Genomic DNA, 288,358 nt, shown 5'->3' with positions numbered 1-288,358 from the left:
TGGGAATATGAGCAAACAACAGAGTCCCTTAGACAACAAAAAGATCAAATCATTCAACACTTAAAGAAATTAATTCAGGATATTCTCTGGAAGGTAGAATACTGAAACTGAAACTTAAAATTTTTGATCTTATAATGAGAAGATGGTATTCATTGGAAAAGACCCTGATGTAAAGAAATATTAAAGAAAAAAAGAAAGGGGGGCAAATGAGAATGAGGTGGATGGTGTCCCAGAAACAATGACCATTAATTTGGATAGACTTTGAGAGATAGTGGAAGGGTTTGGCATGCTATGGTCCATGGGATCATGAAGAGTCAGACGTCTATGCCTGAATGACTCAACAACAACAGAGAAAACTATATCTCCCCATCTCATCTAGACTAGTAGGCATTCCCAGATTTGACCTTACATCTGATCAGCACTGAAGTTATAACTGACCCATTTCTGACATGTGCCAGTTTGTTTTGGGCCAGAACTTGAAACAAGTGCTAGGTCACTGGAATTAGTAGAGATAATGCTTATGTACTTTGTTCACACCTTTAGAGTTCACACCTTTAAGAGAGGATATATAAGAAGGAGCTCCCACAAACCCACTAGAGACTTCAAAAGATTCACAAGTTGATGAGATTCACAAGTTGGGCAGAACAGGGGAAGACAGAAGCCCAGAATCCCACTGTCGGAGGAGGAGTCAAGATTCATTCCAACTTCGACCTTTGTGCTGGCTGGAGACATATTTCAACTTTCACCTTTGTGCTGGCTGGGGAAAGAGAGAGAACTACAGGCTGAAGCTGGAAGAGACAAAGGACTAGCAGCAAGAGCTCTTGGAACCAAAAAGAGAGATAGGTCTCTAAGAAAGCTAACCAGGATATTTTTGGAAGAGACAATAAAGGACTGGACTTTGACTCCTGGCTGAATTTAAGGTGATTGTTACTCAGAACTGAAAGGAAGGATGCTCCCAGAAGCCCCCCAAGAAACCTGCCCACAGAGAAGAGAACATTACACCAGTTCACGCCTTCCTTAGGCAAATTTATGACCTCCCAGTCCCAAGGGCTCATTATACTGGTGCTGGACTTACTGGAGATACCTCATTGGTTTTAGTTTATTATAGCTCAAAATTTCCACAGTCAAGAAACACGCCATCTTGGGCCTCCCCAACATCAGAGATAATAGGTATGTATTATATAGTTGGACAATTGTAGCAAATTTAGACCTAAAAGATGCTAGTCAGTTTTTAAGCAAAGAAACCCATTTATCCAAGTCAATGATAAAACTAAGAACAAAGAAAGTATAGATAGAAAGATAGATAGATAGATAGATAGATAGAAGAATAAAGCTCTTCCACTAGCAGTAAGATAACTCAGTTCAATCCAGAGGTTCCAGATTTAATCACCAAGGATTATTTCCTAAAGTCACAGCCAGCTGGGGATAGATACAATAGAGATTGCTAGTTCCCTCTTGTGTCAACTCTTCCTAGAGTCTTTTTCTCCATTCAGTAACCTGAAACAGGGTTTGCATTATCCATCTCTTTCAAAGCTGGAAGCCAGAAGCACCCAAAAAAGCACCAAAGTATTTATTTACAAGTAGAGACAATTCAGTCAAGCAAATCAAGGAAAGGATCAAACTCATACTCATTGTTTATATCAGTTTTAAATCTCTGAATCCTGACTGTGGACCACAGCTCTTTTACATGCTCCTTCTAACTTTGTCCTTAACTCTCTTCTATATCTGATCCCTGGGCTTAGGAAGTTTTATTCAAATTAGCAACATAATGAAGAAATGAACATTTTATCACCCCTAATTGTTAAGGAACTTCATTGAAATGGTCTTTATATTATGCAAGGGAACCTCCTCAGCTACCCCATGGCAAGTTTATCTTCAAAGAAAGAGTATTACACAATGACTTTTAATTTAATAAATATAAGTACTAATTAAGCATCTACCTCATACAAAGCATTGACATAGACACTGACTTATGAATAAAACCAAATTGACTTGTCTAAATAAAAAGTTATAAAGAAACACATCTATATTGCAATATGATATGGACACAATAGAGCTCCCTTAAGTTGCCAAACAAAAATTTTTCAAAAGCATGAATTTTTTTTGGTTATAGCAGCTTTTTTTGCTTGTAGTTATAAATTAGAAATTGAGTGAATGTCCATCAATTGGGGAATGGCTGAATGAGTTGTGGTATATGAGTGTAATGGAATATTATTGTTCTATAAAAATGATAAACAGGTTGATTTCAGAAAAACCTGGAAAGACTTATATGAGCGGAGAAAAGTAAGCAGAAACAGAAGAACACTGTACATAGTAATAACAAGACTGTGTGATTATCAGCTATACTATAATTAGTTCTTCTCAGCAATACAGTGATCTAAGAAAATTCCAACAGATTTGGGATGAAAAAAATGCCATCCACAACCAGAGAAAGAACTATGGAGACTGAATGCATATGAAAACATACTATTTTTGCTTTCTTTCTTTTTATTCCTTGTGGTTTTTCCATTTTGTTGTGATTTTTCTTTCACAACATGACTAATATAAAAATGTGTTTGAAATGGTTGTACATATATAACCTATATTAGATTACTTGCTTTCTTGGGGAGGGGAGAGGAAAAGAACAGGGCAGGGGAGAAATTTGGAACTCAAAATCTTATAGAAATGAATGTTGAAAACTATTTTTATATGTAATTAGAAAAAATACTATTAAGTGAAAAAAATTATATTTTTTATTTTAAGCTTCAAACTGTGTTTTTTAATGCTGGTCTTTTTAAGAAAGGATTTCAATCTAATAGGAATGAGCTATCTCAGTGTAAGATTCTACAAATACCAGTCTGTGACACCACAAATATACTTTAAATTTATTAAAGATTTTTGGCAAGCAAAGTTGGTTAAGACAAATCTTTCTCAATTTTAAAAGCCTGAGGAAAAGAAGGTAAATAAGAGGAAATGGAGAGATAACAAGTTGAGGCAGAGTTTAGACTTACAATGTAAAGTAACAATTTCTTTCTTTGCTTAGGTCATCTCCTCCAGTGAGAATTAAATGCATTGTTAAAAAATGTGTGGAAAGTGCCTGTTTAGCTAGAATGATAACTAAAATGAAAAATCCCAGCTGTAAAACTCCAAGTAGTTGTTCTTTTTTTTTTATAGGATTTAACCAAGGGGATTAAAGCTATTTTCTAAATTAAAATGTTTTATATTTACAGTGATATCTCTAATCTGTATTTGAAGGAAAAGATAAGAGGAATACAAATGTATGCCTGTTTAGACTTTCATATTGTTTTCTAATATAGTCAGTTAATGTATCCATTTCACAACTTAGCTTTCCTCCCACCAAGGAGCTAGTCTCTTGGGATCTGGGTCTCCAAAGGGATGTTTATAGCTTTCACTGTATTTAGTTGGCTATAATTAACATGGTAAGAACTATATTCTTTAACCATTGCAGGTAATGATAAAAACAGAATACTAAAACACCAATTAGAAGAAATGAGGAAGACTTTCATTGAACCAGGATCTATAAATCACATTATTATTATTGTTTATTTATTAATCCATTTGGGCCAACATATAAGTTCCTGTTGAAAGCTCCCAAAAAGTTTTCAATAATTTAAATTTGAAATCCTCTAAGAGAAATATAAGTAATACCTTTCTAACTTAGAATGAAGAAAACTAAGATCTAAAAAAATATAAAGCATTGGTTTCTAACACAATAATTAGTTGACAAGAATTAAGAAAAGAATTATTATCCCAAAGATATTAACTCTCTGAAATCTCAAAAGCATTTTAAAAAATAATTATTCAATGTGTGCCCAAGGATGTGAGAAAATCAAGACTGATTCTGTATAATTTCCTTATTACTTCTATTTACATCCAAATTCTGATGACCTATAATGGATCAAGTTTAAAAATTCAGTTTTCCTGCTCAAGGAATTCAATTAAACTTGGAGAATCTAAGTGAAAAGAAAGAGAGAGGGTCTGATAGCTTCATTTCACCAAGCTATATTTCAAGGATGTCTTGTTTGCTATAAAAGTCTGAGCCACTATCTGATATCTGGACTCAAATAACACTTCTTAGTCTCAGGAGAGAAGAAAGTATGGAGAGAGGGGGGAAGGGTCGTGGCTAGTCCCCTTACCAAACTTCCAAAGTTTCCTAAACTTCAGTTTTATGACCATCTCATCTTCCCTGCTCCGTTCTTTGTTCTATACTCCCCAAAATCTACATACGAGAAACTGCACTGCTCTTTACTACTAGAAGACTAGATCTAGAGGAAAGAACATCTATCCCTAAATTATTGTTGTTATTGTTCAGTTGTTCAGTCATGCCTCATGATACACCACATATATACAGACAAATAAAAGAGGGGTTCCATCTTCTCTCTTAGTTAATGTAACACAAAAATCCAAACATTCCAATTGAGTCAATCAATTAAAGGTATAAATTAAGTGTAACCAAGTCCTTAATGAATTTGAGAGAAATAAAATGCTTTGATCATGACATTTTTATTGCCTAAAAAAATCCAAAAAACTAAGTCTTTTTCAGGATTAAGCTTACTATGAGGTTACTCTTTCTCCTCCCTCATAGTGCCTTCCCTCTTATAGTGTTTTTTTCTTATTCTGGTCAGTCTAACATGCCAGTCAATAGCTTATTTCCACCCCAAAGAATATTTCTTTTCTCCTGGTTAATCGTGAGTTCAACTGGGTAACTTGTTTTTTTCCTTGGTAACTATAGACTCTGCCAACTCAATTTCACATTTTCCATTCTTAGTGTCTTTTTATCTTTTATTTTGTCTGCAAACTTTTCTCCCAAATAAATCTTCCCTTTGACAAGAAAGAAAGAAAGAAAGAAAGAAAGAAGGAAGGAAGGAAGGAAGGAAGGAAGGAAGGAAGGAAGGAAGGAAGGAAGGAAGGAAGGAAGAAAGGAAGGAAGGAAGGAAGGAAGGAAGGAAGGAAGGAAGGAAGGAAAGAAGGAAGGAAGAAGGAAAGAAAGAAGGAAGAAGGAAAGAAAGAAAGAAAAAAGAAGGAAGGAAAGAAAGAAAGAAATGAATGAATAAATCAGCAAATGAATAAATTATTTAAAAAGTTAAAAGTTAGCAGAGTCTAATGAAGAAGTAGCGGTTGAAAACAGAATGACTATTTGAAGACAAATGTAGAAAAACAGACACCTAAGTCTGGCAGCAGCTTTAGGGATTATGACTCTTCTGAATAGAAAGAATTGCCATCTATAAACTCCACAAAGGCACTGATTCTCAAAGTCTTTCAGAGAGGAAATCTGATGAATCTAAAATGAGCAAAAAAGACATTCAAGAACTAGGAAATGTGCGATACTTCTTTGCTTTATATGTCCCTAACCAACATTTCGCTATACAATTGAGTCCACTCTCCATGGAGACACTATGAATAAGTAGTATGTGCCCCTTAAGTTTAAGCAAAATATTTTGTCCTATCATAACTATTATACCTATACTATAAATATTATAACTATTATATATTATAATATATGGTATAACTGCTTAGTAAATTTCTCTGGATAAAAGGTAATTGAAATTTCTGGTTAATTATAAATGTGGGGGTCACCAGCTGGGGCTCATGAATGATAGTTCAAGAAACCCAGTGTATGCAAGGTTACTTTATAATATGCTAAGGGTATGAGATATCCTCTGGAGACCCAGTCTGCCAGTGCCAGAAGAATTTGAGTGCTGTTTACCCCATTGGAATGTAAGCACCTCAAATAAAGGGACTGTTTTGTTTTCCTCTTTGTGTGCTCAATGTCTGGAAGTATGCCTGGACATAGTAGACAATTAATAACTGTTTGTTTGATCCATTAATTTGTAGAGTCTTTTATAAGGTCCATGTCATAATGAAGTCTTAGGATAGGTTTCCAAAGGAGGTGTTTGTAGTGTTAAATACATACATAGAATGATGTCCTTGATTTATCTAGGGGTCTGAAATTGTAAAATATTTGGAGAGAAAAACATTCCAATGAACCATAGAAACAGTTCATACTTATGAGTTACAATGTGGAAAAGTGCTCCTTCTCCTGATCAGCTAAGACTATTCTGTCTGGACTTAAAGACTGGAAGACAAGGGTTCAAAAACTGTCTTTAACAGTTAATGATCATAGAAAAGGCATAAAATCACCCTCAATTCCCTGCTATATAAAATGGGGAGGATAATAGCTACAGTAGTTATTTCACAGGGTTGTTAAGAGATTCAAATGAAATAATGTATGTTAAGCATTTGCAAACTTTAAAGCATTATTATACATCAGTTATTTCTTTCCTTTTTACTTATTTATTTCATTCAGGCCAACAAATATTAATTTATTTCAAAAGTAGAATTGATGAACTGAAAAATATTTTAACTGAATATAAAAACCCAAAGCAAAATGACTCCAAAACAAATAAGATTCCTCTAAATGATATTCCAGGTATGACAAAGACTGAAATTACACAACATTTAGCATAGTACATGACATATCACAGATCCTTAATAAAAGCTAGTTGAGTGACAATTTCATAATAGTGTGATATCTAGCATTTATATAGTGTTTTAAAGTTGACAAAGCACTTTATATTCTTATTTTATGCTTTATTTTATACCCTTAGAAGTAGATGTTATTATTCTTCCCTTTGTACAGATAAAGAAAGTGAGGAAAACTAAGATTAAATAATGAACTCAGTCTTTCCTATCTCTATGTCAAGCATTTTATCTACCACACTACTTAAGTACCTATATTTTTATTCTGTGTAGTTTTGAATCTGGCTGATATTCTAGGATTTATTCTCAGTTAAAAGCATCACATTTTGTTGTTCAATAGTATCTGACTCTTCGGGACCATAGCACACCGGCCATTTCCTTTTCCAATGGGTTAAGGTAATTAGATGTTAAGTAATTTGTACAGGGTCCAGCTGGTAAGTGTTTGAGACTGAATTTGAACTCTGGTCTTTCTGATTTTAGGCCCAGTGTTCTATGTGCCAAGCCACCTAGCTACCTTCATCTTACTTTATGCCTAAAAAATTGGGGGACATTACACAGAAGGGTAAATTTTCATTTTTGTTCTTTCACAGTTGTTGATATTCCCTTGAATTATTGGAGATGGTGGTCATGATAATAATAATAATAAATATAGCTTTGGAGAATAATGAGCTGTCATTTCATTAAAATTATAGATTCTACACCATACTCTTTGCCTAAATTACTAGGAACCATTTAAAACTAAGAATAAACATTCCATCCATAGAGCCAACAAGTCTATATATTATGAAGTAGACATATCTAATAATAATGAAAAATAATCCCAAATTCCAATAATGTTTAATTAATATAAATATTTCTTGAGTGTATCATATTTATTTTTAATAATAAAACTCCAAATTTATTCCTATAGCTACTGCTTTAAAATCAGCATAACAACTCTCAAACAATACTTCTATTTACAATTTTCTGTTACTTACAAATAGAAGGTACAATCTAACATTTGCTTAGTGTAAATAAAATTTTAAAGACAATGTAATATCTCTATGTTATAACAATACAGAAGTATCAAAGTAATATTTCTGAATACTGTAGCAAGAGATTTCCATTTTAAAAGTTCATATAAAGGAGTTCTACTAGTGCCTTTCCAGGCTTTCCACAATATATGCTGCCCATTCTCCATTTACTCTCCATTTCCCTGACTACCAATCCCACCTTTTACCTTCTACTCCTCATTCATCATCCATTAGAAACATTAAAGAAGCCCAGAATGTTACAAAACCAGTCATTTTTTTAATTAAAGCTTTTTATTTACAAAAAATGTATGAATAGGTAATTTTTCAACATTGATCCTTGCAAAAACCTGCTATTGCAAATTTTCCCCTCCTTCCTCCCACTCTCTCCCTAGAAGGCAGGTAGTCTAATACATGTTAAATATGTTAAAATATATGTTAAGTCCAATATACATACACATATTTATACAGTTATCTTGCTGCACAAGAAAAATCAGATCAGGAAGGAAAAAAGAAAAAGAAAAATCCTGAAAAAGATAACAAAATACAAGCAAACAACAACAGAAAGTATGAAAATGCTACGTTGTGGCCCACACTCAGTTCCCCCAGGTCTCTCTCTGGGTGTAAATGGTTCTCTTCATCACTGAACAATTGGAACTGATTTGAATCATCTCATTGTTGAAGAGAGCCACATCCATTAGAATTGATCATCATATACTCTTGTTGTTGAAGTCTATAATGATCTCCTGGTTCTGCTCATTTCACTTAGCATCAATTCATGTAAGTCTCTCCATGTCTCTCCAAAATCACCTGGTTGGTCGTTTCTCATAGAACAATAATATTCCATAATAATCATATACCATAATTTATCCAGCCATTCTCCCATTGATGGGCATCTACTCAGTTTCCAGTTTCTTGCCACTACAAAGAGGGCTGCCACAAACATTTTTGCACATATTGGTCCCTTTCCCTCCTTTAAGATCTCTTTGGGATATAAGCCCAGTAGAAACACAGCTGGGTCAAAGGGTATGCACAGTTTGATTCCTTTTTGAGCATAGTTCCAAATTGCTCTCTAGAATGGTTGGATTCGTTCACAATTCCACCAACAATGTATCAGTGTCCTAGTTTTCCCACATCCCCTTCAACATTCATCATTATCTTTTCCTGTTATCTTAGCCAATCTGACAGGTGTGTGGTGGTATCTCAGAGTTGTTTTAATTTGCATTTCTCTGAAGAATAGTGATTTAGAGCACCTTTTCATATGACTAGAAATAGTTTCAATTTCTTCATCTGAAATTTGTCTATTTATATCTTTTGACAATTTATCAGTTGTAGAATGCCTTGATTTCTTATAAATTTGAGTCAATTCTCTCTATATATTTTAGAAATGAGGTCTTTATCAGAACCTTTGAATGTAAAAACATTTTCCCAGTTTATTGTTTCCCTTCTAATCTTGTCTGCATTAGTTTTGTTTGTACAAAACCTTTTTAATTTAATATAATCAAAATTATCTATTTTGTGATCAATAATGATCTCTAGTTTTTCTTTGGTCACAAATTCCTTCCTCCTCCACAAGTCTGAGAGGTAAACAATCCTATATTCTTCTAATTTAAAAAACTAGTCATTTTAAGCACCATATTCTGCAATGCCCCAATTAGGAAGCAATGATTCAAAACACTGGAAGAAATATATACTTCCTTTCCAGAAGCAGGGCATAGGGCACAATGCCAATAGCATTTCCGTGTAATGCCTAGCACTAACACTTGATAAAGTTTTTTTTCATTCATTCATGTCACTACCAGCTACACATATAAGGGATAAATACCATCTAAAACAAAAATCCAGTTTGGATTTTTGTCCTTTGGGTAGGTTCCAAAAACATGTCAAAGATATAAGCTAAATTGTTAAAAAAAAATTTCTGTATCACAGTGCTGAAATAAGATACTATTTAAAAAAGATACTATCAATATCAATAAATAAATAACAATCATTACTTTGAAAAAAGTCAATGTGAAATGCATAAAGTAAAAAATATTGTGAGATCAGATAATGTGAAATGTTAATATGGCTTAAAGAATTAAAGGTATGGGCTGAGGGTACAGAAGAAATTCCAAAATACTCAAAGAATAATTCCAATTTTTTCAGATTATTATTTTGTTTACTATGTAAAACATTGAATAAGAAGTTGAGGAAGCTACCAAAGTAAATATAGCTTCATTTCTGCTCTCAAGAGGTTTAAAAAACATCAGCTTTCTTTCATTATCTACCTATATGTGAACTAAATTGGATTTCTTGAATCATCTTGACATTGAGCCACCCACTTTATTATTAGAAGGGATCCAATTAAGAACATTTTTCATTTCCAGTCATTAAAATAAAAATTCTGGAGGAATGTGCTTTTGCTCTGTGGAAGTAAGGGGAATGTGAAAATAAGATGCCAGAAGATCTGGGAGAGAGTAGAGATCCACAGTAGAGAAGCACAATTGAACATAGAATTACACATTTTAAATCAGGTGTATAAAAAACATAATAATGAGATGTTGGGGTGGAGGGGAGAGAAGGAAGAAGAGAAAGGAAAAGAATTAGAAATCAAAATGAATGAGAAATTAAGGTGATAGGCCAGATAGATGTAAAAACACATTCAGATTTTGCCTCATCATCCTTCTTGATGAGAAAAGAAGTATGAGTTTTGAGAAATAATCATAGCATATTAGTGTTTGTTATACTAAAAAAAATTCAAAGAGAGAAAATAAATTCCCCAAAGCATGAAGACTTTTGAGGGACTTTAGAGATAGAGTTTAAAGGACAAATAAGAAACGTGCTAGAATCTTGTATATTCTGTGTATCCCCATCCAACTTTACTTCTATATCCAAACCTGAATTGATTGTGAAGATAAAAGCAGATATAAAAATTTTTACACTAACATTTAGCACAGTTGAGACTTAATTAATATTTATTGATTATCTGATTGTTTCATTAAGGGGGATCTTTGTTTCAATAGAAAAACACAAACCCCAAAACCTGAACATAAGCTGTTAAAATTTGCTTTAATTAAAGTAACCATTTCATAAAAACAGCATTGCCCTACAAGATCCTCTGTTATAAGGACACACCTCTGGCATGTGGCTTACTCTGTGAATATATTGACTGATGAATATACATCCCACTGTGTATTATTGCTTCCTTAGCAACTGCAGTATTTCTATTGAAGTTGGCTCACCAGGACTGTGCCAGTGCAGGCATGTCCTACCAAGGCTTTTCTGTAGGAAGAAAACTTTTGTTTCTATTTGCTATAGCAGAACTTACTGGTAGCAAACATGTCAAGAAGGCAAACCAAAATACAGAAAGTTCTATTACCTCATGGTAGGATTAATTTCTTCTTCAAAAGTGCTTATTTTATATATGTAATTTTTTTCAGTATGCAGTTTGATGTTTAAAAAACAAAAGCAGATAATAAACAAGTGCCATATACCAAATCAATTAGAGGTCTTAAAATCAACAATTATCTCATTTCTGGACAGCTAATCTGTCTCTCTTAAAGCTCAATCCTTGAAATAAATAATAGTTTGCAAAATTATCTGTGGGTATACATGTGGAGCAATTACTGCTCTTATGCTAGGGAAGGGGAATCCCTGGATAATTTGAGATACACACACACACACACACACACACACTCCTGCTGCCAATGAAATTGGAGTCACCCAAGTCCCTAACATTCAAGTTTCATGAGAAAAGTAATGTTGAATGATCATAGATTCTGTAAGATCAGAAAGAAAAATAACATTTACTTGTTTCTTTTGTTTTGTTTTTAAGATTCTTTTTTTAAATTAAATTTAATATATATTTTATATTTTAATTTCTGAACGTCCTCCTTTTCTCTCCCCACCTCCATTAGCAAAAACCACCATTTGACACAGATTTATAAATATATGTAAAACTATGCATACTATTCATCAGGTTTCCCCCCCCCCCAGAAATAGATAATATCTTCCTTCATAAGTCCTAGTTTATTTAAGTATTTAAAATATTCAGAATTATTTGGTGGATTACAATTATTCTTTGAACAATATTATTACTGTATACAACATTCTCTTGGCTCTGCTCATTTCACACTTCACTATTTCATGCAAGTCTTTCTAATATCAATTTGTTTATCATTTCTTACAGCACATTAGTATTCCATCACAATCATATGCCATAACTTGTTCAGCCATTTCTCAATTGATGGATATCCCCTCAGTTTCCAGTTCTCTGCCACCATAAAGAAGCTGCCATAAATATTTTAGAATATATAGGTTCTTTTCCTTTTTCTAGCTCAATAAAATATTTGTTGGTAATTTAATTAAGATGGCATTAAATAAATAAACTAGTTTAGGTATAATTGTCCTTTTTATCATATTGGCCATGGATCCATGAACAATTGGCTTTTCTCCAATTATATAAATCTGATTTCCTTTGTATAAAAATTGTTTTATAATTATGTTCATGTAGTTTCTGGGTTTGTCTTGGCAGGCATACTCCCAGGTATTTAATGGTTCCTATGACTATTTTAAATAGGGTATCTCTTACTATCTCTTCTTGAAGATTTTGTTGGTGACATATAAAAATGTCTATGATTTATGTGACTTTATCTTACATTCTGCAGTTTTGCTAACATTATTAATTGTTTCAACTAATTTTTAGTTGAACCTCTAGGATTTTACAAATATACCATCATATTGTCTACAAAAAGAGATAGTTTTATTACCTCATTGCCAATTCCTAATTCCTACAATTTCTTTTTCTTCTCTTATTGCTATTGCTAGCATTTCTGATACAATATTAAATAATAGTGATGATGATGGGCATTTTTGTTTACCTCTTAATCTTTGTGGAAAAGTTTCTAGCTTGTTGCCATTACAAATAATGTTTGTTTATGGTTTTAAGTAAATGCTTCATATCATTTTAAGAAAAAATCTATTTATATCTATGTTTTCAAGTGTTTTTTTAATAGAAATGAGTGTTGTATTTTGTCAAAAGTTTTTCTGTACCTATTGTTATGATTATATGATGTATTACTTTTGTTATTAATATCATTAATTATGTAAATAGTTTTCCTTATGGTAAACCATTTCTGCATTCCTGGTATCAATCCCATTTGATCACAATGTATAAATTTTGAGATATATTGTTAAGAGTCTCCTAGCTAGGGTTTTATTTAGGATTTTGTATCCATATTCATTAGTGAAATTGAGCTATAATTTTTTTTTTCTGTGCTTTTGTGTAGTGTTTAGGAATTAGCACCACATTTGTTTTATAAAAGGGATGTAATAGGACTCCCTTTTCCCTATTTTCTAAATAATCTATTTAATATTGAAATTATTTGATCTTCATATTAAATCCAAATGATAAATCCTTGTACATTCAACTGGTCCTAATGTGACTGATTTAATTTCTTTTTCTAAAATAGACTTATTTAGATATTCTATTTTTTCTTCTTTTGGGGAGGGGGTTGATAAATAGTCTTCCATTTCATTTAAATTTTTAAATTTATCAGCATATAGTTAGGCAAAATAACTTCTAATAATTGTTTTGACTTCATTTTCATTAGTCACATATTATACCCTTTTTGTTTTTGATTAACAGTGATTTAGTTTTCTTCTTTGTTTTACTTTAAAAATCATATTAATCAATGGTTTGTGTATCTTATTGGTTTTTTCATAAAGTCAACTCCTAGTTTTATTGATTAATTCAGTGGTTTTCTTATATTCAATTTTACTAATTTTACCTTTAATTCTTAAGATTTTCAAATTAGTATTTAATTGGACATTTTAAACATTTTCTTTTTTCTTGTTTTTTTTTAATTGCATGCCCAATTCATTAATCTATCCTTTTTCTATTTTATTGATGTAAGAATTTAAAGATAGAAATTTTCCTCTGATTTCTGCTTTTGCTATGTCTCAGGTTTTGGCATGTTGTCTCTATTATCATTCTCTTTAATAAAATTGATTATTGATTTTATGACTTGTTCTTTTTTTTTATTTAATAGCCTTTTATTTACAGGTTATATGCATGGATAACTTTACAGCGTTAACAATTGCCAAACCTCTTGTTCCAATTTTTCACCTCTTACCCCTCACCCCCTCCCCTAGATGGCAGGATGACCAGTAGATGTTAAATACATTAAAATATAAATTAGACACACAATAAGTATACATGACCAAAACATTATTTTGCTGTATAAAAAGAATCAGACTCTGAAATATTGTACAATTAGCTTGTGAAGGAAATCAAAAATGCAGGTGGGCATAAATATAGGGATTGGGAATTCAATGTAATGGTTTTTAGTTATCTCCCAAAGTTCTTTCTCTGGGCATAGTTGGTTCAGTTTATTACTGCTCCATTGGAAATGATTTGGTTGATCTCGTTGCTGAGGATGGCCAGGTCCATCAGAACTGGTCATCATATAGTATTGTTGTTGAAGTATATAATGATCTCTTGGTCCTGCTCATTTCACTCAGCATCAGTTCGTGTAATATGACTTGTTCTTTAGCCTACTCATTCTTTAAAGTTAGGTCGTTTAATCTCCAATTAATTTTAGTGTATTTCTATGGTTTCTTATTAAATATGATTTTATTACATTATGATCTGAAAAAGATGCATTTAATATTTTTGCTTTTCTACATTTAACTACAAAGGGTTTGTGCCCTAATATGTGGTCAATTTTTGTATAGATATCATATGCCACTGAGAAAAAGATATACACCTTTCTATTCCCATTCAATTCTCTCCAGATATCTGTCATATCTAGTTTATCTAAGATTCTAATCATCTCCTTGACTTTTTTTTTATTTTTTGTTAGATTTATCTAGTTTTTATTGAAAGAGAAAGGTTGAAATCCTCTGCTATTATAGTTTTTCTATTTCCACCTGTAATCCATTTAGCTTTTCCTTTTAAAATATGTATGCTATAACATTTGATACACATAGGTTTAACATTGATATCACTTCATTATCCATGGTATCTTTTAACATAATATAGTTTCTTGTTTATCTCTATTAAGTGAATCTATTTTAGCTTTAACTTTGTCTGATATCATGATTGTTAATCCTGCTTTTTTGGAGGATCAATTGAAGCATAATAAATTCTACTCCAGTCCTTTATTTTTGCTCTTTGTATATTTGTCATTTTAAAAAAATGCATTTCTTATAAGCAAAATATTGTCAGATTCTAGTTTTTATTCCATTCTGTTTCCCATGTCCATTTTTAGGGTAAATTCATACCATTCACATTCAAAGTTGTAATTACTAGTTGTGTATTTCCATCCATCCTATTTTACTCACTGTTCTCTTTTTACCTTATCCTTCCTCAGAAGTCTAATTTAGTTCTGATCATTGCTTCTCTAATCTGTACTCTTTCTAAGAGTCCCTCCTTTATCCTTTCCTGCTGTCCTTCTATTTCATAATCCACCTGTCCTTCTAAGAAGATGCCTGACTTGTTCTTTCCTTTTATCTTCCTATTTCTTAACCTGTACACCCTTCTTAAGAGTCCCTTCCTTATCCCATCTTCCTGTCTATTTCTCTGTAAATTAAGACTTCTATCCCCTTCTAAATGTATAAGTTGTTTCCTCTTTAACCCAGTTCTGATGAAAATAAGATTCTAGCACCACCAGTCCTCCATTACCTACTGTCTTCCACCATAACAATTCTTTTATTCATGCTTCATTGGTATGAGACACTTGCTCCATTTTACCTCTCCCTACCCAATTTTATTTTTTAGGCTCTTCTCATCATACTCAACTCAACCTCAAGCCTTCTATTTATATATACTTTTTCAAACTATCCTAGTAATGATAACCTTCTTAGGAGTTACAGATTGTTTTCCCATATAAGAAGTAAACAGTTTGGCCAAATTAAATCTCTTCTAATTGCTCTTTCATGTTTACCTTCTTATGTTTCTCTTAATTCTTATAGGTCATATTTTCTGTTCAGTTCTATACTTTTCTCAAGAATACCTGAAAAATCCATTAATTCATTAATTATCCTTTTTTTTCCTTGCAGAATAACAGTCAATTTTGCTGAGTAAGTTATTTTTGGTCACAAACCCAAGCTCCATTTGTCTTCAGAATATTGTATTTCATGCCCTTTGACTTTTTAACATGGAAGCTTCTAAATCTTGTGTTATTCTAACTGTAGCACCACAATATTTAAATTGTTTTGTGTAGTTGCTTTTATTATGTTTTTTCTTGACCTGGGAGTTTCAATACTTAACTATAATGTTCCTGTGAGTTTTTTTCTTGGGATCTCTTTCAGTGGTAATCAGTGGATTTTTTTTATTTCTATTTTACTCTCTAATTCTAAAACTTCCAGGTAATTTCCTTTAATAATTCATTGAAGTATGATTCTAGATTATTTTATCATAATTTTGAGGTAGTCCAACCACGATCAGTTTTCCAGATGAGTTGTTTTTGTAATGAGATATTTCACATTCTCTTCTATTTTTTTTTTCATTTATTTTGTTTTATTAATTTGTGGTGCCTTATGAAGTCTTTAGCTTGCCCTGGATTTACCCTGATTTCTAATGATTTCTGCTGCTCTCAAGTTCACTTTGAGACATTGTTGTAAATGGTTTGAGGGGGAATTTGGAAGAGCCAAGTAATACCCTGCCTTAATCTGCCATTTTCCTAGAATCTTCTCTCTTAGTTGCCACTTAATGTTTAACAATTTAATTAATGTTTGTAAATGACCTTAAAGCTGTGATTCTTAGAATACTGTGTTCTCTTCTTTCACTAATTTACCATCAGTGTCTATCACAGTGGATACCATTTTTTGGCTGAGGCCACAGGAGCTGATAATCAGGCATAAGCAAGTACTTTACTTGCCATCACAGTTTGTATGGGTTTTCTACTTCTAGAGTGCCTGACTTCTCAATATGATAAACAGACTTCCTATTTTTTTTTCAAATTCTTTGGTTCCAATTCCCACCCAATTTAATCTAAGGACAATTCCATTTTTAAATTTTAATCTAAGATTTATACCAAAAAAAAAGAGGAATCAGTAAAAGATACCCAATGGAAAAATATGAATCAGGTTTGGAACAGGTTTATTCCCACACATAAAAGGGATGGCTAAGTATAAAAGAATCATAACATATAATAATAATAATAACTTAAAGTTATGCAAAAACTTAACTTGTAACCAGATTATGATCTACTGGGATGCTGGTAATAAGCTTCATTAAGATATAATACAGTTTAACAATTCGGCTAATTAGCTTTTTCAACTCTGCTGAACACAGTCTGATCAAATAACAATCATGATCCAAGCTCCATTTTCTTTTCTGGTAGCCCTCCTCTCTCCCTATAATGCTAATTCTTCTTTTGGCACTAGTCCACTCCTGATATTTCTGCTGCAGTAGCAATCAACTATTCTAATGGATACTTCAGCAGCTGTTTCCTGGTCCTTTTAGGACCTAATGACCTTCTGAAATACACAAGATCATCTGGCTTCATCCATCTTAAGATTGCTGCTTAGTCACCTCATCAGGGAAGGAAAAACAAGAAAAGTGAGGTAGCCACATCCTAGGCACAGGCTTGCTTAAGTAGAACATGTTCTAACTGCTACAGGAGGCCCGGTAGAGAATAAAGCTTCTATTATTCCTCCATCTGATTCTTCCAAATACAGCTCCAAATAGTCCTCAACACATGAAGTTTAAAAGGAAAAAAAGCACTGAAGGGTGGCTTGCCTCTCTGGTATATCCATCAAGTTCATTTTAGCTTCCATCAGGGAAACTGAATCCAGTAGTGTCACTATAACTTGGAAGCAGGAAAAGAATCTATAAGTATGATCAAGTCTCCAAGAATAGTATGGTCACTCAGTCAATAATTATGTATTTTTTTCTTTTTTTTATTATAATAACTTTTTATTGACAGAAATAATTATGTATTAAGAATCTATTATGTGCCACACACTGTGTAAATGCTAGAACTACAAAGAAACATAAAAAGTCACCCAAAAAGGGCGACTTTACCCAAAAAGGAGAGGGGTACTGGAAAGTTACCCACTAAAACTGCAAAAAGAGAGGGGAGCTATAAATGACTGAATGAAGTTCTGTATTTTTGTCTGTTTCATGGCTTATTAGGCCAAAATCCTCATCACTGTGTGATGCTAATAACACTGTTCGCAAAATAACTCTGTCCATATTAACCTAGGCCGTTCTTCAAATGACAATCAGAATCTTCTGTTTCCAGGCTTATCATTGAAGTCTCACTTTGCCAAGACCCATTAGAATTTGTATTCTCTTGTATTTGAAAAATTCAGGGTATTTCTAAATCCTGATGAAGCAACTAAACATAGCTTTTGTGAAGAAATTTTCCACTAAAATAGAAATTAATAATTTGCCCTACAAAAATCTTACAGTACTAAAAACAAAAGAGAAAGTTGAATTTTAGATTATAAAGCTGAAACAAATTCTGACTGTTCAAGAAACAAACAATTTTTAAATCACATGATAAGAAGGGAAAGCAATAAGAAAAAACACACCTCAGTTTTCTTAGTTCCCCAAAAAATTCCCCAATTACTGAAAAATACTGGAAAATTTGTTTCTCTTGGATTTACAGAATTCATAAGATCTATGAAAGAAACATATTTCAAAATAGTTGGAGGTAATTTGAGCAAGTTTTTTTTTCTTTGTTAATAAAGAGGGCTTTATCGATCAACTAGCATTTGTTAAGTGCCTAGTATGTGTTAGGCACTGTGCTAACTGCTAGAGAAAGAAAGAGAAAAATGAAACAATCCTTGTCTTCAAGAAGCCTATGTTCTAAAAGGTAGGGAAGGGGACACTAGAGATACAGATATAAATATGTATATGAAATATATACAAAGTGAATACAAAGTAAGTACATGAAAAGATCATTACTTGATAAAGAAGATAGTATTGGACTGGAGTCTTAAAGAAGAAAGCAAGGAGTTTTGTGGAGGTGGCATAGGAAAAGAATACATTCCAACCATCAGAAGTGACCAGTGCAAAGGTTTGGGAGATGAATTGTCATGTAGGAAGTATAAATTAGTGAAACCATGAAGTATGAGAAAAGGAAGAATAAAAGAGTTGGAAAGGTAGGAGGAGACCTATGTCTGGCATAGTATGGAAGGATGTAAAAGCCAAACAGAGGAATAATTTGATTGGAAAGGCAACAGGGAGTCATTAGAAATGAATAAGCAGGGAAGGGATATTGTCAGACCTGTGCTTTCTGAAAATCACTTTGGAAGCTGTGTATGGAAAATTGTTTGGAATGGGAGTGATGATATAGGAAGATCATTTAGGAAGCTTTTGTAACAGGCTTAATGAGAATTTGAACTAGAGTTGTAATTATGTGAGTAAAAAAAAAGAGAATGGATAGAAGAGATATTTTGAAAGTAGAAATGGAAAGATTCAGTGATTGAGTTGCTACAGAATGACTGGACTGACTTCATATCTATTTAATCTTAACCTCCATGTTGCAATAAACTTTTAAAGTACCAGGAAATGTCCCAAAACCAGTTCTGAAGAAAAGCTGCAGCGTGTAATACACTGTTTTGAGAAGTACTTTTTCTAAATAAAGTGAGCAATATGGTTGGTTTTTAAGCAATTCAGTGTGTTTTTCTATTTTCAGTTTTGATCTGGGCCTCTTATTAGTGAGTATGAAGCTAGTTTTCAAAGAAAGCAATTTAAATCCCCTAAATTTTGAAAGTACTTTTTTAAAAAAGTAGCCTTCAACTAGCTTTGTCAACCTAATTTTATCTTTGAAATCTCTGTCTAATGATCTGACTGTGCTTAGCAATTAAGAATTCTATACTCCTGGCCTGTAACTGTTTTAAATCAATTGAATTTCAGGTCCCTAACATATTATTATTAATATATGATAAAGCAACAATAACAAAAACAAACATATTACAAAACAATCTGCAAAAAGTTCAACAATTAGTAAATGATTTTTGTCTATAACCTTTGCTCTAGACAAATGATAGAAATGTAATAAATGTAAACTACCACGGTAGCATTTAGCCAACACAAGATAAGAAACAAGGCAAGAATAAAAAAAAGACAAAAAGGAATCATTTGGAAATAATAAAGGACTTGATATAATCACAAAGATTTGGCGGATTAACTCAGCAACAATAATGCATAGCATTCACATTTTGACACTGAATAATTTTGGCCCTTATATCTGTTTATTTGAATATTCATCTTTCACTTGAGTCTTTCTGCTTGGCCATCCTCTAGTCTGTCACATTGCCTAAGAATAGATTAGGATAGCTGACATTTACATAGTACTTTTAGGTATATAAATCATTTATGTATATATATATAATCTCACTTCTGTCTCACTAAGACCTTATTAAGTACTATTATCCCTATTTTATATACAAGGAAACTAAAGATGCATTAACTTTGGTCACAGTCTGACAATGATTGAGTGTTACGGGTGAATATGAACCCCACATTTCTCCTTACTCCAGAGTTTGCATACTTTACATTACTCTGAAAATATCTTCCTAAATTTCTAGAATAATAGATAATGCCTTTCTATGACAATTTCCATGAAAGAAAGGAAAGAATTTCTGTGGTCCCTTCCCCTGCTTACATTCCATTCCAAGTGAATCCCTTCTCTCAGAGCTATAAAAACACAATAAAGATTGTTGCTTTTTCTGGAGCCATCCAAAAGAATGTGAAGCCAGGTTTAGAATATTACAATAGAAAAACATGCCATATCCTCTATTATATTAAGAAGTCTCAGTAAACCTCGGGTTATCACCTATATATTCACATTCCTTAGACCAAAATGAGGAGATGAAAAGAAATAGATGATTCAGTATTAAAAGTTTCAGTGCTTGAAGGATTTAAAAATGTGAGTATAATAGGGCATGTATTTGGATAATACTTTATTATTATCCTCTTATTGTTCATTTTCCTCTTATTTTTCACAATATTAGTATGAGTCAATCAGCCAGGTAATAAATATTTATTAAGTACCTACTGGGTGCCAAGCACTATGCTAATCACTGGGGATACAAAGAAAAGTTGAAAAAAAAGTTTCAGTTCTCAAAAAGCTAACAATCTAATAGGCGAGACAACAAGAAAACAAACATGTACAAAAAAGCTACATAAAAATAAATGGGAAAGAATCAACAGAGAGATGACACCAAAATTAAGAAGAATATTGAGTGACTTCCTATAAAAGCTGGGATGTTATTTTTATATTTGGGTGAGGAAGCTTGGGATTAAGGGGCTTGTCCAGGGTCACACAGTTAGTATGTGTTAAGTGGCTGAGTTCATATTAGAACTCAAGTCCTCAGGCCAGTGCTCTATCTGCTGGGTCATCTAACTGCCCCAGAAGGTAGGACATTAGCTGGTGCTTGAAGGAATCCAAGAAGGAGAGATGGAGGAGAAAGGTCATTCAAGGCACTAGGGATAGCAAATGACAATTCCCAGAGTAAGGAGTAAAATTGTCTTGTACAAGGTATAGTAAGGAAGTTAAAGTCACTGTGTCAAAAAGCAGTAAGTGAGTAAAGTATAAGAAGAGTAGAAAATTGAGGTAGAAGCAATTTATGAAGGACTTTGAATGCCAAACAGGATTTTATATTTGATCCTGGACATGATAGAAAGCCTAAGGAGTTTGTTGATTGCATGGGCTCCGGATCCAGCCTATACTTTAGGAAGATTACAAGTGAGTGAAGGTTGGAGTGGAGTGGGGAAAGATATGTAGCAATGAGACCAATTAGCAGATTACTTTTATTTTAAGTTGATAATTTCTTCATTCATTTTCTCTACCACTAACACATTCCCATCCTTTCACCTCTTTCTTGTGAGAGAAAAGATGAAGAATGTTGAAGAGAAGTAACAAACTGTAGGGACTCTCCAAGTCCTTTAGAGAGTTAGAAAGAAACAGAAACCAAAATTTTCTCTGAGTGAGACAAAAGAAAAAAGGGAAACTGGCAACTAAGACAAAGATTCAGATACAGAGGAGAAAAAAACAAAATAAAGATGTCCTTGCCTGCCCCCACCTCAGCCAGAGGGGGCTGAAGGATAGAAAGTCCAACCATGGGATGATAAAGGCTACACCAGAGTGGTAGTGTAGAGGCAAAAATGGGATGTATAGAAGAGATGTTATAAAGGTAAAATCAGCAGCCCTTGGCAACAGATTGTATATGGAGGGTAAGAGAAAGTGAGAGGTTAAGATTCCACCTTGGTAGCAAGCCTTGGTGACTGGTAAGATGGTGTACTTTCAACAGTGAAAGGGAGGTTAGAAAGAGCGAAGGTTTAAGAGAGGAAAGGAAAAAAGGTTCAATTTTGGATATGTTTAAGACATCCAGTTCAATTGTGCTGTAAGAAATGACAAGCAGGATGCTCTCAGAAAAACCTGGAAAAACTTAAATGAATTGATGTAAAATGAAATGAGCAGAAATAGAACATTGTATACAATAATAGCAATATTGTATGATGATCTACTATAAATAATTTAATAATTCTCAGCAATATCATAATCCAAAACAATTTTGAAGAATTTATTATGGAAGGTGCTGTATATTTCCAGAAAAGAATAGGTAGAACTTGAATGCAAATCTTCTTCACTCTATTCTTCTTGAGTTTGTTTTTTTTCTTTCACATAATGAATTATGGAAATATATTTTACATGAATACACATACATCTATGTATATATACACATGTATAAGCTATGACAAATAAGGAGGGAGGGAAGGGAAGGAGAAAATATGGAAAATTCGGAAAATTTCAAAATTCAAAAAAATTTCAAAATTTAAAAAATGTTTAAATTATTTTATATGTAATTAGGGAAAATAAAATTTTAAATTTTAAAAATCCAACTCAACATGTCCAACAGGCATTGTTGGAGATATGAAACAGGTTGGAGGTCAGCAGAGAAATTAGAGCTGGATGGGCAGATTTAAGAATCATCAATTTAGAGATGATAATTTAATCATGGAAGCTGATGAAAAAGGAGAAGAGAAGAAAGTCCTGTGGGATACTGAAAGTGAGAGTAAACTGGGTGAAGATCCAGGAGATAGACAATAGGTCAGATAGGTAAGAAGAGAACCAGGAAAGAATAGTGTCATGAAACTCTAGAGAGAAGAATGTATCAAAGAGAGGAGGGTGATTGACAATGTCAAAGATTGCAGAGAGGACATTTTGAGTTGAAAATTAAGAAAAAGCTATTAGATTTGGCAGTTAAGAAATTGTTAATAACTTTGGAGAGAGTGATTTTGGTAAGTAAAGTTCTTTTTTTTTTTTTAATTTAATAGCCTTTTATTTACAGGTTATATGCATGGGTAACTTTACAGCATTAACAATTGCCAAACCTCTTGTTCCAATTTTTCACCTCTTACCCCCCCCCCTCCCCCAGATGGCAGGATGACCAGTAGATGTTAAATATATTAAAATATAAATTAGATACACAATAAGTATACATGACCAAACCGTTATTTTGCTGTACAAAAAGAATCAGACTCTGAAATATTGTACAATTAGCTTGTGAAGGAAATCAAAACTGCAGTTGGGCATAAATATAGGGATTGGGAATTCAATGTAATGGTTTTTAGTCATCTCCCAGAGTTCTTTCTCTGGGCGTAGCTGGTTCAGTTCATTACTGCTCCACTGGAAATGATTTGGTTGATCTCATTGCTGAGGATGGCCAGGTCCATCAGTACTGGTCATCATATAGTATTGTTGTTGAAGTATATAATGATCTCCTGGTCCTGCTCATTTCTGGTAAATAAAGTTCTTATCCTGTGGGAAAGATGAGAAAATGAGGCACAGTGATTTCCTTAAAGCAGCATGGTGTAGTGGATAGAGAACCAACTTTGGCATCCTGAAAAGCCATTGGTTTCAAGGACTGCTTCTGACTCACATTGATGGTGTAACACTGAGCAATGTATTTAATCTCTGGGTGCTCAAGGTCCTAGCTTCCCAAACTGTGGTTCTTAAGTCTATATGAGGTTTAATAATAACTGGTTAGATATGAGATCAGATAATAACTGAATGTGTGGGATTGCAAAATTATGATTTATTATCATTACAAAATACCTATATACCCAGAGTCACACACAAAAAAAAAATTTCTAAGGCAAAAGAGGATTCTGAGTGGGAAAAGTTTAAGAAGCCCTGCTCTAGGCAACTCCCTAAGACTCTAAGCTGCAGAAAATTAGTAGAGAGACCTTCCTCATCCAGGAATCACAGATATCAGTAAAATCACAGATCTATTTTTTTGGTAGAGAAGTGAAAGAATCAAGATGAAAGGTCAGATCCCAGCTTCGATGTCCACTTTAAGACCTACTTAAAGGAGCTGTTAGATGGTGTGCTGATCCTGGATTCAGGTAGACCTCCTTCAAATGTGACCATAGACACTTACTAATTGTGTGACTATGGACAACTCACTTGATCCTATTTGCCTCAGTTTCCTCATTGGTAAAATGATCTGGAGAAGGAAATGGCAAATCATTCCAAGATCTTTGCCAAGAAAATTCTCAAATGAGGTCACAGAGAGTCAGACATGACTGTAAAATAACAACAAAAATAGCTAAAACTTTGCAAACAGACTTTCTTAAAATGATAGTAACTTTCATACTTTTTAAACATTATTATTTTTAAGCATTGTTGTTGTTGTTGTGGGGTTAAAGATTAGAGGTACAGTTTTATGTTTATCATTGACTCCCCAGATGAGTGACTCAGCCTGGGCTCACACATTGATAAGGGAGTCATAAGAGAGAGCATGCCTTTTTTTGGTTAAATATTTTGGGCTAAAGAAGTATAAAACATTTTTCTCTTTATTTTTCTCCTTCCTTTTTTTGCTTTTGATCCAAAGATCCATTAACTGAATCTCTCTCTGGGAGGATGTCATCAAATGGCTAGAATAAACCTTCAACATTCTCATTTGCTACAGGATAGGGGGAAGCTTTGCTATTTTTCAAACAATACTTTCCTTAAGAGGTCAGAGCCAGTATGACAAAAGGAAAAGATTAAAAATAAACATTTAATTGTACAATTCACAGCAGTACTCAAAAGCACATTATATCATATGAGTCTTTGTCAGTGTAGAAAACTGCACCTACTGTCTGACTCAGTAGATAATTCCTAGAATGTTGTCAGGGCCATCAAGAGATCAAATTACTTATAGAGGATCAGTTAGTATGGATCAAGGTTAGAATTTAAATCTGTGTGCTCCTGTCTATATTGGAAAATTATTTAATGACAGAGGGGAGATGCTTAGAGCTTCAATTTAAAGAACTTTAAGGTTTAAAGAGGTTTAAAGAACTCCTTGGTGTTGAAACTGCCTCTACCAAAGCAGATTTATAACCCATTGGTAACTTTGGTCTTAGAGAGATGCCTGGAGCCCTGAGAGACTAAGTGATTTGCCCTTGGTGCACAGGTAATAAATGGCCAAGAGAGGGCTTGAGCTGAGGTTTCTCTAATTCCAAAAGGGTCCTCTACCCATCATGACACATGTTCTCTTTTTAATTATTCCATAATGAAAGAATTATTTAATTATTCATTTTTAAAGACTATACAAAAGTCTTAACTTTATCATCTGGAGGTAGGGGAAAGAGAATTAATAGAAATATGGGATCTTAAAAGAAATGTTTACAAGAAGCCCTCCAGGCTACCTGTGTATGTCAGAGCAGTAGCCCACTTGAAACACCCAAATGGATGTCTGTCTAAGCTTTTTAAAAGACCTCCAAGAAGAGAGCCTGCACAGCCTCCTTTAAGAAAGCTGTTCCAATTCAACAGTTCAAATCAGCAACCTTTCATTAAGAATCCATTATCTTTTCTTTTCTTCCTTCTTTCTCTTCCCTCTGTCCACATAGGGTATCATACCCTTACCTGCCAGTGTTCTGCCCAAAAGAATGTAAATTTTGATCACTGAAACCTCACAAGATATCTATTAGTCTATGGGGCTAGGTCCATGTCCTAAACCCAAATCACTTTGGTTCTCATTGCCAACAATAGGTCCTAGGACAAGCCCCACATGATCATTATTTGGGCCCCTATTGACTCAGAGTAAATGTAGATAACAGCCCTGAGGATCTTTTTCTCCCAGATTGAATTTTTTTGACTAGGTAAATGAAGTCACTCTCTTTCTCTTTTTTTTACCTCCTCTTTATCACTGATTGGGCACTGCCTCAGTCAAACTGAGACCAATTAAATACCTTAGTTTAAAGAGACCTTAGCAAGATGCTGCTACCCAATCTAAGTTTTTCTAGGCTCAAATTTTACACTGATACATATACTATTATATATATTTATCACAATTTTGATTATTTCATCCCAATTTATATGCAGAACATGGAAAGAAATACTACAATAAACAAGATATAACTCTTGATTTTCTGGGATTTGTGACTGGATACCCACTGAAGATAAGTAGAATTTCAACAGGTAGATATCAGAGTCAGTTCAGAATAGGAAGATAAAGACCATTCCATATATAGGGCACATTGTAAAGATACAAAATCTTAGGATATGTATGGGAAATAGTGGTTCCAACTGAAGTGGAGCACAGAGAATAGGATTGGGACATTGTGGAATAAAATAGGTGCAAAAGAGGGAAGTAACACCAAATTGTAGAGGGCTTTAAATGTTAGACTAAGGAATTTGGACTTTAGTAAGTAATAGAATGCTATTAAAGTATTTTGAGCAGAGTGTTGACAGGATCAGATATGGGCATAATGAAAATGAGTCTTCTAGCAATGTAAAGTGTTCATTAATGAGATTTAAAGATATATTAAAGACTGAAGGTGGCTAAACTGGTTAGGGACTTTTTGAAATAGTTAAGAAGGTAAATAATGAAGTCTGAACTTGGGTGGTGGAATTAGTAAATAATATTAAGTCATAGGTCACATTCTGACATGTCTGAAAAAATGAATTTTATTGCAGCAATTACTCTTGTGTTTAGAGTTACTTCTTGGTTTCCCCCCTTCTAATGAAGAATCTGTCACCTTCCTTCAGTCACTTGAACATTCCTCATGAATGCCATACCCTATTGCTTTAATAACCATTTTTGTTCTCTTTAATTCCTTCATCTTTTGAGTTGCAAAGAACTGTATATATCATAAAAACTGAGTTACTTGAATTGAGGGTTTTGATCCCCATGTTAAAAAACACATAAAGAGAGTAGAGAGGTCTGGTAGGAGCAGTGAAAATTAGACACCTTCCATGTGCAAAGGAGTGATGCCCTAAATTCAGGCAAGTTAAAAATCTGACCTTAGTGCAGCAAGCTGCTGCTACCCAACCTAAGTTTTTCTAGGCTCAAATTTTACAGTGATGTCTATAATATTTTATATATTTATCACAACTTTGATTATTATTTCACACCAACCTACAGTTTCCTTGAGGAAAATTTTCAAATATAAGTATGTTCATGTATCATTTCCAGAATACGTCCACAATCTCACTACACTCAACTTTTCCTTCTTTTCCTTCACTATATCACAAAGAAAACACACTCACATTATACTCAAAAATACATTTTATATATAAAATCCAAAGATAATACAGGAGTAAGATCCCCCAAAAAGCCTCATGTCACTCCATCTTGTTAATGGCTGAGACACATTTACTCATCCCAAGGGAACCAGCATTCCCAGCATCCATTGAGAGATGGATTGTCTCTATATGGATGATTCAATATCACAGTTATAAAGTGGAATATACTGTCTTATTATACTCCAATTGGTTCATAAGTAATCCCTTAAAGGGCTCAGTGTCAGAAATTGTTTTGATCTTTCTCTAATCTCTGTTCAGTAATTTGTTTCACCACCTTATACTTTTCTGTTTTTCCTGTGTCTGGATTCCAATAGGCCTCTCTATTAATATTAAAAGATTTTTTGGTCTCAGAAAAAAAAGGGGGTTGGACTAGATGTCCTCTAAAATCCCTTTTGGCTCTTAAGGGCCTATGATCCTTAGATTTGCAGCTGTTACCTTAGCAAAGAGTACAAAACCCACTTTTTGGCTCTAGGAGACCAGCAAAAGAAAGTTGTATGGTACACTGTCTCCACAGAATAACAAATGAAAAAGATGAGAACAAAATGTAAGCCTATAAGACAGGAGAGTCAGTTTTAAAGATGAATGGAAAATGCATTGTTTTTGTTCATCTCACTGAAGTGAAATTCAAGGTCACAAGCACAATCATGCATATAAATAGGATAAATCACTCATCTAATTATGACCCATTGCTCTTTTTTATGAGAACACTTATTAACAATCCTACCAGGATACAGAGTGACCAGAAGCATCTCCCAAAAGTACATTAATAACTGCTCCAAAATTTCAACAAACCCTGGAAGAAGTCCATGTGCTAGCAGCACAGCAAGGTTGACAAAAGCAGCATGTAGTTTAAGTATTCAATTTAATTTAATATTTGTTTGAATATGGCATACTGGAAATAGTACTCATTCTGAAAACAGAGGACCTAGATTCAAATTGCACCTGTAATGAGATTTACCTGTGAGATCCTTAACAAGTTATTCAACTTCCCTGAGCCTCATTTTCATCAGTTATAAAATTAGAGAGTTGGAATAGATGATCTCCTAGCTTCCTTCCAGCTCTGAAACTATGATCCCATGTAATTAATTATAAAGAGTTCTAAATCCTATAGTCTTGGCCTCTGAAATCCACGAGACTGATCCAGATATCTTACCCCCATAATTAGTGTGGGTGACTTCAAAGTGTGCTATGGAATGTATGTGGTATCCTCTAGGAGAATATGAACTCCTTAAAGGCAGAAACTATTTGTCATCTTCTTTGTATTTTCAGCACCTAGCAACATAGGATAAAATAGGTGCTTAACAAATTCCTCTTTGAACTGAATTGAATTGAATCAAGTTAAACATGCACTCTAGGTAAGTTTTAGTAAACATTTATTAAGTACCTACTATGTGCCAGGCCCTGTGCTCAGTGCTGGAATACAAAAAAGGAAATAGATAGTCCCTGCCTTCAAGGAGCTTACAATCTAATGGGAAGAAAGAACAAGCAAATATGAACAGATTGGGAAGATAATGTGACACTAATATTTTATTAAGCTACAATCCAGGGTAAAGGTACCCAGGAAAATCTGATTAATTCTTGGCATATGATTATACAACCTACATTTATTGATCAACAATGTCCAGTTTCCTTAGAAATTAACATTCAGTTACCTAGGAGACAGACACCCCATAAAATTACACAACAGGATTACTCTAACCAAAAATCAGGATTATAAGTGTATATATATTGTCAGACATAATTTATGTATTAGTGTGCTGAACATTTTTCCCACTATTTTTTATGATATAGTTTGCTGGGTAAGGGGAAAGGTAATGGTTAAGGTAAGGAGAAAGGCAAAGATTAAGGATAAGGGGAAGAATATATCAGAAATGAAAATGATTGTAAAAGCAAAATATATCTGTGTGGAATTAACTGAGTGAAGTTCAGCACTCCAATGGGAATATAGCCTTAAAGTATATCTTAATTATGACTTGAGACTTCATAGTAACAAATAGAGCTATAGCTAAAAAAAAGTTGCAGGTGTCTGTCCCCTGTTACCCACCACCTCTTAAATAGCATATAAGTACTTCTTTTAAAGGTAATGATGGTTTTGAATTTTCTTTTCTGAGGGTATCTGCTTGTAGATAGCAGTTCTCTAGAGAAATTCAGATTAAGAGCATTATTATTGACTAGTATTCTTTTGTTTCTGAGATAAATAAGTTTGGGGTATAAGTCCGGACTCCCCCAAATTATGGGAGAAAAGTAAAGGTAGGAGGGAGGGGCTTCTATTCCATTTAATCTAGCGTTTTGCAGTTTATGCTTTACACTTCTTTACTAACAAATACTTTGTCAGATAGGAGATGCCCTTTCTCACAAGATGGTTAATAACCTCCTTTTTGCTTTTTCTTATTCTGAGAATCTCTTTTTGTGGCTGCTACTGTCCCACACATATCCATTTAAAAAATGAAATAAAATGGATTCAGGATGCCTCTTTTTATCTAGTTTGGGGAAGTAACCTTAGTTTCCTTCTCTTTAAGATAAGAATAATAACACTGACAATAATATAAAGATTACAATAAAATGGAAATAAAAATAATAATCAGAACTACCTACCTGAAAAAGTTGTAAGGATTTTTTATAAAATGTATGTAAAATACTAATCATTATAATGGAAACCTAGTATCAAAGAACCACCTGTTTGGACTGATCAGAAGCAGTTTGAACTGATTTGAACTGGTCAGAATTGGATTAAACAAGTTTTAACTGGTTAGAACCAGTTTGAAATGATCATGCCTGTGTGTGTGTGTGTGTGTGTGTGTAAAATTTTGTTCTGCACATTATTTGAAAAAGAGATTTTATTTGGGGAGGGGAGAATTATTCAGAGGAGTGAAGAAGTAAGGAATGATAGTAATCCAAAAAATGAAGAAAAGAAAGGAACAGCAATAAGATACTTTAAAAATACACAAATGAATGCACAAGTATAGAATGGATTAATTACTACCATATTCAACTTAATATATGCTATATGCTTTTTTAAAAAAAGCTGTGTACAATAGAAAATTCATGTTTTCATATATTCTTTATTCTGTTCTTTGTGGTCATGTTCATGTTCATTGGTGTCTGTCAAGTTTATAATTAAAAGAAAGAAAACTTTTTAAACAACCAAATGGTAAAAAATAGGTAACTCAAGCATTATTATCCTTGTTTACAGATAAGGATATTGGAACTCAAAGGCTAAGTAATATACCCAACTTCACATAGGTAATAAAAAGCAGAATCAAGATTCAAAGTCAAGTCTTTTGGCTCTTTGCACTGTACCATGGGAATAGGAGCAAGCTTTTTGGAGCCAAACTTCTTTTCAATACCCTCCACTCTCCTAGAACTTTTATTCTCTCTTTCCAAACTCCACTTATGAAAGAATACTAAGAATTATAGTAGGGATGTGGGGGCCAAGGTTTTAGTTATTGAGAGAAAACTTTTTAAGAAAAACATTTGAGATTCCTTTACAGAAACATACTTTTTTTTTTTTTTTTTTTTTTTTTTACTCTAAAACAACTAGCTAGCTTGGAATAAACTTACCAAGTAATGCATAGCTCCATGTAGAGGCCACACAATTTAAGACAAGCTTTCTACTTATTTGAATATGCCCTAGTTTCTTGTACATTTGGCTTTCCTTTCACAGTATTCTCTATGTCATTTTTCTATAAATATTCTTTATGAAGAAAGCTTCCATAGTTGTTAAGTATCTTTGAGGATATTACCACCTGTATTTAACAAGTTTCTCTGATGTAGGTTCTAAAAGAAGTTTAAGGTAATTAGAAGGCATGCCTACATGAATATCCCTCTGGGTAAGATCTTATCAAATTTACTAAGCTAAATGAGAATGCTTCACATTGGTGCTAGATTTGGATAGGAGCAGAGATTCTACTTGGAGCAGAAAGGGATTAGAGTTCATCTAATCTCCTAGCTCTTAAACTTTTTGGTCCCAGGACCTTTTTCCAATTTTAAAAATTATTGACTATCTGCCCCTAAAAGAGCTTTTCCTTAAGTAAGTTATATTTATTAGTGTCTTTATAATGTTAGAAATTAAAACATATTGGGTTTTTAATATTCTATATTTATTATTATATTATATTATCATATTATAATAAATATTATATATATTTAAAACATATTAAGGTTTTGACCTCCCAGACCCCAATGGAAGGGACTAACTAGATAAGTAGTCCATCTAATTGCATATAATAGTGTAAGTGGCATTTTTAAAAACTTATTTTGTCTTTCCAGGATGGATGCTCAATAGATCAATGGCCATAAAATAGATGAATCACAACAAACATACTCAAAAGACTGTGATTGGAGTAATATACAGAATATTGATGGGTGGAGATACAATGATCAATCATATAACTTACTTCACACAGTAAAACATTGGCACTGTTCCCTTTAACACAGAAGGAACACATTCCCCCTTTCTGAGTTTCTCCTTTGACTAAAAGTGAAGGGTAACCCAGAGATTTCATTATTAGGCTTAAACCCCAAGGAGGCCACTGATAAGAAGAAAGTTTCCAAATACGTACCAAAATATTGATAGCAACGTAATGAAAATTATAATAATATATTTTTCAAAAGATATCAATAAAAATTTATTTTCAAAAAAACAGAATAATTTATACAATGATTATATTTAACAGAAAACAACTGAAAAATTTAGGAATCTGATCTTGTAAGAATCAATCACAATTCCAAAGGACTCATGATGAAACATTGTGGTCATTTTATATCCAAAGCTGAAAGACTTAGTTGGAGGTGGGTTAGGTAAAAGGGGGGGGGGAGGGGAAGCAGTGTTTTGTTGATTAAAAAAAAATTAACTTAAAAAAAGTGAAAAATAACATTCTTTCACCATTCAACTCAAAAATTAAAATTACTAAATATCTATTGAATACCTGCTATGTGTAAAAAGCAGTATATTTGTTGCTAAGAGGAAATATTTAAAGATGAAGGTAGGAAAAGGAGTATATCTGATAGCTGGAAATTACTGTTATAAAAACAAAAGGCATCAAAATGTTTTTTTAAAGAAAAATAATATGAAAAGTTAATTCACATGCAAAAAAAATAACCATTAGACTAGACAATCTTTAAAGTCTCTTTCCAACTTTAAAACTTCAATCCTATGATCCTGTCCACACAGAGAAGTAAATCCAAGGCATTTTGAGGAAGAAACAAGCATTAATAATTAGGGTGACAAAGAAGTGTTTGTGTTGGAAGTGGCCTCTGCAGTGTGCCTTGAAGGAAAACAAATATTCTGAGAGGCAGAGATAAGGGTGGAGAAGATTCTGGCAACATGTGGGGAACAATAAATACATGAGTACAGGAGATGAAAGGTTTAGGAATGAGTTGGTAGTTCAGTCTGGGTGAACTACAGAGTATCTCATGGAGATTAAAATAAAATACGATTAGAAAAATAAGTTGGAATCATATTGTGGAGGGTCTCCAATGCCACGATCAGGAGTTTTAATTTACGGCAAGCACATAGGATGAGGCAATAGAGAACCATGAAGGGTTTTAAGGAAGGGAATGACATGTTCAGATTTGTATTTTCAATTCTTTTGGCAGGAGTGTTAAGTATAGACTGGAAAAGGGAGAGACTGGAAGAAGATAGTCCAGTTAAGTCATTATGACACTAATTAGGGTGATGAGTAACACTGCTCTGAACTAGGGAACCAACTATGTGAGCGGAAATAAAAGAACAAAGGTAAAAAATGAGTTAAACTGGTAAGAACTGACAACTAACTGAATATGGATTTTGCGGGTTAGGGGTACAAGAAAAAAGAGTTCAAATCAGCCCAGAAATATATAACCTGGGCTCTTGAAAGGACAGATGGAACCCAAACAGAAATTCATAAGTATAAAAAAGGAATAGGTTTGGAGAAGATAATCAGTTCTGCCTTGGAAATGTTCTACAACCTCTCTTAATTCTGGTGCCTTTCCCCTTTTTAATTATTTCCTATCCATCCTGAATAAAGTTTGTACATATTTGTGTGCTTGTCATCTCCTCTTTAGGGAATTCCTTGGGAAGAGGGATTGCCTTTGCCTCTTTTTTTATCCTCAATACTTAGCACAAAAGTGTTACTTAATAAATGTTTATTGAAGGTACTTAATAAATGTTTATTGACAGAATGGGAATGAGATGTCAGCAAGGTGTATAAATGATATTAAATAGTCAGTTGGTGATACATAGATAGAGTTCATAAGATAGATTCAGTATGTATACATAAATTAGGGAGCCATCCATTAGAAATGATAATAGAATTCATGGGAGTTTTTATGCAAGAGGGAAGAGATTGTGTAAAGAGAAATTCAGTCCAAGCCCTTAGTATCCTATGTTACTTAGTATAGATGTTAAAAACGAATCTTAAAGATTTATATGAGAGAGAAAAAAATGTATGTATGTATGTATGTATGTAAAGAGAAATTCAGTCCAAGCCCTGAATATCCTATGTTACTTAGTATAGATCTAGTGCTGACAGGGATCTTAAAGATCATATGCTATTTAGTTTGGGCCTTCATCTTAAAAATGAGGATAATTGAGGCCCACAAAGACTAAGATAACTTTGGAGAGAACAATCTTAGAAAAAAGAGGAAAAGGTATATCTTGATTAATAAAAAGACATCTCTTATCTTAGTTGGTTCAACAGTAAACAAAGCATTATTATTTTTAGTAAAGCTACTCAACACCCCTTCCCCCCACACACACCCCAATGATCCCTTTTGCCTTGAGGAAAGGGAGTATACTCCCTATATGTATTGACTAAATGTTCTATTCATTTGACACTGATGTTTATTCAAGGGAGATCAAAGAGTTCAGATTAGGACAGTCTTACAATATTCATTCTAAATTTTTATAACCAAACTGAGATCTCAGTGTTTTGTGCTTCTTCTGTGGGTTGGAATAAAAGCCAGATCCTACCTACACATCCTCAAAGCAAATAACATAATATTAGACTATGGTCCAGTGGAAAGAGTTTCAAGTCAGAGTCAGAATATTTGTCTTCAAGTTCTGTTTCAAATATTTACTGGCTATGTCACTATGGACAGGACAGTTAACGTCTCTGAACTTAAATTCTAGCTCAAAAAAAAACAAAAACAAACAAACAAAAAAAAAAAAAAACAGTGATTTTAAGAAAGACAAATGGCCAGGCCAGTCCAAACTGGGCTTATGTGGAAGAGGAAAGAGAAGAGAATAATATATATGTGGCTAACCTGCCAAGCATGATACTAAGCTCTTTACAAATATTATCTCATTTAATTCTCACAACAACTCAATGTGGTAGGTGCTATTGTTATCCTCTTTTACAGCTGGGAAGACTGAGGCAGACAGAGTTTAAATTACTTGACCAGGGTCTGAGGGAAGATTTGAACTCAAGTGTGCTGGCTCCAGCCCCAGCACTTTTTTACATCATTACCTAATGACCTAAAGGATTATATTCCCATGTGTCTACACTATCCCATTATCAAATCATTCTTCCCAGCCCTACTTTCTCAGTCTATATTCTCTATTTGAAAATAATTGCCAATATATTTTGAAAGAAGGAGCTACCAAATGCTATAATGTCTAATTTCATTTATTCATTAATTGAATCAGTGAAGCAGTGAAAAGAATTCTGGACTTGATAGTAGGAGTTTCTCTGCTAACCCAATATGGACACAGCTCTGTCCTGGACCCTCTTCTTACGTTCTCTCTATATACTTTCAGTTGGAGATCTCATCAGCTCCCATGGATTCAATTATTATATCGATGCTGATAATTCTCAAATCTTCTTATCTACCCCAACTTCTCTTGGTGACTTCCTGTCTCTGTACCACCTAATAGATATCTTGAATTGACTATCCCATAGATAATGTAAATTCAACCTGTCCCAAACAGGCATTGTCTTTTTCCCAAACTGTCTTCTTTTCCTAACTTCTCAATTACTGTCCAAGGTACTACCTTCCTTCCCCCCACCCAGGCTTATCTTGTCATGCTTTGACTCCTCAGTCTCTTTCACTCCTCTCTCCCCATATCCAATGAGTTACCAAGTCCTGTCCTTTCTACCTTCATGACATCTCTTCTCTTCTCTGCCATTGCTACCACTCTGGTGCAGGTCCTCAGCATCATAAGCCTATATTGTTGCCATAGCATGCTGCCTAGTTTCTGTATCATAAATATGACCCACTACAATCTATCATCAGCTCAGCTACCAAAATGATCTTCCCAAAGCATGTCACTTCCCATGTCATTTTCCTATTTAATAAACTCCAGTGGTTCCCTATCATGTACAGAATCATAAATAAAATTTTATTTGGTGTTCAAAACTTTTCATAACTTCTTTTACCTTGAGTAACCCTACATACTCTGCAGTCTAGTGACACTGCTCCTACTTGAACAGGACTGTGGACATTTTCTCTAGCTATCCTCTGTTATCTGACATTCTCTCCCTCCTTACCTAGTTTACTTCTTGGAGTTCCCAGATTCCTTCAAGTCCCAGCTAAAATTCCACCTACTAAAGAAAGATTAGATGGATCAGTCTGAATGCTTCTTCTCTTTGTTCCTTATCTCCAATTTAATCTGTATACAGTTTATTTGTATATAGTTTTTCCCATTAGATTATAAATTCCTAAAAGCCAGAGGTTGTTTTTCTTTTTCTTATTTACTTCCCCATTGCCTTACTTAGTGCATGTTACATAATAGGTTAAAAATAATTTTTAACATACTGTAGCTATTTACAGAATCAAACCCCAAAATCTGAAATAGTTTTAGAAAAAAATTGGTCATTTGGTTAAAGAAAGTGAGCTGGAAAAGAGGTATAGCTCCCTCTCTTCCAGGCTCTGGAAGTTTTATATTATATGTGATTTAGACAAGGATGTTAAAACATGAATGACATGTACACAGTTAAGCAATTTTGCTGAGAGGGCAGCTTAAAAGCAAGATAGATTGAAATGAAGATAAATAAATATAAATATCCCATTAAAATCTGGGCAAAGCCAAAACATAAGGAACCCAAAAGCACAAGCTTGTGTGGACCCAAAACAAGACCTAGGATCTGGGGGAGCCCAAAATTCCTTGTAGTGATCTATGTAGCATTCCTTGGAAGTTACTGGGGTCAGGTGGCATTCTGGATATTGAGCTTTTATTATGGTTGGATTAAAACTATATATTTTTTCAAACAACTTAATAAATTATTTTTCTTATATTTGTATGTTGTCTTCCCCATTAGACGTTTGACCTCCTTGAGAGCAGGAATTACACTTAGCCTGTATTTGTATTCCCTGCCCTTAACACTCTGCATGGTACCTAATAAACATTTATTGACTGTCTGACCGACATAGATTAACATTCTGGTTCTGACATATACTGTTGATCTCACTGTAACCAAGGGATTTAACTTCTTAAGTATTAACTTTCTCAGATCTAAAATTAGGGTAGCAAAACTATACTGAATCACAGAATTGTGAATCAAACTGATTACAGTTATTATTATTACTATTGACCTAACAGTAAACAAGGCATACAGAGTAATCAATCATCCCTTGAGCAAAGGTCCTATTTGGCAATTCCTTTCCCCTTCTTCACATAAGTAAAGCTTCTGTAGTAGCTTAGGACTTTCAGGGACAAACGAGTTTTCTCTTTCTCTAAGCAACTTACTCCTTTGACTGTAATATGGGAAATGACTAGCTTTTCAAACTTAGTTGTCTAAATGGCTTCCTCCAGGAAAAAGGGAAAGGAAAATGCTAATCTTAGTTTGTTCACACACTAGGGTTATTATCAGTTCACTTAAGAACAAAAACAAAACAAGGGACATAATCTAGGGTTCAGATTTTTCTACTTTGCCTTGGCTGATGCATAATTTTACCTCAATTGAAATACAGTCTAGGACATTTACTAATAATGTGAAATTTGGACAAGGTACTTAACCTTTGACTGGCTCAGTTTCCTCATCTGTAAAATGATATAATAGGCTCTATTTCCCAGGATTGCTGTAAGGATAAAATGAGATAATGTTTGTGAAGTACTTTGCAAACCTTATAAGCACAATAAAATGCTAGCTATTATTATTTTATTGTAAATTATTTTGGCATTCAGAGAGGAAAGGAGAAATATAAGGTGAGTAGAAACTACCTGAAACACATTCAATTTTCCCTAGATAGATACAAGGTGAAGGGCAGAGCATGCTATCTCATCACCCTCTCCAACCTGATGAGCAGAGAAGTTTTTGACTAGGGTATAGTTGACTTATAGATCTGAGATCAATACTGCCCTGGTTCAGGTCTCATCAAAGTGTAATCAGCTAGATAGATATTGCACTTTGATCTTCATGGCCCAGACTCCTTTCTTTGGTTTACACAAGCTCTGCTTCCTCATTCTTCCCGTTTGCTTCCCTTCACTTGTCTTCCTAAAATCAGAATCAGCTACGATCTAGAAAAACAAGTAAGGTTGAGTTGAAAGAGGGAAGTTGGAGATATTATAGGTAAAAAACAAAACAAAACAAAAAAACAGTATAAAAGGTTAGTAGGTATATGTAGCCAGAACTAATGCCATAACTTTGTCTATAATATTTTTAAAAGCCTTTAAAAAAATAAATGTTCCATTTCAGGGCCAATCAGCAAACTGTTGAAGCAGGAATGTCATCATAGGGAGCCTTCCTCCATCTAGTTCCAACTAAACTGATTTGGCTATGTTAACAGGTTCATTTACAGCAACTGTGGATAGGAAAGTTCAGGTCAATATAACCTTGTCATTTACTGATTTTTCTTTAACACATTTTCCATTGATGGGTTTTATTTTATTTTTCAGTCTTCTGGACTTCTGTAAACATTCATTATGGAAAAGGGGAGGTATTGTGTCATTGCCTGTCCCCATCCTGACCCAGTCTGTTGACTTTTCATGCAGGAAGCTATCAGTTTACACCGATAGCAGTTGGTTTGCTGGGGCAATTCCCTTCACTAGAGTAGCTTATATTCACCAGGTGTCACATTGAGAACAGGAGGATGACAAAGAGTTGCTGGACTAGTGGGTATTCTTTTCATTCCTTTACTTCAACACTTAAATAATTTCCAAAAAAAATTGAGAAAGTTCCTGTAGTTTCTACACTGTGAGGCACTGTCCCAAGCTTCAGGGTTTGGGTGCTTCCAAGGTGGGGAGTCTAAGAAGAGGTGTGATTACTGATCTCCTGGTTTGTGCCTGGTCTTTACTCAGAAAGGGCTCCTGGTTCCCTGAAGCCAAAAGTACTAGAACTCTTCTCTGCCTTGGAACTGTGACCCACAACTGCATATGGGCAACAGAGTTACTTTGTCTGTGCCAGCCGGAGCCAATGCCATCAAAGGGTCTCCTGTAATCCCTTTCTGACTAGCTGTCCAATCCCTCACCATCTCTGAACTGAGAGTTTCTGGTCCACTCCTGATGTTCCTGCTGTGTCAGCCTCCATCCAGATGGATCTTTCCTGCTGTCTTAGGCCAGAAAAATGTCCCACTCTGACTTTTGTAGGCTCTACTACTCCAAAAGTTTATTTCAAGTTTTTTAATGTTGTTCAAAGGGGAATATTGGAAGAGTTCAGCTTAATGATTATGTGCACACCACTATCTTGGTTCTGTCTCCTCTCACAGCACTACTCATTTGGAATAGTATCTACCAATCTACCAAATCTACACCTCATTTATCTATCCCATTTGAAAATTAATGAAAAGTGGCAGGATAATCAGATGGTGTGCATAGGTAATATAGACAAATAAGGACAACTCAAACTCTCATGCTAGAGAGGTTTGAATCTGGAGGCTCAAATTCCACAATCTCTAGCTGTGAAGATGATCAAAAAAGTTAAAAGTTCATTTTTATATTGCATTCTTAGCACTTTGCTTTGGGCCTTGAACTCAGAAGGCTATAAATAAATTTTTCAAAATTTGAATGGAAAGGTGAATTGAGGACAAAATGATATGAGAACTTTTGAGTGAGAACTCACTTGGAAAGGTTCCAGTACCAATGATTTCCTATTAGAAGTAGGAACTCACATCTGATTTGGGCCTTGAAAGGAAAATTTTTTAATCCTCAGATTGGGATAAAGGAGGAGTAGACTAGAGTTGGAGCAAAAGTGGAGGACTAGAGTCAACAGATAAAATGTAAGGGCTACTATTTATGTAGAATTTATAGAATCTAGCAACTGATTAAATATGGAAGAAGGAGGATAGATAAGATTCAAGGATGATTGACCGAGTTGTCTTTTCTGTCTTCCCAAGTATAAGACAGTAGGAGTTAACTAAAACCAAGGCCAACTGACAGGTGAAGCTGAGAGAGTCCGGAGTCTACGCTTTTTGCATTCTAATTATTTTAGCTCCAACTACATCAGTATATTTGAAAATAACACCTAAGGCATTGGTACATAGAATGTGCATATACTTATGGGTCACACAAAATCTCATAGATCTGAAATATGAAAGTTCTTGTTGTGAGGGGACTCAGCAGATATCATAGCCAAATTCCAGCCACATCTGAAACAAGGCTGGCAAATGAAGGCAAGCTTACCCAAGGTAGAACCGGATCTATGTTTCTCTGGAATGGTCATAGAAAAAGGAAGTGCATTGTTGCTAGTATAGACTTTATGTTTTTGTTTTATGTATGCTTCCAAAAGGAGTGAACAATAGGCTCATGATGAAGTGATTGCTTATAAAAGTGCCATGTTGCCATCCTCACCATCCTTATTATGTATGTTCTCACCACTACAAAGCCCTTTATGATCCCTCCCTCTCCTCCTAGATAAAGCCTACAGGGATTTGTCATAGATGTCCTGTTCCAGTGATACCTGTTCATTGCATTTTGTAAAGCTGATGTCAGAGAAATATAAGATCTGAAAGAGTCTTTGAAACAAAATAAAAATCATGCTTATGTTCTTGATGACACATTCTTTATTATAAGATGACCAGGTTGACTAAGTATAGAAAACTCTACCAATAGGCAAATCCATTAGATTTCAAATTCATTAGCCATGGTAACTCATAAATCAAAGAAAACATATGAAATAACTCTTGTAGCTGTCAGTTCTCTTCCATTTCTGCAATGAGGGTAACAGCTTTGTGGAAAAGGTCATGGAAGGTGCTAAAGATCATGATGGTTTTTAGACCCTTTGTGAATATTAACTTTTAATAGTACAAATAGGAGATTCCTATGCAAGAACCCACACTTAACCCCATACACCAAGATAAGATCAAAATGGATTCATGATTTAGGCATAAAGAATGAGATTATAAATAAATCAGAAGAAGACAGGATAGTTTATCTCTCAGACCTGTGGAGGAGGAAGGAATTTGTGACTAAAGAAGAACTAGAGATCATTATTAACCACAAAATAGAAAATTTTGATTAGATCAAGTTAAAAAGCTTTTGTACAAACAAAACTAATGCAAACAAGATTAGAAGGCAAGCAATAAACTGGGAAAACTTTTTTACAGTCAAAGGTTCTGATAAAGGTCTCATTTCCAAAATATATAGAGTATTGACTCTAATTTATAAGAAATGAAGCCATTCTCCAATTGATAGTCAAAGGATATGAACAGACAACTTTCAGATGATGAAATTGAAACTATTTCTATTCACATGAAAAGGTGTTCCAAATCATTATTAAACAGAGAAATGCAAATTAAAACAGCTCTGAGATGCCATTACACACCTATCAGATTGGCTAAGATGACAGGAAAAGATAAGGACGAATGTTGGAGAGGATATGGGAAAACTAGGATACTGATGCATTGTTGGAGGAGTTGTGAATGGATCCAACCATTCTGGTGAGCAATATGGAACTATACTCAAAAAGTTATCAAACTATGCATATCCTTTGATCCAGAAGTGTTACTACTAGGCTTATACCCCAAAGAGATATTAAAGAAGGGAAAGGGACCTGTATGTGCAAAAATGTTTGTGGCAGCCCTTTTCATAGTGGCTAGACACTGGAAATTGAATGGATGCCCATCAATTGGAGAATGGTTGAGTAAATTGTGGTATATGAATGTTATGGAATATTATTGTTCTGTAAGAAATGACCAGCAGGATGAATAGAGAGGCTTGGAGAGACTTACATGAAATGATGCTAAGTGAAATGAGTGGAACTAGGAGATCATTATACATTTCAACACCAATACTATATGAGGATCATTTCTGATGGAACTGGATATCTTCGTCAATGAAAGGATCCAAATCAGTTCCAACTGATCAGTGATGAACAGAACCAGCTACACCCAGCGAAAGAACACTAGAAAATGAGTGTGGACCACAACATAGCATTTGTACTCTTTCTGTTGTTGTTTGCTTGCATTTGCATTTTTTTCCCAGGTTATTTTTACCTTCTTTCTAAATCCAATTTTTCTTGTACAGCAAGATAATTGTATACATATATATACATATATTGTATTTAACATATACTTTAACATGTTTAACATGTATGGGACTGCCTGCCATCTAGGGGAGGGGGTGGAGGGAAGGAGGGGAAAAATTGGAACAGAAGTTTTTGCAAGGGTGAATGTTGAAAAATTGCCCATGCATGTTTTGTTAATAAAAAGCTATAATAATAATAATAAATACCAAAAAAGGCATCAAGGTCAGCTACTACACTTGGTGGTAAATTATTTGACTTCAAAAAGCTACAAACCAAGATTAAAGTGGAGGGAAAATTGGTGCAAGATTTTTTGTTGTTGTTGTTCACCGGTTACTATGCTCTTAATGCAGCCTTTGAGGCTGAGATGCAACAGAATATAGATTGATTCTCTGCTGCTTGTGCTAATTTTGGCCTCAATTATCACCAAGAAAGCACTGTTCCATTCATATACAGGACTATCAGTCCACAAATGGAGAAAATTTTAGTGCTGTGGATAAGTTTACTTATCTTGGCATTATGTTTTTCAGGGATGATAAGGTTGACACACATATTACCAGAGCTAGTTGTGTTTGGGAGGTTCTGAAGAAAAGGATGGGGGAGAAGAGATCTGCCTACTAAACTGAAGTCTACAGGGCCATTGTTCTGATTTCATTGTTCTTGTAAAACCGGGGCAGTCTACCAGTGTCATGCCAGAAAATGGAACTGCTTCCATTCAAACTGTCTTAGGAAGATACTGTTGATCCCCTGTTTGTACCAGACCCTTGAGGTCCATTTTCAATCTATTAATTCAGACTCTACTGCAGAAATTCCAACTCTGATGGGCTAATCATACTGTACAATTGCCAAATGTACATTTGCCTAAAAGACTCTTTTATGTAGAATTCACACAAGGCAAGTGCTCACATGGAGGTCAGAAGAAGCAATTCAAAGACACTCTCAAGTTCTCTCTGAAGAACTCTGGAATCGTTGTGAGACATGGGAAATATTAGTATTGTGATGGTGTGATCACTGCAGTGTGCCCTGCATCAAAAAGGGTACTGTGCTTTATGAGCAATGCAGAATTGTTCAAAAGAAATGTAAGATGTCTACAAATTTAGACAGAGATCTTAGCCTCTGGATGCATTACTCCATCTCTGCCTCTGAATAAGACACTAGACCTCCTAATCTAAACTAACTTTGACTCCTAAACTACTTCTAAACTCTAATCTTAACATTACTTTAAAACTCCTACTTATATATTAGTCCTAATCCCAATTCTAATTCTAGTGTGCCTCCAAACAAGTATTCTGATAACAAGTCTTAATTGCTGTTGCTGATTCCTACTCCACCTCCAACTCCAAGTCAGTTTCTCAGATTTCCATATGTACTCTTGGCCTAATATTAGCCATATTAGCATCACCGGAGGCTCAAAAGGAATTCAAAGATAGTTAATGGAGGACATTTTTTTTTTTTACTTTTCTTCTACAATAGGCTAGGATAAGGGATGAGGTATGGACATGGCATGGGGTTCAAGATGGATCTTCAGGTTGTGGGAGGTAGGAACAAGGAAGCAGGCTTGGGGAAGTAAAGATATTGGAGAGACAGAGATAAAGACAGAAATGGAAGGGGAGAGGGATAAGCAGGTAGATTGAAAGCTTTTGAAAGGAAAGCTGGGTGAAAATCTTATAGATAACACTGAGACACTGACTTGGATATAAAATATAGCTTCAGTGGATATAGTAGCAGCCAAGGGGCAACAAGTAGGGAAAGGAACTGCTGTCCCATGAGGTCCTAAAGTCAAATCACTAAGAACTGGACTTTACTTTCAAGATTGGGGATTTTTTAAAAATTTATTATTTATTTTCAACATTCTTTTCAAATGTTGAGTTCTAAATTATTTCTTCTATCCCTTCCCCCACTTGCTCAAAAAGGCAAACAATATATCATCTACCCATGTGAAATCATGCAAAACATTTCTATAATAGACACGTTTCCAAAAAAGCAAGAAAGGCAAACAAATTATACTTCATTTTGCACTCAAGTTCATCAGTTATCTCTCTGGAGGCAAACAGCATTTTTTTCTTCATGAGATCTTTGGATCAAGAGATCATTCTCACTTCACTATGCATCACTTCATGTAGGTCTTACCACATTTTTCTGAAACAATCCCACCATCATTTCTTATAGTACAATAGTACTCCATTACAATCATATGCCACAACTTGTTTAGTCATTCTCCAATTGAAGAGCAACCCCTCAATTTCCAATTCTTGCCACCATAAACAGTTGCCATATTTTTGTACATATAGGCCTTTTTCCTTTCATCTCTTTATGATACAAACCTAGTAGTGGTATTTCTGGGTCAAAGGGTATGTACAGATTTATTGACCTTTGGGCATGGTTTAAATTGTTTTCCAGAATAGTCGGACCAGTACTACTCACCAACAATTCATTAGTGTACTATTTTTTTCCCTCATTCCCCAACAGGATTTGTCATTTCTAATAAGTGTGAGATATTACTTTAGAGTTTTTTTTATTACATTTCTCTAATAAATAGTGATTTAGAATAATTTCCCATGACTATAGATGGCTTTCTTCTAAAAATTGCCTTCTAAAAATTCTTCTAAAAAATTCTAAAAACTAAAAAGTTTACATCCTTTGATCATTTTTCAATTACAGAACGGTTCTTAGTTTTATAATTTGACTCAGTACATATTTGAGAAATGAAACCTTTATCAGAGAAACTTGCTGTAAACATTTTTGATATTATTTCAGTCTATGGTACCTTTCAGCAAATATAGTTTCCCTGATTCTTTTAATTAGGTCTGTTTTTGGTTTTTGGTTTTTTGTTTGTTTGTTTGTTTTGTTTTTGCTTTGTCTAATTAGATTCTGATCCAACTCTTTATTTTAATTCTGTGTGTCTGTTCTGGTGTATCTTTGTTCGATTCTGGTTTCTGATCCATTCTACTACCCACTTCTATTTTATGGGTGCCCTCTGCAAAATCATATTCCAAGCTTTCCTTTTCTTTAACATGGAAGCTGCTAAATTTTCTATGATCCTGAGACTCCACAATATTTGAATGATTTCTTGAAGTATTGAGCTCTGAAAGTTTGCTGCAATATACATTCCTATAAGTAGTCATTTGGAATCTCTTTCAGGAGATGATGAGATTATTTAGATTTCTATTTTGACCTCTGTTTCTAAGATATTGAGGTCATTTTCTTTGATAACTTTTGAAATATTTCATCTAGGTTCTTTCTTTGATAATGAATTTCAAGTAGTCCAATAATTCTTAAAGTATCTCTTCTTGATCCATTTTCTAGGTCAGTTGTCTTTCCAATGAGATATCTCAAATGTTCTATTTTTTTTCATCATACTGATGATTGTTTTATTGTTTCTTGATGTCTCATGGAGTCATTAGATTCTACTTACTCAATTTCAATTTTTAAGGAATTTTCTTTTTCCATTTGGCCAATTTTGTTTTTTAAGAAATTTTCTTCAGTGAATTTTTTTTTACCTCCTTTTCTATTTGGTCTATTCCACTTTTTAAGTAATTATTTTCTTCCGTGAACTTTTTTTTGCCCCATTTACAATTAGGCCAATTCTGTTCATTAAGGTATCTTCTTCAATATTTTTTGTGCTTCTTTTGCCAAAATGTTGTCTCTTTTCATAATTTTCTTGCCTCTCATTATTTTTCTCTATTTCTCTAACTCTTTCAGGAATTCTTGTTGAGCAAGTCAGGAACTGTTCATAACTATTTTTACATTGTTGTCTTTTTCAAAGTTTATTCCTTCCATCATAGTAGCATTTTATGGCCAGAGTGTTTTTGTTGTTATTTGCTTATTTTTTATTTCTAGATTTTGAACTTTATGGTAAAGTTGGTCTCTGCTCACCTGGCAGCGTGGAGGCACCATTCAAAGCCTCAGGCTTATTTGTGTTGCTTTCTTCAAGTCAGTTTGGTAGTCTGCAATTTTTGGTACTTCCAAGGTGGTATAATCTTGGGAGAGATATGTGTTCTGATCTTTACCCAGGAAGAGCCTCTAGTCCCCTGAATACATAAGTACTGGTGCTCCTCTTTGCCTTAGAACTGAGACCAGGAAAAGGCAATTTTCAGACAAAGAGATTAAACCAGATGTTCTAAATCACTATTGATTAGAGAAATGCAAATTAAAACAACTCTGAGGTACCACTACACACCTTTCAGATTGGCTAAGATGACAGGAAAAGATAATGATAAATGTTGGAGGGGATGTGGGAAAACTGGGACAGTAATACATTATTGTTAGTGTTGTGAACTGATACAGTCATTCTGAAGAGCAATTTGGAACTATGTCCAAAGGTCTATCAAACTGTGTATACCCTTTAATTCAGCAGTGTGTCTACTGAGCCTGTATCTTAAATAGATCACAAAAAGGGAAAAGGACCCACATCTGGGAAAGTATTTGTAACAGTTCTTTTTATAATGGCAAGGAACTGGAAACTGAGTGGATGCCCATGGGTTGGGGAATGGCTGAATAAGTTATGGTAATTGAATGTAACAGAATATTATTGTTATATAAGAAATAATCAGCAGGATGATTTCAGAAGGCCTGGAAAGACTTACATGAACTGATGCTAAGTGAAGTGAGTAAAACCACAAGATATGATGATAAACTGTGAGGGACTTGACTCACTTTAACAGTGAGGTGATTCAGGCCAATCCCAATAGACTTCTGATGGGGAAAGCCATCTGGATCTAGAGAGAGGAATATGGGGACTGAATATGGATCACAATAAATATTTTCACCATTTGTTCTTGTTGTTGTTGTTGTTTTCTCTTTTTTTCACTTTTGATCTGATTTTTTTGTGCAGCATGATAAATGTGAAAATATGTTTAGAAGAATTGTACATGTTTAACCTATATTGGATTATGGAAAGGGGGGAGGTGGGGAGGGAGAAAAATTTGGAACACAAAGTTTTGCAAGGGTGAACGTTGAAAACTACCTTTGCATGTATTTTGAAAAATAAAAAGCTTTTATTAAAAAAATAATAATTGAGACCAGGGACACTGTTCCTCTGTGACTGTCCAAAAGTTCTCCTTTTCACCCTAGAACTGCATATGGACAATACAGTTGCCAGTCAGTGCCGGTTGTACCCAGTACCAGAAATGATCCCTGTTTTTGATCTATTATCTGACCCCCTTGTCTCTGGGTGAGATCTCTTGCTGTAGCTGTCCCCCACCTTAGCCCCCACCTCACATGTACTCTAAAAAACCTTTTCTTCAGTATCAAAGAAGTCTACTACTGACTTCCTAAATTCTATTAAAACTAGAAAAATGACTCATTTTTGATCTTTTGTTGGTTGTGCTACTCCATAATTTCATTTGAGGTATTATTTTAAATTTGTTTGGAGGGAAATGTTGAGAGTTGAGCTGAGTTCCTGCTTCTAATCTGCAATCTTGGCTCCCCAGCTTGGACATTCAGTATTGTTGAATTTCTCAGAGAGCAAAGCTCTCTGGAGGAAGTTATTTCTCTTGCTTTTTTCTCTGTTCTCACTATTTCTAATAAACTTATTCTTTACCTAGTATCTTATTAGCCTAGGATGACATTTATTATACTAGATTGCTAGAAATGATGATATATTAAATAGCCACCTCTTTCCAAAAGTATGAGGTCCATCACATTCTTTCAAAAAGAAGTTTCATGTTATATTATTAACTTATCTAAAAGTCAACACTGCTCTCATCCATAGTTTCAGTTGCAAGTTATAAATGGAAGTTTTTATTTTCCCTTTTAAACAAATACTGTTTTACATAATAAGCAACTGACTGTGACTCTTTTTTGGTATTTCCTTGGCAAAAATACTGGAATGGTTTGCCATTTCCTTCTCCATTTCACTTTACAGATGAGGAAACTGAGGCAAGCAGGGTTAAGTGACTTGCAGAGACTCACACATCTAGAAGCATCTTAGGCTAAATTTGAACTCAGTAAGATGAGACTTTCTTACTAGAGGCCTGCCCAGATCAGTCTCTATCTGATTTATTAAATCACTCACACAAAATAAGATTTCCTTATGAATTTTAAAATGAGAACCTCTGAAATTTCCACTGTAAAGAAAACTAGAAAAATATTTTCTTCCTCCAATAAATGTAAACTCTATTATGTCCAATAAACTGCCAATCTGGAAAGTATATGAATTTCATTGACTAATCAGTATATAAACAAGAACAAGTCCAGTCTCTGCTCAAGCACCTTCCCCAGGGGGATTAACCAAGCCTTTCATAGGTCACTCACCAGACTCCAATTTGGATTTAACTTTTGCTTCACTAAAACTTCCTCCCCCTTCAATCAAGCAAGTTATCCCCCTCACAATTTCCTAAGTCATTTCCCCTTCAGAATGGGGAAGGGGGGAACCAGGTGTTATGAAGTCAAGAAGGTGTCTCAAGCACGGTAAGAGGATTTCAGCTTTTCCAGGGACATCATACATAGCGCATCACCCGCCTGCCGCTCCTCTCCAACATATAAAGGGCAGAGCCAGGAAAGGGTTGCTCCTGTGTCTGTGTGGAGAGCAGAAGGCAGCTCTACCCAGAAAAAGTAGGAGCCCGTGAGGAGCACAGATAGGAAGGAAACAGGGTCCAAGGGCCTGGGTTCTGTTCCAGACCCACAAAACTAGCATTTTGAAGGCGGAGTCACTTCTTCCCTCTGCGGTTGGATGGGACCGGATTTGGTCGTTTCCAGCTCCATCACTAAATTATTGAAGTCCGACCTCGAAATGATGATTTATTATGCACAAATGCTCGATTTGCATACGTTTGGGATGCTCTTTTTATATGTTTTATGTGTCTGGGGTCTTGTAAAAATGATTGGAAAAGAAGTTTAGGAAGCTCTGAATGAGATGAGACTTGCACTGAAGTCGGCTCTCTTGCCCCTCTCTACTCCGAGCCGGTGGGGCATTAGTAAAATAGAACAAAACGAACCACAAAGACTGGGCGCACACCCTGCAGCCCACGAGTGTCCAGCGAGCGCTCATGCTCCTTCTCTCAGGTCACCACCTCGCTCCCTACCTCCCAGCAGACCCACAAGTAACCATAATAATGGCGAGCTGTGGAAGTTAGAGCGGTCGGGCCCGGGCGGGGCGCTGGGAGGAGACGGCGAGTCTGAAGCCCTAATTTTGGGGAGGGGGAGGGGAGGGAGGAGGGGGAGGGGGGCGAAAACTTATCTCCAAATCTGACCCGGGAGGCCAGGTAAGGAGGCCCGCGCGGCTCCCTCCCGGCTCCTAGGGGCGGGAAAGAACCAGCCCGGGGTAAAGAGTGGGCGGGGAAAGAGCCCACAGGTGGAGACGGGTCTAGATATTAAAAGAATAAATTAGAAAAAAAAAGCTCCCGGCGGGGAAGGGGAAGGGGAGGAGGAGGAGGAGGAGGAATGGCAACAGAAGGCGGCGGCACGACCCACTCTGCCCAGGATCTCGCCCGCGCATCACCTTGCACTGACCTAGTGCGGCTGCAGAAGGGAGGGGAGGGGGAGGGGCGGGGAGGGGGAGAGGCAGGGCTCCGGCTCCGGCGGGAGTTGGAAGGAGGGAAGCGGAGTGATTGTGTGTCGGGCTCTGATTCGCTGAGGGATTCACGCAAGAAGGAAGGGGGGGGCAGCGCCAGAAGCGCAGGCGCACGCGGTGACGTGTGGAAGGGGGTGCGGCCAACGCCGGGCGGGAGGCGGCAGTGTCTTCTGGCGCGTGAGGAGGTCGGACGTGTCTTCTGTGCGGGCTTGCGGGCATCAGCGGCGGCGGCGGCTCTCTCTCCTCTTCCTTCTCTTCTTCGTCCTCCTCCCCAGGGCGGGCGGGCGAGCGAGCGACCCTGCCCGTGCGGAGCCCCTTCCCCTCTGTCTCTCCCTTTGGCTGAGCCAGCCCTCCCTCTCCGATCGCTGCCTCCGCCGCCTCGAGGCGCTTTCCGTTGGGACCGCTCCCCACCCGCTTCCTCCTGATCCCCCCGAAACTCCAGCGATGAATTTTTTCGTCGTTTCTCAGAGGAACCAGGTAACGTCCGCGGGCGTTACCTGCTGGGGGTGGAGAGCGGGGAGAAGGGCGCCTGTGCGGCCGGCCGGAGAGGGGTGCGGAGCCCGGCCTGGCTGCCTGGCGGGTGCAGGCGCAGGGCCGGGAATCGGGGACCCCGGCGCCGGCCATGAGCAGTCCGGGAGAGGCTCAGCCCCGCGCGCTCCTGGCGGGGTCGTCCCGATGCCCGCAAACGAGGAGGGGGCGGCACGCGTGCGTCGTCTGTCTTCCCCGAAAGGGGGGAGGTTTATCGGTGTAGCGCTGCAAGGACACGAGGCAGGAACCGGAGGTACGGGATGGTGAGCTCCCCCTCCCCGACCTCGGAAGTGCACCTGACGGCCTCTCGGAGCTGTCACCGGCGGTCGCGGGGAACGAGGCGCGGGAACCTCCCTCCCTGCTCCCGCGGGCTGGAGCGTGAGCCCCTGCGTCTCTTTTACCCGCAGCGGGGCCGGGGCGCGATGAGGACGCGCCCGAGTCAGCGGGGCCCGAGAGAGCCGTCCGCCCCGGGTCGGGTTCTCCAGGCGCGGAGGCGCCGGCCCCGGGGCTTCTTTGTTCCCTCCACGTTGCCTGCTTCTCTTGCCAAGCGGAGGGGAAGAGGGGGCGGGAAGAGGCAGCCATGGGCTGCCCTGACGTGTCGGGGCTGATTGATTGGGAAGCCGTCCAATGGCCAGCTGGGGGTGTGCCGCCGGCGGGGTGCCGAGCCTCCCCGCGTGGGGCGCTGGGGCTGCGGAACCGAGGGGGCGGGAGCCGGACCTCGTCCTGCATCTGGAGGGTTCGGTTCGGGCGCCCCCTCCCCCCACCCCGTGCCACCAGCCCTGAGGGTCTTAGAAACCCTGGAACACTTAATAAAATGGTCACGTTTCTTACACGTGGTAGAGGGATGCTAATTCCCTAACGGCATAATTTTAAGTCCTTCTTGATGTGTTTCATATATACTTGTATAAAAGTAATGCATGAAAGTGACCATGAAATGACAATTAGATGACAATTAAAGACATCATAAGCTCCTGGAAGAACAGCCTTTTGTTTACCCGGATTTCTTTGAATTGTTCACTGTTTTATAATTTGTGGTCCATGGCTAAATAATAGGGAAAAACAACCAGAACACCTTGACATCACTTGTGCATTTTTCGCAGTGTGGTGTGGCTCATCTTAACTAATGATACACTAGGGGGAATGCAGAAATTCTCTTATCTGTAGAACAAACACAGTAAAGACCCTGATCTAAAGCCATATTTTGTTGAACTAGTTAGTCCTTTTTCTAGAGGTCCTGGGAATGAAGAAATTATATTAATAATTTGATTACTATCTTATTTGAGCCGTGTCTTGGTTGCCTGTAGATGGAAATGTTAATAATTTTGGGTATCATGAAAATAATGCTTTTGAGTAATTTGTGTTCCTTAGAAGATCAATTTCAGATGGTAATAATTTGGTCACTACAGGTAAACTGGATGAGTCAGTGACAGGGGAACAAGCCTCCAGCTGGGCTGTTCTGTTTTGTGACATCTTTTAATAGCCTTGTGGTAATAATTGTATTAGTTTATAGGTTCATTTTGCCATCTTTGTCAATATATAGAGTACAGCTTAGTTTTTTTTTTTTTTTTTTTAAGGTTATTGCTTTTAAGTTTTCTTTTGGAAATCAATTTCTTGCTCCTATTAGAGAATTGATGAATTTGTTCATTGTTAAGAATTGAAGTTGTGGTTTCATAGTTGTTGGATGGCTTTAGGTTACCGGAGAAAGAAAGTCAAAATAATGGCCTTTGACTTTGAACGATATAGGTATAAATTGTTACCTGAAACAGAGGTGAAAAAGACAGCTTTGACTTTCTGTGGCATATAAAAAATCAAGTACCTCTCAGTTTTGTCTCTAGGTGACTTACCTTTATGTGGCAGTTAATTTCCTTTAAGGATATTCTTATGTAATATTGGTAATATGCCTTTTTTTTTTTTTTTAAATCAGAGAAAGTCTCTAGTTTTAATTCCAACTCTTTTGAGAGTTCTGCAAGGGGAAAAGGAAGGTTGTGGGAAAAGCTGATACCAGCTACTGATTTTCTGCTGGGGGAGATGAGCTGCCATTCTTACCAAGTTTTCAATGTTTTAAACAATTTAAAAGCCTTGTTCCTTGCTGAACCAAATCCTTAACAAGTAAGAATTCTAATCTTCACTTTATCCTTAAGAGAAGGAGTATTTCCTAATAATTAAGTCTCCACTGAAAAACAGTGATTACTTGCTCTGACCACACCACCCAAGGGAATACTAAGTAAATAAGACTAAAACAGTTTGTTTTGACTACCATTTTCAGATCTTTGTTTCCCTCTTACTTTATGTTCCTTTGTCTCTTTTCTGTTTTTTTTGCCCCCTCTCTCCATCTTTGTCCATAATTATTCTCTCTCTTTTTTTTTTTTAAACTTTAAAGTAAAGTAGATGGCATACTCAAAGAAAAGTATACTGTATGTAGAGTCTTTGAACTGATATGCATATTAGTGATCTTCCCTAAAAAAATCTTATTCTGGTTTTCTTTTTTCTATTCACTGATTCACAATTAATGACCTATATTTAAAATTTATCCGGTCTTTCCATTGAGCTTTATTAGTTTAGTTGTATTCATTTCCATTTCAATTAAAGTTGGGTATTATCAAATATATGTTTTGGGTTCTCAAAGAAAGGGATGAGTATAAGGTCTATTTTCAATCCTTCAAGTTGGGAGAAGAGTGAATAACTGTTATCAATGGTTTATGAAAAGGGTAAATTGATCCACCCTTGAATTGGAGAATTTGAATTTCTGTTCATAACCTAGAATATGATAAGAATTCATTATGTACAGGGTACAGGAATGGATTCTAAACCTGTGGCTTAGAGTTATGTCTTTATTACAAAAAATTGTAGACATACACTGCGATTTTGTGGGCTGTTGAGAAATCAAGCTTTTGTCTATTAATACATAATAAAAAGAACTTAGAAAATGACTGTTAGTTTAGTTACAATTTATCTAAGGTAATATCTAAGGTCTAGAATTTTTTTTTTAATTAAATCAAAGAGGGAGCCACACATCACAAAATTTACAAAAAGGCTGAAATTTGTTATCTTAATTGCCATGATAAAAATGTAAATTAAACAAGGACAAAGTATCTCTCTAATTTACTTCTGGAGGATGAAAATGAGATAAATGTATAAAAAGCTTTTTTACAAACCTTAACTAATTATGCCGTAGTTAAAACTCAGTTACTCTTATATTATACATGGGATCACATTGTAAAATCATTGTTACTTTAAAGGAATGCTTTACTCATAACATGGCTACCTCTTGGTATACGTTTTTGCTGAGTGTGATAGCTCTGAAGAATAGCAAGTTCACTCTGCAGGCACATTCTGGTAGCAAAAATCTTGTAATCAGAAGACAATGGTTGCATATCAATGACTTCAAAGTATTGAGTCATATTTCTGGATATGTTAACCTTTAAATAATAAGTTTTCACATTGAAAAAATATGTGCCATGTGTATTTACTATAAAAAATACTTTACAGAACCACATTAAAAATAGGGGGTTCCTTCATACTTTTCATTACTGTAAATGCCTATAAAAGCTTTGATCATAGTCTAAAAATTTAGACAATGTGCTCTTAACTTGAACCCAGCTTTGACTTGTATTATATAAAGGGAACTAGTTTGCAATCTAGAATAGCTGATTTCCCCATTTCATTATGAAATTTCCCTATATGTTGTGAGGTTTCTGAGTAAGTCTTTTAAGATGTGCATATGTCAGTATTAATCAAAAAGCTTGTCTTCCTACAAATTGTAGTAAAAAAAAAAATAATCAAAGACTAATTAAGATTTTCTAGGGATTATCTGGTTTATTCTTTTGTTTGACTATTTTTTTTCCCAAATAAAATTTTCTTTTCAGTGGTCATGGGATGATCTGATAGTGACAAATGTTTCCTTGACTTGTAAGCTCAATTTCATATGCAAGAAAAGTTGCTAGGGCAGTGAATTTCAATTAGGGGCTTCCTTCCCCAATAAATGGTTGAGACATGTCACTAAAATGAATGTTTACATATTTTGAAAATTTTATACAATGTGCATACAGTGCTCTTGTGGAAAAACAAAAAAAAACTAAATTTGTTAAACCAAGAATGAATGAAAGATAAATGTCTATTACTTGACACAGCTAAAGTGAATTTAACGGTCAAATTTTTTTATAGTTATTGGTCTTAATCGCTGTAAGTTTTATGGATGGCAATTGATAATAAAAACTAGTATCATTTGTTTTTTATATGTTACGCTTAAGATTATCTTATGGTTTATTTCATTAAACTGGAATAATGGCAGACAGAGCTCTGGGCACTTGTAATCAGTTACAAGAAAACTACTGAAGTAGTTTGTAGTACTACTAGTTCACGTGACATGTAATATACTCTTTATGGAGAAATGGTAACTATAATATGTGATATCTTGCATTTGTGTAGAAAGACATTTTAATTTTGAGAAAATTATAAGAAATAACTATCATTATATTGTTAAAGAAGCAAACTATTACCTATTCATATACTCAGACATGCATGTAGATCAGCCTCTGAATCAATACCTAGATTCAAATATTTTTCTCTAACTACCAACTAAAGAAATTCAGTGATAACTTGTAGAAAGCCTTATTGATTAGAAAGTCTTGCTGACCTGAAATCTGCTTTTCTATAACTTGTAGGTATTGTTCCTAGTTTTCTCCTGTGGAGCCAAGCATGATAAATGTGTTTGTTGTCACAGTGACGCTTTGATGTTTTCCTTTACTCTTTTCTAAGTTCCTTCATTTGGCATAGCCTAGCCACACAGTTTTCGATGTGCTTCATATCATCAATCAACAACAATCATGTGTTGATTTCTCTTCTAAACGACAAGATGAGAATTTAATCTATTTGAATAATGCTTCATATACAATCCTTTAACTATTTTCATGTTGTCTGCTTGTGGTACATTAAAAGGCTTTAGAATTTCATATCTTTCTGCACATCCCAGAGGCATCTGCATTCTCCATTAAATGTTGTTCTTCCTCAGAATTCAGTCACCTTCAAAAAAAAAAATCTAGAAAATGAGGGGGCTGCAGACCGCCACTTTAATACACTCAAGTTGTGAATTGATCAGTCTATTCTGGAAATCACTTTAGAATTATACTCAATAAATGACTAAAATATCCATATCCTTTAACTCCAAGATCCCACTGTAAGACATAGGCTGTCTAAAGACAAAAAGAGAAGTCCCATATATACCAGTAAGTCATAGCAGCATTTTTTGAAGTAGCAAAGAAGAGAAACAAAATACATAGTTACTAATTGGGATAAGTTGGGGCATGTATTTAGGATATTTAACAAAATAACAGGATGATAAAAGGTAGATAACATCACATTTTAAAACTGTTTGAATTTGATACCATTAGCATAACATGGGGTTAAATGATTAGCCCAAGGTCACTGCTTGCATTTATTGAAAGTAAATCTTCTGGCTTTGAGGTCTGCTCTGTATATCACATGTTGACTGGAGAATAGCTAAACAAATTGTGGCATAAAAAACATAGTGCAATATTATATGCCATAAGAAGCGATGATTATGAAAAATTCAGAGAATCCCTGGAAGATTTATATGAACAGTAAAGAAAGCAACTCCAGAAAAACCGTATAAAAAATGACTGCAACAATGTAAATGTTAAATCTACATATGACCAAGAGTGACTCCAGAGAAGAGAAAATGCCCCCTACCTTTAAAAAATTGTAGAAAGGACTGTGGGTATAGACGTAAGCTATTGGAGTAAGTTGGTTAAAAAAAAAAATTAGTTTTGGAAATTAAAAAAAAAAAATTGGCATTGTAAAAAGAAATGACTGGCTATATAAGGGAATGATATAATCAGAAATGAAAAAAAAATTGAGTATGCTCATAAATATATTTTCCCTAATTCTTACTAGGAAAAAATATTGAAGTGAGCATATTAACTATATTTAGATTTCTTTTGTTTGTAGAATTTCCCCAAACTCAAGGATTATTGGATCTTGAAAAGAATTGTCATTTATGGAGCAAATAATTAATAGAATCATGTGGGGGAATTAGGAAGGAAATTCAAGTCAGTTAATTTTTGAGTTTGAGACATTTTTATATGTAATCTTGCACTTGAAGCTAAATCAATTGTTTGTTTTTTTAAAGGTTGCTTATATTTTGAGATTGTAAACTCTTGGCAGAACTTTAATTTGTCTTAAAAAAACCCCTCTCTTTTACAGATTATAATGCATGATTATCACAGAAGAAATTCATGTCTATAGCTTTTAAGGACTTGATTACATCATTTTCAAGCCTGATAGTTTTGGAATCACCATTGCAGCTTTAAACACATCTGCCTTTATTCAGCCCCCTGTCTTCATAGAAGAAGATACAAAATCGTGTGCTGCATTTTCACACTCCAGTTCCCTTGGATTATTAACAAATCTTCTGGCATAAATTCTCACAAATATATTAGTAGGTGAGTAAAAGCTTAATACCTGACAAGACTTTAAATGCAGAACACTGATGTTTTGCTAAAATCTCTGCTAGGTAAGAATTTCTTTTAGAATTTTTGTTAAGCATTACAAACCTTTTTATCAAAGTCAAAAGTAAAAAGCTGTGGTACTCTTTCATATATATATGTTCATTTCACTCCCAAATTGTTGAATATTTCTCACTGACAACATTAGGAATATGAATTCTTTGATATCATTTAAGTTATACCAAATGTGTCAGTATTTTAAACTTCAGTGACTGAAAAATAAAAATCTATTTTGATGTTTACTTCAATGATCTATTTTTTTCCTATTTTTGTAAGTAGAATTTTAGCATTAATTTTTTTAATGCATGCAGGTAAATGAAAAAATAAATATACCTTTGGTAAATAAATGGATTTTTACTTTATAAAGTAAAGATTTTAGATTATATAGAATGTGAAAGTTTAATTTGGCTTCTAAAGGCTATAGTTCTAGAGATTTATTAAATTGTTTAAAAAAATTTTAACTAGGCTATATGTGTGAATAGAGTTATTCATTGATTTTTTTTTTTTCCTCCATTTGTATTGTCTCAAGATTTTGAGCTAAAAGGGATTTCTGTGTCTAGGTCATAGCTCTTCATTTGACAATGAGTCCCAGATTGAGGAGCAAATGATTTTGTCAAGGTTATAAGGTTAAAAGTGGCAGGGCTTCTGGGTATATGACCAGATGATTTTCTGTGACATCTCAATTTAAAATGAGTCTGTATCCTACCCATGGAATTAACCAGAGAGGAGGAAAGAAAGGAAAATGAATTAGAGGATATTTCTAGTTTTAGATTAGGAAGTTCTTTTTCATTGTAGGTTGAGATAAATCAGTACAAGAGTTCAGAGTTTACTTCTTAAAGAAGGGATAATTAACAGGGATGGAAACCTGAAAGTGGTCCTCATCTCTAGTCATTCTGCTTGCTAGCCTTTAAGATTAAGGTTTAGGGATAGATTGGTCTTCATTGCTTTGGGACATTTTATTGACCATCCTTTGCTGCATTGTTGTTTGGAATATATTTTTATATTCCATGTAATGTACATGGTAATTTAAGGATATCCTACTTGAATAAAATAGGATTTATAAAAAGGTCTTAGTCTTTTGTGTAACAAAATTGTTAATTTTTTTAAATGGTTATTTTCTAGGAAGAAAAAAATAACAGATGTTTTCTTTTTCTCAGCCAAACCTACATTTAAAAATGATTCCCAATGGATATTTAATGTTTGAAGATGAAAATTTTATTGAGTCTTCAGTTGCCAAATTAAATGCTTTGCGAAAAAGTGGCCAATTCTGTGATGTTCGACTTCAGGTACATAAAATTTGATTATTGGAGTGATGTGGAGGTATAAGCAAGAGTAGGCTAAGCTAGTCTGGTATATACACTAAATGGCATTAATATAGGGAACTTTTAGGAGCTGGGGACGATTGAGTTGCTTAAATAGGAGATCAGAGACTATCAGAAATCAGGTTCCTGTATCTGGCTTGGGCAATATATGGAGGTAGTTCTTTTAAAAAAAATAAATAAATAAAGAAGACATATATTTTTTATTGCCAGGTCACAAAAATTTCCAGACTTAATATATTTTCCATAAAAGGCATTTATAAAGTATACTTTGAGAACAGATAACTTGGGGGAAATTGAGAGAACTGAATATTACATAATGATTTGTTGATTTATTAAATTTCTGATTGTAATTCTTTAAAATCTTAAGGTCTGTGGGCATGAGATGTTGGCACACAGAGCTGTGTTGGCTTGCTGCAGTCCCTACTTATTTGAAATCTTCAATAGTGATAGTGATCCTCATGGAGTTTCTCATGTTAAATTTGACGATCTCAATCCAGAAGCCGTTGAAGTTTTGTTGAATTATGCCTACACTGCTCAGTAAGTACTTTATCACATGAAAGTGAGCTTCCATATCAGAATTTTAAAATTCCTAATTTAAAACATGTGTTTTAGAAACCTTAATATGGATATACCATAATGGACCTTTGAATTTTTTTTAATAGATTGAAAGCTGATAAGGAGTTAGTAAAAGATGTTTATTCCGCAGCTAAGAAGCTAAAGATGGACAGAGTAAAGCAGGTACAGTCTTATTTATATAAGGAGAATTCAGTGTTGCTCTGATCTTAGTTATGTGCATAACTTTGAAAATTTATTATCATGGCTCAAATGAAAATTTTCACAAGTAAAGGAAGTATGCATGTAGATCCTTGACAGAGATAATTGCTTAATAGAAATGAAAATAAATTTGGGGCTTTCTTTGTTGTTTGGGATCTGTGGTTAAACCAAAAAACTTTTAATAGGCTAGGTTCCAGATCCTACTGTTCCCATCTCAGAGGCCTTTCTAACTCATGGTAAAATCCTTTAAACATCAACATTATATCCTGCCTTTTCTGCTCTCTGGAGCTTTTATTGGTTTTTTTTCAAGATTTACTATTGAAAAGTAGAGGTTACAAATTCACAGAGAAGTTGTGAAATATTCCTATATTTGCATATCTTTATTTTTTTCAAAGGTTTGTGGTGACTATTTACTATCCAGGATGGATGTTTCAAGCTGTATCTCTTACCGGAATTTTGCAAGTTGCATGGGAGACTCACGTTTGTTGAATAAAGTTGATATTTATATCCAGGAACACCTATTACAAATTTCAGAAGAAGAGGAATTTCTTAAGCTTCCACGGCTAAAAGTAAGAAGAAAAATAAAAACTATCCTGCCTGCTTCATTTTTTAAAGTTTTGTACCCTTCAGGTCATTTCCAGATAAGGTCTTTCTTAGAAACAAAGATTAAGCAAAATAAAATAGTTTTAAAAAACTGTTATAAATAGTTCTTACCTGTCTCAGTGAAAGGAGTGTAATACATTTTCTCAGCCTGGCTTGTGGTCAAGATTATTAGTGACTAGTTTCACTTTAGTTCAGTATCTAGTTCTTTCCCCTTTTTGTTTTGTTTTTAGAAGCGTATTATTCTCTACCACTTATACACCTATATACTAGAAAAATGGTATAAAAGGTGTATTTCAAAGAAGGTTGTAAAAATCATTCAAGTGAAATGGTTTTATCTTAATATCTGGCTAAGTATCTTTTTTCCTGTTTTTCTCAAATTTTATCTGTTTTTCTTTAAAAAGGAGTGCAGTTTTTAATTAAATGTAGAAAAAAGTTTTAGGTAGAATAAACATGAAAAATTGGTATTTACATAATTTTGCAATAGAAACTCATGCAATAAGTAGAACCTAGAGTTTTTACTGACAAACTGGGCACTAAAACATATTTTAATGATTATTTTCTCTTTTTGGAACTCTAGTTGGAGGTCATGCTTGAAGACAATGTCTGCCTACCTAGCAATGGCAAATTATATACAAAGGTAATCAACTGGGTACAGCGTAGCATCTGGGAGAACGGAGACAGTCTGGAAGAGCTGATGGAAGAGGTTAGTTTTTAAGTAAATGGGATTAAACAATTCTTTAAAGTTAAGTTGCTTTGACATGAAGGATTCCCTTTCATTTTTATTTTATAACCATGACCCTAAAGAATTTAAATTTTGCTGTAGGTACCCCTAAGCTGAGAAACAGGGGGGGTGTCCAGGTGAGCTGAATGAACTGTTCAGTCTGGTCTTCCGCTTTCTTTTATTTTTTTTCTTTGCTCATTATGTGCTGATAACTTTCTTTAAAGTAGCATGTAATTTGCTTTAGAAACGGGGAGGTGGTACTGAAATTTCTGTAGATTCTTAATGTTTCTTTCACAGGTTTTTGCTTTAAATGTGAAAAGTAGGTAAAAGCTTCTAATGGTTGTTCCTCCCCATTGATTTATCTCCCTATAGGTTTATTAACAAAACTAGGATACCCAAGACTGAAGAAACAAGAAGAAACCTCAAGTGTATTGACACGTACAGAAGCAGCAGTCCTGCCCCAGTTCTCCTAAGAAAAATCCGCTGTGGGCAGAGAGCGATGATGATTTAATGGTGTTTACTCCTTTACAGGATTCTTTTCTTTAAAGCTTTATGTCTTTCATTGGTGTTATTCATGCATACCTCTAAACTTCTCTTGGGCCACTTTTTCTTAAGATCCCCAACAATCCCCTAAACAAACACACATATGCACCAAAGCCTAAAATATTAATGAAGAAGACTTGGAAAAATTTTTTCCTTAAGGACACTGCACTTAATTGCTCAATTGTAGCATTTCCACCGAAGCTAGATAATATGATAAAGACATAAGCCTAAGAGACTTTTGAAAAAAAAAAAAAAAAAACACCTTGTGTCATTTATGTTCTCAGTTGATCTTCTGCCTTGCCACTTGTTATTTGGCTGCTTTAGTAATGTATTATTGCATGCTCACATTTTTTTCTGTTTTGGGGCTTGGGAATTGAATTTTTTTAAAGTTCACTTTTGTTGGCATTTTTCATCCTGCCCAAAGAGGAAAATATTGTTGTACATGGGATAAGAGCTTATTTTCAGGGAGTAAAAACCCTAATATGTGATTGTGTATCTGTATATTACTTAAGATCCTGTATATTGTGCTTTTATACTTTCTCTCTTAATGTTACATCAAAAATGCTAATAATTATTAGGAGTCATGAAAAATGAAAATTTCTTTCAAGCAGAACAAGCCAAGGATTCTTAAGCCAGTATTGGAAGATTTTTATTTAAAAAAAAAAAAAAGGTTTTTTTTCTTTTTTTTCCTTTTTTTCCTTTTTCTTTTTTTCTTTTTTTTTCTTTTTTCTTTTTTCTTTTTTTTTTTACCATCATGACTTGTATTTTTCTTTTAATTTGTGATTTTGCCAGAGTGAGATATCAAGAGGCACACTCACTGGAGGTTCCCTTGTGGAGTCTTTGTATTCTACCTAATAGGAGAGTAGTTATGGTGACAAGAGCCACCACATGGGTATTCTATTGCTGTTTTGCAGGTTCAAACGTTGTACTACTCAGCTGATCACAAGCTGCTTGATGGGAATCTACTAGATGGACAGGCTGAGGTGTTTGGCAGTGATGATGACCACATTCAGTTTGTGCAGGTACACATTGCAGAGTTGGAGGTAACTGCAGGTTAAAATTTGATAGTAAACTTGATAGCACACCTAAAAATTCTTTTTTTTGGTAAAGAAAGTAAAGCAGCAGAATTTTTTATATTATTACAGACAGTTTGCATTTGGCAGAAAGATATTTGTGGACATGGGAGTATGTTTATTTATGTCTTTCCCAGGTGGTAATCAGTAGCCAATCTAGATTTCCATTTGGATTCTTTCCCCTAAATTAAGATTTGCAAATAAGACAAAGGGCTTTTTAAATGATGTAATGAAAGAATAGTGACTGTAAAAATTGGGTTTTTCTATTGGGATGTTAGCATGTTATAAATTAGTGCTAGAGGCTTGAGACTATAAAGAAGTGTTTTGATCCTTGTAGCCAGGTGATTGATTGTGTGGACATTTAAGAAGTTTTGGACATGTTTCTTAGCATATAGTGTTTGGTCTTTTAATGTGTGAGCTTACAATGACAGTTTGGAGATGGATCATATCATAAGTAGCAAATCATAATGACATTATGTAGATATCAGAACCATAAAGAATGATAAAACTTAAATTCTTTTGCATACTAAGAATTCTCTAAATCAATCAATATGGAGAAACTTGGTTATTAATTCCAGTATGCCTCTTGCTTCATATTGTTTACAAGTTATCCCTAGTCTCTTTATTTTTTATTGCCTTTTTTCAGCATACAAACTTTACTCCAAATATTAATCAAGATATTCAACCTAAATGAACAAAATAACATTTGGATGATTTGAGATAATGATAACAAGTATTAAAAATACTCATTTTTGGCTGTGCAGAATAATTTTTATTGAAAAACTCATGAATTTTATCAGGTCAGATGAAATCTTCATTTATAGAAATTTATGTCAGAATGTTAAGTTAACTCTGTACTCTGATCATCAAAAAATAAAGGCTGGCTGAAGTAAAAATTATTACTTTAGAGGTACTTAAACCAGCACTGTGGATTTGTTGCAGTTCAGACTCCATATGTCTGTAAATGGAGTCATGTTCTCATGTAATTATAATTCCTGACATGGCTTCTATAGATTGATCAGGCTTGTGGGAAATCTTGCACAGTGCTCTATAGTATTAACTTGTAGGTTCACAGCTGCTAGAAGATGGGCTTATTATTACTTGCCTCTGTATATAACTGCAGTGATATTTGGGGTCACTGATTTAGAACTAGAAGAAACTTGTATTCCTCATTTAAGAGATGAGAAAAGGTCAAAAGAAATCACTTGCCCAAGGTCACACAGGTAGCAGTATCAGAGCTGGGAGTTGATTATTAAATTCTTTCCATTGAAAATCTGTTAATTCTACCTGGCACTGTGCCTTAAAGGCACTGCACATATTTCTTCCTCATTGAATGGAAACATTAATTAGGTCTTCTAACACATCTGTAAAATAAATTCTGTGAACTCATAATGTGTACCAAATGTATCTTCTATTCCCTTTTGCCTTTGAGATTCTCATGCTTTAAACATAAAGTTGTCAGAATATTTCCTTGTTCAAATTATTAAGTATATTCTTACTTGTAGCTAATTCCTTAATTATTAAATTGGCTATTGTTTTTTGACTTGTCTTAAGATATCGTGGTTCTTTTATGAAGTGAACACTTAACATAGGTGTTCAAGTAAAATTGTCAGTGGTTAGAAAGTGGATTTGTTTAAATTTAGGTGTGCTATAAATGACATACATAGGTCATGGATTTTTAGAATCATGTGTTTTCCTTCGTAATAGCTCAGAGGCACAGAGGTAGGTAGTTCAGTGTGTGGTCTTTGGCTAGGTTTCTGTAGCTCCCTTTTGATTTTGCAGAAAAAGCCACCACGTGAGAATGGCCACAAGCAGATAAGTAGCAGTTCAACTGGATGTGTCTCTTCTCCAAATGCTACGGTACAAAGTCCTAAGCATGAATGGAAAATTGTTGCTTCAGAAAAGACTTCAAGTAAGTGTATAAAAATTGACAAATTGCCCTATTGAGTAGCAAAATTTTCTTACTGATTTGGGAAGAAAAAACTTACCTCCAAATTAATTGTTAATATTTTGTATATTTTAAAACGTCTTAACATACATATTAATTTAATAGTATGTATAAATAATGGATTTCAAAACTGAAATTACAAGTAGATGAGTTTTTTAAAATAGTCAGAATTCCTTCCACTATCCATCCCTCCTAAGAAAGCCATTCCACATTATATATTTTTCCCCTAAAAATGAAAAAAAGAGGAACAAAATTTTTTTTAAAAAAAATCTTAACATCTATGTTCCATACAAGTAGACATCCCCACCTTTCTGCAAAAGAATGAAATAGGGGGTATCGTCTCATCTGTTTGGGGAGATTGTTTGTTGAGGGGTAGTTTTTAATGCCAAGTTCTTGTGCTTGCAGATAATACTTACTTGTGTCTTGCTGTGCTGGATGGTGTATTCTGTGTAATTTTCCTTCATGGACGCAACAGTCCACAGAGTTCACCAACAAGTACTCCACGACTGATTAAAAGTTTAAGTTTTGAGTTGCAACCAGATGGCCCGGTAGAAAAGCCCAGGTCTCCCATGCACTATGCTCGATCTGGTCTAGGAACAGCTGAATTGAATGGCAAACTGATAGCTGCAGGTAAGTTAACCTGAGAAACATTTTACATGTAGAAGCCTAGCGAAGTTTATAATGGATATTAAATTTAAAGAAACAGAAGAAGAAAGAAAAACAGAAAAGGAATATAAAACAAAATAAACAAAATAAAAAAGAACATTGGCATTGATCCAGTAGAACATTAGGGAGGATTCAATATATAGTATAATAATAAATCCTCATGATTTATTCTGAATACTGCCCATTCTTGCCTGTGGAAAGAAGCTATTGGTAAATATTCTTGCCTTTTGTCCAATAGTCATAAGTTGAGACTTTGATTTAAAAAACAGTCCAACTGGTGTGGGAATATAAATGAATTGTTTTCCCTCTTATTCTAGATTTCAATCCAAGAATAAACAGTAGACTTATTTAAGAATTAAATCTACTTCTCAGTTCTATAGCAAACATGTAGTTAAAGCTTCAAAAATAAGTGCACTCTGTTGTGTGTGTATACTCCAAGAAACATTTGAAGGAATTCTGAGCTCATAAATATATTGAATTGCTTATTACTTTGATAGTAAATGTTTTATCATCCTTTCAAAAGGTGGCTACAATAGAGAAGAATGTCTTCGCACAGTTGAATGCTATGATCCACATACAGATCATTGGTCCTTCTTGGCTCCCATGAGAACACCAAGAGCCCGGTTTCAAATGGCAGTGTTAATGGTAATTGAGTTGATCCCACAATATGTAGTAGAAACCATTATTTTTTTAGTCTCTCCTTGTGACTTGGAAATTGATTGAAATTCTATAGTTTTGAGTTAGATGAAATTTTAAACAGATGAGACTGAAATAATTTGTTTGTTTCCTAGGGCCAGCTCTATGTGGTTGGCGGTTCAAACGGCCACTCTGATGACCTGAGTTGTGGAGAGATGTATGATCCAAACATAGATGACTGGATTCAAGTTCCTGAATTGAGAACCAACCGTTGTAATGCAGGTACATAATTTTTTGTCCAGGTAAAGGTTTTTTGTTTTATTTTACTTTATTTTTGCTGAGGCAATTGAGGTTCAGTGACTTGCCCAGGGTTACACAGGAAGTGTTGTGTAAAACTCGATCTGAACTCTGGTCCTTCTGACTTCTGGGCTGGTGCTTGCTCTATCCACTGTGCCATCTCGCTGCTCTGATACTTGAATTTTTAAAATAGCATATAATTGTTTGTTTCCTTGAAATATAGGGGTCTGTGCTTTGAATGGAAAACTATACATCCTTGGTGGCTCTGATCCATATGGTCAGAAAGGACTAAAAAATTGTGATGTGTTTGATCCTGTAACAAAGTCATGGACCAGCTGTGCTCCCCTTAACATTCGTAAGTTGGTGGTATTCATTCATATTTTTTAAGGCAGATTTACTTGAGTTCCTTTGAAATAAATAAGTCCTTAGGGAATTTTAGGTGATAATAAGGTGATAACACTAGTTTAATTTGCCTTTATAGGTAGACACCAATCAGCTGTATGTGAGCTTAGTGGTTATTTATACATAATTGGAGGAGCTGAGTCTTGGAATTGCTTGAATACAGTAGAACGCTACAACCCAGAGAATAACACCTGGACACTGATTGCATCTATGAATGTGGCTAGACGTGGAGCTGGAGTAGCTGTTCATAATGGTGAGTTTTCCTTTCTACCAAGATGTCAGTGATCATAGCTGGAAAAACAATGAAATTAGTGTTGCCATAACCAACTTTAAAGGAAGCAAAAACTCTGATGTCTCTAATTACATGTTGAAAGGGAGGTTCTTTTTGTTTATGAATTGAATGCTGGATCCCATCTATTTCTCAGTGGTTAATATACCTGTGAGTAAATTTGGTAGCTTCCAAAAGTTCCATAGATCCAAATAATTTTTATAATTCAAATTTAGAAACAAAAGAATACTCAACAAATTCTGTATCTTCCACTATTACATACTTAAAAATAACTATAAATTTCAATATGAAGAGAATAGATTTTTAAAGCCATTAATTTGATTTTGTTAAAGGAGAAATTTTCTTATAAAAAGATCTTAATCCTTTCTCAGTTTGAAATAACATTTAGTAGTTTTATAAGGTAGTTGTGATTTTAAAATGGCATATGAACACATGAAGAATAAAATGGGGAAAGGGAACAAAATGATCATTTCAGATGAGGCAGTAATACACCAATACTGTCAAGAGGCACAAAATGAGAAATAATATACTCTCGATATTGAAAAAATTCATATATATACTCCCCTACTTTTACATTACCATTATATATATATGTATATCTTCTTACTCCCCTACTTTTACATTACCATTTTATTTATATATATATTCAAGTTTCTGCATATAATTTAACCTACTTTAGACTAAACAAGCCCTCTTAATGTTTTCTCAGGAATTTTTGGTTCTTTGGAGTCTTGATCTCATTGTCATCCTTTCTAAAATTGAATTGATCACTTTAATAACAGTCAAGAAGAATCACTTCCAAAATAGTTATTCCACAAGTTAAAAATAATAATGCATTTGAATCACTAAAATTCTGACTTCCCTTTGGATTTTTGTTCATTGTGTCTCTGCTATGGGTACTTTTATACAGCAGTTATTTGTATTTGCTCCTATTGATACGTATTGGCATTTTTCTTTTAGGAAAGCTATTTGTTGGAGGAGGCTTTGATGGTTCTCATGCTGTCAGTTGTGTAGAGATGTATGATCCAGCTAGAAATGAATGGAAGATGATGGGAAACATGACTTCACCAAGGAGCAACGCTGGCATTGTCGCTGTAGGGAACACCATTTATGCAGTTGGAGGATTTGATGGCAATGAATTCCTGAATACTGTGGAAGTCTATAACCCTGAGTCAAATGAATGGAGCCCCTATACAAGGCTTTTCCAATTTTAACAATTTTAAGGCCCTTTCCAAACTAACAGGCTTAGTGATGTAATTGTGTTTAGTAGAGGTACAGTTGTGAATAGGGTGGGATTGGGGATGGGGTTGGGTATATAGAAGTTGCTAACAGCAACACAAAGCTTTTGCATATTGCATACTATAATATGTGCTGTACATAATTTTTTGTGTTTATTTGAAAAGAATGCCAACATGAAGGTTTGTTTTGTGTACTTTTAGAATTTTTTTGGTTACTTTTATCTTTTTGAAAGTTGACATTGTAAAAAAAAAAAAATAAACTTAAGAACTGATTGGGCATATCATTTCAAGAGTTTCCCTCTTCTCCACATTTGTTTTGCCAATTTGCACATGAAATGACTTTCTCCTTTGAATGTGTTTTATGGGGCAAGAGGGAATAAGGTGTATTGATTGGGATGTCGGCAAATTTTTTTTCCCCAGGCCCCTTTTCAGTAACAACAATTGTAACAAAAAAAAATCCTTATTTAAATATATTACAATGCTATTTTTTTTTTTTAAAGAAAGCTGACATGCCTAACAAGAATTAATCTTTTATGATTGCCTTTTTATAAAAACTTTTTATATTCTCAGCAAAGTACTTTTATCTGTTGATATGAAAAGTGGCAGATTCAAATTATTGAAGTAGAGGGAGAGTCTTAGAATGGGCCAAGAAGAAAGCTTTCCTTCAAATCCTAGAATGCTAACTTCTAAGCCTTGGCCTCAGCTGCAACTTTTTTTTTGTTTTGTTTTTTTGTATACAACACTTTCATTATTTGAATAGGGTTCTGAAAGTAACATAGCTGATTATAATAGAGTGGAAATAATTCTGGCTTTAAGTATTTTGATTTGGATTGAGGAATGTTTTGTACAAGACTCATTTAAGCTAAGTGAAAGATAGTGAAATGTTTTCTTTTCAAAGTAATCATCTTGAACAGTACAATTCATCTCCAAATGGCAGCCCTTGCTCATGAAATATTTAATACACACTCTTACTAGTTTTTTGGAAACAACCTTAATTAAGCAGAACTATGTTTTTGTTTTATGGGTAAATTTGGGATACTTGGTGTCTAATGTGTAATGCTGCACACCTAACCAAGATGCCAAAATTGGCACTTTCTAATGCTTTACTGCTGATGCAAACACATTAAAGGTACCTTACAGGAAATCCTTGTACCATGGGATTAAAATCAGAACATGATTGTTTGTGTACTTATTTCCTTAGAACTGTTGTATGCTATGAAAAATGAGGAATGCAGAACTTTATAATGTGTAAGGAAACTTTCTCTTCCCCCCTCACTTCCCAGTGGTTAGGACAGACAGCTACGCCATTTCATCTGAGAAGGGAGATAGTCATTCTAGAATTACTGATGCCTATCTATCTCCAGCTACGACATGATAAAAGAAAAGGGAATCTGTTTCAGTGTCCTTAACCTAGAAAAGGGAATTGGATTAGATGAAATAAGGTCCCTTTAAAAGTCCAAATACTTAAATTCATAGCATTTAAAGTGACTTGCCCAAAAATACACAGGTGGTAACCAAACTAGGATTCAAAATTCAGATTACATAAAATTGCCTATGACTGTGGTCCAGTAACCTTGTATTGTCTGACTTCCATATTCTGGTAATGGACCTCAACTACGCTGTCTGTTTTGTATGTTTAACTGTCAGCTACTTCCATTAAATATACAAACTGGGTATTTGGAGTGGAAATGTTTACGTGCTACCCTAACTAGAAATTTAAAATCTCTTCCAATCCCTCATACAACTTCTTTGAAAAGTAAAGCAAGAAACACTTCAGTTTACTCAAAATTTTTTTTTTATTTAATTTTTCTAAAATAAATAAGACATATGTATTTGGAATAGAATGCCTAAGTTGGATTTGTTACCAAATGTAGAGTACATTTCTAATTTCATTGTACAAATGAATAATGCAGAAGACTAAATGTTGAGTTTCAGCCAAGAGCTAACACTGCTAAAACTATAAACTAGGGCAGAGTTGCATTTCAGGGAAACACACAAATCCTCTTTTAGAAACAAGGATGCAAGAGGTAGAGTTGCATTGCAGCTTAACTTTGATGCCATAGTGTAGGAACTGAAAGCAGCAAAATGACCCCAAAATAAAAGCTTTCGGTCATAACTGAAGATTTACATATTAAAGGCTACATCAAAATGTGTATTAGTCCCCTGGCCTGCAGGGTAAATCCAGCTCGAAACAGTCCAGGTGGCTGAAGTTCAGTTTGTAAGATGTGGCCATATTGGGATTGGTTCTTATATGTCTGGTCCCACAAGTGTGACGATATAACCTGACTTAAGGACAAGTTCAAACTGAGAAGAGTACTCAACAGCCTCATCATCCCATCTGTATAATCTAGGGATAAGAGGAGTGGGGAATGTTGTTGACTCCAAAAGAACTGAACTTACACAGTAAAAAACATTTGTCCAGGACATAAGTACTAAGCTTTTTTCAGGTCTTGGCTGTTTGTTTCAGCAAAAGGCAGTCAAACATGAAAACCTGAGGACTGTTCTTGATCCAATTTTGGGTTTGGCTCAAAAGACTCCACAACAAAACAAAAACTACATTATACTGTTATTTCAACTAGTCCAACTCATAAAGGATTAAGGAAGAAAACATTTAACAAGTCCTGTAGTTGAGCATATCTTCAGACCATCCCCGATTTTTGGCTTCCATATAGACAGAGGCATTGCACTGCTGCATGGTGTATTCCATCTCGGCCAGCTGACAACATCCAATTTTTAACTTTTCCCTAGAGGAGAAAAAAGGTATTAAACAAACCTGAGAAAGCAACAAAAGGACGATTTTATAAATAAGTTGGTTTAAAAACAATTTATGCTAGGACATGGGGAAATAGGGTTTCCTATTGTATTAGACAAAGCCCCAATTTACCTTACTCTACATAATTTAAGGACCACATCTAAGTGTGAAGGGGCAGATCAAAGCCCCCACAGCTGTGAATTACGGAATTGCGAATTAGCCTTTACTGACTGATGTTGCTTGTGGATTGGGAGTGAAACAAATTGGAGGCAAGAGGGAAGAGGAGGGAGGTCAGAGAATGCAACTGTAATTGCCTCAATCTCCTTGCATTGTTATCCACTCACATGAAGGAAGGGATCTATTCTGCTGGTCAGAATTAGATCCCAGCAGCCACTAGCAGGTGGCTCCCTTAACAAATAGAACCCAAACAGGGACACAAGAAACAAAGAAGCAGCATCGCTAGTGAGTAGGATCCTCCCAGGAGAGTTCCTTCAGTAACTCAAGGGAAAAGAGACCCAGTAAGGCTTTTTCAGTTGGGGTAATTAAAATGGGCCAATATATCAAAGGGCCGAGCCAGAAGACTGATGAGGGATTTAAGAAACATGCCTGTTCTGACTACAATTCTCTTCTCCTTTGTCAGAAAGTTTGCTTCCTTGACATCTCACAAGATTTAACACCTGCTATAGCGTCTAACCCTGAAACCATTTAGAGGAATGGGATGGAAAAGACTTTGATAGTGCTGTTTGCATTTCTCAGCATGCAGACTCTGCACATGCCACTGCACAGACTTACTGGCCATGCTGTAGGGGGAAAATATTTGTGTTCCCATTAAAAAAAACCACAGAGAACTGTTAAGGACCACACCTAAGTGTGAAGGGGCAGGTCAATTCCCCAAAAGCCCCCACAGCTGTGAATTATAACACCCTTGAAGGAATTGCAAATTAGTCCTTAGTGACTCAGATGTTGCTTGTGGATGGGGAATAAAATGAATTGGAGGGAAGAGGAGAGAGGTCAGAGAATGCAACTGCATCTCAAGTCTCCTTGGATTATCATTCTCTCACATGAAGGGATCTGTTCTGTTGGTCTAATTCTGATCATCAACTACTAGTAGGTGGCTCCCGTAACAAGAACTCCTCTTCCATAAACCTGACACTTGAGACAAATTGAAAGGTTAAAGTGACACATCCAGGGCCAAACAGTGAATATCTGGGGCTGGATCAGAACTCAGGTCTTTTATCATTTCCACATCTAGCTCTCTACCCACTGTTTGAAGAACAAAGTACAATCTCCAAGAGGTAGGTCAATGATCTTCCAAAAACACAACTATCTTGTATTTATTTTGTATTCATTCAATAAACACTTATATTAAGTCCCTACTTCTGTGCCAAGCACTGTGCTAAGGGCTGAGGATACAAAGAGTCCAAAGACATTTCCTTCCTTCAAAGAGCAGTCTAATAAGGTTGACAATATTCAAACAAAACATATAAAACAAGCTATATACAGGAGAAATATCATTTAAAGAGGGTAAACTATCAATATGTAATTTCTGACAATGTAAGAGTATTATATTTGCATTACTAGAGCCTATCATGAAGTGGCTTCATATACTAATTATTTAATCTATTGATTGGCAGACCCAAAATGGCTATAAACACCAACAATGAAGCTGGGTAGCAGGTATATTTCAGGGCAAATAGAGCATTCTTTTCTATAAAAGCACAGCTTCTAGGAGATTCTCAGGGCTGGATATCCAAAAAGAGCCCTTGTATATGATTAGGCCAAATCAATACAATACAGCCTCATCAGAGTCTGCCTGGGTTAAATCATGTTCATTTCCATTTAATATTTATTGCTGAATGGTCTTTTGATAAGTGGTATTATACACCCTGTAACTGATTTTTTTTCACGGATATGAGAATAGGAAAGGGAAAATTATGGCACTAATCCTACAAAAATAAAGATACATTAGTAGATAGCCAAAAACTCTTCCAAAAAAAACCCCCAGCAAAAATGAAAGGTAGCAAGGTGTACACCCTTTTAAAATCCTGTTACTAGTTGACAATCAAAAGGAACACATGAAAGATACATGCTTAGGGGTGGCAATAAGTACCAGGAAAAAGAAATTACAATTGTACAAGTTTTCCTAAAGTCTTCAATTATCATTTTATGGCTATTCTGTAGAATTTCCATTCCCTTTTCTAAATCTTGGCTTAAGTCATCTCTACAAGACTGAAATAAGCTTTCTGTATTAAGGGATGCCTCTCAGGCTGGAGGCAACAGAAATAGAAAGGGGGAGTCAAGGCATTTTAGGAAAGTATACAAGAAACCACTTTGGATCAGGCAATTCTTTTTGTAGGGACATAAATTCTCTAAGGCTCTTCCCTGTATTTAAACTTCTTATGACTAAAGGGGTCGTTCACACTCTTGCAGTACATACCCAGAATCATAGCAGATATTTAGTCTTGCTCTAATTTTTAAAAAATCAAATCCTAATGAATTAGAGGATGAGGTATGCAAATGCTTCTTTCCTTTGGTCAGTTAGTCCATGTGTGAAAAAGACTCTCCTGGTTCCCTTGTCTCTTATTCTGTATGTGGCTCTTTTAGTGAAGATGATCTCTCTGTAGTATCTCTCATCTTCAGTTTGATTACTTTTTTAGTGTGATTCATGATTTTGGCACTGGATTCCCCTATAGCAGAGTTTGGTCATGTTTTGAGTAAAGAGAGTGCTTCTATATTCAAATGAGCAATTTAAATTGCAGAAAGCACTTTACATGTGTGAAATGCTTGTTCTCTTCTGAGACATTTTGATTCAATTTTGAAATGGTATTATAGTTGGCTATGAACTATGGAGTAAAATGTCTGGCTCAGATCCTAGCCCAGACCCCAGTTTGAAGGGGAGCTTAAAATTCATTTTCCTCATTTGTAAAGTGCAGACACATGACATCTGTGTTAAATAAATGTGAGATGTTATTGCTGCATTTTATATACCAGGTCATGACATCAGTAAGGATCCTTCTGCTACTGACAATGCAAGAGTATTATATTTGTATTTGTATTACTGGCCATGCTGTTGGGGCGGGGAAAAAACCAAAATGGAGAACTGTTAAGGACCACACCTAAGTGTGAAGGGGCAGGTCAATTCTCTAAAAGCCCCCACAGCTGTTAATTATAACACAGGATTTCTAATCACAGGATTTACTGAACATGTTGCTTAATGGATACTCATGTAACCTCCACATTTTCAATGGTGAAGAACTCACTGCTTTCTTTTTCAAATTCAATCATTATGATGCAGTGGTGCTGTATCAGGCTCTGGGAAATAAGATGTAATCCTTGTTCTAGGAGTTTTAGTGACAACTATATAATGATAATACAAAATACATTAATAAATTAGAAAGTTCAAAGGAAGGAAAATTCAGAGTAGACTTACCAGAGAAGCTGTCACTTTTTAGATGGGCTTTTAAGGGTAGGAAAAATTTTAACAAGAGAAGGATGGGAGAGGGCATTCTAGGAAATTCCCAAATTATTTGGCAGGCAAACTGGGGAAGGAGGCGGTCATTAAAGGGCTGGAATAACTCACCAGCCAGAATACCAGAATAGGTTATTTTAAACAGAATAGAGCTCTTCTTAAAATGTCAGAATTAGAGTTGGTCATTTGTAGCCAATTATTCATGTAATATTTATTTAATTCTAAAATCTTATAGTGTTGAAATGATAATGGGTTGTCAATTTTATTTATTTTTTTTTGGTTCCACCACTTTAAGTTAGACAAAAGGTTATTAAATTCTTTCGAAGTTTGCCACCCAGGTTTGGAAGATATTTTTGAGCATTAGTCTCACTGTCTTTCATTCTTTTCAAAAACTCTGTGCTCACAATGGCAGCCAATATTGTTCTACTTTTTTCACCAGGTCTTTTATCATCGGAGTTGTGTCCCGATTCCTCTTCCTCTTTCTCTTTTTCATAACCTTTTCCCTCATCACTGTCTTCAGTTACCCTGCTACTGATCACAAGTCTATTAGGATTTGATAATTTTTGCCCTGAGTCCCCATCAAATGGATCTTCTTTCTTAGGTTTCTCAAGGGCACTAGCTGGAAACTTCTTCTTGGCTATATTTTCAAAGCTGCTTTAGGCTATATACCTATCTAGAAGCTCACTATTCAGAGCCAAAAAATCCCTTTTCCTATTTGAATTTTCATAGCAAAATGATAGAAAAGCCCAAAATGCAAAAGTGGCTTCAAAAACCTCCATAAAAGACAACTTGGAGGGATCTTCCATGGTGGATAGTTGTCACTAACTACAGCAGCTACTTAAGGTGGGTCCCTTGCATCTTCCCAAAGTTTCTTAAAATTGGCCAGTAGCCATCAATGACTGACTGCAACTCAACTGAGCCATCACTTATCTTGTCTGCCAAGGATACAGATATAGAGAGAATACTTGGGGCTAAGAATTGGGCCATTGAATCTCTGGCACAGTAGGAGAGTTTGAATTAAATTTTAATGGGCCAGTTTCCTGACAGTGCACTTCTAGAGATTATAGTAACCCAGCTCCCATATGACCAGGGATTTGGGCAGTTCCAAAATAGATGAAGCACCTTCAGCTGTGGTGAACTTTTTTCTACAGAGGCTCAAAAGAGGGCCTCAATTTTCTTAATGAAGTATCCCTGGGATAATTGAGAACCATTAGCTCAGAAACTTGTAGTGATAGAAGAAAGAAAATATCAATATGGATAAAAATGGATGCATTAAATGTTAAATTAAGAGAATGCCTAGGAAAACAGCACCCTGTTCTCCTGTTTCTATTCCTATAAACATAAATACATAATAAATTTAAATGGGTTTTCCTTGGCATTAGGCTAACCTCCATAAGCCATCCAGAAAGATATTAGTTTTGGTACGGATCTGAAATTGTGAATTTGATCCCAACCAACTTTTAAGGTTGAAGGTTGAATTGGGCCCTACAGGACATGCTAGAATAGGTCTACATTTAAAGATAAGTTTTTAAAATTCCCAAAATGTCAAGGGACCTCTGGTTTCTAAGAAAGCTCAAAATGTGCAAGCACACATGTATGTACTCATATTCACAAAGATCCAAACTTCTGGAAATTATAAATTAATAACCTGAGCTTCATGGAAGTCTAAGTTTGAACTCTCAGAATTTCTTTTTTCTTTTTCTTTCTTTTTTTTTTTTTTAAACTACAATAGCATCTAAGTATCTGAGCAGCATTAACTGGCAACCAAAATAAAATATACAATACAGACAGTTCAAATCCCACTCTGGCACCTCATCATAAAGGAGAAGTAGCTGCTTTCAAAAGGAGTACAAGTTATGAAACGTAACAGCTGCCAATAATAAACCCTCATCTACACTTCAGTTATATCTCATTGGTCATTAGATATATTCTTCTAAACTGAAAGTAATAAATACAAAATCAGTCAGTCAACAAACTTTTACTGAGCACCTACTATGTCAAAGACAGTGTGTTAAATAATAGAGATTAAAAAGGCAAAAAATAGTCATTCTTAGGTAATTCAGTCAGGAAGACAACATGCAAAAACATTGTGTGCGAAATATATATGCAAAATCAAGAACTTTGGAACTGACTGCAATGTATGAAGATGCTAGCAAAGAACTGCCCAGGATGGTGTGCCTGCATCAAAGAAGGAGCTGTGCTCTAGTAACAAAGCAGAATTGCAGCAGCTAAAAAGAAATGTGAGATGCACAAATTTAGCAAGTCCACCCCAAATGTTCATGTGGAATATTTGGGCCCAACTTGTAGTAGAGCACTCCAAACTCATATTGGTTTGGTCAGCCACAGTTGGACACGCTATAACTTGACTCTAACATAGTGATGTCATTTTGGACCTCTTTGAGAATGGACCAACCAATCATACAAAATAAAATGGAGATATTTCTCAGAAGGAAGCACTAAATTTAAGGCAAACTATAATTACAGATGTTGTTCCAAGATTGTCTTGTCCCTTTTCTTTTTCCACACCCCGACTTTCAGTGACCTCCACTCCTATGAGTTTAATTAAAATCTCTACAGATACAAGTTACAGATCTATACATCAAGCCCATTTTTCTCCTTAGTTCCAGGCTCAACTGCTTATTAGATGTATGACATACTCAGTATGTCCAAAACAAAACATCTTTCTCATCATCCCACCCCCTTTGGCAACCTGCAGTATTTTTGTGGAAGGTACCACTAACTCTTCCAGTCTTTCAAATTCATAATCAACTCCTCACTCTACCTTATCCTCCATATATCTTTTAGTTTTATTTTGCCTTCTCTTTCCTTATAACAGTAATCTTAGTTTGGGCCTGCATTACTATACAGACTCTAAAAATTACTTCCTTAACCCAAGTCTCTCTCCCTTCCACTCAGCTGCCCAAGTGCTTTCCTTTAGTGTAGATATGGCTCTGTCCCTCCCCTGTTTGCCTCTAGGACAAAACACAAACTCCCATTAAGCTCTTGCTCTTCACAGTCTGGGCCCGCTCTCTCTCTGCAGCATCCTGACATATTACCTTCCTTTCTGCAATCTGTGGCCCAGCCAAGCCGACCAAAGGTTCCCTCCCAGTGAGCAGGCTCTCCCCATCTACTGGGTCCATGTCTTTCACTGGATTTCCTTCAATGCCAGGGAGGTACTCCTTCCTCCACCTCACAGAACCCCTCTCTTTCTCCTAAATATACCTCAAGCACTACCTTCTGATCCCTTCACTTGTAGCTCTCCTGCTTTCCTAAACTATCTTGCATTAACTTTATATTTATTATGTATATATTTATGTATAGACATGTCTCCTCAGATAGAATGTAATTTCCTTGAAAGGAAGAACTGTTTTGGGGTAGTTAGATGGCACAGGGAAGAGAAGGGAACACTTGGAGTCAGGAGGACCCGAGTACAAATCTGGCCTCAAACATATTTACTAGCTATGTGATCATGATCACTTTGACCCCAATTACCTTACCTCCCCCCCCAAAAAAGTAGGAACTATTTCTTTTTTGTGTTTATATTCTTACATAGTGCCTTACAATAAATGTTTATTCACTTAACTAAAAACCAACCTACTCGTTAAAGATGTTATAACTATACTTGGTCTAATTTGGATGATGCAAGGACTCCAAGTACTATATAATTCCAAGCTGGAAGCCTTTGAATATGGACCTGGCAATGGATTATATGGCTACTGTCTAAACACTTCTACAAATTAAACTAAAAAAGGATGGAGGGTTGGCTAACAAATGATGAACAGGAGTTTTTTGTTTTTGTTTTTACTGTACTTAAATAGTTAACTACAGTTCTAACCAGTAACAGAAACTTCAACTGAGTTCCCTTTCACAATCTTCTTCATTTAGACCACAATAATACATCAGTGATATTTCAAAATGCAGTCTAGAAAATGTAATACCACTTCCTGTGACCAAAATCCAAAAGGATTAAGGTTAGTTTATATTTCTCAACAAAGGTATTATTACATGGGGCAGTGAAGGTAACAAATAAATTAGCTCAAGCTCATATGAGACATATAAAACACTGCCAGCTAGAAGTTTAAAATGTACTCCCCAGAGTTCAATCATACAAAACAATGGAGTCATTTCCTATGACAAGAGTGATCTGCAATTTGTGCTTTATAAATTCTAGTATTTTTACTAAAGTTCTACACTAGTCTCCAGTATGGCACGAAGATAAACTTATGTTCTTGAAGGCTATTTCAGGACAACCTTTGGTCTGATGTACTGGGAAACATTCAGACCCAGGAATAGACAACATATCTGTTGTCTGAGAATGGGACTACCTAAGTTTGGAAAAGATCATCATCAAAAGGTTAGATAGCAGGTGGTCAATATTTTGGGGACCATGTAAACTTGTCAAGCCACCTAACTAATGTTGAGGGATTACACTGTGCAAAAGTGGAAGTATTATCTACAATGATGAAATCATAGATCCTTAATGTAATTTGGGAAAGATTCATTAGATAATATTACCCTTTTTACCCATAAAAAATTATCAATTTCTATGATTTTTAGAGTTTGAACTGATGTTACAATCCTCATGAATTTTCATATATTTTTCAAACCTACTGCAAGAAGGTTTTCTTTTTCTTTCTGTCCTTTTCCCTTCCTTTTTTCTTTTTTCCTTCCTTCCCGTTTTTGGTATAGTGTGAAACAGATGAGAAGCACTGTGATATAGTGAATAAGGAAGTGGCTTGAAAAAAATCAGGAAAATCTGAGTTTAAGACTTGTTTCTAGTGCACATCGACTCTGCTCAGGGCCTCAAGACAGCTCTGGAAGTTCTCTATATTAATAAATAACAGGTTCAGTCCAAAAGAAATTAATACTAACAGAAGTGACTCTATAAAGCAACACACCTCTAAAGATTTAACAAAACAAACATTTGTTAAAACTCATGTTCTGTGTCAGAGCCTGGGTTATACAGACAAAAATTAAACATCTCCAGCCCCCAAAGGACTGAAATTCTATGAGGAAATAGAACATGCACATAGATAAGTAAATACAAGGTAATTTCAGACAGGAGAGAAGCCTGACTGGGTAGGGTAAGTAGTTAAATCAGCTAGTAGTAGAAGTTAGCACCTATACTGTGTCTTGGAAGAAAATAAAGGTAGTAATGAGGAAGTCCGTTACAAGTATGAGTGGTAGAAGTTTGTGCAAGTGCATAGGAGAATGGGAGAGAGAAAACAAACCACCAGGAACATTTAGTAACTTGATTTGGTTGAAGCATAGAGAACAATATTAATATTAAATCATCTCACAAGATGGGGGGAGGAACTTAAAAATTCTAGACTGTGGTGAGCACATAGGAGAGGGGAAGTAAGAAGCAACACAGGAAGTCCATCTAGGTTAATTTCAATAATCCAGGGGGAGTGGTCAAGAAGTTCTGAATGAAAGATAGTAAATGAACAAAGAAAAGAGAATGAATGTGAAAGATGATGACTTGCAAACTTATTTGGAAATATTGATGGAACAGTGAGATAAAGCTCTCTAGCAGACAACTGGTAAAGTAAAAGAGAAATGCAAGAAAAAGAGTTAAAATTGGGAGCTAATGAATATGAAATGATAAAGCTATGTAAAGATGATAACTGAATCAAGAGAATAGATGACAACAAGAAACTGAAAAAGTTCCAGGTCAGGGCACCCTATAAATAGTGTATGGGAGATAAATAATGCTTTGGTAAAAAGTTTGAGTGGGATTCAAAAGTAAAGAACCAGAAAAATACAATTTCATTACCAAGCGAGAAATAAGTCTCAAAAGTTAAAGGTAAAATAGGGGAGGAAAAGAGAAAAAAACATTACATTTAGTAATTAGAGAGACTGTTGGTAACCTTGAAAAGAGCAATCTAAGTGGTGTGAAGAAAAGAAACTTTTGGTAAGGATTGAGAAGAGAATAGGGTGATAAAAAATTGGAAGTAATAATTATAGATGATTTTCTAGGAGTTTGGCTTGAAAGGTAGAAATATTCTGTAATAGCACTGCAAATATTCTATTTTCATTTTCATATTAAACACATCTTAATATGCAAGGCTCTGTAGTAAATGTTATACAAGAAAAAAATGTACAGAATTTTTAGGATTTCATTATTACTTGTTGGTCTTGCCCGTTTTTGGACTGTCAGGACATATATTTGTCAAAACTTTCTAAAAAGAAAGTCCCCTCTAAGCTTTCAGAATACTGTGTGCCCTGGCCACATCTCTACATAAGATCCCACCACTTAAAATTGGCCCAAATTTAAACCAGACTTTCCTCTTAAATATAAAATAAAACCTGAGTAGATGATACAAACTGTGTTATTTTTAATGTGAATAAGCACAATATACATATGTTATGTATGTATACATACATATATAAAACAGATTTTTGGAGGGACTTAGTATAATGCAACCTTTCAATTCTAAGACCAAAAAGACAAAGATTTTAGAAAGCTAATGAAAAATTGCTTGTTTCCATGGTAATGCTTATCACAATGAGATATCATTTTTGAGGAGCTTGGTGCAGATGATTCTCAGATCAGTTTAACCAACCTTAATCTCTTTTTTAAACATCCAATCTCTTATCTCCAACTGACTACTGGGTATCTCAAACTAACCGTCCCACTGATTTATTAAACTCTACAAATCCAAAGTGAACTTTCCCCCTTACCCTTTTCCCCCTTTTTCTAATTGCCCTATTACTTTCAAACCCACTACCATCCTTCATATCACTAGGACTCATAATTTAAATGTACTTTTTGGTCACTTATTCTTTCTCACCCTTGTGTTCAATCTGTTACCAAGACCTGTTGATTCTACTTCTGACACTGCCATCACCCTGGTTCAGGCCCTCAGCATGTTACACCTATTATAATACTATTGTTAATAGCTATCTGACTGGCCTTCCTGCTTCAATTCTAATCCATTCTCCAGGTAGCTATCAAAGTGCTTTCCCAAAACTAAGTCTAACCAGGTCACTTCCCTACTCAATAAATTCCAGTACCTCCTAACTGCTTCAGGAGCGAATATAAAATCAATCCTTTGGCTTTAAAGCCCTTTAAAAACTGTTCCCTCCTTACCATTCCAGTCTTTTTTTTACACTTAATGTCCTCTCTTATCTGATAGGTGACTCTGGAATCCTTTCCATTCCTTACACAAAAACTTCATCTCTAGATTTTACATTTTCTCTGGATGTCTCCTATGCCTGGAATTCTTTCCCTCTCCATATCTATCTTCTGAATTTCTCCTTTAATTAATAAGTCTTTGTTAAAATCCCATTTTCTACAAGAAACCTTTCCCAGTCATTTTTAATGTTACTATCTTCCTCCTGTGATTATTTCCAATTGGGTGCTGTAAATACATTGTATGTAATTGTTTGCATGTTGCCTCCCACTACCCTCATTAGAATATGAGTTTCTCACACCTGTCAGATTGGCTAAGATGACAGGAAAAAATAATGATGATTGTTGGAGGGGATGTGGGAAAACTGGGACATTGATTCATTGTTGGTGGAGTTGTGAACGAATCCAACCATTTTGGAGAGTAGTTTGGAACTATGCTCAAAAAGTTATCAAACTGTGCATACCCTTTCCCAAAGAGATTATAAAGAAGGGAAAGGGACCTGTATGTGCACGAATGTTTGTGGCAGCCCTTTTTGTAGTGGCTAGAAACTGGAAACTGAATGGATGTCCATCAGTTGGAGAATGGCTGAATAAATTGTGGTATATGAAAATTATGGAATATTACTGTTCTGGTAAGAAATGACCAACAGGATGATTTCAGAAAGGCCTGGAGAGACTTACACGAACTGATGCTGAGTGAAATGAGCAGGACCAGGAGATCATTATATACTTCAACAACAATACTATATGATGACCAGTTCTGATGGACCAGGCCATCCTCAGCAACGAGATCAACCAAATCATTTCTAATGGAGCAGTAATGAACTGAACTAGCTATGCCCAGAAAAAGAACTCTGGGAGATGACTAAAAACCATTACATTGAATTCCCAATCCCTATATTTATGCACACCTGCATTTTTGATTTCCTTCACAAGCTAATTGTACAATAATTCAGAGTCTGATTCTTTTTGTACAGCAAAATAATGTTTTGGTCATGTATACTTATTGTGTATCTAAGTTATATTTTAATATATTTAACATCTACTGGTCATCCTGCCATTTAGGGGAGGGGGTGGGGGGGTAAGAGGTGAAAAATTGGAACAAGAGGTTTGGCAATTGTTAATGGTAAAGTTACCCATGTATATATCCTGTAAATAAAAGGCTATTAAATTAAAAAAAAAAAAAAAAAAAAAAAAAAAAAAAAGAATATGAGTTTCTGGGGAAGACGGACTGTTTTTTGCCTCTTTTTATATTTCCAACATCTGGCACAGAGAAGTTGCTTAATAAATGCTTGTTGATTTGACCTGTTGGGTAAGAATAAACATGAAAGAAACTAAGGATGTGGGCTAAGAATAAAATTTCAGTAGCTTAAGCTAAGTTCAATATCAGTGAAAAAAAATGTTGCTTGAATTTTTTCCACAAATATCTTAATGCCCATATTAAATTAGGAATTGCATCTAAAAATATTACATTACTTTCCTCAACTATTTTCTATATTAAACCAGAAAAGTAGGTTGGTGGGAGACTTTAGTTTCCTATCACAATTAAATGCTTCATGGCATTTCACCAAGCTTTACCTGTCACATGTTCACTTAACTGCTTACTGTAAATTATAAGATAGTAAGGAACAATTCCTTCTGATACCAAATCAATTATTTCCATTAATAACATACTTCAAGGATCTTTATCAGGTGAAATATCTTCTGATGATTCCTGGTACATATGCTTACTTGCAAAGATGACTCAAACATTTTCAGGATACATTTTAATAAGAATTTTTAAATGACAATATAAACAGCCCTGGCTCATAAATATTTAAAACCCTATATTTTCAATTAAAAATTATGCTGCCATCATTCCTATGCCAATTAACAAAACAAAGATAGGATACAATACTAAGATTTCTCACAAGAATAATCAAGATACATTATGATAGGCTCCTGACTTAGTGGATTTTAAAGTAATCTGCAATATTAATGAACTAAGACAATGTGTAGTTAGACCTCGCTCTTAGCCTAACAATTTGGTTATGTTCCCTCCTGATGATAGACAGAAATGCGACATAGTCAGAGAGCCAGCTTCAAAGACTGGATTCAAGCCTTGCTTCTGACATGCACTGGCCTATGATGCTGGGCAAGTGATTTAATTGGTCAGCTGGGGCAATTCTGTAAGACTAAATGGCAAAGATTAGATCCCAATCTGTATTAGTAAAGGGAGTTTCCTCCTCCCCTGGAAGTTCCCTAAACTAATGAAATCAAGTTGAGGTCATATATATATCATCACTAACACTGAGGTTAGTGAGATGGGCCTATATTTTAGGAGAGTATCTGGACCATTAAATCACTGAAAAATTTCCAAATTTAATCCAACTCGGTTTCCTTCTCCTCTCTCAATCTTGATCCAGTTCACAGGTCATCTATAGAGCCTGTCCAAAATAGATGAATTGATAGACCGTACCTATAACTTTCCATTCAGGTACAAATCATAGTATGGATAAAAATTTTTCTTCTATACTTGCTTTAACTGCATATATAGTTAAGTTGACCTCTTTTGAGGATTTAGGGATTTCATTTAGGATGGTTAGTTCTGGGCTTGATGAAACTACACAATGCCATTTATAAAAAGGACTTAACTAGTTATAAGGAATCCCCTAAATATCCTCCTTGATACTAGAGAACACTTTTAGTAAATATGCATCTGTTTCTTTGATATTAATAACCAGAAGGTTACTGAGTAAAATTATTTTTGTTATGCTTCAAGGAATAAAGATATTGTTCTCTACTAAATTAAATTATTTTTATAATAATAATAATAATAAATAACTACAGTGGGATCTTACATTTACTACACCTTTTGGACAACTACACAGCTATATAGATTTAATGTGTTGTAGAATATATTTTTTAAATCAACCTTTTTTAATTAACGAAAATATACCTTCTTTCTCTTGCCTCTCACTAAGTGCCAACTGAGAATGAAAGAAAAATCCCATTACAAAAATGTATAGTCAAGCAAAACAAACTTCCACATTAGCTTTATTTAAAAGAGAAAGAGTGTGTACACACACACACACACACACACACTGCTCCATGTCTCTCACTTCTCTATCAGGAAGTAAACAGTAGGTTTCATCACTAGACTTCTCGAATTGTGACAGATCATTACATTGATTGGAGTTTCTAAGTCTTTGAAAGTTGAATATATTTTCAATATTGTTGTTACTGTACAGATAGTTTTGGTTCTACTCACTTCATTCTGTATCAGTTCATATGTCTTCCCAGATTTCAATGAAATTATCTTCTTTAATATAACAAGAAAATAACATACCAACACATTTATACACTATAATTCATTTTGCCCTTCCCTAATTGATGGGTACCCCCTCAAATTCAAATTCTTTGCCAAAAATATCTTGGTACATGTTTAACTGGAATTTGTTTTGCTTAAAATTGATCTCTCTATAATATACCCTCTAAATTCCTTCTCTCCACTCCTCATTTCCTATAATACAAACTGTCTATATGTATTCTTTCCTCCTTAGACCAATTCAAATGAGTGAGGTTCAAGTGCTGATTGCTTCCATTGGCAATACTTTTTTTTGTATAGACTTCTACTTGTGTACTCTGTGAGATAATTTCCCTCAAACTTTCCTTTCTCTTCTCCCCAGCTCTCAACTGTAATCATCTTTCCCTCCTTTTATCCTTCCATTTAGATTATCATAAGAGAACTACTCTCAAGTCTTCTAATTAGACTCCCTCTACAACACCTTTTTAATGTTTCTCCAAAATCCCATTTGAATCTCAAAGTTTCTAAGTAGTTCTAGGAATGTTTTTGTTTAACATGAAATGCCCTGGATAGATCTGGGAGCTAGCTCTCTTGCTCTAGTCTACAGCCCCTTCCTGCACTTAAGTGGTCTCATGTGGCCGACTCTTGCTCAATCCCTGTTGGTAGTGTCCAAAGTTCTGTCTCCCTTCTCCCCTGTTAGCTAGAAAAGTGATTTGCTATGTCTTTTTTTTAGATTTAACAAACAAGATTTGGACTGGTTTGTTTTGTTGATCTGTTTGGAGTTCTTCTGAGGGGGTACTTAATCCTGCTACTTTGCCATCCTGGCTCTGCCTTCTGAGATAAAGAATGTGGCTTCTAAAGCTTTGATCTCTCTCATCTCTTTGCTTTCCTCTTCTGTGTCCACCTTTGTGCTGAAGTTACCTATTTTTAATGTATATGTTAATTTAATTTAGAAGGCCTTATCAACCTTTCCACATACTCTTTCCTCCTCAGGTTACTCCCAGCTATATGTTCATAGTAGTCCTTTTGAAAATAATCAACATAAACACTGAAATATGATATGACTAAGAATACCTTGAAAAAATGTATCTTCTGTCCTTTGGATACAAATTGAAGAATAAGAACTTCTTTTATTACATCTCCAAGGAGAAGCCATGAATTCATGACCACATGTTTTGAGCATGTGACAAGTTAAAGCCCATGAGATGTCATGTAGCATGTGAATGCTCTTTTAATGTTGTTGCCCTTCCCTTTAACAGATGTTTTAAAAACCATAAGATCCTTGGTATCCCTAGATTTCTTTTCTTCCATTTTGCCACTATCACTGGAGAAGCAGAAGGGAAAGGCCACAAAAGACTAAGTTGATATTTTCATTTGTTTAATGTATTATCATGACCAAAGTAACATCCTACTAGGGATGAGCTTTTCTACAACTAGCCAGAAGAAAAGTGGACAGTCTGTTAGCAGCACCATGTCTTAAAAAGCATCTCTGCCATGAAAGAATTTTGCTCTCTGGTGTTATTTGCATCCGAGTAGAATTTGGTCAAGAAGTTTTCAGAATCAATTATGAAAATCGATAACTATACAGCACTATATTAATTATAAATACATGAAGTATTTGAGTATTATTAAAACATTTTATGCTGATGATCATGTAGAAGGAGATCATTCAAAAATTGTTATCCCCATTTTACAGATGAAGTTTAATAATAGAACTAATAACTGACAGTCCTGTTCAGACCCAAATCCAGACCACCTTCTGATTCTAAATCCAATATTCTGTTTATTTTAATAGTTTATATCATTAAGAGTTGAATCTCAGTTCTGATATTTCTGACGTTAAGCAAGCCTCTTGATTTCTCTCTCTGAGTAGTTCAGTTTCCTCATCATTTTAATGAAGGAGTTAGACCAGACAATCTTAGAAAATACTACTAGATGCAAATATATGTTATTATGATTACTACATTTTAAGGATGAAACACCATTCCAATGTTTTATGACAGAATTCTCAAATAATTACTAAGCATATAATCGCAAAATTCACAGTCTGATCTCACCAATATGAGTTCTCCCTCCAATTGTAAACAAGGCTTTGGAATAAGACTTTTTGGAGAAACAAGCATGAAGGAGGGAAAAATATACCACTGAAGATATAGCAAGGCAGAAGATATGGTTACTATCTTCAAGAGTATTTCAATCCAATTCACTTAAGAGACAGGTTCCATAAAAAAAATTTTTTTTAAATACCGTTACAAATGAATAGTATAGACTAGGTTTCACTGACTCATATTGTAAGTGGAAGGTTTCACAGACTTATGCTGTATCTGGAAGGAAAGGCAAGATTCAGATAGAATCTGAAGGAAAAGACTTTCTAGAATATAGATAGGGTACAAGAAATTATATGGAAATCTGAAGGCTGAAGTCAGATTGTGAAGAGCTTTGATTGTTTTCCTGAGGAACTTACACTATTCTAAAAGGAATGATGCAATATTATTTTTTGCTAAAGTATCTATCTACTTGAAGTATTTTTCTAGGCTCTTCTGCTCCAAAGAAATACAATTCTTTTTGAAAGAGATTTTAATTATGTCAAAATCTTTTTCTTTTATTACAATGAATATCTGATTTATTTCTATTTTTGGCAGAAATCAGAATTAATCAGGAAGAATCCATGAGGTGCTTAAAATATGGTAACTCACAATTTATAACAATATTTATGTCCAAGAGGTTTACCCAAAACAGAGGAACAATGTTTCCTGGGTCATAAAACAGAATTATCACAGGCAGGAACTGATTCCGGGTATTTCTCCAACTCTAGCGCTCTACTATACAACATTATCTCTAAAATAATAAATTCAACAGAATTAAGTAGAGATTATAATCTACTATTATTACAATTGAAACTAAAGGTTAAAGAACCAATGGAAAATTCCAAGTTAAAATGTGTTCTTTCTGCCATTTTTAGAATCCATCAAAATGTATACTCTCATTATATTCACGTCCATTATATGGACGACATTTTAGTCAGCAGATCAAATGAGCCTAGAATGTGATCACTCAGAATGTGAATAATGTGTCTGTTAAATCTCTATCTTCAGAGATTGGGTCATCCTGTCAGTCCTGGTCTCCTCTGATTTATTAGAAACAGAGATAACAGAATAAGGAAATGTACTACTTATTATATTAACTATCTTATATAACCTACTAAAACTAATGGAAGAAAAATCACAAATATTTAAAGTTGTTAAATATGCTGGTACACATATTATATGCCTTAATCAAAAGTTGATGGTCAACTATTCAGGTCTACATTTACATTTTTTATTTCTATTTGTCTCCTTCCCATTCCATATTCCCACCATGGCTTTCTGCCTAATTCAAAGTAAACAAAACAAAACAAGTATTTTTTTTTTTTTTTAAGATACGTGGCATATATGTTAAAGGGGTAAATTTAGCTTGTATTTGGTTTTTAAAGGTTATTTTAAAAACATTTCCTCTACATGTTATGAAAAAGAATTTTAAAAACCATTTCTATGTGACAGGTACTTATAAACAGAAGCAATGCAAGTGTCTTGGGGGGAGGAGGAGAAGGTAGGAAAAAGGAAGCAGGCAAACCAATAGCAAGTATTTATTAAGCAAGTGCCTGATGCTAAATTAGGTGTTGGGAATACAAATAAAGCAATGAAACGGTACCTCATAGAAAAAAAAAAAAAATCAATTGTCATTTCACTAGCAGACCCACAAACAAAACCACAATAAATGCCAAATTGCACAACAGATGTACACAGTGTAACTCCCTAAAAATGCTTTTTTGTTCCATTGTTTTAAAGTCTAATACATTAGACTTTTATCTACTTTATCAAGATATTTATAACATTAGCATTTAATATTAAGTTCAAGAACGGCTGTATCCTCTATCACTATTAACCTATTTTCAAAGATAAATTAGAGAACATAAGGCACATAATATCACACTATGAACATTTGTTAGATTACTTCCACAGCAAAAATCAGAAGACACAATTCTCCAAATAATTCAGTCAATAAAGAAATACTTTTCTTCATTTATTTGTATAACTCTAGAAAATTATTAATTAGGCAAGAGGAAAACTGAATTGCACTATATTAAAATAAGTAATAGACATGTTCTTCCCTGAATAATACAAATAGGTGCCTCATTCTTGGTTTGGCTGAAGAAACAAAAACCAAAGCAATTGACTAGTTTGAGTCAATAAAAAAGAAAGAAGAGGAAAGGGGAAGATTCTGTCTTGCTAGATGTTAACTGTATTTACCAGTTCAATTTTATCTAACCAATTATATAATGATATAAAAATAATTAGCCAACCTTTGATTACTTGATATAACTTCCCTTAAATTCTTCCTAAAAATGGAGACACATATCTGTGTTATATGCAAGAGTTATTTCTGACTAATCAAAGCACTTTTGATGCTCAAAACATACTTTATTATTTACATGTCATGTAACATGCATCCTCAGCTAAAATGAAAAATCCAAGTCCTTTACAGTATTTTTGGATCCAAGGCTATTTTTAAAAAGCTCTTGTGTTAGAAATCAGGAACTCTAGTTCTAGGGTAATTTTGAGGAAACTTCTGTCTCTAGAGTCACAAAACAAGCAAATTTCCAAAAGCATTCTTAATGGGAAAATAACAGTAGTGTTGGTACACATTCTGCTGTTAGTGGAATGCTGTTTGGCTTTACAGATATTTTTTGAATCTGATATCACAAATTAGTTTTTAATTTATACTGAAAAATGACTGTCTCTTTTAGGTTTTCTGAAAAAGTTAAAACTGCTTCAATTTCTTTTTTATAATAACTAAGACTGGCTGATACACCATCCTAGGTTTCTGAATAAAATTCTCCTATGATCCGGACAAATGAATGGGTAATCAAGTATTCCTTTAAGCTGAAGGGATCTTCAGCTGAAAAAATTGAAAGGCGGTTGACAGCAGATTTTAAAAATCATCCTGAATTATAATCATGTGATGAGATTTCTATTTTATCCCTTGCTTATAAATTTTAATCAAGGACATTCAATCGGAAATATTATCTTTCTGTTGTATCAGGTTCTATGCACAGTTCCTCCCTCCCCTCCCCCCATCTCTACCCTCTCCATTCATTCCTATAGCATTTATAATTTCCCCTATAGCATTAAAATAAAAGTCTTTCTGCAGATGTCTGGTTTCCACAGTCACAATTCCCTCCTTTGCAGTCAATTCTGGAGATAAGAAATTATAAAAGAACTAAAAACTCAAGCACTTTAAATAATTACTTGCTTTACTATTCCTAAGAAAGTGATATGTATGCCTGTTAAATGCAATTTATTCCTGCCTACCCCCCTCTCCCAGATTATAGAGAAACTGGTTTGGCCTTAATATTATTCTACTAAAATTCTTTATTTTAAAAAAAGGGAGTCTGGTTCAACCTCACCTATCACATTTGGCCCTGTGTCAAATAAGGGAAAGGAGTCCTCTTTCTATTTCATCTTTTAAGTAGAAAAACTTTATAATATTGAAATGGTCCCATAAAATCCAACGGCTTTTAAATAGCCCCAAGGCAACCTTATATAGAATTTAGGCATTATTCAATTTATTTTCAATGTCAACTACTACAACTTCCCTCCTCTCTACCCCCACCATTCTAATCCCAATAAATAGTCTATAGTCTAATAGTCAGCTTGTTAGCAAATGCCATAGCTCACATAGCCTAGTAATTAAGAAAAAAAACCTTGGTGACTGTTACGCCTAAAAAAATATAACTAGCATAAAAGAAGTAAACCTGTAAATGCAACAAGATAAGAGTCAAAAAAAAAAAAAAAAAAAAAAAAAGTAAAATCCAAGTAATTCAGACATGTTGGAGAGAACTGTCTTTCCTTTAAGGAATTTCCCTTTTAATCAAAATTGCTGGTACAAGGAACGGCCAGGTGAGGAACTGCAAGACAGCATGTTCTATGAAATTCTATGAAATGATTATTCAGTGTTTTCTGTCAAGGGCAATTATTCATTATAAAACACACCCACCAACTTCAGTAATTAGAAAAGAAGAACTAAGTAGCTAAATAAGAGATGAGAAGAGTCTAAAATCAAAGCAGCTCAAGAAAAGGTGAAAATTACTGCTGTTTCTAGTAATTTTTATTATTTCAAGACACTTATTCTGTTTACAGATTTATACTATAGATGACTTACCGATATTCAGCCTGTGACACACAGTCATAAAGTTCCTGGGCAGTAAAGTTGATACATCTATTTGCCTAAGGAAAAGAGAAAAATCATAATTATTAAAATTGTACACTAAATCAAATGATTAGTAAAAACCTAGTTAAAACTGCTTAATACACTAAGTGGTAGGATTTTAAATATCTGGATATTAAATAGAAATAATTAAATTGTAATGTTTAATACCCACAACACATCTAGCAACACAGAGAAAACCCTTTACAGCCCTCATATTAACCAACTTTGAACAAATCAGAAAATGTTCTGGTTTCACTCTCATTCTCCCTAACCAATTAGTGAGCTCAAAGCAAGCTCTGGAAGTAAGGGTGACAGAACCTTGATCCCCATACATTAGTACCCTTGATCCTTTAAAAATAAGAGAACATTTCTATCATAAATCAGAGATGGAACCTTTCCTGTTCCCTGCTGGGGAAAGCAGAAAAGATAACTTTAGCACTGTGACCCAAAACATCCCACTCCAGTATCTAGCTGGCTATAAAGGGCAACCTTTTATAAAATTCTTTTGCACATACAGGTCTTATATGCAAGTTTCTTTTTACTCTTTCCAGTGAAGACACAGGGTTGCCAGATGCTCATTCATTTGGAGACATTTGTCAATAAAGAAAGAAATTAAAGTGGACAAGAGGAAGTGATCACGTTTCCTCATTTTTAAACTAGAATTCAGGGAGCCCTCATTCTAATCGCTGCAGTCAGTGGCTCAGAGAAACAACTTTTTTAGGAAATAAAAGAATTAGTAGGTGTTAAGTGCTAAACCACTGCCAGTGATCTTTGAAAGACTGGCTCTCAAACAGAACTAACTACAATATCAGGGAATTGGATTGAAGTGAGGGAGGGCTGTGCAAGGTCACCAGTTTCCCTTTCTCCTCCAGAGTCATCTGGATCCAGTAGCAAGACAGAGTTCAGGATGCCTGGAGATGACCTGGTACTACTGAATTAATTCTATCCCAATTTTCAAAGAGAGAAGGAGGATAGGGCTTGTTAATAATAGGATGAGCTTGACTATGGAAAATTCTAAATCACAGTATTGAGTTACTGAATATCTAATAAAGGAAATGATTACCACAAAAAGTCAATAAGGTTTCATCAAGATCATATCATGCAAGTCTAATATATTTTTCTTTTTGTCATGGTGACTGTATTAGTATATGGGGGAAGGTGGTAGATATAATTTACCTAGATTTTAGCAAAACATTTGAAAAAGTATCATGTTACTCTTGTTGAAGGAATTAAAGATGTGGGCTACATAAAAGCTTCTTAAACCGTGGTTTGCAATCCTATATGGGTCGTGTAATTAAATGGGGAGGGGGTTGTGAAATTATGATTTATTATCAGTAAATGTTTGATTTGTATACCCATTTTATACACCTAAATACCCACGGTTGCATAAAAATTTCTTGGGTGAAAAGAGGTCATGAATGAAAAAAATTTAGTAAGTCCTAAGCTAGATGAGAGTTTGATTAAGTGTTATCTTGAACTGGCTGAATGACCTAGAAGCATTCAATGGAGTTCAATGGACCATATGTATTTTTAACAATGACTTGGTTAAAGACACAGATGGCATAATTATCAAATCTATAGATGACACAATGCTGGGAAGGACAGCTAACAAGTTGAATGACCGTTAAGATTAAAAATTATATTGACATATTAGTACATTGGGCTGAATCTTTGAAATTTAATAGGATCAAATGTAAAGGTTATGCCTGGATTCAATCAATCAATCAGCTTTATAAGTAAAAGACTGGTATGGTATATGTATATAGTGACTAAATACTAATTCATCTCAAAAAGATCTCAGGTTTTAATGGATTGTAAATTTAATATAAACTGATTGTGTGATAGGGCAATCAAGAAAAGTAAGATACTCTTAGGCTACATTAGCAAAGGCATAACTTTTGAGGAACCAGAAGATAACACCACCATTCTATTCTGCCTTTGTTAGAACACAATATTAGAACATTGTGTTCAGTTCTGGGCACTGTATAGGAAGTACATTGATAAATTGGAGAGTTCTGGAGAAAGCAGTCAGAAAAGTAAGGGGATCTCTAGTTCATAAGAGAAGACAATCATTAAAACTAGGGAGATTTAACCTGGAGAATGAGGAAGAATATGAATGTTTTCCTCAAGTATTTGAGTGGCTGTAACATGAAAGCGGAACTAGACTTCTTCTTCATGGCCCCAAAGGAAAAAACTAATCCTAATGGGGTAGAAGTTGAAAAGAAGGCGGCTTAGGTATGCTATCAAGGAAAATCTCTTCTTAATAATCAGAGCTTATACAAAATGGAAAGGGTTGACTCAAGGATTCTCTTTCTCATTGAAAATCTTCATCTTAAAGCTAGGTGACCCCTTATTTGGTATGTTGGAAAAAGGATTTTTTTCAGATATGGCTCTAACTGGATATTTCTAAGGTTTCTTAAAATTCTGAGGTTCTGTGAACCACTGATCCTGATATAACAGTCAAGGGAGCCATGACCTTCTTCCTTATAGAGTTGTGTATTCCCTTTAGTAATAACAATCACAATCCCTTAAGCCTTACTGGATAGTCTTCATGAGTTAACATAGCCAAAATATTCATTACTCTGTGGCCAACTTATCAATGAAAAGCTCTAAATTTAGTTTAGCTGACTGATCCCTGGTATTATACCCTCAATTTTTCTTATATAGTAAGAGCCATCAGATTCTCTTATGCTGGCACAGACAGGAAAAATTTAGACTTAACTCAATGCCATGATAAGACATAGGATGGATTAGATGAGAGTTCAATATTATTGATAGTTTGTTGACAAGATTTACATTATAATGTATTATTATAACTGGTTACTGTTATGATTTATTTAATACCAGAAAAGAGAAAATGGCTAAAAAGTCTGTTTTAACCAAGTATAATTTATAGAATTTTATTTATATATAGTTACAGAATTAAATTTTTTTAAAGAAATAATGTACTTTGCTATAAAGCATTAACTAAGTTAGTTTTTAAAAATTGATGGGAATGCTATGATTTAAAAGTCTTTTAAAATACAAAATTATTAGGCCAAAATTGTAGGCCATTTGGAAAAATTCATAATTTCTTACATGCTTAGTTTGAAAAAGGTACTGATTTTAGTCTGAATGAATTTTTAAATTCATGCTAAATACTTCAAAAATTCACAAAGAAAATATTTTGAACTTCTTAGTTAAAATGGGATAGGGATTTAATTTATAATGTCAATGATACAATCAACTCCTAGAAGAGGAAATGACTTTTACCAATTAAAATTAGAACCCTTTCTATAATTTAAAGCATTAGAATGTTTCTTAGAGAACTGAGAGATTAAGTGACTTGCCCAGAATCACACAGGCAGTCTGTATCAAAAAGCTGAATTTGAATGCAGGTTTCTCTGGCTTTGAGGCGTTCACCCATATATCACATTGCCTCTCTTTTTACTTAATATGGAGCTTAAGTGATCATAAATTCTTAGAGTTCAAATTAATAGACATTTCTATATTTCTAACTTTTTAAGTTTTATTTTTACAAGTTATATGCTGTGAAGTCTGACTTTCAATTTTAAAAAAAGATGCTTAAATAGATAAGATGCTAATCTAATAAAGAGAAAAGTATTTTTAAAAACAAAAAAATACCTCCACAGCAGATCGTGTCTTCTATGGAGGCAAATAGATTCCTGTAAAAATGTCACTGTATGCTCATGTAAAATAATTTTATTTTCTAGAGCAGTAGTGTCACACTATTAGACGCTACTAGAAATGAGGGTTACCCTTTGGACCACTTACTGACTTAAATTTATTTTGTTAAAATTTCTCAATTACATTTTAATTTGGCTCTGACCTTACCATCACTCAGAGTGTCGTTCATGTTTGACACTTCTGCTCTAAAATGTCTATAAATGATAAGATTTTGTTGTTGTTATTGTCCAGGTGGTTTTTAGTTGTATACAACTTCTCATTACTCCTCAAAGGACTTTCTTCTTAGAGTAGTTTGCCATTTCCTTCTCCAGCTCATTTTACAGATAAAAAAACAGAAGCAAACAGGCTTACATGATGTGCCCAGGTCACAGAGAATCTGGTTTCAAATTCTTCCTGCCACTTGATACCTAGGTGACATTAGGCAAATTATGCAGTTTCCCTAGTCTCAATTTGCTCATCTTGTTATTAAAAAAAAAAAAAAAATAAAAATAAAATTCCAATTGACTATTAGTCAAAGTATATGAATAAGCTGTACTCAAAAGTAAAAATCAAACCTATCAACTTCCAAATGAAATACTCCTTATCACTAAGAGAAAATGTAAACTGAAGTAATTCTGGGTTTCTAATTCACACAGTTATCAAAATGAACAAAAATGAACAAAATGAGCAAAATAATGAATGTTGGAGGGGTGGAAACATGCAAAGTAACACAGTGTCAGTGGAACTATATGTTGGTCCATCCATTCCAGAAAAAATATTTCAAGCTATGCCCCCAAAATGAGTTATACATATCTACTGACTCAGAGTATAACTACTAAGCCTATATACTCTCAAAGACATCAACAGGAAAAGGAATTATTCATATAAAAATGTTTCTAGCAGCTCTTTTCTGGTGGTAGCTAAGAACTTTAAATTAAGGTGGTACTCATCAATTGGAGAAGATTGAACAAATTATGGTATACAACTATAATGGAATATTATTTTGCTTTAAGAAATAACCAAAATAATAGTTTCAGAGAAACCTGAGAAGACTTGTATAAACTGATGCAGAGTGGAATGAACAAATCCAGGAGAAAATTTTTATTTAACCACAATATAAAAATGACCAACTTTGAAAGACTTAAAAATCTTTTGTTAACACAATTACCTAATCATAATTCCAGAAAACTGATGATGAACATTCACATGATGATAGATTAGAAACGGGCTAAATATGTAGAAAAGAATGCACATTTTTGAACATAGCAAATGACCGAGGATTTGTTTTATCTGACTGAATATTTGTTACAAATGTTTTTTTGTTTTGTTTTGTTTTGTTTTAATTCCAGTTGAGGAGGAAGGTGGGAAAGTGAAAAAATGGATGCTTGTTAATTGAAAAAAAATTATTAAAAAAAAAAAAAGAGGGGTTCATACTAGATGGTCTCTAAAGTCCTTTCCAGCACTAGGTTGCTTATCTTAGTAACAAATAATTTATTTGGAAATATATCATAATAAATGTAAATATTTCAGGAAGGAAGGGAGGAAAAAAATAGAGGGAAGAAGAGAAGAGAGGGAGGAAGAGAAGAGAGGGAGGAAGGGAGAAAACTGTTGAGGATACAAGGAAAGGTTTTCTATTCAAAGGTGGGATTGGACCTAAGTCTTGAAGGAGAGATATTAAGAAGTGGCAGTGAATAGGCAAATTATTCTAGACATAGAGGAAAGCAGTACAGAAACAGGAGAATGTGTGTGTTCAGAGAATAGCAAGTTGTTCAGAATAGCTGAATTATTGACAGTATAAAAGATAGTAAAATGTAAGAAGACTATAAATATAGGAAAGGGCCAGGTTATAAAGAGCTTTAAATGCCAAATAGAAGATGATCCTACAACAAGGTGCCTTTACAGTTCACTGAGCTTGGAAGTATACACTTTAGAAAACTTATATTGACAGCTAAGTGGAGAATGGAATGAAACTAGGAAAAATTTGAGACAGACCAATTAGAAGACTATTAGAATAGCTAAGGAAGAGGTACTGAGCACTCAAATTAGGATGACAGTGGCAATGTAAGTGGAGAAAAGGAACATATCTGAGTGTTATCATAAAGGTAGAAACAATAAAATTTGTCAATATGTGAGTAAGGAGTTGAGAATAATACCAAGGATGCTAATGTGAGAGAATGATCATATCTGGAAGAGTAAAAGGAAAGTTTCAAAGAGGGACTGATTTTAGGGGAAAGCAGAGTTCTGCTTTGGACATGCTGAGTTTAAGATGCCTATGCAACATATAGATGAGATGTCTAAATGGCAATTGGTTATATGGGACTAAAGTTGGATATGTGTGAAAGCCATAAGAGCTAATGAGATCAAATGAGCCCGTATACTGTGGTGAGAAAACAGAAGAGATTCTGAGACAGAACCTTGAGGGACAATCTCTGGTTAATGGGCATGAAAAACTTAAAAAGGATCAGACAGAAAGGAGGAAAACTGAGAGAGCAAGGTCAAGAAAACTGAGAAAGGACAGTACAGTATCCAAGAAGAGAAGGGGGTCACTACTATCAATAATACAAAAGGTTAAAGCAAAGCTTCTGAAACTCTGGGTTGTGACCCCATATAGAATCATTGTAACTGAATGTGGAGAATGCAAAAGTATTATCACGTGAGTTTGATTTGTATACTTATTTTATATATCTGTATATCCAGGGTCATGTAAAAATTTCTTAGGTAAAAAGGGGTTGCAAGTGGAAAAAGTTTAAGAAGGGACATTAGACTGGGAAAAGGACATTAGACTTAGTAGTAATTTACCTGGAGAGGGCAATTTCAATAGAATGATGAAGTAGAAAGTTGGACAGCAGAGGGTTAGAAGGGAGAGGTAAGAGGCAAGAAACTAAGAATCTTGGGAGGACAGAGGAGATAGGGAACACTGAAAACTATCTCAAGGAGCAGTGAAAAGAGACACAGAAAGACAGCTAACTAGGATGGTCACATGAGACTTTTTTAAGGATAGAGGATAAATGGATGTTTGTAGGCTGTATGGAAGAAGCCAGTAGCTAGGGAAAAATTAAAGATAAGAGAATGGAGATGACAATGAAGGCAAACTGCTGGAAAAGACTCTGGTTTTGATAATTTAATCATAAAAACGATAGTTTAAGAATTTATAGTCACTCTTGGAATGCTTTCTATAAGATGGTGAAAAACATTAAGTAAAATTCTTAACCTGTTTTAGGATTAAACTGAGTTTAGGTGCCCTTACTGTGTTCAACACATAACAAAAACAAAGTATCCATGATGAAAATTTAGACATAGGCAACACACATACATAGGGATTCATGTATATTCATATATGTATATATACATTTTTAAAAATATCATTAATATTATAGTTTTGTGTGTGTGTATGTGAGAGAGAGAGAGAGAGAGAAAGCAAGAATATGAAGGAATGTGTATGTATCTACAATCAACTGTAGCCTTTTTCAGAAAACTGAGAGAGAAGGGGAAAAAGGGGATAGGGACAGAATAAAGTAAAAAGTACACAGCAGAGAACAAAAGAAAAACTTACAAGGAAGCAAAGAAAGGATGGACAACTGTAAACAAAATGTTAAGTATTTATTATATAGGCTTTATTGAAATGGAAATTTAGTGTTTCATATTTTGAATTCTCTCATGTTCTGCTGTGCATATGACAATATTTTCTTTTTGGGTTTTTTCCCCTATCTTGCAGTTAAGTTTTAAATAATGTTTTAAAAAGAAAAAGATAGAAATATTTCTAATAGCATCACAGATTTACTAATAAACTTTTTAAAGCTGGAAGTAAAGCTGGAAGGAACCTTATAAGTCAACTAGGTTCTAAATTCTGCTCACTTTACAAATGAAATGATTAAGGACTAGAAAAGTTAAGTGACACCCAAGAGCACACAACTAATATAAGTTTAACTCAATTCAAGTATTTATTGGGACACTATAACACACTGGAAATAACAGCAGATTTTAAATTTAGAGACTTTGGTTTGAATCCTAGCTCTCTAACTCTACACCAAGGTGTTTTAAATGATCTCAAATTCAATTCTTCTCATTTGTAAAATACTGGTAAGATGACTTCATAAGATTGCTATTAAAAATAGTTATTTTGTAAACATTATGGTAATGTGTAAATTTAAATTATTATTAAGAATAAGTCATGATTCCTGCCCTCAGAGCAATAAATATGATATACAGTAATACATGACAGGTAAGTTAGAGTTATAGAGTATTCTGTGAAGTCAGGGTAGAGCAGGAAAACATCACAGATAAAGGAATCAGACAAGGCTTCTTGTGAAAGATAGGTTTTAAATTAGTCTTCAATGTGCATGGAAGGCAGTAACAAAAGGTTAGAAAAGATGGTTAATTGGTAAAGTTGGGTCTAACCTTCTTTTCCACTGTACCATACTAGAGGTGATAAGCTGACAAGATCTATCATCACTATTATAATAAGCATAAACTAAAAAGTACAATAGCAGTTTGAGATGGCAGTGGGCAGCTAGGGTGGGGATCACCAAGTGAAATGAAATGATCCCTTGCACACAGTCACCCTGAGTATCTTAAGCAACTAAAAAAAAATCATCAAATGCTGATGACAAATAGAATCTAAAAGGATAGTCTCTGCATGAAAGAATTTTCATTTAAAGATAATAGATGATAAATGGATGACCTAAAGAAATTAAGTTAAATAACTTCAATTCTTAGAAAAAAAAAAGTGACTTGAATATAAATTTCTTAAAACTTACTATCAATTATGTAGAAATCTAATACTCTCACTCTTGTAAATAAATTATTTTTTAAAAAATGAATGATTGCAAATTTGCAATGTCAGAATATAAAGACAACCTAGACTACCTAGGCAAAGAGAAAGGTAAATTATACCCCAAACCAAAAATGAAAAAGCACGTAAACTGATTTTAAGAAACATTTGGGGAGAACATGATTCAAACAACATTCCAGATTTTCATTGTAATGTCCCCCTCACGATCTGTACTGCCTTAAAGTTGAGACCATAAAATATTATGCCATTGTGGCATTTCTAGTTACTCAAACCTTTAGGATAAATCAATAATTTCTATCAAAGAAAACTGTATTATATTAAAGCAATGTATATCCTAGTAAAAAAGCAGAAGGTAGGAGTTAGGTGACTGATTATTAAATAAAAGATACTGAAACATCATGCACTAAAAATAATATAAATTTATTTGCTTTTATTGCATTTTGAAATCAGAGCTGGAAATGACTTCAGAAATAATCTAATCCACCTTTCTCATTTTACAGATAAGGAAATTTGGGCATAAATAAGAAGTTTACCAAAGGTCATGCTGTTAATTAGCAAACTCACAAGTCTTGTAATTAAACATTCCTTTAATTCCTAGGAAAATACTCTTTCAAATCCATCAACGTTTGTCCTTCTAACACAATCTAAAATTTATTTTTTGTTTTTATTTTACATTAAAGTCATTTCTTTTGAAAAAGAAAAATTTAAAGAAACTCTCGTACCTCATTACTCACTAGGAAGTTATAAAGGGTCTCAATATCTTGATAACAACTGTGTGGAGCCAAAATCCTGTAATGGGGAAACACAAAATTAGCAATTTCTCTGAAAGTTTCTAGAAGTTCTGAAAAATATGGCCGCAAACAGTATTGCTGTATGATAATCATAATCTTTTCATTAAAGTAATATATTTACTTACCACTTTATATAAACACAATGTCATTTAGGCCACACAAAAATACCATTAGATACTACAAATATCCATTACCATTTTACAGATAAGGAAATTAAGTTAAGTGACCTGCCTATGGTCAGAGGGGGAATTTGAAACCAAGTACTCCTGACTTTCAAGTTCAATAATCTGTTTCTGTCCTCTGTATAATTATGAACTTTCATTTTAAATTTCATTACAAATCATTCAATCAATAAGGTAAAAAGATGTCCTTATCCTCAAGAAGGACTAGCAAAGGAGACAATGTGTATAACTAGTTCCATTCATGTAACACACACATGAGTAGATGAAGATCATCTGAAATGAGAAAGCATTAGCATTTGTAGGAAACAGTAAAAGCTTACTGAAAAAGATTAGAATAGAGCTGTCTTTTTTTTTTTTTTTAATTTAATAGCCTTTTATTTACAGGTTATATGTATGGGTAACTTTACAGCATTAACAATTGCCAAATCTCTTGTTCCAATTTTCCCCCTCTTACCCCCCACCCCTTCCCCCAGATAGCAGGATGACCAGTAGATGTTAAATATATTAAAATATAAATTAGATACACAATAAGTATACATGACCAAACCATTATTTTGCTGTACAAAAAGAATCAGACTCTGAAATATTGTACAATTAGCTTGTGAAGGAAATCAAAAATGCAGGTGGGCATAAATATAGGGATTGGGAATTCAATGTAATGGTTTTTAGTCATCTCCCAGAGTTCTTTCTCTGGGCATAGCTGGTTCAGTTCATTAGTGCTCCATTGGAAATGATTTGGTTGATCTCATTGCTGAGGATGGCCAGGTCCATCAAAATTGGTCATCATATAGTATTGTTGTTGAAGTATATAATGATCTCCTGGTCCTGTAGAGCTGAGTCTTGAAGGAAGCCAGATAAAGTAAATAGAGGTGAGGTGGGACAGAGCATTCTAACCACTGGGGACCAAACAGTGCAAAAAATAAAAAAAATCACAGAAAAAAGAGATGGAATATCTTAATATAGTGCTAACCTTCTAAGGCAAAACAGGTTGTGTCCATGGCTTTTATTCCTCCTAAATACATGGACATGTATACATAGGAGCACAGTTAGAACAGCATAGACAGCAGGGGTTATAAAGACAAAACAGGGCGGACAGTGGTGCAATCACAGTGGTCTTTGCTGACATATCTTTGGACTGGGTGGTTTTTCAGAACTGGGAGTTGATATGAATCAGTCTGAGCTGGTTATCTGGAATAGTAGAAGTTTGGGATTCAGTATGCCCACACTTCAAGGAACTTCTGATATGTCAAGCAAGGAATACAGTTTTATTTGATTCCCAGGTCAGTTCAGTCTCTTCTGGATAGTAAGGGAGCTTGACTAAATCAAGGTGATTAATAAAATCAAGGTGATTAATAAAGACATTAACCATTCCATTTTCACAACAGGAACTGCAAGCAGGTCAATGGAGCTGGATCATAGGGTGCATGAAGGAGATAATAGTCTTAGAAGGCTAAAAAGGCTTGGTGAAGAGCTTTAGCTTTAAGCTTTACATGCCAGAGGAAAATATATTTAATTCTAAACATAACAAGAAGCCACTGGAGCCCACTAAGGAGTAAAGACTACCCTGTCAGAAAGGTTGTAGAAAAAATCATCTTGGAACTGTGTGGAAAATGGAATGAAATAGGGAAAGATCAGATAAAGAATGAAAATAAAGAGAAGAAAAAGACTATTACTACCTGTAATAGTCTAGTAAAAGAGATTTTGAAAGCCTGAGCTAAAATTGCGGCCATATATGAGAGATGTCAAGATAGAAATGACAAGATATGGCAACAACCTGGATATACAGGATAAGAGTGAAAAGTCAAGGATGATACAGCAGTCATAAGACTGGTCTCTGGGAATATAGTGGTGTCTTGACAACAACACGAAAGTTCATAACTGTACGTCAGAGGAGAGAAGAGGTTGTTTTTTTGAGGGGAGAGGAGATTAAAAATTTCGAAGTGGACTTGTTCTAACATATCATTTCTGTATTAAAATGTTATTCTTAAAGACTGTTATAATCTATGATCATAAAAGTGGGAAAAAGACCCACATGTGCAAAAATGTATATAGCAGCTCTTTTTGTAATGGCAAAAAATTTGGAAATTGATTTGCCCATCAATTGGGGAATAGCTGAATAAGTTATGGTATATGAAAGTAACGGAATATCATTGTTCTAATAAAAAAAACTGATGAACAGCTGACGTTAGAAAGGCCTGGAAAAATTTACATGAACTGATGCTAGTGAAACAAGCACACCAGGAAAACACTGTGTCCAGCAACAATAAGACTGTGTGATGACCAACTATGACAGACCTGATTCTTCTCAGTGGTTCAGTGATCCAAAACAATCCTAATAAAATTTGGATGAAAAAGGCCATTCACACCCAGAGAACTATAGAGAGTGAATATAAATCATCATGTGCTATGTTCACTTTTTTCCTCCATTATGTTTTTTCCTTTCGTGGTTTTTCCTTTTGTTCTGATTTTTCTCTCCCAAAATAATTCATATGGAACTATGCAAAAAATAAATGTATGTTTTATATGTAAGGAAAACAGAAAAAAAAAACTATGAAATTAAAAAAAAAATTAACCCAACATTAAAACAGAACTATTTCCACATGAAATAAGTTACAGATACAACGTTACATTTCCCAACATATACATGGTACAAAAGATCACATTCCATATTTCAAAATTTGAATAAAGTTTTATAATTGCATTTAAAAATTTCCCCCAATATACACACAAAAATCATACACTTTTACTACTAAGAAAAACAGGAATGACAGTAGAGCCCAGAACTGTGATTCCACTGACAGAAAACTACCAAATAAGGAAATTCCTCTCAATTCTGCCACTTAGAAAACTTCCTACATGGACAGTTAGGTGGCACAGTGGATAGAGCCACCAGCCCTGAAGTCAGGAGGACCCGAGTTCAAATCTGTTCTCAGATATTTAACACTTCCTAGCTGTGTGACCCTCAAGTCACTTAACCCCAACAGCCTCAGCAAAAAAAAAAAAAAAGCTTCCTAAAACATAGAGGGTAAGTGACTTGCTCACCATCATAAAGCTAGTCTATTAAAACAATATTTGAATTCAAGTACTATTGGCTCTAAACGTAGTTCTTTATCCAGTATGCCACATACCAAAGGGAAAAAAAACTAGCAAACAGTAACCAATTCAATTCAAATAAATACTGGGATCCTCCTTTACTTACAACAAAATCCTCTAATGAAAGACTCAACACTAACTGACTAATTGAAAAGTTTGGAAAATTATGTCAAGTCATGAGGAAATATATTACTTGAACAACAACAAAAAAAGAGAACCCTAATTATGTAATTTGCAGCCAAAGAATCGTTTTTTAATCAATCTGATAGCAATGTTTAATTTTTTTGTCATAAGGGAAATTTCCTTTTCTACCAGAAAATCATTAATTCAATAAATGCATAATCCTTGGTCGTCAAACTGAATATATTCAGAGATGGGGAGGTTACTGCCTAATACAGTTGATTTCATTTTTTGATATCTGAGAAATGAATGTTTCTTATATTTAATAACTAATTACTATTTTAGGACCAAGATTTTCTCTTTTAGCTACTTCTTCATCCTGAAACAAACCAATGTGGAAAACGTCAAAGATTTACTCGGGCCAAGAAGCAGACAGTAAAATAAATTCTAAGTTTGGGCTATTCCTGTTCTTTGTGGTTGCTCAAGTTTGAGAAAATGCTGCTTCTCCCTATAGTAAAAGACAGCTGATAAGAAAATTGATTATTTCTTTAACCAAGAGTTGGAGGACCTAAGGCAAATACTTCAACACCCTCACTTTAGCATAGTCTACCCTCCCATTTTATTAAGCAATCATAGTTGATTGGCATCCCTAAGAAATACAATTCTTCAAAGGGCTTATAAAGACCCCATTGGGGATCTTTGGTCTAAGAAAGACAGCCTAATGACCATTTTTTTATTAAGAAATGTGCTGGCTTTATTAATAAAATGATTGAATTACCTAGAACTATGATTCTCAAAGCTTTTCAAAACATCACAGATAACTTTGATAATTTGGAAATTCTTTATGTTTCCCTGTAATATCTAGATTAGTATACTTATTTTAGTTCTTTCCCCTGGAGAAAGAGAATTAAACCCTCTAAATTCTCTGTGATCTGAAAAGCACTTCAAATATTTTTAAGTCAGATAAAAACCAGTCTAAACACCCCCAGTTCCTTCCACCGTTACTTTTATGAATAAATGAACGGCTGAATGCATGAATGGATAGATTACTTATTACTATTAGTACTATGTACCAGGCATTGTGATAAGCAAAGAGAATATAAAGATTAAAAAAGAGATAATTCTTTTTCTTCCGCTTGCTTTCTTTCTGAAAAGACAACATGTTGACAGACTGCAAGAAAAGGGAATTTTATTTTGAGAAGATAGAAAATAGGGATAGGAGAGAAGAGGTGCTGGTTAAATGAACTGGATGAATGGCTAGATAGTTCAAAAACTGAAGCACAGACTGATGTTGAAGGTCATCCAGTAGTAACCTAGTTTACACAGTCTCTATCATCTAATGTTCTAATGAGTTAGGCAATAAGGTTGAAGCTGCAAAATTGAGTGAATTAACTTTCCAAGATAAGAAGCTTAGATTGAGGAAGATCAGGGTATATGAATTTGAGGTCTTCTAAAGAAAATGCTGGTCTACATGGAAAAGAGCAGGTCAGTGATGGCAGGCAGATGGTGAGATGACTTAGGTGGGTAGATGTGATAGCTAAAAGGGATGTGAAACTAAAGCATGGTAAAATATGATTATTATATGGCTCTGAATCCCCTAATGATTCTGGGTCACTTCTAGTTGAATTCTAGTGACTAGTACAGTGCTTTGTATATTGCAGCTTATCAAAAACTGTGGTGTCCCAACTTGACCATAATACCTGCTGTGATCAGAAGAATAAAGTGGGATAATTGTTAATCTTTTTTCTGAAATTGTATTTGTTTTGTTTTGTCTTTTTTTTGGGGGGGCGGCATTTAAAGCTATTTTTTAAAAAATTTTAATAGCTTTTTATTTACAAGTTATATGCATGGGTAATTTTACAGCATTGACAATTGCCAAACCTTTCATTCCAATTTTTCCCCTCTTTCCCCCACCCCCTCCCCTAGATGGCAGGATGACCAATACATGTTAAATATGTTAAAGTATAAATTAAATACAAGATAAGTATACATGTCCAAACCGTTATTTTGCTGTACAAAAAGAATCGGACTCTGAAATATTGTACAATTAGCCTGTGAAGGACATCAAAAATGCAGGTGGGCAAAAATGTAGGGATTGGGAATTCTATGTAATGGTTTTTAGTCATCTCCCAGAGTTCTTTCGCTGGGCGTAGCTGGTTCAATTCATTACTACTCCATTGGAACTGATTTGGTTCATCTCATTGTTGAAGAGGGCCACGTCCATCAGAATTGATCATCATATAGTATTGTTGTGGAAGTATATAATGATCTCCTCCTGGTCCTGCTTATTTCACTCAGCATCAGTTCATGTAAGTCTCTCCAGGCCTTTCTGAAATCATCCTGCTGGTCATTTCTTACTGAACAATAATATTCCATAATATCCATATACCACAATTTATTCAGCCATTCTCCAATTGATGGGCATCTACTCATTTTCCAGTTTCTGCCCACTACAAAGAGGGCTGCCACAAACATTCTTGCACATACTGGTCCCTTTCCCTTCTTTAAGATCTCTTTGGGATATAAGCCCAGTAGTAACACTGTTGGATCAAAAGGTATGCACAGTTTGATAACTTTTTGATCATGGTTCCAAATTGCTCTCCAGAATGGTTGGATGTATTCACAATTCCACCAACAATGTATTAGTGTCCCTGTTTTCCCACATTCCCTCCAACATTCTGCATTATCTTTCCTTGTCATTCTAGCCAGTCTGACAGGTATGCAGTGGTATCTCAGAGTTGTCTTAATTTGCACTGAAATTGTATTTGTAATAATAAAAATGACTAAGCTTTTTTCCTCACAAATTATGGCCTAAACTAGAAGTATCAAACTCTCAACTGGGGCCCTAACCAGATTAAAATATAATTGGAAAATTCTGAACAAAAACTGATAAAAATCCAATACAGTATAATGTTAACTTGTGTTTCTCTAAATCAATATGCACACTTTAGAGATTGATTTCTACTTGAGTTTAACATCATTTATCTAAACCACACCTCAATCATGTGTCTCTGAAAAATTTTTTAATCTGAGCACAAGATTTTATATATATACATATTCATTAAATTTGTCAAGGTATTTTTTATATTATACTTTTATCCAAAGTCAGCTCTCCCAGATTTCTGTTAACTGAAAATGTGATAATCAGGATGTCTATCCAAATAATTAAAAGATTAAACAGAATAGGATAGGTCGGAATTATATAGTGCCACCAATAGAGCCCATCCTCATAGATACAAAGAAATTCATCAAATAACATTCCTTAGATGGCTGCCATTTAAGAGCAGGATTGGGGGCAGGGGAGAATATAAGGAAATGAGGGAGAAAATTTGGAACACAAAATCTTACAAAAATGAATGTTGAAAACTATCTTTACATGTATTTGGAAAAATAAAATATTATTGAAAAAAAATTTTAAAGAGTCAGACATAAATGATTGAACAACAGCACTAAGTGCTAGAAATATAACGAAAGGGGAAAAAAAAGAGCTCATATTCTAATGGCCTAATTATTTTCCTCTCAAACCTGCCCATACTTTGGACATTTCTTTTATCATTCAAAGTAGCACCAATCTTCTAGTTGCCTAGGTTTATAACCTTAGATCAATCATTTTTCCTCTCTCCCCCTCACCAATCAATTGTTCAAGTACTGTCAGTTGTACCCCCATATCTCACACAGCATTTTCACTATGTACATAGCTACCACACTACTTGAGGCCCTGATCATCTTCTGCCTTGATTACTATAGCAGCTTTTTAATTGTTTTCTCTCTTCTCCAATCCATCTTCTAAAGAGCTGCCAAATTTATTTTTCTGAATTAAATGGTTAACCACATGTCACATTCCCTGGGTCACAGTTTTAACACTGAGAAGCTGGAGAGCACTCTGAGGAGAGAAATCAAGGCAGGGAAGGGCCATGAAGTCATATGAGGATCAGGTGAGGAAATCAGGGATGTTTAGTTTTGAAGACAGAAAACTTGGAGAAGGGGGTGAAGATAACTGTCTTGTAAGTATCTTAAGGGTTTTCATGTGGAAGAGTGATTAGTCTGTTCTGTGCGACTCCAAAACAACCACGAGCAATGGATAAGAGATCTGAAATCAGAAAGAACTCAACAATTAAAGCCATTCAGAGGTGGAATGAGATATTTTGAGATTTTTCTCACTGAAAGTCTTCAAGCAGAGACTGGATAACTATTTGTCAAGCATGTAACACTGGGAATTCATTTGCAAAAAAGTTAAATTAAATGACTGCTGAAACCATTTTTATCTCCTAAATTCTATGAAGAAGTTCTAATTGTTATTGCCACCTCTAAAGTTAAACTTAAAACTTCTCAGTCTAGCATTTAAAACCCTTAATAACCTGGTTCCAAGCTACTTTCCCAATCTTATCAAACATTAGCACCCTTCACATATTCTACTGTTTCTCATACAAAATATTCAATGTCCCATCCTTGCAACCCACTATTCAGACATTTACTAGTTGTGTAATCCTGGACAGATTTTACATCTGTTTCCTTCAGTTTCCTCAGTGCATACTTTGCCACTGCAAGTGGATATTAACAGCATCTACCTTGCAAGGCTATTTTGAGGATCAAATAAGACTGTATTTGTAAAATATGTGTAATAGATAAAAATGCCTAAGTGCTACAATATCCTTGTATATTTTTCTGTGCTAAGCTCAGTAAATCTCCTTATGTTAATTGTTGAATAACCTAGAATACTTCCAATACTATACCTAAATCAAAAAGAAAACAGTTTTAAGTCTATGCATTAAATACCTACACAAGTGCCCCATGATAATTTTTCATTCCTACATAGGAGCTAGAAAACCTTTAAATAAAATTAAAACAAAATGTCTTTAATAATTAAGAAAGCTACACAAAAACTATTATCTATAGCATTCCTTTGGAAATCCAAGGAGAATATAATCATATTAACCCCTCAAATACTAGACTACCATGGGATATGATTGCTATGCTTAGAGAGTCAAAACTACATCAAATGTACTATCATCCCTGTCACATTATCCCATTTTGTCCCAAATATAGCAAAAAGGGGTTGTAGGACAGTCAAATCAGAGTGGGAAGAGACCTTAAGAGGTCATTAAATCCAACTCTCCCATTTTATAGACGAGGACAGAAGACAAGCACAAAGAAGTAAAATAATTTGCCCAGGATCAAAAAAACTAGCAAATATCTGATGTAAAATCTGAGCCTCAGTCATTTTGACTCCAATTCCAATACTCTTATCTTACCATGATGTTCCACCCTTCATGAGGTTAACCTACTATGATTTGCTCTTAGTAAACAATGATATCTTACAGACACAGTTGAACACTTTCATTTCTTAGAAACTCTCTCATGTCTGTTTTTGTGACACTACTTCTTTTTGAATTACCATCTACTTATTTAACTAATCCCTTCTCAGTCTTCTTTGCTGGCTTACCAAACACCTCATGCCAGCTAACTGTAGGTGTTCAAAAATATTTGAGTCTACCTGTCAAGAAAAACCCAGGAATTATATGAACAAAATTACAAAATGCTTTTTCACACAAATAAAAACAGACCTAAACTGGAGAACTATTAATTGCTAAAGGGAAGGCCGAGCCAATAAAATAAAAATAACTCTACCTAGACTTATTTATTCAGCACTATTCAAATCAAACTTACCAAAAAAACTTTATTTTATAGAGCTAGAAAAAAATCATAACAAAATTCATTCGGAGGATTAAAGGATCAAAAATATCAAGGGGAAAAAAAGTGGGGGGGGAGAGGAAGAAGGAGAACTACTAGATTTCAAACTGCACTGCAGTTAATCATCAAAAGAAGCTAGTAATGGCTAGGAAATAATGGGGAAGCAGTAGAATAAATTGGATACATATCACAGTAGTAAATGACCATAGTAATACAATGCTTAATAAACCTAAAAATCCAAGCATTTGGGACAAGAACTCATTTTCTGACAAAAATTTCTGGGAAAAATGGCAAAAAGTAAGGCATAGACCAACATTTCAGACTGTACACCAAGATACAGCCAGAATGGGTACATGATTTAAATATATATATTCCTATCATAAGCAAATTAGGGAAGCATAGAGTACTTTTTTTACCCATCACATTTATGGATAAAAAAAAGAATGTATTACCAAACAAGAGACAGAGAACATTATAGGGTGTAAAATGAATTATTTTAATTCCATGAAATTAAAGATGTTTGCACAAACACAAGTAATATAGCTAAGATTAGAAAGAAAACAGGAAACTGGAGGGGAAAATTTTCAATAAATTTCTTTGATAAAAGACCTCAACTCTAAAATATATGAAGAATTGAGTTAAATTTATAAGAATTCATACAAGTCATTCCCCAATTAATAAGTGGTCAGAAGATATGAGGCAGTTTTCAGAAGAAATCGCAATTATAGTCCTAGAAAAAATATGCTAAATCACTACTGATTAGAGAACTACAAACTAAAATAACCCAGCAATACTATTTCACACCTATCAACTGACTAATAAGACAGAAGATAACAAATATTGGATAGAATATGAAAAACCTGAGACACTAATGCACACTCTTAGTAGCATTATAAACTGATTCAACCATCTGGAGAGCCTTTTGGAATTATGCCCAAAGATCTATAAGATTCTGAATATCCTTGAACCCAGCAATACTACTACTAGGTCTGTATTCTCGAATAAAATTTTTTAATTAAAAAAAGGAAAAGGAGCCACAAATACAAAAAATATTTATAGCAGCTCTTTTTTGTGTGTTAAGCAAAGAATTGGAAATGGAGTCAATGTCTACCAATTGAGGAATAGCTGAACAAATTGAGGTATATGACTTTGATGGAATATTTTTGGTTTTGTAAGAAAATAGGAGCAGGATAGTTTCAGAAAAAAACCTGGCAAGAGTTATATGAACTTATACAAGATAAAATGAGCAGAATCAGAACATTGTACACAATAACAATATATGATGATCAATTGTCAATCACTTAGCCATTCAATGATCTAAGACAAGAGTGGAGAACATTCAGCCCCCCAGTATAAGACCTAAGAAATCATTAGCTAAGGCAACCATAGACAATGATGAGCTGAAAGCTAGGTATGATAATCTTCCACAATTATAATTATGGAATTATAACTTAATTCCATGTTGATCACCTGATAATTGCAGGTGATGTCATAAATATCCAAATGGTCCTTGTCAGGGAGAAAAAAAAAAAAGGTTCCCCACCCTCAGCTAAGACAGTAATGAAGGACTTATGATGAAAAATGCTATTCAAGGGGCAGCTAGATGGCACAGTGGATAGAGCACTGCTCCTGCATCAGGAGGACCCGAGTTCAAATTCAGCGGCAAACATTTTACACTTACTAGCTGTGTAATGGAAGAAAAAAAAGAAAAGCAAGGGAGGGGAAGAAAAGGAAGGGAAAGGGAAGAAAGGGAGGAAGGAAAGGGAGGCAGGAAGGAAGGAGAGAAAGAACAGATCGAATATTAATGCAAGTATATTTTTTACTTTTTTTATTGATAGATTTTTTTTATATTTTTTTGTTTACAACATAGCTAATATGAAAATGTTTACATGACTATATGTGTATAATCTATCAAATTGCTTATTTTCTTAAGATGGGGGAAGGCAGAAGAGAAAATTTAGAATTCAAAATTGTAAAAAAAAAAAAAAAAAAAAAAAGTTCAATAATTATATGTAATTGGAAAAAATAAAATATTTCCTCCCAAAAAGCCTATTCACTTCTATACTTCTTGATTTCTATCAAACACACTCTATCTTTTTCCCAGGTTTATAATTCCAGTACCAATTGCCAAATTTGGTCAAATTTACTGTCAGAAAAATCTCTTACATCTAACCTCTTGTCTTCACACATACAGCTATCACTTTAATGTAGCCTCTTTTTACTGCTTGCGAAGACTGTGGTCTCCATACACCCAATCTTTTATCACTCCTAAGTGGTCTCACTATGGCCAAGTCTCACCACTCCAGTTCATACTACACTTTACTGCCAAAGTAATTATCATTAAGTATATATCTGTCCATGTTTCTTCCCTGTTTAAACAAGTTCACTGGCCAAGAAGCCCTCCCCAACAGTACCACACAAGCTGACTCAGCACAAATGCCTTGACATGACCCTCCCAGATACTCTGAGCTACAATCTTGCCCCTAAAAATTTTACTTTTTTTCATACTTATGTATAAAGTATATATGTACATGTTTTTGCTCTTTACAAAATAGCTCCTTGAGGAGAGGGAATGTTTTATTTTTGTGTTTGTATTTCCATTACTTAGTATATCCTGTGGAATGCAGCGGGCACTGAATAAATAAATGCTTGCTATTTAGTGTTAAGCGATATTAATAGCAGGGAGCATAGAGAAGTTCACTAACTCCATGGAGCATTTATATGGGACACTCAAGAATAATTAAACGTGATGACAACTATCCATTTCTGGAAATTGTGATGGAGATAAAAATTACTACCAGAAGAAAGCTAGAAGGCATTATTAACAATGAATTTCTGGTGAAGAAACTGAAGATCACAGGACACAAGTGATGTTTTTATCACCACTGCCCACTGAAGGAAAGGGAATTTCAAGAAGCAGATTTGGGAAGTTTTTAAGTGTACTTTCAAAGTTAAACAAAAATATGTGTCAGCAATCTAACAGTCTTTCTTCAATCCTTCAGCAGCAAGGATGTGTAGCAGAACGAACACTAGGCCTGCAATCAGGAAGGCCTGAATTTTAATCCGGTCTCAGGCACTTATTAGTTGTATGATCTTGGGCTATTTGTCTCTATTTCCTCAATTGTAAAATGGGGACAATAATAACTGTCGACTTATTGTGAGAATAAAATGAAGTAATATTTGTAAAGCTTTTATTAACACAATGCCTAGACCGTAATAGATACCATTACTAGTATCATCACATTCCTCCCTTCCCCCAAAAATGATTTAAAAAGAGACAAATTATTTTGTGGAACATATTTATGGAACAAATCACACACACAAATGGACTTGACTTAAGTCTTGGTATCATTGCACATAATTGTGGATCGAGTTTATTAATCATGTAATCCCAGCTCTTCTTGAATGTTATGAATGAAAAAGTAGGCTAAACCAAAAAAAAAAAAAAAGATATTTACTGTAGACAGAGTTGAAAATTACATGAAAAAATAAAAAATGGGGGGGAAAACCTCTAGAAACTTATATGCTTAATAATATCCCACAGAAAAATTCTTTAGAGGTCAGTTGTGTATAATTTTCTCATTACTCCTCTTCTACTAGTCTTCAAACAAAAGATTCTTAGAATAAAATTTCTAAAAATTATTCTGCACTGGCAGTATTTTAAGGAACAGTAACAGAACAAACATTTAAAATAAAATTATGCTGCCTCTTCAGGAACTAGCCAATATTTACTTGTAAACATATAACCCTAGTTTTTATATTTGAGTTATAAAGTTAAAGAAATTCAATTCAATAAAAAAGTACTTTTATAAAATGCTTACTATGTGCTACAGCATAGAAATGTGGAGAAGAGGAAGAAGGAAGGGGGGGCTGGTATATAGGACAAAATCCAAATACTCAAGAAAATTTATCATCTTGGAAATATATAGTAGGATTATGGAACCATTTCTAAGAAACAGAAGCAAAACATTAACTTCCCATGACAGTACAGTGTAGTGAAAATAAGTGAAAAGTTGGTCATCAGAAGCTGCCTCGATAATAACTTGCTGTATAACCTTGGAAATATCATTTATCTTAATGTACCACAGGCATCTCAACTTTGGAATAGGGGGATTAAACCAGACGGCCTTTCTCAAAAGTTCTCTTTCGGTTCTAAAATCCTATGAAAACCTATAAAGTGATTCTTGCAAAATTTCCATTTTCACCTTTCTATTAAGAAAATACAAATTTAGGTCCTTATCAATCTCCTAATTGGTCTCCTTGCCTTAAGTGTGTCTTTTCTTTCAGAGAGCTTTTAGAATAACATTCCTAACACAAATTTCTTACTACTGTCACACAAAAGGTCTGGTAGCTCCATAATGCCAAATTATAAGCTACTCAGATTGGCATGCAAAACCCTTCACAACAAGGGCTGCAGAGCCTCTTTTTGAAATCATTATACATTACTGCCCCTCAGGCCCATTCTCATTTGGCTTACTCTGTATTTCTTCAAATTCCAGTTTGAGGGTTCTGCTAGGACTAATTATATACCCCATACCTTTTCATCGCTGCTTCTTAGAATCCCCAGTTTCCTTCAAAGTTGAGTTCAGATTTCACTTTTTTACATGAGGCCTTTCCACTCCTCATTTATAAACTAGGGATAATAATACTTTAATCATGTTGTAAGGTAAGTGCTTTGCAAACTTTCAAGCAGTAAAAAATCTGAGTGATTATCATGTATGCCTTGTATTACAAAGGCAGCTACTTACCACTTGTAGCTGAAAATAACAGATACATAAATACCCATTGACCCACAAGAACAAATGAAGTTAAGAGAAGATTCAAAAATAAACACTCTTTTTTGTATATTCAAATGGCTATGTGTTTCCATCTCTGAGAAACAGTTCCAAATAAGAATACTCAGATTACTATATTGCTAGTAATATCTAATGATATACAAACCTAGGCAAGATCTAAATAATCTTCAAAGAAAATTATTTTAACTCATCTTAATATATCTACTGATAAAGGATAAAAATTATTAGTATAAACATGAATTTTCACTTACTTGAGCACAATATCAAATAATGAAATAGTATGTTGTTCCCTTAAAAATCACTAGTGAACTGAAAGGATTAGTATGGAGATAAATAATAACTAAGAACTTTCATCATATGTACTATTAAAGATACTTCAGATCTCATTTAAAATGGCCTTTTTCAAGGTTGGTATAACATCCTGACAATGAAGACAGAGATTCAAAGGGGAGAAAAAAAATCTAGAGGCATATTCGCACACAAAAGAAAAATAAAAAAAAAAATACTTACGTATAAATAGATAGCTGGAATGAAAACAGTTGGGATGAAAAAAATTTTCAAATTTAAAAAAATTCCTATTGGAAATGTAATCCATGTTTCTATGCAAATGAAATTTTTGGAGGTAACTGTTTTCCAAGATTTCATGGCGAGATAAATTTGACCTTGGCCATCAAAAAGTTAATTTAACTGGATGAAACAAAACCTTCCTGACAACTGTCAATGCTTTGGCATTTGGCTGAAAAAATTTAATATGAAAATGCCCTTGGCACAAACAACTACTGGTCTAAAGGGCAAAGCTAAAAGTCTCTTTTCCACAATCTGAAATTTATAGTTCAACTTCCTTTAGGGGGTGAGGAGGGAGTTTCTTTGGGGGGAGGGGGGGGGGAATCTTTTTTCCAGAAAACACAGGTAAGAGTTTTGATTGTATAAAATATAATTATCATTTCTGCTTACCAGAATATTCTACAGAAGATCAACCAATGTGAACTTATTACACTATTTAAAGGATTGAATGAGGGAAAATATCTACATTCTTAGAGTTAAGATAATACAATTAACTGATAGGTGAATGGTAGCCCTTTGATTTATTACTAAATATGTTCTATGTTCATATTAAACTAAATTTAACAAAAACCACATTTCTCAAACTGGGAACCATTTAATTATCTGCCATCACAAAAACTTATTTTATATGTATATATGACATCTAATTGCACTTCACTTCTCACCTGTTGTCTAATTGTCTGCCACCACAAAGACATTATGTATATATAGAGAGATATATCTGTTGTCTAATTACACTTTTCACCTGCTGTCTTTGCCTGGCCTCAAATTTAGATTAATAATTATAGACAGACCAGGAATGAGCACTTGAGGGCTTAAGTGCCAACTTAAGGAATTTATTAGAGGCATTACTATCTTGCTAAGCTAGCAGCTAGTCTCCATTAAGCTGAGAGAGGGGAGAGAGGAAAAGGATTTATTAAGCTGCCATGCACTGTGCTAAGTGCTTTACAAATGTCTCACTTGAATCTCACAACAGTCTTCTAATATAGGTGCTATCATTAACCCCATTTCAAGTGGAAAAAAATTATGTAGACCAGGTTAAGTGACTTGCCCAGGGTCCCACAACTAGTAAGTGCCCAAGGCTAGATTTGAATTCAGGTTTTCCAGCCTTCCAGCACCATTTAATAGCCTCCAGCTCAAAGGTAGAAGAGGGATTAAAACAAAAAGATCAACATAAAAGATGGTCCTAAAAAAAAGATCCAGGAGCAATGTGAGCTACCAACATTTTCTGGAATCCCTAGGTATTTCTTACCTCCTATCAAGAGCCCATGGTCTTGACCAGCCCTATGGTTCTGTCCTCTTACCTTTACTTAGTTGAATAGCTTCCCACAATTAAGACACCAACACTGATGTCCCAGGATCTTTATCTTGCCCCCTTTTCTTTCTCTCTCTTCAGGTTCTTCTTCCATTTGCTGTGTAAAGCAGTACAAAGAACCAGATTCCAGTGCCTGCCTTTAAATCTAGATATATAACAGTCATTATATTTTGGTAAAATGATTTAATTTCTCTAGATCTTAGTTTTCCCAAATATATAAGAGGATTGGAAAAGATAAATAACTATCATCATTAAAATCTAAGATTTGGGTGAGAGTCCTACCACTAGCTTTTATTAGCTTTGTGGCCTTCACCAAGTCCAAATCTCACCAATTACCAGAGTCTACATCAAGTTGTCTTGGTGGGTAGACTTCCAAATATTTTATACATTATACAGTTACTCTGAATGAAATTCTCTCTTCCAGATGATTTTTCTCAGGAATATATAGAAAGGTTTATAATTTTGTGGATTTGTTTTCCATCTTACACTTTTGCAGAAATCACTGTTTAATTTTTAGGTGAATCTAAGAGGGTCGCAAAGTCACAAGGAGTTTCACAAGAACGATGAATGAATGAACAATAACTACAGCAAAAGTATCTGAAGAAATTGATAATTTTGTTTTTCCTTAGTCTGTACTTACTCAAATTCATTTTTTTTACTGTGCAGCTAGCATTTCTAGAATGCCAATTATCATATAGCAAGAATCCCTGATTCACCCCAATCTTGTTGCAAAACCCTCTAGGTAGCCGCCAATTTTAAATAAATACCATTCACTATAGTAAAGAATATTACATATATTTTTATACTTCTTAATATTTTAATGATAATAGGTAATATAGCTTGTCAAAGGCCTTTTCTAAATCTCTACATATTTTTATTGCTTTGTTATTAATGAAATCTATTATGTTTATGGATTTCTTAATATTAAGCAAAATATGCATTCCTGATACAAATATACATAGTATATACTCTTTAACATGCTGATGAAGCCTCTCTACTATTACATTTACAATTGTGCATAGATATTCATTAGAAATATTGATTTATGGTTTCTTTTCTATTTTCTCACTGTTTTAGGCATTAAGACCATTTTCCTGCCATATGAGGATGATCTCTTCCTTTTTGCAAACATTTCACGCAAATACTAGAATCAACTGTTTTTTGAACATTTTATAGGATTCGCTTTGTTACATGGTCCTGGGGATTTTGGCAGGAAAAATTTATTTATAGCTTGTTTAATTTCTCTTGCTAGAATTGGGTGATAAAATATTTCTATGTCTTAGTCTGTTTATTGTGATATTTTACATTTTTCTAAATTATCCATTTTATCTAATTTCTGTTGGTATGAAATTGAACAAAATGGTTTCTAAAAAAGTCCTTCATTTTTTCATTTGTTTGTCAATTTCATTTTCATTTCATTGCTCATCCATATTCATGTCATATTCTCACATACCAGATTCCATCAGAAGCCTCATACTCTCTTTATAATAAAAGTAATGAAAAAGAAATGTCATCAACACAACTTATTTATAAATAAGATTTTCAAATCTTTATTTCAAATTATTATTTCTTTTTTATTCCCCCTAAACCCAAACCTCAAACATAGGATATTACTCAGGTACGGTTTTCCACACCATATTCTAATTCATTTAGTCTTCTCTCCACAGGAACTCTCATTTCATTTATAATTACTACTCATAATAGTCCTTGTGGCTCCTCCTAGTTCACTGCTTTGTCATGGCAGAGGGGCTTATGTACGGTAGAGAGGCTGTTATGAAATAATGAACTACTTTTTTGTGGCAGCAAAGAATTGGAAGATTGAGAGGATGCCCATTAACTAAAGAATGGCTAAACAAATTCTGGTATATGAATGTAATGAAATACTATTGTGCTACAAGAAATGATAAGCAGGCAGATTTCTGAAAAACTGCAAAGACTTTTATGAACTGATGCTGAAGTGAGCAGAGCCAGGAGAATATTGTACAAAGTAACCGCAATATTGTACGATGATCAACTTTGGTAGATTTGGTTCTCCTCAGCAATAGAAGGATCTAAGACAATTTCAAAAGACTAATGATGGAAAATGCTACCCACATCTAGAAAAAATGGGAGAGAGAAAACCATTCAAGAAAACCTCATGGATATGTGACACAAAAAAAAATTCAAGAGGCATAATTTCCATTAGCAATGATTTATAAAAAAGATCAGTGATATTCCTGAATGACACCCATGAAACCAATTAAAAGTTTTTGGAATAGTGAGTTTACCTCAGGGTAATCTGGTTGGTTAATAAATAATGAGAAGAATGAATATTATAATGCAAGGTGGGCTTATCTAATAAGGGTCTAGTGACTTTAATCACTAACTCTTGAACTAAAAGATTTATCTCTTATTCAGACTACCCAGACTTAGGGTAATGTAGACAAAAGAAGTTCAGCCTCTGCTAAGATCTGCTAATGAGTTGGGATTCACTTTAGACTAAATTTTTTATAAGGTTCTCTAATTGGGTAGAACCTTCTATCCAGGACTGAAAGACATTTATCCAGGGATTTAGGTAATCTCATCCATCAACAATGCCCTTCCAAGACTGAAAACCAACAGACTTCTGAAAAAAGTCCTGATTCCAATTCAATAATTAATTATTAATATAAAAGATAATCAATTCTCTCAAATAGTATAACTTCAGGAAATAGTGGAGGGCAGAAGGACATGGTGTCCATGAGGACACAGAGTTGAACATGACTGAATGACTGAACAAGTTCTTGTGAACAAGATTTTCCATCCTATTTACTAAACATTCCTCTCTTCATGTCCTCTCACTCTCTACCTTAAAGCTTCTGGTGCCTAAATTACTACTTCAGTGTTCCCCATTTTCTGTTCCTGATGCTCGAGTTCCTGATTTGGGGACTTGATGTTAGTGCCAAGGTCTAGCCCTTTCCACATTCTAGGACAGAATGGTCAGACTTTGCTTGTTCCTGATCTGGATCTACTAGGCTTCTGCTGCTGGTTTCTATCTTCCTTGCTATGTCTGAGCCAAGAGCACAGGGAAGTTCCAGAACCTCCTGGATTGAGATTCAAGTGCTACACTCTTTAGGGCCTTTGACACATCTGAGAGTGCTGACAACTTCTGGCCCCCATCTGTACTAAGGATACTGTCAGTTTCTGATTGCCTCTAGATCATCCCTCTCTAAGCTTCCAATCCACCTTAACTCCTCTGGGAACAGTTTATCATAGTTTTAAGAGTTCTTAGAACACCTGTGTTCAGAGTTCTATCAGACTTCTGGCTTATAAACCCATTCCCCAATGCTAACCAGGTTTCTAATTGTCTTTGATTCAAGGTCTGAAATGAATGAAATTTTCTTGTCATTTCTGGAGTTTTTGAGCATTACCTGCTCAAGTATTTGAGAGAGAATTCGCTTTTTCTCAGAATCATCATAACATCATCTTAGCCAAAAGTTTAAAAGTCATCTTCCCTCTTTGCTTATTTCCTTCCCTTTCAAGTAATTTTTTGTAATAATCGCCTGTTATCCCTTGAGTTCACTCATTAACGAACTAAAAAAGTTTGCCATCCCTGAAACTAATCACTATTCAGGTGAGAACCAGACCATTTCTTAAGTTGAGGAAGTAAAAGATATATATTTCAATTATTTTTCCTTTTCTGCCTGTGTATTAGTATTCTTCTCTCTCCTCTGCCCTCAGCCCTTTAAAACATTTTTTTCTTCCTTTCATTTTTTTTTTTTTTTGGAGGGGAGGGGAAGTGTGGATGGGGAGGAGTAGGTTCTTTCACAAGTATAGAGCATTGCAGAAACTCTAAAGGGGACAAAAAATAAAACTAAACTAAAGCTTATAAACCCATTCCCCAATGCTAACAGGTTTTCAATTGTCTTTGATTCAGGTCTGAAATGAAATTTTCTTGTCATTTCTGGAGTTTTTGAGCATTACCTGCTCAAGTATTTGAGAGAGAATTCGTTTTTTCTGGGAATCATCATAACATCATCTTAGCCAAAAGTTTAAAAGTCATCTTCCCTCTTTGCTTATTTCCTTCCCTTTTATGTAATTTTTTGTAATAATCGCCTGTTATCCCTTGAGTTCACTCATTAATGAACTAAAAAAGTTTGCCATCCCTGAAACTAATCACTATTCAGGTGAGAACCAAACCATTTCTTAAGTTGAGGAAGTAAAAGATATATATTTCAATTATTTTCCCTTTTCTGCCTGTGTATTAGTATTCTTCTCTCTCCTCTGCCCTCAGCCCTTTAAAACATTTTTTTCTTCCTTTCATTTTTTTTGGAGGGGAGGGGAAGTGGATGGGGAGGAGTAGGTTCTTTCACAAGTATAGAGCATTGCAGAAACTCTAAAGAGGACAAAAAATAAAACTAAACTAAAGCTCTCTAAGTCAAAGTTTCCTCATCTGTAAAAAGTAGGACAACTACTCATTTGACCAAATGAGATAATATAAGCAAATAATAAAGCAATAGAGAACATTTTCAGCTATTTGATGTTATTAAAGAGATTATAAAATCAAAGTGTCTAGGAAATGAACTCACAATGTTCAGAAGTGCTTTCTTAACCCAGAAAAGGAAAAAAAAATTTAAGTCTTAGAATTATTTTCTAGATTTGGAATATGTTCAAATGCTAGGGAATCTCTTTCTAAACTGCAAAAAAAGCAATCTGCCTCTAGCTTTTAAATGTTTACATATTATTCTCAAAAAATATATATCTCAATTTCTGCCTGCTTTAATGTAGTTTTAATATTTGTGCCTTATTTGTGCTTTTGTGTTATGCCTTTAGCAGCCTTTCCTAAAAGCTCAGAGGATTACGGAACAGTATTAAGTTAAAAAATGCAGTTAATAACATGCTCCAAGTACAAACCAATATCGTTGAGACAACTAAGTGATTAATATATTAGAGATGCAATTATCTTATACCTGCTTTTTCCATGACTCATTTATAATTCATGTCATTATAAGCTTCTTCTGATATTAAAATTAAGTCAGATTAATGGATAAAATATTTAAATCACAATAGAATCTTATTCTATGATTTTTTAAAAAAGGCATTATTGAAATTTTAAGAATTTTTCTAAAAATAAAATACTTCAAAAGAAAACCAAAGGAATTTAAAAGGAATCAATGCTTACTTAGAGAGTAACTGCATCAAAGATCTGTAAATCCATTATTATAAGTACTCACTCCTCCATAGTATACAACTACTCTAATTTAGCAGATAATTTTAAAGGATTTCCATGTCTAAGAAAGCCATGGTTCTACAACCAAACAAATAATAACCTTCTCTAAACTTTATCAGTCATCTACAACATAGAAAGTCTGAACTTAACAGGAATTGCCACATAAGTCGTGTTGGGATAAACTTTTAATAACAAAGGGTAATATGCATATTATGAGACATTGGAGTAGAATTTTTAGTGGTTAAAGAGTTTAAATAACTCAGTAAAAATTAATCACTATCTTGTTCTAAAACTGCAATTATGCTATTATTCAATATCACATCTATGTACCTAGCAATTATCAGGAATTAGGTGACACCTAAAGAATACAATCAAATCCTGATATATCATTTTCAGGGAAGCTTATTATATTTAAATTGTAACAATGAAAAAAAATGACATTAATAGATAATTGTTTATTTTACACTCAGAAAATATCAGTTTCTGATATTAAGATTCCTTTGTTTTAAAAACTTTTTTCTTCTACCTTCACCAGGCTTCTCAAAAAGTTTTCAAAAGATGAAAATGAAGATATTGTCCCCCATACACATTTTGCTTTGAAATGGTTGTCAATTATGCTTCTTTTAATTTCAAAAAAGCAAACTATATAGACTAATGTATTAACTCCTTTGAGTTAATAAAGTTTGAGTAAATAAAATGAACCTCAAACACTAAGCATACTTCAAATATACATCTGTTAACTGAATTCTTATTTGGGTAAACAAGTACACAGTTAAACATTTCAACAGTTCATAACAATTGTGACTTCACCAGATTAAAATCCCTGCACGCATTTGGTAGAGTGAAGAGTTAACATGGTTAACAACTTTCAAAACCTAGTGTCTAATCTGATGATGAATCCTTACAAAAATAATTTAGGTTAGTCTGGGGCTAACGATCTATTGTTGTACTCAAAAGAGTTTTTGGCTTAGTAGGGCCTGCCAAAGTTGGTGCTTCACTAACAATTAGCCTCACCTCTACATAAATCTAAGACTAATAAAAAGTACATATATACTAGACTATTTCCTTCATGACTGCAAAATGCATATATTAAGGATCAGAGACTATGAAAAAGTTGAAAACTTTTTCTTTACCATGAAAAGGTAAACATGATGAGAAATCATAAGAAATTCAATAAGGGTAAGGTGTTTACATTCCCAAATATAATGACTGAGAACTCTATCACCTCTAGGGCAATTAGAAGGAGTCTACTTAGAAGGTATGGGTGTGAATGTTATGTCTATTATGCTGCGTTAATCTTCAGGAAAAAAAAAAAACTGGAATGCTGAGAAAGATCAATATACTGGGAATAGAGAGAGGGAGAATAAGGAATGATGTTATATGAGAAACACTTTTTAGAAAGCAGGAAACATCACTCATCTGGTAGTGATTCAAAGAGGGAAATATGCATACACACACACACACACACACACACACACAGAGTACAAATATTCTATTACCTTGGAGGGAAAAGAAGAGAAAGGGAAAGGTGGTGACAAGATAGAGGGCAAAGTAAAAGATTCAGAAGCAAAACAGGCCTTGAAGGAGGTATCAAGTAAAACAAAGGGAGAGAAGGAGAGAGAGAAAGAAAAAGGGGGAGGGGGAAAGACAGAGAAATACACAGAAATAACTATGAATGAAAATCAGATGAACTTAATGAAATTTAAAAATAAAAGCAGATAGAATGGATTAGAAAGCATAATCTAATAATATATCATATTTTATAGAGATACACTTGTAACAGAAAGGCACATAGAATTAAATTAAGGGACTAGAGAGGAGCTTATTATGTTTCAGCTGAAGTAGAGGATATCTCAGATAAAGCAAAAGTAAAAACAGATCTAATTAAAAGGGATAAATAGGGAAATGATATTTTGCTAACAGGTATCACAGGCAGTTAACACTAATTCTAAACCTATATGTACCCAAAAGAATAGCACACACATTCTTAAAGGAAAAGTTAAATAAATTACAGGAGAAAATAAAACTTTAATAATAGGGGACCTCAATCTACTCCTCTTAGACCAAGAATGGGATAAATAGTATTTTAGAAAAGTTAAATATGCTAAGACTTTGAAGAATACTGAATAGGATTAAAAAATAATTAAATTAAATTAACTCTTAGAAAATGAAATAAAATTTTTTCTCAGCTGTACATGGAATAAAAAAATATATAAATTAAATATTTTTCTCAGCTGTACATAGCCCCTGACCATATAATAAAAAATATAGAAAGCAATGAAAAATTATATTCAATAAAGGCTATTAGAAGCATAGGTTAAAAATTTATTAGAAACTAAATAATTTTATTCTACAGATGAGTGGGTAAAAGAAGAAATCATAGAATCAACAATTTCATTAAAGAGAATAACAATGAGTCAATATAGATAAAATTTATGGAATGCTGCCAAAGAGGAAAATTTATATATCTGAATGCTTTCATCAAAACAATCAATACACATACAAATAAAGTCCTTAAATCACTATAATTAGAAAAATGCAAATTAAAACAACTCTAAGGAACCACCTGATACCTCTCAGATTGGCTAACATTACAGAAAAGGAAAAATGACAAATGAAGGAAAGGATTTGGAAAAATAGATAAATATACTAACATACTGTTGGTAGAAATGCAAACTGATACAATCACTCTGGAACTATGCCCAAAGGGCTATAAAATTGTGCATACTTTTTAACCCAATATCACCACGAGGTCTATATTCCAAAGAGATCAAAGAAAAAAAAAATAGCTCAGAAGTACAAAAATATTTACAGTGGCAACTTGAATGCTAGTCAAGAATTAGAAATTAAGGGATGTCAACAAATGAACAAGTTGTTGTATATGACTGTGATGGAATAATATTTTGCTATAAAGAATAAGGGATATGGCCTCAGAAAAACTTTGGAGAAACTTGGATGAGCTGATGCAAAGTGAACAAGAAGAACACTACACAGTAATATTTTAATGATAAAATGTGAAAGACTTAAGACTACTATGATCAATACAATAATCTAAGACAATTCTAAGGGCTCATGATGAAAAATGCTATTCAACTCCAAAAAGAGAGCTGATAAAATGGATGCAGATTGAAGCATGTTTTTCCACATTATTTTTCTTGCAGTTTCCTTTACAATATGGATAAGTAAAATGTAATTTACATGACTTCATATATAAAATGAGTATCATATTTCTTAGTTATCAATGCTTAAAGAAAGGGTAAAAGAGAAGAATTTCAAAATAAAAACTCTTCTGAAATTATTTTTAGTGTATGTAATTTGAAAAGAAATTATATTTTTTGGTGATTTAGTAAAACTCAAGTCTACTTTATAAGTATACTTCATATCCTAGGCAAACGACAATGATCCTGAGATACTTAAAACTAAAGACTTAAATTTCTTCATATGCAAAACAAAAACTAAAGATAATATTAACCTACTTTTTAACAAAAATCCTAAAGCAATCTTTAAAAAGGAAAAAAAAACACTTACCTAAATACCCCAAATAATGTACCCTTCCCACATGTGCCAACTCAGAAAGATGAGTCTTTTGCACCATTCTTAAGGACACACACCCTCTGCTCTTATCAGACTAACGAAAGACTTATATCAGATAGAAAGTTTACATGGAAAGAACTTTGCCTCTTGCTCTCTGATTTTCAGATAAAAGAACCACTAGTAAAAGTATAGTTGCTCCTACATATACATAGGGAGAAAGATGAGAGGATGGGTTGCTAAAAAATTTTTGTTTAAACATTAATTTGGTGAAAAAGGAAAAAAGATGAAAAATATGGATCTATTTTTACTTAGTTTTTGTCCAGCTAGTTTCCTTTCCTATTTTTACCTAATACTTATAGCCCTTGGACATGTTTAAATAGTTGCATTTTCTCTAAATATTTATTTGGTATTAGAGTTTAAGAGGTCAAGTCTCAGACCAAATAATATGTATATGTGTGTGTGAGTGTGAGTGTATATGTATTAATCATCAAGACAATTAGATTATATATGAAAGTACACTATTAACTGCTTAGTACTATTACTGTTTTTTGTTTAAGGCACACATTTGTTCTGTTCTTTAGTAAAATGGTTTGGTTGATTTTTGTTCTTCATTTTTTATTCTACATTAATACCACAAAGTGTTCATATGATTTATTACTTTTAAATAATAATGCTCATTATAATATCTAACATTAAACTCAATTATTCATAATTACTAAAAATGTCAAGTTCACTTCTCAGTGTCTGCAAATAAAAAATCACCTACCTTCATGAAAAATAACTAAGTACTTGATTTGTGACAAATTACAGTTTATTTTTGACAAACAGATTTGTGATCCCTATAATATATTGATTTAAATATCTCTTACCTGATGATTAAAACAAAAATAACCTGACAATTACAGTAGTTGAATGCTGAGCCTCTATCAAATAAGCAAATGTCTTTTACTTCTTTATTCACATTGCCCTCTACTGGCAGATCAAAGAGAAAACAACCATCTAATTTCTAACCTGACCCTATTAATCAACTACAACCCCCAATGCTTTAGACATTAGACAATAGAAAAGATCACAATCACTCATAAAATGCAGCTATTATTTGTTAGGTGTAAATGAACCCATAAACACTGAATGAATTTTTGACAAATTTTCATAAACACACCATTAGTATATGCTATCTCCCTTTTATATTTAAAGGTCAGTCCACAACAGCAGATGCTAACTCATTCGAGACAGTGATGTGCATATACCAGGAACAACAAATTTTTGCTGAATAAGTTATTAAAAGGATATTTCATTCTTCACCTCTCACCCTGTATCCAGAACAGGGTTGACTATGACTAATCTGAAATGAAGATGGGACCTGTAACTTCTCCTTGGAATGCTGTACCTACCTATACTGGTGGTACGTGCCTATCTGATAGCTATAGTAGCATCTCACACAGGCTGATTTTTGGACTAGCTGCCTATGACCCTAGCATACTCCAGGCACTAAGAGGAAGGAATGGAAATTCAGAGCAGTCAGAAGAAAAAATTTCTTGTATGCTTCTTGTGTATCCTTTAGACTCTAAAGGGGTCCTCAAACTTTTTAAATAGGAGGCCAGTTCACTGTCCCTCAGACTGTTGGAGAGCCAAATTATAGTAAAAACAAAAACTTTGTTTTGTGGGTTTTTAAATAAAGAAACTTCATATCCCTGGGTGAGGGAGATAATCGTCCTCAGCTGCTGCATCTGGCCTGTGGGCTGTAGTTGGAGGACCCCCTGCTTTAGAGCATTTAACACAAGATAAGTACTCAATGAACATGTGGTTATCTGGTGATAGTAGTATAAGGAAAATGCTCTAATTTATATGATTTTATTGAGGCAGAAGAAAACTTAAGGCTTTCCCAAATACACCTATTTTTACATACCCTATAAAATCAGTTCTATCATTAAATTGAGCCTACTGAAGTAAAATGCTTCATTAAAAAAAAAAAAAAGACAACAAACCAAGAGAGACCAGTTTTATTAAGTCTACCACTGTTTCTGTTAGGGCACCACCATCATTCCAGTCACCTAGGATCACAACCTCAGTATCATTCTTCAATCTTTATTCTCTTACCCCATGAGATCTTATCAGCTGTCAAACCTTATCACCTCTAATTCCACAACCTTTTATCTCTCCCTTTCTCTTCAATTAATCCAGGCTTTAATACATCTTACCTGAACCCCTAATTTATCTGTCTGGCACATCTCTTTATTCTACCTTCGACATAGCTGCAAAAAGATTTTTCAAAAGCACAAATCTCACCATTTCTTAAATATTCTTTTATGACCCTTTAAAGACCTCTTAAAATAGAAATTGCTTTGTTTGGCTTTTAAAATCCTTCATAACTGAGGCTCAACATCTTTTTAACTTGATGAGTATGTTATTTTTCATACGCACTGTGGTCAAGCCAAACTAGCATATTTATTGTTTCTCACATATGATATGCTATTTCCCATCTCTATGTATTTGTACCACTATTCCCCATACTAAAGGTATTTACTTCTCAACTCTACCTCTTAGAAACCCTAAATCTTTTCTAAGGGAAGTCTTTTATTAATTTCTTCAGCAGCTAGTGTCTTCCTCACATAATTACCTTGTATTTATTTCCAAAGACAGTGAAATAACAGCATGTTACTGCTAAGTCATTGTTTGCTAGTAATCTTTTTAAAAGACTATGAATAGGAGCAGTTAATTGGTGTAATGGAGAAAGCACCAACCCTGAAGTCAGGAGGACCTGAGTTTAAATCTAACCTCGGATACTTTATATTTCTTGGATGTGTGACCCTGGGCAAGTCACTTAACCCCCAAATGCCTCAGCCAAAAAAAAAAAAAAAAAAAAAAGACTGTGAATAATGGCTAAAATGGGCAAAATTTAAAAAGATGTGAGAACATTAGGCCTTAGAGAAGGCTTGATCCTCTAATAAAACTTTTTAACAGAAGCAAGGAAAGAAAACCAGGACATTACATGCTAAGATGAAGAAGTAAAGAAGGAAGCCTCTGAAGCTCTCCAAAATTCCCCTCCAAAAAATTAGAAAATTATCTTGGAATTGCTCTAAGAGTAGGGAAGCAGCTTACCAGCAGGGCAGGAATTTCTGTCTCACTGGGATAGAATGGATATAAGATCCTAGAGCAGCAGCACCCACCAGGATCACAGCAGGGGGCCTACAGCAATCCACCAGTGAGACCCCACTGTCCTGCAAACCAGAACCCCTTAAGCCCCTCTGAGCAGTATGTTAAGCCCTGGCAGGCCCAACTCCAGCAAATCCAACCCCAGCACAAACTGCCAGCTAGGCCTTGACCCCACTGCTGAAGGGCAGCGAAGCCCCACATAGGAGATGGCCAACCACAAGATCCATCCACAAACTGGACCAGCAAAAAAACTTTATTTCCATAGTAACCAACAGCAAGGCCCTATTCTGGGGAAGATGGGAAAGGAAGGGAATTACTCCTCCAGAGCCTGCTAACAGAAAGACTATTTTCATAGCAGCCCAGCAGCAAGGCCTAAGAGAAGCCAGGAGGGAGGCTACCTCCAACCGCAGTGCAAGCCATAAGGGAAGCCTAACCTCCAGAGGAAACAGTTAAGCACTGAAACACATTGAAAATCAGCAGTAAAACTCAGAGCCCTTGCACAACAGTGCAGGACCAGAGCCCAACTTTCACATAAAAACACCAAGACACTAAAAGGCAAAAAACTAAGCAAAAATAAAGAGCTTGACTATAGAAAGTTACTGTGGTGATAGGGAAGATCAAGACACAAACTTTTTTAACCTTTTAAAAAGGACAAATTTGTGTCAAAGTTTTACATATGAAGTCTCAAAGAAAAATCTAATTTGGCCTCAGGCCCAAAAAGAATTCCTAGTAGAGCTTTGAAAATATTTTAAAAAACAAATTAGAGAAGTAGAAGAAAAATTGGGAAAAGAAATCAGAGTAGTGAAAAGAATCATGAAAAAATAATCTATAGCATGATACACAAAAATTTACTAAGGAAAATAACTCTAAAAAATAAAATTGACCAAATGGAAAAAGAAGTACAAAAAGGTCACTGAAAAAAAATTCCCTAAAAATTAGAACTGAACAAGTTAGAAACTAATAATTTATGGACACATCTAGATAAAACAACAACAAAAACTTCAAGTTGGAAAAAAAAATGTCAAATTTTTCCTTGAAAAAACAATTAACTTAAAAATAGATCCAGAAGAAATAAGAATAATATATTCTTGGATTATTGGAATACCTGAAAGCCATGATCCAAAAAACAACAAAAACAAAGAGCCTGAAAACATCTTTCAAGTTCTTACCAAAGAAAACTGTCCTGTCATATTAGCAAAGGCAAAAAAAAAAAAAAATTCAAAGAGATCCCAAAATGAAAACTTCCATGAATATCAAAGCCAAATTCCACAATTTATAGATCAAGGAGAAAAGTATAGCAGACAGCCAAAAAGAAACAATTCAGATATTGAGGAGCTACAATCAGGGTTATGCTTTTTTTTGGGGGGGGAGGAGGGGATAGCTTCCAAATTAAAGAACCTGAGGCCTTGAAATACAAGGTGGCAAAGGAATTATTATAACCAAGAATCATCTACCCAGCAAAAGTAAATATACTCTTTCAGGGGAAAAAAGAGATATTTAATGAAATACAGGATTTTCAAGCATTTCCAACTAAGACAAGAATTGAATAAAAATGTGATTTCCAAATTCAAGACTAAAGGGAAACATAAAAAGATCAAAAAGAGAAAAGAGAATAACATTAGAAATTCAATAAGGTTAAACTGTATATTTCTATATGACAAGATAGATTTATACTCTAAACAACTTTATTACTATAATAACAATTAAAAAGTTTATATAGTCAAAGGGTATGGATATAAGGTGACTTTGATGGGATGATACCCCCAAAAACAAAATAAAGGGGTGAGAAAGAAAACTGTACTGGAAGAAGGAGGGGGGAGATTGAAAGAAGTAAATTATCCTACATAAAAGGGGGCAGGAAGAACTATTATAATAGAAGAAAAGATTGGTTGGGGGAGTGGGAAAATGAATGAAGCTGAAACTACTCTCTTAAAAATTGGCTCAAAGAAGGAACATACTCAGTTTGATATAGAAATCTTATCTTACACTATAAAGAAATAAAAAAAAAGGATGGGGACAACACAGAAGGTGGGGAGGGAAGACTGATTTAAGGGAGGGTATATTGGAGAAGGCATTAATAAAAGAAATACATTTGTGAGGAGGGAAAGGGTGCAAGGGTAAATGGAGGGGGAACAAACAAACAAAAAATAGCATGGAGGAATACAGTTAGCCTAACTATAAATGTGAATGGAATGAGCTCATCCATTAAATGGAAGCATAATAGATGAAAAACCTGTAACACAATGCTTTTAAGAAACACATTTGAAGAGACAGAAAGAGAGAGACAGAGAAAAGAGAGAGAGACAGAGAAAAGAGAGAGAGAGAGAGAGAGAGAGAGAGAGAGAGAGAGAGAGAGAGAGAGGGAGTATGAGTGTGTGGCAAAAAGTAAAAGGCTGGAGCAAAATCTTATATATCAGCTGAAGCAAAAAACAAAACAAAACAAAAAAAAAACAGGCATAGCAAGCATGATCTCAGACAAAGCAAAAGCAAAAAAAGGATCTAATTAAAAGAGATGGAAAATGAAACTCTCTTGTTGAAAGGTTCTATAAATGATGAAATTATATCAATACTAAACATGTATGTACCAAATGGTACAGCATTTAAATTTCTGACGAAGTTGAAAGATGTGTAGAAGGAAATAGAAAACTCAACTTTTCTCTTTCAGAACTAGGTAAACCTAACAAAAAAATAAACAAACAAGAAAGTTAAGGAGATGAATAAAATTTTGGGGAAAAAATTAGCTATGATATATCTCGGGAGAAAATTTGACAATCTAAATGAAATAAAGAATTATCTACAAAAATGTAAAATACGCAGATTAACAGAAGAAGAAATAAAATATTTAACCCAATCTTAGAAAAAGAAATTGAACTATCAATGAACTTCCAAAGAAAAAATCCTTGGGAACAGATGGATTCACAGACAAATTCTAGCAAACATTTAAAGAACAATTCATTCCAATACTACATACACTATTTGGGAAAACAGGTGAAGGAGTCCTACCAGTTCCTTTTATGACGCAGTTATGGTGTTGATGCCTAAACCAGGAAGAACTAAAGCAAAGAAAAATTATAGACCAATTTCCCTAATGAATATTGATGCAAATAATTTTAAATAAAATACTAGTTAAGAGATTACTGCAATATATCATAAGGATAATACATTATTATAAGGTGGGATTTATTGCAGAAAAGCACAGCTGGTTCAATATTAGAAAAACTAGCAGCATTAAGAGAAGTCTTTTATATGTTACTATATCAATAAATAAAACCAACAGAAATTTTATGATTATCTCAATAGATACTGAAAAAAGCTTTTGACAAAATATAGCAACCATTTTTATTAAAAATACTAAAAAGAATAGGAATAAATGGAATTTATTTTAAAATGTTAAGTAATAGTTATTTAAAACCATCAGGAAGCATTATCTGTAAGGGGGATAAGCTAGAAACCTCAATACAATCAGGGATAAAGCAAAGACACCAATTATCATCTTTATTATTCAATATTGTACTAGAAATGCTTAAACTACCTAATTAGAAAAGAAAAAATTAACTTTTTAAAAGCAATGCATTCTTTGCAGATGATATGATGAGTTGGTATACATGGAAAATCCTAGAAAATCAACTAAAAAACTAGTGAAACTATGAGCATCTTTAGCACAGTTACAGAACACCAAATAAAGTCCACATGGAAAAATGCCTTCTACATTGAGAAAGAGAACTAGGGAGCCTGAATATGGATTAAGCATAGTGTTTTCAACTTTTGATGTTGTTTCTTTCTCATGGTTTTTTTCTCTTTTGGTCTGGTTTTTCTTCCACAACATGACAAATAGGTACATGTTTCAAAGAACTCCACATATTTAACCTATGCCAGATTATTTGTTGTCCTGGGGTGGAAGGTGGTGAAGGAGGGAGAAAAATTTGGAAAACAAAGTCTTACAAAAATGAATATTGAAAACGATCTTTACAAGTATTTGGAAAAATAAAACACTATTGAAAATTTAAATAACAAAATAAACAACAACAAAAAAATGAATTATCAGCATTTCTAAATGAGCATAAAAGCCCAGCAGCAAGTGATAGAAATGCAATTTAAAAAAAAAAAAAAAGATAAACAATATAAAAATGCTTGGAGTCTGCCTGCCAAAACAAATCTAAGAATTATATATTATATGAACACAAGTATAAAACATTCTTCACAGTCAGATCTAAAAGTTGGAAAAATAACAATGGCTCACGGGTAGATCAAACCAATATAATAAAACAATAATTCTACACAAATTAATCTATTTATTCAGTGCCATACTTATGAAACTACCAAAATTTTTTGAGCTGGAAAAAATAGTAATAAAATTCATCTACTGTAGCTGTATCAGATCTCAAATTATATTATAAATCAGTAGTTCCCAAAACAATCTGGTATTGGCTGAGAGAGTGGTAGATCAGTGGAGTACATCAGGTACAAATTACATTATAGTAAATCACCATAGTAATTGAGTATATGATAAGCCAAACATCCAAGCTTTAAAAACAAAAACTCATTATTTAACAAGAACTAGGAAAACTAGTATATATGTTTAGTATATATGTAACAGAGGAGATTAAATTTAGGCTTTCTCCTATTAAAGTGTAAGCTAATTCAGAACAGGAGCTATTTTTTCCATTCTGTGAATCCACAAGATTGTGCACACCTGGCATTTAGTATGTTTTTAATAAATAAATGATTGACTGATTGGACTAAATGATATGAGGTTCTTACAACAGATCCTGTGATTCAACAAGTCACAAAACCATACTGATTAGGCCCATTACAGATGATTACTAATCTAAGCTCAAGTGAATCCTTGTTGTTCAGTCATTTTTTCAATTGTGACCAACTTCTTGTGATCTCACTTGGGTTTTTTTTTTTTTTTTTTTTTTTTAGCAAAAATACTGGAATAATTTGCCATTTTCTTCTCTGGTGGATTAAAGCAAACAGAGGTTAAGTGTCTTGCCCAGGGTCATACAGCTAGATGGTATTTGAGGTCAAATCTGAATTCTATCTACTGAGCCACCTAGATGACTCCAACTTAGTCCTTAGAGCAATTTTTTTATTCAAAACTTCTTGTCAGAGAGAATATTCTCCATTCTCAATATTTAAAATATACTCTTTGCCTTGAGTCTATTCAGATGATCTTGCCTCTAAATTTAAGTATTATTTCAAAATGGTCAATTGTCAACCAATTGAAAAACAACAAAACATTTATCACACATGTAAGCAGGCACCATGAATTTAAGAAAGAGTCTCAGACATCAAGGAGCAAGTTTATATTCTAACTGGAAAGAAAATATAACAATATTACTATATATATATGTATATAGTCATAGCTACATATACATATACACACTTAATATATATGGAATACACCCAAAATTAAAATGAAGTAGTCTGGGACAGGATGACACTAGCTGATTTAAGGGGTAGAGAAGAGAAATCAAGAAAGGTTTCATCTAAAAGATATTTCGAGAATCAAGTTTTGAAAGAAACCTGGGATTCCAAGTAGTGATGATGAAAGAATGCAGTCTGATGAAAGAATGAAGGTGGGAAATAAGGAAAAATAAGTAGGCCATTATGGCTGAACTAAAGAAAACATGTAGGCGAAGACTAGAAAAGTAGGAAGTGGTCATATTATGAAGAGCTTAAATGTTATCCTAATCACAAACTTCAATGGCTTTACTCCAAGATTTTCTGAATTCTTCATAGCATTTGATATAATTTGATAGCCTCTTTCCTGAAACTCAAGTCTTCTCAATCACTCAACAAGCAATTGCTAAACACCTGCTTATATAAAACACCTACTCATATAAAAAGCACTATATTAAGTGTAAACACTGAAATATTTAAAATATTAAAGTCCTTACTCTGAAGAAACTTTTTTTTGGAGGGGGTGGAGGATAAGAGGAGGTAGAGCACAACATATTCACTAGTAAGGAAATACAGGAGAGAAGGTGGGTGGTATAGCACCCTAGAGTGCCACATCTGCAGTAAGAAAGTCTCATCTTCCTGAGTTCCAATCTAGCCTCAGACACTTGGACAAATCACTCAACCTTGTCTGCCTCAGTTTCCTCATCTTGAAAAGGAACTGGAGGAGGAAATAACAAACTTCTCCAGTATTGTTGCCAAGAAAATCCCAAATAGGATTAAAATAAAAAATTTAAAAACTTGGACACAACTGAAATTGTTCATTTGAACCACAAATAAAGCATAAATACAAAATGAATGCTTACTGATGTGGGGGCAAAGAAATAAATAATTGAGGAAAATCTCAAGAGAGTAAGTACTTGAACTGCATAATGAAGGGAATTAAGAACTCCAAAAGATAAGAGGTTTTTTCCCAAGAGGGAAAACATTTTAGTTATGAAAAGTGGGAGATGAAATATTACATCCTAAGAATAGCAAGTGTACAGAGGACAGAACACTGATTCCGTAGTCAAAGAGACATGGGTTAAAAAACAACCTTCTAATTTAGTACTCGTGTGACTTTTGGCAAATTACTTAACCTGACCAGGAAGGTTACAGATTCTTCAGTTATAAAAGGGGTTCAACTAAATGGTTCTCAAAGTATTTTCTAGATCTAAAGCTACAATACTGCCATCCTAGGTAGTTTAGATCATTTGGAATGCAAAGTCTAAAAGGACAATATAGCATATAAATCAATCTATAAAATAGGCTAGAAAGCAGTGGGCCTTGGAGGCAGTTGCAACAGTGGAAATGGAAGTTCTCAGCCCAGAGATAGTAAAACAATTTGTGGCTAACACTGCACACAGGATGCTGATACACTATCTATACACAGTTTCAGGTCAAAGCTCCAAAATGGAGAGCAGCATTTGGGTTCAAGAGCCCTGATCATAGGACCAAGGCAGAGACGAGTTCTAACACTTGAAGCTGCAGAAGAACGGCCCCTTTTTGGGGAAAGACCAGAGAGCAGGAATCCTACTCCCTGCATCACACCACTTTGGAAGCACAACAAAACTTGCAGACCTCCAGAACCAGCCCTGAAAATAACAGGATGAACAAGCCTGAAGCCTGAATCAGTACCTTTAACCCCAAGGTGAACAGAGCCCAACTTTGTATTTAACACAAAGTTCAAAGTCAAGAAGTAGGTTGGAAAAAGATGAACTAACAACAAAAAAAGAACCTGAATGTAAAAAGCTACTTCGATGGCAGGGAAGTCCGAAACATAAACTGAAAAGAAGATTAGTGTAAAAATAGGTACAAGCAAAATCTCAAAGAAAAATTCCAATTGAACACAACAAAAATTTCTGGAAGGGTTAAAGAGCAAGATTAGTGTGACAGAGGAAAAACGGAGAAAAGAAATGAGAGTGATGCAAGAAAATCATGAAAAGAGAACTGACAGCTTAGTGAAAGCAAAGAAAAATTCACTGAAGAAAAGAACTCTCTAAAAAGCAGAATTAGCCAATGAATAGAAAAAGGCATAAAAATGCAATGAAGAAAATAATTCCTTAAAAAATAGAATTGGGCAAAGAGAAGCCAATGACTGCTTGTGATATCAATAACCAACAAAACAAAAATCAAAAGAATTAAAAAATATAAAAATGTGAACTATCTCACTGGAAAAAGAAATGACTTGAAAAACAGACCTGGACAAGATAATTAAAGAATTACTGGACTATCCTGAAAGCCATGGACCAGAGCTGAATAGATATTCTGAATTTCAAATACAAGACTCAAGAGATGTATTGAAAGATAAAAGTGAAAAAATCAAGAAAATCAATAAAATTAAACTATGTAATTTATCATGTAATTCCCAAGAATTTTATCATTATTCTGGCACTTAGAAGCAGCCTACATGGACAAAGGATATGGGGGTGAGGGTCATTTATGTTGAAATAATCATAAATCAAAAACAGAAGGCTGAAAAAAAGGCATGCACTAGGAGAAGGGGGAAGGAGAAAACTGAAAAAGTTTCATGCCAAAAAAAAAAAAAAAAAAAAAGGTACATGAAGGAGAATCTTCACTATAAGTGGGGAAAAGAATTAGGGGTGGAGGAGGGGGGAGAGTTGGCAGACAATGTTTCAACCTCACATCAGAATTGGTTTAAAGAGAATACAATGAACACACTCAATTAGGCATAAAAATCTTATCTTATGCCACTGGCAAATAGGAGAGAAAGGGGATAAAAAAATGAGGGGTGATGATAAAAAGAGGAGGGATGATAAAAAGGAAGGCATATTACAGGAGACAATGGTCAGAAGCAAAACAGACTTTTGAGGAGGATCAGGATAAAAAGAAAGAAAAAGATAAAATAGAAGAAAACAGGACAGAGGAGAATATATAGTTAGTAATCATAACTCTGATTTTCACTGTTTTCTTTGTTGTTGTTGGCTTGTTTTTTTTTTTCCCCTGCTCCCTTTTGATCTGATTTTTCTTGCGCAGCATGACAAATAAAGAAATATGTTTAGAAGAATTACACATGATTAACTATATTGGACTGTTTGCTGTCTGGAGGAGGGGAGGGCAGAAGAGGGAGAAAAATTTGGAATACAAGGTTTTACAAAGATGAATGCTGAAAACTATCTTTGCATGCATTTGGAAAAATAAAATAAAAATTAAAAGCTATTTAAAAAAATAATCCTAACTGTGAAGAGGAATGGGATGAAATTAGCTATAAAGGCAAGAATAACAGTCATGATCTCAGACAAAAAAAAGCAAAAATAGACCTAATTAAGAGATAATGAAGGAATTACATTTTAATAAAAAGCACCATGGACAATAATGTAATAACAATTTTTACAGTGAGTTTCTCTGATAAAGGCCACCTCATAAATATACAAGGAACTGAGCCAAATTTATAAAAATAAGAACCACCTTCAAATTAATAAATTGTCAAGGAATATAAAGAGACAAGCTTTCAGAAGAAATCAAAATTATCAGTCATACAAGAAAGCTTTAAATCAACACTGATTAGAAAAAATGCAAATTAATACAACTACCACTTCACACATATCAGAAATGACAAATGCTATAAGGGGTAATGTAAAATAGGGAAACAAATGAATTGTTGGTGGAGTTATAAAGTGGTCCAACCATTCTGTAGAACAATTTGCAACTATGTCCGAAGGGCCATAAAACTATGCATATCATTTCACACAGCAATATAACTACTAAATCTGTATCCCAAAGAGATCAAAGAAAAAGGGAAAGGACTCACATGTACAAAAATAAAGCAACTCTTTTTTGGTGTCCCCTTCCCCTCCTCCCCCCCCCCAAAAAAAAAGGAAATTGAAAGGATGTCCATTATGTCCATTAATTGCGCAACAGCTGAACAAGTTGTGGTATATGATGTGATGGAATTCTAATTTTCTAGTGCTGCTAGTATACTATCTTCTGATCACCTAAAACAGGCTACAGAATGTTTCTGTCCTTATTTATATTAGGATAGGTATCATTTAATATTCCTCTCTATACCCCCCCAAATTAAATCATAACACCAGAAATGTTATCAGGAACCACTTCTTATTAATCTGTGGTTAATGGACATTATCAGTGGCTAATGGAACCAAATGTTCCACAGACATCTTAAATTCAGCATGTCCAAAAATAAACTCGTTTATTTTTTTCTTCCAAAGCCTCTTTTCCTAACTTTCCTATTATTTTCAAAGGCACTGCAGTGATCCCAGTCACCCAAGCTCACGATCTAGATGATATACCTGACATTGCCTCTCTTTTCTATCTCCATATTCAATTTGTTCTATAGATCTTCCCTTTGCCACATTTTTCATATTATTCTCCGTTCTGTCTTTCGACACTGCCACCACACTAATGTAGACCTTATCACATTACCTCTTGATAATTGCAGCAGCTTGCTGAGGGATCCACCTGTCCAATCTTTCTCTATCCAGTCCATCCTGAACTCAGATGTCAAAGCACTAAGTGCAAATCCAACCATGCAATTCCTCCATGCAATAAACTCCAGAGCCAGTCTGATAAACAAGAAGGTACCTGAAAGTTGCTTTAATTTGCATTTCTCTGACTATCAGAGATTTAGGCAATTTTTTTCATGACTGCTAGTATCTTGGGCTTCTTATTTGAAAATTGACCATAATCTTTTACTATTTATCAACTGGAGAATGGCTTTCAGATTTATAAATCTGAATTAGTTTCTTATCTATGTTTTACAAGAGAACTGTGTTGGAAAAACTTACTTTAAAGAAAAGATTTTTCTCATTAATTAGTTTTCCTTTTAATTGGGCATGCAAAAACTATTTTTATACAATCAAGATCTCTTTTTATGACCTCTTTCCCCTATCCATAGATCTGAAAAGCAACTTCTTCCTTTCTCTTCTAATTTATTTATGATGTAATTGTTTGTACCTGGGGCATATATCAATCTGAAGTAGCTAAAGAGTACAGTGGGTAGTCCCAGGAATAGATTAAGGATCTTTCTTAGTTCAAATTCCTAAATTCACATCCAGATTCAGATACTTACTGGCTGACACTTAGCAAGTTACTTAACCTCTAGCTGTCTCAGTTTCCTCAAATGTAAAAAGTACATACCTCCCAGGATTGTGGCAAAGGCCAAATAAGTTTTTTGTAAAATGCTTAGAACAACATTTTGCACAAAGTAAGCACTATATAAATGTTATTGCTAGCAGTAGTAGCAGCTACTTAGTATATGCTATGAAGTGCTAGTCTAAGCTTAAATTCTACCAGACTGATGCTAGTTTTCCCAAAAGTTTTTTTTTAAATAGTGTGTTCCTACCCTAGTAACTAAACTATTTTGGTTTATTTAGTGGAGATGCTAACAAGTATGTCTCCCAAATAAGTGAACCTTTCTAGATTTAAGTAAAAGCCAATTCCTATGTTTAGGAAATACTATTGCACAAGTATACAGATGTTACTTGTTTCTGGAGTTCATATTGAATCATTTTTACTGCTGGATTCATAATGATCTATGCTTTATATATGGTGCTAATAATTTTTCACTCAAAAAGTCAGGTTACTAGTTGTTTTCTAAAAGAATGGACGAAGTAAATAATTACACCATACAGGTAAATTTGGAAAGCAAATTGAGATGAATTTAACACATTGCATTTCTGTGATTAAAAAAAGAGGGGAGGGGATGTTGATTGGGTTAAAAATATATGTTTCAGAAACTGACACATGGTCCTAAACGCAACATTTCCTTATCTTTTAAAGAATTAGGGGAAATGCTTTTTTATAAATAGCAACTGGGATATACGATTTCAGTTTAGAGAATTGTTACGTATTTTGAAAAAGAATCTATGGGCAAACAGAACTACTTCCCTTTAGAGACACAGAAGAAATATCCATATTACAAAGATATTACCAGACTACATTTTCTATTCTTTAACAAATATTTAAATAATGCTTTGGGGCCTACATTACAAGGACCGTAATATTAGTGTTTTAAAATTTTTGCTATTTTGTAGGATTCTTATAAATTTCTAAATCAGCCAAATCAGAGAAAGGATAATCATACATGCAACAATAAAGTGATTATTTAGTACAGTGAATATTACAACAGTTAATTTCATAATTATCTGCATGTGTTTTGAAAAATAAAAAGCTATTTTCATAAAAAAATTTTAATTTCATAAATTCCTATTTATATCATAAATATAGTAAGAGATAACAGACAAAGGTCAATGTTCTAAGGCTGTATTGTGTTTTTAGGGAAAGCAGAAGAGATTCATGGAGACATTTTAAATGAATTAATATCTAAACTAAGGAGGCAGAAATTCCAGGAAGTTTGAGGAAATCTGGAAAAACTGATAATACTAAAAGATAAATTCTTAGAAAATAAACTATGACAAGTTAGTTATAGTGTAACTAGGAACAACAAAATCAAATGAGATAGATTTAGAGCTGGAAAAACTCTACAGATGAAATATTTTTTATTTATGAGATCAGACTGTAAAAGATCCACTCAAAAATGCTTTGGGGAATTTATTTTAAATTATGAATTAGCCAAGAAGTCTTATTTCACTTGAGGGGATAATAAACTCTGATAAATATATTGATGTGCTAAGAAAGGTAAATGTTTAAGAAAACAGAATTTCTTAAGTTTCTGGAGACAGAATACTGTAACCTAGCCTTCAGCCGTACATATTACATATCAAAAAAAGGTTAATAAAGATATACAAGAGAGACAAACCATGCTTGAACCCAATTTAAGGGGCAATAAGGATGAGTTACAGACCTATGATTTCATTAATATAGGGAATTTCTGGAAAAGGAAATACTTCTACCAATGCAGACTGAAACCTTCTCTACAACTTTTAGTCTTAGTGAGTTTCCTGGGAACAATGAAAGGTTAAATAACTTGCATAGGGCCATATAGAATAACAAATGTCAAGAGCAAGACTTGAACTTAGGGCTTCCTTTGCTGCTTCTGCCTTATTTAAATCCTATTATAGCCTACAGCTTTCCAAAGGCACTGGATTTAAATCCTGTTGAAAAGTTGTGGATTATAATTGATGTGAGATTTGGAAAAATAAAATATTTGTCAAAGGTATACTTAATATCCATTGAGACAAAAATGTGATTTCAGGATGAATAATTAAAGAATACAAGTCAAAATTTTCTGAAACTAATGTCAAATAGTGTAAAAAGGACTGCAGCAAAGATATTGCATATGAAAGATTTTTTAAAATATAAAAAGTTGTAAGGCTAATTTATAAGTCAATGCATTATTTGGAATTATGCTCAAAAAATTATCAAACTGTGCATACCCTTTGATCCAGCAGTGTTACTACTGGGCTTATATCCCAAAGAGATTATAAAGAAGGGAAAGGGACCTGTATGTGCACGAATGTTTGTGGCAGCCCTCTTTGTAGTGGCTAGAAACTGGAAACTGAATGGATGTCCATCAGTTGGAGAATGGCTGAATAAATTGTGGGTATATGAATATTATGGAATATTAATTATGGAATATTATTGTTCTGTAAGAAATGACCAACAAGATGATTTCAGAAAGGCCTGGAGAGACTTACACGAACTGATGCTGAGTGAAATGAGCAGGACCAGGAGATCATTATATACTTCAACAACAATATTATATGATGACCAGTTCTGATGGACCTGGCCATCCTCAGCAAGATCAACCAAAGCATTTCCAACAGAATAGTAATGAACTGAACCAGCTACGCCCAGAGAAAGAACTCAGGGTGATGACTAAAAACCATTACATTGAACTCCCAATCCCTATATTTATGCCCACCTGCATTTTTTATTTCCTTCACAAGCTAATTGTACAATATTTCAGAGTCTGATTCTTTTTGTACAGCAAAATAACGGTTTGGTCATGTATACTTATTGTGTATCTAATTTATATTTTAATATATTTAACATCTACTGGTCATCCTGCCATCTGGGGGAGGGGGTGCGGGTGGGGGGTAAGAGGTGAAAAATTGGAACAAGAGGTTTGACAATTGTTAATGCTGTAAAGTTACCCATGCATATAACCTGTAAATAAAAGACTATTAAATTAAAATAAAATAAAAATTTAAAAAAAAAAAAAAAAAAAAAAAAAAAAGAAATGACCAACAGGATGAGTTCAGAAAGGCCTGGAGAGACTTATATGAACTGATGCTGAGTGATATGAGCAGGACCAGGAGATCACTGTATACTTCAGCAACAATACTACATAATGATCAATTCTAATGGACCTGGCCATCTTCAGCAATGAGATGAACCAAATCAGTTCTAATGAAGCAGTAATGAACTGAACCAGCTATACCCAGCGAAAGAACTCTGGGAGATGACTAAGAACCATTACATAGAATTCCCAATCCCTATATTTTTGCCCACCTGCATTTTTTGATTTCCTTCACAGGCTAATTGTACAATATTTCAGAGTGCGATTCTTTTTGTACAGCAAAGTAAGTTTGGACATGTATACTTATTTTGTATTTAATTTATACTTTAACATATTTAACATGTATTGGTCATCCTGCCATCTGGGGAAGGGGGTGCGGGGAAGGAGGGGGAAAATTGGAACAAAAGGTTGGCAATTATCAATGCTGTAAAATTACCCATGCATATAACTTGTAAATAAAAAGCTATTAAAAATTAAAAAAAAAAAATAAGTCAATGCATTTAATTATTTCATTCTGCCCTATTTAACTTGAATATCATTATGTTTACAGAGATATTTCACACCTACCTCATTCTACCTTGTTAATAGCTATTTTGTACATACCTTCTACCATACCCCACTTCCCTCATTCCAGATTCCTTAAGGCCAGAACAGTGCTTATTTTATTTTGGTATATAATCAGCCAGTTCATAGATGTTCTATGTCACAATCAAAATGAATCTCTACTAGTTCATTATTTTTCAATGAGTTATTCTACATTAATGACACCTCAAAATTTAAAAAAAAAAAATTACATAAATATCAATTCCAAAATGAAATGAAAATTATACAAATGACAGCTCAATATTAAAAGGAATTTATCAATTCATTACCTCTGAATTCCAGCAAGAACATCTTTCACAGCTGCCATCAATTTCTGAAGATACACAAAGGCCTCTTCAAATGATGCAATCTTTGGTGTGCTCGACGTATTGTTGGAATCCAAACTTTGGAAAACATCCGTGCTATAAAACAAAATGAAAGATCCAAGTTACATCTGTATGTACATTTATTAAAATTTCATTGTATGTTTGCTGCATATATAAAAAACATATTAAGGTTTATTCTTCTCACACAGTATCTAAAATGGAAATAAGAGACAGCACAATAAAACTTTGGCTTGATAGGCATGCAGGAGGGTAGATGAATTGTCATCCAATCCAAAAAAAAATACTATACAAATTCTGTTTAATTTTCACAGAGAACCTAAAGCAGATTCAGCAAGAATGAACTTCAGAGATCCCAAAGGCCCCATCTACTCTACATCAAATACAATAGGAACCCTTCCAGCACCACATACAATAAAAGATCATGTAGTCTTTGCCTTCACATAGAGCAAAAGTTCTTAACTTTGTTGTACCTTGGACTCTTTGGCATTCTGGTAAAGCATAGGGGCCTCTAATCAGAAAAATGATTTTAAAAATATAAAATATGTAGTATTATAAAGAAAACTGATTATATTGGCAATTGTCAAAAATCCCTGCAATAAAAGAAACCTACCACTTCACCAGGAAGTCCATTCTACTTTTGGAAAGCTCTATTATTTGCAAGTTCTTCCTAAGACAAAGCCTAAAGTTGCCTCTGTGCAACTTCCAACTCTTTACAGCAGGTTATGCCCTCCTAGGGCCAGAGAAATAGAACTTCACTTCCACATGACATCAGAGCCCAAATTTCTTCAATCTATCTCTCTATGTCATGGACTTTGGTGCCCTACCATTTTGACTATCCTATTCTAAACTCTATGAAGTTTGTTAATGTCCTTAAACTGAGCTGCCCAGAACCAAACAAAAGAGGTTAAGTCTAAACTTGAAAAAGTACAAAAGGACTCTCACTCTCCATGTCATGATAAAATGCCAAGACTGGCAGCCACATCACATATCCGAGTCATGTTGAACTTGAAGTTCAATAAAATCTTCAGACTTTTTTCATACAAATTGCCATCTACCAATTCCAATTCCAATCCTATACTTGCCAAGTTGCTTTTTTGGACACAAAAGGGAGAATTTACACCTACCTTTATTGATCTTTATAAAATTCAGATCAATAGATGTTCTATTCTGTCAAGATCTTGTGGAGGGGGGGGGGGGGTTAACGCTCAACTCTATCATCTACTATATTAATTATTGCTTAATAGGTCAACAACAAGGCAAGAGAAAAACTAATGATTATGCTTATCCTAAAATTAACAGGTATCTAACTAGGATAACAAACTATATGTAAGACTTAAAAGACCTTAAAATACCAGACAATAAACATCCTCTTTGCTAAGTATTAAAAAAGCAAATTGCCACCTGGTACATATTATAGAGGACTAAACTAAAAGCTCCTCAGAAAAGGAAGATGCATCAGGAAGCAACAGCCCTAGATAGAAACTGCTTCAATATTTATCATATAACTAATCAATAACTAAGAAAGGTTAAACTACTAAAAACCGACATTTGGGTAAAACATAGTAATTGATCAACTGATTTTTACAATTGGGACTTAGTCCCAATTCTCCTAAATTCTTATCTCACATTGTCAACTGCCTAATGGGTCTCTTCAGCCAAGAAGAGCAAATTTACTTATTTCAGACTTGACATATTGAAAACTAAATAATCATCTTTCCTCACTAAATCTCTCCTGATTTGTTCTATGTTCTATGGTTGGTGCCATAATCCTGCTAGTTACTTAAATTTAAAATTTCAGGATAATTTCTCATTTTTCCCTCTCTCTTATTCACCATCCATTTCCAAGTAATGCAGATTCCATCTTACAGTATCACTTGCATCTTTCCAATTATATGGCTACCATTCTACCATAGGATCTCATCATCTCTTGCTTAGTTAATCTATTACAATAGTTTTCTAATTATCTTCCTACCCCTTGCAGCTCCAATTTTCCATGCACCTTTCATATAGTTGCCAAAATCATCTTCCAAAACTAACAGGTCTGACCACTTTACTATTTCATCAAATATATGGAGATAGATAAATATGTATGTGTGACATAACTGTACTAGCTCATTATTACAAAGAGAAAATACAAATCCTGACACTAGCCTAATGTGTCATGGGAGCCACCTGACAGCGGCTGCTAGAGATCCAATCCAGATCTGCAGAATGGATCTCCTTGTCTGAGAGGGTGATACAAGGAGACTGAGAGGCAGGTGCTGTTCTCTGACCTCTCCAGTGAGAAGCCATTGTGTTGTTTGACCTCTCTCCTTTTCCCTCTACCTCCAATTTATTTCATTCCCAGTCTGCAACACCTGTGTCAGCAAAGGCTTTTAATTTGCTTTTCTAACCATATTTGACAATTTCACACACTCTATATTCCGGGGAAACCAAACTGCAATTCAACAATTCATGCCATCTTCCTTCTCCACGCATTTGAATAAACAAAGTTGTCTCTTTGTTACTTCTGGGAGCAAAAATCCATTTTTTTCTTTGCCATGATTTTTACCCTTACCCTGTCTGTTGAAATTCTACCCATTTTTCAAGGGTAGATGCACCCAAATACAAGTTTCCTCCATTAAGCCTTCCCTGAACGTCCCAGATTGGAAGTGGCTTCTTTCTCCTCTGGTTTCAAACCATTTAATGCTGTTCTTAACTTATTCTACTATGAACTTGTGTGTGTGTGTGTGTGTGTGTGTGTGAGAGAGAGGGGGGGGGAAGGAGGAGGGAGGAAGACAGGGAAGGAAGGAGAGAGAGAAAGGAAAGGAGGGAGGGGGAGAGAGGGGGGAGAAGGGAGAGAGGAGAGAGAAAGGGAGAGAGAAAAAGAGAGGGGGAGAAAAGGGGAAGAGAGGAAAATAATTATTCACATGAGGCTCAGTCACCCAGGATTTATTAAGTTTTTGCTAAACCCTGAAAATACAAAGAAAGGCAAAAGTCAACACCTGCTCTCATGGAGATCAGAGTCTAATGGGAAAGACAACATGCAAACAACTATGGATGAACAAGATGGACAGAAGAGAAACTGGAGATAACCAACAGAAAGAAGGCACTAGGAAACAGTACAGTCTTCTTACCTAAGGTAGGACTTGATCTGAAACTTGAAGGAAGTCAGGAAAGCTAGGAGGCAGGGATGAGGAGGAAGAGTATTATAGACATAGGAAACAGATAAGAGAATGTCCAAAGCAGCCCAGGCCAGTGTTACTGGGTCTCAGGATATGTGTGCAGGGAATCAAATATAAGACTCAAGCAGAATCATAAAGGTAACAAACAGAACCAACAGAATTAACTTGAAAGGGTGGGGGAGAGTTCATATAAATAAATGTGGAAATAAGTCTTGAAGAACTGTACATGTAGTAAGGGAATGGGGAGAAGGGAGGGAAAATATTTGGAACAAGTTTTGCAAGGGTTAATATTAAAAACTATCTTTGTTCGTATTTTGAAAATAAAAAGCTTTAATAAGAAAAAGAAAGGGAGCGGGTGATATACTAGACTAACATTTTAGAAGATTAATTGGACACTGGATACATTTGACAGGGGAAGACGGCCTGGAGGGGGTACAGGGCATCAACCATCACACCACTGGGGTAGTCTTAACATGAGTTTATGAGGGCCTGCCCCAGATGGCCACCATGCCATAAGAAGAGGAGTATATGAAAGAGATATTGCAAAGATAGAAACAGGACTTGACAATTAAGTGAGCATGGTGCATAAAGAAAAACTGAAGACTGCACCCAGGTTGTGAGCTGGAGTCAGTGGGAAGATGGTACTCTCTAATAATGAAAAAGTCAGGAAGATGGGAGAGTTTGGGGGGGAAACAATGAGCTTCATTTTAAATAGGGTGAGCTTAAAATGATCTGGGAGACATTAAGTTCAATATGTCTAACAGGGAGATGGAGTTGTGAGACAAGGTCAAAAGAAAAGTTAGGAATGGAAAAATAAATCTAAGAATCATCACCATAAAGAATGAAAATTCTTGGAGAAGACTAGCCAGACTTTAAAAATTATCCTTTACTCTCAAACTCTAGCATTACCCATCATAGAAATTTAACATCTGATGAGAAAAGAGAAAAAGAAAGAGAAGACTGAGCAGAGAGAAAGCCCAGAGCCATAAAAACAACTACAAATTATCTCTGCTAATATGGTACCTGTTCGTATATATCGTGGTCCAAACATTCTCTAGGACAGACCAGATTTCTTGATGTCTGTTGGGTTGGGGAAGCTCAGTTCTCAACTCTGTTATATTCTCCTGATTACTGGGTTGGAGCAATGCATTCTCCTCCTGGTTTTTACATGCAGCATTCTTTGAAAAAGACTCAATTGACTCTGTAGAATTTGGCTTATGTTTAGAATTGACCTGGGGAAAGAAGAATTGCATAAGATGCAGCTAATTTTGACACTAGCAAGTGTCCAAAATGGAAAGCCAATTTCTTGTGTCCATTTGTGTTACAGTTTCCTGTGAGGTGCTATGTTTTTTACTGTACACAGAATATTCATAGGCAAGTGCCAATATTAGAGTGAATGTAGCCCTTTTCCAACTATAACCTATTTAATCACAAATGATTACTGATTTGTTTAATGAAGTAACAATACTGACAAGCAATTTTTAAAGTTAATATACTGATTTCACTATTAACTTGGGGAAAAAGAAACAGGTTTTTCTTGCTTCCAGTTTATAAACTTATAGGACCACAAAACAGCAAAGACTAGTAATTATACTTCTCATAATCTCAGGACAAAAGCTAAATCCAAGAGTTGAACTGGCAGGATTAAATCTGGTGACCAAAAAAAAAAAAAAAGAAAAAAGAAAAAACGAAAAAACAAATTTTAAATCCTGTCAAGATATAAACAAAAAATGTTTACTACTATTCAGTGCTATCAGACTAAGGAAACAAAGAATAAGGAAATAAATGAATAGGACAAAACAGAGGAAGAAAAGAAAATAACACTCATATCTCTAAGAAAATATCCCCTTTCTGCCTCCATACATCACTTAGACCTTTCTATTTCTCCCTAACAAAAAAACTAAGTTTCCCATTTTTGTATATTTTTAAAGTAAACAATGAATCAAAAACTCAAACTACTATTTGTAGAACTTATTTTCAAAGTACACAAACATAGCATTTGAGGGAGGAAATCATTCCCAATTTATAAATAGGAAGTGAAACAATTTTATCTCAAGGATGATTTCATTTTCTTACCTTGATACTATGCCTCTGACTGCCTGGCAGAAGTACTAGCACATATTGGTAATTCCTGTTACTGAAAGATACTGAGGCTGTTGGATCTCTTGAACTCATGAGTTCGAAGCTGCAGTAGGCTTAGTACATACACAGCATCAATAAGATGAGTCCTAAGAGCCAACTAACTGCCTAAGAGGGAAAACTTTTTCTGCTGATCTGCCCTGCTCAGAAATGAAAAACCTAGTTTTTAAAAAAACAATAGTCACAGGGCCAATAGAGTATAAATAGAATATAGAATTATAACCTATCTGCCTCTTTCCCAGCCCTACACCTAAACCAGAAACTTAGATTAAATGATAACCAGTTATATTTTGACTTTTTTCTTCAGAAACAATGAATGCATATGTACATTTATTAAGTGCTTATTACACACAAAGCTGTAATAAGGGCTGAGGATACAATATACTCAAGAAAAGGAAAACTGACAACCACAAAGTAGGGCAATGGCAGAACCATAGAAGTCACTGGCTCCATTCATTCATCCAAACTGTTTCAAGATGATTCTGTGATCTTGATGGGATAGAGACTCTCCTTTCTACTATTACAGATTACAAACTCTCCACGCTGTTTCATGTGGTAATGGTATCTTGATCAGGTCTTTCTAAAAATCTTCTACCCAACTCACCAGAACATTTCCTGATTCTTTCAGTATCTCAAAGATACAATAACAGTACAAGCCAAAGTTCCATTTTTTGTGTGCAATCCTATATGAATGATTTTTTGAGGAAAACAAGTCCTTAATGACATCCTTTATATTATCTTTCATATGTTTATCAATACTCTCAATATGCTACAAGCTTATATGCACTTATGTGTTTCCAGTGTCTTTAAATTACATGTAATTTTGATTCTTTCAAAATCATGTCACATGATGTTACATGTCACATGATGTCTAACCATACACTGTCATGTAGAAAATACTAATGTTAAAATAGTCTTCAGGAACAAGCAGTTTGGGATCACTGAAAGCACTGTATAATGTCCCAAATTCCACTCAGTTTAATATTATTCTATTAGTTAATTCTAAGACATACATTATTTAATCACATCTTCAGCAATGAATAAAGAATTATATATGTGTAAATATATTATGTCAACATATCTATACATAATACGTATTTTGTATCTATTTGTATGTCTAAATATATAATGCATATAGATATACATGCATCTGTATACATATATGTATAAATATATTTCTATATATGCATATATAGAAATTCACTGAATTTGTCTATTATTTTTTTCTCACACATATAAAAATTATTTTTAAAGATTTTATAGAGATAAGAATGTCAAGATATAAGTTAGTAACAGATGCTTAAGTCTCTTTTTTTCTAGTAAAATAAATGTCAGTGATTTTTCTCTTGGAGTGGGGAAAAGATATTTCCTCTTCAAGAAATTCTGAAAATATCTCTGTGACTTTAAAACATAACACTCCCAGCACTGATTTTCTCTCTAAGTATTTGGTCAATTCCAGTTATTCTTTCTGACTTCCTCTTTATATATAACACTGATACTTCCTTGAAGCTACAGAGTTCAAATATGGCTAAAATCAGATGAGCAGATCATCATTAGAAACCCGTAAGAAACTTTTCAATATTATCTGTTCTCCTTCCAATTTCATATGCAAGTGATCTTGAGATCTTATGGTTCGACTAGATCCATGGCCAAGTTGTCTGTAGACTTTTCAGTTTACATTCTCAGATACTAAACTCATTTTATTCAGTTATTGTAACCAAACTTCATAAACATCTCTCTCTCTTGACTTCTGAATTCAATGAACTATTTATCTGTTTGAAAAGATTTTAATAGACTGTACTGTCATATCATTTCTTCTCTCATTTTCTTTCAAATGAAGAAACTCTACACGATTGCATTAAGAAGAGACTGAACCTTTGTCCTACATCTTTGGAGATGAATGTCAGTCAAATCTAACATTCAAACAAAATTATTTATATTAGAGGAATATTAAAAGTGCCAAAAACAAAAAAGTAAGTGTTGGACAGCATCCAGATGCCAAAATGTGTTTCTAAAAATGAAAATAAAATGTTAATAACTAGCTCCAATTCACAGACGCAGAAATTATTTCAGCTAATCAAATTCTATTTTATGAAACAGATAGAATCCCTGTTCTTATCTTTCCTAATAATGATATGAATGAGAATGAAGTATTCTAAAAACAATATATAAACCAAAGTCAAACAATAATTTCTAATCTTGGTTCTGCTCTTCATTACAAAAGGCTACAAAAAAGTTTTATTTTCCAAAAATTTATTTCACACCAGCAATATTTTGTTAGAGACCAATTAAAAATTAAAAACCAAAGCAAAACAAAACACCATTTTCTAAATCATTACAGAATATACTTTATCTCCTCCAGGAATTTAAAAATGATATGTTGGTTAATAATCTCCTTAACCAACTATGATTGTTTATCATCATCACTTCCTTCTTTAGCTCAGAAAGTAATAACTGAATGAATGAATGAATGATTAGAAAACTTAACTGGCCATGAAAAATCAAGCAAAAAACTAGTCAAGGATAATGAAAGAAAAAAATCATACAGAAGAAAGGCTACATCAATTTGCATTTGCTATGTCTCACTTGTGATACATTGAACTACTAGCATGTACACATTTTAAAAGCATCAAATTTTTTAGTTTTTTAGATTTGGAATCAGAAAGGCAAGAATTTAAATTCTACCTAGAGAATTAAACTGATAGTGAGTTTCTTACATAGGAGAAACAACAAAATGATAAATAATCAGAGGGGTCTTCTCCCCAAAAATGAATTGAAGTGTGTATTCTTAAGAAATATAAAACCCTTCTTTCCTGAAAGGATAAAATATATAATACAACTAAAACCCAGAGTAGCTTGCCCATTCAGTTTTTAATTCAACTAATACTTCATGAGTACCTTCTAATACTTCATGAGTACCTTTAAGGCTAAAGAACAAGTTAGAATAACAATAAATATTTCATTTATTATTTACCAACTAAAAGTACTTTGCTAAACATTAAGAATTTAATGACACTTGCTTTAGAAAGCATTCCAAAACCATCTTACCTCTGAGAGTGTTTGAAGCAATTGATTCACCTGAGCAAAGGCCTGTGGCAGAACCCCATCATAGTTTGACCTTGTACTAAAAGCATGTATCAAATGTTTGGAATCCTGAAGGAGGAATTTAGTTGTTGTGAAGTCCACTGTCTTTGCTGATGTCAAGAAAATTTAAAAACAAAAAGTTCATACACATTATAAATCTATGATACAAAGAAACTCAGGAAACTAATATTAATTGTTTAAAAAAAAAAAACAGATCTGTGTTCACTAAATGTGTACTTGATTCCAAAAATGAGCAAAGAATACCAAAGTTAATCACTTTGGAACTATGTTTTAATAAAGTATACTTTTATATAATTGGGTAATTCTTAAGATAAAGACCCTATTATATGCAAGCCATACATTCTCTCTCTTTCCACTTTTTCTCAGGCAAACTCCAGGGGAAGATTCTCTTTTCTTAAAAGTGTCTTCACAAAGGCTCTATCCTGGGTCCCTTCTCACCTCCCAAGGATTCAATTATGAACATTTAAAATTAAGAAGATAGATACTAAAGATAAGTTCTCTTTTGAAAAAATAAGTTTTTTTACAATCCCTTTAGGCTTTTGCTATTTTTTTTAACATCACAATCATTTCTAGATGTTTTTACTTTTCTCTTCACTCCAGTCTTTTTCCATCATCACTACCTCCCATTCTAAAAAATGAACTCTTTTTTTAACAAAATAGCTAAGTAAAAAATAACTGAAAGAACAATCACATATGAGACTGAACATTCTACCCTTGATTTCTCTAAGAATGTTGTTAGTTTTTCAGTAAGCAAGTTTAGAGTTCAATTTTTTTTAGTGATCTTTTTATTGTTGTTGAAATTATTGTTCTAAGCTTTGATTTCTATTTCCTTTGTACGACTGTAGATGATAAAATCATTGTTTCATGCTTGACTTTGTAAAATCCTTTAAAAGTTTCATACTTACATTTTAGCTGTTAATTAATAATGTATCCTAAAAATAACTTTAATTCAAGTTGTGTAAAGTACCATATTGTCTAGAGATGCCTGTTATCCAAATTATATTTACGATAAAAATGAAACATAAATCAAATAACCTGTATATGTTAAGAGTAATAAAAGAGAAAAGGGGCACAGGAAGAAAATCTCAGGGAGTCTTGACATACATGAGATAGGATTAAAATAAAATTCAAGGGAAAAATCATAAATTTAACTATTATAATCTCAAGTGTGAATGGATTAAATTCCCCAACAAAATGAAAGAAGTAAAATAAATACTTTGCTACAAGCAATAAATACATTTTAAAAAGAAGCCACTGAGTCAAAATAGAGACCCAAAATTCATTAAACATAAAATGATTCCAAAAATATCAAGAACTGTATTATTATTTCAGACAAAGCAGTAATGAAAATTCACAATGTCAAGAAGGATAAATTCTTTAAAGAAATGCTAAATGAATGTCAAAAAGACCAAAAAAGATACAGAATTGTTGGAAGAAAAAGTTCCTGTTCTTGAGGAAGGGCTAGATAAATCTAGCAGGGGAAAAAACAAAACAAAACCACATAACTGAACAGAATGCTGGAAATTGAAATTAGAACTTATGACATCTTAGTAAGAACATATTATTCAGCCTCATACAGTAAGTTCCTTTGCAAAAAATGAATGTTAATGAACAAAGAAAAGTATCAACAGATGTAAAAACCTGAAATAAATACAACCTTTACAGACCATAAATTAAGAAAACAATTAATTCAGAAAAGAGAAAGGATAGAAATTAAAACAACATCCTGAACAATGAATGGGTTAAATAAGAATCAATAAAACCATAAATATATTAAAAAACCAAGATAACATACTAAAATTTTAGCAAATTAGCAATGAAAACAGCAAAATAACAATGAAACTAACTGAGGCAATTAAAACTCTTTACTAAAGTAGTTGGTATGCAAAAGAAAGCCATAAAAATCATCGTCACACTTCTGGTACAGTACTATCAAAAACAAAAAGGAAATGGTAGAAAGAAAATTCCATTCAAAATTAGCTACAACATGCATAAAGCACAATATCAACCCAAATTTTGCAATTTGATGCTATAAACACCCATAAAACATATGGGTGTTAAGCTAAGACATTCAGATTAAGACATACTCAGATAAATCATTAGCTATCTCCCCAAATTCAACATTCCACATCCTTGCCTGGAGAAATCTGTACAAAGCAACAACCCCAATGCCTAGAATATACAATTTTAAAACCTTTACCTCTCAGAGGTAAACTTTTTTTCAAGGTGTTACTTATTCTGTGAAACTCTACATCTCACCATCTTTTTAATCTTTTCCTCTTAAGTACAATTATCCCTTCCACATCCCAAGTTTCCCTATTGTGGCTTTAATATATCATGGCTGGCATAAGAAATTAAATGGGACTTTGGGGAGAGTTCTGTGAAAGCTGCAGAAGAAAAAGAAGGCTAGCAGATGACAACAAAAAAGTCTGGAGATTCAGAAATGCACAAAATATATGCAGAGTATTACATAATATCAACCCAAATTTTGCAATTTGATGCTATAAATACCCAATAAAAATAAAAGAAAACATATTCAAACATCTTCTCTTGTATGCAGGGAGGGCCAAATGTTTTGATGTGGATTTTCCAGATCACTGAGGCATCATACTCCCAAACCCCCAAGATATGGAAGGGATGACTGTATTCTCTATTTATACCTATTTGACCAGGTACATTTAAGTTTTTCACTCCCATCCTGAATGGAACATAAGCCCCTTCAAGAAAGATAATGTTTTATTTTCATTTTGGAGCCCCACAGCCTAACATATTGTCTTCTATATAGTAGGTGTTTAATAAATATTTGTTGATTCAATCTAGACAGGGTAAATTTGCATTTCCAAATCTTGGTCTATACAATAAATTATTAGCTATTGTGCAAAATTAAACATTTGTGTTAGGTGCTAGGAGGGGAGATGAGGAGTATATTCGTAGTATAAAAGGGGGGAATCAAACATATATAGATTTACTACAATTCAAAAATTATAAAAGAAAAGAAATTCTATACCTCTTTTTGGAACAATGAAGATTTCATGGATAAAGTAGTATTTAAACTGGCTTTTGAAAATTAAGATTTTAAAAAGCTGAGATGGAGGAGGGTAGACATATTAAGTGAAAAGAAAAGAGAATCCAGGCAGAAGGAATAGCATGAGTAAAAGCACAAAAGTAAAGTAGTGTAATATGTACAGAGATGGACACAGACAATCTAGTTTGGATATAGCATTGATTAGATGGGTGGGGGAAGATAAGAATAGATATTGTATAAGGTCCTGGTTACTAGGCTGAGAAACATAATTTTTATTCAAAAAGAAATAGACAACCATTAAAGGACTTTGAACAGAAGAGTGGTGTGATCATATCAGCTAGAATTAAAGGATTAATCTGGCAGAATTATGAAGAATGAAATGGAGCTCAAAAACTGGAGATGGGAGGTAGAACACTAAGATAGTCTAGATGAATGGTAATCAGGGCCCATATTAAGATTGTTGATAGTGAAAATAGAAAGGAGAGAGATGTAAACAGATATTGGAACAGTAGTGTACTTGACAAGATTTAATAAGTAAAAAGATGTAGAAAGTAAAAGTGAAGCAAATAAAACAACACAAAATCTAAAATATGGATGATGCTCGATAAACAGTAGTGACAAAAAAAAAGTAAGTTACAAAGAGAAGATCTTGATGAAAAGATTGTACCTTCAGTTTTAGATATTAGAACTTTAAAGTGTCAATGGGATCTCTCACAGGCACAGAAGATACTTAAGAGAAAGATCAAATCCAACCATTATGGAGAGCAATTTGGAACTGTGCCCAATGAGCTATAAAAGTGTGCTTAACCTTTGACCCAGCCACCTCATTACTGCATTTGTATTCCAAAGAGATCATAAAAAAGGGAAAAGAACGCACATATGCAAAAATGTTTGTAGCAGCCCTTTTTGTGGTGGCAAAGAATTGGAAACTGAATGCATGCCCATCAGTTAGGGAATGGCAGAATAAGTTACAATATGTGAATGTAATGAAATATTGTTATTTTCTAAGAAATAATGAGCAGGATAATTTCAGAAAAGCCTAGAAAAACTTAAATGAACTGATGCTGAGTGAAGTAAGTAGAACCAAGTGAACACTGTATACAGTAAACAGGAAGATTTATGTGCTGATCAACTCTGATAGATTTTGGCTCTTCTCAATAAAGCAGTGATACAAGGCAATTCCAATAGACTTGGGATAGAAAATGCCATTCATATCAGAGAGGGAACTATGAAGAATAAATTTCATCTGTTTTTTCTCCTCATGTTTGATTTTTTTTCCTTTTTCACTCAATTTTTCTTATACAACATAACGAATATTGAAATATGTTTAAAAGGAAAAATTAAAAAAAAGAAAGGTCAGGGGTAGATGTGCCAAATATATACTAAATAAACAACCATGTCTATCAAAGTGACATAAAATCATGAAAGCAAGAAAAAAAGAGGACTAGTGATAAGATAATATACTAACTCTTCAAAACCTTTGAAAAGAAATTCAATTTGAATCAAACATTTTAAGAAAACAAGAGTATAGCATTAAAAAAAATCAAAGATTCCTTACCTTTACAAAGACTTTCATATAGGCTCTCAATTGTCATAAGCAAGTCCTTCTCCATAACTAAACCAAAAACAGCTAACCAGTGTTTTTTAAAACACTGTAATAAATCTGCAAGTGTCCAAGGAGGCTTGAAATACACCATCTGTAGTTAAAAAAATAAAATCAACATATATTCAAAGTATGTTTAATATTCACTCCAAGTGCCATCTCTTAAAGGAGGTCTTTTCTGGTTCCCACCCTTATTCTATTCCCTTGTCCCTCCGTCTATTTTTTGTATCTAGCAATTTAGGCATTTGTCATTTCAGCCATTAAAACATACGTTCCTTAATTAAGGATAGGGATAATCTTTGTTTTTTCTTTGCATCACCAATATCTAGCATAGTGCTGTGCATATAAAGTGCTTAGTAATTGCTTACTGAATAATTATTAAAACGTCAAAATTTTAAAAGCTTGTCATTATGAACAGTCTCTCCAATATCATTTTAGTTATCAGTAATCTACATCTCATCTACTTAACTTAGTAAAAACAACTTTGAAAATTTCAAAATCATTGAAAAAAACTAGTCTTTATATAGACCAAAGTTGTTGAATACCTGTTTCCTATAACAGATGCTTTCCTTTAATAATTTATGTTTACAAATCATCAGTAAATAAAAGCTTTCCCTATGTCTACTGTCTGACAACTGACTTATTGAAATCCATTTTTAGAAACCTTTTCTCTCATACTAGGTTTGACACTTAATCTATCATATGACAAACTAACCGCCACAATTGTGAAAATTAGCAAAATAGTGAATTTTTCAAATATCAGTCATGCAACCTTACAATAATAGTAAAGCATTAAATATTTCTCATTATTACAAGGAATAAGAATGGCAGAAAAGGGTAAAGGGTACTAAGAACTATAGTTTTTAGATCATAAACATTAACAGAACTTTGTACTCTAACTGCAAAATCTATATCCAATGACCAAGGAATTATTCTTTAGAAGAATTAATACTGAAACTCTCATCATGAATGAAATGAGAAAAAAAAATACCATAGTTAAGTGAAGAATGCCTCAGGTTTATTTTGAAAAGACACAAAAGAATTGGTAAAGTTGTTTTCATCATGAACTCAAACAATAAGAAACATAATTTCAAGTGACACTTTGTCATGTTGTCTTTTAATTCTCTTAAGCATAAGCAACAAAGTCACAAAATACATGAAGTTTAGATGTCAACATCTGGTATAATAAATAAAGTAAAAAAACTAAGAATTTGACAAGATCTTCTAAATCCAGTCAACATACACTTGGAAATACTTTGACTCGTGTAAAGTTAGGCATAGTGAAGGATGGAATGTTGGAAAAATATGATTCAGGTTTAGGAAATGGAAGAAACCTAAGGCTTATAGTCTATTTGGAAGCCTTAGGGCTATATATCATTAATATTTTCCTTAAAAAGCAAAGCAAAAGGTAACAGACATGACAAGCAATAAATTATCACTGAATTTTAACAGTTAGAAAATGACAAAATGATTTTGAGTCATATCAGAATCAACTGTGTATAATCATATTATTAACTAGATGGAAGAAAGCTCAAAATTAATACCAAATCAGAAGATAAAAATCCTGCACAAAAATAGCAGCCTTCAAAGTGACCTATTGAAACAAATCACTGAAAAAGCTTAGTGCCTGGTGCTAGACTTAGAGTCAAAAGAACTGAGTGCAGATCCTGCCTCAAATACTTACTAGCTGTGTGACTCAAGGCAAATGATTTTATCTCTTTCAGTCTGTTTCTTTATCTGTAAAATGAGGATAATAAGAGCACCTATTTCACAGGGTTGTAATAATGTGATAATATCCTTAACCTATTATATAAATGTTATTATTATATTGAAAAATTCCAAATGGAAAAAGTATAGCTATTGACCTTGAATATAATTATTTCTTGCAAAAGTTCAACTGGCACAAAGCATCTGTCATAATGGGAAAACAAAAAAGATCTAGAAATTATCATAGATAGAAAACATTCAAAATCCTTACCAAACAGAAAGGATATTGGTCAAGAATAATCACAGCCTAACAAAAAACAAGGGCTTCAACAGCCATCTAATCCAACAAAATACATATCTTCAAAAATAATTTCATCTATAGCATTCCTGTAGTCATTTAGCCACTGCCTAAAAATCTTCAAAGAAAGAAAATGCAGAAATATTTCAGATATTTCACTTGTCTCCACACTAAGAACAGACCCCCAAAAGGATATGATAAATCATGAGATGGAAAGGATAGACTTCCATTCCAAGTCTTCTGAAGTAACTAGTCATGGGTTCTGTCTCCAATATCACCACATTGGCCATTCCCCTCTTATAGTTCCCCATTCCAACGCTTCCTTCCCTCTGCTATAAAAACTTTCATCTCTGGTCTTCTGAGTCATACCCTCAGGTAAGCAATAACCGAATGGCTATACAAACATGCAAAGAAAGCACCATTAGAAAAAAATCCTACTTTTCCCAACATATCCACCACTGCCCCTAACCACCTCAAGGTTCTGGCAGGTATCCCTTTGCTGTCCTCAAAGGCAGCTCTCAAACCCAGGATAATAATTACAAAAAGAGTATCATTCCTCTTCCTTCCCATCTACAAATTTCCTACCCCAAAATTCTATTTTTTGTTTTGGGTAGCTCAGAGTGTCATAGGATAAATAGGAATCAAGCTGCTTTGTAGATTTTATTAAATAATCTTTCCATAAAACCCACCCACCTTTCCTTTTCTCTATTTTTGCCAGGGGCAACACTATCTTTTTAGTCATACATGTTCACTATCTCAGGGTCATCTTCAACTCCTCATTTTTCCTCAACCCACATCTCCAATCAATTGCCAAAATCTTGTCATTTCTACCTCCATTTCTCACACAACCATCATCCTACTTTAGGCCATCATCACCTTTCATTTGAACTATTCAAACAACCTCCTACTTGGTCTATCTCAAATTTCTTCCTATGTCAATTCACTGAAGTTGCCATAAAGTACAGGTGTAATCCTATTGGCTCTCCTACTTCAGTTATAAGCCCCTTTAGCTCCCTAGGATCTCTACTCTAGGATCAAATTGACTCTAGGATCAAAAACCATTTTATCTTTACCTCAAGCTTTTTACATTTCTATGTTTAATGTCTATAATGTAAATGCTAATTAATATAGTTAACACTTTCTATATAACTCAAATGAGTATATATATACATATTAAAGACAAGTGAGTAACAAAGTCTGGAGATCAATGGTTTACAATTCAGATTCAATTATGTAACAATGCATAGGAGAATGAAGATTATCAACAGTATTTTTTCTCTCTAAACATTAAAAAGAATGCGAAAGCAAAATAAGCTGGAGAAAGCTTAGTCTGAGACTCACCTCTAAGAAGAATCAAAAGTTTCTTGTACAACATAACTTAAGAATAATAAAATACTAAAAGAATGCCATCTATTACTATGTTCAAAAAGGTATATAAAAAACATATGTAATTACCAACCTATATACTTACTTTTTTCAAGATGAACTTAATTATCAAAAGTAGCTTTGATAAAAATATAAGGAAGTAAACTTTTGCAAATTGCTTTCTGTACCTGATCACAATTCACAGACACATAATTGACAAAAAGGTACAAAGGACTTTAAAAATTCACTTGTTTATAGATTAACTTTTAAAAGCCAAAGACCCACAATAGATTTAACTTTAAAGACTGGCAACATAAAGTTTCTCGTGCATTATTTTAGATTCAAAAATTTAATTCGATTTGATAAACATTTAGTAAGCACTTATAGCACTATTAGGCACTAATACAAAGAAAAAAATAGAATGTTCCTACCCTCAAGGAACTTAGATGTCAATATAAGGACATATAAGCTAATACAAATATTCAAAAAGTAATTTCAAGAGGAGAAAACCCTATCAACTTGGAAAGATTAGATTGATCTAAGAGCTGATCCCTGAACTAGGCTTTGAAGGAAACTCAGGATTCTAAGGGAACTATAAGGAACGAGTCCATTTTAGATGCTGATGGACCACATGCAAAAGAATTGAAAGGCAGGAATTAAAATGTTGAGCATGAGGAACAGTTAGCAAGGCAAGTTTGCCTACAGAGTACATAAAGAGATCTAACATGAAATAAAACTGAAAAGATAAGTGGGACCCATATCATAGAACATATTCTGTCCTACAAAGCATTTTATATTTTAACCTAGAGATAATAGAAAACTACTGAAGATTTTTAAGAAGAGGAGTGACCTGATCAAGTTTTAGAAATATCAATTTGGCAACTACACAAAAGATGTATTGGAAAGAGGAGAACTGAAGCACAAAGAAAAATTAAAAAGTTATTTTAATAGTCCAGGCAAAATATAATGAGGACTTTGTTACCAGCTATGTGAAAAGATAGAAGGGGGTAGACGTGATGGATGCTATGAAAGCAGATAACTTGGCTACTGATTAGGTATCAGAAATAAGGGGGGAAAGCCAAGGTTGCCAACCTTGAAAGCATAGTGGTAGCCCCAGCATAATAAAGAACTTTAGAAGAGATAATTTTGAAAGAATATATACCCAAGTTCTATTCTGAAAATATTAAAGTGTATATGTATTGGACATCAAGGTGGGAAAGTCTTAATGATCCTGATATTATGTAGGGCAGGGGTTCATTGAGAAGATCAAGAATAGATACAGAGATTTGGGAGTCATCTTCATAGAGATGGAATTGAATGCTTGAGATGACCCAGTGAAAGGAATGTAGAGGGAAAACTACCAGAGATTTTTCAAAAGAGGAAGGACTTAATTCAAGTTTCAGAAATATCAATTAGGTAACTATGTAGAAGATGTATTGGAGAGCTGAAGCAAGAAGAAAAATTAGAAAGTTATTTTAACAGTACAGACAAAAAGGGATGGGACTATATCATAGAGAGACGAAAAAAAGAGAAAAGAACATATTTGTACAAAAATATTTATAGCAGCTCTTGTTGTAGTGTCTAAGAATTAAAAATCGACAGGATGTTCATTAATTGGGAAATAGCTGAACAAGTTTGTGACATATGATTAGAATGGAGCATTATTGTCCTATTTTTTAAAATGACCTGAATTTCAGAAAAACCTGTAAAAACTTAAACTGATATAGAATGAAATGAGCAACATTTACATAGTAATAGTAATACTGTGTACTGAACTATGGCTGACTTAGTTCTTCTCAGAAATACAATGATCCAAGACAATTTCTTAAAAGACAGAAGAGAAAAAAAAAAACTGTTATCTGAATACAGACCAAAGCATATTATTTTTCACTTTTTTTCTTTGAGCTTTCTTATACAAAATGATTGATATGAAAATGTTTTATAGAACTGCACATGTATAACCTATACTTATTGCTTGTTGTCTCTGGGAGAGACAGAATGTGGAACTTGAAATTTTAAAAAGAAAAATGTTAAAAATTATTTTTACTTGTAACTGGAGGAAAATAAAATTTTTAAAGGATTACTTTTTTTTTAAAGTAAGGTATTCAGAAATTATGCTTTCTTCAGCCAAAAGAGAATTCTGATCATAAAAAATATATTTTTTATTTTTAGAAAAGATGATTTCAAAATTCCTACAAAAATATAATAAGATAAATTTTTTGTTGGAGGGGATGTGAGAAAACTGAGATACTGGTTCATTGTTGGTGGAATTGTGAAATGATCCAACCATTCTGGAGAGCAATCTGGAACTATTTCCAAAGGGGCTATAAAAGTATAAATACTCTTAAACCTAACAGTATCACTACTGGGTCTGTATCCCAAGGAAAACATAAAGGAGGGAAAAGGACCCACATGTGCAAAAATTTTTGTAGCAGCTCTTTTTATGGTAACAAAAAATTGGAAAATGAGTAGATGTCCATCAATTGGGGAATGGCTGAATAAATTGGGATATATTTAGATAATGGAATATTATAGTTCTATAATAAATGATGAACGAGGTAATTTTAGAAAGGCCTGGAAAGATTTACACAAACTGATGTGAGGCTAAACAAACAGAATCAAGAAGACATTGTACACAATAACAACAAAAATATGTAATGATAAAACTGTGAAAGATTTGGTTCTTGTCAGTGAGCAGGTCAGTGATTCAAAGCAATCTCAATAGACAGACTTTGGACAGAAAATGCCATCTGCATCCAGGAAAAAAAAAATTATGGAGAATTACTGTAAATCAACACATGCTATGTTCACTTCTTTTTTCTGTTTTCTTTTTTTCTCCCATGGTTTTTCCCTTTTGCTTTGATTTTTCTCTCCCAACACGATTCATAAAGCAATGTGTATTTAAAAAAAAAAAAAAAAAAAAGATAAATTTTTAATCACACTAAAGTCAATATCATTTCACTTAAGTAATTTCTTCTGGATTACAAAACTCATTCTTCAATTTTGACAAGAAATTTTCAGTCAATTCTTGTTGAAATAATCACCTCCAGCCAGAGGTCTCCAAAAGCAATTTTCATTTCTGTTTCTAATATAGAAGATAGAGCTGTTCCGAGACATTTTTCAAGCTCAGAAATAATACTTTCAAGTAGAATGGCCATTCCAGATGATACAGTATTTCCCTTGCAGCTTTTCTCCTGGGGTTTTGTATCTGGAAAATAAAATTTGAGGGTTTTAAGATTCTATAATATATAAAAAACAAGTTGATATCATTTTTAAAATACTAAAACCATAACTGATCTCTTTTTCTAATAGCTTGTTATCTATAAGCACCAAGAAAATATCAGAAATAATCAACCATTAGATATAGAAATAACAAGTACAATTAAAATGCTGTTACAAACAGGTTTCATGTTTTAGTTTTTTTCTAACTAAAAAAAAAATTGAATGGGGCTGCTCTAATCTAGATAAATAAGATTTGTGCATTACCTAGACTACTAGCAACTGCTGTGCCAAAGTTAGTAAAAGCTATCTAATCTTTTAGTAAAAGTATCAAAATTAATACATATGCTTGGGACTGATATGAAACTACTTCTAAGCAGTTTATTTAATGAATCTTCAGTCATGAAAAAAATTACTTTTTATGATTTTAGCCCAGAGCAATGATTTGTTTAAAAAAAAATCCACAAATCTGTTATTTGATTAGTCATTCTATTTCCTTTACATTCTTTTTATTAGTTCATTTAAAATTATTTTCATCATAACTTAATACCATTTAATTGATACATTTTTTTAAAACCTTAAATATAATTTCTCTATGGTCAAACTCAAAATATTTGAAGTTTATCTATAATAATTCTATAGATAAAATAGAATAAAAAATTTATCTCCAATTTGTTAAACTGAAAATTTTCACCAAGGGCAAAAGAGCAGAATACACGAATACACACACACACACACCATTTACTATATGTGATCATATTAAAGATTGGAAGATGGGCTATCTACCTAACGACCATATTACTCATGGTCTCGTTTGATGTTGAATACCACCAAGTGTTTTGATAGAAGGGGAAAAATTATTTTGTCAAAGGAGATTAGGAAAAACGTTATTATTACTATTAGTAGTAAACAATAATGGCTAGTATTTATAAATTGCTTAAAGCTTCACAAAACTCTGTAAAATAAGTTACCTGATTTGATCTTCACAACAACGCTGAGTTGGGTGCTATTATTATTCCCATTTTACAGATGGAGAAATTTAGGCTGAGAGGCCAAGTGAAATCTAGGGTCACACAGCTGAGATATGTATGAAGCAGAAGTGGGTCTCAAGTCTTGCTGATCTTAAGTGCAGGACTCCATTTATTAGGCAACCTCATGAATAGTAAATAAGCAACAGCATCCACCCTCCCTGCTTCTACATTATTTATTTGGCATGAAAAACTGTACTATTATAGGATTCCTGCAAAAACCTACATTTTAAGTGAGTACAATATTCAGAACAAATTGTTAAAACTGAAAGAACATCCATAAAATTCAAATTGTTTCTAATCTGTTTGTTCAATCATATCTATTCTCAGAGGATTATGAAAAGTAATTTTATACCACAATTAAACTTGACTAGTAGCTCATATGCCTTTAAAACAATCACCCAGTTCAAACTTATTTTTTAAATTCAAAATTTCTTTTATACTATGAATTTAACCTACATGAGCCTTTTATGCTAAGAATAGAGATTCTATATGAACCTCTATTATGTTTAGTGAGATAAAGAATATTAATTACAAACGTCGAAGGCTACTGATGATTATTGTATACTGATGCTACTTATTGAAATATAAATATAAGAACACACTAACCTGCTTTGATGTACTGATTAGAAACATGTGGTTGATTGTCCACAGTTACTGATTTGGGACTGAGATTCAGCAACTCTGCACTTAATTCCACTTTACTGAGTGATTTTATACCACTTATTATGCTTTTATTGCATAAATTTCTATCATCCCTGTGGGGAAAATTATATTTTTCCTTGTTACAACAAAATGCTACAAAAAGAACATAACAGTATAAAATAACATGAAAAAATAGAACTTAGAAACCAAATAGTCTTAGATGAGATCTGTGATTCTTAAAAAACAAACAAACAAACAAGATGTTTAAAGAATATCTGTCAATCATAAAATTGTTAATGTAAAAAGAGGCATGATATGGTTCTGATTTCATATCTCTTCAACATCCAAATTACTAATATGTTTTTTCAATAAAGTCATAAGAAAGCAAGTCACTTAGACTTAGTATTTTTTTAAATGAACACTTAAAATACTAAGATAAAATAGTAAAATAAACTGGGTAACTTTTAGAAGGCAAAGTCTTGAAGGTTTTTTTTAAGACAAAAGGTAAGTTTTAAAAAAAAAAAACAGGAACACAAAGGTTAAAACATAAAAGATCATAAAGGTTACTTATATGTGCAAATATAAAAAGTAAAAACAGAAAAAGAAAATATTTGAAAATAGAAATGGAAAATAAGAAAGGACAATGTGAGGAATGTATAAGTGAACTGTTTTTCAAAGAGAGAACATACCTTGGAGTTTCTAATAGCCTAATCAGAATTCTGACATATCCACTATATTGGGAAACACCAACAAGTACAGTAAATATAAGACTTTTTATTTAAAGCCCACAACATTTAAAAATAAGCCACTTATAAATTCAGCCACTAAACTAAATTTAGCCTTGTCTCGTACAATCAAGTCTCAAAATTACCACTGCCTTCACCTTAGGGCTTCATCAAACATTACAAAATACAAGATAAAATTTAAAGATTTTAAGTTACTATTATTTTCAGTAATTAATTCTAACTATCTTATCAATTGAAACTATTTCAGATTTCAATGTGCACCAAAAGCAATTGCAGAATGATGTCTGACTAGCCTTAAAATTAATAATGTACATGTCCTATGGAAAATGATTATTAATTTTTCTTCATTTGTAAAATAAAAAATCATTTCCTCCAAATTAAGAAAAATGGTAATACTTCACTGCATATGAAAATCTCAAAAAGTTAACTAATTTCTATGAATATTTCTTGATGAGAACTGCTATCTCTTAATATTTTAAATGCCCACTTTAGGAATGAAACTAAAAGCTACAACTTAATACTTCTCTTTATACTTTAATTGTTTCTTCTTCAATTTGGACAAAGAAACCAAAATAAATGTGTGTTGATAAGAATAAGACAGTTAAGAAATAAAATAACATCTTACAGATAATTTCATTTAAATAAAGAAAAAAAAAAGTCTAATTCTATACTTAGAGACAGATAGTTTGAATTCCAGCATAGCTCAGATGCTTGCTGGCTATATTATCTCAAAGCAAGTCATTAACTTCCACAGATGATGAAATATAAAATATCAGACTCTGAGGATTGCTTTAACAACTTTATAAACTTTAAAGAGATATATAAATGAAAATATAAGTTATTACTTGGAGACACTTCCACTTATCTAAACTTGTTTTGTGATTGTTTACTAAAGATTCATTCATGAAAACAGTAGCAAAAGTAAAGCAACTAAAATGCAATTATAATATATTCAACGAGAATTATTGTACTCAGATTATCTTAGCAAAATTTGCTTACTATAGAAAAGTCTGAAATTTATATATTAAAGTTTGATTGTAATTCAAGTATAGATAAATACATTTTCTTTATAAAATATTAAGACCCCTGGGCAGCTAGCTAGCTGGTGCCATGAACAGAGCACTGGCCCTGAAATCAGGAGGACATGAGATCAAATTCAGCCTCAGACACACAAAACTTGCTCTATCACTTAATCCCAATTGTCTCACCCCCCCCAAAAAAAATTAAGTTCCTAAGACAATTCACAAGTGCAAAAATATAGGGATTTTTCTTACTTCTGAGCTATCTCTAATGATCCCCATTTATTCTTCCTCCTACCAAGTCCTGGGGATTGACCAGATATTTTCCTTTGTCTACAATCCACTGCTTTCTTTCAGGTGTATTTCACTTCTCCTAAGCCCACCAATGTACATAATAATTATTATGTTGTTATTGGAATCTTCTCAAAGACCAACCCAACCTGCATGAGGTTAAAGAAGGAGCAACACAAAGGAGATGCCAGACAAGATGCCAGGTTTGGGGGATACTTCTGAGTGGGGCAGTACCCCAGGCATTGTGATGAAATTTCTACTACAAATCTAAGCTTACTCAAAACCATAGTGATGATGAGATAACAATAAGAGGAGAAAAGTAAGTGATCCTTCTTTGTGTTCTGGAAAAAAACAAGAAGATGAAGACTTCATTATGTGGCGATACTCTATGAGAAAAAAATTGAAAACAGCTTTTTTAAGAGGTATTCTCAGACAAAGCTGCATAATACAGAAATTAGGTCAATCATTTTTTCAATAAAACAGCTGTGTTCCTAAGCCTAGATTAGAGAAAATAAGAATGAAATTGAGATACTACAAAAGGTAATGTTAAGAACTAGAAATCACTGAAAATCTTCATTTAAGAATGCTAGAAATTACACCTACTGCCAAATGGGTGGCTAAAGTAGAACCAAAACCTCAAATTACTTTGGAAAAGAGCTGGACATACTTAAGACTAGAATTCCAAAAAGGCCTTTTTGAGGTTGACAGCATAAACCTAATTAGCAGACTAACAATACCAAAATAGTGTAATTTAAAAGGGATAGCATCTTTCTAATGATCACAAGTGCACTGTCTTACAGCATCTGACAATAAAACAAAGCACCAATAATCAATGGTAGTCTGATGCTGTTAACAAGAACCACAAAAGAAAAATTAGGACTATTAAGCAACACTGACAATCTTAACAGACAGCTTGTACTGTCTGTTATACAACACCAGGAAAAAGTGACTTGATATTCCAATTGATAAATGGTCAAAAGATATGAAAGACAATTTTTAGATGAAGAAACTACAGTCATTTCTAGCCATATGAAAAAAATTCTCATGATGAGAGAAATTCAAATTAAGACAATTCTAAGGTACTACATCTCTCAGATGAGCTAAGATGACAGGAAAAGATAATGATCAATGTTGGAAGGGATGTGGGAAAACACTAATACATTGCTGGTAGAGTTGTGAACTAATTCAAACATTCAGAAAAGCAATCTGGAACAATGCCCAAAGGGCTATATAACTTGTATTCCCTTTGACCCAGCAGTGCTATTACTAGACCTACATGTATCCTAAGGAAATCATACAGGAGGGAAAAAGATCCACACGTGCAAAAATGTTTGTAGTAGTTTTTTTTGCAGTAGCAAAAAATTGGAAAATGAGTGGATGTTCATCAATTGGAGAATGGCTGAACAAGCTGTGGTATAGGAGGGTAATGAAATATTATTGTTCTATAAAAATAATCAGCAGGATGATTTCAGAGAGGCCTGGAGAGACTTACATGCACTGATGCTAAGGGAAATGAGCAGAACCAAGAGAATACTATACATATAAGATTATCTGATGATCAACTGTGCTGAACTTGGCTCTTCTGATAATTCCAATTGACTTGGGATGAAAAATTCCATCTACTTCCATAGAGAACTATGGAGATTGAATGTAGATTAAAGCATAGTATTTTCATTGCTTTATTTGTTTTTTTCTCTCATGGGTTTTTTTTTTTTTAACTTTTGGTCTGATTTTTCTTGCACAATGACAAAAATGGAAATATGTTTAAAAGAACTGCACATATTTAATTATGTCAGGTTACTTATTGCAGTGGGCAGAAGAGATAAGAATAGGAGGGAGAAAATTTTGGAACACAAAGTCTTACAAAAACAAATGTTGAAAATTATCTTTACACATATTTGAAAAATATACTACTGAAGAAATGATTGAAAGAGCTATCGAAGATCTACAAAAGATAAATGGAAGACTGAGTGATGTTTATTTGGGCTGATAATGTATAGTAGAAAATTTAAAATTCCATTTATCAACTATTTAAAGGCAACAGAAAATTTTTGCAGAGAGGAATATAACAACCAAAAGCATATCAAAAATTCTAGATCCCTTAATGAGCATCTAAATGCAAAAACTATAAAACTGTACAAGAGTAAGCCAAAGCCTAAGGAGTCTCACAAAGAATGTAAATTATCTTGAGTAAATGTAAACTGCAAATGAAGCTCCAACTATCCTAGGAGAAAATTTGCATGTAACCTCTGGGCGAGTCTATCACTGTGCCTTTTTTGTTCTGTTTCTATAAAACCCCTCCTTGGTTAGGGTTGGTGTGACAATACACAATGTTATTACTCTGTCCTACTAATGCCCAAGACAACTGGCCTCTTATGAGTAAACTTCCTCAAACAACGCAATGAACCTAATGAACCCTAATAAACCTTATTAATAATAACCAAGCTGGTATGAGACTCCTTTTCTTTGATATTCTCAGTATTCTCTGAAAGGATATGGCTACTCTAAAACTGGCATAAAAATCAAAAAACAACAAAACACACACACACACACACACACACACACCCCAAAATCAAAAATTTTAGCCAAGAAGCTAGAGATGCTAAAAAATTAAAGCAAAGGTAGATCCCCTAAAGAAGAGGACATAGTAAATTCCTATGATTTTTTAAAAGTTTTTTGAGTATATACCTTTACCAGTAAAAACCATTTGGGCAGGTAATCCTTGTTTTCCTTCATGCTTTAAATCCAGCAATACTTTCTATATAAAAGCTTTCCTTAATCTATCTTGCCAATGTCTTCCTCTAAAATAATCTAGTCTCTAGTTTGTATGTATTGCATTAACAACTATGTATGCATACAATGTCATTTCTCAAAAGCATAGATTCTCTTATAGTTTTCTGTGGATACCCAGTACCTAAGCGTAATGACAAGCATTTAATCATTTAATAAATATTTATTGATTTATCATCACTCTCCACTAGCCCTTGAACTAATTTGCTTCTGTCACCTCTGCCTCCAGATCTCCCCATCGTCTTCTTCAAGCCTTTCTCTGCCCCTAGTCTTTTGCTTAATCTATATCTTTGTGTAAAGACAAGCTACTCAAATAACCAATAACATATATAATGTCTTTGCTGATTACTGCAAAACCTCTAATTCAGTTCTGCACTCATGATTTATTTGTATACTATAAGTATAGAGTATTTCAGATTTACCAGCAAATTTTTCTCACTTCAGGGCCACTATAGTACTACCCAATTTTATATCTACTATTACTTCTCTAAAGCACAACTATGACTTTCAAAATAAAGACTCAGAACATCTCATTAACTACACAGTGCAGATGGCTAATTTGGACTTGATAATGTAAAATACTTGATGTAGGTCAAAGAAAGGTTTCAAGCTTGAACCCAGAGCTCACACTGAAAAGCAAATAAAGGAAGTACCTACAAACATCCTGTTACCTTCCACAAAAGAAACAAAGTTAAAAAAAAAAAAAAATCAAGAAGGAAAAGACTATTTCAATAAACTTATTGGCATTCTGATATCAAAGCTGAATGAGACAAAACAAGTTTAAAGCATATAACATGTATACCACAATAGTGTAAATGTGTGATTTCAGAACTATAAAGTGATGTAAAACAGATTTGAAAAGTAATCGAGAAACAGCTAGGTGGTGCAGTACCTAGAGCACTAGCCTGAGAGTCAGGAGGGACCTGAGTTTAAAACTGACCTCAGAATACTTACTTCCCGGCTGTGTGACCCCAGGCAAGTCACTTAACCCTAAAGGCCTTGTCCAAAAAAAAATTTTTTTTAAGTAATCCAACAACTATCCGCATAATGTAAATGAAACACAGGGCCATCAGCGTATAGTAACTATAAAAACATCAACCCTATGACAACAAAAAGGAAAAAAAAATTCTTAGAATATACTTCATTAAGTAGTATCAAAAGCTAATAATAGTTATAGATCAATGAACTTTTTGAGAGCAAACAAAGGGCCCATGAATCTCTACATGGGGCCCATAAAATTAAGACCCAAAGATTAATGAGATAGAGCATGCCCTCCACATGAACTCAGTCAACAATAGATCAAAGAAGTGTCAAACAATGCCTGAGTCATAAATATTTATTTGTGGTGACAAAGAGTGTAACAACAACACTACAGACCCAAGGCATTGTACCCCAAAACTATAGGAGTTACCATTAAAAAGCATTAACTTAGTTAATAATGCCAATTATGCAAGGAAATATAACACATCATTTGCAGATTAAAATGTAGCACCCTACTGAATAACCAGACATCAACATGGTGGGGACAACACTGGTCCTGAAGTCAGAAGGACTGGAGTTCAAATCCAACCCTAGATACTTAACCCTTCTATCTGCATGACCCTGGGAAAGTCACTTAACTCCAACAGCCTTGTCAAAACAAACAATAAAAAGGCATGACATGGTAGCTAGAATAATATGTCAAAAATCTGCAATATTGCATGGGCTGAAAGATAACAAATCTCAATACTACAAATATAGACCTGGAAATATCTTAGTAAATTCAACCAACAACCTACTGAAAGCATAACACTATCACAAACTGAACTACTATATTTTCCCTATTAACTCATAAGATATTTTAAATAAATGTTAAACACTCCCAAAATACTCAACCTTTCAGCTAGTAAGAACAAAAAAATTTTCAAAGTAGATTACCTGCTCAATGAGGAATAAGGGTTTTGATCTGGAAATGAAGAAATTATCTCACATCCCCACACACATTTTTTATTTCATTCAATTACTGCAGTTTTATACCAAAAAAGGTAAATTGTTCAGGGAACTCACGTGCACAATATGACAACAGCACAAGGAAATAAATTTTGATACTGAAGACAACATTTCAGGACTCTGTCATCATTGTTTTCATCACTCAATCCATCTGCAAATTGAGCAAAAGTAAAAGTCAGCAGGGTATATAATTAGACTGGATACATAAATAATTCATACATAGAAAAATACATTTAATTGAGATCAGAGAGCTATTAAATGGCTATTGTAATATTTCTATTAGTAATTAGTTCTTGGAGAATAAGCTATTTTGGTATGAAACTGCCAAGTGATGGGAAGCCTCCAAGTGAGAACAGAGTAAGAATGATAATGGCTATTGGGGATAATTTATTTCATAAGTTTGTAAGTGACTTAATTTTAGTAATGGATAACTTAAGGATTAAAAATATAGTTGGGGTGGCCAGAATACAAATGACTAGGTTAAAGCGTGTGTGTGTGTGTGTGTGTGTGTGTGTGTGTGTGTGTGTGTGTGTGTTTGGATTAAATTGAAAATACAGTAGTTATTCAGCCTCTATGTACTATGGATAAGTAAGCTAGGATTTTTTGTAGGTGGGTTTAAGTCCTCCTCATCTGCCTGGTACAACTAATAGGATAGCTAGGGAGATAAGAATATTTATATTTAGGGATGGTGAGATCTTGATGTGGGGACAATTTTTTTTTTCACATTACAGGTGAAAAATCATTAAATGAAAAGAGGAGAAAGTGAAAGAATTAAAGGATAGTTGGGTTTCTGTACATAATCTATTTAACATATACTTTAGGGGGCAGCTAGGTGGCACAGTGATAGAGCACCAGCTCTGACATTAGGAGGATCTGAGTTCAATTTGACCTCAGACACTTAATACTTCCTGGCTGTGTGACTCTGGGGAAGTCACTTATTCCCAATTGCCTCAGCAAAAAAAAAAAAACAAACCAAAAAAAAAAAAAAATGCACCTTAGGACACTATAATTTGTGATTAGCTCCACAGAGAAAACATAAAATGTCAGATCTGGAAGAGATCTTAGAGAATATCTCAATCAATTCTATTTTATAGTTGAGAAAAATGAATTACAGTGAGGCAAAGTGAGCTGCCCTCTGTCCAATAGCTATGAAGAGAGAAAGAAGAATCTAATCTCTATTTCCTGATTTTCCAATCTGTACTTTACCACTTTGCTGTGCACTTTTCACAGTTCTCATCATTATTAGTCAATATGTTATGCCGCAGTTCTCAGTTTTTCTAATTATCCTGACCTGACTCAGTTTCTCTGCTTCTCAGTCCTGAAAAACCTCCTCTCCCTCTTTATCAGAATATTTGATAAGGATAAAAGACCTTATGTTTTAGAATATCAGAATGCCTCTCCCCATCCCAAGCTTCTTCAATCCAAACGCCAAATATTATACTTATTGGCTATCTGATCTTAAGCAAATCAATAAACAGCTTAGGGGTTTAGATTCATTATCTGCAAAAAGGGAGGAAGGAAAGAGAGTGGACATTGTGTAAAAAAATTTGGAATTACTACATAATCTTCAATAAAAGGCTGGACTGATTTCCCCTCAAGTAGAGCTAAGAACTTTTGTGATCCCTTCCAATCCCAACATTTTAGGATCCTGTAACAACTGCTCGTGGTCTTGTTCCCAACAAATAATTTTACTTTAAATCTGCCAGATCCCAAAATGAGGTTTTACTAATATGAAGCTCAGCTGAACAATAAGAAAAAACAGAACATTTATCTTATTCTATAATTTAAAAGGGAACTAAGACTATTTTTAGAGCAAAGATTCTTAAACTTTCATTGCTTAGTGAAGTCCTCTGGCAGTCTGCTGAAACCCATGCACCTCTTCTTAGAATGATATTTTTAAACAAGTGAAGGAAATACTAAATTTCAATTTGAGGTGAATGAAAATAAAGATTTGATTTTTTTACCCTAATCAAGTTCAGGAATTTCTAAAATTTATCCATGCATCTTTGTGTGGGTCTGAGAAGCCCCACACTTCTTAAGTTTAAGGAGGAAGTTTAGAAAGGATGGCTGACCATCATTATCACTGTCAGCAAAAGGCATTATATGCTGAATTGGATATGAATTAAGCCAGATTTGAACCCTAAAGAAATCTTCCAGACATAACACCCATTCATATGAACAAAACTATGAGGCACTGAAAATCATGAAAAATACTTATTACAAATGAGAAATTTGGGCAATTTATCATGGCTACTAAATACTTATACATCAAAAAAATCTATTATTTCATCACTGACAGTATTTCCTCTATCCATACAGATTACAACCCCTCTAATATTTTCAAAAGTTACTATAGCCAACAAAAATTCATTATTCAATGGTCAACCTTCTATTGAAGGAAATCTGTTGCCAGATACATTTCCTGTTAGAGCTTACGCCCCGGTACAGACTTTGAGAACCTGGCATAAACATTGTGATGAGTTATCAAAATATTATTTTAATGGAAGAAAATCAAATGACATCACAACAAAAAATTACTCAGATGGAAGTGAAACATAGTTTTCAAAAGAGATACCTCCAAAGTAGAAACAATAAAGAAAAAGGTTTTGAAACCTTTACTGGAATTCCTAATACTATGTATCAAAATAGTATACATAAAAGAGCCAGGAATAATGAACCAGTGAAACTAAAAATCATTTTAAAAAATATCAGGTTTTTTCTTGTGCAACAAGAGAATTGTATAAATATGTACACATATATTGTATTTAAGCTATACTTTAACATGTTTAACATGTATGAGCCTGCTTGCCATCTAGTGAAGGGAGTGGAGGGAAGGAAAGGAAAAGTTGGAACAGAAGTGATTGCAAGGGACAATGTTGAAAAATTACCCATGCATATGTTCTTTCAATAAAAAGCTGTAATAAAAAAAATAGATCGATAGATAGCTATCAGGGACATATGCAGAAAATGAATTCAAAATCTGATTAAAGAGATAAATTAACAGAGGACATCCTAAGACAAAACAAATCACATCTATTTCTAGAGTTTCAGAATAATCCTTTCTATATCAATTAATGACAATGATAATTTTTTTTTAATCTGCATGATAGAGCTTATGTGACAAGTTGTACAGAATACTAAAGTATGTTATAATTTAAATAAAATAGAGACAGAGTGGTAGACTAAAAGGGATACTGTTCTTGGAGTCAGTAGACTTGAATTAGTACATTTACTATCTAGAGGCAAATCCTTAACCTCTCTATGCTACAATTTTCACATCTGTAAAATAGAGATGTGTGTACTAGCTATTTCAAAGGGACTGTCTGAAGACAAGAGCTTTTTAAATCTTAAAGTACTCTACCAATAAACATCATTGTTCATTATGTTCCCAAAATGTTAAGAAAAAAGTATACTGTTAAATAAATAATTCATTATACCTCAAGAATTTCTGAGATATTCTTATTTACAATCATTAAATGGTTGGTTGCTATCCTTTTCTCTCAAAGCGGACCAAAATGACATCTCCTTGGTGGAGCCAAGTTAGTGTATCTGACTGTGGCTGATCAGACCAAAATGATCTCAGAATGCTCTGCCACAGGTCGGACACAAATAATCAATATGAACAATTGAGGTGAATTCTCTAACTTTGCACATCTCTCATTTCTTCTAAGCTAATTCAATCTTCCTTTGCTCATAGAGCACAGAACTTTCTTTGATGAGGGTATACCATGTTGGGCAGTCCTGTGTCAATGTCTCCCGTGTCATACAATCAAACTAAATAGATGACTGATTTCCTTAAAAAGCCCAATTTAATGTCATTTCAGGTTCATTCTACACTTATCCATCCATTAAAATTCTACTTATTGGTAATAATTATACTTTGTGGTTTTCTTTGAAGAACTCAAGGAAGTTTTCTCCAAAATGAACAGTAATACTTCTTCCTGAGCCTAAATAAGACTAAGGGAACAATTATCACTAATGAAATTCTTTTCTAAGTTAAAGTGAGAAAATATGGTAAACTGTATTACAATAGACTCTCATAAACTATCCCATTTTCAAGAATAGTTAAAAAAAAACCATGAATTAAAGATATTGAGCTATGAGGAAAAGAGTCTTTTAAAGAATTAAACAAAAGACCAGAAAAATGTGTATTTTGATTTGGTACAGACATCAATATATAAGAGTGTTTTATGTGTCTTTTACAATTTGCCTCAAAATCCTAATTTAGATAATTAAAAGAAAAAAATGTGGAAAATTTATATTACACAATACTTCCTTATTACAGAGACTCAAACACATATATACTAATAACTACAGTTAGTCAAAATCAGGATGAATGAATGAATGAAAAAGCATTTGTTAAGAACTTGCTATGTGGTAAGCTCTTAAGGGCACAAAAAGAAAAACTGAAATGGATTCCTGATCTCAACAAGCTCACAGGATGAGGGAAACACTTAAAAGAAAGAAAAGATAAAGTACAGAATAGCCTCATCACCCAACATCAGTATTATGTAACAATGTTTTATAAGGAATACAAAATGATAGCTATAAAGCGCAAAAAACTTACTAAATCTCAATTTTACTTTCTGTAGTAATAATATAGCTTTAAGGATAAAAATTTTAAATATACTTTTTGCTGAATTTTTATGTTTTGAAAATAATCAATTTTTATCCTTTTAATGGAAAATTAAGTTTTTAAACCATTCCCCTTTATACCCATTTATAAATTGAATAGTAAGTGCAATACCCCCAACCCATTCAATTCCCCATGAGATACTTACAAAGTTTCTGAGAAGCAAGTTGAATAGATTGACCCCACAACTTTCCATCTTGACTTTTGAGACAGTCATTAATAAAATGAACCGCAGGTATAGCTTTGTGCTGTGCATGCCGTAGTAATTTCCCTGCTTTCATACGATCTAGTTCTTGCACAACCACCCAGGGAATTATCAATACAAGTCTATCGAAGCCTGAAAAATTCAAATCTTATCAAATCAAGAAATATACAAGTTGACATCAGTACTAGGCATGCTGACTTTACAGAGAAATATAAGACACTTCCTTAAAATCAAGAAGCTTATAATTTAATTGAGCTTAACTAGCCACACAGCAAATGATAAGTATAAAATAGGTTTCAAAGGAATTCAAGAAAGAGAATGAATTATACCCAAAGGGCTATAAAACTATAGCCTTTATCCAGCAGTATTACTACTAAATCTATATCCTAAACAGATCCAAAAAGAAAAAAAAAAAATCCTATTATAAAAATATTTCTAGGAGCAGCTACTTGGTGCAATGGATAAAGTACCAGCCCTGAAGTGAGGAGGACCTAAATTCAAATCTGGCCTCAGATACTTAACACTTCTTAGTGGTGTGTTCCTGGGCAAGTCACTTATAACCCCAATTGTCTCAGCCAAAAAAAAAAAAAAAAAAAAAAAAGAAATTTTATATATACATACATACATATATATATATAGTTCCATCAGGCAGCTCTTTTTGTGTTGGCAAAGAACTGATAATTGAAGGGAAGGTCATTAACTAAGGAATGTCTGAACAAGTTACGATATATGATTATGATGGAATACTACTATATTATAAGAAATATGAACAGGATGATTTCAGAAAACCTGAAAAATTTTATATGAACTGATGCATACTACAGTGAACTGGATCAGAACATTGTTCACAGGAACAGCAATATTTTAACAATGATCAACTGGGAAAGATTTAGCAACTGTGAGCAATACAATTATTCAAGACAACTCCAAAGGGCTCATAAGGAAAAAATGCTATCCACCTTCAGAGAGCAAACTGATGAACTCGGGATACAGATCTAAGCATACTTTGTTTCAGTTTTTTGTTTTGGATAGGTTTTTGGTAATATGGCTAATATGAAATATATTTTGTATGACTTCACAAGTATAAATGATATATTGCTTGCCTTCTTAGTAGATAAAGAAGGAGATTAAAGGAAGAAGAGAATCTGGAACTCAAAATTTTAAAAAATGAATGTTAAAAATAAGATTCTTTTTTTAAAAAGGAATGAATGAGATTTTATATTGCTAAGTCAACTTCTGAAGATCCCATTTTATTATGAAAAGTAAATTTAGGCTTCATTAGCCAAAATTACTTTGCCAAGCATCAGAAAACATTTTGTCTTTCTTTGGGAAGGAAATTCATAAGTTCATACTATAATTAAAGGGAAATAGTGTGACAGAAGAATTGGGAATGAGATTTCAGATGACCTTGGTTTGAGTTGTGGCTCCGATGCTCCCTAATTGGATAATTAAAGGGAAATTAGTTAAGACTTTCTGGGTTCCAGTTTCCTTGTTCTGTAAAAAGGGAATAATATTTTGTACTCCCTACCTTCAAAACTGTTAAAGTACAACACAATACCAATTTTGATCCTATGTTTTCTAATGATGTCAGATAATGTTTAGTAAGAATCAAAAAATATCTTTATGGATAAATACCTGGAACATCCATTGTCTTCAAAATTCCAAGAAACTTAAGATGATTCATCAGAATATTTGTGTCAATAACAATTAAAAGTTTTTTATCTGAAGCAGTATTCTCTGAATGGAATAAAAAGGTACACCAATATTTTAAGATTATATTATTCTTGATAAAGTTTAACTAATTTAGAAGATTCTGCTTGTTGAACTTAAAAATGCCACTTTCCAGAAATAAGTTGTCTTCTACCTTAAGAAGACATTTATTTCATTGAAATCAATGCCCAATTATCTATCATTTATTATTTTAATAATACAACAAATTTCAAATCCAAAACTCAAGCTATCCCTACTCCTCACCTATACCTCTGATTGTATTCCCTCCTGACTGATCTAAGGCAAGATTTACTTTACTAATCATTCCCTCTTCTTTCAAGCATATAAACCTGTTCTTCACCAATGGCTCTTTTGAACATACTTAAGAAATTTTCTCAATTCCTTCCAATATAAAAAAAGTCACCCTTTGACTTTTCTATATTATCCAGCTATCATTCTTCTACTTCTGCCTCCCCATCAGTGCCAAATTTCTGGAGGGGAAAAAGTCTACATTTAATGCTTCCACATCTTCATTACCCTTTCCCCTTTGCAATAAGACCTTTGTGGCTAAAGTTGAATTTATGTTCCTCAAAGTGAGGAACTGATTTTCATTTTCTTTTTTATAACTGTGGGCCAGTGCCTTGCACTGTAAAAAGATGTCAGTGATATCCTAAAGATCGAATCCAATAGCCATTCACTAGTCCATATTCTCTCTGCATCTTCCTTTGATAACCCATTCTTTATTAGTTACTCTTATTCTTCATTAGTATCAGAAAAGGTTCTCTCTCCCCTGGTTCTCCTATTTTTATAAACATTCTTTTTCAGTTTCCTTCACAAGTTCCTCATTCTCTTTTGGACCTTTTAATACACATTCCTTAGGATCTTGTCTTTAACCCTCTTATAACCTTTATCTTCTTTTCCCTTTGGGAATCTCATTCATTTCCATGACATCATTTGCCATTTCTAAAATAAAGTTCCCAAACAAAAATCTCAAACCCAGATCCCTTATCTAAGCTTTAGATATATAATACAGCTTCAAGTACCTATAGGACACCTCCCATCTTGATTTTCCACAGGCACCTCAAGCTCAACAGTCCAAAAACAATCTTACTACTGACTTTCATCCAAATGTTGCTACTTCCTTGCGTTTTTTATTGTCTTGTTGGGAGTTTCTACAACCTTACATTCTTTTTCCTGCCATAATTCTCATATCCAGTCCTGTACTGCCATTTAAATTTCTACATCTCTTACTATTGCTGCCTCACTATATTCCCACAGCAAGGACCCTAACATAGCTCGTTACCACTTTCAAAGAGTACTACAATAGCCTCCAAATTCTGTTCTACTATTTAACATTACTGCCTCATACAAATATCTGGTCAAATCATTCTTCAGCTAACAATTTTCATTAGCTCCGTATTCCCCACTGCAAAAAAATCAAATTTTACTTTGCCTATACTCAAGGACCTCAAAAATTTGGGACCAGGTTATCTTTCCAGCCTTATTGCACACATCATACCTTTGAATGGATTCTTCACTCAAGTCAAACTACAGTCTCTTAATAACTGCAGAGCACACTCAATTCCTTTTTTGCTTCCATGTCTTTGCTCATGCTATCTTCTTTTCTCCTGGAATATGTCTGCTCTCCCTATTCACCAACTCAATTAAAACACCCTTTTAACGCTAAATTCAAATTCTATCTCCTCTGTGAAACTTTCCTCATGTGCCCAATTGATAACAGCCCTACATCTATGACTTCAATTGCACTGTAACTCTATAGTGAACTTAACACATTATTTGTGTGTTAGGGCTACCTATATATCTTATTTTCTTCTATACTACACCAAGCCCATGAGAGCAACTTCCTTATCTAAAATTTTTTCTCTCCTCAAAACTATCACAGTATTTTACCACATAATATAAATGTTTACTGAATTAAGTGGACTTCCCCTTGGTACTTATCATGCTTTAAGACCGCTTATTCTATCATCAGTTGGTGTGTACATCAATAATAAGCTAATATTAAAAATCAGTTTATAACTGAATATCATCAGTAAGGTAAATAATATAAAAATATACATTCCAAAGTCAATAAATGACTTGGGGATTGTCTATACCACTATTCCTTCCCATTACCAAGAATAAACAAGATCTGACTGTATAACCAGGATAAATCCAAGATGACACTTCCTCCACACATTACAATTTACATTACATCCAGTCAGTGCCTTAACAGAGAAAAAAAAAATCTTTATTAGTATACAGTTACAGTAGAGAAGGACAAATTGAAAGGTCAAAACTTTGATGACTAGCCCTTACCCAAACTTAGTAAAAAGTACAATTAAAGTTAAGTACATTATAATAAAAATCTTGTGTCAGAAAGCAAAAATAATACCTCACTGCCTTGTAACTTGAATATAACAAGTTATGACAAGGCAGAATACTGAAAATAAATTACAATTCTTTAAAACATTTTGGATATTTCTTCCATATCTTAATACATTCAAAATAATGAGTTAGTGTGCTGAAATGTTAAGAGATCAGGTAAAAATGCCAACATTAATATAGAGGACATACCAACAAAAGGATTCACATCATCTTCAGCCAAGTCAATTTCCATACTTGTCAGCTCTCCAGAGGCTGGTACCACAGGTAAATCCATACTTTTCCCCACACGAGCAGCATGAAGCTCTTCTACTATCTGCATCTATCAGAGAATCACAGAATTTCATAGTTGGAAGGTATCTCAGAGGCCATCTAATCCAACCTGTACTTAATAAATGGATCCCCTCTATAGCATACTAAATATGTAGCCATCCAGTCTTTGCTTACAGACCTCAAGTGAAGGGAAACCCACTCCATTAAGAACATTCCATTCTGCTTATGAATAACTTTAATTAATTAAGATATCCTTCCTTACCTCAAGTCCAAAATGTCCCTTTGCAACCTGCTCTTAGCTCTGCCCTCTGGGACCAAACAGAACATGGCAAACCCTTCTCCCAGGTGTTAGCCTTTTCAAATATTTCAAGACAGTTCTCATATCTGTCCTCCTGTACCACTAGACCCCTTCACCCCACCAGCCAGTCTTCTCTCCCTAGCATAAATATCCCATTCCTTCAACTGATCCTCAGATGATATAAATTCGAAGGCCTTCATTATCCTGGCTGCTCTCCTCTGAATAGTCTACAGCTTATCCATGTCTTCCTCTAATAGTTCCTGGAACAGAACACAATACCCCCAATGTGGCCGGGTAAAAGCTGTGGACAACAGAATTATTATCACTTTATTTTTTTTAAACTCTAGACCTCTTTCACAGAAGCCCAAAATCAGACTAGCTTTCTTGGCTACGAAATCATTGTATCAACTCACATTATTCTTATAGTCCACTAAAACCCTCAAATCATTCACAGACTAACTGCTGCCTACTCATGTCTCATCAATCTTGTATTTGTGAAGTTGATTTTTTTAATGAATTGTAGAAAGACTCACATCTGAGTTGTTTCCAAATTAATAAGAAAATGAAAAACATATATTCAAGGCAGAAGATCTGTGTATAGAAAAAAAAAGTTTAAAACCTTAATAGCTTAATATATTTATAAGTAGTTGATTGATGCTCTTCCTCAGAATATTAAAAAAAGTTTACAAACCACCCTAGATTATAAACTGGATCTTCAGACATTACACATTTTGAGGTAGTAAATGCTCTAATGGAAAATTAAGAAGCTAAAAGGCACAATAAATTTAAATTAAGGGGGGGAAAAAAAGTCTTGTCATATTATGAGGGCCACAAAAAACTGAAGGTCATAAAAATAATAAGCAATTTAATGAAGTTTGGAGACTTTTTAAAAGAAAAATTAAAAAAAATTCCTATGTTCCTAATTATTAAATTAAGAAAAACTTCATTAAGTAAATATAATACTTAAAAACATACTTCAGAACTAAATTGAGACCAATTAGAGGAGAAATACATGCATGGCGTTTCCTTTTTCCCATATTCTACAGTTAAGATAGTCATACATATAATTTCAAAGAATACCCCCATTTTGCTGTCTTGCAACTACAAGTACAAATGGAAATCTCTTTCAGTATTTGTGTTATGGTAAAAATTTAAGACTCAGGAAATCTATTAAAATAAGAAAAAAAGATCAAAAGATAGAGGAATATTTTAAAATGTTTTTCTAGATAATACCTTTTGAACCTATATCACAAAATTATAGAGGTTCATGAATCCCAGATTATATACTTAAAATTAGAGTTAGAAGGGCCTTACAAGCTATTTAGTCTGACCTCATCATTTTATGGATGAAGAAACTGAAGCTCTAAGTAACTTGTCTAGGTTGAATGCAAGTCTAGTGGGGCTTTTACTACTACATAATGCTGACTTTCTCAATAATTATATATTACATAATTAAATAAAAGTTATAGTGTAGAAACAATCGTGTCAGATCTATCTTAACTATATTACATTCACATCACTTTTAGTATTAAAGAGCCAAGAACAATTCAATTTAGTAATTATATTTGATACATTTGAAGTAAATAAGAATACTAACCTCTTGATCTGTGTCCTGATCACAATCATTTGAATATGAAGTACATGTTGCTTCAAAATTCTAAAATAAAAATTAATTCTATGAGTTAATGTTAAAGAACACACCAGATTCTAAGACTACAACCTAAAGTCACTTTTTCAATGGCTTTATATGTAGGTGAACCCCTCAACTGCTTATATTAGGTCTATTCTTTTTTCTCTATACTATTCAATGGAGATAAGTTCAACTGCGGAAGATTCAATTATCATCTCTATGCAGATGACTTCCTAATCTCTACGCCCAGCCTATATATCTCTCCTGAACTTCAGTCCCACATTATCAATTGGTTCTGGAGATTTCAACCTAGCTATCCCTATAGAAATCTCAAATTCCCAAAATCTATCCTTATTCCAAAGTTGACTATTTCTGTTTAAAGAATCAATACCTCTACGTAAGATCCTAATTGCCTAGGTTCCCAAGCAAGTAGTCATCCTTCAATCTCTCCTCTGGATTTTCATGGCACAGAATCATATTTTCCTCTATTCTGCAGTCTCCTTTGCTTATTTATCAGCTATATCATGCTCATAATTATAGGTGTTCCCTTCCCTTCTCTACTATCTCTTCTGCTAATGTTTTCAACAACTAGACTATCACCTCTGCACAGATGACCCCTCCTCAAACTTCATTCCCCTACCCATCACCAATTGCCCTTTCAACATTTCAAACTGGATATCCAGGAGACATCACAAATAAATGTCTAAAATTGACCTCAAACTTTCCTCCTAAACTTTTCCCTCTTCAAAACTTCCCTACACCTGCTGAAAGCACTATCATGCTTCAGGCTCCCAGGCTTATTATTCTAGCAATAACCTTAGCTTTTCGCTTTCTGTCACCCTATTTATGCCACCAGTTACCAAACCTTGCCATTGCTATCTCATGAAATCTTTTTCATCCATTTCCTCTCCACTTACACAACTGCCACCTTAAATCTGCTCTTCCCCACCTTTTGGCTAGATTTCTGATAGCATCAGCCTCCTAACTCATCCCCCTTCTTCAACTCTACCTATTTCAGTTCATCCTATACATATAAGCCAAAGTTATTTTCCTTGAGCACAGATCTGACCATACTACCCTATCCAATCAATTCCAGTAGCTTCCTATTTTTTCTAAAAAAAAAAATGTCTTTAGTTTTAAAGCTGTTTTCAACCTGGCCCATCTCTTTCCAGCGTCAATATTCATTTACTCATACTCAAAACTGCTCATACTCAAAAATTCAACTAAAGTGGCTTTCCCATTGTTCCTCATCTTCAGTCTCCATGTCTACATACTAGTTTATCACTCATACGTTAAATGTACTCTCTCTTTTTCTTCTGCCTCAAAAACTGTCTCTTCATTTAAGAAATTCAAACGCCACTTTCTGTGTGACCTTTCCAAATCCTTTCAACTATTTGTGCCCATCCTCCTGAACTGTATAGTATATCTAACTACTTTTAAATATTTATATTTATTCACCATATTTATTCACCATGTATTATAAATGTGTGTATGTATATATACAAATACTTGCTGTCTCCCCTATGCCTTCAAAGCAAGGCATCTCAGAATCTCTAGCTACCTTCAAAACTCAGGCTCAGTATCAACTCCTAAAGACGGCCTTTCTTGATCCCCCAATTGTTAGAGATCTTCTCTTAACATTCCCTAAAATTACTCTTAGATGCATTTCATGTACTTATTTGTCTACATATTGTATCCTTGAGGAGCAGCTGTTTCACACACCTAAACCTAAAGTGCCCAACCAGTAGTAAAGTGCCCAACACAGTAACAAATGCTTTTTAGATTAAACTGAATCCAGCAGGAAAAGTGCTCATTTCTATAAATGAACTGGAAAATTAAGAGGAAAAACCAATATAAATTGCTATAGTCAAGAAATGCATTGAAAACCTTATGATTCCTGTACAGGGGCCAAAGGACACTAGGGTTCCCATTTTAATCTTGTCTCTTTTCCTGATAACTGGCTATCAGTCAGAAGGTTCACTTTGATGAAAACTTTCTCCACCAAATCACTTAATAATGAGCATTTATAAAGTACTTAATGCAGTGCTATGAACAGTTCTAACAATACAAAGGTAAAGTAAAACACTTCCTTCCTTCTAGGAGCAAACAAGCACAAAAGAACCAATCCCCTCACAATTAAAAAAGAAGAAAGGATAGCTAATGATGCTTAAAGCCTAGAGACAAAAAAAAATTCTCAGCAACTTTCATTTTAATCCATTTTCCACAGAGGAAAATATCTCTAATACACTATAATTTTAAAAGTGGTTTACTCTACTATCAAAATCTTTTGACCAAAATATCAATTCACTCCACCTGTTTTAACGATACTGTCGCAGGAAAGAAGGTTTCTTCTGGCCGGGAATCATTTCTTTTTTGGCTGGACTGATCAGGATGACCTTTTTCTCTCCACTTCCCTCCATGGTCAGATGATTTATATGAAGAATCTGATGGTGATAGTTTAACTTTGTGTCTGGGAGGATTTGGGAGGCTTTCTTTTTTCTCACAGGAAGGCTTTGGTTTATGAAATTTAGAATTAAAAACATTATCCTGTACCACCTTTTGAAGAGTACTTGAAGATTTTGTGGCAACTTTGAAACTGATTCTGCATCTTTCAGGTCCAAGTGTTTCCTTACTCAAGTTTTTAGAATTACATTCCTTGGCAAATTCATCTTTGCTGTAATTCTCAAGGGAAGATTTTCCTAAATTATCTTTGACTTTAATGATCTTTTCTCTCTTCTGCCATCCTTTCATCTTCTCCTTCTGGGAAAGATGATGAGGCCATTTCCTTTCACCTGTTGGAGATTCCACCTGGGACTGAGCACTCTTGGTAAGCGTGAGGCTATTATTACTTTTGAGGTCACGGTTGTTCTCACTTTTCAACTTTACATCTTCATATTTTAAATCATATTTTTGTATTTCTTTGTCAGTTTTACTTAAAGAGTGACTGTGAGAAGTACTTTGACTTTCATCACATGATTTCTTTTGATGTCTATCAGGTTCTTGAGATGAAAAAGAACTGATTTTTTGTTTCTTCTTCTGAATACCTGTTTCTACATCCAACCTAAAAAATAATACAAAAACTAAAGTTATAGGACCACTTATATACTAGGTACTCTCAAACTTACATTGGAATACTGCAAAATATAAATTGACATGAGATATATTAAAAATTAAGTCACAGTTGCCAAATTACAATTGAAAATCATAATTCAAAAGCAATGTAAACATATCTGATTAATATCAAATTCATAACAATCTACTATACTGTCTTACACTTATGTAGCACTTTAAGGCCTAGAAAATGTTTCATGTACATTACTTCTTTTGATCCTTACAACAAATCAGGGAAATGAGTACTATAGGTATTATTATCCCAGTTTTATTGATAAGGAAATTAAAACTGGCCAGGTTAAATGTGCAAAAGACATATGACATCTAAGTATGCAGTTTATATATTCATAATCAGTGAAAATCCAACATGGTAACCTCTTAAGCGCAAATAAATGCCAATAAAATTAAAACCAACAATGCCACCTAAATTAATTTATAAATTTTGTGCTATGCCAATAAAATCAAAGTGATACTTTAAGGCACAAAATACACAGTGATACAAAATAACAAAATTGCTGGAAGAATGAAAGGTCTAGAAATGTAAAGAAAATAAGAAAAAACAGAAGAAAGGGAAAACAGTACTTTCAGATCTCAAATTAGAGTATAATGAACTTATTATCAAAACTATTTGGTGATATTTAAAAAACAGAAAAGTAGATCAATGGAAGAAGACTAGATAAGGAATAACTCGGTGTTCAGTAATTCTGAAAACAAATGACTTGAATTCCCTTTCTGACAAGAATTTCTGGGAAAACTGAAAAGCAGTTTAGCAAAAATTAGATTTACACCAAAATATTAAACTATAAGCCAAGATAAACTCAAAATGGTTTTTTGTACCACAAAAAAAAAAGAAAAAGTAGAGAATCAAATGTTTTTCTCAGTTGTACCTAAAGGAAAATGTTTTGAAATAAGGAATAGAAATGATCAATAAAGATAAGATAATTTAAGTTATATTAATTGAAAGGCTTTTGCATGAATTATATAAATCAACTAAGATAAAAAGAGAAAGTATTTACGGGGGGAAAAAAATCTTTACATCAAATACCTGATGATTTTCATATCAACCCAAATATCCACAAGGGATATTTGGTCAAAAGAATTATCAAAAGAAGAATTACAAACTATCAATAACTACATGAAAGATCAATCCAAATACCTAAAAATAAGAGAAATGCATAGCAAAACAAATCCGCAACTTTACCTGGTGACTAAAAAATTGGCAAAAACAATAAAAGATGAAAATAATCCTCTCTCCCACTGATGAATTTCCCTTGAGGCCTCCATTCGGTGGAGGGGGCCATGCCAGCCTTCATTCCCCTCCTGGCCTTATTCCTGATTTTCAGACTTCATGACCCTACATTGTATCTTCATTTACCTGTTATATCATTAGCACTTAATAAATATTTATTTCCTTCTTTCCTTACTTCCTTCTCACCCAATGCTAGAAAGAATTGAGAAAGAAAGGCACACTAGCACAGCATTAGTAGAGCCATGAATTGATCCAACCATCCTGGAAATCAAATTAGAATTAAGTTAAAATAGTGGTTAAAAGGGACACCATATTTGACCTAAAGATCCTATTACTCCATATACTTCAGGAAGGTTAGAGACAGAAACATTCCATATATAATAAAATGGTCACATTTGCACTTTTTATAGTATAAAATTGTAAAGTAAGTGTCCATTGATAAGAATATGACTAAACAAAACCAGTATGGAAATGTAATAGTATTGTACAGTAAGAAACAACAAATATGAAGAATTCAGAGAATCACACAAGGACTTCCCAAAAGCATATGACTACTATTGCAACATACATGGAAAAAAAAATGAAGTCACATAATCATAGCATCCAAATTTACTTGAAAAGAGATAAAAAGGCACATCCTTTCAAGGGTGGGAAATCGTGAAGATAGATCACTACATAGATTATAAGATTTGCTAATTTTGATGAGTTGTTTTTGCCTTCTTTTTCTTTTCTTGTTCCAAAGAATGGGTTATTAAGTAGGGGATATATTCAGGAATGTAGATATCATTAAAAAAAAAAAAGGTATCAATAAAGTGTTTTAAAATAAGAAATATATCTTCTATAACAAATATCTCAAAGAATTATGGGGGAAAAAGCTTTGGGAATTTATTTAACCATATTGTTTCTACTAGAAAAAAGAGTTCTATTAGTTCTGTCTCTTAATGGTCCAGAGCAGGAGTCCTCAAACTTTTTAAATAGGGGGCCAGTTCACTGTCCCTCAGACTGTTGGAGAGCCAGACTATAGTAAAAACAAAAACTATGTTTTGTGGGCCTTTAAATAAAGAAACTTCATAGCCCTGGGTGAGGGGGATAATCGTCCTCAGCTGCTGTATCTGGCGTAGTTTGAGGACCCCTGGTCTAGAGGCCTTATACTCATTTGGTTCAAGTTCCACATAAATCAAGTATTTACTCAATATCTAGTATGTATAATATGGTACATGAATAAGTTTAGCAAATGGAGCCTGCCATCAAAGAAATTATAGCCATTTTATATTTCTCAAACTTCCTTAACAATTTATTCAACTAAAATTAAGAGGATTTTTTTTTCCTTTTTTACTCTATTTGTATTGCTGTTTCTACCTGGAAAGATATAAAAACTGATGCAAAATGATATAGTAACAATATTGGGTGATCCTCAACTGTGAATGATTTAACTGTTCTTAGCAATACAATAATAATCCAAGACAATTTTGAAGGGATTATGATGAAAAGTGTCCCAGAAAAAGAACTAATGGAGTCTGGATGCAAATAGAAGCATATTTTGCTTTATTTTATTTTTCAGGGATGGGGAATTTTCTTTCAAAACATCACTAATATGGAAATGTGTTTTGCACAGCTGCATACACACACACAGACACACATAAAACCTGTAATAAATTACTTGCCTTCTAAATGAGAGAGGGGAAAAGGGAAAAAAGGAGGGAAAGAATCTGGAACTCAAAAAAAATTTTACATGTATTTGGGGGGGGGGAATTTAATGCATATTGTTTCTTATTTAATTTCATATTTGTTATGTCCAAAAAAAAAAAAATGCCTCCTTCTGAATAAGTCCCATGACCTTTCTGTCAAGACTTGGGTAATATGTTTTATAATAAGTTCTCTGAATTGTGGCTGCTCATTGCAGTGATTAGTGTTCTTAAATCTTCCAAAGCTGTTTGTTATTAAAATACGTTATATAAATTGTTCTGGTTCTTCCCATTTCACTCTTCACTGGGTCAGTTCATTTAAGTCTTTCCAGGTTTCTTTGAAATTGTCTCTTTCAAGTTTATATAAACTGATACTGCGTGAAGTGATGTGAATCAGAAGAACAATACACAGTAACAATGAGATTATATAATGATCAACTATAATAGGCTTAGCTTATTTCAACAATATGATGGTCTAAGATAATTTCAATATTTCAATAGACTTGGGATAGAAAATGCCATCCAAGACATAGCTCTTTTCAACAATGAGGTGATTCAGGCCAATTCCAATAAACTTGCAATGGAGAGAGCCATCTGCACCCAGATGAAAGAACTATGGGCACTGAATGTTGACCACAATATGGTATTTCACCTTTTTTTGTTGTTGTTTGTTTTTTCTTATTTTTTTCCCTTGGTCTGATTTTTCTCGTGCAGCATGATAAATGTGGAAATGTTTAGAAGAATTGCAGATTGTTGAGGACCACGAATAAGTGTGAAACCTAAAAAGTCTGTAAAAGGTTCAAGGGGACTGTACAAAGGGATGGGCCAGTACTCTTGAGTCTCTGCAGTTAGGAATGACAGCACACTTGAGAAACTAAAGGAATGTTTTGGTTTTCACAATCTATCTAAATTTTCTGAGCAGAGCTGACAGACTCGAGGGGAAACGACATAATCCTGACAATCAGAGATGTCTGTCTGGAGGTCATAAAACAGTTAATGATGCAGGCGCTGCTTACAAATGTATGCTTTTCTTTTATTAACCTTGCTGTACTTAAAAAAAAAACTATGTATTCTATACAAGGATGAAATAAATTACAGGTCAGAGGTTTTCATTGTAACTGCCTCTCTTCTCCTTGTGTCATAATCGTCCTCTCACATGACACACTCTATTCTGCTGGTCAGAATGAGATCCCCACAATCCCTAACAGGTGGCTCCCATAACAGCACATATTTAACCTATATTGGATTACTTACTGTCTATGGAAGAAGAGAAGAGGAAGGAGGGAGAAAATTTGGAACACAACATTTTGCAAGGATAAATGTTGAAAAACTATCTTTGCATGTATTTTGAAAAAAATGCAATTGTTACTAAAAAAAAAAAAAAAAGAAAAAGAAAATGCTATCCATATCCAAAGAGAACTATTGAGACTGAATGCTGATCAAAGGATGGTATTTTTTTTTTTTTAAGTTTGCTTTTTCTTTCTCAAAAAAGGTTTTTCCTTCACAACATAACTAATATGGAAATATGTTTAAAATAATTGCACATGTACAACCTAAATCAGATTGCTTGCTGTCTTGTCCCCAAGACAGAGATAAGGAGGGAGATAAGGAAACGCAGGAGAAAAAATGGAACTCAAAATCTTACAAAAAGGAATGTCAAAATACGCAATTGGAAAAAATAAAATATTATAACATACTATTGAGAACTCAGAAAAATAAGCTGTCTTCATCATTTTTAGAGTATAACAGTATTCTATTACAACGCATGACATAATTTAATGTTTGACCATTCCCTAATTGATGGGAATTCCTACATTTCTAATTCTTTGCCAACACTGTTATAATTATTTTTGTATATACAGATCCTGTTCTTTCTTTGCTTTGAAGTATAGGCCTAGTAGTGGCAATTTTTGGTCAAAAGGTATGTACATTTAACTTTCTGGCCAGTTTCAAACTGTTTTCCTGAAAGGCCAGAAAAGTCACAGCTTTACCAACAGTGCATTTAATGCACCTGTTTTGCCAAAGCCCAATGCTTGTAATTTTCCATTTTTGTTAATTATGTCTATATAATGAGTAGAAGGTGAGATCTCAGAGTGTAATTAATTTGTCTTTCTCTAATTATCAATGATTTTTTTCATTGGGCTATTGATTTCCTTGGACCACATATCACATTTCTATCTTCTCTTTGTATAACCCTCCACAGCATCTCATAAGTTCTCCTAGTTATTTCTGTTACCAAGTAATTCAGCAAAGATAACCAGTATAAATTTTATGCAGAGCTCACAGATGCAATATAAATTTTATAGATTCACATTTTAAGTTATCATGCTAATACTTTTAGTAAATTTTCTAAGGATGAAATAAAGTCAAATTACTTACTACTTATCTGATGGAATTTTTATTTCACTGAAAATTTTCTTAAGACTGATACTGACAAAACTCAGTTGCTATTACAAGTAGAATTTGTGCATTATGTCAATAAGAGACAATATGTAAGCGCAAAAACTGAAGAAAATAATTAAACCAAAACTAAATAAAAGATTTTCCAAATTCTGCACAAAATAAAACTAAGAATACATTTTGAATTACGTTGAGCTTCACCATCCACATTAACCAAAAAACTTAAAAAATTAACACAATAAGGAATTTACCTTTGAAGGTCTTCTCTTCTTTTTGGATCACAGTATAAAACATCTGTATCATCAGATTTCTGAAAAAGGAAATTTATATATCAGCAAGAACTGAAAAACACAAACTATGCAAAGCACTGTTAACAATTTTTTTTTAAAGGCTTCTTCCCCTGGTGCTTACAGACTACTTGGGAATGGTCAAGACAGGTTAAAAAAATAAATAAATAAATAGCAAAACAAGGCAGCAATTTCTCTTAAGTCACCACTTTTTTGCTTTTTGTTTTGTTTTGCTATAAAAGGGTAGTTTACACTAAATTATCTCTAAACTCCTTTCTAGTTCTATGAAAATCTATGATCCTATGAAAAATGATCAAATATTCTGAATCTTCTAAGATAGTTCTAATTTTTTTTTAAATGATTTAATGAAGTTTTGCAAAATTATTCTCATTTATCATACCATATAAACCTATTTTTGGTTTAATGACTATGGTCAGCAACTGCATCCAGAAAGAGGACTATAAGGATTGAATGTGAATCACAACATAGTATTTTTGTTTTTGTTGTTTGCTTGCTTTTTCTTTTCCTTTTTGATTTGATTTTTCTTGTACAGAAACATAAATGTGAATATATGTTTAGAATAATTGCATATGTTCAACCTACACTAGATTATTTGTTATCTAGGGGAGAGAGGTGAGGGGGGAAGAGAAGGGGAAAAGTTTGGAATAACGTTTTGCAAGGATGAATGCTGAAAACTATCTTTGCATTCTTTTTTTTTTTTTTGGCTGAGGCAATTGGGGTTAAATGACTTGCCCAGGGTCACACAGCTAGGAAGTGTTAAATGTCTGAAACCAGATTTGAACTCAGGTCCTCCTGACTTCAGGGCTGGTGCTCTATCCACTGTTCCACCTAGTTGCTTGCCCCTTTTTGCATGTATTTTGAAAATAAAAAGCTATTTTCAAAATTTAAAAAAAAATTAAAGACTATGAACAAATACAGTCATTAAGTGCTTTCTATGTTCCAAGCAATATGCTTAAGCACCAGGAATACAAAGAAAACCTAAAATAGTCTCTGTCCTCAAGAAAATCATATTCTAATAGAGAATACATTCCAATAAATATGTACAAACTATAAAAGGGTAAAATGGAAATATTTTCAGAGAGAAAGTACTAGAATTTGAGGATAAGAAAAGGCCTCTTACAGAAAGCAGGATATGAACTGAAACATGAAGGAAGGCAGGGAAGTTGACAGAACAGTGTCACTAGATAGTAGAGTACATGAACAGAAGTAAAGTATCAAAGATGTGAAAGGTAGGAAGGAATCAGGTTAAAAAAGGGCCTTTAAAAGCACACAAAGAATTTTATATTTGATACTGTAGATAACAAGTAGCCTTCTCAAGTTTAGTGAATAGGGAGGTGATATAGTGAGACTGCAATTTTAGGAAGATTAGGTTAGTTGTTGAATGGAAAATATACTAGAATAGATATTACAAGAGTGCAGGACATTTGGTGAGGAGGACCTGCACCAAAACAGCAAAAGTATCAAAAGGAAGAAGAGAGCACATATAAGAGATGTTGTATTGGCAGGTCTTACTTAGATATGAAAACTTGAAAAAAATAATGAAAAGATTAAGATGACACCTAGGACTGGATGATGGCATTCTGAACAGTGAGAGCAAAGTTAGAGAGGAGTGCTTAAGGAAAAAGATAATGAATTCAATTTAGTTAAGATGAGTAAGATATCTATGAGACATACAGTTTGAGATGCTCATAGGCAATTGGAGATGCCAGACTGGAAATCAGAAACGAGAGCAGGACTGGTTAAAGAGATTCGAGAATCATCGGCATAGGGATGTTAACTGAATTTATGAGATCTGAAAAGATCATCAAATGACATGGTAGAGGGGGCCCAGGGCAGTTTTATGGGCTCACAGGGCCTGGTTAACAGACATATTCTAGATTCAGTGAAAGAAATTTAGGAAAGGTCATACAGGCAGGAAAAACAGGAAAGAGTAATGTCATGAAAATCTAGAAGGGAGAGACTATCAAAAAAAAAAAAAAAAAAAGATGATTGACAGTGTCAGAGGCTACAAAGAAGTTAAGAAAGACAGACTAAGGAAAGGTCAGTAGATATGGTAATTAAAAGCACTTTTCTCAGAAGGATACTGTAAATGCAAATATAATTTAGAAAACAAAAGCTCAGAATTTCAAAGACTCCTCTAAGACTGCATCCCTAATAAATGGTGATCTTACTTTAATTCAGTATTGTAACCATGGGCAGGTAAAAGATAAAGGCCTTCCAAGTTGGGGAAAGCAATATGAGTCAAGTCATGGAACAAGAAATAAACATGGTGAGTTCCAATATGGTTCATACAGTAAGGAAACTAGGCAAGCGGGAATAAAATATGCATATAGGCTAACAATGGGAGATAACATTGGAGGAGTTGGGTAAAATCTGTTAGAGAAAACTTTGGATGCCAGACTATGGAAGTTCTTGTACTTTAACCTATAAACAAAAGATTGTTTGCTTGTTTTTAAAGAATGAAGATTATTCTGATAAAAGGAAATTGAAATGAAAGTTAAATTCTAAGAAACAAAAATGCTTAAAGCATTCTACAGTAGGCATAATGGAATTCTCACAGCTACTCTTCTTGTCATTAACCAAAGTATTCTATCTCACCTATCCCCTGGATATACTTCCTTACCTGTAAGTCCCATGTGTCCCTTCATGCATTCATTTATCCTTTCTGTTACTACAATTTGTGAGGTTGTTTTTTTTTTAACATGTGGAAATGTATTCTAGTCCAAGAAGGATAACAATTAATATAGGCAAATGCAATTAGGTTATTAATAAATGGTTTTGGAGGAGGAAAAGGAAATTAAAATATGCAATCAAAAAAAAAAAAAGGGAAATCAAAGTATAAAATCTTTAAAAAGAAAAGGTTAACAAAACAAAACCAAAAAACCAAGGGGAAGAAGCAAGATGTCAATATATAATTTAAATTATTTAAGGTAGCTAAAAACTTACCAACTTTCTCTTCCCTAAGGAAGTTGAACATCTGGAACAAGACAAGATACTAGGATTTGGTGCTTTTGAAGAGATTTTTTTCTGCTTCTTTTCCTAAGAATTTCAAAAGGAAAAAGTGAGGAGGAGAAAGTTCAATTTTTTAAAATGCTATAAAAAGAATGCCTTCTATATAGCTCAATGAACCTATACTTAATAAGTATTCAATGGATAATACCCATGAGACATTATAGGAATAAAATGTAAAGACACAGAAACTACCTAAGAGGTAAGATGGGAAAAAGCAGATGTGATATAAATAAATAAATAATGCTCCTGAAATGCAGTAGACCTGAATTCAACTCTGGATCTAGAGCTGTTTTATGACAGTATGGAAATCACTTACCCTTTCTAAGGCTTGGTTTCTTATATAAAAGTGAGCAATGTATATCCAAAGGTTCCCATGCTTCTAACTTTCTATGATTCTTTAAGGGTTACTTGGCCTTCAGAAGTGTTCTCCCCAATTCAATAAGCATTAAGAGACACCATATGATATGATGAAGACACCATACTAAGCTCTGGGTATACCAAGATGAAAAACAACACAATCCTTGCCCTCAAAGACTTTTCAAGCAATAGTTATGTCATCTGGACTAGAAACAGTCTCTAACCTGTGGGTGGCTAGAGACAAACAAGAAAGGCTAGCAATAGGAGAGTCAGGAATCAAACAGAAGTTTAATTAATTTAAAGTGAGGAAAACTCTTGCAAGCAAGTCCTCCTCAGGAGAAAGGCGGCTGGACCACAACATAAATCATCCTGGGGTCTTTAGTAGCAACTGTGGTTAGCAATCAAAAGTGGACAAAATTATTTACCTCATAAGGCAGTCCATAAGAAGGCCCTAAGAATATGTGGTTAACTTGTTAGTGAAAAGTATTCTCATGCTAAAACTCCTAGGTAAGTCAGTCTAAATCCCAGTACCAAGAGTATCAAAAAGAGCTGGAAGGGACTTCATAAATCATTAAGTCCAACTCCCTTATTTCCCAGAAGAGGAGAAATGGCTTGGTCACAAAAACAGGAGAATGTGCCTACCAGGAGAAACAAATTTCTCTTAAAATCAGGGATATAGAAATTTTTCAAAACACAGTAATCCTGGTCTACTATGGCTTTTGTCACCTTCATCAAGTCAAGGATTTCCTGGAATTCACTTTCTATAGATAATGACACCTAAGATCAAAGGTTCCCTCCTGGGGCTACTACACTAACAAAGGGTTCTTGGATAGAGATTAGTAAATTTGTGAACTTGGATGGGGAGAAAAATGCATTTTCATTTCAATATAATTGGTTTTCTTTGTAAGCCCTATGTATTTTACTCTCAGTGTGTTAAAACATTATAAGGCAACTTGTCAAAGTTGCTGTCAAAGTACACTGTCAAAGTACCCATAACAGAAAAAGGTTAAGAACCCATGCCTTATTGTTCCTTATTAACTTCTAACAGAACAACAATTGATTAAAATTCTCCCTCCATTAAATCATAAATACACAAAAGTTAGCATACAGTACATGACTTCAGATTACAAAATTAACAACAATCAGTAGTAGTCTACACTAATCCATAAATGAATACAACATACTATTAAAGCTGTCACCTTTGTCCTTTTGTCTTCTAGCAATTCTCCTAGCAAGCTAAATCAATGCATGTTCTACACTGAAAGAAAACTTTTTAGATAAATCTTGTGTGATTGTTAATCACAACTGCTAATCTAGGCAGATAGGCAATGCGGTGGATAAAAGCAATGGGCTGGAGTTGGGAAGGTCTAAATTAAATCTGGTCTCAGATACTTCCCAGCTGTGTGACCCTGAACAGGTCACTTAATCTCTGTATGCCTTAGTTTCCTCACCTGTAAAATGGATATAAAAATAGCACCTTCCTCCCAGGTGAAATGAACAATAAGCCCAAGAGACAATTTCTGGGTAATTAACAATCAATTTATTAGGCTAACAAATAATCAATAAATCAATAGTTGACGGTCTCTCTCAACAAAAGGAAATCACTGAAGGAAAAATGGGATTGACCTTAAAAGGTGAAAATCAACCCTAATTATTTTACTCTTAATGAGTAGGTAAACTTCCAATGGGGGATAGACTAAAAGTCCTCAGCCCCTCCTACTGAGAACGTGGCTTGAAGAGATTCAGTTGTTTCTAGTACAAAGGGGCAAAACAATCTATCCCCAACATACTGAACAACTGGAGGAGAGGGATGCTTTAGAGGTTCAAGGGCTTGAACTTAATGTATTTAGGGCTAAAATTCACCAAGATTACATTATCTGGATGGGGATGATTCCCAAACAATTTCATCTGTCAGGAATATTCCTCAAAGACTGACCCACAGGGACTGAGCTTTGAATAAGGAAATAAAAAGAGGAAAAACCCTGGATCCCAAAATGAATAACTGGTTATTAGTATAACAGAAAAATAATCATTTCTCTCACAGGGTTGTTGAAAATTTCAAATGAGATAATAACGATAAAATGCTTAGCAGAGTGTCTGGCATATAGCAAGCACAATAGGCTAAGTTTATTAATTATTTCTTATTATGATTTGGAAAAGAGTGAAGGATGCAAACATATTTCTCCTGAAGAAAAAAAGAATGCTAAAGATACCTTACTGTGGTGAGTCAACTTAAATAGTGGATTCCCAAAATAATGCTACTCAGGAAAAGGAACCAAGGACAGTATTATTAACCAAAAAAGAAAAAAAAAAAAAAAAAAAAAAAACATGACTACAATTGGATGTTCATATGAATACCCAAAACTTAAAAAAGCTTTGGCCTGGCTTCTAAGTGCCAGTTTCTGGAGCCATCAATAAGATAAACAAGGACATAAGATAAACAAAAATAAAAGTGTGAAAATATTTTATTTGTAAAATGAAATCAGACTCTTACTTTTTCATCTAGGTTGGATGAAGGAGATGTGTCCTTTCTTGGAGACTTTTCCTGTTTACCATTAGTTCCTTTCTTGGACATTGTGAAAAGCTAAAAAAAAAAAAAAAAAAAAAGTTAAGATAAAAAAATATAATTAGAAATTATATTTCTCCAAGTCTTTTAATGAACCACGTCTTCCTAGAGATTATCAATATACAACTACTACTCATTGAGAAAATAAGATTCTGCTTTTGGTGATCTTTTCTTCTCTAAGTTCTCTAGAGAGACCGTATGATTTATTGTCCAAAACAAACTTCTTCTTTTTCTAAACTTCCCTATTTCTATGATAGGCACCACAATCCTTCCGGTAACCAAAAAATGTACATGCCATTCTTGGCCAATGTGGTAATATTTTTTGATTGTAGTTTAATGCTATATTATAATGACAGGTCCCCAATATGGAGTCACTTAGGCTAATTGTTTCTAATGCCCATTGAAGCAAACAAAATCAACAGTTAACACTTTTCCACTGTGACTGTCAGGCAGCTAACTCCTCAGTTTTTGATGGAATGAGCTCTTAATCTGCTCCCAAGGGCCTCAAGTCATTCTTCTGCTTAGTTAACAAATGGATCCCCTCCTACAAGTATAAGATCCCAGAAAAGAAACTCCTTTTACCTATCACCTAAGCCATTTATCAGTACTTTGCCCTTATCAGTACTAGGCTTAGGTGATAGTCTAAAGTAACTGAGGCATCAGTTATGTGATTTTACCAAGGTCACAGAGACATTAAGAACCAAAGTTCACATTGGAACTCTGATCTTCCTAACTCCAGACCCACTTATGCATTATGCCTCCTAGATGAACATATGGGAACTGAGCAATCACTTCTGATAGTTTTGCTGTGGCTAAAGCTATAATTCAGTTGAATCAGGTACCTTGACTGTTTCTTATAAATGAATCCTGCATATGTTTTGCTTTTAATAATTATTTTATTTATACAGTACTACTATCAATCAATAATGTACATTAACTCAAAAAAAATTATTTTGGGTCCAGATCTGATTTCATTGTTGTAGGAACACAGATGAAATGATTTGCCCATTCATCTCTATTAAATTTCTTATTAGATTCAGTTCAATGTTCTAGCCTATCAAAATCTTTTTAGATCCTATCTGTCACTCAGTTCAAAAGGTATTCTCCCAGCTTTTGTTTTATCTGAAATTTTAGTAATCTATTTCTGCATTTATCCAAGTAACTTCTAAAAATGTTAAACAAAATTCCAGAAAACAGCAGTTTCAACAGGAAACATAATTATTAACTTCAAAAATATGAATTAACTGCCATACAGAAAAAGAATAATGTTTTTCCTAGTTAGGACCAAAGGGCAACACTAGAACCAATTGATTGAAGTTATAAGAAGGCAAATTTGGGTTCAGGATGAAGTAATAATTTCCTAACAGTTCATGTCCCAAACTCTAATGAGATGTCTTAAATGGTAGTGAGTTCTGAGTTATGTGATTTTCAACCCAGGTCTATTTGACTATATGAGAGAGAACAGATTTGTTAAGCATAGATTCTGCAACAGAAAAAAAAAAAAAAAAAAAAGCTTTTGGGGGAGGAAGGGAGAGAAACTAGAGAAAAAGACAAAACATCTAAACCAGATTCCTAATTATATAGTTAATAATGTGTAAAAAACATTCATAATAAGAGTTTCAAAAGTATTTTGATATGAAAAAGTGAAAGAACTTATTTGTACAAAAAAAACATATATACTCATTTAAGTAATGAGCAGAAACAGGAAAATATTTGTAAACAATAAAAGCAATATTGTTTGATAATCAACTGGGAATGAATTATACTATTTTTCAGCAATACAATGATCCAAGAAAATTCCAAAGGACTCATTACAAAAAATACTATCCACCTGCAGATTAAGAACTATGAAAACGAAATGCAGATTGAATCATACTATTTTTCATTTTATATTTTCATTGTTACTTTTTTTTTAGTTTGTATTTTCTTCACAAGAAGACTGATATGGCAATGTTTTGCACGATTGTACACATAAAATTTATATCAAATAGTTTAACTTTGTTACAGAGGAGAGAAGATTGGGAAGGGAGAGAATTTAGAACTCAAAATTAAAAAAAAATAAATATTTTTTAAAAATTTACATGCAATTGGTGGGAAATATTAGATAATTAAAAATTAAAAATAAGATGAAGAGTTCAGACAAAAGAGAAAAAATACTTTGACCTATGAGATCTCTGTCCTTGACTAAGGTCTTTTTCCCCTTCTTTTCCTAAACAGTAAAACAAGGACCATTTATACAATGATAAGAATACTGTAAAGACAATCAACTGAAAGATTTAGGAATTCTGATTAGCATAAAGACCAACTAAGATTCCAAAGACCCATAGGTGAAATATTCTTCAATGAAATAATTCTTTATTAGAGAAGTGAAAAACTCATATCAAGCAAAAGCAAAAATTGAAGTGTAGAAATGATACTTTTTTTTTTTTTTTTTTTTTTTTTTTTATGGATACAGCTAAGGTAGAAGTGTGTTTTATTAACTATGTATTAGTAAACAAGAGTTTTGTCTTTCTTTTCCAAATGATGGTGAGGAAGTTTGAGTAAGTAGGGAAATGAAGATTGTTGCTGATTAAAAAAATAAAATTTAACTTGAAAAAAAGTGCTGCTGTCTGAAATTCTGTTTAGTGACAAACTGATTTTAAAGTAACTTTAACAACATAAACTGATTCACAGTAATCTTTTTTCAAGAAAAGTAATAGTATAAATTTCCCAAAGCTAAACAAGCTAAGTTATGAGACTACTACTTCAGCTTTTCAGTGTGTCAATTTCAAAATAAGAGTATAATATACTGTGATGAATGAAAATTTCAGAGAGACAATTCCAGGAAATCACAATCAGTTTTATTGACTATAGCTAGAAAGTAGTCAATAAATAGGCTTGTTATGGAGATGGAAACCTTCTATATTTATAAAGTCTTTTGAAAAGGGATGCACTGACGAATACGGAAACAGGTTTAGAAGAATTGCACAAGTTTAAATTATCTCTATATGCTTTCTTCTTAGGAAAGTGGGAGGTAGGAAGAGAGGGATAAAAATTTCTAACACAAGGCTTTGCAAAGCTGAATATTAAAAACTATCTTTTTGTGTATTTAGAAAAATGAAATGCTATTAAAAATTATTCAAAGTAAAAAACTTCAAAGTGTTAAGTATATTTTAAATTCCAAATGACATCAGAAAAAAAGAGGAGAGGTCCTTCTTCAAAGGATGCATGAATTAAAGAAACTTTTCATTTGAGAGAAAAAAAGAGAAAAAGAAAAGAGTTGTACCAGAGGGTGAAAGTCAACTCTAAAAGGTTAACAAGTGAGAATAAATATTATAATGAAAGGTAAACTAAAATCCTAAAAAAGGTCTGGCAGTATAAGACAAAGAGCACCAAAATCTCAAAGACATTTGTCAATTTCCATATCATTAGGCTGACAAAAGGGAGAATGAACATTTTTTCAGGCAGGACAGTGGAAACAAAGTTGGAATCCACCCACTGGCCTAAACCTAGAATTTCTTTATTGTCTTTGGTTAGTTTTAGCCATTCAGACTGGGTAATCATATGAGCAATATTTCCTATACTGGTTGATTTCTGGATGAGAGAAGAGAGGAAAAAACTTGGTCCTAAATCAATAATAACTCATTAGTATATGAAAGAAATAATCATTTCTCTCAATATAAAAATGCTCACTGAGAATAAATGTCTTTTGTCAATACATGAAACTCAACCCAATTCTTGATGTTTTCAAAATTCCTACTTCTCTTTCCTGTATACATGATATGGTCTTAAAATCAAAAGCCAAACTTCCTATAGCATCCAGTCCCTTAAATGTGACTTGTCCAAGTGTTATAATAAACTGCTAATGTAGTGTAAAGAGTAAGTTTGAGGACTAGAACAGAGTTCTAATGCTAGTTCTGGCCCCCTTGCCACTTTTTCTATTTTAGACCTTCCCTTTCTGGGCTTTAATGTTTGTAATTTTTAAAATGAGGATTTGTACTGAATGATCTCAAAGATCCCTTCTTAAATTCTATGATACTATGATCTAAACATATTAGACAACAATCTTTATTATTACATATTTATCTAGCCACAGACCAAGTTTTCAAAGTACTTGAACTCTGAACATTCCAATGAGGTTAGTCAATTAAGCAGGGAGGGAATCTACAGGGCTGGGAATAGAACATACACTTTCTTGCTAGAGCTTTGAACCTGTAGCCAGCAAAAGTTGAGTTCAAATATGACCTCAAACACTAGTTGTATGGCACTGGACAGTCACTAACCTCTGACATAAACACTTAACCTGTTTGCTTCAGATTCCTGATCTGTAAAGAAGAAAAAATAATAGCACCTACTAGGGCTGTTATGAGGATCAAATAATTTATTTGTAAAGTAGTTTTCAACTCAAAAAGTATTGTATAAATGTTGGCTATGATTTGACTCCCCAAGATTAAAAATGCTTCACCACGATGCTTCACAAAGGTTTTTATTTCTATATAAATAAATAGCATCCTCATCAACTATCATTGGTATAACACTTTTTAAATATGCCACATATTTTACATACACGATCTCATTTGAGCCTCACAATATTATGAGGCCTATATATCAGGTGTTATTCTCATTTAATGGATAAGAAAACTGAAGCTGAAAGGTTAACTCAGATAACTCTTAAGTGCCATGGAATAAGCTTTAAAACTTGGGGTCAAAGAGCAAAAATTCAACTTTTAATAAGTCACTTCATTATGTCCTTATGTTATTGCATTTCTGAACATGAAGGGTTTGGACTATCTGCTCTCTCAGATCCCTTCCAGCTTAAACTACAAAGTGACTCTAAAAATCAACCCTTAGATAAAGCATTTTAAATACAAGCCACCCTAAATCCAAATTCATACCTGCAACTCAAGCAAAAACAGACCCATCTAGCCAGAAAGCCTAAAGATAAAATCAACTACATCCACTCTATCTCATCAATTCAATAAACTTCTTTCTTTTTGAAGATGGCACTCATGGACAGGGGGATGGAAAGATTCAGTTGCCCTTTGCTTGCTTAGCTCCCATCTAATTTTGTTCAGCGACTTTTAGAAAGCTAAAAAACAAAGCAATAGATTTACTCTCTTCCTGGGAGTAGTAAACAAAGCAATCATTTCAGAGGTCCCTTGAAATTGTTTTTACTTTTTCTTCCCTCCCATCATGTTCCCATCAAAATGGCCTTCACACCATTCCCTTCACTCCAGGTAAGCTAGCCACCTCCATTCTAGGTGCCTTTGCACTGACCCCTACATTTGAAATACCCTTCCACCTTACCTCTGCCTCATTAAAGACTCTATAACCGCTAGCTATTTTTATTATCATAAGATGCAGTTCTCCCTGATGCTGAGTGAAAGGAGCAGGGCCAAGAGATCATTAGATACTTCAACAACAATACTAGATGATGACCAGTTCTGATGGACCTGGCCATTCTCAGCAATGAGATCAACCAAATCATTTCCAATGGAGCACTAATGAACTGAACCAGCTACGGCCACGGAAAGAACTCTGGGAGATGACTAAAAACCATTACATTGAATTCCCAATCCCTATATTTTTGCCCATCTGCATTTTTGATTTCCTTCACAAGCTAATTGTACAATATTTCAGAGTCTGATTCTATTTGTACAGCAAAATAACAGTTTGGTCATGTATACTTATTGTGTATCTAATTTATATTTTAATATATTTAACATCTAGTGGTCATCCTGCCATCTGGGGGAGGGGGTGGAGGGTAAGAGGGGAAAAATTGGAAGAAGAGGTTTGGCAATTGTCAATGCTATAAAGTTACCCATACATATAACCTGTAAATAAAAGGCTATTAAATAAAATAAAATTTAAAAAAAGGCAAAAATCCAAAAAAAAAAAAAAAAGTAAATAAATAAATGTTCATTTTTCCCATGTAAAAAAAAAAAAAAAAGAAAAAAAGAAAAATACTTGCCCTTGTGGCTGACAGGTGTAACAAAGCAGTCAGGAGGGAATGAAGAAATTGACATTACCTAAGATAAATAAAATCTTTTCAATGGTTGCTTCTAATCTAGAGATGCATATCAAGGCAGAAGTTTCCTGTATTGGGGGAAGGGAATAGGAAGAGAGAGGAGTTGATCCCTTAAAGGAGAACGTTATCATTCAAATTTACCCAAAAATGGAAGCTCTAGATTTGCAGTCCACAAGCCTGGGTTTGTTCTCTGTTATAATACAAGATTTCAGACTCATCATTCTTCATTACTTACTAGGAAATCACTTTATAAACTACAAAGTCTTATATAAAGCCAAATAAATAAGAAAAAAAGTGGAAAAAAAAAAAAGATGCATTCTCCCACATGAAGGCTTTACTAATCAATCTCGGCCTCATTCCCGAATCAATTCCTAGGTGTGTATGTCACAATATGTACAGACACACACATGTCTATCTACACAGATTACTTTGAATTTTATATTTATATTATTTCTTTAGAGGCGCTTGTATGCCCTTTTTACTTGTATCTTCAGTACCTAGCACGGGCACAGAGTAAGCTCTTAATAAATATTGGTTGATTGAAGGGTATAAAGTTGGGGAAGTAAAAGTACAATATGATAGCGCCTAAAAGACAGGATTCACGTGGGCTACTCTCTCCGAGCCACGGTTCCCCCAGAGGGTTAGTAAGGTGGCTGATAGCTAAACTCTTTCAAACTGGAAGTCTTATATGCCCGCGCGGAGGAAGGACACCCTTTTGGAAACAAGGAGGGGAAGGGGAACAGCACGTTTGGGAGGCTACTAAGAAAGACTAGAAGAGTCTCACCCGCTCCCATACGGACCACCGACGCCACTCAGACATCCAGTCCCTCCCCCAGTGTCCCCTGGGATTAATCCAGGACCTATCTACCTCGAGAATGAAACACGCCGCCCTCCCGGAAGGGCTTCAAGGGCTCCCACAAGCCGCCCCGGCCCCTCGCATCCTCCCGGCTCGGCCTTGCGATCCGGAGCCTCCGGCCTCCTCGCCGCTCCTCGCCTCGGGCATTCCATCAACAAACTCGGGGCATTTCCACCCCCGGAGCTTCCTGCTCTCCGCCTCCTCCAGGCTCAACTCTCCCCCACAGCCCCGCGTTTCTCTTTAATGCGAGGGCCGTCGCTCGGAAGCGGCCCCAACACGTACCCCCTAAATCCCGGCCCTCCCCGGCATTAGACTGTAAGCTCTCTGAGGGCGGGGCAGGGATGGGTACTCTTCCAGGAACAGGAAGCTCTCAGAGACTCCGACAGGAAACACGGGAAGACTGGGGCGGGGGAGAGAAGGCCGAAAGTAACTCAATCTATCCAACAACAAAAGCAAAAAGGAGGGGATACCTGATCGAGGAGGGTCTTTCAAGCTGTCACCAGTGTGGAGGGGGTGGGGGGGGCCACACACCCGCCACAGCCCAGCCCTTTTTCCCGGGGAACCATTACTCACCCCTGAGGGCTGCAGCGCCGAAGGCCCAAGCCCCTACAAGCCTCCCTCTGCTCCAATGCCCCCTGGGAATTGTAGTTCTTTCTTAGCTTTCCCGGGAAGCTCACGCGCAAGGTTTGTTTTGGTTTGCTTTTCTTTCCTCTTTCGAGTTTAGAATGCCATCCCACACCCACACTCACCCTCCCTCCGCCTAGACCTCCCCACTCACTGGCCTCGCAATGCAGCCTGGGTGTTGTAGTTCGCTCATTGTTCAGAGGGTGGAGAATAGAGTCGGAGTGACAGTGAACGTGCCATGGAGACAGAGTACTTTTACCTCATTGGCCGGCGCTCCTCATACGTCAGCGCGCAGAGGCGCGGTGGAAGCTGAATACTTAAGGGACAGGGGAACCTCCGGGATCACGGAATACCGGTGTTTCCCTTGGTCTCCGCCTGAGGAGCCGGGACGCGCTCTCCCGTTCCCCCGCCCTTGCCCTCGCCGCTCCAGCTCACTCTTCTCCGCTTTTCCCCCGGCCCTCCATCGCGTGAGCAGTTGGGAGCAGCGCCCAGCGGGACCCCCTCGGCGCCCCCCGGGCCCTAGACGGGGCTGGGCGTGGAAGTGGTAACTATGGAGAACATGGCGGAGGAGGCGGCGTCGCCGGACCTGGAGCCTGAGCCCGAGCCCGAGCCCGAGCCCGAGCCCGAGCCTGAGCCCGAACCCGAGGAGGCGACCCCGGAGGCTGCTTCGGAGAGCAGTAAGGGGAGGGGCTGCGGGAGGACATCGGAGTCAGGCTGGGGGGAAACTGAGGCAGCGCCACGTGCCGGGTGCTTGCGGATGCCGTGGGATGCTGCCGGGGAAGTGCGGGAAGCGATTCCCGCAAGGTCTGAATGTATATGCGTACGCGCAAACACTCACATACATGTACCCATGCGCACGTATGTGCACGCGTCGTGTGCATCTGTATTCACGTGCATGTACATGTATATATGTGTTCCGCTCGTTATGGTTTGCATAAAATAAAAAAACATAATATTCAGATACAAGCCCGGGAGAGAGCTGCTCTCTTTTATAGGCAGGGAAACTGAGCCACAGAGTACTTGGGGCGGAATTTGAACTCTGGTCTTTGGGCGTTCGAATCGAGGGCTCTGCCACTGTCCCCCCCAGCCGCCTCGGAGGCCTTGGAAGAGCGGGTTTTATTTTATTGGCTCGTTAAATTTGGGGAGGGGAATAAGTGTGGCCCGTCGGACTTGAAGCCTCGTAGTTTCCAGGCAAGTTGCTCCCCTTTCATCTTGTTCTAATAAGTCATTTAAAGGTGTTTATATTAAACAGTTCCTGTCTGCTGGCTTCCATTGAGTTCAGAAAGTTCTGTCAATTATGTTTCACTTTGTCCGAGTAATAGGGATGCCTTTTTGATGGGGACGGGCTATATACAAACATTTATTCAATGCCTATGTGCCAGCCACTGAACCAAGTTCTGGGAATACAAAGAAAGGTGGAAAAACAGCCCCTGTCCTCAAGGAGGTCACCGTTCAGTGAGTGAGCTTGTTGAGAACATTTAAATATTTGGCGTTTATAGGCTGATGATAAAATAATTTTGCAGTTTGTATGGGGGCTTGGGTGTATGTGGAGAAGATAATGGAAACAAAACTGTTTCTTTTTTTTTTTTTTTATAACAAAACTTAGAAATGTTAAGTGAAAGATAGGGACGTGATGGTTTGAACCCGACTTTGGCTCGCTCTTCATGCACTAGAGCAGATTACAGCACTGCTGTGTGAAGTTAATGTTGATAGATGCCTTGAGCTCCTTCATGTGCAATTGAATTTTTTTGCTATGCATCATAGTAAGCAGGACAGTGGGTATGAATAGGACTAGGCCTGGGGGAAATACAAACAAATACTATCCAAAAAATACTGAGGAGGAAGAGCCATGAAAGAAATAGTGTGGATTTACCACTCACTGTTAAGCCACTAAGGACTAGTGTCCTACAAGTTTATGGGAAAAATTGGTTTTAGCATTTAGCAACTCAGGGAGAAAAGGTGCTATGTAAGAATAAACTAATAAATCTTATTACTTTTATTTATTTTTTAATAAAAAATATTTGTTTCCAAACTGGAATTTGGGATATATTTCCTTATCACAGTGCTATAAATTATGATGGTGATCTGAGACCAGTTCTCAAAAGTCTATTTATTACTATCGAGTAAAGCCTCTCTCTATAGCATGAAATGACTGGGCTCTGAAAGGGCACAAGCTGGAAAGGAAATAATAAATTTAATTCAATATCAAATATTTAATAGCTATTAAAGCATTTAAACTGAACTAAGACTTTTGGGACAGCCTTTACATCTGTTCTAAGAAGCAGCCTCCTTAAGTTTGGAAAGATTTATCCTCAGTTTGGTCTCAGTGATGAATTTTTCAGTTACTACATAAAGGCTTGCAATACACAGTGGTGGAGAAAATGTTTGTACAGGTGAAATCATCAGTACTGAATATTTTTAAAAAGTAGATGAAGTAATACTATATTTACAATATTCCAAAATTATACAACTCTTAGTAGGATACTAGTAATTAAATAAGATAAACAATTGGCTTGAGTTTAATTATGAGAAAATATTTATTTTTAAAAGTGATAACTAAAGGGAAGGCTGGCTAGATATTTTGTTGGGCTTTCTGGAGCTAAGGAAAGCCATCTTATATTAAGCTTTACATAATAATCAGAGATCTTGAAGTGATGGATGAACCATTATGTCAAATATCGAAAGGAGACAAGCCAGTTGTTCATCCCTTACTTTTAAGGAGGACCAGTGACATCATGCAGTGATATCCTGACTTGTGGTGAATTGGATTTAAGTGAGCTCAGAGTTAGACAGTTGTCATTTGAGATTCGTCCAAGTGCAGTAGTAAGATCAAAGTTAGGGTGACTGCTAATGACCTAGCATGCAGTAAATGATCTTGGTATCTCCTGACCAAGCTCTGATTGCTCCATAGCAACCTACTTCAGCTGCCTTCATGGCCTATTCACCCATTCCATCAGAGGAAATCTCCACATGCATGGGAATAGGTATCCCCCTAAATCACTGACAAGTTTGAGGCCTGTTGGTTACCCTCAGCCTGGTCTAGCTCATCTTCCATAATGGCTTTAGCAGAGTGCAACCAGTGCATACCTGCTGTTTCTTGGAGCAACAAGTAAGTGTTGGGTCAACGGTGGATGAGGAGCCCTGAAAAGGGCTCAGCAACCCCTCACACCAGAGGTGCTCATCCTCCCTGAACATTCTGTGCACTCTGATGAGGCAGCAAACGTCCTAAGAGTATGAAACAGAACTTCTCAACAGGATTTAGTAGCTGGTAGTCAGCCAGTTACAGAAGCGGTCACTTGGTGCAGAATTTGAGGGACAGAGGAAAGCACAACAAAGGGTATTAAATTTAAGCCCTAAACATAGCAAGAGAGACAACAGTTTGGAACAGTATTTGCTTCCTTTGCTCTAACTGTAACCACAGTAAATCTATCTTGAGGGAGCTTATTGCTGTACATAGATCTCAATTTACATGTTGCCTCCAGACTTACTATTTGTATGGCCATGAACAATTCACATTTCTTCAAAAAATTTGTTTCCTCATCCAGAAAATGGGGATTGACAGTGTTTGTAGTACTGACTGCACATGAAATAACTAACACAAAACATTTGTAAACTTTAGAGTGCTGTACAAATGTTAGTTATTTGTGGCACTTCAGACAAAGTCACTTAATCTTTGTGATATGTCATCATATATAAAGGAAATTATACTGGAAAGTGTCTGATTTTCTTACCTTTTTAAGTCCCTAAGTTATATGGGTATTTGAGTTTATTTACTTAAAAGATTTCATGTTACATGATTAAGAGAAGAAAACTTAAAATGAAAATATTTTAATGCATTGGTTAATATTAAGCACTTAACTGTCTTTATAAACAAATTTGTTTCTTATTCTTTAGATGGACTTAGTAATTCAGTAAAATTAAGCAACAACAGTTATGATAAAGACATTGTATCTGAAATGGAATTGAAGACTGGTGAGAAAGAAGCAGAACAGGAGGAAAGTGTGAAAGAGCCTTACAGCATCTTGGCCTCATCTGATTTATCAAGAGGTTTGCTCATTAAATTGTGAAATTATAGTATATAGTAAGAAATAATTGTGAAGTATTTAAGTCAGATTCCTTGTGATCCATGGTTATACATTCGTAGGTTTGAAATATCTTGGAATACTTTAAAATGTCTTTCTATCCGATGCCTATAATCTTAGATTTTTGTTTTGTTCTTTAAGTCTGAGTTATAGTGTCTGTATTATCTAAACATGAATCTCTATGACTAACATAGTATAAAGTTTTTTATATACATACACACACACCTAATACTCCATATTCCATCTATACTGAATGAGTCTTGCAGGAGAACATAAGATTTATATTTTCCTTTTATTATCAGTTTATCAAAATATGTTTATATTTCTGGAATGATTCCCTGAAAAATTGACCCAGCAGAACTACAGTCAGGAGATCCGGGTAATATGGAGAGATCATGGAGTGATGGAGAACCAGAGTAGAATATATCAGAAGGTGACAAGGCAGTAAACACATGCTAATAGTATAGTATTGTATGGTCTCTTAAGGTTTCTTACATTATTGCCTTCAAGTGCCAAAAGTCCACAAGTGGAAGCTTTTGACCAAGTGAGAAATTATGAAGAAACACAAAGATGTCCTATTTTGATTAGGTTATCTGTCGTTGGCATAAGAAATGTATTTGAGTGTATAAGGAATTAATTATTAATTTGTCTCTGCTTGTAATGTAATCTATACTTAATTTTAACCAATTATAAAAATCTTATTTATACTTTTTCATTTTCTCTAAAGTAATTAATCCATTGTGCTTCTGTAGTGATGATGGCCAAAAAGTAGAGATATCATCAAGAAGGACATTGGAAATAAAACATCATTACTTTTTATACAGAGCCACAGTATATTTGTACCTGCACCAGAGCAAATTAACATAATACAATCATTTTGTTCACTTTTTTATTTTATTTTATTTTTTTACACAATATGTGACAGCAAGAAAAGATCTAGACAAAACCAAGGGCAGCTCTAGTAGTAAAGAATGAGGAGAATAAGCAAAAAGAAGGAGGGTTTTGGAGTATTTGAAACTTTTAACAAGTATTCTTTGTGTTTGCTTATTTGGGATCTATATTTTCTTATAATGATTAGCAGACTACTGGTTTTCAGTCTGGGAAAATTAGTAAGCACTGGAAAAGAGAGAAATAAGTTAAAAACAGGTGTCTAGTCCTCAGACTTCTGGGGCTGGCAGTAACTAGCAGCATTAAAAAAAGTAGGTTGCTTATAGCAGCATGCAGAAGGCATTTTTCAGAAGCATCCACACAGACATCTATTCTTTAACATATGCAGCATAGCCTTTACATACTAGGGTATGTGAAAACTAGAAGTTTTCCAGTGGTATAGTTCATGAATTTTACTTTCCTCCTGGAAGCAATCACTATATATATTATATGCAGGCTAATTGCACATCTTAAAGAAAAGGTTGAAGATCTCAAGAAAACTTCTTGCTCAGACTTTTTAATATAAAGAATGAACAAGTTAATAGACAGGATAGATAGAAAGAAAAATCCAGATGGGGACTAAAAGAAAATTTTAAGGAGGAAGAAGAGAATCAATAACAGGGTTAAAAGGTCATCAAGAAAAACCTAATACAGAGAGGAAAAGAAAAAAATTAAAACTACTAAAGCTACAAAAAGGTGTCTCCTGCCCCATGGAATAATAAAATGGATCGATAGGGGCAAACATGTTAGAAATCCTGGCACTGACCCCAGGAAAGACAAGGGCATGGGGGACACAGAAGCATGAAGGAAGGAGAGGCACAATTGGGACTCTTTAAAGAACCCCCTCCAAAGCTTGAAACTTTTAATTTTGTGTGAGTAAAAGGGAAGCCTCATGTTAAGCAAGAAGGCTGTAAATTTCTAGAACTTGTGCTGAAGTGGGACAGAATAAAGATGCCCATTAATTTAGCTATAAAGGGTCATTAATAAACATTCAGACTCATGGGATCCATTGCTGTTCTTTAAGTTTGCTCTCAGGAAAGATGGCTGTGCTTGCACACAAGGTGATTGCATGTGCTGATTGATACAAAAGAGAATGCTGCAGACTGGTTAGGTGGCACGTGTAACCATGTATAGGAACCAGTGTTCTTTCTCATGAACTATATGGTGGTAAAAGAGTGGAAAAATATGACTTGCATGGACATTGTGGTGAAAAAACAAACAAACTTGGAAATGTTTTTAAATTTTTTGTATAGCAAACAAGTTAGAAAATAGGAAGGGAAAATGTATAATAACTTGGTCATTTTTAAAATATTTTACATTTATATAAATCACTTTTGTATACATTTTTATATCAAATTTTCTGTAGAGAGTGCTGTTCATGTCACTCCTAGCTTAAAGGTGGGAAACTGATGCTCTTGTAAGGTCAAGTTACAGGCCTAGGGTCAAGAGTAGTTAAAGGTAGAATGAGCACCCTGGGTGCTTGATTTCAGTTGCAACAATTCCCATATGCTGCTGACTCCAAAAGACTCGCCCCACAGGCAGGGCATCCATACCACATTCTCTCCTCACGAAGCACACTCCCAATTAACTTTCTCCTCTTAACTGATCTGTGTTTAGGAAATAAAAATTCTCCTTATTAGTAGAATGAGAAAAGTAGATTAATGCAATTAAAGTACGTGGTTCTCTGTACCCTTTTGTATTTTGTGGCATACTTATTAATTTATAAATTTAAGTTACACATGTGAATTTGCCATTTGATGATGGAAATACAACCTCCCAGAGTGGTTGATGAGGAATTATGCCACAGAAAATGTGTATGAAGCTATATGTAATCTAGTTTAAGGGGGCCAAGAATTTGGAAATGTCATTAAAATGCTCTTTTCCAAGTCATTCTATTAAATGGATCCATTTTTCCCCCAGAAACACACATCTCAATTCAAAGACAGCTGACTGATCTAGAGAAATTAGCTTACCTGAGCGAAAATGACTCTGCCTCTGCCATGTCCTCATCAAACACTGATCAGCTTGATGCAGGTATGTTAGCAGTCACAAACTCTCCTCTGACAAAAGTATTTCCACAGGTTTGGTTTCTTTCTATATTATTTTGTCTCAAAACTTGCTCAGGCTCCTCAAAGAACCTACCAAGTGTGAGCTCTACTCCCTATTGAAACTTTTGTAACATATTAGAAGCCAAATATAAAAAGGTTTCTTTTACTTTTCAAAGGTTACATGTCTTTTGCTATTATTACTAGTTGCATACATTCCAAAACTGTTTTAGCAAGTTTTTTTTTCCTGCCACAGGTAAGTGATTATATTCCTTAAACCAAATGCCTGTGGCTAATCTTAGCATGTGCATACATGTGTGTCTGTATGTCTGTGTGTCTATCTATGTCTCAGTTGTTTTCCCCTCAAAATCTAGCAAACACATTGCTCTTGAAGAAAAGTCCTCAGTGATATTTCTCTGTCTAGACATTTGCTTTTATTCAACAGATGAACGTAAATAACAGTAACTTTAGCTTCAGTTCAAGCATCTGACTTGATGCCATGCATTGATGCCTTTCTTTTTATGATCTCTCATCTGATTTCTACTAAAGATTAACTGCTATCAAATTTCCTAGATCATTTTTCTTAAAAGGAAATAACTCTTATCTAAGATTATTTCTAGTAGCAAATTTTCATGGCTCTATGGTAAAATAAATGCTTTCCTTTTCAGTTTGCTTAACCTATTAGGAATTGTTTTTTAGTCTGATATTGAAATGTTTCTACATTTCCATTTAAGTAGCCTCTTGTGAATTTATCTAATGCTAAGTTACCCCCAGTGTTGTATAATAACTCTCTGAAGATAAGCAGATTGTCTTGTTTGAGAGTGAGTTCATACTCGGTGTTTTCCAACTATGACTTTTAAAAATTCATGAGACCTGCAGATCAGATTTCGACAACTTTATATTTAGGTGACACTTGTTATAATGAAACATATGACAGCCATTCAGTTTGGACATTTTATAACTTCATTATGAATAATTATTATCCTTCTCTCCTGCAATATGCTATATGTTGAAATCTTATACTCCACAATCTAATACAAATGCAGTATCCCTCCTGAACCTTTTTTCTACTACCATTATCCCCCCAAAATTATAAATAACTCATTTTTCAAATTAAATAAAGTATGGAATTAAATTCCCAATAAAGTCACAGGCTCTAATCTATATTTTTTAATAATAATAAAAACTTTAATATTAGTTTTATTTTGTCCCATTCTGATGTCTTCCTCTTTGTACTTACACAATTTTGCCAATGTTTTAATTCAGCTAATATATTCATGCTTTGTGTATGTGTGTTTTCTATTTCTGCTTTATTGGCATTATTTCATTTAAGTGTTTCAATATTTCCTTGTGTTTTCATGAATTTTTTTCTTGCCCACTCCCTTCTTCTTCCCCTATCTCCTCAATTAGAAAAACTCTTTCCTTTGAATAGCTTTCAGTGCTTTGCTCTTCCATGCCTTAGGCTACTTACTCACATTTCTTCTTGTCTGCAAGTGATGTCTAGTATTACCTATGAAGATATAAACACCTTGGTGGCTTATTCATCCTTTTATCATCCGAAACATTTGCACATCGTAGACACCCAAATATCTGTTGAATTGAATTTGCTAAAAAAAAAAAAAAAAAAAAAAATCATATTCCAGGTCTACAAGAGCTGGAGACAAAACAGAATTGAAATCCAGCCTCTCGGGAGAGAATTAGCGAGTGAAATAAAATGCTCTGAACCCAGTAGAGGAAAGAGGGAGGTATGATAGACACACTTCCTCACCTCTTTCCCTCTTCCATGCTTCTGGATCTTTCTGCCATATTTGGGAGGGGGAAGGAGCTGGGGAACTGGGCCTAAAGAGGATCATTGGTCATTGGAATGTCTGAGGGGCAAGAAATGAAAAGAATGAAAGGTAATCATTTCTGTTCCCTGGTGAACTCAAAAACTCTAAATAACTCAGGCATGAATTGTCTTACTCCCCTCCAAAGACAGATAGATAGTACCGAGCCAGGTACTTTTCTTTTCCTTTTTTTTTTTTTTTTTTTTTTTGCTGAGGCAATTGGGATTAAGTGACTTTTGCCCACCAACTAGCAGCCCCCCAGGTACTTTTTTTATGTAACATATTACAGAAGCTGAAACCAACAAAGAATTTGTAATAGGGAATTCCTTGTTGTGAATTAACAAAAATCATTTGTAGGAACATGGAAATTCCTCAGTTTTTATCAAATACTTCGTACTTCATAATAATGACTATAATAAGATTTTACTTGTATATGCTAATATTTCTATATGATTGATTTATATCAAAAGATTAGTTAACTGCTTTCTAAGAAAATAAATTAACTCACTAATTTACAGTGTGTCCTTAAATTATATTCTTTCTGTAAGAGGACAGAAATTAACGTGCCTTAGTTTGCAATTTGTGGAGAACACAAGGAAATGCCTTTTAAGATCTTGATGACAATAAAAACTTAAATTTTGAAATTTGTTATGAGCCATTGATGTAAAATAATATTTTCTTTTTTTCTTTTTTTTTTCTTTTTTTTTTGATTGAAAGCTTTTTTTTTTTTTTCCTGTGCGGATAAGTAATATAAGTTATTGTCTTCTACTGATGCAGTTTGGCTCTTGATTTACATCTCATAGAGTGAAGTAATTTGCCCAGAGCCATACAGGCAGTTTGTGATAGAAGGGGGACTTGAAGCCAGGGCTTACTGACTCCAAAGCCAACTCTACACTCATATAGGTTACATTATATTTTATTTGTTGCATATGTTTCTGATTACACATGAGCAAAAATAACAAGTTATCTAACTTTTTAAAGAAATAACACATACTAACAATCTCATTTTTTCAGAATGTGGAAAAATTAATTTGCAATCTATGCTTGAATTATAGTCTTTGTTTAAGTAGTCTTGTTCTCTTTGAAATAATTTAGCTAGTGAAATAAAAGTCTGTGAACCATCAAAGATAGGATGCATGAGTATTCCCTGACCCGTTTTCTCTTTCATGGTTCTGGGTCATTTTGATTGTTTTGTTACTTTTGAGGCTCTTTTTTTATTTCTGTTTTTTAAAATCCTGTTTGTAGGCTTCTTTTTGTATCTGTATAAGAAAATAAAAAAAAAATTCCATGCCTACAAATGAAACAAAAATTTTAATAGAATCTTTTGCAAAAACTTTTGATGATGCTTAAAGTTATAAATGAGTGTTACATTGGAAACGATGTTTTTGTTTTAAATTAATTTAGAAAAAATTGAATTTTTTTTCCTACTTAACAATAAATCTGACAAACTTAAAATCTCGTTTTTCTTTTTGTTATTTCAGTTAAATATTTTAATATGATTTGCCAGTTTACTTCTCTCTGAGACAAGTGTTTTTATTTTTATCACTTAAAAACTGTCTTGGCTTTCTCTAGTGATGGAAAATTTTTCTTTTATTATTTTACATCTGAAGAAAGTAAGGCTCAGGTCAAATTCCTGTTCTCAACCACTCGGCTAGTTTTAAAACAATGACTCACATTCTGCTGTTGCCTGATTCTCAGGCCAGATTCTCACTGTTTCATGTTAGCTCTCAGTATAGTTATATCTCATGATTTTTAAAAAATGTAATGGCCTTAACCCAGGATATAATAAAAACCGCCTTAGAATGCTAGTGTTACAAGGATGATAATGGCTATATCAGTCTTCTATAACTTTATACTTAGGCACTTTTTTATACTTAATTATAAAATACCATACCCATCCATCAGAAGGTTTTAATCTAGAGAAGAAAGATTGATTCCCTCAATTAAAATAACTAAATGCTAAACTGTGTTTACTGCATATAATTTCAGTAATTCAAAAGAAATCAAAGTAAGTAGAGAAGGCTTAATGGAGAGTTCTCCTTAAGGGAGAAAGGAGGGCATTTCAGGTAAGAGAATAGCTAGAATAACAGGGCAGAGGTAGTAATATACAAAGTATGAGGATAGGAAGGAAACTATCCTTCCTGAACTGGAAGGTGTTTTGGCATCAAATTATGAAGGGCTTACCAAGCTTAGGAGTTTAAACTTAATTGAAGAAGCTATTCTAGAATTTTAAGTGGTCAGCTAAAAAGCACATTTAGGAAAATTAGCAGTAGCATGTATACTGAATTAGAATAGAAAGACTGGAAAAAAGAATAGCTGTATTATGATTGCATTGGACAAAAGTGATAGTATTGAAAATAGGAAGAGGTAAATATGAGAGATGTTTCAAAAAACCAGAAACATAGATCATAAATTTAGAGTGAGAAAGAACCTTGGAAGCCATCAATCCCCACCTTTACATGTGTGGAACCAAGGCCAGGAAATGTAGAGTGACTTGTTCAAGAGTCACATGAGCTCAGAGCCAGGATTTGAGGAATGTTCTATACTATACAGGACTGGGAGGGAATAGCTAATTTGATCCTTAAAATAGGAAGTACTTTTAACAGAATTTAGATGAAAAGAAGACTGAAATACAAATGTTCCCTGAATTTAACATATTTCTACCATGTTTAACATATATTGGACTACTTACCATCTAGGGGAGGTTGTGAGGAAAAGGGGAGAAAATTGGAACACAGGGTTTTTCAAGGGCTAATGTTGAAGAATTGTCCACATATATGTTGTGAAAAATAAAAAGTTTTAATAAAATTTTTTTTAAAAAGGAAAGGAAAAAATAAATGTTCTCTGAAACCACACATTAATTTAGAAAAACACAAATTAGCATTGTCTTTTGTATTAAACGTTTCCCATTTACATTTTAATTTCATTCAAAGAGTTTGACACCTGTGATCCTAGATCATTTATAGGTAAAAGTGATAGAACAGTGAACCATTCAAAAAAATTTCTTTCCATATTCTAATAAAAATTATTTGTTAATTAGAAGGAATTCCCTATAACAGTTAAGAAGAATGGTTTCCAAGTCCTAAGGATTAGATCCAGCTTTTGTTTTATTATAGACAAGAAAGGAAGAATTAAATTGAGCATTTGTCCTACCTGCTATCAAATAAAGATATTTAAAAATACTTTTTATTTTTATAACATTTAATATTTGTAGCAGTTATATGGAGCTTCTCATATGATGGGCACAGGACGAAGGACTTTGCAGTAATCTCATTTGAAATGTTACCCTTTCTTTTCTTAGCTTTTCTCACACCAGTATCGATCCAAATAAAAATTAAATGTCCAGATCACACTCTTAACAAGTAGCAAGAATTTGGAAGTGATATGCTAGTTTATCCAATTTGTATTAAATTATACATGATCTCTTCCCTTTTGCTGAGTGTCAAACATTTATTTTAAAGTAACTTTTAAAAGCAGTAATACAGCTTGTCTTTATTTCTAGAAAAAAAATGAAAATTAAAATATTAAGCAGTAGTTCTTTAAATATTAAATAGTAAATATTACTTTTTACCTAAAGTAAATATTACTTTAAATATTACTATGCTTTTAGGTTTCTACTAAATAATTCAGTTATTTGACTTTGATCCATTATCTATTCTTGCTTAGGTTACCCATTAATTGAGAGAGAGAGAATCTAATTGCTATGTTAATCATTCATCTTGATTCTCTAACTTATTATCATATGTTGTTAAATCATCAAAAAATGAAGTCCCTGGACCATTATTTTTTAAGCTTCTTTTCACCTTCCTATGACAAGCATACAAAAACACTCGCTGAATTAAGATCTAGTTTTTTGTCCTTTGCCTTACAAAAGTTCCATATGAGAGTCATTTTTCCAGATTTCTGTGTCTTTGATAAATCTATAGTTGAAAATTACTCTTTGTCCCTTAAATAAATTCTTGTTTGGGATTAGTTCTGGAAAAATTTTTGCTTCTAATCAAGATGAAAACACTATGATTGAATGTTTCTCTTTTCTATGTAGCCACCAAAAAACTTGCATCCAGATTCAATACCCAAGTTGTAATTATCCAGATTTCAGTTTACTTCAGGTGCCTGGTAACATCATTTTTTTTAAGGTTCTTTTAAGATGGATTTTGTTCTTTTTTACCCTTAATTATACTGTTGTGTATTGTTAGCTTGCAAATCAATTTAGGTGCTTTTGGAAGTAGGATATATACTTTAAATATTTTATCTGTATTCACGTGTGTTTATGTGAGCATATATGTATATCTGCAAGAGGCTATATAATATGCATATGTAAATATATGGAGACAGAGAGGCACACACACAGACATAAACACATACACATATTGGGGAGAGGCATTGTGGAGTAGATGGGTTTTCTTGGCTTTGTTAACAGATCTCAGAGTTCTCATTCCTATCTGTGATACGTAGTTGGCTGAATGACCCTGGCCAAATCACCTCATCCTTAGTGCTCTAGGTTAGCCATTTCTAATCGAGCAGAAAAGGGTCACTAAATCAAACAAGAATCCATGCAGACACATTATTGACTTAGAAAACTATATATTAACATTATCTATGTTCAGTTTTATTTTTATTTATTTTATTTTCCAATTAAATTTTAATCTGGTTGGGAAGCTTTGAGTTTAATACCATTGCTCTAAACAATTAAGACATTTTAAATTGAAAAAAAGATTATGACCTGCATTGGTAGGAGGACTCTTCTCTCCTGAGAGTTCCTTATGCCAATGTAATTTTAGATCCAGTCTCTATTCCAGGTCTCCAGGTCTGTGTGTGTACACACACACACACACACACACACACACACATTAAAATATACAATCAGTTTTTGAATACTACTATATATATTTATATATATATAATATTATGAATATATATATAATACTATATATGTTTTTTCCCATTAGATGCAAAAACATTGTTTAAAATGCAAATTATGTAGTACTAATATAACCCAGGTAAAGGGTTTTAGCTTTTCATTTGCTTTTATTCTAGGTATTCTGGATCTAGACATATTGCTGAAGCTTATAACCAACAATAATTGTGTTGTTGACATTATCATATGCCCCATCCCCAAAATTATACCCAAATAATCCCTCCTGTTATCATCCTACATCTTTTCCATCTCCATTCTCAGCCCTTTACATTCTGACATCATCACTCAATGGGAACTGCTTTCTCCAAAGATACTATTTATTAATCAACAAACTTTATGATCTTTTTTCAGTTTTCTTCTTGCACTGCCAGAAGGGAATCCCAGAACTCCCTACCCTTGCACTGCCACAAGACCTTATTTAGACTCCCTGACCCCCAGAAACCCTAATTTCATTTGGGTACCCCAAATCTAAACCTCATCAATTGCAGTGACCTTGTTCCAAGCTTCCCTAAGCTAAGCTATCTTCTATATACTGCTAATGTGCACAGCTAACCAGTGCTGTTCTTTAGTCAATAAATTCTAGGGATTTCTTATTGTTCCTGCAATCAAATAGAAATTTCTCTGGTTAGTTTTAAAAGCTCTTCACCACTTTGCCCCCTATGTTTCCATAGTTCTTGTGATACTCCTCGCCTTCTATAGACCATCCAAGTGCCCTTTTTTTTCCTTAACTCCCATGACACCCCCTCTCTAATCTCCTTGCCTCTGGACTAAATATCTCCAATGCCTTTTACCTCCTTCCCCTTCATAGACTGCTTCTCTACCTTCAGGGAATACTTCATGTGTCACTTTCTACATGAAGCCTTTCCTGATCCTCCTAATCCCTCACTTTTCTAATCAACTGGTATTTGTTCAGAATTTATTCTCTATGATTTATATGTGTAATATATGTACATGTAGTCTCCCCCAATAAGAAATGTAATATCCTCGGCAACAGGAATGGTTTCTTTATTTTTTTTTTTTAATCTTCAAATCCCCAGTACCTGGCTTAATAAATTTTTTTTATTACTATCACATTTATTTTGCTTGAGGTTATTCTTTCTTTGTCTAGCAGGGTATCCATTATTGCTAAAAGAGGAGAGAAATATCATAATAATTATTTGTGCTCTTTTTGTCTTGCTGTTCTATTTATATGAGGGAATGGCTACTCCTTATAAGTTCAACTAAGCAGTTTAAGAAGTGATCCCCACAATAACTTACCTGCAGACAGTCATCATATGAGGAGTTTGTGTAAGATACTACAAGTGTCATTCCTTTCCTTCACTGGTGGAACCAAAAATATTAGCTAGATATGGAGGAGATAGTAAAGACTGCTAAAAATCAGTGGTCCTAAAAAGGAGGTTGTAGGATATCACCTGATGACTGCCAACAACCCCAATGATGAGGTTATCACAAAAAAATTTAAGCTGTTATTTGGGGGTAAAGGGAGTTTTAATTGAATTGCAGCATGGTTTTATTCTTTAATAACTGGTTTATTTCCTTTTTTAAATGTCTTTTTCTTTTTAGCTGGTAAAAAACTTTGTCCATTATGCCCTGAAGAAAAATTTAAAGCTTGTTATAGCCATAAACTTCATCGTCACCTTCAGAATTTGCACTGGAAAGTTTCTGTTGAATTTGAAGGTAAGATATTTAATGGCTAGGGCACAGTATGCACTGTATTGGGGGAGGGGGAGACGACACTTATTTTTAATTAAGTATTTTCAAAATAAAGCTTCTGCGGCTTTTTTGTCACTTAAGACTAAGTAATAAATGAAAAATTTATGAAAAAACATGAAAAATACGTGTTTATAAGCTGGTGGTTTGTTGACAGTATCATAGCACTTTCATATCCATTTGGAACTTGGCAGTTTCCATTTCTTACAGATTTCTGATTTGTTTTTATTGTTGGAGTTTTTTGGTGAGTAAGAGGGATACTGTTTTAATTAGATCCTTCCATAATAACTTATCAACAGCTATTATTTCTAACATTTTTGGCCTACCAACTTAGTCTCAAATAGCTCAATGCCTAAATTTATGTAATTTTAAATGTGTTAACATCTTAGTTGTTTGTTAATTTTCAGTAAAGAAGTCTGGGTTATTCTTAAGAAAAATATTAATTTTTATTTTTTGTCAAATTGAATTTTGGTGCATATGAATTAGAGTAAAGAGTAAAAGCAAGACAAGTGTTTATACACTTTTTGGTTACAAGGAAGACAATATTGTGGGCAAAAATTAGGAGACTTGAATTTTAGTCCCAGTCTGTTATTGGCTATGGATCTTGGTTGTCATTCAATATGTGGATCTCTGTTTCCTCATGTTCAAAATAAAGATTAAACCATGTGATCTGCCAAATAAATAAAGCTTTCTGAAAATGAAAAGGGCTACTTCAGGAAGTATCATTTTCCATCACTTAAGGTCTTCAGAAACTAGTTGATTACTTAGGCAGATAGAAGCCATTCCTATAAAACTTGTAAAGTCATTCCAACCTGAAATTGTGATTGTGATCTCTTGAGTTTCCTTCCAATTTAGTTAACTCTAATTTGGCATGATTTGCCCAATCAAAATGATAAAACCCCTCAGGAAAAGCATGCTGTTTTAGGTTAGAATGAAAACAGTCACTTACCTGTCAAGTAAGAACTAATGAACTGAGAATATTTTTAAGTTTTATTGTCTTGTTCTTATAAATGGCATTAAGCTGTTTGTTTTTAAGCTTGCTTAAGCTAGTTAACTTTACCTGTTTAGCCATTTTTTCATGCTTCACATAAGCAATGACTTTGTAATGGTAGTCAAATGAGTGGCTTCTTTCTTTAGAATAGTAGAGTAGAAAACAGACTTGAAGATGATGGTAATCGTAAGAATGGCGTGGTCATCAACAGAACAGAAATAAGAAAGGCCTGAAGAAGAGCCAATTGGGGGGGAAATGATGGAGCTTGGTTTTAGACATGTTCAATTTGAGATATTTTAAGGCTGTCCATGTGTAGGTGTCTAATGGACAATTAGAAATATAGAACTGGAGCTCAATAAAGATGAAGCTTTAGAAGACATTTCCATAGCATTAATAATCAAAAACATAGAAACAGAAGAGATAGTAGAAAATAGATAACAGAAGAGAAAGAATACACTTTTTTAAAAAGAATAAAGATTGGCTGTTGGGGAATTGGATTCATTAGAATCCAGAAGTGGAAGAAGAGCAAGTAGATCCCAAAAAAAGTCTTCAAAAAAGTAGAATAACTATTACAGTTCTATACCAAAGAAGGAAGGGGTTTCAAGAAGGATAGTTTAACAGCATCAGATGGTACAGAACTATGAAGAACAATATTTTACTTTTGAGAACATTTCCAATAAAGTGGGCAAAGCAGATTAGAGTTAAGGAAGCTGAAACCCAGGGAGGATTATAGCTTTCTTGCAACCACCCACTAGTTGGTGGGCACGGCCAGGACCAAAACTCATGTCATAATTGTGTTCTGCTTTCTCCAGCACACCATGCAAAAAGAAACTAATTTAATTACTGATATAAATATAAACATAATTAGTAAATTTACTATTACCTTTTCCTGTATAGATGAACATTTGGGCTTGAACTTCACATACATGTTGGACACCCTAACTAAATTCCTGATCCAATTATGACATGGCGGTAACTCTGGGTTCCCCAAGGCACATGGCAGCATAACACTTAACTCTAGTAGGTTTTAAACTGAAAGGGCCTCATGCATTTGTTCACCAACTGATTGTGTGCTTGTAATACAAAGTTACAGCCCAGATAAATTTGAAGACTACATTACTAGAAGGCTGATTTAGCAAGTGATATAGATTCATTTTCCTTAACCTTGTCAACCCATAAAACTATCATTCAAACTACTGAGGCATTCTGAGTACATTGGTTTGAAAGAGTATCTTAAGGCAGTTCTTTTGAAAAAAGTGATGTGGGGCAGCTAGGTGGTACAGTGGATAGAGCACCAGCCCTGAAATCAGGAGAACCTGAGTTAAAATCTGGTCTCAGGCACTTAACACTTCTAGCTGTGTGATACTGGGCAAATCACTTAACACCAATTGCCTCAGCAAAAAAAGAAAGAAAAGAAAAAGTGATGCATGTAACATTTATTTGAAGACCATTCTCCTTTTTAGGTTATAGGATGTGCATTTGTCACTTGCCTTGTCGACCAGTAAAACCAAACCTCATTGGAGATCAGGTAATGAACTTTTTAAGAAAATAATAAAACTTGTTGTTATAGTAATTAAGGTTTTTTTTTTTTCCTTCCCTAAAGTTAAAAATATCAAACCTCATATTTCATAGTTGACTTTTCCTATTCTATGTCTAAGACATAGGCCTTTGAAGTCTTGCTTCCCCTTAATTCATAGCATTGTAATGGACATAATTTAAAAGAAAAGAACAAGCTATTCTAATTGCTGTTTAGGTTTTTTACATTATACATATATCCTCTACATATAAAATAAAAATTAGGAATAGAAATAGGGACTAGACCTGTGATCTCAATGAAACTCCCAGGTGATGAAATTTCATCTTACTAACTGAGGTCAGCATCTGCAGTGCAACTTAAAGTCTTAGACAGTTGCCTAGAGTGGAACTTATGTTCTAACTACATTAAAATGTAATTCCGGGGGCAACTAGGTGGCACAGTGGATAGAGCACCAGCCCTGAAGTCAGGAGGACCTTAGTTCAAATCTGGTCTCAGACACTTAACACTTCCTGGCTGTGTGATCCCCAATTGCCTCAGCAAAAATATATATATGTATATAATTGTGAAATGGTTAGCAAAATAAATAAAAAATGCAATACAGCATAGATAATGGTAATTTGTTTTCTAAGTCCATATGCCCCCTGCAATTTTATTTGAACCATTTTTATTTGTTTGAATGCTCTAGCCTATAGCACTGAGAAGTTTAGTGACTTGCTCAAGATCACATAAAAGCAGTATGTGGTAAAGTACCCATACTGCTTCAAATTAAAAAACAATCTAGTACTAAATGATTTGATGCTAAGTGAAGTGAGTAGAACCAAGAGAACATTATACACAGCAGCAACAAGAGTGTATATGATGATCGACTCTGATAGATGTAGCTCTTTTCAACAATGAGATGACTCAGGCCAATTCCAATAAACTTGTGATGGGAAAGTGCCATCCACATCCAGGGAGAGGATAGAGGAGACTCAATGTGGATTACAGCATTTGTTGTTCTTGTTTGCTTGTTTTTTCTTTTTCATTCTTCCCCTTTTGATTATTTTTCTTGCACAGCATGATAAATGTGGAAATATGTTTAGAAGAGTTGCGCATGTTTAACCTATTTTGGATTTCCTGCTGTCTCTGGAAGAGGGGAGGGAGAAAAATTTAAAACACAAGGTTTTGCAGGGGGTGAATGTTGAAAACTATCCTAGCATGTGTTTTAAAAAAAATTTAAAAAAAAACTTATTTTTTTAAGTAACTTAAAAAATCAGTCTAGTAGTTAACTATTAAGAATGTAAAGGAAAATGTATTTTTTTTTTTAATTTTGAGTGTAAGTTAATTCTCTAACTCTTTAGAGTTAATGTTTTATTTCCCTTTTATATTTAATTATACAAAAGGAAGTGATTTAATTTTTTTAAATTCTTTTTTAAAATCTTGGTGAAATTTTTGTCACTAATATTATAGGAGTTGAGGCTTTTTTGTGTACAAAATATTAAACAGTATATCTTAAAGAACTCTAGAGAGTCAACTGAAAACTAGTTAAATAATTAATAACTCATCAACATTGCAGGATATAAAGTAAACCCACATAAATATCAGCATTCCTAAATAATATTACCAACAAAACCTCTCAGGAAAAGATAGAAATTCCATTTAAAATAACTGCATACATTATGAAATACTTGGGAGTCTGCCTGCCAAAAGACACAGGAACTTCTAAAAGCACAATTACAAAACATTTTCCCACAAATAAGATCTAAGTAATTGGAGAAATAATAATTGCTCATGGACATGCTAAGCCAATGTTAGTAAAAATAACAATACTTTAATAAATTTGTTTTAGTAAAAATAACAATACTTTAATAAATTTGTTTAGTCTAATATCATACCAATCAAACTACCAAAGAATGACTTTAGAGCTAAGAAAAATAAAAACAAAATTCATCTGGAAGAACAAATGGTCAGCAAGGAAATCAGTAGAGTGGGAAATAGGGGAAGGTAAATGAAGGGGGTGGAGGGGGGAATCTAGCAGTTCCAGACTTCAAACTGTACTACAAAGCTGTAATCAACCAAGTAGTTTGGTCTTGAATGAGAAAAGGAGTGGTTAATCAGTGGAACAGTATAGTTGTGCAACATACAGAAATAAATAAGTTAGTGTTTGATAAACCTGTAATCTCAGGTATTGAGATGACAACTCACTATTCCACAGAAACTATGGGGAAAACTGGAAAGTAGTCTGGCAGAAACTAGGCATAAACCAACATCTTAACACCCTAAGTTAAGCTTAAAATGGTTATGTGATTTAGATAAAAAGGATGATACCATGTTAGATATTTATAGATGGGCAAGAGTTTATAACTAAGAAGTTAAGAGGTTCACAAGAGGTAAAATGGATAATTTTGATAAAATTTGAAAATTTTTACACAAAGCTAGTGCAGCCAAAATTAGAAGAAAATGTTGAGGGGAAATCTTGGCATTAAGTTTGTCAAATGAAGTTCTCACTTCTCAAATTATATAGAGAACTGAGCCAAAGTTATAAGAATAAAAGTTATTCCCCTATTGATAAATTATCAAGAGATATGAATGAACAGTTTTTAGGGGAAGAAATCAAAGCTATCAATTATAAAAATGTTCTTCATTATTAATGATAGAACTGCATATTAAAACACTTCTTAAGGTAGCACCTCACACTCATCAGATTAAGTAGGATGACTGGAAAATAAAATAAAATACTGGAGGGTATGCAGGAAAATATGCATACTAATTCATTGTTGGAGCTGTGAATTGGTCTAGTCATCCTGGATAAAAACTTGGTACTATATCCAAAAGCTTTGATCAAGCAATATGGTTACTAAGTCTATCTCCAAAGAGATAAAAGGATAAAGACCTATCTGTACAAAGGTGATCATAGTAGGTCTTTTTATGGTGGAAAATAATTGGATATTGAGGGGGCACTCAGTGAATATGGTGAAATTCTGTTATACTGTAAAAAAAATAGTAAGGAATAGGATGATTTTGGAAAAATTTGGAAAGACAATATGAACTAATGTAAAGTGAAGTAAACAGATGTAGAACAGTTTTACATAGTAACAACTGTAAAAATAAGCTACTATGAAAGACTTAGTAACTAATCATTAAGGTGATCCACCACAATGCCAAAGAATTTGAAAAATTCTGTCCACAGAGTTCTTGTGACTGAATCAATACTGATGTATAGAGTGAAGCATATGTTTTGATTGACTTCATATATGTAAAGCATATTGTAATTTTTGCCTTTTTCGAGAGTGTAGGGAATGAGATTTTGGAACTGAAAATAAAGTTTAACTATTCTAAAAATAAATAAATTACATTTTAACTTGTATTTATTAATTTATAGTGAATCCTTAATCAATAAATTATTAATTTCTTAACTTGTATAGAAGTCTAATAACTAGATAATTTATTTCATAATCTTTCTAGCAAGAGAGCTAATATAGCAAACACAACTGGGCCTATTGAATATAGTAGTAATACTTCTAAATTGATCTCTACCCTCTGTCTTTCTTATCCTAAGGACTTTTTACTTTTACTTTCTTGAATAGAATATTCTAAACACATAATTATGTGAGGTCACAAAGAATATGAATTTAGTGTACATTTTTGAAAGGCATTCAGTAAAATCCCAATAGCATGTCTCCATAATATACAAGTGGTCTTTATAAATATGATTTTTATTAAAAAAGGAAACAATAAATTACAAAATTAAATCTGAAGTCTACAGAAAAGTAATGTAAGGGTTGCACATTTAAATAAAACAGGAACATGGGAAAATTAATGTTTCTATTAGAGCTTCTGTCCCCAATTTCAATTTCAAGTACTCAAGTTGCTTTAATGCAGGTTTAATATTGTGTGTTTTAATTAATTTTGCTTTGTTCGTAGACGTCTAGTAAGATGGGGGCCCATTATCACTGTATCATTTGTTCAGCAACAATCACACGAAGAACTGATATGATAGGACATATTAAACGCCATGTGAACAAAGGAGAAACTGAATCCAGATATATTGCAGGTAAGTTGAATAGCTTGTCTATTAACAAATCATTAAACAACAGAGGAAATTATTTTCACATTTGAAACAAAACTTTATTTGATATACAGGCTAAAATCCATCATGAGCCAGCAGACTCTTTCAGGAAGGTGATTTCCACAGCAGCACTCTTACTCAAATTGTCCTTGTAACAAATGCAAATTACTTAACCTGAGTGTTTGTCTTAAGTGACAGAACCACTTACACATTGGACTACAAAAGAAGTGGAAGATTGCAAATAAACAAAATAACTCCTATGGGTAATATCTTTGAGGAGTAACATCTCTTGCCCTAAAGCAAAGTGTAATAGCAATTTACCTTGCATTGAAATTAGTTCACAATAAAAGCATGCTTAGTTGTTGTTCATTGGTATTGAAAAGCACAAAAGAAATAGCTAATGAGATTTAATCAGCTCATGATAATCCTGGTTCTGATGTGTATATATATATAAAGACTTTGGGAAAGAGTAAATAAATGAAATCAGAAGCCAAAATGTAGAGTTAAAAAGAAAATATGAAGACTCCTCCTACATGCTACCTTCTAGCCAAAGTAGTCTCCTTTGTTTCTCCCACATGGCACTTCCATCTCTTTGCCTTTGCAGTGGCCATCCCTCATGACTGGAATACACACCTTCCTCACTTCATTATATAAACCTTCTTTCTTTAAACACTTCAAACATCACCTTCTATATAAAGCCTTTCCCGATCTCCTAATTGCTAGTGCCCTCTTCTAGATTGAATTTAAATAACCTATATATTACTTTAGTATGTAATTTTGACATATATTAGTTTTTTGCCTATAACCTTAAAGTCATTTCTGGTAGATAGGTAGGCATCAAACATTTATTAACATTGCTAAGCTCTGAGGATACAAATATAAACAAAAGCACAGTCCGTGCCCTAAAGGAATTTATATTCTAACAATGGGAAACAGTACATAAAAAGGAACTAAATGAAGGGGATGGGGTAGTGGCAAAATCCAGAGGGGAATGAAACATGTCTGACCAAAACCCCATCCCCAGAATTGATGCCCCAAGAAAGAACTTGGCCTGTTTTGCAAGAACAGGTTTAATAAAAAGCTTGTTGATTGATTCTAGCATGTTGATGTCACTGATTGATCTGCCTGCCAAAGATCAAGGTATTTAGTTTCTCTGAGCCTTAGTTCTGTGGTCTGTAAAATGGAGATTCTAACACTTGCACTACCTACGTCCCTCACTGGCGTGTAATGAAAAAGCACTTAAAGTTTAAAGTGCTTGGTGGCACATTAGTGTGGAGAGATTGTCCCCCTGAATATATGTTAGAGACTTGCACATTCTACATTGAAGCTATGAGTCCTTACAAATCTTTTTGTTTTTGTTTTTTTAGCCTCTGCTGCTAAACTATCCCGTGAAGTGTTGAAAGAAGCAGACACTGACATACAAGTTCTTCCTAACTATTCTACGCCTCAGAAAACAGATTCCTACTTTAATCCAAAAATGAAATTAAACAGGTAAGAAAATTTGAATTGGGGTATTGATAAATTCATTGATATTTAAGGTCATAATGTTATCTTCAGAATTTTTTTTATTTCATGGGAAAATAAATTGTTGTCATCAACTCGGGAGAAATAGGTATGTGTGTTCAGTCATGTTCAACTCTTCATGTCACCATTTGGGGCTGTCTTAGCAAAGATCCCATAATGGTTCCTTCCCCAGCTCATTTTTCAAATGAAACTGAGGCAAAAAGAGATGAGTGACTTGCCCTGACATAGGAAGTGTCTAAAGCAGAACTTGAACCTTAAGAAGGAGTCCTTCTGACTCCGGGCCCAGCACTTTATCCATTGCACCTCCCTGCTGCTACTGTAAGGAACAGTGTGTTAGAGCAGATAAAATATTGTGACAGTAGATAGAAGCCAACCATATACTGTACATGACATGTCAACCTTCTAACAATTAGGTCACAATAAAATATTTTTGAATGCTTGAAATTTATACTCAAATTACACTTAACATATATATATACTTGAATCTTGTACTCCTTTAGGATTTTTATATGGAAGTTTAACATGAGAAAACCACTATATTTTGGGGTTTAAATTTTAACTGCACAGATTAAAACTACAGCTAGGTTATGGATAAAATAGATATGAAGGTTTCCATTCTTACTTTTTTTTCCTATTTTTAAAATTGTGTAAAAATAGTTTTCACATTCATTTTTATAATATTTTACAGTTACAAAATTTTCTCTCTTACCTCCCATCTCCTCAAGATGTCTAGGATTCTGAAATAGGTTATGCATGTATATTCTTTGTAACATTTCCATATTAGCCATGTTGTGAAAGAAGAAAAGTTGGGGGAAAGGGGAGGAGACCATGAAAAATAGTATGCTTCAATATGCAATCAAAAGCTATAGTTCTTTCTCTGGATGTGGTTAGCATTTTCTATCGGGAATCTTTAGGAATTTTCTTGAATCGTGTATTGCTGAAAAGAGCTAAGTCTGTCATGTTGATCATCATACAGTGTTGCTATTACTCTGTACAATGTTCTCATGATCCTGCTCACTTCACTCAGCATCAGTTCATGTAAGTCCTTCCAGGTTTTTCTAAAATACATGTGCTCATCATTTCAAATAGAACCATAGTATTTCATTATGTATATGTTCCACAACTTGTTCAGCCATTTCCCAAGTAATGGGCATCCCTCAATTTCTAATTTTTTGCCACAACAAGAGCAGCTGCTATAAATATTTATATACATATAGGTCCTTGCCCCTTTTTTATGATCACTCTGGGATACAGACCTAGTAGTAGTATTAGTAGATCAAAGGATATGCAGTTTTATAACACTTTGGGCATAGTTCCAGATTTCTCTCCAGAATGGTAAAATCAATATACAACTCCATCAGCAATGTATCTATCATTTTCCTTTTCTGTCACATTAGTCAATCTGACAAGTGTAAGGTAGTACCTTAGAGTTATTTTCATTTGCATTTTTCTCATCTGTAGTGACTTAGTGCATTTTTTCATATGATTATAGATAGCTTTGATTTCATCTAAAAACTACATTTTCATATCCTTTAAATATTTGTCAATTGAGGAATGATTCATATTCTTATAAATTTGACTCGGTTCTCTATATATCTGAGAACTGCCTTTATCAGAAGTACTGACTGCAAAAATTATTTCCCAGCTTTCTGCTTTCCTTCTCATCTTTATTGTATTGGTTTTGCTTGTGCAAAATCTTTTTAATTTAATGTAATCAAAACTATACATTTTGTAATATTCTCTATCTTTTGTCTGATCATAAATTCTTCCCTTCTCCATACATCTGACCTGTAAATTATTTCTCCCCTTATTTGCTTTTGGTATTGTCCTTTAGATCTAAGTCATGTACACATTTTGACCTTATCCTGATATACATTTTGAGATATTGGTTTATGCCTCGTTTCCCTCTTACTATTTTCCAGTTTTCCCAGCAGTTTTTGTCAAATAGTGAGCTCATATCCCAGAAACTGGAGTCTTTGGGGTTATCAAACAGTAAATTACTGTAACCATTTACAACTGTTTTATGTACCTAATCTATTCCAATGATCCACCACTATTTCTTAGTACCAAATAGTTTTGATGGTTGCAATTGTATGATAGTTTTATATCTAGTATGGCTAAGCCACTTTCCTTTATATTTTTTCCCTTTTATTCCCTTGATATTCTTGACCTTTTGTTCTTCTAGATGAACTCTATTATTTTTTCTAGCTCTGTAAAATAATTTTTTAGTAGTTTGATTGCTAAATAAGTGGAGTAATTTAAATAGAATTGTCATTTTTATTATATTAACTCGGCCTACCTGAGAGCACTTGATATTTTCCAGTTGTGTGAATCTGACATTATTTGTGTGAAAAGTATTTTGTATTTGTGTATTTATAGTTCCAGGGTTTGTCTTGACAAGTAGACTCCCAAATGTTTTATATTTCCTACAGTTATTTTTAAATGGAATTTATCTTTTGCTGAAGGGCTTTGTTGCTAATATATAGAAATGTGAATGTTTTATGTGGTTTTCTTTTATATTTTTAATAGGAATGAATATTTTATTAAAATTTTTTCTGCATCTATTGAGATAATCAGATAATTTTTATTACTTTCATTATCAATACAACCAATTATGCTGACAATTTTACTATTATTGAACAAGTCCTGCATTACTAATATAAATCTCAGCTGGTTGTGGTGTGTTATCTTGGTGATAAATTGCTGTAATCCCTTTGCTAATGTTTTATGTAAAATGTTTACAGCAATATTCATTAGGGAAATTGATCAATAATATTTCTTCTATTTTGACTTTTCTAGTTTGTGTTGGCACTATAGAAGGGGTCATTTAAGCAGTTATTTTCTTCTGTTTGTTTGAGTAATTTATATTTTTATAAATATTCATCCATTTCACTTAGGTTGTCAGATTTTATTGGCACAGGTTTAGGCAAAATAGCTTCTAATTATTGCTTTAATTTCTCCTTCATTATTAGTAAGTTCATCTTTAAACTTTTTATATTGGTAATTTGATTTTCTTCTGTCTTTTTTTTAAAAACCAAAATAACCAAAGGTTTATCTATTTTATTATTTTTTTTTTCATAAAATCAGCTTTTAGTTTTATTTATTAGTTCAGTAGTTTCATTTTTATTAATCTCTCCTTTGATTTTCAGAATTTTAATTTGCTATTTGGGGATTTTTAATTTGCTCTTTTTCTTTTTAGTTATATGCTCAATTCACCTATCCCCTCTTTATTTTATTCATGTAAGCATTTAGGGATATAAAATTTTCCCCAAGAACTGCTTTGGCTGTATCCCATAAATTTTGGTATGCTCTCTCATTGTTACTTTCTTTGATGAAATTATTGTTTCTATGATTTCTTGTTTGACCCATTCATTCTTTTAGGTTAAATTATTTAGTTTGCAGTTAATTTTTAGTTTGTCTTTCCATGATCCTTTATTACACATAATTTTTATTGCATAATGATCTGAAAAGGATGTATTTAATATTTCCATAATAATGTAATTTTTTATGTCCCAATATATAGTTAGTTTTTGTACTGGTCATGTACCATTGAGGAAAAAAAGTACATTCTAACTGTACCAGGCCTAAAACTATTATCCATAAAGTAGTAGTCACCTAAACAATTTGGTATTGGCTAAGAAATAGAGTAATAGATCAGTGGAATAGGTTAGATTCACAAGACACAATAGTCAATGACTATAGTAATTTAGTGTTTGATAAACATAAAGATTTCAGCTTCTGGAATAAGAACAAACTAGTTGACAAAAATTGCTAGGGAAACTGGAAAAGGATATGGCAGAAACTAGGCATTGACCCACATCTGACACCCTATATCAAGATAAGGTCGAAATGGGGTCATGATTTGTAGGAGCAGCCTTCCTTTCAGCAGATTAATCATCACAAGAATAGCCTGGTCCAAATCCTTTATTATCTCCTTCACAATCTAGTTTCCTTGCCTGGGGCCTGGGGCAGCTTTCTGGAGAGCCTTTCTGACAGGCTTTGGTTTCAGTGAGGGAAGTGTAAGAGGCCCCCCACCACGGTGGTGTGAGATGAAGTGGTGGTATGAGATGAAGTGAATGTCTCTGAGTCCCAGGGCTTGTGCTTCAGCCCCCAGCCACTACTAAGGTGGATGATGGAATGAATGTGTCTCTGGGTCCTTTCCGAGTCTGTGCCTGGCCCTTTCAAGTTTCTCTCCAACCCCTTCTGAGTCTGCCTCTGGCTCTGACTCTGGCTGAGTTTGTCCCAGCTTTATATGCTCTATTTTAATTACATCATAGGTGTGTATCCTGTAGAACTACATTAAGTACTAAGTACATGTACTGAACTAAAGAACTGTTGATCACCATGCTAAATTAGATAACCATTGTCTCATTAATTCCACTAACTTAACACTTTGTAAGAATTCCTTGTTTTAAGTACAGAGTTTTGGCCCATAACAATGATTTAGACCTAAAGGGTGATACTATAAGCAAATTAGAAGACAAAGGATAGTCTGCTTCTCAGATCTGTGGAGAAGGGAGTAATTTGTGGCCAAAGAAGGACTTGAACACATTATTGAATGCAAAATGGATAACTATGATTATATTAAATTTAAAAGGTTTTGTACAAAATAACCAATGCAGCCAAGATTAGAAATGGTTTGCCATTTCTTTCCCCAACTCATTTGTAATTTAGGCACCAGGACAAATAGGTTTAAATGTCTCATCTAGGATTACACAGCTAATAAGTGTCTCAAGTCCGATTTGTCTGTTCCCTCTGACTCTGCCACCTAGCTGCCCTTTTTGACTCCTGTCTCTCCCTAAGCACACATCCAGGCATTTTTCAAAACTTGCTGTTTCTATCTCCACAACGTTTGCATCTATCCTGTCCTTCTGCTTACATAGTCATCATCTCTCCTATCTCCCTAAAGTTTCTCCCCCTCCAATCTGACCTCCACATAACAACCAGAGTGATTTTCCTAAAACCCAGCTCTGGAGCCAATTCTTGTTAACAATTTTTTCTGAGAGTTTTGTTGTAAAAAGGGAAGGGAACTTGGAGATTGTAGCTTGAAGGGATGGATGGCAAGTCTAATGAGGATTTTTTAAGGTTGGGGAAGATATGGTTGTTTGTATGCAATAGGGAAGGAGCCTGTAGATAGAACTTGAAGATTACAGAAAACAGGCTATAGACCTGTTGACCAAAAACAAAAGACAATCTTGGCTTCATTTAAACTTAAGTCTGTAGAATTAGGACAAAGCTGTTCCCATTTTTCTTTTCCTTGCTCAGACTGCAACTGGAGTAGTGTGTATTTTTGCATGATACATTTTAGGAAGGACATTGGTAAACTACAGTATTCAAAGGCTATAGTCCATTCAAGGTAGTCAAAGGCCTCATTTATACCATGAGGCTCATAACACCTCAAGAATTTTAAAGATATTCACATAAAAAAAAAAAATTTTCTGACTTCTATGTGGCCCAAAGAATAGCATTTAAATAACAGGTAGAAAAGATTTTGATTCAATGTAAGGAAAGACTTCTTAAACATTTAAACTTTCTTCTAGGCAACTGATATTCTCTACACTGGCTGTGTTGGCTGAGGAACGGAAGCCTTTGGAATGTTTGGATGCTTTTGGAGCTACTGGTAAGAAAAGGAATTTTAAAGAAAAACCAAGGAAACTTAATTTTACATCCTAGATATATGCTTTTTTTTTTTTTTTTTCAGTTCTTATTTATGAAGCATGAGTATCTAAGATGGAAAATTTGATATAAAAATTGAAAATCTAAGATAATGTAAATGGAGAAGTCCCCAAATATGACTACAATATTCACAAAAGAAAGGTGACAAAACCAGTAATGTCAAGCCAAATAGGCCATTTGTATGTAAGACTCATTGTGATTCTTAGAAATTATTTTAATCAAAGTTCTTTTGGATACTTTCTACCTGATATGGTAAAAGTTTAACCCCTTTCATCTCCTCATGGAAAATGTTTTACAGCAGAACCAGGGCTTTTAATTTTTTATGGGTTGCATAGACTCCATTTAGCAATTTAGTGAAGCCTATAGACTCCTTAGAAAAATGATTTTAAATGCATAAAATAAAATATACAGGCTTACATAGCAGATCAGTTGTATTGAAATACAGTTATCACAGTATTTTTTAAAACAAGTTTCATGCAACCCAGGTTAAGAACCCTAGCACAAAATCTAAAATGTCAGGATTTTTTAGTCATCCTTTCCCTTTATTTCATTTCCTTGCTTCTTTCCCTTTCACTGCAACTAACTAATCTCTTTAAGTTCCTCTGTCATAATGGATCCTCATTCCCTTTCCATTTTCCCAGTCTTAAACTATTACAGGAATCTTACCTTTCAGAATGTATTAGAAGAAGTTTGTCATATAATTTCCTTACCTCTTCATCCTCTGCACAGGTCTTGATTCATAAGTTGCATCTATTCATGATTTCTTTTGTAGTCCTTTCAAAATATTTGTCATGTGCAGTTTGATACACTATGACTAAATGTTCCATGAAATCCATGGGATTTTTGCTTTTTTTTAACACATGATAAAACCAACATCACTAGCTTTCTTTGCTTCCTAAGGAGAAGATGCTAGCCAAATTGTTATTGAACAGATATCCAATGTTTAAAATATTGGCTTTTGTAGATAGTCTAAAAAATGAATTTTCTATCTCTCTACTACCATTTCTGCTAAATTAAAAGGAGGCTAAGGACCATTTTGCCTTTTTCTTTGTTTCATGGGTTGCCATAAACAAAGAATTTATTGTTAAATAGATAGGAATATCTTGAAACTGCTCATTGGTCCCTATTCCTAGTTGTACTGGTTCTGGCAAAAATAAGTACAGAATTTCCAGGAAAATATGTTATGCTTGGTAGGACCTGGAAGAATCTAGACTCCATCAGTTCAACCCTCAGAAACTTAAGAGTCAGACCCACAACTACATTGTGGGACTCTGGCATTCACATGGCAGTGAGGGGACAGGGTGCTGGTCCTGCAAGTTCAAATCTGGTCTCTTAAACTGACTAGCCTGTGTGATACTTAACCATTGTAGGCCTCTGTTTCCTTGTGTGTAAAGTGGAAATAATAATAGCTTCTGCCTTCCAGGATTGTTGTGAGGATCAAATGAGAAAATAATTGTAAAGTCCTTAGCATAGTGCCTGAGAGACAGAAAATGCTATAAATGCTAGCTATCGTCATCATCATTATTTCTCTACAAAACTGCTTTGCTTTATATTCTGTTTATTCCCTTAGGAGCCTAATACATGGCCCTTCCTGTAACAAGTGTTTAATAAATCATTGTTCGATAAATAAAGAACCAGAAGAAGTCAGTAGCAATCCTGTTGTCCTCATACAGAATATGGCTAGGTCATAATACCCATCAGGGTTGGACTACAGACCTGCTCTGTAAAGCCACAGAGGAGAGCACCAGATTTCCTCCGTGATTGGATGGCAAGGAGAGATGCTCTTTCATCAGCTCTGCTTGGTCAGGCTGTGTCTTCAGTACTGAAATTGTCTGTGAATGATCCTTATGCCCTAACCAAATGAGCAGTCTTTTCAGGGAAGGGTCTGTACCTCATGGCAAAGATGATCACTGCCATCCCTCAGGTGATTGTTGTATCAAAATTCACTGCTCTTCTTCAGCACTCCCTGGGTGTAAGAAAAATATATTGTCAACAACAACAACAACATTTTAATAGAGCTTTGAATGAAAACATACCATGCAGATTTTCTTTATTAGCAATAGAAAATACATAACTTTTACTGGTGTTGAATAAATATAATACCCTGACAGACTTGGAAAAATGGCTTATAAAAACATCCAGAATTTGAAACATCTGTTTTAATGTTTCTAAAATTGTACTCTTTGCAACAAGCGTAATTTGTTTTTTTGTTTGTTTGTTTGTTTGGTTTTTTGTTTTTTGTTTTTTGTTTTTTTGGTGTGGTTATAAAATATCTTCTTCTCTTCCTCGTCTCTCCTAAGGCATAATGGGATTACAGTGGGCAAAACACCTTGGGAATGCAGTAAAGGTTACTATTAATGATTTTAATGAAAACTCTGTGACGATGATTCAGGAAAATTGCCATTTAAACAAAATGAAAGTGATGTTGGACAGCAAAGAAGAGGATGAGTGTGATGAAGCTCTTGAAGAAGGAGAAGAAAATGTTGGTGCAATTGAAGTGACCAAAATGGATGCCAATGTACTGATGCACTTGAGATCGTTTGACTTTATGTAAGATAAGAATAACGATGCACTTGTTCTTTCCCTGCTGTTTATTGTAGTTGCTTTACTACTACTGATTAATTGAGGAATTTTTCTATGTTAGCATAAGAAAAGAGAAGTGGCTTTATGTAACACAATGGGTATAAAGTTGGCCTCTATTCAAGAACTACTTTCATCATCTCCAATCTGTGATCTTGAGCAAGTCACTTAACTTTCTTAGTGACCCTAGCAGTTTTCCAAGAATCTTAATTGCCCATCTCAGTTCTTAAAAGGGAAGTACTTCATTCTTCGTAGATCCCTATGCCAATTAAATTAGTTTGAGGGGGGAAAAAAAGCTTAAGAAAAAATGTCACAACTTTAATTTTGTAGCTCTCAATGATCCCCTGAGGCCAATTTCATTTTATGTTTGTTTCTGATTTGAGTTTTCTCAAATTTTCTCCTTGATTTTCACATACTTTAAAATATGAGCTCCATGTCTGATTTATAGGTTTATAAAATATTTATGTCTGTGAAATAGTCTGATAGTATCTCTCCTACTATTTTCCCCAGAATTCAATATGTATCTTTTTGCCAGAGTTTTTTCTGATAAACTAACCAGAAGACTAATTATCATGGGTTTTGTGGTTATTAATGCATCTTTAAATACTAACATGTCTTTTGTGATTTTTAGACACTTGGACCCATTTGGAACATCAGTGAACTATCTAGATTCTGCCTTTAGAAATGTAAGGAATCTTGGGATAGTGTCAGTAACTTCGACAGACATCAGTTCTTTATATGCAAAGGCTTTGCATGTGGCCCGGCGTCATTATGGCTGTAACATTGTACGAACTGAATACTACAAGGAACTGGCAGCCAGAATTGTTGTGGCTGCAGTGGCAAGGTAATGGTGACTAGAAACATATAATTATTTACTGTATAATTAACTGTCTAGTGTACCAGAATATCCATACAGTATACATTGTATTTCTGTGTTTTGAATTGGTTTATTTGATGCTTAATTATTTTGGTGTTTTATTTTATGTGGCAATTTCTAATCGTGGGGAGTTTCATATAAAGAATTCTTGTCTTAAAAGGCAAAAACTTGTGCTAGAAATAAAGATTATTGTTGTATAAATTCTTTTAAAGCTTATGAATAGACAAGCATAGCTGTGGGGTAAGGAGAAGTAAAAGATAACTTCAGATAAGTATATTTCATTGTAGAAAATAAGAAACAATAAGAAGGTAGACAAAAGCACCTAGAAAAACAAAAATTTCATTCTAGAGTAGGAGAAATCTTATTAAATTATTTTATATCCATTTTATCTCTTTTTAATTGCTTTAACTCCAAACAGTGATTGTCCATTCGGTTGAGAAGTGGAGGGCTTTTATTCATTTAGCATTTATCAAGCACCCATCATGTGTAAGTTGCTATGATAAGTACCATACAGAAGAAATAGAAGATCTTCTGTCCCTTGGGGCACTTATCCTAATTCAGGGAAACAGAACATGCACAGAATAAGTGGCATAATGTTTCTAAGGATACAGCAGCAAACTTAAGTCAGTATATACAAACTAAACTAATACTACAGATGTGACAGTAAAGCAGTATCTAATCAAATTCAGCTGGATTTTATCTAGGAAGGCTTAGTGAAGATAAATGGGTTTTGTGGTAAATTTAAATTAATAGAAAAAGGGAAGAGAAAATTTGTTTCTTCACCCCATATAGCCAGTCATTTGTTAAGTCATATGACACAAAATATCTCAGATCCATTAAGTAGGTCCACTACCATAATACAGATTCTCATTACCACCAGTTTAAAATGTGATATTATTTTCCTGACTTTGCTGCATCCATCTTCTCCCAGTAGATGCTTGTCGTCAGAATAATATTCTTGATATATAAATGTGATCATAATACTCCTCTGCTCAAAACTTTACAGTTGTTCCCTTTATATACTAGTTGAATATCCCTTAGTTTGGCATTGAAGGTCCTCCACAATCTGATACCCTCTCCATTTGTAGTCTTATCTCATACCCTCCATGCTCTAATGCAACTGGGAGTTTTGCTACCTCCATGTCTCTACACTGTTTGCTGCCCTTCTGTACATTTACTCTTGCCATTCTCTATATTCCTTCCATCTGTGTCTACCTGATCTATGTGATCTATGTGATACGAGTTCAGCATCTTGTCCACAAAAGCTTTTCCAACATTTTGTCCCTCAGGTTTCACAAAGCATTTGGTCCACTCTATACATTTAAATATAATTTGTGTTAGTTATTTATTCATGTGTCATACTATGAGTGCTATGCAGACCTTGTCTTTGTATCTCTTCCGCAGCACTTATCATATAGTAAATGCTTAATAAATGTGTGGGTGTCTGTGGGTGTGGTGTACACAAACATAGAAGTTACTAAAGGAAAAAACAGTAAGGAGAATTTTATACTCAAAATCAGATAGAACAGACCAGCAAACTAGTAGATAATGAGATAGAAAGGGAATTAGGAGGACAAGGTATAGGACAGGAAAGGTGGTGAAGGAGAAGACTTGAGAAGGAGCTGACAGAAGTCAAGCATAGCAAGGGGAGGAGGGGCAGCTCTGATCCCTGCCTCACTCTCCAAGCACCCCTTTTCCTCGTTTTTATAAGTGGGTGAAAGGAATAGTGGTAGTTCTATTTGTGAAGCACTTTTTGATAAGAATTGAATTCTCTTTCTTAATCTGCACTGTCCAAATGAGCATTATCCAAGTAGTGAAACTATAGCTGATTTCCAGAAGCAACTTCTCCTTTTTCTCATTCCTACAGAGCTGCGACTCGTTGTAATAAAGGTATAGAAGTCTTGTTTGCAGTAGCCCTAGAACATTTTGTCCTTGTAGTTGTGAGAGTTTTGAGGGGTCCCACCCCAGCTGATGAAACAGCAAAGAAAATTCGATACCTGATTCACTGTCAGTGGTGTGAAGAGAGGATTTTTCAAAAGGATGGTAATATGGTAGAAGGTAAATAAGACTTTTAATTTACTGTATAATTTGTAAATAAGTGCTAACTGTACCCTTAATTTAAACATATTATTGAACCTTGAAGGAAACCAGGAGGCAGAGAGGGAGAGATTTCCAGGTATAGGGGACAGCTAATGAAAATGGACAGAATCCAGAAGCAGAATGTCTTATCTAAGGAACACCAAAGCCACCACTGTCATTTAGTCTCGGAGTGTGTGAGAGAGAAACAAGACATAAAAACACTGGAAACATAAGAGGAAGCCAGAATGTGGGCTCTAAAAAAGCCCAACAAGATTTTGTATTTTTAACTCTGAAGTGATAGGAAGTTCAGTGAATGGGGATTGACAGAGTCAGACCTGCAATTTAAGATGAATTTGACAATTCATGTTGGAGGATGGACTAGAATGGTCAGACAGACCCACCAGCAATAGTCTCAGCATGAGGTAATGATTTCCCACCCAATGGTGGTAGCAGTGTCAGAAGAGAAAAGTGGGTATATATTAGAGTATTACAGAGGTAAAATGAACAAGACTTAAGAAACAAATTGAATAGGGAGGAGAGGGGGAGAAAAAGTAAGGACTTGAAGGTGACCTAAATTGTGAGTCTTTTAAGTGACTGGTAACATGGTGGTCCCCTTGAGAGGAATTAGAAGTTTGTGAAAATTAGCCCAGCTATATTGCTAGTAAATGTCTGAGGCAAGATTCAAACTCAAGACTTCCTGACTTCCAAGTCCAACACATTATCTGGTTATTTGTTTGTTTATTTGTTTTTGCTGAGGCAATTGTGATTAAGTGACTTGCCCAGGACCACACAGCTAGTAAATGTTAACTGTTTCAAGCTGGATTTAAACTCGGGTCCTCCTGACGCCAAGGCCGTTGCTCTATCCACTGAACCACCTAGCTGTCCCAAGTCTAGTACATTATCCACATTGCTGCTTGTATAATTATACTAACCAAAGGAAATGATGAAAACTGAATGTAAATCAGTACATGCTATGTTCACTTTTTTTTTTTTAATTTTCCTCTGTTTTTTAACTGGGAAGATAAAAATTAAAAAAAAAAAATTGAGAAAGTAAACCTCCCTTTGAAGAAATGGAGATATTGGCTACAGCACATACATACTCTCAGACTCAGTTAATGTTGGTTAGTGTATGACCAAATTGTTATAAAGAATGACTCATGGAGTAGGTGAAGAATATATTTGAAAACAAAGACGATATAGATATAAAAGGTATCAAAAAATTAAAATTTATATCAGCTGTGTAAAAAAATTCTCTCCTCTCCTTCAAGTGCTACTGCTACACTTGAGTCAGTATTCCTTCTCGGAACATTTCCTGGCTGCTGTTGGCCTAGAACTGGAAGAGCTTAAGAGCAGGATTATAAGGAGAAGCATAATGTTAGGGAATGGGAGAGAAGAAATGGACACATGTGCTCAGGCCATATCTCACCTGAAATAGCTCCAAGAGTTTTGGCTCTTCTAGAGTAAAGTAGAAGATGCTGAACTCAGCTGCCAGTTTGCCATGGATCCCCACACCGGCAGTAAAGCTAGTCCAGTCTCTTTGTCCCCCACACCAGAGATGAACTGAGATGATGACAAATCTCCCAGGATTTTCTAATCCAAATTACACTTTGCTTAGACAAGTCCCTTTGCTATTATTGTACTGGTAAAATCAGCCCATGGGATGGAGGTTTGAGTTTTCTGGAGGCAGTCCGTATTGGTGTTTTGGATCTTCTAGCTCTTAGCAAAAGCCATGTTTTTATTCGAATGTGAGGGCATTTAAATTTACTTAATACTCTTTGTCTCTTGTCTCATCTTATCTTTCTTTTCTTTTTACAGAAAACCCATATAGACAGCTGCCCTGTGATTGTCACGGAAGCATGCCTGGAAAGACAGCAATAGAACTGGGTCCTTTATGGTATGTATCTAAGAATAAAGTAATTTACACAGTTGTTTGTCATAGCCAAGATGTAATTATCAAGGATAGGTACAGCCATAATGTTGACAAATTAAAAAACTTTAAGCACAACAAAATATGGCCACCTCTTTCTCTTTAGGCCTCAGCTATTAACAAATAGTATAATTTCTTTACCCTATTTTGCTGCCATCAGTACTAAAAGGTTATATAGTAGAAGAAAATAACTGGGCTCCCTGCCTAGGGCAACCAGGGGGTACAATGAAGGAAGGGCCCAGTCTGCAGTGAGGAAGACATGCACCTCAGATACTTATTAGCTATGTGGCTAAGCCACAGTTTCCTCATCTGTAAAATGGAGGTAATAGCACCTACCTCACAGGATTCTTGTAAGTGTCCAATAAGGTAATATAAAGTGCTCAGCACAGTGCCTGACATATAGTACTATATAAATGTTCTTTATTATCATTATTCTTATAATTTACAAACAAGAGAATTGGTCTCTGAATAAAATGGAAATTGACTGCATATGTTAGGGTGAGGCTTTTAAAAATAAAATTATAAAATCAAAATGTAAGGGTTCTCTCTCATCTCTGACGTGGGAGTAGTGAAACACATGTAACACAATATAGTAGAGTGGCTCTTGAAAGATCCAGGCTCCACGCCGACTCTCATTTTAGGGACGTCTCATGCAAGTCACTTCATTTTTCTGGCCTTCAGCCACAAGTGAAGCTGTGAGACTAAGCAGCCTGTAAAATGTCTTCTCCCACTGTACATGTTGCAAAGAGGACATCAGCCTAAAGGCCAGTTCTTCTAACGTCTGTCAGTCCCTACTCCCCTCTGTCCAATAATGTGACAGGCCTGGCTGCAGGAGAAAGACTGCCTCAACTGGAGTTGAGAATCCATCTCCTTTTCTTGCCCAGGCCACTTTTTTCCTATGTGTCTTCAAACAGTCTTTACTTCCCAGAGCTTCCATTTCTTCATCTGTAAATTCAGGGGTCCTGAAGACCCCTGGAAAATGGAGGTATTTTGCAAACCTGAAAGCCCTGTTGAAGTGTGATTTACCCCTAGTTCTGCCCTTTGGAACCAAGGAACAAAATTAAAATTCTTTGATACAACCACCCTTCAAATACCTGAACACAGCTTTCACATTCCCCAAGTCTTCTCTCCAAAGCAAACCCCCATAAAAGCAGTGTGGAACAGAGGAAAGGGCAAGGTCTGAAATCCTGTGACCTGGATTGAACTAATTCTTTTGCTAATTACCCATCTGATCTTGAACAAGTCATCCTGCCTCTCTGTGCCGCATTAAGAGAGTTATATGAGATGACTTACATCCCCTTCTAACTCTGCATGATCTTATAATCGTTTCATATGGTCTTTTTTGCAGTATGGTTTTGAGGCCCTTCCCATCAGAATCATCCTACTCTCATTATGTTCTTACTTATCAGCGTCATTCTTAAAATATTATGCTTACAATGAAACAAAATACTCCAGATTTGGTCTCTTTGGAGCAGAATACAATGGGATAGTAACCCAAATTGTATTAAATATCCTACGTTATCAGTATTGACTAAAATCACATTAGTTTTTGTGGCTGTCATGTTATATTTTTGACTCATTGAGTTTATAGTTCATTTAAAAAAAAAAAAAAAAAAAAAAGGTCTTTTTCACATGTACTGTTGTATAACTGTCTAATAGTCCAATATTTTAACTACCTGAAATTTATTTTTTCAGGTATAGGTAACGTTTTTTATCTTTAATTATATAACTTTTTAAGACCAATCCACAACAGTAATTCTTCCCTCCAAGTTCCACATCACTTAACTTGACACTTATAATGTATGGTTAAGTAATTTTTTCATGTATATTACTTAAATTTAGTCTGAGCTCTAAAGGCAGAGGCTGTGTTTTATATTTCTTTATATCTTTCTCTAGTATGCAAAAGAAGGGCATTTTACATATAGCAGAAACATGGATTTCTTTTTCTTAATTAGTCCCACTGGGATTTTATTAAGCAGTTGAACTGACTTCATAAAAAACTATAGCCCCGATTAAAGCAAGTAAATTTAGAGTTGGATCATGAATTCTATCTATTGAATATTAGCCTTCCCCAGCATCACATAATTATATACATTGGTCAATGCTTAAAATAATCGAGTCCTTTTCCTTTAAAGATTATATACATTTTTCAAGCTCAGTGTTCATTTTATTTTCTTTATTTGTCCAGGTCAGGTTCTCTCTTTAATACTGGATTCCTCCGAAGAATGCTGTTTGAAGCGGTTCAGCATGGTTTAGACGACATTCAGCCCCTAATAAAGACTTTAATCTGTGAGGCAGAGTGCACCACTCTAAAACAGTTTTCAATTCATGCACCTACAAGTCTCAATAAGCAAGGTGACTAAGGAAGTGACAGCACTCACCAAAAATAGTTTATCTTTATTGGAATCTTTTAATTTTATAATTTAAAAGTTATGTGATGCAATGAGCTAAAGTTTCAACTAAAGTTCCCTTTTCAGAATGAACAGATATCAAAAAGTACTACATAATATTTTATGCTAGCAAATCTGAGAATTCAAAGGAAGTGAATGACTGTCTACAACAATGGAGTATCAAACTCAAATAGAAACAGGGCCACTAACCTAATCTTCAGGCCTGCAGATTGTTTTAGAAAACCATATGTTAATATTATATTATCTATGTTCTATCATATTTTTGAAGAATTAATACCTATGCTGCAAACATTCTTTTGAGAAACATAGAAATCCCTCTTGTTTCAAGTCACTGTTGCTAAAGATCAGACCATCATAATCTGTGTTCATGCTTAGTCAGGGAACAAAACATTGATAGCTTTAGTTAGTGGGTTTCTTTAAATTAAAAGCTAAAGGTCTTTTGTTAATTAACCCCTTTTTCTGACTTGTAAAAAAATATTGTTAAAGGTCCTAAGAGTAATTTGACTACAGATTTTCCATAGGACTTTTCAGGTCTCATTCAAGTAATTTTAAAGTTGTTCATTCTTTTTTTGCTATTTTATCCTATAAATGTGATCATGGTATAATTTGGCTAGCCCTGATTAAAACCTCGAACTATCTCCACCTTTTCTTCCATCTATAAATTCAAAGATTATTCAGATAAAAATGAGGATAGTTGGGGGAGGCTGGCATCATTGATTTCATATTTAATCTAATTTTTGTTGTCACTATCAATTTATAAAATACTTTATTCCTATTTGCTCTTTATCTTTTAGAGGAATGTGGCGTAGTTATTAAAACTCCAGATACTGGAACAGATTATTATGTTGTACATGGTATGTATCAAAAAAAATACAAAAAAGGCTTATTTTTATGGCATTGTATGCATTGAAAATACCTCATAGCAATTATATACTTATCTAATGATATTTGGAAGTATTAAAGGAGGCAAAAGTGCCTTTCAAATCAAAGAAAAATTTAATTTTATTAGCAAGGTTTCAGCTAAGAATGTGATTGTATTCTAGTTATTTAAATAGAAGTTTAATATGTAGACTATAATAACTCTAATATGAGCATATGATTGAGAATTTTTAGTATACCTATATGCTAATTAACTGAGTTGCATGTCCATATTTATTCTAGGCAATGCAAGTTCTTTGGAGTATTTAGATTTAATTATCTTGCCAGATTTCTCTTTTTAATGAACTACATGCTGCTTTTCATTACCTCAAACTTCAGGCTTTAAAATGTTTTTTGGATATATGCCCCCTAAAAAGTATAGAGAAAAGTGTTCATTATTTTCCTGAAAGAAAATAGTACAAAGGCAGCTAGGTGATGCAGTAGATAGAGCACTGGCCCTGTAGTTTGGAGGACCTGATTTCAAATCCAGCCTCTAGGACTTGATATTTAGTAGTATATGATCCTGGGGGGAAATGCCTCCTCAAAAGTGTGTATGTGTAATACTAAAAACTAGATGGTGAGAGATCTGATTTGGTTTTGTGGGGCTGTGTATGTGTGTTTTTTTTTTTCTTTTAGTGATATCAAGCCACATTTTAACCAGTACTAAATGGTTTTGCCTAATGACTGTTTTACAACATAGTTTAAGTTTTGGAAGTGCTTCCCCCCCCCCACCCCGATTTCTACAGTTTTCAGTCATTTTCCTTAATAATCTAAATCTTTTGTTTCTTCAACTGAATTTTGTTACTTTAACTCTTTAAAGTATCTTCTAAGTAATCTAATTAGTATAGCACTAAATCTGTAAATTATCCTTGGAAATATTTTGATCTCTTTTATGTTGTGACAATCCAGCTACAAACACTGAATATTTAGGAGGCATATCTCATTATCTGTCCTCTGCATCTAGCATTAAGCATCATATTTAATATTAATTCATCACAACTTAGATCATAGCAGTGAATGCATTTTTCTTTTACTTATTCCAAGCCCTGGATATTTTTGCAAATTTTATTTTTTGGAAAATTTGTCACCAAACTAGTTTTATTGATGTCATTCTTTTTATTATACTGTACCATGAAAGATAAAAAAATAGATTTAAGATAGCATACCTACTAGAGAGTTTCTATTCTGTGATTTAATTCCTACTTACGTACCTATTTGGAAAGAGAAACATGAAACATTCAGTAGTAAATGGTACTTTATATTATTTCATTTGTTCACAACATTGACCCTGTGAAGAATGGCCATTTTTGTTCCCATTTTGCTTATGAGGAAACTGAATGCTAGAACTTAGGTCATTTGTCCGTTTAGTATAGGGAATTAAGTTACAATATCCAGCCTTGGGGGCAGCTAGGTGGCACAGAGGTGCCCAGCAGTCAGGAGAACCTGAGTTTGAATTTGAACTTAAGTGGTGAACTTAACAGTTATTAGCTATGTGACCATAAACAAGTCACTTAACCCAAATTGCCTTACAAAAACAAAATATCCAGTCTTAAGCTAGGTCTCTTAAGATTCTTGAATCCAGCAATTTACTATAAAGAGTACATTATTAGTATCTCCTAAAGAAGTTATTGAATTAAATTTTTCTTACATGACTTTAAGGAATAAAAAGAGGACAAATTTAAAACAAAGGCTTAATTGGCACAACAAAAATAAGTCTTTCTTGTTAAAGGCACTGTACTTATTTTCCAAGATCTTTTATAAACGTGCTGTTGTCTATGTCTTTAAAGAAGATAGACCAGTATTTCTATATTTCAGGAAAGAGAAAAAGTAATGAAATATGCAGAAATGCTACCAAGAAACAAAAGGCTGAGGTGAATGCAGAACATCCTCCCTTCTATTACAACATCCACCGACACAGCATCAAGGGGATGAACATGCCAAAGTAAGAGCTCAGGCCACCCCAGGGAGTCGTGGTGGGCCTGGTTTGGGAAAGCCCCTCCTCACCTCACTCTTCTTCTTGGCAGGTTAAATAAGTTTCTGCAGTATCTCTCCCAAGCGGGCTTCCGGGTCAGCCGTACCCACTTCGACCCCATGGGCGTGCGGACAGACGCCCCGCTGAGCCAGTTCAAAGCTATCCTGATGAAGTACAGCATGCCTACCTACACGGGGGGACAGTCGGAGGGCCACATGCAGTCAGCAGCTGAGGACACGAGAACAGATTCCATCCCTATGTCCATGGATGGCAGGGCTGATGAGGCCATGGGGAACGAGAAATCTAGTAATGAGAGCTTGTTCCCAGATGTCCTGACAGACGACTGGAGAGCTCCTGTTGTGTGATTTAATTCCCGTGATGTAACAAATATAAAACATTCATATTTTTATATGGAAACCTCAGCAGTTTCTAATTGGTTTCTAAGTTGGTTTGGAGAGCTGTGCATTGAAACTTTCTTATTCTAAAGGAGACAGTTTCAGAATATTACAGATGTTTCATGTGATGCAGATTTTGTGGTTGATGTCATCCCTCTGGTTAAATAATTTGGAAGAGTTTCACAGCTGACTGTTGGGTACTTTTGAAATATTTTCAATTGTACATCACCACTTGAGCCTATTCACCATGTTTATAGTAAATAAACTTTTTATAGGGCAGATAGTGGGAGCCAGAAGCCTTTAAACATTACCATGACCTTGAGCTTATAAGTGTTTCTTCTGGGCCTACATTGTATTTCACAATTAAGTAGCTAAAAGTATTGGCACTGCACATTGCAGGCCTACCAACCAAGTGATCAGTCAGATATCTATCTGTGCCAAAGGTAGAAATGACAGACATTTTATAAATGAAAGGAAAGAGGGATTGCTGTGCAGCAAACTTTTCTTACACATTTGAGGCCTTTTTATTATATTGTAATCTATCAGGCGCCAGATTTCTTAGACATGTAAAAGAACAAAAGGTGAATTATCTCACTGCCTCATGCACTGCATAAACACATTAATCTGGTTGTGATCTGCCTTTTAGAAGTATAATATATAATCTCATAGTGATTTTTCATTTTCAGTGTTAAATATTATATAAAAGGCATTTTAATATAAGCATAAAAGAGTACAAAGACTAAAAATAGATTTAGAATTTTTTTTTCTTTCCTTCTACCATTTCAAAAGTATTTGGAGCAAAAAAGGTTTGGAATTTGCTTTTTTGATCTTATTTTATCCTTTTATTTTTATTCTAAGAGAATTTTAGCATTTTACTTTTGAAAGCTTAGGACCATTAACTTCATTTCACGAGTTGTTCCAAAATTGCAAGCCTTTTCCCTCTTTTTTGAAGGTTACTGAAATATTTTTTGACCAACATTTTTTTAAATCCCCCAAAATATGAGCTTGCTTTAAGAGGAACATTGGGAGGTAAGGAGGAGGATGAGGAGGGCATCAATAGGAGGAAGAAAGAGGCCAGACTTGTGATTTTACTGGTGAAGGGGATTCTTGGTGGGAAAACTCCCCCCCCCCCCCACGAAATCAGATGTACAACTGCTTTTATGAGAGCTGCTTTTGGCACTGAAGTAGTAAATGAATTCATTAGGGTTATGTAGTCAGAATGTATTGTGGTGGCCAAACTTGAGCCCTGTGCTCCATCTACTATATCATCCTCTCATAAATCAGCTAAATAGATTAAATATAATTCCTCAGTTTATTTCAAAGAAAAGCCAGTGATAGCTTCTGACTTGGTACTTTGGACTTCACGTATTTTCAATGCATTGTTCTTTTTCCAAGTTCTCAAAAGTTGTCATACTGAATGAACAATCATTTCACTATGCAAAAAGCATTTCCATAGTTAATTCTCATTTTGCAAGCCCATTTTTATTCTCTCAAGTGTTAGCTTCAGTTTATATTGACAATGATTAGGTTTTCAAATGGTTGTATGGAGAATAAATGGTTATGGAATATCTTTATAATTCCTTGAAGCTTGTTCAAGAAAAAAAAATGGTCTGATCAACTACAGCTTGGGAAAAAACAATATATTGATAAGTATGAACATAATATATAAGTACCAAGTAGGTACTTGCAGGTTATAATGCTACATGGTGTAGCATTTTTGAAGAACTCTCATGATTTCTTTAATGAACACATGATAGATTGAGCTATCACCTCTACTGAATGAATGCCACATCAGTATATGCTGGGATTTACTGTCTGATTTTCACGTTTTCCACCATTCCCACACTGTCATCTCAAACCCAGTGAGATTACAGGATTACAAAAGAACTTGGTAAATGACTAGTCCAATCTATGAAAAAAAGGATCCCTTCTACAACGTATCCAGTAAGCTGCTTAGAGTTCCTTGGAAGACTCCAAGAATCCAATGCTTCCCTAATTAGCTCATTTCTTCTTGAAGTTCTCTCTAAAATTGCTTCTAAGCCTCTCTCGAATCAGCATTGGGTCACATAAAACATACCTAACTTTTTCAGGCCAAAAAAACACTCAGTTCCTTCTGTTTGCATCAGGTTGCTTTACTCTTGCAGGATCCATGAGATGTTCGGGGAGGAGCAGCATCTCTGGTATGAGGGTTTGCCGAGTCTTCCTCAGAACCACTTGTCTTTGGGTATCCGCCTATCCCTCAGCTCTTACCTGTGCTCTAGGAAGCTTTAGCAGGTATACCTGTCACACCCTGGTAAAGTCAGCTCAGTAAGTGAACCAAAGCAGGTTGAGAGGGTATTTGTGGGAATTAGAGAGAGATCCACCTCAAGTATATGAAAACTCCCCCCAACAGGATAGGTAGATGAGAATGGAAGGCACCTGAAGCTGTGGAGCATGTAAAGCTTGGTCAGACATCACAGGTGCCATGGTGGTCCAGTGTATTTCAGGCCATTGCTAGTGGCCTTCCTTGATTTTTGTCCTGAAACTAGGCTTCAGTAACTGGAAGAGAGCAAGGCTGATGACTTTTGTGCAACTCTGCCCACCTTCAATTAACACAGGAGTCAAGACATCAACCTGCAATGTCATGTTTAAAACAAAAGACAAATGCTGGGCTGCCTTTCCTAAGGTGTAGTGCCCAGAACCAAACAGTATTGGTTATCCTAGGGCAGAGCCTAGGATAAGATTATTCATCTCATTTCTGAAAGTTCTGCAGCCTAAGATAAAATTAACATTTTTGACTGCAATATAACACTGACTCATTGAAAAACCTTCAGGTCTTTTCATATCAACTTCTTACTGGGTTACATTTTGGAATCTACATGTATATCACTTTATATTTGTTCTCAGGGTTTACCTTGGAAAGGCAGGATCACATAGTGTATGAAATTATAGGTCTTAACCACCTCTTCCAGCCCCTAATCACCTTAGCTATCTTGGTCCACTGACCTGGTCCAGGGTTACTTATCTCTCCCTAGTTTGTCATCCGAGAACAACTTTAAGCTATTGATAGGAATTAGACCTTCAGTTTTATTGGAGAGTCCCTCTGTTAGTTCAGGTTAGTATCTTCTATGTACTATATAGTCTTGGTGATATAGAAAGATTAAGCGAGTTTACCAAAGATCATTTGTCTGGTGTATATCAGAGGCAAGACTTGAAACAAGATCTTCCTGACTCAGGCCTGCACTATCCAATGAATCACAACTCCGTCTTGAGTGATAAGGATGCTCAGTAACATTGTTGAACAGTCATACAGATCCCCAGAAGACCCTACTAAAAAGATCTTTATGAACAATTTAATGATTCCCCTTCTTTGTATCTTTTGCTTCAAATCGGTGTCTCACACATGGTGAGCTAAAGAAATATTTAATTTTTGTTGACTGAAATCCTGCAGATTATCATCTAAACCCCATTCCAACCCCTCCCACACAATTCTTATTCTCATCCTTCTCAAACCTCCCACCCCAAAGTCCTAACAAAATGCTTCCCACTTCTTCCATTGTATTTTCTGGGGTGCCTGTTCCTTGGATAATAGACATCCTTTCCTTTCAATTTAAATCTTTTCCTCTTTCAGGTCTTCCATCCTCTGGCCGTCAACAAGACCTGGCTCCTTTCCCTCAACTCCCACGACACTTTCCTGGCCACCCTTCCCAGGTAGAGCTGCATTCCCATTCCCTTTTTCTCTCAGGTTGAAACAAGGGGGCACTCTTTAGGAAGTGTTGATACCCTAACTACTCAGTTCCTCAGCCTATTCAGTTTCTATCAGCCATACAATGAGTCATACCGATGATCTTGCCACCATTCACAAATACACCACCTCCCATGTTCAAGAATTCAAAATCCCTTTATCTGGCCACAATCTGTTGGCTTTCCACCTCTGCTTCTGCCTTCCTTTAACTGTCCACATCGTAAACTCCAGTCCTTTCACCCTTTGGTTCTCTCCCAGGCAATCAGCGCTGACTAGCCACTCACTCTCTTTTCTCTATCTTGGCCCCTTGGCGAATCAGTTCCATGCTATCCCCCTCCATTGAATCCCTGGCACCCTTATAAAATCGCTGATTTTTCCCTGCTTCCGCCACCCATGTGAGCAGCTGAACAAAGGTAGAGAGAGTCACTACCACTCTAACTGGGTCCCTTACAAACGGGGCCTTCACTGCTACTTGGCAATCCCTCCACACCTTCCTTATCCACCCCCTAACCTCCTTTCCACAGCAGTTCTCCCAGACACTCCAGCCTCCTCTAGATCCCCCTACCCCGACCTTTCTGCTGAGAACTTTGCCACATTTTGTAGACAAAAAATAAGGCCGCTTGAGTGATTTCCCTTTTCATCTTGCACTTGTATGCTTTTGACCACCTCACCAATGCAGACTCCCCTCATCTACTCTAGTGATCTCATTCCATCCCACTTCCTCAAGAGTATTCCCCGTTACCCACACTTGTCACATCTCCTCCTTGCCCACTGTGTCACCTGCCCCCGTTTCCACCAGACCCTTGATCCTTCCATCCCCACTCTATCTCGCTTCTCCCTGTGGCCAAACTCCCTGAGACCGCCTCTCAACTCGTCATAAACCCTTATAATCTGGATTCTAATGCCATTCCATCAAAACTGCTCTCTCCAGAGTTACCATTGCTTCTTAATTGCCCAATCCAGTGACTCAATTTTCATTCTTCTCTCTGCATCTTTTGACACTCTGGATCACCTTTAAAAAAAAAAAAAAAAAAAACTTTTTTTTTTTTAATTTTTTTCCACCCTCTTCTCTTTGATCCTTCTTCCTCTACGTTTTTAGGACACGACTGTTGCTCTTATCAGACCACTTCTTAGTCAGCTTTGCTGTATCCTTATGCAGGTCAAGCAGGATAACCATGTCCCACGGGGCTCTGTATTGGGCTCTCTTTTTCCCTTGTGGTTTCATTCAGTGATCTCATTAGCTCTCATGGATTTAATTACCATCTTGATGCTGATGATTTTCTAACCTCCTATCCTAACTTCTCAGCTAACTACTTTCTTACTTCCACCTGCCTTTCAGACATTTCAAATGATATCCAGTAGACATTTCAATATGTCCAAAATTGAATTTACTCTTTCCCCAAAACACTCCCACCTTTCCAAATTTCCTTATTACTACAGGACAACTCCATTCCCCCTGGTTGCACAGACTCAGAGTCTAGGTTGTATCCTCAACCCCTTATATCCAAAATCTGCTGATTTTACCTTTGCAATGTCTCTTGAATACACATCCTTCTTCCCTATGTGGCTGCCACCATCCTAGCACAGGCCTCATCACCTGACTTATCCCCAGCATTTAGCACAATCCTAGCAAATACTAGGCACCTAGTAAATGTTTATTGACTGCATGAAATTATGAATGACTGGGGGCAGCTAGATGGCACAGTGAATAGAGCACAACCCTAAAGCCAGGAGGACCTGAGTTCAAATGTGATCTCAGACACTTAACACGTCCTAGCTGTGGGACCCTGGGCAAGTCACTTAACCCCAATTGCCTCAGCAAAAAAAGAAAATATGAATGACTTATTCTTGCCATGCAATCATTTAACAAATCACCAAATATACCATTATTTAACCCCATGTCCTCATTTTTTCCACAAGAAAAAAAGCATGAATTGATTAAATGTTTTAATAAATCTAAGTAAGCCATTTATATCATTTGCCTGAAGTATTCATTCATAAATGCTGCCAAAAAAGGAAAAAAGATTAATCTAGATCTAATCTTGATAAAATTACACTAGCTCTTTGTGATCACTTTTTTATTAAAGCTTTTTATTTCCAAAACATGCATAATTTTCAACATTCACCCTTGCAAAATCTTGTGTTCCAAATTTTTTCCTCCCTTCTCCCCACCCTCTCCCCTAAATGGCAAGTAATATGTTAAACATCGGCATTTCTAACATACATATTTCCACAAATATGCTGCACAAGAAAAATCAGATCAAAAAGGGAAAAAATGAGAAAGAAAATAAAAAAACAAGCCAACAACAAAGTGAAAATGCTCTGTTGTGATCCACACTTAGTCCCACAGTCATCCCTTGCAGATGGCTCTCTTCATCATAAGTCCATTAGAACTGGCTTGAATCATCTCACTGTTGAAGAGAGCCATGTCCAGAAGAATTGATCATCATGTAATCTTGCCATTGTTGTGTAGAATGATCTCCTGGTTCTGCTCATTTTACTTAGCATCAGTTCGTGTAAGTCTTTCCAGGTCTCTCTAAAATCATCCTGCTGGTCATTTCTTATCGAACAATAATATTCCATAGCATTCATACATCACAATTTATTCAGCCATTCTCCCATTGATGGGCATCCATCAGTTTCCAGTTTCTGGCCACTACAAAGAGACCTGCCACAAACATTCGTGCACATGTGGGTCCCTTTCCCTCCTTTAAGATCTCTTTGGGGTATAAGCCCAGTAGAAACACTGCTGGATCAAAGGATATGCAGTTTGATAACCCTTTGGGCATAGTCCCAAATTGTTCTCCAGAATGGCTGGATCATTTCGCAAGTCCATCAACAACATATCTTATTTTCCCACATCCCCTCCAACCTTCATCATTATCTTTTCCTGTCATCTTAGCTCATCTGAAAGGTGTGTAATGGTACCTCAGAGTTGTTAATTTGCATTTTTCTAATGTGATCACTTTCTTTACTGTATATTCACTAACAATTTTTTCACCTATAATGTCCTACATTTTTGCCAGTTTTTAAATCAAGCTCATTATATCATTATTTGTTGCTTCCATTCATTAAGAAAAAATTTTTGAGACATTGGCAATCCTGAACATTCCCATGTTTTTCCATATTCTTCCAAGTATTACTGTCAGTGTCTCAGCCACCTCAGCTGTCAGTTCTGAACACAGAGATATGATTCATGTGACCAAAGGGTCCATTAAGAACTCTTATCATCTTACTTCAACCTTCTATTTGCTATTTTTGTTCTTTCTTTTCTAGTCCATAAGTCTTTTTTCTTATCAGGACACAAAAGCAACTCAGGAATTAAATAGCTTTATCTTCTTTGTGCTCTTATCCCCTTTTTGTTCCTATTCTATGCCAGTATAGTTTACAATTTTTCATTGTATGTGGCTTTTTCCTCACAATGTGGAGTACTTTTGAGTTCTGAGCACATTTTGGGAAGGATGTTTTCAAATTGGAGAATGGGCTAAGGTAGGCAACCAAATTGAGTTAATGCTATATGAGGCCTCCTGAAAGAAGCTCAGTGTTCAAAATTGGAGAGAAAATTCAGATAGAAAAACTGAAATATATATCTCTTATATTACATTATTTCCCCACCCAGAATACTTCAGTGGCTCACCATAATAAATAGGACAGAATTCAAATTTATTACTCTTAATCCAACACACTATGTACAATCTGATCCTCCAATTTTCTTCTCTCATTACTCCCTTATACAAATCCTGTACTGTAGCCAAAATATTCCCTACAAAAGTAACCAATGATACTGACAAACGGAGCTCTCTGACTTCCTTCTACCCAAGACTTCTGAATTCTGGTGTCTTCCCTCTTTTAATTATTGCCTACGTATCCTTTATGTAGCCTTGTATTTGTAAGCTCAGAAGAGCCTTTGCTTATATTCCCAGTCTGAAATTAACAGTACACCTATTTTTTCCCCATCTCTATGATCTATACCATCCTTCAGAAAAGCTCAAAGCTTCTGTTAAATTCAGTTTTTAGAACAAGACTATATATATATATTCATTTGTCCAGTTCTTTCAAAACATGTTTCCTGCCCTCAGAATGTTAGATTTAACTGGTATGATTTGACTTGAATATCTGGGATAATTATAATGCTTACACTATATTTTGTAAAGGACAACAATAATTATAAAATGGGTGTTTTAATATTTGATACACTAAAGATTTAATTTCATTATCTGTAAAATGAGGGATTGGATTAAATGATCTCCTTCCTCTAAATCCCATTGTCCAGGGAGAAATATTAAGAGGTTGAAAATATCAAACTAGGGTAACTAGATGATGCAGTTAACCCCAATTGCCTCAGCAAAAAAATAAAGAAAAAACAAAAAGAAAATATCAAACTAACATTTTGATAGGAAATCATTTCAGTATTTTTAAACTGATAAAACACTACGTTCATTTGGAGATAAGTTGGAATCCACATCATTAAAGGAAAGCCACTTTCCATTTTGTTTCTTTTTTACCTCATTACTTCTGCTACTTTTTCTTCCCTACTCAAAATCTATCTCAAATTTGATTTGCTTCACAAGAGGAGAAATGGGGCTTATTGAATTAAAACATTGAAGTGTATCGAGGTGATGTTAAAGAGAGAGTCTGGAAGGTAGAGATTATAGAATGGATCTTACCGATGTAGAATCAAATACTTTGAAGTTTTTAAAAAGAAAATAATGTCTGTAGTATAGATCTAGAGACTCTCAATTCCTATAAGAATTTATAAATTTCATTTAGATTCCACAATGGACACACTACTTGGGAGAGTCAAACATCTTTGGCAATCTTGTCTACCTGTTTTACACTTCACTTGATAAATCATCAAAAAGACATCAGTAATCTCTAACTCTTCTACCCAATCTTTGGAAAAGATGGCAAGTTATTTATTTTGAATTTTTTGAATTTGAATTGAATACTTTTATTGATTTTGAATTGATTGAATTCTTTTGTTTACTTTATTGAATTTTTTTATTGAATACTTTTAAAATGATGTACTGAATACATCAGTGTACCTCTTTAAAACAAAAAAAAGGTAATTATGATATTAAAATGTGGTCTGCTATTGTATATAATTTTCAAAAGTTGCTTTCAATGAATATATATTATTCTGAAATATAGAAATGGTAAAGTTGAACTATAGGAATCAGTGACTGTTACTTTCTCAGTTGTCTTTTTTGTTTTTGTTAATAAGATCTTTGATTTTTTCCCAAATGTTTGGTATTGAAGCATCACATCTGGACACCCAACTTTGAAGTCTCCTACAAATTACTTTCTTACATCCAGTAGTTTCCCTTATTTATCTGACTTCTAGTGTGGAATTTACTTGTTCATAAGATCACAAATCTAGAACTCAATCCCAAAATTACCGATAAGAACTAGAAAGGACCTTCGGGATTATCAACTAAAAGTCCCCCTTATTTTCTAGTTGAGGACACGGGCATAGAAATGATGTACATGGCCCGAGAGCTAAAGTCTGAGATTTGAACCCAGATTTTCCCAACTCCAGATCCAGTCTAGGAACCCCCAAAACCAACTAGTCCAATCCCATTATTTTACAAATGAGGAAATCCATTTGTAATGAGGGTTACAACTGTGTGCCCAAGGTCACATGGGTTGTAAGTGGTGGGATTTGAGTTTTGCTCTTTATTATGGATAAGTTATGCAAAGAGAATTGCATTCTTAATACACCTTTTTCTGTCATCAATGGAGACAGTAGCCACATAAATTAATTTTCTTAAGATAACTGTTTTCCACACCTAAATAGCTTCTAAAACACTCTCATAATTCTTGCTTTTAAAGACTATACGATATAACTTTAAGAATTCTTATTACTACGAAGAGTGTTATCCTAGTACACTACTGAGATGCCCTTGAGATGATTAAGTCTCTTCCCCACGGATGGAAGTATAGGAGTTAGGGCTTAGTTTTGTCAGTGATATCCTCGAGGCAGAAACATTTGTTAAGCAAAAACTTCCCTGAGGAAAAGATGAAAGAAATAAATTTTTGTTCAAGTTGGTATTACAGAGTTATGCTTATCTCTTAAGCAAATGAAAATTCTCAAAAGATTTCAGACACCAACAGAAAAGGGGACGGCAGAATTGTTGTCAATCACGAGGTGATTATTAATATCATCCTGTGGAGAGAACTAGTGTAGTTACTAATGTTTATTAACTTATTATTGATGGGATGGGAAAGCCTCAAGTCGTGGTGCTGTAGATAAATCATTACCAGCGGTCTTTCTGCGGAATGGCAAACACATGCTAGTTAATCTCTTGGCTTTTTCCAAGCAAATCCTGAGCCCTCCGAGGCTCAGTAGACTGCAGCTAACATAGTCTCTGCACGTTTGTAGGCTGGTTCTCTGCTCATACCCAAATCCTTTCCCAACTTGGCAATATCTGACAAGTTCATCCCCTTCCATAGCTGAGAATTCAGCATCATTGCCATATCATACTCAAGTATCAGAGGCTTTAGTGGAGTTCCAATAATCTGACCACTAGTCTATTTACAAGAATATAAGTAGACACAGAAACCAGATGATTGCTAAGGATGATTTTCTGAGTATCATTTATTAGATATTTTATATTAATTCTAAGGAATTTTATAGATATTTTATATAGATTTTACATTTTAAAATTTTATTTATATAACATAAATATGTTATATTTTAAAACTTAAAGAATTTTATATAGGTATTTTATATCCATTTTAAGAAGGCATCCAAATGCAAGCTGGAAAAATTGACAGGAAAGTGGATGGATATGGAGGGACTGGATGGGGGTGAGAGAGGGCTTGGAAGAGCATCCAGAAGAGTGAACAGTTCATCTTTAACATTCAAACTTTACAAGTATATTTTACTGAGGGGAAGTCAAGTTGTGTAGTGGATGGAGCACTAGCTCTGGAGTCAGGGGGAGTTCAAATTCTACCTTAAAAAACTAGATACTTTACTGTGTGCTCGTGGGCAAATTCTTTAACTCCAATTGCCTCACCAAAAACCAAGCATATTTGACTGACAAATTCTTAAATACTTACAGCTTGCATTTGCTTTTTACTCATCAGACTCAATTTGCACAAATAATCTTTTTTTCTTGGTTTGGTAAACCCTACCCGTATCACCTTTTGAAATAATCAAATTCCTAATAATGTGAATTAATGAGGTTTTACTATATTTTGCACTGTTACAATTACACATCTACCAAAATAAGGCAGATACTATAAAACTTGAGTGGGAATAAGATTATTATTGAAGCAAAGTAGACCTGCAAATCATTTATTTTATTGTGGATATGTATGTAAATGTCACAATAAGCTGAATCATTCTAGATATGCTTTGCAGTGCTCAATTTCTCATTTTTATAATAAGCCATTTCTATTTCCCTTAGATAAAAGGATTCAGAAAACTGGTCCAGGAGACAGACAGACAGACACACACACACACGCTTTGAAATCATAAAAGTTTTGAGTTTTTTTTTTTAATAAAGACAGTACACTCAATGATTTATCAAATGCTTACATTATATTTTGTAAAGGACAACAGTCAATAAATTCACTAATGATGTAAAGAGATTACATTCTCCCACACTGACATATGAACACACATACATTCTCTAAACATAAACACAGCTTAAATTCACAAATATCTCTTTTGCTTCAAGACTAAAGTTCTATTAAAAATCACACAATGGGAATTTAGTTATTTGATGCAACTACTAATCTAGTACTTTTCCAACAAAACCCAAGTATTTATATCACAAAACCCAGGTTATAGTCAGTGGACATGCATTAATATACAACTGAACATTACACCAAAAAAAGTACTGAATACAAAATTTCTCTTAATTTTGGCGGCTCTCAATTTCATGGCACATTACAAAAAAACCCCAAAAAAACAAAAACCAAAAAACTGTAAAAATAGGTTTTAAATATTAGAAAAAAAAAAGGGTAAAAAAAATATTTAATAAAACTATTGAGTTTTCATGTAGGGCTGAAGCACTTAAAACCGACCCCACTGTCAAAACAGACGGCTCAATATTTACAAGTATTAGGCTTTAATTACAAGGGAAATAGAGGATTCCTTTCTTCCTCTCAAAACATTACAGAGTTTGGTTTGTCAATGTTAACATTCTGTAAATACTGTAACACTAAAAACTCAGAAACATAACTGGATGTGTGACAGGAATAAGAAATAACATGTGAATCTTCTTATTTTTGACCACCAGTACAAAGCCTTGTCACCCCAAACACCTAACACTGTACCTCATGTTATAGTAGCACCAAATTAAGCAAAGTGCAGCTTCATCTTAGGTGGTGCTACTATTCCTTTAGCAAAGCATCCTGCACTCTAGCAGAGCAGGGCTCAAGTTCTGGGTGGGTTTAACTTACTTTTCTGTGGCTCAACAGGAGTTAAAAATTATTCTCTAGCAACCAAAACAAAACAAAACAAAACAAAAAAAAAAAAACAACAATAACCAAAAAACCCAAACCCAAAAAACAACCACTGGGGTAAAGTTAGAAAACAAAATAATACAACTTTTTCATACAAAAAAGTATATCCTTGTTTTCCTTCTGTCAGTGTCATGTGGTTCTCAAAACTTAAAGCCACAAAAAAGAAGGGCATCTTATTGAAATAGTACAGTATTTATTTTTTTAATCAAGGTTAAAGTGCAAGTAAGTATATCCCAGAATCTCTGGTATTACAAGAGGGTTATCAAATACTATAAAAAAATGACTGTCACAAGGGACTACAAAAGATGTTTCAGTTATGATCAAAAAAGTGATCCCTTAAGTTTTATATATGAGAACTACCTATTTAGGGCTACTTTAACTCCCACGCCTAGTAAGATTTGCAAATATTATACCAGTGTCTCTTTATAATGTTGAGTTGTGTAATTCACTAACTAGAGCAAGAATTCTAAGGCTGGAACAGGAAGAAAAGTGAATAAAATGACACTGCTTGACACTAAAATAAGGAACATCAATTTTTAAACAAAAATGCTAGCAACAAGGTTTTAAATAATGAAGAGAAACCCATGAAACAAAAATTTAAGCATACTTATTAAGTCCTAACCTTCAGATGAAATAGAAAACCTATTTCACTTAGGACTGTATTAAATAAATTAGATCTTAAGGAAGGAGATTATATACTAAATATTTATGCTCCTCAAAAAAAAAAAAAAAAGCCTAATCATGCTTAATCCACAATTATACCCTTAGCCTTAGCTAGCAAAAATACCACCATAAACCAACTTTAACATTCTTTACTTTTAAGAAACTTTTGAGAGGAAAAAAACTTAAGTAAAGGTTGCCATTAAGTATGAAGGCCCACTAAACCTTCCTTTGCCAGATGAGAGCCTCAAATGGATCCACTGCTTCATCAGTGAAAAGACACAGAAGTTAGATAATAATTTCAAAAGAATGCACTGGATAGCTTCATTCAGTCCCTTTGAAAAAGAAAAGTTTAAATAAAAAACAAACAAAACACGAATTCTAATAGTGTAAACAAGTCTGGCTCAGCAAGGAAACTGAACGCAAATCCAAGATTATGTCCATGAAAACAATGATGGTGCATCTTTAATATTAAAGAAATCAGAGCTATAAAAAAAAGTTTATTTTCAAAGCCATCTTTCCAAAGCTTATTTGTGCTCCTTTGTTGGTGCGTAGTAAAGTTCCATGGGTTTGTTCACTTTCCAGTACTTCTCACTGACCAATTCCAAGGAAAAAGAACCATTTAGTACCTAAGAATAAAGAGAAATTATGTATAATTGAGGTAAGGAATATTATAGAATTAAGAATTAGAAAACTGCCAGTAGACAATGAACAGTGATACTAAAAAACACAATTATTAGTTCTTGTGTCTAAACACAACTGTGGCTGAAAGCAGCCTTGCCACTGACATGGCATATTTCAAGAAATAAAAGAGGGCCATAAAAATTAGTTTTCCTAAAGAGAAATTTCCTTTTCCCAATGGCCTGGTATGTACAATTTCCTTTCAATAAGGGAAGTTATTCTCTAGGCAAAAATTCTAAATTCTCTAGGCAAATAAACTGTAACACGAAAAATTATTAATTGTTTTCACCACTCCATATTTTTGTCTTTATTTCTTAAGTAAATTCATTTTTCCAAATACTTTAAAGCATGTATCTGCTACGGCTAAACATGACACTGAAGGTTCTAAATAAACTAACTCCTTTATGAATCAAAATGTATTTTGTATACATCATTCACTAATTCCTTCTATCCCCTTTGGGTCAGTATGATTATAGAAGCAGAGTTCCAAGTCTCAGATCCAACAGCCAATTAAATAAGATCACTAAAAAGTTCTAAAGGCAAAGATTGCCACTCTAGAAAATAAGTTCCATGAAACTTCTATTATACTACAGTTGATGAAAAAGCCTCAAGTACAGAATCCCAAAGACTCTCTAGGGAATCCTATTCAAGTCTTTTAGTTTTAAAAAAAAGTATGATCTGTAACTGTAGCTTCTCCTATTCTTATTCTTTATTCCTCAAAAAGCCCATAGAAAATAGAAGTGCTATTAAGCATTTAGTATAAAGAAAGTGATCAAGTATTCAAAAAGTATATAAAATATGTTGCAGCTTTAATAAGACCATCAAGACCTGAATTGAACTCAAATTCTATCTCATGACAAATAATTCCCTCCAAAAATCTTAGGTGTTCATGGATTAAGAAAAGGTTTCTAGACAAAGAAGGTAACAATACCTTTTACAGGATGATGGGGGAAGGGGGAAGAACATTCTTAATCTTATGTTGTTAAAACTGTGCCTTAATATTATATATTAAGCAGTTTCAGGTACTCACAGTGAACTGTCCATTAGCTGTAGCAATGTAAATCGTGTACTGCTTCTCACTGGCTGTATCTAGGTTCATCTGGTTTGATTCTCCCTTGCTCCGGAGTTCTTCTAAAGCTAATCTCACAGCGAGGTACTTGGACAAGTGATCAACCGTGGCATTGCCAGAAGTCTTTATGTATCTGAAAGAAGAGGAATTTTTAAAAAGCTAAGTGCTGAAAACAAAAGTATTCTTCAAAATCTTCAGATCCTTAGAGCACTGCTATAACACGAGGTATAAAACAAATTTCTAAGCTATATCTCAGCATTTTCGATACCTCCTGCCTTGTTCTACCCCATCCACTATACTGATATTCTACCCTTCCTTCATAACTCAGTCTCAATGATATCACCTACACAAAGTTTTCTGTCCTCACACCTGGGAGTGCTTTCTCCTTCATTTAGTTTCAATCATTTATAATCTTCTTATACCTTCTACTCTTCCTCTAATTTGTATTATAGTTATCTAGAAGTGCCTTTGCACCTCCTCTTTCAACAATAGGGCTTTATTATAAATAAGGACCACGGGAATCTCCTTCATTCTTGTATACTCTAGAATGAACTGCACAGAGGAAACGCCTTAATTAAAGTTTGGCAAATTAAGGACCATTTCTGGGGTGGCAGCGAGAGGGAAGTGACTTGCTCAGGGTCACACAGCCAGACTGTGTCTGAAGCCAAATTTGAATTCAGGTCCTCTTGACTCCAGAGTCAGTGCTCTATCTACTACACCATCTGGCACAGGAAAGGATAATGGCAGGACCTCTCAAAGTTGTTATCAAGTCCTGGAGGCTATCGATCTTCACTTTCACCGGTCCTCCCATATCTTCTACTCAATAGTTTATTTTTCCATTTACATGTAAAGATAGTTTTCAATATTCTTTCTGGAAGATTCTGAGTTCCAATTTTTTTCTCTCCCTTACCTCTCCCTCCCTCAGAGAGCAAACAGTCTGATCCAGGTCATACATGTGCAATCATTTCAAACCTATTTCCATACCCTCCACTCAATGACAGCACAGTACAAAGAGAGAAGACAGATTCCAAATGTAAATACACACAAAATGGAAAAAATCAGAACACCATTACTTCCTTATAAAAGCCCTTTACCACCCAGCATTCAAAACTTCAATTTTCTCTCATCTTTAATAGGACAAAAGTAGAGAAAGGGAGGAGCTCTGGAATTTCTACATCTTTACATCAAAACCCTAAGTCTCATAATCTCAATTAATTTCCAACTTACTAAATTCAAATTTACTAATAGAAGAAACTTTATCTAAAACAGTTATTATACATTTACTATGTGACAGGCCAGTTGCTGGGTAAGGAGACAAAGACTAAAGAAAAAAAGAAACAGTTCCCACCCTCAAGCTTTCACTACATGTAGAAAATAATATGCTCACATCTAAGTACTTTTAGAGTAAATTCAAAGCACAGCCTAAAAAGAAGCATAAGGAGCTGATGGGGAGTAAGAAGTCTTTTGTAGAAGGTGGTCCTTGTATTAAGCTTAGAAGAAAACTAGGGATTTTGAAAGTTGGAAGTGATTAAGGCGGGGGGGGGGGGGGGGGGGGGGGGGGGGGGGAGGGGTCCATGCTGTGCTGCTAGAAACAGACAGAAGATGAAACATCAGATGGGAGGAACATCAAAAAGGCTGAACAGAAAAGCCGTTTTTTCCAGTCATGTCCAACTCTTCATACCTTCGTACCTGTGGGGCCCAGCACATCAAGGCCTCATTGGGTAATCGTCCCCCACCTGCTCACCTCGTCTGGGCGCTATCATCCTTCTCCATCAGCGTGGGGTGAGGCCTGAAAACCAACTCAATTTCACTAGAGCCGTCCAGGACAGGGTCTATGGCCACCGCGGCGTTGTTGTTGTCCAGTTCTAACCCAGAATCGTCTGACGTTTTGGTCCTTTTGTTACTAGGCCCAGCTTCTTGATTGCTGTGAGTGGACGCATTGCTGCAGTGTGAACTGTCCCCATTATCTTCTGCTCCGCTGCCATTTTCAATCTGTTGTTTCTTGCCTCTCTGTAGCCTGAGCAAAGTTATATGATATTATTAATTAGCCTTTTTAAAAGCAAAACAAAAAAGGAGTCTTTAACACGGACAAATCTTGACAAGTGACTTTAGTAAAGTTTTATCTTTAGTAATGGTATAACTAAAACATTTCCCCTATCATGTGCTTGTAGAAAATACTTTAGAAAAAAATGGAAGAATTAAAAAACACATATAATAGCAACTAAGATTAGCAATATAGAATATAACAATTAGTAAGAAATTCTTCAGCAAAACTAGTAAGTTTTCCTGTGTGTGTATAATGCATTTTAAAAGATAGACTAAAAGAATCCAAATCAACATTTTAATTAAAAAAGTACACTTAAATTAAAAAAAAAAAAAAAAAACCAATACACTTTCTCTTATCTATTTTTAATTTAACATAGGATATTAAAATTAGCTTAAATTCTGAATACAAATCATGTGATGATGATGATAGGGCCATTAAGGTTCACAAAGCACTTTATAAATCTCATTTGATCCTGAAAAAAAGGTAAGTGATTATTTAACCAAATGACCAATGAGGAAATTGAAGGTGCACTAGATTAAGTGCCTTGACCAGGTCACAAAGCTAGGAAATATTTGAACCTGGATTTGAATCTGGAGCTCCCTGATTCCAAGCACAGTGCATTACCTAACTGCCTATAAGCAAGATAGGGCAAAAGACATCCTAAAGAGAGCCTGAGATTTAAAAATATATATAAAAAGTTCACACACAGACACTGAGCTGTAATTGCCTGTTCTATGAAGACATTTCCAGAAATCCTAATTCTTCAGTGACATGGATAAATTTTTCAAGTAAGAATTAATATTTATATGGGGAAGCCAGGGGTGGCACAGTACACAAAATGCTGGGCCTGGAGTCAGGAAGGCATCTTCCCGAATTCAAATCTAGCGTCAGATACATACTGGCTGTGTGACCCTGGGCAAGTCACTTAACTCCATTTGCCTCAGTTTCTTCATCTGTAAGATTAGCTAGAGAAGGAAATGGCAAACCCCTTTAGGATCTCTGCCAAGAAAACTCCAAAACAGGTTCAGGAAGAGTCAGGAATGACTGAAGAAAAGTGAATGAACAACAAATATTTATATATAATTTTAAGGCTTGAAAAATGTCCCAAATACTGAAATTTTAGTCATCCCTCTGCATGTAGCTGTTTTGTTTGTCATTGAATTAATAGAAAAAGGGGGAAAGAATAAGCATTCAAATCATACTTATGTTCCAGGCACTGTTTTATGGGTTTTTAAAAAATATTAGCTGACTTGGTCTGCAAATCTTTTTGTTTGCTCCAACTTGCATTATTTTTATATGAGGACTTCTATAGTTTTAAATCTGAATCTACATGTATGTGCGTGTGTGTGTGTGTGTGTGTGTGTGTCAGTGTCAAGGCCATAGTCAGCAAAGTTCCCCAGTCTTTCTGGAATCAGATTAAAATGTAATTGGGAAATGTTTAACAAAATAATTAAAAATACAATATAGAAAAATTTTTAAAAGCTCTAATTTAAAAAAAAAAAAAAAAAAAAAAAAAAAAAAAAAGCTAGTTTGAAGGTTACAACTACTCAGTGACACAGGCCATTTTACAACAAAAACAAAAAGGAAAACCCCAAGACAGAAATTAAATGGCTTACAAATCACTGTCTGAACCAAAAACTGGACTCAGGTCTTTCTGATACTAAATTTAACATTAACATATTATGCCATCTATATGTCCCCTCTTAAACAGAGGCATTTCATTTTAACCTGCCTCAGTAATTAAACAAAGTATAATGAACACAATTTTTAACCTTATCTTGATGAAAAAACGGTTGATGAATACTAGCCTCTCAAACAGCATGTGTAGTGATACCCTCAGGAACCATTTAAATCTCCTGGGATTAGCATGCCCTTTCCCCGAATGAGCCTGAATTGCTGTTATTCCATCTTAACATTTCTTGTGTCTTCTCCCTCCATGAATCCATTTTCTGACTTCATGCCTCACTTTTAAAGTGCCACCTATGTAATAACCTGTTATTTGACTCCTACTTTTTTGATTATAATCTTGCACAGGACTGAAGACTGTCAGGGGAAAATGGACAACCAAAGTATTTTGTATGAAATTAAGATAAATAATGGTCTGTGCCCGAGACAGGAGTAAGACGGATCTATTCCTTTCCTACCTAGCAAAGTGCAGGAATTTTGCAATAGATGCTTTTACTTAGATTCACCCAACTTTTCCCTTCCAACTTACCTGAAAGTTGAAATTACAATAGGTCTAATAAACAGAAGCTTTACTTTACTTAACCATTGTTTTAGTTCAGTTACAAATAAATCAGCCTGGCATAGTTATACTGTCCACTGAGCTTTCTCTTTGCTTGACCAGTGTCAGAAAAGTCACTCACCTATGTCTCAGTCCTTTCATCTGTAAAATGAGGGGATATTACTAGATGACCTATATAATGCACCAGCTAGCTCTAAAATTTGTATTTTTATGCCCTGTATAAAATGCAAACTATTATAAAAAATGGAAGGTACTACTATAAAATGACCCAAATTAAACTATAACCTGTCTTACTGATAGTTCTTCATCTAGTTATTAGACTAAGTAACATCCTGAATTTGTTAGGATACTTGTCTAAACAAACTAAATATAAAATTATAAAAAGAGCAGAGAGGACAATTGCAGGGAGAAAAGGGAAGAATAACTCTTTCTCAGGAGTGGCAAAAACCTGTAAAGCAAGAATTATTAAGGCCAGGATGAAATCCACAGTCCTCATTCCCAAACAACTATATTTAGAGCAAGAACAAGGAAAGTATAGAGGCGCACTGCAGAGGAAAAGCTGGCATGATGTTAACAGAAGACAGAGAAAAACCAGAATCACTGAGCCTCCCTTTCTGTATCCATCTTCTCTATCAAGGATAATGATATTAAAAATTAGAAAGAGTAGAATAAAAGTCACTAAGTGGAAGGAGTAAGAGCACACCTTGCCAACACTAATGGGGGCTCAATTCTCCATGTCATCTGAGTCATCCCTGGGTCTTGAAAAAAACCTGCAGATATGTTCTACATGCCCGGGACAGACTCCCCTTCTCTGCCTTGGAGGACCCTTGGAGAAGTAAAGTCACTGACTTCTGCGAGACCACCAACAGCTAATGCCCTCTGCCCCTAGATGACCTTATTTTGTACTTGTCTGCATATACTTACATACCTGTATGTTGACTCCCCAACAGAATTGCAAGCTACTTGAGAGCATGAACAGTTTTCTTTTTTGTCTTCATATCCTCAGTGGCTGGCCAACAGTAATAATACTTAATGCTTAATTAATAAGTTGAACAGGAGAGATATAAAGAGACTGAACTGAGAAACATGGTTTGAGGATTGTTTAATCAATCATCACCAACCTAAAGGAATATCTCTAATGATATATTACAAGCACTCTGTATAGATATCTATCTAATGATATATTACAGGGCTCTATACAGAGTCCCATCTCTTCAACATTTCCATCACCAACTTGGATAAAAACATACATGCTTAACAAGAAAAATCAGAAGATGGCCTAATACCATGGACAACAAAATCAAGATTTTAAAAGATGAGCCTCAAATAACAGGCCAAAAAGTCATAATGGAGAATAACTTCCAATTTGTAATCATTGGCAAATCTACATGCAATCTGGATTATGATGAGATTGTGACAATACTTGCACTAGAATAAACAAGTGGGCATTTATTAGACACTTACTAAATGCAAGGTCCTATGCTAAGATTATAATACAAAAGAGGCAAAAATATGGTTCCTGTCCTCAAGCTCACTTTTAATGGTGGAAACAAAGGCAAACAACTGTGTACATAAAGGATAGGTACAGCATAATGTACAGTGGAGAAAAAATAACCTGTTAAACTTACACTCTTATACACTCAAATTTCAAAATGAAAACTACACTATCTCCAATTCCATTACTGGAACTACTTTATTTTAAAGAAAGACAAACATCTGTTGCTGGGAGGAAGTGAAAACAACCAAAACATTCACTAACTGGAGAATGGCTAAGTAAGTTGTGGCATATGCATATAATCAAATATTATGGTACAAGTAAAATTGGAAGCTAAGAGAAATTCAAAGAAATCTAGATGGACATATGTATTTGAAATAACTTCAAGCAAAAAAAGAAGAATTAAAAATAAGACTATAGAAACTAATGTTAAAAAAAAAACACATAACTATTAATGAGGGAATAATGCATTATTTTTAATAGCCTATACTGAAATCATTTATTTAAATGGAAATAGCCATACAGTATGTTAACATAGCTTTACTATTATCTTCACAATAAACCATTAAAAAAAACCCCACATACACCTTTTATTTCTTGTCATGTTTTCAAATTTAAATTAAATAAATCCAGTGCTTAAGAAACTTTTTTGAGAAATTCATCACTTTTCAACCATTCACTATCCTTTTCCCAACATACCTGTTCATAGCCTGTATTTTCAGTCCCTCTTCAATACTGTGACTGAGAGCTTGTTGATTATTGTGTTTGCTGATCCTTGCTAACACTCTCTCTTGATGAGCTTCATATTCATCACGACTTGGATAAATTTTACTGATGAGAGCATCAAAGTTTGGATCTGGCCTTAGAGATCTTTTGGAAACCAACTTTTTCCGACATGTAGGACATTCTTTGTTCCTAAATGAAAAGAAATTAATTTATAAAATGTGTACATTCTAAGGTTAAAAGAAAAATATCTGGTCTGCAACTGGTTATCTTTATAAGGTATGTCACTTCTTGTCCAAGATAAAACTTGATCTCTATAATTAAGACTTTATTGAGTTTCTTATAATTTTTCCATTAAGATTTTTGTAGTCAGAGTCTATTTTTCCTATGTTCTATTTCCCTCTAAATGCATTTAATGTCTTCCTAATGCCACTCTAACTTTAAATATTCATTATTTCTTATAGTGTTAAGTTGCAATTTGTTTCATCATTTAGCAGTCCCTCCAATGTTGCCTATCCTTCTCATGTCATCTTTCCAAAACTGAAAAACATTCTTCCTTCATAGCAATTTGTTTAGTCATTCCCCAATTGAGCTGCAAATACTTTGTCATCAGTTCATTGCTACCACAAAAAAAAGTTAAGGTATTTTTTGTATTTATTTCTTAGTATATGTGGAATTTTCTGGTTTTCACCTTCTTGGAATGTGTTCATAGGTTGTGAAAAGATAAAAAGGCAGGAACATTTTAGTAACATTTTTAGCATAATTCCAAGCTGTTCTCCAGAATGCTTAGATCAAAGTATAGCTCCATCAACATTGTATTATTGTGCCTATCTTTCAGCAGTCCCTCCAATGTTGCCTATCCTTCTCAAGTCATCTTTCCAAAACTGAAAAAGTTGTTTCAATCTGCATTTTTATCATAATTCAGTGATTTGGCCCAAATTTTCATATTAATAGGTTTATACATTTTTTGAAAACTGTTTTGTTCTAAGAGTTCTTTGGTCTGGTTATCCAGAGAGAAATGGCCCTTTGTCTTAAATATCTATATTAGTTCCCTGTAAATTTTGGTTAGCACACTCTTACCAGAAATATCTTATGCAAAGATTTTTTTTTCCCTCAAGCAACATCTTCCCTTTATATTCTAGATTTTGTTCATATTAAAAACCTTTCAAAAATTAATGGAGTCAAAATTATCTACTTATTCTTTTGTGGGTACCTCTATCCCTTAGTATTTGTCCTCTAGGCATAGATAAGAAAAGGGTTGGTCTAACCCTAATTTCTTTCAGAATTCCACTAATTTTTCCTAAAAGTTCTTGTCAAATATAAAGTTCTTTTCCAAGTAATTTATGCTTGGAATTTATGCTACTTATAAGTAGCACTTATGCAGTACTTTATTGTTTGCAAAGCACTCTAAAAAATATAATTTGATCCTTACAAAAGCCCTGGCAATTAGGTACTGTTACCCTCATTTTACAGTTAAGAAAACTGAGATAAAGTTTAACTTGGAAGTGTTTGAAGTATAATTTAAACTCTTTCTGACTTCATGTCTAAGCAATCTATTGAGCTAGCAAACATTGTGTAATTCAATTCAGTGGTTTCTGATTCTTTCTTATCTGTAGTTTCTTTTTTTTATTTATATTTATGAGATTTACCAAGTTTTCTCATAATTATTGTGTTGTTAGATGCATTTTTGCAATTTAGTTCCTTTTTGAGTATCTTTATTAATTGAAGGAAATGGGCAACCTGATCTTGGAAAAAAGAGAAAACGGAAGATGAAACATGACAGCGGTCTTCAAGTACTTGAAGGACTATTATGTGAAAGGGGATTAGACTTAGTCTTTTGCCCTCATAGAGACACAAAAGGCATAATAGGTAGAAGCTTCAAAGTGACAAATTTAGGGCTGATGTTAGTTTAAAAAAGCTGCATAACAACTTGGAGCTATGCAAAAAATGGAATGAATTGACTCCTTAAGTGATGAGATCCTTGTCCCAGAGTCTTGAAGAAGAGACTGGATAGTCACATTTCAAGTATATTATAGGGATTTCTTTCACCCTTTTCAATTCTGAATTTCTATGATTCTTTTATGAAGTTAGATGCTATGCTATGTAGCATATACACTTGGTATATACATATACATGTATATGTAAATAAACATATTTACAGTATATTTCAGCATATACTGTTTCATTATGTAGTTTCTTTAAGTATAATGTAATTTACTTATCTCTCTTGGTTTTGTGAATTTTCATTTTTGAAATGTCTCTCAGCATGATTCTAACTTTTTTTTCATAAATCCCAGCTACATAGTAACTTGTTTGTACTTATTCCATGTTACCAGAATTTTTGAATTTAAATTTAAAATTATTCACTCACATTTAAATTATTAAGAATGCCAGATTTCTGAGGTTTTTTCCAATTTATTTCTTTTATACTAATTTTACCCGTTTCATATTCACAATTTTGTCCCTGTATTAGGCTTTACTTAAATTATCTTGAGAAGTCAATTACCATGGATTCTGTCTTTCCCCATCACCCTCTCCCATATTTACATAGTTTATCCCATCTTCTCTGAATTTAAATTGTGACTTTTTTTTTTAACCCATTAACTCCCTTTGACCATTTTTATTTTAAATATCATTGTTGTGCTTATAATGTTCTCTTTTCTTTTCTTTTTTTTTGGTAAGGCAATTGGGGGTAAGTGACATGCCCAGAGTCACACAGCTAGGAAGTATTAAGTGACTGAGGCCATATTTGAACTCAGGTCTTCCTGACTCTAGGGCTGGTGCTCTAACCACTGTGCCACCTATCTGTCGCTGCTTATAATCTTTTTCTGGAAGTTTTCTTTTGCTATTCCCTCATTATTTCTCTTCCCTTTGGGTCTATCTTAAATTTTGTTTTCTAATTCATTATTTATTCCTTCTATATACTCAATTCTAGTCTACACTAACATTTTGAACAGCAATGCCATTTCTGTTTATTATCTTTGTAAATTATAACCCATTCTTCTTATTTTTTTCTGTGCCTCATTCTTAGAAATATTAGAAACAGTGCTACCTGGTGATTGGTCACCATAGCCAAAGTCATAAGGCCTGGTCCTATGTCTCCAGCTGTCACCCAAAATGTTACCTCTTCCTAAAGATTCTCTCACACATGCCTTTTTCTTTGAAGGGGATGTTTCCAGAGAGATATAATTTTTTTCTGAGAAGGAAATATCCTAATATATGTACAAAAAAAATTCATTATAAGGTCTTTTTTTTTCTTCTTTCTATAGATATAGACCTCCTTTTCCTAAGGAATATTCTTTTGTGGAACCCTTTCATCTTCTCATCTGGAATAAGCTTTCACCATTCTCATCCTAGTATCATTCCTCCATTGTTTTTATCATATTCTTCCATAATTCCTCATTCTTGTTAAGAAACTAAAATAAGTGTTATCCCTTCATTGTTCAACTATGGGCTTAGCAGAGATGCACTGACCACCTTCCCTGTACTTATTTTCCCTCTCTCCATTTGCTCCCTTAACCAAGCCATTATTCCCTCTGACAAAAAAATACTGATTCACTTACAAAGGATAAGAATATTTATTTCCTGGGGTAGTCATTCAACTCTTCCTTTCTTTCTTCAGATTCCTTAATTTCCCCTAGTCCTTCAATTTCTTTTTGTACTGATAATCACTTTGTTCTATTCACAAACTGATTAAAAAATAACTTGCAAACATTAATTTTACCTTTGTTTTATTTGTTGTTGGAATATTTATAAAAGGAAAGTTCATCTCTTTTTTAGGCCGTAATGCCTCCAACAGATGCTGGATGGTACAATGTATAGAAGAGCGTGGGCCTGGAGTCGAGAAGACTCCTCTCCCTGAGTTCAAATCTGTCTCAGACACTGACTAGATCTAGCTGGGTGACCCTGGGCAAGTCAACCCTTTTTGACTCAGTTTCCTCATCTGTAAAATGAGCTAGACAAGGAAATGGCAAACCCCTAGTGTCTTTGCCAAGAAACCTCAGACGGAGGCTCAGATTTAGATCACAGCTTGTGCCCCTTTGTTCCTTAGAATATACTGTTCCTTTTTTTTTTTTAACTTAATATAACTGTAGAATAATCCTGAGTTATTAAAAATGCCTTTCCTTTTATTTAAAATTCTTTCTCCTAGCTGCTTGACTCCTATTCAATTAGAGTTTAGATGCTTAAGTTATTATTTATATCTTGTCGTTTAGATCAGCTACTTTGGCCTGTAGAGAATTCATGTTCTTTTAATAAATATTGCCTCTAGTTTCTCCAGCAAAATACTCTTCTACTTCAATATTTTTGTTTTTCACACATCATTTCAAGAGATTCTACTTAGGAAAGTTCAATCAAGACTATTTTTTTTCTATGATGCTGTTGGTGGGTTTTTAAATTCTGCACTGGGATATCCAATTTTTTTATCTAATTCCTATCCTGGCTAGATTTCATTATGTGGCAGTAGTGCTCAGTGAAGGTGAAAATAGATTGGGACTGGCTTGCAAATGGTTTTAAAAGTTAGATTAATTAATATTTAATCTAAAAAGTAATAGGAAACCACTTAATTTATTGATTAGAAGTGATAACAGTCAAATCTTTATTTAAGGAAAAACACTTTGGCAATGGAATCCAAAATGGAATGTGGTAGAGAGACAAATCAGGGGCGACTGCAACAATCCAAGGTGTAACAAGAACTGAGGCCATGAATTAAGGGGGTGACTATATGTGGGGCAAGGATTGAATATGAGAGATGTTATAGCTGTAGAAACAACAAGGCTTTGGCAACTGTACAGCCCTAGACTCAATGTCTCACTGACATTATAGATGTGGCAGACCTGGGGTTGGGGGTCTCTTAGACACAGAGCCTGGGGATCAAGATTGCTCTTGAAACCACTGATGGTGCGGGAACACAGTTCAGAGAGACACTGGCTATCAAGAGGAGAGCCCTTGGAGAGGAGCGTCTACGATGGCACCACAGGGACACTCCACAGCAGCAGTGGTCCTGAGAGGAGGGGGCCAGCGGCTCAGCACAGCAGACAAACCCCCAAGGAGAAACACCGAGACTCCTTCTCACTGGCTCTGGCAGAGAAGGGCTCTGCAGGGAGAAGAGAGGAATAGAGGAGAGTGCCTGGTGCCACTGGCTGGGAGGGGCCACCCTGCCCAGGCTGGCCCAGGCTGAGTGGGGTCTGCCCAAGGGTTTGTGAGGTGCCAAAGAAGCTCGCCTCAACAGCCTCAATTCCCTCTGGGAGCAGAGGGCGGGGGAGCCCTCAAGGCTCAGAATGAGATGTGGAGGGAAGTCCGACAGGGAGGCAGCTGTGCTGAGGTGATGGTCTGGTGACGTTGGACATCACGGGCTCCTCGTTCTTCTGTACCGCCCGCCCCCCCAGCCCGCCAGGGGTTCTTTCTGCCATATGCCCCTTCAGAGGGGGTGTCTTCAGTCGGCTGATCCACTGAGAGCTCCTCCTGACTGGGTTGGGAGATGGGGGACCCTGAAGGGGAGGGCTACATGTTTGTTTGTCAGTGTGATCTGACTGACTCTGTCCCCTGTCTGTGCTAAGATCTTAGGAAGATTCAATTTCAGGTTCTCAGGTCTGGGACATAATTCCTTTCCCAAAAACAAGGACTTCAGAAACTTCAATAACTACTCCAACAACCCTTGCCAATAACTAAAAACTTAAAAAACTCTCCATAATTGTAGATTTTGTTAAAAATAAATTATGCTTAGTAGACATAAACACTGTTAGAAATTTTCAAAAAACTTATCTCACAATTTTCCCATACACCATACTAACACAAGCACAAGACACATACTTATGTCGGAATTCACTTAAATGTGTTATCAGCTCTTGTCTTAAAATAGCATATATGTTCCACAGTAATGTGATTTTATCTACTTAAAAGGCTAGAAAAAATATGGCTTACTTTCTTCTCAACCTTCCAAGAAATATGCATCTTACATCTATACTCTCCTAAGATAACACAAGAACAGAATCAACTCTTCTCATTACTCAATCTCTCATTTCAAGATATATAAAATTGCTGATTATAAACATATCCTGAAAACATTTTCCTCTCTAGTTCTAAAAAGAACATTCTTCTGTATACTGTATACTTTTCTTATGTATAAAAATTATCATTTTATCATTTCTTATGGCACCAGAATATTTTCCAATAGTTAAAAAGGCTTTCTAATTCCTACACAACAATGTTCAAACACAATTTAAGAGCCTAAAAGAATGTTCAACATACCTCTTTCTTCTTTAAATTTTGATTTTTTTAAATTGCATATAAAAATAATTTTTAACATTCTTTTAAAATAATTTTTAGCTTCAAATTTTCTCTTTCCTTCCTCCCCCAGATGGCATACAATTTGATATAAGTTATACACAACATACCCACTTCTGAGGGCTGTGATGATACAATCTGCACAGAAGCGATGTAAACACTCTTTTGTGGTCATAGTATTCTTCAACATATCCAAACAGATTGGGCACATTAATTCACTATGTAGACTTCGAGGTGACACCACAATTTCCAAGCCATCTGTTATTGCTTCCTATAGATCCAAAAAAAAAAAAAAAAAAAAAAAAAAGAAAAGAAAAGAAAAGAAAAAGAGAAAGAAAACTTGAATAAAATACTCAGATTTCTTTTGTAAATTCCTAAAATCATAAATTGCTATAAATATCTATGAACCTATATGCTTGGTTCACAGGGTCAGTTCTCTTATTAGACTTCATTTCTCTTTTCTGCAAAATGAGGAAAGTAGACTAGATAAGCCTTCCCAGTTTTAAACATCTATTGAACCAGTGGTTCACAACCATACAACAGGCTAGTAAAATATCCAAGTCTCTGCTGCAAATTACTTCACCTTATACAACCTCCAGAAGCTCAAGAATACAGAGACAGAAAATAGTTGAAAGTAGGAGAAATAGGGTACAAAGAAGAGGAGGAAAGTCATTTTAAGTTCAATGGTTTTAGGGCTTTCAGTAATACAAGTTTTACTTACTGATAAGACATAAACTTGGCAAAATGGGAAAGTGACAAAATCATACATCTCATAAAAGCATGCTCTACTCAACATCATTAATTGTTCCTAGCTAAGAAAGTTTATCAGGAAAAAATGACATTACAAGTAGGCACCAGTGCATTATCAATGATCAGAAGGGTTTTGGTTATCAAGGCACAGCAAAATGTCAATGGTCAAGTCAACAATATGTTATTTTCTAGTTCATAATTTAAAAAAAATAATAGTAACTTCGAAATAGCACATAGATTTACTTAATCTACAGTTTTAGGTTTTTAAACATCAATATAGACATTTCTAGAAAGTAAGTCATTTCTTATAACCACATAAATTTCTTATCTATCTCAATATTTCGAGTCATATTTTAACATATTCTATGTTACCTGAGGTGTTCGCTGCAATTCATATAAACTTAGTTCCCATGTTTTGCTTAAAGGTTGAGTTCCGTTAGTCTGTACAGCCTGAGACATTGCTGAAAATAAAAGTGAGAAGAGTAAAAGTTTAATTATTTGAAGAGGATAAAAATATCACAAAAGGGTTTTTGATACAAACAAGTGAAGACAAAAGATAAACCTTTTCAAAAGTCAGTTTTATCAAAGTTCCTTAAAGAAGTTAAAAAATACTATGTGGTTAAAAAGATCATTAAATGCTAACCCTAAATTCAAATTTTTACCTAAGAAATGTTTAGTATGCTCTAAAATATAATTTTTTTCAATTTAAAAAAAGTGGGAGAAAGAAGGCATTCATTTTGTAGTTGTTAATTAGGCAAATGAGGAAAAGAAATGATAACATTAAGAACGAAAGTTGCTCCTTTTCTCTTCAAATGCGTTAAATCGGCAGAGATTTTATAGTTCTTATATAAATCTATAAAAAAGAAAAAAACCTACCTAACTTTTCATTTTTCCAATTTAAAGAACATATTTTATAAATCTACTTCTAGGAGCAAGTTAAAATTTCTTTTAAGCTAATTAATAAAATGACAACCTCACAGGATATACGTGCTATTTTAATACAATCTTCACTAGCAAAATAGAAAATGTTTTATTTAGTCATTTTCCATATGTAAAATGGTTCTTATATTTTTAAAAGCTATTCCTCTTGAAGACAAAGTAATTTTATTAAACAAACTGAAAGAAAGCTAAGAGCTTGAGAAAAGGTGACAAACCATCACATATCTCACATTACTACATATGTATATGTAATTTCTGACTGACATAATTTAATCCCAATTTATGGTCATCATTGCTATTGTTCACATAAATTTCAAATTTCACAGGCCTGGTTACTTCATTTTTATAATAAAGAATAAGCAATTTTTCTTTATTGCTTATTTTAGCAATTTTAAAATCATTTTGTACTTGGATAAAAAAAGATAAATCCTTTTTACTCATCCAAAACTTTTTAAGAAAAAAATTTCAATAAGCTCTTCTCCATATGTAAATGACAACTGAATATGTAGCAAATAAAGAAGAGAAAATGAACAATATCTAACAAAAAGCAGTACATATGAATAGAGCTAACTGGTGAGAAGAGTTGGTGATTGACTATATTTTGATTTACTGTCACAATCTGCCAAGTAAGCTGCAAAAATATGCTTATCAAAAGAAAAATTATGACACTAGAAAAGAATTTTCTTTATGAGACAAAAAGTTTTACTTGATCATTTTCAATTCATTTAATAAAACGCCATTACCGAGTAAACATTCAAGTTTTTACTTAAAGCATTTAAGTGTTTACTGTGTGAGAGGCACTATTCTAAGTGATGAAGATACAAAGAAAAAAACAAAGTCCCTGACCTCAAGGAGCTTGCATTCTAAGAAAGGAGGCAGGCAGCACATAAATAAGTAAATACAGAGATAACAAAGTAACCTGAGGAAAAGCCATCTGCAGGAAAAAAAACAACTGATGAGATCACCAAATGAAATGGTATAGGAGAAAAGAAGTCAGGACAGAGTCCTGTGGGAATTGTATGGTTAGCAGGCAGCAGGCTTAACTTAGGGGTAAATGCCCAACAAAAGATGATGAAGGAACAGTCAGATAGATGGGAGAACCTGAGGAGAACAATGTTAACACACACACACAAAAACAAAAAAAAAAAAAAAAAGAGAGAGAAGAGAACACCATAAAGAAGGTGAGTGACAGTGTCAAATGCAGCAGAGAAGTCAAGAGGTATTGAGGTCGAGATAAGGTCATTGGGTTTGGCATTTAAGAATTATTGGTAACTTGGGGAGATCATTATCAATTGAATAAAGAGGTTAGAAACCAGACTATTGATTAATAAAGAGGAAGAAGAAAGTAGAAAGAAGTAGAAGCATCTATTGTAGATAAAACTTCAAGAGCATATATATTTCCACCTTTCTTTGCTTGGGTTGTTTTCCTTTCTTGTGGTTTTTTTCCCCTTTTTATTTGATTTTTTTCTCAGCATGATGAATATGGAAATATGTTTAAAAGAATTACACACATTTAACCTATATCAAATTGCTTGCTGTCTTGGGGAGGTGGGAAAGAAAAGGATAAATACATGCAAAGATAATGTCCATCTTTGCAAAATTGCAAAGATGGACATTATTTTTGCATGTATTTGGAAAAATAAAATATCATTAGGGGAAAAAATAATTTTAGCCTTAAAAGGGAAAGTCCAGGATGATATTAGGAATGGAAGATCAAATGAGGATTTTCTGAGGATGAGGGAGATTTGGCATCTGTCTATAAACAGAAGGGAAGCAAACCCGAATCAGGGAGACACTGAAAATTAGGAAGAATAGGGACGATAAATGGGGCAAACTACAGGAGAAGATGGGAAAGAACAGGATCACTTGTGCATGAAAAAGGATGACTGGGTAAGAAGAACCACCTACCATTTCAAGTCTACCAGACCTACCCTTCAAGGCATATATTCCATTATTTCTCTCTTGCTAAAAGTTTTACCATTTCTAAATACACTGATTAATACACAGAAAGTGCTTAATGTCTATTTGATTCCATGTGGTAGTTATTTGTAGCCCATATTATTTAGTCTTAAATTCCTGGTAAAATACTTTACCATCTTTTATGAAAAGATTAGAATTTCCTAAAAGAAGAATTTGTATTCTTTTCACTCAGAAATATGATAATAAACTTTATAAATATATAAGTTATGGGCCAGGTAGGTTGTACACTCAGTAGAGCACTGAGAAGACTAGAGTTCAAATCTAGCCTCAGATACTTACCAACTTGGTGACCCTGGGGTTACTTGGAGCAAGGCTCTTAATTCTGTTTGCCTCAGTTCCTCATCTATAAAATGAGCTGGAGGAAAAAATGGCAAACCATTCCCATATTTTTGCCAAGAAAACCCCCAATTGAGTCATGAAGAGTTGGATACAACCAAAATGACTAAACAACAACACAATCATCACGGCAGTATTTAGGATCATATGATCCTACATTCAGCACTAGAAGATGTGATCTAATCCCAGGCCCATTTTACAAATAAGAAATTGTGACTTGACTTGCTTGAGGTAACAAAAGTAACCCAATTCTTTGACATGCAATAATTTTTAAATAACTCTTTTATTGGATTTTTTTGGTCTTGTATATTTAAAACTACAAGATCAGACCCCAGTAATTTAATGTTATCACCATATTTATGTAGTAGAAAGAAGACTGGACTTAAAGTCACAAATTGGATTCATATCCAATTCTGTTCCTCTGGACAAATAACCTTTTTCAGGCTAACTTCCTAATTTGTAAAACAGGGTTAATACCTGCCCTAACTTCAGAGGATAGTTACAAGGAATCAAATGAACTAATGGAGTACTTTGCTAACCCAATATAAAGCCCAATCAAATCCAACAAGCATTTAAATGCCAATTATATATTATAGGGGCTGGGAATACAAGGAGCACATCACTGAAGTACAGGGGTTATATTCTGTTGGGGAGGGATTCCACAGATAGAGGGATAAGTCACTGCACACTAATTTAATGTAGAAGAGAATATTAGCATAAGTACATTTCAGGCATTATTGAAGGTAGAAGTGGCAAGAATCTAAGGTAAGGGGGGGAGGTTGGCACCAAGAACTGGGCAAGTTTGGCTGAAACATAAGAATATGTGCAGGAAGAGTTATGTGAAATGAAGCTAAAAAGTTAAGCCATAGGCAGATACTGAAGGGCTTTAAATGCCAAACTTAAGAATTTGTATTTTATCCTAAGGGAATTAGGAAGCCATTAAAAGGTTCTTGAAAAGGGAAAGGAATGACAAAATCAGACATAGGCTTCATGAAGATTCTTTTGAAAGCTACATGGAAGATATATTGAAGAAAGGAGAGACAAAGGCAGTAGTCCAATTATATGTAGGATTCCTATATTTTATTTAATCTTTCTCTTTATCTGCAACATGGCTAAAAAGTTATTGTCTTTAGCAGTAGTCTCAAATTGATCTTGAAGTTTAGCCTGATACTATCTTTATAAAATCTAGGCATTCTTTTAAACATGTCTTCATTACCTGTCTTTAATGACATTTGTGGTATTTTTTAAATTCTGTCAATGATATCACTGTTTAATAACACCAAACTCTTTAAACATCAGTCCTTTTTCTTTCCCAATAGAGGTGATGACGCAGAATTCTCTGAGAAACACTATCACAAATTATTTAGTTATATTTCATGGACTCAACTATGCCAGGAGTTCTTAACTTGGTGTTTGACTATTTGAGGACAGATTTCAGGAGATCTATAAACTTGGCTGAGGGAGAACTCAATTCTTTATTGTTATTAATCTCTAGCTGAAATTTAGCATTATTTCAATTATTTAAAAAGTTTACTGAAAAGTGGTCCAAAGACTTTGCTAGACTGACACATGGGTCCCTGACACAAAAAAGATTAAGAACACCTGAAAGTTTATTAAGCATCCATAATATTTATAGAATTATACTAGTATTAGGAGTAATCATGTGTTTAACTAAAATACAGACCCACTTCATTACTCCTACTAGTGAATTCTAGAAAGACCAAGTATTAGAACTGGTCTCCAATCTCAAACACAAATAATTTTAAAAGTTTTGGTCAGGATAGAAATTAGATTCAGAATTACTAATGGCAATGGCACTTTGACGCGCATGCACACGGAGACATAATCTCATTTGATCCATATAATATTATTATCTCTATTTTACAAAAAAAGAGAGCCCTCAAATGGCTAAGCTAGGTGCCTCTAGTCTTGCTATCTATAGCACCTTGACTATGTTCTCTTCTTCAAACTTGTGCTGCAGATCTGGAGTCAAGAAGACTTAGGTTCAAATCCTGCCTTTGACATCTACTAGCTATATGACTGAACAGTTAACTTTTCTGTGCCTCAATTTATCTGTAAAATGAAATGGTTGGAAATGCAATGGTTTCTAGCTCTATATCTATAAATATGTGTATTTTATCTCTTCCCCAGCCCTGCCTTCCTCAAAAACAAACTCCTTAAGGGCAGGGACTATCTCCTTTTGTACTTTTATTTTCAATGCCTCCTCTGGGACATAGCCCTATATAGTTGGCAATTAATCAATGATAGGCTAATTATAACGTGGACTCTAAAAACAAAACGAGTAAAAATAAGCTATAATAAGAATAAATGAACATACACATAAAGGATAATATTCAATTCAATAATCATTCTTGCATAGTTTACATATTTCTATAGTTTCAAGTTTATGAATTTCTATATTGTACAACATGAAGCTCCATGTCTATTGCCCTTAAACTGGCACCCCAGGACCTGAATCCCAACTCTGCAGCTTAATTTCTCTGAGACTTGGGGCAATTCATTTCACCTCTCAAGGTCTCAGTTTCTGTACATGTAAAATGGCAATAGATGACTTCTAAAGGTCCTCTCCAGCTTAAAATCAAATGATGCAATGAAGCTTATCTTGCTTCTAGTCTGTATCCTTTTATGTCAGTACAGTACTGCTTTCTTTTTCTTCTGGACAGTGAACAAAAAATAAGCAAGTTATTATTAAAGAGTGATTTGAGAAAAATATTAAAGCATAGTTGTGGCAGAGATTGAGGGAGAAATAGCAAACAGAAACAATGAACTGAACTCCAAGAGTCATGTAGTCAAAACCAAACTTTTCCCCACCCCTCACCACTAGCTCAATAGTCTTGAGTCCAAACTATCTTTTGTTTTAGTAATGTCCTACTAAGCAGGTATGAAGTAGGAGCCAGGAGAAAGTAGGACATTTGTATCTTAAAGGGCATGGATGTGGAGGAGATAGTGTGCCTTCTGATACACTTAGTATTGAGTCCTTCATGGGTTTTTTGCATGAAATTATAAGCAATGAAAATAGAAAGTAATGTCAGCAATTAGCTCAGATTTATATATTGAGTTAAAATCTATAAACTCCTTCCCTTCAATGACAGTATGAGATCAGGAGTCATTCAACACCAAGTATTAATTGCCTACTAAATGACAGGTACTGGGGATATATCAGGAGTCATTCAACACCAAGTATTAATTGCCTACTAAATGACAGGTACTGGGGATATAAAGACATAAGCAAAACTTTCTGCCTACAAGATAACAAATTGAGTCAAATTTATAAGAATAAGAGCCATTCATACCAATTGATAAATGGTTAAAGGTTATGAAAAGGAAGAAATCCATGTTATCACTAGCTACATGAAAAATGCTCTACATGTCTAATAATTAAGAGAAACACAATAAATTAACTTTGAGATTCTACATTTCAGACCAGGGGAGCTTGGTAAAACATTTTATAATTGGTTCTCTAATTTTAAAAAATGTACCCACAACATATTAAGTTTAATTTTCATTATTTTCATTTTATGCACCACTTTAAGTTGAGGCACTTAACAAAACAATACATCAAGCTGTCTTGTAGTGTTTGCTGGATTCCAGCACAGCCTGCACCTCTCACTTTAACAAGACTGGCAAAGGTGACGACAAAGGAAAATGACAAATACTTGGAGAGTCTAGTAGAGTTGTGAACTGGACCAGTCATTCTGAAAAGCAACTGTGAACTGCTAAATCTATACCCTAGAAAAGATCAAAGGAAAATGTACAAAAATACACCAACTTTTTCTGTGCCAAAAAATTGAAAATTAAGGGGGTGCCCATCAATTAGAGAATAACTGAATGGATATATAAGTGTACACACACACACACACAAAATCAAGGTAACAGTTTCAGGGGAAACTGGACAGACTTGTATGAATTGTTGCAAAGTGAGCACAATCAGGAGTGCAATTTTTTCAGTAATAACACTGTAAAGACCAACAACTTTGAGACACTTAAGAACTCTGATCAATGTAATGATTAACAATTCTAGAGGACTTATGATGAAACATGCAACCCACCTCCTAACAGAGAAGTAATACATTCACAAGTATGCAGACATAAATTTTTAGGACATGGGTCAGTACAATAATTTTGTTTTACTTAACTATATATGTTACAATAAATTAAAAAAAATTATACAAAATTAAAACAATTTCCGTTTTATATTTTAATTCCTTTCATAGGAAATTATCTGCTAAACCAGTAAAAAAAAAAGTTTTGTCTAGAAGGCAAAGCAGAAGAGAACTATAGATCACAATACACCTAGAAGGAGCTATAAGACCATCTAGAGATCATCATGATGTCCCAAAAAAGAAACTGAGACCCAAAGCATTAAGTAATTTTTCATCAAGGTCACACAATTGGTTATTCTAGTAGTAGACCTAGAAGTCCGAGGTTTCTGGTTCCCAGTCTTGTACTTCGGCCCCCAGCCCATGTAGCCCACTCTTAGAATAAAATATCTTTATTCATTATTTCTTGGACATTATTATAATGAATGATTTATATGTGTGCACAACATCAAAACATCTCAACTTAGAATGTCTAACTGACAACTTTCTCATTTTCTTACTAAGAGATGTGTGATTATACACAATAACCTTTGAAGCATGGAAATATCCGAATCAAACAATCATGGTCACATCGGATGGGTGAGAGTTTTGAAAAACAAACTAAAAAACCTATTGTTTCAACTTGGTAAAGTCAAGAACTAATAGATCTCCCTTTTTGTCATAGATATCCTATATTCCAATACATATTTCTAAATATACAATTCAAAATAAATTCAATTGACAGGCTGTCTATATTTTGCCTAACAGAAATATTAACTTGTCAAAAATAGTTAAGACTTTTGAAGTGAACAATTACTGAAATGAGCTACACAGATGCTAATTTAAGCTGACAAATGAAACTTGCTTTTGAATTACTGTTAACGTTAAAGGCAAACAATTTATCACTTTAAACAAAATAAATGTCAGAATTAAGAATAAGGCCATTTGCCCATAATAACCACATACCCCAAACCTCCCACCCCTGGCCAATTCTCATTCTTAGCAGCCATTACCATCAATCCATAAAAATGACATGTCTTGTTGATGTAATAGAAAAGGTGGGTATATTTTCTCAAGAGGATGACAAAGGTACTCACTATTTTCACTGTGGAAAAGGCCAATTAAAACTACTGGTTTTTCCCAAAATTCTATCAGAAATAATCTCAATCTTGTTACTAATTCAAATCAACAAGCATTAAGTGCCTGCTACAGGTACTGCATTTTGGCAGACATGGACAAAGACAGTTCAGATAAAATTGTCCTTGTTTTCATAAAACTTAGAGCTCATTAGAAGGATGACTTGTAAGGCTATTAACTATAAACAAAACACTGCATGCAAAATGTCATGTGAGATCCAAGGAAGGAAAAAGACCCCAGAGATAATTAGATTGAGGGGTGAGATGTGAGGACCCTAAAGGAGTTGGCTTTCTCAAGTTAATTTTCAAGGATAAAAAGATTCAATATAATAGCTTAGGCATATAGCTTACTGTAAATTATTATGTATTTTTACTGTCTTTCTAGATATAAACAAAATCAAAAATAAAATAGAATTAAACTACAACTAAGTTATTTCCAATTAAAATATCAAGGAGCCTGTTTCCCCACCTCCTTCATTTTGTTCCCACATGAGGCTGCTGGTGTACAGTGGACTGGCGTCAAAGATCAGATTTCAAGCAGACCCCAAGATTCTTAATAACTATGTGACCCTGGGAAAGTCACTTACCCTGTTTATTTCAATTTCCTCAACTATAAAATGTGGACAATTACAGGATTGTGGTGAAGTTATAAAGGTGCAGACACGTAGTAGGTACAATATACATGCATATTCCCCTTAAATATGCAAAATAAACATGAGGCTTTCAGTTTCAAGTTGTTGCAAGCACCCACTAAAAAGAAAATATGGGGCAGGACTCTAATTTCAAAACAACAAAGTTTAAAGTGAGAAGAGAAATTGGAACTTATGAGACAAGTCAATCTTTAAAAAGCAATTTTATCTAAAGGGAAGAAGACTTAATGGGAGGTAGGTACTATGGATCTTTTTAACCAAAGATGCAAAATCTTCCATCCCCCACTCTTTTTAATTTAAAAGAGCAGATTCTTTTATTTAGGACCTACCCACCAGCCATCTGAATTGAGGCTTCTTGAAAAGAATGTTCAGATTTGGTTTAAAAATTGAGCATTGTAAAGCAGACTATTATTCAGGGATAATATGAATGTTCTGCATCAAACTTCAATACCTTTAGAGCAGTGGACAAACTTTTATTTTTCTTTTAAGTCAAAAGAAAATGTTAACACTACTTTACCCTGCTTGAGTCATGATTATTTTAATTTTTTCTAGGAAAACTAGGAAAAGGGAGGAACTAAAAAGTCCACAAAACCTTTCTTATTGCCTGTTATCTATTTATAGATATAGTACTCTATCCCACCAGTCCAATCCTTCCAAAATCTGATCATATTAAATAGAAAAAATAAAAATAAAACTCCCATACTTCCATAAAAGAGGCACTGAATGGGAGCCTAACAGTTTTCATTATAAGTCTTTATTAAGTTAACTGAACAGCAGTTCCTGAATCCTACAAATTCAGTCAATAATGCTACAAGTATTTTAATTTATTTTTGAAGCATACATTTTACATTTCTATGACTATAAATAAATTATTTTTGCAATGAACAATTTTTAATGTCCATTTTTTTTTGGGGGGGGGGTTTAATGGCCTTTCACACAGAAATATCACTTCAAGAGTTACTGAAAAATTACATCCTGCATAAGGCTTGAATTGGTTAAACAGATAAGTATAGTAATTTTAAAAAATACATTTGCTTATCTCCTGACAATTCTCTCCAGTATACTTTCTACCTACCTATATTTTTTTTCTCTCTAATTTCTATTTCAAAGTGCTGCTTATTCTGCCTTTTTTTTGTCTTTTCACTTTGTTTATGCACATTTTTTAAACTGTTAAATTTGCCTTCTCAATATTTTCATTGTTGAAAGATAGAGGTTATGAAACCAAAGGAAAACATGCAAATGTACAATCTACTCTCAGAAAAGTAGATTATACTCCCCCAAAAGACTAGTTTTCTGATATTTCTCTCATTATTTGATATCTGGTCTTAAATGTCCCTATGGTAATGAAGACCTAGGGAATGCATACCTTCTAATGGCATAAAAATATTATTCCTGCTATAACTCTACAGATTTAACGCTCTCTCTCTCTCTTCTCTCATATATATATATATATGTTTCCTTAATAAAATTTGGGGGAAGGGGAGAAATAATGAAAACAACAAAGCTACCATTAACAAAAAGTGATAAAAATCAATTTAGCCACAAGTTTTAAAAATGTCAGCAGCAAAACACAAAACCTATTAATAAAGTTTTTCTACATTTTAAATGAAAAAATAGGAGTTCAAAGGAAGACACAGACATAAATGGACATAGACCCACATACACACCAAAGTACAGGCTCAACCAGGCAAGGAGGTGCTCACTTTTGAAATCTTAAGTATTAATGGCTCATATTAAACCAATATTTGCAAAACCAGTAATGTGTAATTGAGAGACAAAGTATACTGGAGAGAAAAGGCGATATCCCAAAAGTTCATGCTTTTCTATTAGAGAGGACCATAAATTGCTTTGTAATTTGCCTTCCACAAAGTTGTGGACCAGAAAGGAAAGAGCAGACACGCAGATAAATGATTAACATTTGCTTTAAAAATTTTTGAAAAGTTAAAAAAAAATGCAATATGAAATGCGCAAGATTTATAGAATTAGAAGCTATTTTAGGGTTGTATAATAATTTTATAATGTTGGTAGAAGCAAGGATTTTACTTAAATATCAAAAGGAATGTGTGGTCTTGGAGAATGAGTAATGGATAAAAACCAAAACAAAACTCCATCAAGGCTAAATTATTCCTAGCTCTCACATAATAAATGAATACTAATAATTGAATAAGCTAATTCACAATTAGAAGCTTCAATCACCTAATCATCTGTAAAATCAATCACCACCCAATTCCTCTAGGGTGTGATGGATAGAGCACTGGACTTGGAAGTAGGGAAGATCTGAAACTGAAAACTTACTTTTCAATTTCTTGAAACTAGTGGTGTGATCTAGGGGAGGGCATGGGGGGTGGGGGGGGAGGACTGGAACACAGGGTTTTTGCAAGGGCTAATGTTGAGGAATTGTCCATGCATGTTTTGAAAAATAAAGAGCTTTAATAAAAAATAATAAAGATAATATGGAATAAAAAAAATTAAACTAGTGCTGTGACCACTATATAATCCACAATATGGGCAAATCACAAAACTTCTCTAGGCCTTAGTAGCTTCATCTGCAAAATAGTGGTAATAAGTATTACTTAATCTTCAAAGGATTGTTTTGAGGCTCATATGAGATAATACAAGAAGTGAACTGAGCTTTGCAGAGGGAGTATGTCCAACTGAGTCAAAATGTGGCCTCCAGACACTAACTATGTGATCGTGGGCAAGTGATTTAACCTGTTTGCCTCAGTTTCCTCATCTGTAAAATAAGGGAAAATAATAGCACCTGCTTCCCAGAATTGTAAAGATCAAATGAAATATTTATAAAGTACTTTGAAAGTATACAGCGCTTTACAAGCACGATATAAATGCTAGCTATTATTATTATTGCATATTAAATAGTTTTGGAAAAATTAAAAGGACTGTATTTGTCAGCTATTATTTATTCTGGTAATCCTGACAAGACAAAAATACAACAAATTCATTCAATAAAGAAGTCGAAAATCACCGTGGTATCTCAAATTCCATTATATACATATCAACAAGTACATATAAAATGGTGATGTAAAGAACAAGATATTCTGGAAACACAAGAAATGTTTAAGGCATAATGCCAAAAAGGTATATGATTAAGTGCCATAATTAATATTATAGGAATTCAGAAATAAATCAATATGGGTGGGTGCTCGCCTTCCAAACTAAAATTATCTTGAAACTGTACCAAAAATAAATCGGATTAATAAAACACTTTATGATGTTTGACCATCTATCTTTGCCCTAGAATTTTCAGTTCAAATTTTCAGAAACCCAACCTTTAACTTTGCCTTCGTACCATGGCCAGGGAGCTGAAAAAGGCGTGTTAGGCAATCTGTTTTAACCTCTCAATTTCACAGAGGAGGATGACAGTGGACAAGAGAGCCTGAACGATTCTCAATCCGCTCTTGTAAAAACTTCCAATTGAGCTCCACATTTTAAAAAGGCAGTCACGGAGTGGAAGGTGCATCATACTCGATGCAAAAGTATAGGGTTGGGTGAATTCAATCTATTCCTTCCACGACAAACAGATGTGATGAAAATTTGGAAGGAATCAAAAGCTGAACCAGGCAGACCCTAAATTCCGCTTTTTTTCTTCCAAAGGGGAAAAGGCGCAGTCTGGTGTCGGTGGCCAAGAGGCAAGTTTTGTGGATTCGTTCAGTTCTAACAGAACCTGAAAAAACACTTTCAAGCATCAAAGAGAAATCTGACAACCTGGGTGACGTTAAGACCAGAAGCCCAGGGCTGGACTCCGGGGGACTCAGGGGGTCTCAGAAATGAACATCCCTCCCTTTCCACATAAGATTCTTCCCTCTATTTTATTTTTGATTTTGTTCATATCTAGAAAGACAGTAAAAATACATAATAGTTTACAGTAAGCTCTATGCCTAGGTTATTATATTGAATCTTTTTATCCTTGAGGGAGGCAGGAGACCCCAGAGAAGGCTGTCTCCCCAGTGAGCCCCAAGACTCAGCCCCACGGTCGGAGGGGCTGCCATTAGCACAAAGAACATCACCCCAACTCTCTCGCGCACACAGACCCCTCCAAGCTCCCTTCTCCCGTGCAGGAGCGGGAAGGATCTACAGATACCCCCCAAGTTGTGCCTCGAGGACCAGAACCTCGGGGGGCAGAGAGCAGTGAAGGGGCTTGCGAGCAGAACCTCCGCCCCCTCCCCCCGTGCCCCTTCCCCAGTCACAATCTGGTGGGGATGGACGCTGAAGAGGGAGAAGAGAAGGGCGAAACGGAGGAGGGGGAGAGAGGAAAAGATGGGGGTGGAGGAGGGGAAAAGGGAGGGAATGGGGTAGAAGGGAGAAGAGTGGGGAGGAAAGGAAGGTGAAAAGGGGAGGAGGCGGCGAGGACGGAGAAAAGGGGGGAAAGAGGAGAAAGGGGAGGGGGTGGGGGAGAAGAGGAAAGTGGGGAGAAGGAAGAGGAAAAGTGGCGGGGAGAGGGTAGCAGCCCCTTGCTCCCACCGCTTGCTCTCCCCGAAATGTGCCTCGCTTCCCTCTCTCTCCACACACGCCGCCGCCTCCCCGCCTCCCCAAACCGGAGGAAACGCCGGAACAATGAGCATTCTCCGCCGCCGAACCCCCCCAGCCCGGCCCGGAGCAGGAGCCGGAGCCGGCCCCGGACCCAAGGGACGCAGGGGCCCCGCCGCCCGTCCCCTCCCCCTCCCAGGCCGGCGGCCCGGGGCCGCCCCCGCCCTCACTCACCGGCGCCCGCCCCGAGCCTCCGCGGGCTCCGCTCGCCGCCGCCGCAGCCCGAGGGAGACGCAGGCGAGCGAGGGCCCCAGCCGCCGCCGGCAGCGCCGCCGCACAATATGGCGAGGCTCGGCTTCCGCAATGGAGCTCGGGAAATCCAACAGGGGCCGCTCAATATTCATGAGAGACCGAGCCCGAGCCGGCTCCGGCGGGGCTGGACGCGGAACGGGCGGGAGGCTGAGGCGGGGGGAGGGGGGCTGAGGCGGGGGGAGGGGGGCGGCGCCCGGCGCCGGCGCCGGCGGGGGGAGAGACACCTGGAAGCTGCGAGCCGCCCCCCGCGCCGCTCGGGGGCCCCGCCCCCCGCGCCGCGCCGCCTTCCCGCCGGTCCCGCCCCTGTGCCCCCCAGCACCCTCCCTCCCAGAGGTGACGAAATCAGGACGTCATGCCTGACCTCATCAAGCCTCATCCCTGGGGGGGTGGCCCTGCTGCCCCAGCACCCTCCCTCCCAGAGGTGACGAAATCAGGACGTCATCGCCTGCCTCATCGAGCCTCATCCCTCGGGGATGGATGGCCCTGCTGCCCCCAGCACCCTCCCTCCCAGAGGTGACGAAATCAGGACGTCATCGCCCTGACCTCATCGAGCCTCATCCCTCCCCAGCACCCTCCCCAGCACCCTCCCTCCCAGAGGTGACGAAATCAGGACGTCATTGCTCTGACCTCATCAAGCCTCATCCCTGGGGGGGTGGCCCTGGCTGTCCCTCCCAGCACCCTCCCCTCCCAGAGGTGACGAAATCAGGACGTCATCGCCCTGACCTCATCGAGCCTCATCCCTCCGGGGGGATGGAGTGGCCCTGGCTGTCCCTCCCAGCACCCTCCCCTCCCAGAGGTGACGAAATCAGGACGTCATCGCCCTGACCTCATCGAGCCTCATCCCTGGGGGGGGGGGGAGCCTGGCTGCCCCTCCCCCCGAGTCCGCTGTGGGACAGGTGTGCCGGCTGCCTCCCTAGTCCGCCTCCGCGTCCCGGAGCCCAGATGGGAAGCAGCTGTGGATTCTCCCCGTGCCCACCGCATCCTCCCCACGCCTCCGGGATCCTAGGAGAGATGCCCAACTTTTAATCAGCCAAGACTTGGGACTTTCTCCTCCCCAGCCCGGGAAGGGGCTGACTTCTTACCGGGTACGACTCTTGCCCATTTCCACCCGCCCCTTTCTTTTTCACCTGTTCCGCGCTCAACCGCACTCCGGTGAGAATCCCAGAAGCGCGTGCCCACCCACCGGCGCCCAAAACCCCGAGGCTCAGGACCTTCGGACTAAGAAATGTCTAAAATCACCACCTTTTCGTTAATATACTGCGCAGAGATCTGGATTTGGTGCGGAAGACTCAGCTTTGAATCTTGATTTTGTAATAGCCTGTATGACCTTGGACAAAACAAACAATCTCCTTGGTTCTTGGTGTCTTTGTCTACAAAATGAAGTAAATGGGGAAAAAATTATCTTTCACGTTTTTTTTAAAAACCCTGCCATTAACTTTGGTATCGCCCATCCTACTCTTAGAACCCTAACACTTTCCGGAGACCCGTCTCTGATCTTGAAGATAAATTCTCCTTGGTTCCTACAGCCCTCTACCTGGTACAAACATACTCTCATATCATCTTTGCGGGTATTCCCTCCAACGATGCCTA

General features: G+C 34.6%; 4 protein-coding genes across 14 annotated transcripts; 2 read left to right on the top strand and 2 right to left on the bottom strand.

The window, feature by feature from the left end:
* The first annotated feature begins 49,251 nt into the window (after window positions 1-49,251).
* On the top strand, window positions 49,252-68,133 carry IVNS1ABP (influenza virus NS1A binding protein). The gene is made up of 15 exons (XM_031937037.1): window positions 49,252-49,372; window positions 55,646-55,884; window positions 57,105-57,233; window positions 57,637-57,806; window positions 57,932-58,007; window positions 58,439-58,612; window positions 59,224-59,349; window positions 60,825-60,932; window positions 62,766-62,895; window positions 63,337-63,561; window positions 64,121-64,242; window positions 64,389-64,515; window positions 64,754-64,885; window positions 65,012-65,185; window positions 66,182-68,133. Exons 3-15 carry the CDS (start codon window positions 57,123-57,125, stop codon window positions 66,433-66,435), a joined length of 1,929 nt encoding a protein of 642 aa, XP_031792897.1. The 5' UTR covers window positions 49,252-49,372; window positions 55,646-55,884; window positions 57,105-57,122; the 3' UTR covers window positions 66,436-68,133.
* Window positions 68,134-68,913: 780 nt separating this feature from the next.
* SWT1 (SWT1 RNA endoribonuclease homolog) lies at window positions 68,914-202,581 on the bottom strand. Of its 11 annotated transcripts, none has more exons than XM_031937034.1 (19): window positions 202,493-202,581; window positions 194,675-194,764; window positions 191,758-191,850; window positions 188,755-188,813; window positions 182,372-183,119; window positions 180,026-180,085; window positions 178,050-178,179; window positions 175,398-175,499; window positions 173,706-173,894; window positions 168,982-169,075; window positions 162,054-162,202; window positions 160,242-160,405; window positions 153,783-153,921; window positions 149,143-149,288; window positions 144,979-145,187; window positions 140,735-140,866; window positions 98,531-98,597; window positions 89,303-89,367; window positions 68,914-69,203 (listed from the first exon to the last, which is right to left on the bottom strand). In XM_031937034.1, exons 2-19 carry the CDS (start codon window positions 194,753-194,755, stop codon window positions 69,071-69,073), a joined length of 2,760 nt encoding a protein of 919 aa, XP_031792894.1. In that variant the 5' UTR covers window positions 194,756-194,764; window positions 202,493-202,581; the 3' UTR covers window positions 68,914-69,070. The 11 variants fall into 11 exon arrangements, 6 of the variants coding, with proteins under 6 accessions (XP_031792894.1, XP_031792893.1, XP_012403192.1 ...); XM_031937033.1 differs by lacking the exon at window positions 202,493-202,581 and adding an exon at window positions 202,388-202,460; XM_012547738.3 differs by lacking the exon at window positions 202,493-202,581 and adding an exon at window positions 202,183-202,412.
* Window positions 202,582-202,767: 186 nt separating this feature from the next.
* Window positions 202,768-245,641, top strand: TRMT1L (tRNA methyltransferase 1 like). The gene is made up of 16 exons (XM_023501828.2): window positions 202,768-202,910; window positions 206,128-206,280; window positions 209,163-209,276; window positions 217,595-217,708; window positions 220,196-220,260; window positions 224,173-224,302; window positions 225,685-225,808; window positions 231,382-231,461; window positions 233,818-234,067; window positions 234,729-234,941; window positions 236,842-237,032; window positions 238,869-238,947; window positions 241,169-241,335; window positions 242,186-242,245; window positions 244,125-244,251; window positions 244,334-245,641. Exons 1-16 carry the CDS (start codon window positions 202,784-202,786, stop codon window positions 244,644-244,646), a joined length of 2,307 nt encoding a protein of 768 aa, XP_023357596.2. The 5' UTR covers window positions 202,768-202,783; the 3' UTR covers window positions 244,647-245,641.
* Window positions 245,642-255,927: 10,286 nt separating this feature from the next.
* RNF2 (ring finger protein 2) lies at window positions 255,928-286,754 on the bottom strand. The gene is made up of 7 exons (XM_031937032.1): window positions 286,691-286,754; window positions 273,203-273,291; window positions 272,191-272,351; window positions 265,772-265,987; window positions 261,030-261,302; window positions 259,247-259,418; window positions 255,928-258,164 (listed from the first exon to the last, which is right to left on the bottom strand). Exons 2-7 carry the CDS (start codon window positions 273,287-273,289, stop codon window positions 258,063-258,065), a joined length of 1,011 nt encoding a protein of 336 aa, XP_031792892.1. The 5' UTR covers window positions 273,290-273,291; window positions 286,691-286,754; the 3' UTR covers window positions 255,928-258,062.
* Window positions 286,755-288,358: the final 1,604 nt, after the last annotated feature.

This window comes from Sarcophilus harrisii, chromosome 4, assembly GCF_902635505.1.
Source record: "Sarcophilus harrisii chromosome 4, mSarHar1.11, whole genome shotgun sequence".
Taxonomy (NCBI): Eukaryota; Metazoa; Chordata; class Mammalia; order Dasyuromorphia; family Dasyuridae; genus Sarcophilus; species Sarcophilus harrisii.
This window is presented reverse-complemented; position numbering and strand designations above follow the sequence as displayed.

Bases quoted from the DNA above. Each gene is read 5' to 3' on its own strand.
- RNF2 (XM_031937032.1), bottom strand. From the start codon at position 273,289: ATGTCTCAGGCTGTACAGACTAACGGAACTCAACCTTTAAGCAAAACA. The intron at 272,352-273,202 runs GTAACATAGAAT...TTGGATCTATAG, and splicing joins AATTGCAGCGAACACCTCAG to GAAGCAATAACAGATGGCTT. The intron at 261,303-265,771 runs GTATGTTGGGAA...AACTTTGCTCAG, and splicing joins AAAATACAGGCTATGAACAG to GCTACAGAGAGGCAAGAAAC.
- SWT1 (XM_031937033.1), bottom strand. From the start codon at position 202,426: ATGAGCGAACTACAACACCCAGGCTGCATTGCGAGGCCA. The intron at 191,851-194,674 runs GTAAGAGTCTGA...TGAAATTCTTAG, and splicing joins CATCCAACCTAGATGAAAAA to GAAAAGAAGCAGAAAAAAAT. The intron at 183,120-188,754 runs GTAAATTCCTTA...ATTATTTTTTAG, and splicing joins AGAAGAGAAGACCTTCAAAG to GTTGGATGTAGAAACAGGTA.
- TRMT1L (XM_023501828.2), top strand. From the start codon at position 202,784: ATGGAGAACATGGCGGAGGAGGCGGCGTCGCCGGACCTGGAGCCTGAG. The intron at 206,281-209,162 runs GTTTGCTCATTA...TTTTTCCCCCAG, and splicing joins CTCATCTGATTTATCAAGAG to AAACACACATCTCAATTCAA. The intron at 209,277-217,594 runs GTATGTTAGCAG...TTTTCTTTTTAG, and splicing joins CACTGATCAGCTTGATGCAG to CTGGTAAAAAACTTTGTCCA.
- IVNS1ABP (XM_031937037.1), top strand. From the start codon at position 57,123: ATGATTCCCAATGGATATTTAATGTTTGAAGATGAAAATTTTATTGAG. The intron at 62,896-63,336 runs GTAAGTGTATAA...TTGTGCTTGCAG, and splicing joins TGCTTCAGAAAAGACTTCAA to ATAATACTTACTTGTGTCTT. The intron at 64,243-64,388 runs GTAATTGAGTTG...TTTGTTTCCTAG, and splicing joins TTCAAATGGCAGTGTTAATG to GGCCAGCTCTATGTGGTTGG.